General features: G+C 36.3%; 2 protein-coding genes and 2 pseudogenes across 2 annotated transcripts; 1 reads left to right on the top strand and 3 right to left on the bottom strand.

The window, feature by feature from the left end:
• Positions 1-4,508: 4,508 nt before the first annotated feature.
• LOC103021047 (stress-induced-phosphoprotein 1-like) lies at positions 4,509-6,086 on the bottom strand (annotated as a pseudogene).
• A 22,422-nt stretch (positions 6,087-28,508) lies between these two features.
• Positions 28,509-83,703, bottom strand: TMEM168 (transmembrane protein 168). The gene is made up of 5 exons (XM_007195101.3): positions 83,466-83,703; positions 77,684-78,937; positions 42,093-42,235; positions 39,537-39,811; positions 28,509-30,519 (listed from the first exon to the last, which is right to left on the bottom strand). Exons 2-5 carry the CDS (start codon positions 78,809-78,811, stop codon positions 29,972-29,974), a joined length of 2,094 nt encoding a protein of 697 aa, XP_007195163.2. The 5' UTR covers positions 78,812-78,937; positions 83,466-83,703; the 3' UTR covers positions 28,509-29,971.
• A 19,021-nt stretch (positions 83,704-102,724) lies between these two features.
• BMT2 (base methyltransferase of 25S rRNA 2 homolog) lies at positions 102,725-184,409 on the bottom strand. Its single transcript, XM_007195103.3, has 5 exons — positions 184,089-184,409; positions 169,353-169,494; positions 152,242-152,412; positions 121,352-121,466; positions 102,725-105,935 (listed from the first exon to the last, which is right to left on the bottom strand). Exons 1-5 carry the CDS (start codon positions 184,246-184,248, stop codon positions 105,306-105,308), a joined length of 1,218 nt encoding a protein of 405 aa, XP_007195165.1. The 5' UTR covers positions 184,249-184,409; the 3' UTR covers positions 102,725-105,305.
• On the top strand, positions 106,820-107,780 carry LOC102997761 (protein-L-histidine N-pros-methyltransferase-like; annotated as a pseudogene).
• Positions 184,410-271,593: the final 87,184 nt, after the last annotated feature.

Genomic DNA, 271,593 nt, shown 5'->3' with positions numbered 1-271,593 from the left:
AACAGGTTTTTTTAAGGTCATGTAATGCGTATATTAATAATACTAAGAAAAAATTTAAACTCTCTTCAACTAATGATATCAGTTATGATGATAGCCATGTTTATTCAATGAACTTCATTAACTAGAGATTTTTGGGGGGTCATGTACTGAGAAGAGCATCTTATGCAGACTGCATCTTTAAACTCTGTCTTTTGAAAAGAAATCATTTCAACTTGCTTACGAAAGAAGTAATGTTCAATTATTCTGGACACAGAGCAGAGTGTTTGGTGGTTGTTTTTGCCTTTTAACATAACTCTCAGTGACTTCTGGTTTCTCCATTTCGGTGACAATTTGTACTGGTTACCTAGTGCAGTTTACATTCTGATAAGCACATAGATAGAATAAACAAATTACACTTTTGAATTCATTGTTGTATAAGATAGGTACTTCTAAAAATGAATCTGGTTCTAAACCGGTTCTAACCAGTTTGGTTTTTAGAAGTTTTGCCTTTTTAGCAACTGTCATACTATGAAGTGATCTCATTGTATTAACCAGTATTGTATTAAGGAGAAATTAAATGTGAAATGCATGCTGAGTTATAAAGAGCGTAGAAATGACTTCCTGGCTAAAAAAATGTACCCTACCACCCTGACTTGGGCTCTGATGGCTAGAAAGGGTCAAGCATTAAATCTGTATCTTCCGGACTTCCCTGGTGGCACAGTGGTTAAGAATCCACCTGCCAATGCAGGGGACACGGGTTCGGGCCCTGGTCTGGGAAGATCCCACATTCCGCGGAGCAACTAAGCCTGTGCACCACAACTACTGAGCCTGCGCTCTAGAGCCCTCAAGCCACAACTACTGAGCCCACGTGCCACAACTACTGAAGCCCGCGCACTTAGAGCCTGTGCTCCGAAACGAGAAGCCACCACAATGAGAAGCCCGCGCACCACAACGAAGAGTAGCCCCACATTCGCTGCAACTAGAGAAAGCCCACACACAGCAACGAAGACCCAACACAGCCAAAAAAATAAAAATAAAAATTAATTAATTTTTTAAAAGTCTGTATCTTCCATCAACAATTCAGCATCATGTTCCATTTTATACTGTAACCCATTTTCCTAAATTTCCTTCCATCCACTGCTCTTGAAAGAAGGAGTGGAGAGAGAGAGTTGAAGGGCTTAGTATTCCTGTGGAACAGGTCTAAATTGAATGCTGTAATGGGAGATACTGGGGCCTGAACATCTTCAGCACAAGGACTGGGTCTCACAGAGGTCATGATGAGAATGATTAAATGCTTTGGCAACCACATGGTGCTGCAGAGAGCTGTTAGAAGGCGAGCTGGGCACTGGTCCTTGATCTTGACTTTCCCACTCTTCAGCCTTCCCCTAGAGGAGCTCGGTATTGTCCTGGCTTCTGAGAGGATCTACATTCTACATCCTGCTGACTAGCACATTTTTTTTTCTAAAAGCAGGTACAAAGTTTATTTATTTTATTTTTATTTTTTTATTAGCTATCTATTTTATACATATTAGTATATACATGTCAATCCCAATCTCCCAATTCATCACACCACCCCCACCCTGCTTTCCCCCCTTGGTGTCCATACGTTTGTTCTCTACATCTGTGTCTCTATTTCTGCCTTGCAAACTGGCTCACCTGTACCATTTTTCTAGATTCCTCATATATGCGTTAATATACAGTAGACTCCCACATTTTAAAAAAATATTTATTTATTTATTTATTTATTTGGCTGTGTTGGGTCTTAGTTGCGGGTCTTAGTTCCTCCTCGGCATGTGGGATCTTAGTTCCCCAACCAGGGATCTAACCCTCATCCCCTGCATTGGAAGGCAGATTCTTAACCACTGGACCACCAGGGAAGTCCCGACTCCCACATTTTTAATACCAACCCAAATCTCTCTTCTGAGCTGCAATTCCATATAATCTCGCTGCCTATTCAATATCTCCACTTGAATGTCTCCGGAGGCACAGGTTGCAGCAGTGAACAAAAAAGGCAAAAAAAAAAATCTGTCATCCTGGAACTCATATTCTAGCCCATACTCAAACATGTCCCAAACAGAAATCATATACCTTAAACCTGTCCAAGCCATTCAGTTGCTCTGGTTAAAAACCACATCTCATTAGCTTTACATGTAAGGTATTTTTCCTCTTCAATACCAACACAGTCATCCAAGAAATCCATCATTTCTCTCCTAGGCATTTATAAAAGGCCCCTAATAGTGCTCCTTCGTCCACTTTTGTTCTCCCCCCACCCCATGTAAGTCAAATGGTTACTTTGTTTCATTTTCCAGGAGTGATCCTTTTAAAGTACAAAGCTGATCATGGCAATCCCTTGCTTAAAAATACTTCAAATGCAACTTGAATAAAATTCAGAGCCTACTAGACTCAGCAGGATCTGGCTCCAGCTTTCTTTTGCAGCTTTCTCCCCTTTATGCTCTGCGTTCCAGACACAGTGACATTCTGTGGGTTCCTAACTATGCCAAAATCCTTTTCACTCTAGTGACACACTTCTTCTTCCGTTTGTCTCTGTTAACTCCTAATCATTATCAGATCTCAGGCTGAGCATCATTTTTGCTAGGCTACGATTCCTGCCAGATTACCAGTCCCTTTATGTGTACATTTGTAGCATTTTTTTTCTTATGCTTGCTAGCACTGTAATTAATTACTTGTGTGATGATCTGTTTAATGTCTCTCTTCACCATTAGGCTGTAAGCTCCATTAGGGTAGGAAATTTATCCATCTTTTAAACCACAGAATTTCCAGTGATATCACGGTGAAAATAGTAGGTACTCACTGAATATGTGTTGTATTTATTCAATATAAGGAAAGGCTACAACTCCTTCAAGTAAGCCAGTATTATAACAACTAATAAGAAATAAAAACTCATCATTAAGAGGGTTATTATGGGAAAGGAAGGAATTCTACTGGACTAATTAGAAAAAATTTAAATAAAATTTTTATTTTCCGGATAAGAATAGTGAATTAATACAAAATGCTACAGGGGAAAATGAATGTTGATAATACATAACTGATAGGAACAAAGAAAGACATTGTAGCAGCTCCAACCTGGATAGAATGAGGAGGGAAATGTCATCAATGATGAGAAGTGACTTTTGTCTGTATGAAAGAAACTGAAGACCTCACAGTGATTATACATAGGACTTCTAGGGACCTTCCTGCACCAAATATCTTGGGAGCTATGATCTCTTGCATTCAGATATTCAGATGTGGTGGAATAGAGTTGCGTAGAGAATAGTATGAAATACTCAACTGGAGTGGGTGGGACCCTAGGCAGCTGGTATGTGGAGAAAGCAGAAAACACTGAATAGTTTGCCTGCAGGTAGATGCCTGTGATGACTTTTAAATCCGGTTTAGGATGCATAAATATTTCACGAACTGAAAAGCTTTAAGGTTAGGAGTGGCCCTGTACTGGTTGAACGTGATTGTCTCCTGCACGGAACTCCTGTTGACTTCAGATTTCAAGAGAACAGATTTGGGCCAAAATTACTTGCTGTGCAGTAATGATTTCATAATTGGAATATTATGTCTCAAGATTTAGAACCTTCTAAATTATTCAAAAATCTTCTGAAATTTTTAGTTTTCAGCTTCAAAGGATACAGTTTATTTTGTTTTGGGGAAGAGAACATGTATCTGTATTTCTGAGGCCTTGTTCTTTTATAAAAATAAATCAAGATAAATAGGTTTACATACTTGGGAACATGGGAAGAACGTTTCTGTATTTTAATCCCAAAACGTTGAGTAAAACATTCAGAGTCTGCTCAGTGCCAAATATTACATCAGTAGACCATGAAAGCACTACAGGTACTGAGCTCCTAGGTCAATGTTAAAAATAGTTGTGAAGTTTTAAGCTGCTTTTATTAATAAATTGCTTTTTTTTTTCAAAGACACCTTGATAATAATGCACTGTCACCTTTTCTCATTAATTAAGCTATGATAAGAGGATCTGAATAGACTTCTAGTTTCCTATTCCTGTAAAAGAACTAAGCTTGAACAAAGATGTATTTTCTTTATCTTTCTCTTGTCTGGTCAGTACTAACAATAAACAGAGCTACTTTTTCTTTTTTTTTTTTTTTTAAACATGTAACCATGCCAGACTGGCTTGTGTTGTTGGTGAAGGGGTCATGGAGCTAATAGTGTGAAGACACTTGGGCCTGCGGTTGGGAAGAACACCCTCCCCTCCACATACATGCCTACTCCCCACCCCCAAATCACCAACTATGCGAGAGCAGCTGGGACAGCGACTGAGCGCCGTGGGTGGGACACATGAAACTCCGGGGCAGCAGGAGAGACCGTGTGTGTGCTAGGAGGGCCCAGAGGCTGCACAAATGACTCCAGTACAAGTCTCTCTATCTTCCACTTAGGTCTGTATAAGCATAGAGAGAAGATGTTCGCCTTTTCCCTTTCTCTCCCTTCTGCTCTATGCTGCTTGCCACAGTTCCAGCTCCTTTTTCCACATGAGGGGGAAGGGAAGGGATATGATGAGCAAGTCATCACTGAATTGCAATCAGACCCACATCCAGCAGCTTCTAGATCTGCTGCACTATTACAGGATTCTGTATGTGTCCACTGAGTGCCTGGGGGTCCTTCTGCATCTGTTGCAGGATGAGCCACGTGGCCAGGTCACTCATCTGCTGCACCTTGGCCATGGCCCATCGCTTCACATCTTCAGGGCTGTCATGTTGGTTGTACAGGACCATCATGTAGCTATGGTAAACATCTGCTACCTCCTTACAATGGAGTCCAGGTCTAGTGCCTTCTGGCAGACATCCATGGCTTTTGTATGGTCCTTCACTGCTTCTTAGGGCAGCTGCTTTCCATGTATAACCCTTGGTGAGGGTCAGTTCTAGCTGGATACATTCCTCACAGTCCTTGAGTGGCAGCTGAAACTCCAGGAGTTTGATGAAGCAGGTAGCTCGATTGCTGTACAATTTGGTATCACTTGGGGTCCTGTTTGATGGCTTCTGTGTAGTGCTTCCTGGCCTGGGGATACTTCCAAAGCCAGGCCAGGGTTTATGTAGTCTAGCCACTCTTGCTCCTTCAGGATTTTCTCTGCCTGTTGGCATTTCTTGAGCACATCTGGGGTTCAGTGCTCTGCCAGAGATTTGTAGAAATGGATGGCATCCTTGTACTTTCCTTCTTTGAAATAGGCTCTGTCAATTTGACATAAGCTTTGGCAATCTGTCGATGATAGTCTTCTTGCTTGTCTAGCCCCTCTTCAGTGGCCTTCTCACAAAGCTCCTGACATTCACTCTAGTCGCCCTTTGTGAAATACATGGCCGCTTGATTGGTCATGTGAGTCATGTTGGTGGGGTCCTGGCCGTTGGTTCTGTCATACTGTTTCAAGGCTGTGTCAAAGTCTTTTTTCTTACAGGCATCCTTCCCCAACTTTTTCTTTCAGTGCCTGCTTATTATTCTCTGGAATGTCTTCTTCCATTGGCTCTGGCTTGGTCTCCTTTTAGGGAGAAGGTGGTGGTGGAGGTGTCTCAACTTCTTCCTCCTCATCCATACTGCCCAGATAGCCTCGAAGGAGACACTGAGGGTAGTCACGATCTGGGGATGTTGCAGTTTTTGCCCAGGTCAGACGGCCTGTTTGACATTGTTCTATCAGTTCCTGGTAGGTAGGATCCATGAGCAGTGTCCTTGACCAGGGATCACTCTCCAACTTCTGGTACAGATCGGGCATGTTGAAAGCATTCTTGAATTTCCTCTCTGCTGACTGAGGCTCCGTATTCTGTAAACCCTCTTTGAGCTGAGGATCGTTTGCTTCATGTTTTAAACCCTTGTCATAGGTTCGAGTGGCGGATTTAAATAAGTTTAAGAACTCAAGAGCTGCTGCTTTTGGGGAATAGCCTTTGCCCCAGTCAGGTTTTAAGTCAATGGTTTTGCAACCATCCTCATAAGCCTTCTGGCGGTCTCTGTTCTTGGTGTAGGATGCTGAGTGATTGCTGGAGAGCACATGGGCCTGGGGATCTGACTTACCGCCTCAGAGCAGCACTGTAATGCACCATCCATCTTGCCAGCACTCAGGGCCTTATTGCCCTTCACTTTAGCTCATTTACCTGCTCCATAGCCTGGCAGCAAACCCCATTCAACAGACTTGATCTGCTCCCTGTTCCCAGCCTAGAAGTTTTTAAAAGATAATTCCTCGCCACTCTTGGAAAACAGTTTGGCAGTTTCTTAAACTAAACATGCAACTACCATAATATCCAGCAGTTGTACTCTTGGGTGTTTATCCCAGAAAAATATAAACTTATCCTCATGTAAAAACTTGTAAACAAATGTCTATAACAGCTTTATTCGGCATAGCCAAAAACTGGAAATAAACATTCTTTAGTGGGTGAATGACTAAAGAAACTGGAATTCATAACCTTGAATACTACTCAGTAATAAAAAGAAATGGATTATTGATACGTGCAACAATTTGAATGAATCTCCAGGGAATTGTGATGAGTGAAAAAAACCCAATCCAAAAAGGTTACATAATATCTGTGTGATTCCATCATACAACAGTCTTGAAATGACAAAATTATACAAATTGAGGAGACATTAGTGGTTGCCAGGGGTCAGGGACAGGGCAAGGAGTAGAGTGGGAGGTACAGTGGGGAAGGGAGTTGAGTGTGATTATGAAAGGGCAACATAGGGATACTTGTCATAATGAAAATATTCCGATTCATTGTTTACCCCTCCACTTGCCAATGGACATTTGGATCTTATGTCTCTTAAAGTAATTATAAGAAAAGAAAAGGAATATTTATACACTTTTTTATAGTTACCCACATATTTACCATTTCTGGTGCTCTTTGTTTCTTCCTGTGGATTCAAGTCACCATCCTGCGTCATTTCTTAGTAGTCTGAAGGACTTTCTTTAGTAAATATTTGTTAGGCAGATCTAAGTTCTCTCAAAGTTTGCCGGGTATAGATTTCTTGGTTGATAGTTTTTTCTTCCAGCATTTTAAATATGCTATTCCTCTGTCCTCTGCACTCCACTGTTAAGGTAATCCTAAGTAAATTTGGCCTCTACCTTCTTTTTGAACTCAAATTCCAGGTCCTTCCTGCCTCATAATCTTGGCCCTTATATTGCCCTTTTTTCTGGACTCCTTGGCCATATGTTTCATTATACAGCAGTCCTGAAAACCCCTGAGCCTTGGTGATTGTACTTTCCTATAATGAATGGACTAATCTGTGGAAGAAAAAGTGAACTTTACTTGTCCATAACAACAATGGTGTTGCTGTGGCTTGTCAGAAAGCTGAAAGTTAAATTTCATGCAAAAAATAATCACTGACTCTTAATATAATCACCTTTCTTTATAGAACTAGCAGTCTTTCTAACAACTTTAAAATTTTTTTGTTTTTAAATATTCTGATAGTGAATTATTAAAGAAACCAGATTTCCAATTGGGTTTAGTTTTTAAGCTTCTAGGACCACAATCCTCATTTTATTTACCAAGCTATCATATAGAAAAATTAGCACTGGGGGGTGATTTGGAGCTTTCCTACCCATGTGTGATTCATGCAATCATGGGTCTGACTAACATAGTCCATTTACACATCCAAAGGAAGCAAATTACAATCTTTACAATAAGTATTTTACCAAAAATTAAAAAGAGAATAAAACAATGCTTTACATGCTTCTTTGTTAAACGAAACATTATATTTAACAAAAATTGGATATTATGGGAAGACCTTTGCCTTAATAGCTCAGGAAGAGTGTGTGACTGTCTTAAGAGGCTTACTGCTTCACGTAAGTAAACATGTTAAGAGACACTGCCTGGTATCCATTAAGATCTAGTCAGGAGACTGCAGTCAGACTAGTCACTTAACAGAGAAAATAGAACATATAAGTAATTATCAATTAGGTATAAAGTTAATTGGGTGACTGAAAAGGCAAAAAAGAGAAAATGAGGAAGCAGCTACCTCCCTTAGAGCTGGAAGAACAAAGGAAAGATCTTGGACGTATTTAAAACTTCTCTCTCTCACACACACACACACACCTACACACACAGAGCACAATTGGCAGAGCTTAATAGGGAGCCAGCTGGCAAAGAGGTTTGCAAAGTCCCCACTCCAGTATCACGTAAAACAGCTGGAAGGAGAGTCAAAATCTTAGTAACTGGCACATTTCTTTAATCCTAAATAAAACCTTTTCCCTACCCATCCAGTTTCCCCTTTGCCTAAGACTACCAGAATGTTCTGATATGAAATAATCAAATGTTATTTTGGCTTATGTTTTCTGACAATTTTAACAAATGTTGATTCAAAGTTGACTTTTGCTTTTTTATTATTAGGAGGGATAAGTATGAAAGAAGGGAAGGATTACTTTTCATTTCCATAATGGACACAGTTTTATTGTTGACTGTCTCAAATATATTGGCGATATGTGGAGTATAATTTGTAAATAAAGAAAATTCAGTTGTCCCAACTAATAAAAGAGATTCTCAACATTTCCCCAATTGTCTAACTTGGGGATGGGGGGTACGATTTTAATAGCAAATATTTCAAGCTAGATAGCAAGACACAATGGAAGAAAGAGGAGATAGTTTGAGCAGACACAGCATTTCTTCAATCTCAACTGCATTTCTTACTCACCTGAGGGCCACCAGTCTAAAGGAATGCCTGCCAACTTCAGGATAGAAAAGCCATTTGGGAGATACAGAAAATGACAAAGTACATACATATTTAAAGTAAGAAAAAAAAGCTAAGATTTCTTTAAATGAAAAGCAAGATGGAAGTAATTTTACTCTGAAAACCTTCAGAGAATTAGGAGGAGTCTTCAGTTTTTTCCCTTTAACTGATATTTTTAAAACTAACAGCTTCTTTGTCAATCTAGATTTGAAAGAATCTTTAAAATTGCTGCAAAAAATATATACTGATACATCTTACATGGTAGTACTTAACATGAAACAGGATGCTTTTACTTACTCTAAGGAAAGCTTGTTACATAAGTGCATTTAAACATAGAACCCTCCTCCCTGACATCAAAAAAAAATATATATATATATAAATTCCTAAGGATCCTGAAACTCTTGAGTTTAAAATTTTGAGGGATTAGGGAAATGTAGGTTATTCTCCACTTTTCCTCCCCAAGAATGGTGGTTTTCAACATAACATAGTCTTGCAGAAGGGAAGGGTAGAAAGGTATGAGTTATACAGAATTTTTCCTTGTCAACTTTGATATTCTCCCCTCTCACACACCAGGTTTAGAACCTGGTGGAAAAAAGCAAACATGGAGGTAGAGAACTGCAATATCTGAAAATATGTTACCCTTTAAAAAAAGATTTTCCATCTTATGATGTTTATGATTATTTTATTGTTTTGCATTATAAGCTATCCTACATAATGATAAGAAGAGCGCTGATAACATCAACCATCACCAAAAAAATAATCCTCATTCATAACTGGGGATTAAAATGGCCCATCAAGGCAGGAAGCTCAGTGTAGCTGGAATCTGACACAAGGAACATAGATCGCACAAAACAGTAGACTAGGAATGAGGACAAAATTTAATTAGGCAAGGACTAGTCTCCGCTGAGACGAAGCTGAATGACATGGAGATCAGAACTTGTGGGGCTGCATTCACAGCAGGCACAGGAGGCAGTGGACCTGCCAGCAGCCAAGAACTGCCCGAGGCTGTGGTGCCTCTCTCCGAGAGAGCCCTGCGAATACGCTCTTGTTGCTCATTTTTCTAAAATACAGCCAAAAAAGGCTCTTGTTGCCAGGTTACCAGCCCAGCAGAGGGCTTTTTCTTTTCCTTTTTCTATTTCTGCAATTTCGAATGCCCTTGACTTGGAAAAACAGTCTATGAACCAACCCGGTTTCCACATTATCTTAACATCGTCACCCCATATATCTCCTGTATTAACTTATCTATGTTAGAAAAACTTTGTTATAATGGATGGACCTGGAGATTATCACAGTAAGGTAAGCCAGACAGAGAAAGACATATTATATATATCACTTATATGTGGAATCTAAAAAAAAGCAATACAAATGAATTTACAAAACAGAAACAGTCTCACAGACATAGAAAAAAAACATACGGTTACCAAAGGGGAAAGGGGTTGGGTTAGGAGTATGGGATTAACAGATACACACCAATATATATATGGTAGATAAACAATAAGGATTTACTGTATAGCACAGGAAACTATATTCAATATCTTGTAATAACTTAGAAAAGAATCTGGGACTTCCCTGGTGGCACAGTGGTTAAGAATCCGTCTGCCAATGCAGGGAACACGGGTTCAACCCCTGGTCTGGGAAGATCCCACATGCTGCGGAGCAACTAAATGCGTGGACCACAACTGCTGAGCCTGTGCTCTAGAGCCCATGCTCCGCAACAAGAGAAGCCACTGCAATGAGAAGCCCGCGTACTGCAACGAAGAGTAGCCCTCACTGGCCGCAACTAGAGAAAGCCCGTGAGCAGCAATGAAGACCCAACACAGGCAAAAAAAAATTAAATAATTTTAAAAAAAGAAAAGAATCTAAGTATATATATATATATACACACAACTGATTCACTTTGCTGTACATCTGAAACTAACAATATTGTAAATCAACTATGCTTCAGTTAAAAATAAAAGAAAAAGAAAAAGAAAAGTTTGTTATAGAACAGACTATCAGAATATCTGTTGATATTTGAGGTCTCAAATTTTTAAGGCAAAACTTTTCACAAATATATAAAAGGGATGTAGAACTATATTGAACCCTTGGCATTTTCAGAATATTTGTAGTGTCCTCTGCCCTCATTTTCACAGAAGTCCACATCATGTGTTGATTTAAATGAAGATAATAATTCCATTGTATTCTGTAAAGTTGTTGTGAGGATTAAATGATATAAAGTAGAGCACTGAGCAAGACTTTAAGTGTCAGAGTGAAGGTCTGCAGGTCAGTCTTCTGTTAGAGAGGGAAGAACCCACTGATGGTTCACTAATCCAATTAATGAGTGGCTCTATTTTAAAGATTCTTTGAGGCTTCCTGCAATATACTAGAATTCCTCCAACTATTCTTCTATGCCTTTGATGAAAGAAAACACTTTACACTCAATTTGAACACTTCAATTGAAGAGAGACAGCACTTTGGTTAGAATTAGGCTTCTGAGCCAGACCACCTAGATGGGATCCTTCCCTTTCTTACTGAAGGCTCCAGGTGATTTATTTTTCCCTTCTGCCTCATTTTCTCATTCCTGAAATATTGATAATAATAGTACCTCCTTCACAGGATTGTTGAAAGGATTAAATGAGTTAACATATATCGAGGCTTACAACAGAGGTTGGCTATGTTAGCCAATGTTAGCTATCCTCTAGGGGTAAAGTAAAAAATATCTCCCATATCAACCTGGCTTCTGGAAATTTATTTTTAACTTAGTTCCAGTAACAGTAAAGCTAGCCTTAACAGTTTTATTCACCGCCAACTATAAGTAAACTAACAAAATCATGTTTAAAACCTAGTTTTCTACTTACTTTTTAAAAATATGGCTCTCGGGCTTCCCTGGTGGCGCAGTGGTTGAGAGTCTGCCTGCCAATGCAGGGAACACGGGTTCGAGCCCTGGTCTGGGAGGATCCCACATGTCGCGGAGCAACTAGGCCCGTGAGCCACAATTACTGAGCCTGTGCGCCTGGAGCCTGTGCTCCGCAATAAGAGAGACCGCGATAGTGAGAGGCCCGCGCACCGCGATGAAGAGTGGCCCCCGCACGCCGCAACTGGAGAAAGCCCTCGCACGGAAACGAAGACCCAACACAGCCATAAATAAATAAATAAATTTAATGAAAAAAAAATAAAAAATAAAAAAAATAAAAATATGGCTCTCTATTAAGAGAAAAAAAAACTATTCCAAGCAACTCTACAAAGCTCAATGGGTTATTTACTGAGTCTATAGAATTGGCATTTTAGAACCCACTTTGAAGACTGATGTCTTTGGCTCACTTTAATCTGCTTTGTTTTGATGTGCAACAATTTCCAAATCTGTTGTCTCTCTGTCAATGACAAATATGTTGGTGATGCAGATGGCCTCACTGTAGTATTGTCAGAAACCCTGGCTGAAAGATGCTGTGGAAATACAAAAAAGAAAACAATATTACCCCATTTTTCCAAAAGTATCTTCATGATATGTTGGCGATTATTAAGGTTATTGCAAATAGAGTGGCAATTATAGCTGCCACATTTGACTTTGATAATCAGTAATTTGTATCACAAAACAATACTGGCTCATCAGCTTTATGTTTCTTCTCTGTGAATTATTCTTTAAAGTGCTTTATATAGATGATGCGGTGAGCATCACCATGGAACTAGTTCATCTTATAAAGCTTAATTTTAAGTGTATATAAAGAATGGGAAGAGCTCATAAATGATGAACATAGGCATTAAAAATCAATTGCTGATAGAACTTGGGCATAAAGTTAATGAGGCAGTTCATGTTTTCTGGTAACTTTTCATCTACTGCGTGGGAATTTCCATTAGAAACAGAGTTTAAGGTCCAGTGTGTCACCCATTTATCTTTTCTAGTGACGATTTTTCTTTCTCCAACTTGTTCTCTTGTAATGGTCTTGGGACAAGCTACAGTCACTTCAGCATTATGTTGAATAATATTAAAATACAGTTAACAGATCAGTATAGAAGGCATTAGGAATCAAGCAGTAAAGAAGTGATGGAAATAAAAGTGAACATACCTGTAAATAAATGACTTGAAGGAAAACAATCAAAGTCTTCCTTTTTTTATCATTTGAGCAACGAAGTTCTCATTTTGTGGTAAATAGATAATGCAACCCTCATTTCTGAAAGAGCATAAAAATAGATTGAATACTTGTAAAAAGCAATATGGTTGGAAGATACCAGTGCTGTGTAAAGAATCATAGCCAACACGAGTTTCTTCCTGGGAAGTCACTAAAAAAGAATTGATTAGCAAGTTTGATATCCTTTGGCATAAATTAGATTTTATTTTGCACAAATCTTGGCTGGAAATGAATTTGCAAATTAAAATGTCTTCTAATGTAATTATATTGTCCTCCAGTATAAATCATTTCAGAAATGAAAACTACTTTTAACAAGAAATGAATGCATATTCTTGGCAGAATTACATGAAGATCTAAGTAGAAATTGAAATGCATATGCCCCATGGGCCACAAAATGGAAAAATATAGGATGCATAGCATCTCCATAAATGTTTGCTTTGAATATGAGTATCTTTGCACAGGACTGGAGGCTAAGTTTGGTACATTTGTTTTAAAGATCTATTTATTTAACTTGAGGAATCTCAGGAATTTTACTTTTTAAAAGTTGGGTTTGTTGCAAAACGTTTGTCCCTCTGTTTCTTCTGGCAGTTAAGAACTTAAGATATATTTAAATAACATGACCAAACCTTGTTTATTAAATGGTAAGAATTGCGTCATGGTTGGATGCATATTATGGTTGGGGTGAGTTTGAACTGTTTTGAATCCTGTTTGGTCACTTACTGCCTGAGCAACCTCAGGCAATCCTCACCTCCAATTGGGTATACAAAACACACCTTGCAGGTTCATTGTGAGGATAAAAAGACAGGATGCATGCAGAGTGCCTTGCTGGTGCTGAGGGTATCTAAAGTATTCAAGAAGTAGCATTTTTAAACTTCCATTTATGGGAACTTATTAAGGAGAACTTCTTAGGACAAAGTAAAGTGATTAAATCAGTTATTCTTCTCTATCATACACCCATGTACTGTCCTCAAGAGTCTTAAAACAGTAAATGTGGGTTTAAATTTACCATTATACTGTTTTCTGTTTATTCTGCTCATGCTATGTTCTGTTTTTTCCCCTTTCTTGCTTTTTTATGAAGTCATTAATTTTTATAATTCCACTTTTTTCTCTGTTAGTCTGAAAGTTAGGCAATTTTTGTTTACCCTAGATAGAAATGGTAAGTTAATTAGTACTTTAACCCTCCACAGGAAAATACAACCAATATGCTATTATTTACATATGCTTTCTATTTTAATACTCTCTATAATTTAAACATCAGGTTATTATTATTACTTTACATAGTCAATGTTCGTTTAGATTTACCATGTATTCATGGCTTTCTTTGGAATTCTTTCCTTCCTACGTAGCTAACCTTCTAACCATTAACATTTCCTTCTGCCCAAAGAATATACTTAATTCCTTCCTGAAGGTCTGCTGGTAGTAAATTCTCTAAATTTTTGCCCAACAATGTCTTTATTTCATCTTCATGCCTGAAGAATATTTGTGCTGGGTGTAGACTTCTATGTTGGTCATTATTTTCTTTCAACACATTGATTGCATAATTCTATTCTGCTTTGATTTTTCTTGCTGCCCTTGCTTAAGTAGAGTTGTCAGTATACATTTTGCCTCTTTGAAGATAATCTATCGTTTAAAAAAAAAACTAGTTGCTTTAGATTTTTCTTTGTTTTTTCTGCAATTTCACTGATAATGTCTACATGTAGATTTTTAAAAATTTTATCTTGATCAAAATCCATCACTAAAATAATTCCTTTTCACATCACAGTTAACATTATAAGATCATTCCTACTTGCAAATACCTTACTTGCAAAAAGCTAGTTACAACCATAATTTTCTACAATCCTAATACCCACTACACTCAAAGAAAACAATAATTTCTGGACTTATAAAATAAGGGAAGCTGGAAATCTTTTTATTTATTTTCCACCTTTCCCTGAATAACAACCTGAATATAACAGCGCTTTTTTTAGCTTTCCATTCCTATAGGTGTGAGGTTAAAAACGAAGGGTAACTGACTGCCCAAGGATTCAAGGAAAGCAATTGAATGGTTTTAATGAAGCTTTTTTTTTTTTGACCATCCAAAGCCAATTGGTCCTGAGAAAGGGTGTATGAAAACACATTATTTTGAAGAACTTTGACGTTGAATTTAAAATATTTTAAAATTACCCTGTGACTTTGTCCTTGACCCAGCAGTTATCTAGAAGTATGTTACTTTAAAATATTTGAGGATTTTTGTAGATACCTTTTCATTTTTGATTTTTAATTTATTCCTGTTTTCATAGAAAATGTTTTGTTTGATTGCAGTCATTTGTAATTTAATGAGACTCGAATTTTGGCCCAGCATATGGTCTATTTTGGTGAACATTCCAGGTGCACTTGAAAAGACTACATACTCTGTGGTTGTTGACTGTAATATTCTAGAAGTATCATTTAGGTCAAGTTGGTTAAAAGCGTCAAATCTTGTATAACCTTACTGATTTTCATCTAGTTATTCTAGCAGTTAATGAAAGAGCAGTGTTTCAGTCTCCAAATATGGTTATAGATTTTGTCTTTTTCCTTTGTTTCTGTCAATCTATGGTTCATGTATTTTGAAGCTCTGTTACTAGGTGCATGCACATTTAAGTCCTTTTGATAGGTAGATTCTTTTTATCATTATGAAATATCTCTTTTTCTGGAAATGCCCTTTGTCTTCAAATCTGCATTGTCTGATATTAATATAGTCATACCAGCTTTCTTATAATTAATATTTGCATCTTTTCCCCATCTGTTTCCTTTAAAACTATCTGTGTCTTTATAATTAACATGTGGTTTTTTTGTAAACAGCATATTGTTGGATCTTGGTTTTCATCTAGCCAAGTGGTTCTCAATCAGGGGTGATTTTGTCCCTCAGGGCGCATTTGGAAATACCTGGAGACAATTTTGGTTGTCATAACTGAAGGGAAAGGGATGGTGCTACTGGTATCTAGTGGGTAGAGCCCACAGATGCTGTTAAATAGCCTGCAGTGCATGTCCTACAACAATTATGTGGCCTAAAATGTCCGTAGTGCTGAGGCTGAGAAACTCTGATCTAGTTTGAAAATCTCTGACTTTTAATTGAAGCCATTAGTTCATTTATATTCAGTATAATTATCAATAAGATTAATTTTAAATCTGGCATCTCGCTATTTGTTTTCTATTTTTCTTAATGGTTCTCTGTTCTTCCTTTCCTACTTTCTTTGGAATTAATCAAATATATACATATACACACATATATATACATATATATGTATATATATATTTAGTATTCTATTTTATCTCCTCTATTGATATTTTAAAATATGCCTCTCTGTTGTCGTTGCTTTTTTTTTTTAAGAAGTGAAGCAGTCCTTTTATTCTTTAAAAAGTCTTCTCCTTGGTATGTGTGTGTGTGTGTGTGTGTGTGTGTGTAGTCTTTTATATATATAGTCTAGTCCATTTGGAAAATAATGTTCTAATTTATGCATATATAATATATATGCTATAAATGTGTTATATAATATGTATTGTAAATTAGATATTAAGTATGTAAAATAGAGCATTATTTTTCTTTTTGTTTTTGTTTTGTTTTGTTTTCACTCACACACACTGTATTTTATTTTTACAAGAGATAAATAGACTGACACCAAGCGTTGTAAATGGATGACCACAACAAAGGCAACAATAATTGCAATTACCAAACACGAAACACACTCATACTATGTCATAATATTGACATTCAGTCCAGTAATCCTCCATGTAACAGCTCCTTTACTTTGCAGTGAAAATTGATTTGTGTATTTTTTGCCTCTGAGTCCTTGTGGGATTTTTTTTTTTATTCAAACAGAAAGTCACAAAAATTATAATCATCCTCATCAGTTCACTCAGTCCCGTGTAATTAATTTTTTTTTCATCTTGATCATTTGTTAGCACTTTTATGAGTTCGTCAGTTTTCCATTAGAGTTCTGAAAATGCTTATTCATTCAGTTCAACAGTATAGTCAGTTACCAGAAACCTGTACTTGCAGAGTCTTTTCCATGAATTCCTTGAAGATGAAACCCTTTTATAGGAACATATTTGCAAAAGCATCAGAGTACACCCAGAATTGTCTGTAAATGACAAAAGACTTAAAAATGACCACGGTTAAAGATTTGATGAAAGTTCATAATAATGCAATTGACAAGGAAATGTAGTTATTTCTAGTATTAGTTGTTTGTTTTTGTTTTTTTATACTGCAGATTCTTATTAGTCATCAATTTTATACACATCAGTGTATACATGTCAATCTCAATCGCCCAATTCAGCAAACCACCATCCACACCCCACCGCGGTTTTCTCCCCTTGGTGTCCACATGTCTGTTCTCTACATCTGTGTCTCAACTTCTGCCCTGCAAACCAGCTCATCCGTACCACTTTTCTAGGTTCCACACACATGCGTTAATATATGATATTTGTTTTTCTCTTTCTGACTTACTTCACTCTGTATGACAGTCTCTAGATCCGTCCACGTCTCAACAAATGACTCAATTTCGTTCCTTTTTATGGCTGAGTAATATTCCATTATATATATATGTACCACAACTTCTTTATCTATTCGTCTGTTGATGGGCATTTAGGCTACTGTAAATAGTGCTGCAATGAACATTGCGGTGCATGTGTCTTTTTGGATTATGGTTTTCTCTGGGTATATGCCCAGTAGTGGGATTGCTGGATCATATGGTAATTCAATTTTTAGTTTTTTAAGGAACCTCCATACTGTTCTCCAAAGTGGCTGTATCAAATTACATTCCCACCAACAGTGCAAGAGGGTTCCCTTTTCTCCGCACCCTCTCCAGCATTTGTTGTTTGTAGATTTTCTGATGATGCCCATTCTAACTGGTGTGAGGTGATACCTCATTGTGGTTTTGTTTGTTTGTTTTTTAATTTAATTAAATTAATTTATTTATTATTTTTGGCTGTGTTGGATCTTCGTTTCTGTGCGAGGGCTTTCTCTAGTTGCGGCGAGTGGGGCCACTCTTCATCGTGGTGCATGGGCCTCTCACTATCGCGGCCTCTCTCGTTGTGGAGCACAGGCTCCAGACGTGCAGGCTCAGTAGTTGTGGCTCACAGGCCCAGTTGCTCCGTGGCATGTGGGATCCCCCCAGACCAGGGCTCGAACCTGTGTCCCCTGCATTGGCAGGCAGATTCTCAACCACTGCGCCACCAGGGAAGCCCCTCATTGTGGTTTTGATTTGCATTTCTCTAATAATTAGTGATGTTGAGCAGCTTTTCATGTGCTTCTTGGCCATCTGTATGTCTTCTTTGGAGAAATGTCTATTTAGGTCTTCTGTCCGTTTTTGGATTGGGTTGTTTGTTTATTTAATATTGAGCTGCATGAGCTGTTTATATATTTTGGAGATTAATTCCTTTGTCTGATGATTCATTTGCAAATATTTTCTCCCATTCTGAGGGTTGTCTTTTCGTCTTGTTTATGGTTTCCTTTGCTGTGCAAAAGCTTTGAAGTTTCATTAGGTCCCATTTGTTTATTTTTGTTTTTATTTCCATTACTCTAAGAGGTGGATCAAAAACGATCTTGCCGTGATTTATGTCAGAGTGTTCTTCCTATGTTTTCCTCTAAGAGTTTTATAGTGTCTGGTCTTACATTTAGGTCTCGAATCCATTTTGAGTTTATTTTTGTGTATGGTGTTAGGGAGTGTTCTAATTTCATTCTTTTATATATAGCTGTCCAGTTTTCCCAGCACAACTTATGGAAGAGACTGTCTTTTCTCCATTGTATATCTTTGCCTCCTTTGTCATAGATTAGTTGACCATAGGTGAGTGGGTTTATCTCTGGGCTTTCTATCTTGTTCCATTGATCTATGTTTCTGTTTTTGTGCCAGCACCATATTGTCTTGATTACTGTAGCTTTGTAGTATAGTCTGAGGTCAGGGAATCTGATTCCTCCAGCTCCTTTTTTTACCCTCAAGACTGCTTTGCCTATTCGGGGTCTTTTGTGTCTGCATATAAATTTTAGAGATGATTTGTTCTAGTTCTGTAAAAAAATGCCATTGGTGCCAGTACCATATTGTCTTGATTACTGTAGCTTTGTAGTATAGTCTGAAGACAGGGAGTCTGATTCCTCCAGCTCCGTTTTTTTCCTTCAAGACTGCTTTGGCTATTTGGGGTCTTTTGTGTCTCTACACAAATTTTAAGATGATTTGTTCTAGTTCCGTAAAAATTGCCGTTGGTAATTTGATAGGGATTGCATTGAATATGTAGATTGCTTTGGGTAGTATAGTCATTTTCACAATATTGATTCTTCCAATCCAAGAACATGGTATATCTCTCCATCTGTTGGTATCATCTTTAATTCTCTCATCAGTGTCTTATAGTTTTCTGCATACAGGTCTTTTGTCTCCCTAGGTAAGTTTATTCCCAGGTATTTTATTCTTTTTGTTGCAATGGTAAATGGGAGCGTTTCCATAATTTCTCTTTCAGATTTTTCATCATTAGTGTATAGGAATGAAAGAGATTTCTGTGCATTAATTTTGTATCCTGCTACTTTACCAAATTCATTGATTAGCTCTAGTAGTTTTCTGGTGGCATCTTTAGGATTCTCCATGTATAGTATCATGTCATCTGCAAACAGTGACAGTTTTACTTCTTGTTTTCCAATTTGTATTCCTTTTATTTCTTTTTCTTCTCTGATTGCCGTGGCTAGAACTTCCAAAACTATGTTGAATAATAGTGGTGAGAGTGGACATCCTTGTCTCATTCCTGATCTTAGAGGAAATGCTTTCAGTTTTTCACCATTGAGAATGATGTTTGCTGTGGGTTTGTCATATATGGCCTTTATTACATTGAGGTAGGTTCCCTCTATGCCCACTCTCTGGGGAGTTTTTATCATAAATGGGTGTTGAATTTTCAAAAGCTTTTTCTGCATCTATTGAGATGATCATATGATTTTTATTCTTCAATTTGTTAATATGGTGTATCACATTGATTGATTTGCATATATTGAAGAATCCTTGCATCCCTGGGATAAATCCCACTTGATCGTGGTGTATGATCCTTTTAATGTGTTGTTGGATTCTGTTTGCTAGTATTTTGTTGAGGATTTTTGCATCTATATTCATCAGTGATATTGGTCTGTAATTTTCTTTTTTTGTAGTATCTTTGTCTGGTTTTGGTATCAGGGTGATGGTGGCCTCATAGAATGAGTTTGGGAGTGTTCCTTCCTCTGCAATTTTTTGGAAGAGTTTGAGAAGGGTAGGTGTTAGCTCTTCTCTAAATGTTTGATAGAATTCACCTGTGAAGCCATCTTGTCCTGGACTTTTGTTTGTTGGAAGATTTTTAATCACTGTTTCAATTTCATTACTTGTGATTGGTCTGTTCATATTTTCTGTTTCTTCCTGGTTCAGTCTTGGAAGGTTATCCCTTTCTAAGAATTTGTCCATTTCTTCCAGGTTGTCCATTTTATTGGCATAGAGTTGCTTGCAGTAGTCTCTTAGGATGCATTGTATTTCTGTGGTGTCTGTTGTAACTTCTTCTTTTTCATTTCTCATTTTATTTTTATTTTTTAAAAACATCTTTACTGGAGTATAATTGCTCTAAAATGGTGTGTTAGTTTCTGCTTTATAACAAAGTGAATCAGATATACGTATACATATGTTCCCATATCTCTTCCCTCTTGCATCTCTCTCCCTCCCACCCTCCCTATCCCACCCCTCTAGGTGGTCACAAATTTCCGAGCTGATCTCCCTGTGCTATGTGGTTGCTTCCCACTAGCTATCTATTTTACGTTTGGTAGTGTATATATGTCCATGCCACTCTCTCACTTTGTCACAGCTTACCCTTCCCCCTCCCCATATCATCAAGTCCATTCTCTAGTAGGTCTGTGTCTTTATTACTGTCTTGCCACTAGGTTCTTCATGACCTTTTTTTTTTTCCTTAGATTCCATATATATATATGTTAGCATACTGTATTTGTTTTTCTCTTTCTGACTTACTTCACTCTGTATGACAGACTCTAACTGATTTTATTGATTTGAGTCCTCTCCCTCTTTTTCTTGATGAGTCTGGCTAATGGTTTATCAATTTTGTTTACCTTCTCAAAGAACCAGCTTTTAGTTTTATTGATCTTTGCTACTGTTTTCTTTGCTTCTATTTCATTTGTTTCTCCTCTGATCTTTATGATTTCTTTCCTTCTGCTTACTTTGGGTTTTGTTTGTCCTTCTTTCTCTAGTTCCTTTACGTGTAAGGTTAGATTGTTTACTTGAGATTTTCTTGTTTCTTGAGGTAGGCTTGTATAGCTATAAACTTCCCTCTTAGAACTGCTTTTGCTGCATCCCATAGGTTTTGGATTGTCGTGTTGTCATTGTCATTTGTCTCTAGGTATTTTTTGATTTCCTCTTTGATTTCTTCAGTGATCTCTTGGTTATTTAGTAACATATTGTTTAGCCTCCATGTGTTTGTGTTTTTTACGTTTTTTTCCCTGTAATTCATTTTTAATCTCATAGAGTTGTGGTCAGAAAGGATGCTTGATATGATTTCAATTTTCTTAACTTTACTGAGGCTTGATTTGTGACCCAAGATGTGATCTATCCTGGAGAATGTTCTGTGTGCACTTGAGAAGTGTAATCTGCTGTTTTTGGATGGACTGTCCTATAAATATCAATTAAATCTATCTGGTCTATTGTGTCATTTAAAGCTTCTGTTTCCTTATTTATTTTCATTTTGGATGATCTGTCCATTGGTGTAATTGAGGTGTTAAAGTCCCCCACTATGATTGTGTTACTGTCAATTTCCTCTTTTATAGCTGTTAGCAGTTGCCTTATGTATTGAGGTGCTCCTATGTTGGGTGCATATATATTTATAATTGTTATATCTTCTCCTTGGATTGATCCCTTGATCATTATTTAGTTTCCTTCCTGTCTCTTGTAACATTCTTTATTTTAAAGTCTATTTTATCTGATATGAGTATTGCTACTCCAGCTTTCTTTTGATTTCCATTTCCATGGAATATCTTTTTCCATCCCCTCACTTTCAGTCTGTATGTGTCCCTAGGCCTGAAGTGGGTCTCTTGTAGTCAGCATATATATGGGTCTTGTTGTATCCATTCAGCAAGCCTCTGTCGTTTGGTTGGAGCATTTATTCCATTCACGTTTAAGGTAATTATCGATGTGTATGTTCCTATGACCATTTTCTTAATTGTTTTGGGTTTGTTTTTGTAGGTCCTTTTCTTCTCTTGTGTTTCCCACTTAGAGAAGTTCCTTTAGCCTTTGTTGTAGAGCTGGTGTGGTGGTGCTGAATTCTCTTAGCTTTTGCTTGTCTGTAAAGTTTTTGATTTCTCCATCGAATCTGAATGAGATCCTTGCTGGGTAGAGTAATCTTGGTTTTAGGTTCTTCCCTTTCATCACTTTAAGTATATCATGCCACTCCCTTCAGGCTTGTCGAGTTTCTGCTGAGAAATCAGCTGTTAACCTTATGGGAGTTCCCTTGTATGTTATTTGTCGTTTTTCCCTTGCTGCTTTCAATAATTTTTCTTTGTCTTTAATTTTTGCCAATTTGATGGGTGGGGCTAGGTTCCCTCCCTGTTGGTTGTTTGGCCTGAGGCAACCCAACACTGGAGCCTCCCTGGGCTCTTTGGTGGGGCTAATAATGACAGACTCTGGGAGGGCTCACACCAAGGAGTACTTCCCAGAACTTCTGCTGCCAGTGTCCTTGTCCCCACGGTGAGCCACAGCCACCCCCCATCTCTGCAGGAGACCCTCCAACACTAGCAGGTAGGTCTGGTTCAGTCTCCCCTGGGGTCACTGCTCCTTCCCCTGGGTCCCGATGCGCACACTACTTTGTGTGTGCCCTCCAAGAGTGGGGTCTCTGTTTCCCCCAGTCCTGTCGAAGTCCTGCAATCAATTCCCAGTAGGCTTCAAAGTCTGATTCTCTAGGAATTCCTCCTCCCGTTGCCGGACCCCCAGGTTGGGAAGCCCGACATGGGGCTCAGAACCTTCACTCCAGTGGGTGGACTTCTGTGGTATAAGTGTTCGCCAGTCCGTGAGTCACCCACCCACCCACCAGTTATGGGATTTGATTTTACTGTGATTGCGCCCCTCCTACCGTCTCATTGTGGCTTCTCCTTTGTCTTTGGATGTGGGGTATCTTTTTTGGTGAGTTCCAGTGTCTTCCTGTCAATGATTGTCCAACAGCTAGTTGTGATTCTGGTGTTCTCGCAAGAGGGAGTGAGAGCACATCTTTCTACTCTGCCATCTTGGTTCCTCCTCTGCCTCTTTGTTTTAACATTATTGTCCTGTTCATCAAAGTCATGAAGTATGTATGCATATGTATATATATATACATATATACATATAGATATACATATATGTGTGTATGGGCACTTAGTAAGGGCACTTAGTTTCCTAACGCTCAAATTGTCCCAGCTCTCTGGAACTAACATATTCCAGGCTCATCAGAAGTAATCAGTTATTTCTCCAAAGAGCCCTGGATCCTTTCAGTGGAGAATAATATTCAGAAGCCATGATCTGGGATCTAGGTGTGTTCATTGCTACAGGGGCACTGGTAATCTCAGACCTTCTTAGTAAACAAAGCTAGGGATTACATGTATAAAAACATAAACACATATCCTTACACATATTTACATCTTATTAATTTCTATATCTAATACTGCCTCTTCAAATCCAACACCTTAGTGACTATTCTAGCTCTATTTCCATGTTTGCAATTCCCTTCAACAGAAGAATCTGTTCCCATCATCTTAAATATATTTTCATGTTTGATAAATCCGTGCTTATGTAACCAATCTCCAATTATCATCTTTCCCCTGTCCCTGGTGTGGATGCCCTCCTTAGTCCATGCCAGATAGCTCCACTTTGTGGTTCCTGCCATACACTCTGACACCCTATGCTAGGGACTGACCCTCACCCCCAAGTACCATCCAGTGATTTAAAAGTTTTCTGACATATTTATTAATCCTAGAATATGCATTTGGTTTCAAAATTCTTGTGTGCTAGTAATCTACAAGTCTATCTTTTGACTGCTTACTCTTGATAATGGGTCCAATTCCTCCCCCTTCGTGTCTTATAATTTTAAAAAAAGTATTCTGTATTATGCATATAAGAACAGTGAAAAGTGTAATTTGTGTCTGTTCAGAGATGGCCTGCCTTTCATTCTAGGTGGTTTAGGTGAGGGACTTACCCTTCTGAATCTCCCACAGGTTTAATTGAGCCAGAGCTGGGCAGAAGCTTTAATCAGATTGAGTTCACCTTCAGTTAGCCCAGTCCCTAACTTCCCATGCCTCATCTGCCAAGATACTGATTTGATCTTTTTAGTGTTTGAACTGGAATAAATCTGTTTTACATAGTTCAGATTCATATTTGATTCCAACCCTGGCAATTAAGTGTGATGTGCAAAGCTGCATGAATTCTCTTTGCTTATGAGGCCCTCCTCCACTGCCACTTTCTTGGCAAAATTCCAGGGAAAGTGGGCAGAATTGTTGGGTCAAGCGCTTACTGCCCTTGCAGACCCATCTCACCAGCCCATAATGCTGTCACAAGTTTGCCTGGTTTCCTCTTTCCTGCAAAATCTCCCAGTCCATGGCAGCTCCGATTCTAACACACTAGCACTCAAGACAGGGATTTGCCCCAGGTATAGAAGCTGCTGCAGTCTCTGCTTATTTATGAAGAATTTATTGCTCTCTGGGATTTATTTCACCTAGATTTGCTTGTATGTACTATTCTGCAGCAGCTCCAATAATCAGTAAGTTTATTTTAACCTGGAATTTTTCTAATGTTTCCACTGGATCAAAGTTCTTTTGTATTTTATATCCTAACCAGAAGTAAAAGTCAATTTCACCATTTTTTTTTAAATGAAATTTACTTTGGCTTTGAGTTCAAGATAGTGAACACGTCTCCATATATTCTCCTCCAGTTCCCATTATATTAATAGTAAAGGAATAAACAGGTGACTATACCATCAAGACGTAGGGAATGGGGGGGATCTGTTATCAGACCAGAGATTTCAGCACACATCCAAAGACAGAAAGGATAAAAGAGTATGAACTGGGTGGCAGAGAAAAGCAAGCAGTAGCCTAGCAGCCTCCCAGAATATGCTTCTGGGGAGGTGTGTCTGAGCAGTCCAGTACAACCCCAGAACGGCTCTAGCATCAGAGACTGCTAGAATATTAAGGAAGTAGCTGAGAAGTGGGGCTGATATTAGTACAATTAATAATTGAAGGTCTTTATATTGACCAATTGCCCCTCTTCCCTATGCTTACGTGCTTATAGCCAGGTGTCTACCCCCTTGACAAAATACACAAACAGTTCTTTAAAGGGCATGTAGGTATATATACCCGAGTAAAACCTTCCTTTTCTTGGTATGTGGGAGTCCCCACAACATAAAATCTGGCTTAGAGCTGAGTTTGAGACCCAACTTCTTAGCCACAGATGTGTCATGTGGGGAAAGTTACTTAAGTTCATTGCCTCAGTTTCTTCATTCATAAAATAAAAGTACATCCATCACAAAAGGTGGTTGTGAGGGTTTAATGAAATCATGTATAGAGAAGTGGTTAGCACAGTGCCTAGAACATAATAAACATTCAGCAGATGATAGCCATTGTCGTTTTTATTGTTATTGATGGATTCGTTTTATGTAGAAAGGAGGAAAGGAATCCAAAGGTTAGGTTTTGGAAAGAGTAGTATCTCTTCTAATTAGGTAGCAGAGAAATAGGTGAAAATGGGTATGAATGCACGGGGATGTAGATTACAAATCAAAATCCTCACCCCACTTTCCTTACCAATACCTAGTTGTGTAGAACAAGAAATCAATATGTATAAGGACTCCAAAGAACCTAGAAATATCTATTATAAAAGTGCATTAAAACAGTACCCACCTGAAATTCCATCTATATTCAAACAAAATTATTTTTTTAGCTAAAATTCATCACGCTATTCATGTTTCCAAGACATAAGACAAAGGATTTTTTTTTCTTTTTAATATAGCGTATCATTAACGTCCAAAATTGTGTCCAAAGAATCTTCAGTGTTCTGCGGTAAGGAGAACAAAGGACCTAGTGCAATATTAAAATTGCTTTGAAGTCGTGTGATTTACACTAAAAATTAATGCAAATATTGCTCAGTTCATTAGTATGTTTTAATATAAAAATATTTTTACTTCACATGGAGTAAATATTGCTGGTCTAGGGAGATATGCCATGTTCCTCACTGACCCTGCCACACTGATTTAAGACAGATCGAGATTTTTAGGTCCAGACCAAACAGTAACAACAGAAGTTTACTAAACTTGTCTACTTACTCTTATTTTAAGTTCATACTTAAAAAAAAAATACTGTGAGGTCATCACACAAGATGATTGGCCAATTTGATTTTTAAATCAATCAAAAGGGTTTTTACATATTAATATTAAAGAAAGCTTAGTGATTAGCCTACAGATTTCAATTTTGAATCATCTTTGGTCTAAGTAATATTTCCTAAAAAACATAAATGTAAATTACTTTATCAACAAAATAGTTGCTCAGAACAATTGTTGCTTAAATTTCATTGTATCATACTGTACACCTATGTGTTGCAACTAGTGAGGATACTCCAAAGCTGAAATAATTTTAGTTTCCCTAACTTGTCCTGAACCTGCTTATGTTCGCAGGCCCATTTTTTCCTGATTTTACAGTCTAGTTGTCAGTGACAGGCACAGCCAAATTCTTTCTTTGTTCATCTGTCAGACTTACTTTCTTTCAATAATTTCCATTTGTGATAAATCTCCAACCTGTCTATATGTTTCTAAAGGGAAATCAATGAAAGATTCAACCTTAATCATATTGGAGACATGATGAAAAGGGACTCAACCCACAAAAAGCCACTTTTTGGTGATTGATAGCAGCTATGTTTTCATTCAAACTTATCTTAACGTTTTTCCTTCCCTAATCTTGATCCTATGGCTCTTTAACTACAAATGTGATATTAGTTTTCATTTCATTGATTCTGTAACTGTCTTTGGTAATTATTAATTTAATGAGGATCTTGAAATAATATCCACTTAAGGTAAAACTGTCAAGAAAATGTAATAATTTACAATCAAGTTATTCCAATTTCTCATTAGGAGTCTAAATTCATTCACTCAGTCAAAAATATTTTTTAAATAATAGGAATTATAGGCAAGGCACTCTTCTGGGTAATTGTGTACCCGAAATACCAAGATGTGCAAGCCTCTGCCTGAAAAGAGATGACAGTCTAGTAACTTCCCAACAGAGGAGATGTTCAAAAGTACTGACAGATCTAACTCCTTTGAGCACTTACTATCAAATATACTTAATCACATGCTTAAAATTAAGCCATTTTCTTCTGGCATACATAATATTAACTATCACATCACCTGTGGAAAGGTAATGTAGAACATTATTTTGAAAGACTATGCTCTAAATGTGAAAGAATACCTATAAAAAATGCAGTACCCAAAACAGCAAATATATTCAAGCCAAAATTTACAAACAAAACGTACAGTTACAAATAGACTTTAGTGAAGATTTTACTCCAAAAAAATTCTACCCACTAATGCATTAAATATAAATGCATTTGAATTAGCAATGTAACTTTTAAAAAGTATGTAACTTATGAAAACACTGTTCATAAAAATGGTTTTCTGAAAAAGGTCTTGTCTATAGAATTTCATATTTATTAAGAAGAGCGAGATAGAAAGCTATGCAAAGATAAATCCAAATATCCCAGAAGAGTTTAGTCAGAGCAAATTAAAATTTTGAATGAAATAATAGCATAACTGAAAAATTATGAGAAAAGAACTTGACTCCTTAATTTATCACATAACAGTATACACTTTTAAAAAAGATGTTTTTAGAGGGGAGTCTTTTATGGTTTTAGCAAGGTATCATATAAGGAAACAAATTAAGTCAACATTATGTTGAAAAACATCTCCATGTTATCTATTTTTTTTTTTAGTGGAATGGTAAAATTTTGCCCTAACATAAATTCTACCACTTCAAGTAACTCCTTCCTAAACATATGATACATAAAATGGAAGCCATAAGAAAATTAGTCTCATTGTCAGGTCTGTTTTTTAATCTTTAGGTAAAAATAACCAATCAATTTACCCTTCCTGTAATATTCCTTCTCCATACTATCATTTAACATAGTTGAATGTTTTTAAATAGGCATCTTTAATTTAGGATGCCATCTCCTAAGAGTCATTTATAGTGTCTTATTTGTTTGGGTAGGAGAATTCATCAAACTTAATAAATAGGCTCAAGTCACATTTTTAGCCCAGACCTTTTTCAGTTGTACTTTATAGAAAATATTTATCAAAATATTAGCTTTGTGGCTGTAAAAATGTCTGCTACCTTTTGAATGTGATTTTTAGTAAAATCTTAGTATCACTTTATAAATAATGCAGGATATACTTTTATATTTGGCTTTCTCAGAGTAAAGAGATACGCTTTAGTTAAAGCTAATTGGCTTAATACTGGCTCAGAATTTAAAAGATGATTTTACTTAACGTTAATTAAACTGTGTTTTGTAGCTGTAAGCTCATAATTTTAACACTTGGCTTGTCTGCTACACTATTTCTGAATAGTAATGAAACACTATACTATTTCATTTGGATGATGTTTATATAAATATGTAACCAAATATTGGAAAATTTTAAATCAACCTGCTACTAACCATGAACTCTAATACTTGGACATTTTTTATGAGTATCTCTCTTAATACACTAAAATATTCAATAACTGTTATTTGCACATTATGTGAAAAATTAATTTTTGACAAAATTTTATTCAGAGCATTAGGAAAATCATACTCAAAACACAGAAATAATCAGACTCTATAACAACGCTGCATAGATAGTGGTATACAAGTTCCCTGACGCTAAGTGACTTCTTCCTAACTAAAACTTCAAGTCACCAGGTAGAAGATGGTAGAGGCATTATTTCCTCTCTCTGAGGCTGGAAAAAATGGCTTTAATGGTGGGATGTCACACCATTTAAACAACAAAGATTAGATTATCCCCCAATTTAATTCTATTCCCTTCTTGTTATTTCTCAGAGATGAAAACTTAGAATGTAAGGATTATTGGAAGGGAATAGGAGGCAAATTACCTCTTAGGAGATACCCTGATCCATGCCTGCTTTAATCCGAGAAAACACTGAATTAAGTTTTAAAAATTACAACCACACCATTATGCTTAAGTAAAATTGCCAATATGAATACTTTTTTACATAACACATTACATGTATACAAGAAGAAAAATGACCTGTTTCCAATCCTTTGACCTTCAGTAGAAAAAAATGTTACCACTAACGGGGATCTGAAAAATAGTTTTCATGACAGAGCATTAACTCTACAGAGCTCAAAATCATTTCTCAGTACTGAAAATAGCCTAAATCAATGACAAATGGCTAAATTTCTTAAGATTACTTTTTGAAAGGGAAGACAATTTATTTGGAAGGAATTTGTAGCTGAAAACATTGTTCATTAAGAAAACATTGTTACCCTGAGAAAGACTCTTAAAACTGCCAGTGCTTTCAGAGGCCCCCAACAATGCATGAAGGAGCAATTTGTAGGCTCTAGCTTCTTACAGTTACCTATATGAAGAATGTCTTGACCTAAACAGTGATTTGGGCTTCTCTGTGATACGGATAACAGGTCATAGCCAAGTAACTAAACGTGATGGTCTACAAGCAAATTTTGCATTCATTTTAAGCAGACTTCTTCCTTTTCCCTTTTCTAAGAGAGAGCTTGTAATTCTTCAAATGGCCTTGGACTCAAACCTACTGTTCACAAAAAATAATCTTCTGTAAGCAAATTGGTAGTTTTCTTACAATAGTAAACAAATTGTCTGGTTTACATTCTTTAATCTATGCCTAGAAAATAAGGCATTAGTAATTCTTCATTGGCCACTGCAGAGCAGAGACGAGTGTCTTCTTTCTAATCAGAGGCATATGCAAACATTCCTCAAAGTGCATTGTTATTATTTTTAACATCTCTTATACATTTACAAAGTGAACATTTGTGACTCCCTACATATTTTTAGTATAAAATAATGCTTATTCCCAACACCTTACATATACCATAATTACTGGAGAAAAGACAAAATGAGAACAGCTACAGAAGTAGCAAGATATTTTTTACAAATAAAAATACAATATGCAAAAAAATGGCAAGTTAGTGATAACTGGTAAAATGAACTCTCAATAATATTCCACTTTGGGGTCCAAATTAAGATTTCACAAGTTTGAAGCCTTGTCCTGTGTCCAGCACAGTAGGAAGAAACCAACTCATTTTTAATCTTTTCAAGCACCTAAAACAAGTTTTGCAGATCCAAAAAAGGTTCAGACCACACAACCAATTTGCCAAATGCACTAGTGGATATGTAATGCGAGGAAAGTACAACATCCAGTGCTTGGCCACATCGCTTCCTGTTGGCAAATGCAGAGTGTAGTCACTCCACCGTTTTGATACGCCATACACTGCTTTCACTGTGCGTCCCTTTTCAGTCCAGCAGATGTTATTAGTGGAGTTGCAGTTATATTCTACCCAGTCTTTTGTAAAGTCACCCAGCTGTGGTGGGTCAGCTTCTTCAATATCTATTGTTTTTGTCATCTCTGCTCCTTGCACTGCAATATACTGGTCATTGATTTTTCTCACTTCTTTCACCCAGGGGGTTGAATTCTCACTGTCTAATATGATAATAAGTCGGGAACAGAAGGAACCGTTCTTTTCTCGCCACCATTCTAAAAGTGTGTCAAGGCGTAGTATGTCTCCACCTGTGAACAACAGAAAGTTCAGTAGAGCAAGAATTTCTGAAGTGTCTTACTAAGAATACTCTTTTGTCTTAAATGTATTTTCTTTAAGTTCTTAAAATATGTAAGAAAAAAAAAAGAGGGAGCCTTTATTTCAAAGTATCTTTTTCAGAAGAATTTTTAAAAACAAAAAACAGACTTTCAGCTTCAGGTAAAGAATCAAACCAAAAAAAAAAAACAAAACACTCCCAACCCCCCAATCATCCTGTTATTCACATTAAAGGGATATGCTATGATAAAATAAGAAAATTATTTTATAAAGTTAAATTTAGTGAAAAAAATTAAAATTATACAGCAAAGCAAATATTCTACATCAGGGGCAGCAAATTATGGCTCGTGGTCAAATCCAGCCTGCCACTTGTTTTGCATAGCCTGAGAGCTAAGAACTGATTTTATATTTTTAAAATGGTAAAAAAATTTTTTTTAAAGAGCAGAAATCTGTGACATGTAAAAATTATAGGAAATTTAAATTTCATATTTCTATAACATTCATTTATTTATATTCTGTCTATGGCTGCTTTTATACTACAATGGTAGAGCTAAGTAGTTGCAACAGGGACTTTATGGCCTACCAAGCCAAAAATATCTGGTCCTTACAGAGAAAGTTGGCTCACCCCATTCTACACTTCTGATAAATTAACTTATCCTCATATGTAGGTACCTACAAGATGAAAAACACTCTTCCTACCAGTAACAAGAATGAGTTTGGAATGGGTTTATTTTTAAATCAGTTTTATACCTGAACAACAACAAAGGATTAAAAAAACATATACCAGAAAGGTCTAAAGTAAATATATTTCTGACTTAGAAATCTGTCTTATAGCTAGTATTTACATGTGGTTCATTATGGATGGGTTTTTTTCTGCATTACTTTTGATTTTTAAATATATTGCATTAAAATGTTATCTCCATCATTTAATTTTTTGCACCCTCTTAAATTCTGTGCCCCAAGCAACTGCCATTCTCACCTCACCCTAGTCCTGGCTCTGTCTCAAATGGTATACTAATCCAGTCATTCCAATTCTAGGAATTTACCCTAAGGAAAGGGCAGAAATGCAGACAAAAAATTACATATAAAGATCATCTTCCCACTGTTATCTAAGATAGTGTAAAATCTGAAACTACTGGGGGAACGGATATAAATTATGGTATAACCTTATAAGAAGAGTTTTATAATAAATGATATTTATAAAGAAATTTTAATGACAAAAATATCTATGATATTAGAAAAAGCATGACACAGAAGTGTATCTACAAAAATAACAGCAGTAGTTATTTCCAGGTATTTGGATTTCAGGTGGTGTTTATTATACTTTTTTATATGTTCCAAAATTTGTATGTTGAATATATGTTGCTTTTATAATTAGAAAAAAGTTTTAACATGCTACAATTTACTAATACAAGTTCCAACAACCTAACTTCAGAATATGTATTTTTACCAAGAGCAACCATGCTCTTTGCTAAACTATCAAAATGACAATACCGGAGAGATAGAGAATCCTTTAGAATTTGGATTCTATTAATAATATGACCTATAAAGTCAGGGTATATAACATTTTTTTATGAATAATTAATATTCTTTTATTCATCAGCCTGCTGTATTTTAGACTGTGACAACGAAAAATTTGTTTCATGAACTGCTCTTACACTCATACCTATTATCTCAGAGGCACTATTTTTCACATATTACTAACATATTGCTTCACAAAGACCTCCAGGAGATATCTTTTTAAATATGATCAAGCTCACTTTTCTTTATGGCCAGTTTTATTAAACTTCTCTGGAGATGACAGGACAACACAGATTACAAGAGTTATACAAATTCCATCTGCCACAAAACATCATTGTTCTAACTTGCCTGTATCATCGTTCTAACTTGCCTTCTACAACTATTTCTATAAATATTCTTCAGCACACTCTACACTAATTCTCTTATAAACACACTCTTTAGATATCAGCAAGAAATTTAAAGCAGTATTAAAGCCCTTTATACTATTTCTCTCCTCTTGTTTTGTTTTGCTCTGCTTTCTCCTATGAACAGTTTCTATGTTGCATTTGGCTTTTGGCCCAGATGCAAACTATTTACATTTATCTCAGATAACAGTCATCTGATTCAAGTAATCTAATTCAAGCCAACAGTTCAAGTAATTGAGACTGCTTTTTAAAGACTTTGTTTACCTGTGATAAACTGCTTTATAGGTTATCTACATTTTTTATGCATTTCTGTCTCTCTTCTCATTACCATAATTGTTTTTTACCCTCAAACAAAGAGGCAAAAATATCAGGTTCTACATTATGAAGCCCCATAAATGTAAAAAGACTACATATTCTACAAAGTACTATGAGTAAAGGTATGGGATAAAGGGCACATACAGATTCTCTTTCTCACAGTGATTTCTGGACCTACTTTTAACTTGCTCAAGTAAAATCCAGTCGTGATGTTTCCTATTTAGAGGTTTTTAGAAAAATACCTATTGATAAACCTCAGTGCTTAGAGTTCTTTGTCACTTGGCTTGGAATGAATTAAAGCATTTTCTTCAGAGCAGGGGTGTTCAATACTACTTCTGAGATAGAAACAACCTTTGAGGGTTGTTTCAGGCAGGCCAGGAGCAGGAACTGACTGAAAAGAGGACTCATCCACTGGGCCGGGTGCCTCAGGCCGTGGGGGAGTATACAGTTGCTGAATTATTATGGGACAAAACCTAGCCTTCTTGGGAAAGGGAAGGCCTGTCAAGCTATGCTTTCTCCATTTTTTTCCCTACTTCTTTTACAACAAAGACTCTCACAAAGAAAGTTACACATACAGGAATAGATCTTCTGGGCTAATAGTAGAATTCTATAATGGTTAACTTATTGACATACTTTAAAAAATATTATAAAGATAAGATAACATTGCAGAATGTAACTGCTAGACATTTACCCAAAATATAACCCTACTTTAGTTTGTCTTCATAAATTATTCCTAATTCATAGTGAATGAAAATTTAAGAACACTTTTATGCTATTTATCTTGGTGTCTATTACATTTCCTAAGAAATGAAAAAGCTAATATAAATATCAGTAAACTGAGAAGCAAGAAGAACTACAATCCTGCAGCCTGTGGAACAAAACCGACATTCACAGAAAGACAGACAAGATGAAAAGGCAGAGGGCTACGTACCAGATGAAGGAACAAGATAAAACCTGAGAAAAACAACTAAATGAAGTGGAGATAGGCAACCTTGCAGAAAAAGAATTCAGAATAATGACAGTGAAGATGATCCAGGACCTCGGAAAAAGAATGGAGGCAAAGATCGAGAAGATGCAAGAAATGTTTAACAAAGATCTAGAACAATTAAAGAACAAATGAACAGAAATGAACAATACAATAACTGAAATGAAAAATACACTAGAAGGAATCAATAGCAGAATAACTGAGGCAGAAGAACGGATAAGTGACCTGGAAGACAGAATGGTGGAATTCACTGTTGTTGTGGAACAGAATAAGAAAAAAGAATGAAAAGAAATGAAGACAGCCTAAGAGACCTCTGGGGCAACATTAAACACAACAACATTCGCATTATAGGGGTCCCAGAAGGAGAAGAGAGAGAGAAAGGACCAGAGAAAATATTTGAAGAGATGATAGTCAAAAACTTCCCTAACGTGGGAAAGGAAATAGCCACCCAAGTCCAGGAAGTGCAGAGAGTCCCATACAGGATAAACCCAAGGAGAAACACACTGAGACACACAGTAAACAAATTGGCAAAAATTAAAGACAAAGAAAAATCATTGAAAGCAGCAAGGGAAAAATGACAAATAACATACAAGGGAACTCCCATAAGGTTAACAGCTGATTTCTCAGCAGAAACTCTACAAGCCAGAAGGGAGTGGCATGATATACTTAAAGTGATGAAAGGGAAGAATGTACAACCAAGATGACTCTACCCAGCAAGGATCTCATTCAGATTTGATGGAGAAGTCAAAAGCTTTACAGACAAGCAAAAGCTAAGAGAATTCAGCACCACCAAACAAAGCTCTACAACAAATGCTAAAGGAACTTCTCTAGGTGGGAAACACAAGAGAAGGAAAAGACCTACAAAAACAAACCCAAAACAATTAAGAAAATGGTCATAGGAACATACATATCAATAATTATCTTAAATGTAAATGGATTAGATGCTCCAACCAAAAGACACAGACTGGCTGAATGGATACAAGAACAAGACCCATATATATGCTGTCTACAAGAGACCCACTTTAGACCTTGGGACACATACAGACGGAAAGTGAGGGGATGGAAAAAGGTAGTCCATGAAAATGGAAATCAAAAGAAAGCTGGAGTAGCAATTCTTATATCAGATACAACAGACTTTAAAATAAAGAATGTTACAAGAGACAAGGAAGGACACTACGTAATGATCAAGGGATCAATCCAAGAAGAAGAAATAACAATTGTAAATATTTACACACCCAACATAGGAGCACCTCAATACATAAAGCAACTGCTAACAGCTATAAAAGAGGAAATCAACAGTAACATAATAATAGTGGGGGACTTTAACACCTCACTTACACCAATGGACAGATCATCCAAAATGAAAATAAATAAGGAAACAGAAGCTTTAAATGACACAATAGACCAGATAGATTTAATTGATATTTATAGGACATTCCATCCAAAAACAGCAGATTACACTTTCTTCTCAAGTGCACACAGAACATTCTCCAGCATAGAGCACATCTTGGGTAACAAATCAAGCCTCAGTAAAGTTAAGAAAATTGAAATCATATCAAGCATCTTTTCTGACCACAATGCTATGAGATTAGAAATAAATTACAGTGAAAAAATGTAAAAACCACAAACACTTGGAGGCTAAACAATATGTTACTAAATAACCAAGAGATCACTGAAGAAATCAAAGAGGAAATAAAAAAATACCTAGAGACAAATGACAATGACAACATGATGATCCAAAACCTTTAGGATGCAGCAAAAACAGTTCTAAGAGGGAAGTTTATAGCTATACAAGCCTACCTAAAGAAAAAAGAAAAATCTCAAATAAACAATCTAATCTTACACCAAAAGGAACTAGAGAAAGAAGAACAAACAAAACCCTAAGTTAGCAGAAGGAAAGAAATCATAAAGATCAGAGCAGAAATGAAATAGAAACAAAGAAAACAGTAGCAAAGATCAATAAAACTAAAAGCTGGTTCTTTGAGAAGATAAACAAACTTGATAAACCATTAGCCAGACTCATCAAGAAAAAGAGGGAGAGGACTCAAATCAATAAAATTAGAAATGAAAAAGGAGAAGTGACAACAGACACTGCAGAAATACAAAGCATCCTAAGAGACTACTACAAGCAACTCTATGCCAATAAAATGGACAACCTGGAAGAAATGGACAATTTCTTAGAAAGGGATAACCTTCCAAGACTGAACCAGGAAGAAATAGAAAACATGAACAGACCAATCACAACTAATGAAATTGAAACTGTGATTAAAAATCTTCCAACAAACAAAAGTCCAGGACCAGATGGCTTCACAGGTGAATTCTATCACACATTTAGAGAAGAGCTAACACCCATCCTTCTCAGACACTTCCAAAGAATTGCAGAGGAAGGAAAACTCCCAAACTTGTTCTATGAGGCCACCATCACCCTGATACCAAAATCAGACAAAGATACTCCAAAAAAAGAAAATTACAGACCAATATCACTGATGAATATAGATGCAAAAATCCTCAACAAAATACTAGCAAACAGAATCCAACAACACATTAAAAGGATCATACACCACGATCAAGTGGGATTTATCCCAGGGATGCAAGGATTCTTCAATATATGCAAATCAATCAATGTGATACACCATATTAACAAATTGAAGAATAAAAATCATATGATCATCTCAATAGATGCAGAAAAAGCTTTTGACAAAATTCAACATCCATTTATGATAAAAACTCTCCAGAAAGTGGGCATAGAGGGAACCTACCTCAACATAATAAAGGCCATATATGACAAACCCACAGCAAACATCATTCTCAGTGGTGAAAAACTGAAAGCATTTCCTCTAAGATCAGGAACAAGACAAGCATTTCCTCTAAGATCAGGAACAAGACAAGGATGTCCACTCTCACCACTACTATTCAACATAGTTTTGGAAGTTCTAGCCATGGCAATCAGAGAAGAAAAAGAAATAAAAGGAATACAAATTGGAAAACAAGAAGTAAAACTGTCACTGTTTGCAGATGACATGATACTATACATAGAGAATCCTAAAGTTGCCACCAGAAAACTACTAGAGCTAATCAATGATACAGCAGGATACAAAATTAATGCACAGAAATCTCTTTCATTCCTATACACTAATGATGAAAAATCTGAAAGAGAAATTATGGAAACACTCCCATTTACCATTGCAACAGAAAGAATAAAATGCCTAGGAATAAACCTACCTAGGGAGACAAAAAACCTATATGCAGAAAACTATAAGACACTGATGGAAGAAATTAAAGATGATATGAATAGATAGATATACCATGTTCTTGGATTGGAAGAATCAATATTGTGAAAATGACTATACTGCCCAAAGCAATCTACAGATTCAATGCAATCCCTATCAAATTACCAATGGCTTTTTTTTACAGAACTAGAAAAAGAAAATCTTAAAATTTGTATGGAGACACAAAAGACCCCGAATAGCCAAAGCAAACTTGAGGGAAAAAAACGGAGCTGGAGGAATCAGACTCCCTGACTTCAGACTATACTGCAAAGCTACAGTAATCAAGACAATATGGTACTGGCACAAAAACAGAAATATAGATCAATGGAACAGGATAGAAAGCCCAGAGCTAACCCACGCACCTATGGTCAACTAATCTATGACAAAGGAGGCAAGGATATACAATGGAGAAAAGACAGCGTCTTCAATAAGTGGTGCTGGGAAAACTGGACAGCTACATGTAAAAGAATGAAATTAGAACACTCCCTAACACCATACAAAAAAATTAACTAAAAAAAAAAAAAAATCAGTAAACTGAACATCTAGAATTTATTTCCAAAGCCACCTTTTAAAAAATACTTGAGATAAATTTTAAAAGACTTAAGAAAAATGCAAACTTTTGGGAAAATGTTTACATTAACATAGAAACATATAACATGCTTGCTTCTTAAATTACTTTCTTATAAAACTTAAAAATAACTAAGGATATATGCATGGCCACCGAAGTTATGCCTTTTTCACCCCATTTGCTTAGGGAAGAGGTTATTATTATAAGCATTGCAGAGCTTTCAATAATCAATCCCTGCTTTTGGGTCTGAAATATATTTCTGTAAAGATTTTTGAACAGACTAGAACTTTTTCTCTTGTGCTCTGAAGTACACAGAATGCTATACTTTACCTGAACTTGAAATAGCCATAAAGATTAAAAAGTTATTTTACACATTGTGTTATTAAAAAGTATAGGTCAAGTAAATGATTTTTTAAACTATTATACTGAAGTAGTTTTAATGTTGACTAGCTTCTATATAACTGTATTTTGAAAATGGGTGAACCATGCTAACAAAAATATCTACTGAACCAGAACATGCCATTTCTCTATCTTCATGGTTTTCACCTTTGGCAGCAACATGGTGCAATAGGGGGAAGATTTTAGGGGTCAGGGAGATCTGGGCCTGAATCATGATTCCATCACTTAGTAGTAGCATGACCATAGATAAGTTATGTAACCACTTTCAGCTTTCATTTCATACTCTGAAAAATGAAGATGATAGAGGTGATAGTATTTACTTCAAGAAATTTCAAGTGAAGATTAAATCTAATAATGTGTATAAAGTACCAAGCATAGTAGCTGTGCTTCAAATGTGCTAAGTATTAGTTTGCCTTTACTCCTTCTAGACAGCCATTGAGTTATTCAATATTTATTTGCAAAACCAAAAAATTACAAAAATGTATTTATAATAAAACCCTGGAAACCAATCTGGCATGAAATCAGTGAGACCACGATGGTTTGAAATCATGTCTACTTTAACCTTGAGTTTATTTCCTTTCTTCTGGAGTTCTTGTGTTGGCACTCTACCTCTGTCCTTCCATAATACTTTTGTTTATATTTTTCTTTGCTCTGAATATATTTTTCTACTTATATTTTATGATTATTTTTTTGTTTGTGTTCATGGTGTAAAACATCTGAAATATTTTATAGAAAAAAAGTAGGATATAATTAAATCTAAAAGAACTATTTCTAATCTAAAATAAGAAATTACCTTTTTTCATGATTCATTCAATGATTTCATCCATCTATCTATATTACTTAAGGATCTCCTACTATATGCCAGACTCTCTTCCAGGCACTAAGCAAGTAATTCATAAAACAAAGCCTTTGACTTACAGAGCCTCATTTCTCCCTTGGCAAGAAGACTTAATATTACCCCCTTTTTTTTTTTTTTTTTTTTTTTTTTACAGATGAGAGAACTGAAACAGACAGTAACTTGCCTCAAACAACACTGTTGGGGCAAATGAGGACCAAGCACTGACCTAAGCACTACTCCAACCATATCATATTACCTGCTGCTTAAAACTATGGTGAGCTTTCTAACATAAATAAAACTGCATATGTGAAGAACTATTGAAATCAGCATCCTATAACACCTTAAAGACTTAGAAGTATTAGTCAAATAAGTTAATCAGCTTCTGAAAAATGTAACTACATTTAATAATTCTGAAAATACTTTAAAGGGAAACTAATTATAAGTCTCAGATCAAGCAGTCAGATTTTTTTCTTCCAATCAACACAAAACATAATTTTCAAAACCTTTAGAGATTACTAAAATTATGCTAAACAAGTATGCCAGAGAAAAGGCAAACAAAACAGTCGTATGTATACTTAGTAATCTGTGAAGTGGAAAACTGAGAATCTGGAAACTTAATGTTTCAGTGTGAAGGACAGATTTCCACGAATAGGCGTATTTTTACAATAGTGAAATTGCCAGAGGTGGATTTACCTGCAAGAGCCCACTCTCCTGTACCATGGGTGTGCCCACTGTAATACAAAACATACGTATCATGTCTAGGTCCATCCACAGTCCGAAGTTCAAGGAAAGCTTTCAGTTTGGAATGTAGAGTATCAAAGGACAGGCCACTTGTAGAATAGTCACATCCATAGGTCTCAATCATGTGATATGCAAAAAATCTTTGGATAGCATTGAGCATGCCAGTAGACCTCAAATTTAACTCCTGTACATGTTCTGGTGGAAGAAGTGTTGGCTGACCATCAGGACTGAAGAAGGAGATAAAAAGATCATTTTAGTGTTTATGAAGCGTTCATTCTATGTCACATTCCTATTCTTCATTTATAATAAATTATCTAAGAATCATAAGTGGCTAATTAAATGGCACGATTTTTTTTTTTAAATCTTTCCTAAATTTTCTACAGTGCTAAGAATTAAGTTTAGAAAATCAACACCTAGTTTCCAAAAATTATATTTCTTATCAAGAAAACGGGAAGCTGGGAGAATATCTCCAAATGTAGATAGTACTACTTTTCATTCTTTATTCATATCTTCTTACCAAATGACAGATATTAAACAAAACTTTAAAAAGCAAGACTGTACTAATTCTACCCCCAAAATGTTTCAAGAATACCTGGGTGGGGACAATAATGAAAGTACTTTTTTCTTGAGAAAAAAATTTAAACAAAATATGGAAGCGATATTTTAAATTATATATTTAATTTCGGTGTTGAAAAAGACAGTCTTTATAAAGTTGTGTTCAAGTTTTACTAACTTAAGGTACCTAAATGATAGAACTTACCTTTTAATAAATTACATTTTAAAACAATTATTATGGACTTCCCTGGTGGCGCAGTGGTTAAGAATCCACCTGCCAATGCAGGGGACACGAGTTCGAGCCCTGGTCTGGGAAGATCCCATATGCTGCAGAGCAACTAAGCCCGTGTGCCACAACTACTGAGCCTGCGCTCTAGAGCCCATGAGCCACAACTACTGAGCCCACGCGCTGCAACTACTGAAGCCCGCACACCTAGAGCCCATGCTCTGCAATGAGAGAAGCCACTGCAATGAGAAGCCCGCACACCACCACAAAGAGTAGCCCCTGCTCGCCGCAACAAGAGAAAGCCCACGTGCAGCAACGAAGACCCAACACAGCCAAAAATAAATACATAAAATAAATAAATTTATTTTTAAAAAATTATTACAATTTAGGTCCACTGCCTTATATACTACTGAATACTAACTGAAGACTTAGACCTGATCCTGGAATACATGTAAAATGTAAAATGGCATTTTAGTAAAGATAATAAACCAAGTCTTAAAACTAGCAGGATCAAATCAATATTGAGGGAGAAAAAAATCATAACTCCTATCCAGAAAAGAGATTTCTAGTAGGAATTTTGAAAACTTTATATTTTGCTTCATGTATTATCAATACTATTCTAATAATTCTATAAAACTTTTCATTAAAAGAACAAAACATTTTGTCCCATATTTGTATCATTTAACAGCCACAAAATAGCAAAAGAATAAAGCAATGCATAATCAAAAATTATAACAGAATAAAAATCTAACTGTGCAAATTACTATTTCCACATATTCTTCCTGCAGAGTTGTCACACCTTACTTTATGTGATCCTTCTAAACGTATTTCTCTAACTTCTCATGAGAATCTTCAACTTATATATCAAGTCTTTAACATGGAGAAAATATTGACTATAAAGAGTCTACTTTGTGTTTTTATGTCAAATATTTGAAATCAGATAAAAACTTCATTTCAAGCCCTCTCCCACACCTGGCCAAGGAAAGTATGATGATTGCTTGGTCAACAGAATTCATTAATGGCAAGGAACTATTTTTTTCTACTTCAAAGGTACTTAACTACAAAAGAAAAACTAAAATTTGGCAATATTTACAGACTGAAACAGATCTGCCATACATTTGGGGTCAAAAATATTTCCAAATAAAACTGCAATCAAATATTTAACTTCACTGCCAATGTTTTTGAATTCGTGGTATTTGTATGACATTTTCTAGTAGTGTTTTTACATTTACAGTCTCATTAGCTCTTCATAACATTTCTCTATACAGGCAGAATGATATTGTTTGCATTTTAGATAAAGACACTGAGGTCCAGAGAAGTTATGATCTGCATAAAGTAACACAGAACTAGAATTTAGGACGCTGAGGTCCAGTGTACATTCTATTATACTTCACCATGTTGTTTCACATTTTCTTAAACAAGATATCCCTCTCTAAAGAAAGGGTAGGAACTTTACTTAGAAAATCCATTCATATTTTATGAGTTTTAGCTAAAATATAAGCTAATCACATTTATCAAAAATAAAATTTTCATTGAACGCTGAAGATTATATTATTACTCAGAGTAGATAAAGGTTTTTAAACATTTGGGATAAATGGAAAATAAAAAAGCAAGAGTATTATATTTTGAGAATATTATAGTTTTGAAAAAATGAGCTATCATCTTATACCAATATTAGCAAAATATTGAGTCAAGTAGCTATTACTTATTATACTAGGTTACCGTACCTGCAGAAGTTGGTGGGAATCACAATGGCATATCCAACAGATGTTCCTCCTAAACAGTTACCCAATTCATGGAAGAGGCCATGAGCCATAGATTCCAATGGCAAAACAATTAGAAACATGCTCAGGAAGATTCCATTTGTTGGCTAAAAAAAATTTAAAACAGCATGTTTACATAGAGTGTGTGACTGAACTTATGTATGTGTATATGCATATATATTTACATAAATGCATATTCATTCATTTTTTTGCCTCTACTTCCAAAAAGGATAAAAAGGTTAATTAATGACCTAAAAACCGTTATAAGTTGAAAGAGACAAGTGTATACATGGATGAGCAATGAACCCTAAATTTATCTCTAAGCTCCTTGGAAGTCATGGCAAAACAAATACAGCACATTGTATTTTTATGACGTGCTGTATTTTTATGATGGGATGTCAAATAACATCCCACTCAAACTAAAAAACAAAACAAAAATATAACCACACCCTTGATATGACACAGAAAAAGCCAGAAAACAAATCCTTTCCTGTTAAAACCCACATGCTCTAAATCATTTTACAAATAACACACTCATTTACTTTATCAGAAAAGGTACTTTAGAAAGGGCTTTTCTTTCCCCTGTGAAATGTCCAGAAATCAAGAGAAAATCTTAAACTGTAAGCTCCTTAAAGCTATCAAAATGAATTCCATTCTTAAATTAAACTTATAACAAACTTTTCCTTTGAAAAGCTCTAGACTATAAATTCAAAACTGTAAAAAAAAAAAAATATATATATATATAAGACATATATTGAAGACATTTAAGCAGCCTAAAAACAGAATGGAAAAAGGGAGGCAGGAGACATATTAAAAGAAGACAAGATTTAAGTAGTATTTGCAATTAAAAGAAACAAACAAAATACTAAACGACCCATTTAAATGAAAAGGAAAAGGAAGGATGAGTACCAGTACTGACCTATATTTTTACAATACAGATAGTATCCCACATTTTTTGTGTTGCTACTGCACATATTACAGTTATGTGTCTATGTGCATGAATACAGTTTTCTAACACTAATAAGTCATTCATTTGATCAGAATTTTAATAAAAAAATGAAATTGATTCCCATAATGGAAAAATGGATATAATGCCCTATTTTTGGTACATTCTGTGTTATCAATTACATAAATAATACAGTACATGCTCAATTTAGAAACAACAGAAAATACAAATGAGTAAAACTATGATTAGAATAATTCCAAGTACCATCATCCACACACAGCTAACTTTTTAAAATATGTTCAGACATCATACAATATATATGAATATTCACAAATATTTATTTAGTTTCTTACCAAAGTACAATGATATATAATGTTCTGCAAACTTTTTAATATGTTAAAGCCTATTAATGTAATTCTAAATCATTTGTAAATACCAAATGACGTTACTATCATATTTATAAAACTTTAATTAGCTGATTTCCTATTTATTGTATTTAGATTCCTTTTAATTTTCTCCTATGATAAACAAAACCAGAATAAGTATGGAGCTCTTTGATTATTAATTATGTTAAATACCTTTGATCATTTTGGTTTCATCTTTGGTGAAGTATTTTGCCATGGGGCTGCCTTTCTGTCACTGATTTACAGTTTTACTTTGCTCTCAGTATATTTTAGATAAAAGTCTTTAGTTGGATACAAACAGAAGGAGAGATATACCATGTTCTTGGATTGGAAGAATCAACATTGTGAAAATGACTATTCTACCCAAAAGCAATCTACAGATTCAATGCAATCCCTATCAAATTACCAATGGCATTTTTCACAGAACTAGAACAAAAAATTTTACAATTTGTATGGAAACACAAAAGACCCCCAATAACTAAAGCAATCTTGAGAAAGAAAAAGGGAGCTGGAGGAATCAGCCTCCCTGACTTCAGATGATACTACAAAGCTACAGTAATCAAGACAGTATGGTACTGGCACAAAAACAGAAATATAGATCAATGGAACAGGATAGAAAGCCCAGAGATAAACCCATGCACCTATGGTCACCTAATCTATGACAAAGGAGGCAAGAATATACAATGGAGAAAAGACAGCCTCTTCAATAAGTGGCACTGGGAACACTAGACAGCTACACATAAAAGAATGAAATTAGAACTTCCTAACATCATACACAAAAATAAACTCAAAATAGATTAAACACCTAAATGTAAGGCCAGATACTATAAAACTCTTAGGAGAAAACATAGGCAGAACACTCTAGGACATAAATCACAGCAAGATCCTTTTGACCCACCTCCTAGAGAAATGGAAATAAAAACAAAAATAAACAAATGGGACCTAATGAAACTTCAAAGCTTTTGCACAGCAAAGGAAAACATAAACAAGACGAAAAGACAACCCTCGGAATGGGAGAAAATATTTGCAAACGAAGCAACTGAGAAAGGATTAATCTCTGAAATATACAAGCAGCTCATACAGCTCAATATCAAAAAAGAAAAAACAACCCAATCCAAAAATGGGCACAAGACCTAAATAGACATTTCTCCAAAGAAGATATACAGATGGCCTACAGACACATGAAAGAATGCTCAACATCATTAATCATTAGAGAAATGCAAATCAAAACTACAATGAGATATCATCTCACACCGGTCAGAATGGCCATCATCAAAAAATCTAGAAACAATAAATGCTGGAGAGGGTGTGGAGGAAAGGGAACACTCTTGCACTGTTGGTGGGAATGTAAATTGATACAGCCACTATGGAGAACAGTATGGAGGTTCCTTAAAAAACTAAAAATAGAACTACCATACGACCCAGCATTCCCACTACTGGGCATATACCCTGAAAAAACCATAATTTGAAAAGGGTCATGTACCACAATGTTCATTGCAGCGCTATTTACAATAGCCAGGACATGGAAGCAACCTAAATGTCCATCGACAGATGAATGGATAAAGAAGATGTGGCACATATATACAATGGAATATTACTCGGCCATAAAAAGAAACGAAACTGAGTTATTTGTAGTGAGGTGGATGGACCTAGAGTCTGTCATACAGAGTGAAGTAAGTCAGAAAGAGAAAAACAAATACTGTATGCTAATGTAAATATATGGAATCTAGAAAAATGGTACTGATGAACCTAGTGTCAGGGCAGGAATAAAGACGCAGACGTAGAGAACAGACTTGAGGACACAGCGGGAGAAGGGGAGGCTGGGATGTAGTGACAGAGCAGCACTGACATATATACACTACCAAATGTAAAATAGATAGCTAGTGGGAAGTAGCTGCATAGCACAGGGAGATCAGCTCAGTGCCTTGTGACGACCTAGAGAAGTGGGATAGGGAGTGTGGGAGGGAGGCTTCAGAGGGAGGGGATATGGGTAATATGTATACATATAGCTGATTCACTTTGTTGTACAGCAGAAACTAACACAACACTGTAAAGCAATTACACTCCAATAAAGATGTATAAAAAAAAGTCTTTAGTTGGTTGTATTGCAAATACCTTTCCCTCTCTGTGACTCTGTTAATACTGTTTTTTTGCTTAGCATAAGTTCTTAAGTGTAATGTAGTCATTTTGCATCTTGTTAAATCTTCACCCACCTAAAAGTCAAGAACGTATTGTACATTATCTTCTAAAGGCTTTGTTGTTTTGCACTTTGCTTTTAGGTCTATAATCCAAATGTAGTTATTTTTATAATAACAGTCCAAATTAAGTTTTTTATGTGAATACCCAATTATCTAATTACTAATTATTGAAAATCTCAACCATTCCACATTATTGTGCCATCTTTGTCATAAATCAAGTATTCTGATATCTACTTTTATACTCTTATGTTCCACTGGCCTATCTGTCTATCCTTTCAAATATTTTCTTTTGCCTACATTTCCTCCTTTCTTTCTGGGACTCCAGTAAAACACAGATGATATCTCTCTGTATCCTCAATGAGTCTTATCCTTTTCTCTGTATAGTATTTTCTCTGTTTTTCCTCTTTAAGCTCCTTCTTTCATAGCTTCGTCTGAACTATATTTTGCAGTTCACTAATGCTCACTTGTCATTTGTCTAATCTGTTAAACTAGCACACTGAATGAATTTCAGGTATTTTATTTTCTGATTCTAAAACTTGTCTAGTTCTTTTTCAAATCTGCCTTGTCACTTTCTTATAGTTTCTAACTTCCTACCATTATGTACTATCTTTGCTTTTTTTCAACTTGCTAAGTATGATGGCTTTCTTTGTTTGATAATTCCAATATCTCAAGACTTTTTGGTCTGCCTATTGTCTGTTGGTTCTGCTGCTTCTTGCTCTCAATGCCATGTGAGTGTGTGTGTGTGTGTGTGTGTGTGTGTGTGTGTATCTGGTTATATTTATGAGCTGAACACTGTATGCAAAAAAACTATTTTGTGATTAATTTCGGACCTAGAATAATTATACCTTCTCCAAGAGGATGTTTGTTTCTTCCAGGATGCTGGGGGTTATTAACAGTCTACATATCTTAATCCAGGTTTGACCACTTAATCCAGGTTGGATCACTAATAGGATACAAGGTCAGGAGGCAAATTCGTTAAAGGACATAATGTACATATTAAAAAATATATTTCTGCTATAAACACCATTTCTTCTCATACAACTTATGTATGTCCAAGAGAATTTACATAGTTTGTATATTGGTTGGGTTAATTGATAACTGTATCAGTGAGCAAAATTACCCTTTTTTGACATAGCTTACAACTTAAAAGATGGAACATTCTCACAACTATTACTACAGAAACTTCAACTGCTTTTTCAGTTAACTCTTAGGTTTAATGGGTAATCATCTTATCTACAAATATTGATAATTTCATTACTTTCTTTTCAATTTCTACACCTTCTATTGCATATGTTGCTCCATTATAATAGAAAATGCTTTGATCAATTAAACACTTACTCACATAAAAGTGGATAGGGAACTTTTAGATATGGATGGCCAACTGTACTACACCATAAATATAAGGGACTTGAGCAACTGCAAATTTTGGTATTCACAGGGGGTACTGGAACCAATCCCCTGTGGATACCGAGGGAGGACTGTATGTTCAAATTATGTCAGCCATTTATATAATTATTGGTGGGGTGATCAACATGGCGAAGGAGTAGGACAGGGAGCTCACCTTCCCCCCACAAAAACATTAAAAACACATCTACAAGTGGAACGATTCACATAGAACATCTACTAAACACTGGCAGAAGACCTCAGACTTCCCAAAGGGCAAGAAAACCTCCACGTAACAGGGTAGGACAAAAGGGAAATGAAAAAGAAAGAAATCGGGACAGGGCCTGCACCCCAGGGAGGGAGCTATGAATGAGAAAAGGTTCCTGAATCCTGGGGAGTCCCCTCACTGGTAGGGAAATCAGCCTGGATGGAGGGGAGCTTTGGAGCCTAGGAGGAGAGCGCAACAACCGGTTTGCGGAAGGCAAAACAGACAGTCACCTGCACAGAAGGTCGTCACTGCCACCCTGTGCTCCCCCATCTGAGACACTTGGCTGTTGGTGAGGGTGGGGGCTAGGTGCAGAAGTACAGGCTTCAGGGGTCAGACCCAGGGAAGGGACCAGGGTTGGCTGCATGGAGACAGCCTGAAGAGGCTGGACTGTGGCAACAGAGGGGGTACTCAGAAGAAGCCAGGGCCTGCCACAGAGGCAAGGCGCCATTGTTGGGGGGTGCAAGGGGAGAGGGGTGGGACCACCATTAAGAGCTCCTTTCCCTGTGAGTGCTCCCAGGCAACAGGACACTGCCCACAGGAGCTCCATTGGGGGGGGGGGCGGTGTGCAAGTCATTACCGCCATTCTGGGCTCCAGAGGTGGGCACAGGCCGCCGCTATGAGACCTAAAAGCAGGCTGCCCTCACTATCCCAGGAGTGCACGGACAGCAGCCGCCCATAGGAGACCCCCAAGCAGGTGCCAAGCCCTGCCCCCACTGTCCTGTGAGTGCACAAGGGCCACTGAACCCACACACCCCACATCAAAAGGCAAAGGCCAGCACACGTTGAGGAAAGAGACAGCAAGCATCCAAACTAAAAGCAGCCCCTCTATTTCAGAAAAGATGGCGGAGTAGAAGGACTTGAGCCCACCTTCTCCCATAAAAACACCAAAATCACAACTAACTGCTGAACAACCAACAACAAAAAAAGACTGGAACCTACCAAAAAAGATATTTTACATCCAAAGACAAAAAAATATCCACAACAAGATGATAGGAGGAGTGCTTTTGTGACATAATCAAATCCCATACCTACCAGGTGGACAACCCACAAACTGGAAAATAATTATACTTCAGAGGTTCTCCCACAAGAGTGAAAGTCCTGAGCCCCATGTCAGGCTCCCCAGCCTGAGGGTCTGGCATCAGGAGGAGGAACCCCCAGAGCATTTGGCTTTGAAGGCCAGCAAGGCTTGAGTGCAGGAGCTCCAGAGGAGTGGGGGAAACACAGACTCCACTCTTGGAGGGTGCACACAGGTTTTACGTACACTGGGACCCAGCACAAAGTAGTAATTCCATAGGAACCTGGGCTGGACCTACCTATGAGACTTGGAGGATCTCCGGCAGAGATGGGGGTCAGCTGTGGTTAAATAGTGGGGAGGGGGAGCAAGAACACTGATGGCAGAGGCCCCAGAGAATACTGATCGGCATGAGCTCTCCGAGAGGTCATCGCCAGTTTGGCATCAAGACCTAGTCCTACCCAACAGCCTACAGGCTCCAGTGCCGGAATGCCTCAGGCCAAACAACCATCAGAATAGGAACACAGCCCCATCCATCAGCAGACAGGGTGCCTAAAGCTGTACTGAGCTCAAAGCAACCTCTAAGCACACTCCTTGACATGGTCCTGCCCAGCAGAAGGACAAGACCCAGTTCCACCCACCAGTGGGCAGGCACCAGTCCCTCCCACGAGGAAGCCTGCACAAGCCACAGGACCAACCTTACCCAGCAGGGGCCAGACACCAGAAGTAAGAGGAGCTACGATCCTGCAGCCAGCAGAAAGGAGACCACAAACACAGAAAGTTAGACAAAATAAGAAGGCAGAGAAATATACTCCAGACAAAGGAATGAGATTAAAAACTCATAAGAACAACCAAATGAAGAGGAGATAGGCAACCTACCTGAAAAAGAATTTAGAGTAATGATAGTACAGATGATCCAACATCTCAGAAAAAGAATGGAGGTACAGATCGAGAAGATACAAGAGATGTTTAAGACAGAACTACAAGATTTAAAGAACAGAGATTAACAATACAATAACTGAATTGAAAAATACACTAGAAGGAATCAATAGCAGAATGATTGAGGCAGAAGAACGAGTGAGCTGGAAGACAGAATGGTGGAAATCACTGCCACAGAGCAGAGTAAAGAAAAAACAATGAAAAGAAATAAGGACCATCTATAGAGACCTCTGGGACAATATTAAAGACACCAACATTTGCATTATAGGGATCCCAGAAGGAGAAGAGAGAGAGAAAGGGTCTGAGAAAATATTTGAAGAGATTATAGCTGAAAACTTCCCTAACATGAGAAAGGAAACACTCAAGTCCAGGAAGTGCAGAGTCCCATATAAGATAAACCCAAGGAGTAACACACTGAGACACACAGTAATCAAACTGACAAAAATTAAACACAAAGAAAAAAATACTAAAAGCAATAAGGGAAAAACAACAAATAACATACAAGGGAATGCCCATTTCAGCTGATTTTTCAGCAGAAACTCTGCAGGCCAGAAGGGAGTGGCATGATATATTTAAAGTGATGAAAGGGAAAAAACTACAACCAAGAATACTCTACACAGCAAGGCCCTCGGTCAGATTAAATGGAGAAATCAAAAGCTTTACAAACAAACAAAAACTAAGAGAATTCAGCACCACCAAACCAGCTTTACAACAAATCCTAAAGGAACTGCTCTAGGCAAAAAAGAAAAGGCCACAACTAGAAACAAGAAAATTATGAGTGGGAAAACTCACTGGTAAAGGCAAACATAAAACAAAGGTAGGAAATCACCCCCACACAAATATAATATCAAAACCAGCAATCATGAGGAGAGTATAAATGCAAGATATTGGAAATGCACTGGAAATTAAGAGACCAGCAACTTAAAACAACATTTTACATATATAGACTGCTATATCAAAACCTCATGGGAACCACAAACCAAATATCTGCAATAGATACACATACAAAAAAGAAAAAGCAATCCAAACACAACACTAAAGATAGACATCAAGTCAAAAGAGAACAAAAGAAAAAGGGAAGAAAAAAGACCTTCAAGAATAAATCCAAAACAATGAACAAAACAGCAATAAGAACATACATATTGATAATTACATTAAACGTAAATGGATTAAATGCTCCAACCAAAAGACATAGACTGGCTGAATGGATACAAAAGCAAGACACAGATATATGCTGTCTACAAGAGACCCACATCAGATCTAGGGACACATACAGACTGAAAGTGAAGGGATGGAAAAAGGTATTCCATGCATATGGAATTCAAAGAAAGCTGGAGTAGCAATTTTCATATCAGACAAAATAAACTTTAAAATGAAGACTGTTGCAAGAGACATAGAAAGACACTACATAATGATCAAGGGATCAATCCAAGAAGAAGATATAATAGTTGTAAATATATATGAACCCAACATAGGAGCACCTCAATAAATAATCAAGTGCTAACAGCCATAAAAGGAGAACTCAACAGTAACACAATAATAGTGGGGCACTTTAACACCCCACTTTCATCAGTGGACAGATCATCCATGTAGAAAATCAATAAGGAAACACAGGCCTTAAATGACACATTAGACCAGATGATTGTGATATTTATAGAGCATTTCATCCAAAAGCAGCAGATTATCCGGGATTGATCACACACTGGGCCACAAAGCAAGCCTCAGTAAATTGAAGAAAACTGAAATCATATCAAGCATCTTTTCTGAGCACAACACTACGAGATTAAAAATCAACTACAAGAAAAAAGGTAAAAAACACAAACATGTGGAGGCTAAACACTATGCTACTAAACAACCAATGGATCACTGAAGAAAGAAAAAGAGGAAATCAAAATATACCTAGAGACATGGGCTTCCCTGGTGGCGCAGTGGTTAAGAATCCGCCTGCCAATGCAGGGGACATGGGTTCGAGCTCTGATCTGGGAAGATCCCCAATGCCGCGGAGCAACTAAGCCCCTGCGCCACAACTACTGAGCCTGTGCTCTAGAGCCCACAAGCCACAACTACAGAGCCTGCAAGTCACAACTAATGAAGCCCACAAGTCACAGCTACTGAAGCCCACATGCCTAGAGCCCATGCTCTGCAACAAGAGAAGCCACCACAATGAGAAGCCTGCACACCGCAACAAAGAGTAACCCCCACCTGCCGCAACTAGAGAAAGCCTGCGCACAGCAACGAAGACCCAACGCAGCCAAAAATAAATTAAAAACAAAAGAAAATACCTAGAAACAAATGAAAACAAAAGAATGACGATCCAGAACCTATGGGATGCAGCAAAAGCAGTTCTCAGAGGGAAGTTTATAGCAATACAATCTTACCTAGGAAACAAGACAAACCTCAAACAAACAACCTGATCTTACACCTAAAGCAACTAGAGCAAAAAGAACAAGCAAAACCCAAACTTAGTAGAAGGAAAGAAATCAAAGATCAGAGCAAAAAATAAATGAAATAGAAATGAAGAAAATAATAGAAAAGTTCAATGAGACTAAAGGCTGGTTCTTTAAAAAGATAAATGAAATTGATAAACCTTTAGTCAGACTCATCTAGAAAAAAAGGGAGAGGGCACAAATCAATAAAATTAGAAATGAAAAAGGAAAAGTTACAACTGACACCAAAGAAATACAAAAGATCATAAGACACTACTACAAACAGTTAACTATACGGCAATAAAATGGACAACCTTAAAAGAAATGGACAAATTCTTAAGAAAGGCACAAACTTCCAAGACTGAACCAGGAAGAAACAGAAAATATGGACAGACCAATCACAAGTACTGAAATTGGAACAGTGATTAAAAAACTTCCCACTAACAAAAGTCCAGGACCAAAAAAAAAAAAAGAAAAAAAAAAAAAAAAAAAAGAAATTATCAGTAGAGCAGAGATTATATTACTCTTTAACATAAGTTAAAACAAAGTCATTCCTACATATATTTAACTGATATACCTAATTCAGGTATCTGAGTCCCCGGTTTCACCTTAGTTCACTGACAAAACAAGTATCACAAACTTCAGAACTTTGGTATTCTTTAATTATTCAATGTAATTATCTCATCGGCCATTTTCAAGTTGCCTTTGCTGTCTTGTGTTTTTTCCCCTAATTAGATTTTCTTCATGTTTTATACTCTTTTTCATCTGGTAATACACTGCAAATTTTGACACATTCTGATGGCATTCATCAAAGTGTACGGGGCTTGATTTTCTCATTAGTCATCTTTCATCTTTTTGTGTGTTTTTATTGACTTTTGGCTTGAAACACTCCTTTTAAGATTCTTTAACCAAAATTCCTATTTTGTTGATGAGAATGTTTCCTAATAAATTATTTAATATTTTTCTAAGGTATTAAAATCATTAAATCATTTCTGACCTCAAAAAAAAAAAAAAAAAAAAAAAGTCCAGGACCAGAGAACTTCACAGGTAAATTCTTTCAAACACATAGAGAAGAGTTAACACATCCTTCTGAAACCTTTCCAAAAAACTGCAAAGGAAGGAACATTCCCAAGCTCACTCTATGACGCCACCATCACCCTGATACCAAAACCAGACAAAGATACGACAAAAAACGAAAATTACAGGTATCACTGATGAACAAAGACACAAGAATACTCAATAAAATACTAGCAAACCGAATCCAACAATACATTAACAGGATCATACACCATGATCAAGTGGGATTTATCCCAGGGATGCCAGGATTCTTCAATGTCTGAAAATCAGTGTGATATCAACAAATTGAAGACTAAAAACCATATGATAATCTCAAAAGGTGCAGAAAAAGCTTTTGATAATATTCAACACCCATTTATGATAAAAAACTCCCCAGAAAGTGGGCATAGAGGGAACTTATCTCAACATAATAAAGGCCATGTATCGATTATCAGTCTAAAGCAAGCAGATATAGGAAGGGTTTAACAAACTTGAAAAACAGTGCGACCACAAATCAAAAACATACAACAGATTCACAAAAACCAAAAAGAAGAGAACACAAGCATAAAATGAAAAGAAATCATCAAACCACAAGAAGAAAAAGAAACAAAGAAGAAACAAAGAATCAACTGGAAAAAAAGGTTGAAATGGCAATAAATACATATGTACCAATAATTACCTTACATGACAATGGACTGAATACTCCAATCAAAAGACACAGAGTGGCAGACTAGATAAAAAAACAAGAGCCTACAATATGCTGCCTATAAGAGACCCACCTCAGGGCAAAGGACACAGACAGATTGAAAGTGAGGGGATGGAAAAATATTTCAGGCAAACGGAAATGACAGGAAAGCAGGAGTTACAATACTCATATCAGACAAAATAGACTTTAAAGACTATGAAGAAAAATAAAGAAGAGCACTATATAATGATAAGAGGATCAATACAAGAAGAGGATATTACACTCATCAACTTATATGCATGTAATATAGGAGGACCCAAATATATAAGACAAATAATAACAGACATAAAGAGAGAAATCAATGGAAATACAATAATAGTAGAAGACTTTAACACCCCACTCACATCAACAGACAGATCTTCCAGAGAGAGAATCAATAAGGCAACAGAGATCCTAAATGACACAATAGAACAGTTAGACTTAATTGATATTTTCAGGACATTACATCCAAAAAAACCAGAATACACATTCTTTTCAAGCGCACACGGAAGATTCTCTAGGATTGACCACATACTAGGGCACAACACTAACCTCAACAAATTTAAGAGTACAGAAATTATTTCAAGCATCTTCTCTGACCACAATGGCGTGAAACTAGAAATCAACTACAGGAAAAGAAATGAGAAAAAAAAAATGACTACATGGAGACTAAACAACATGCTACTAGAAAACCAATGGGTCAACAAGGAAATTAAAAAATAACTTGAGACAAATGACAATGAAAACACAACCATACAAAATCTATGGGACGCAGCAAAAGCAGTTCTTAGAGGGAAGTTCATAGCAATACAGGCCTTCATCAAAAAACAAGAAAAATCTTAAGTAAACAACCTAACTTACCACCTAAAAGAATTAGAGAAAGAACAACAAACAGAACCTAAAGTCAGCAGAAGGAAGGAAATAATAAAGACCAGGGAGGAAAAAACAGAGATTCAAAACAACAGAAAAAAATCAACAAAACCAAGAGCTGGTTCTTTGAAAGGGTAAACAAAATTGACAAACCTCTGCCCAGGCTCACCAAAAAGAGAGAGAACCCAAATAAACAAAACAAGAAATGAAAAAGGAGAAATCTCAACTGATACCACAGAAATACAAAAAACCATAAGGAAATACTATGAACAATTATATGCCAACAAATTTGACAACCTAGAAGAAATGGACAACTTTCTAGAAACATACAGCCCACCAAAACTGAATCAAGAAGAAATAGATAAATGATGTGAACAGACTGATCATTTGAAGTGAAATAGAACCTGTAATTAAAAAAACTCCCTACAAACAACAGCGCAGAACCAGATGGATTCACCGGCAAATTCTACCAAACATACAAAGAAGAACTTATACCAATTCTTCTCAAACTCTTCTAAAAGACTGAAGAGGGAACACTCCCAAAGACATTCTATGAAGCCACCATCACCCTGGTACCAAAACCAGACAAAGACATCCCCAAAAAAGAAAATTACAGGCCAATATCTTTGATGAATATAGATGCAAAAATTCTCAACAAAGTATTAGTAAACCGAATCCAACAACACATAAAAAAGATCATACACCACAACCAAGTGGGATTCATCCCAGGTTCACAAGGCTGGTTCAACATTTGCAAATCAATCAATGTAATAAACCACAGTAGCAAAAGAAAAGTCAAAAACCACATGATCATCTCAATAGATACAGAAAAAGCATGTGACAAAATTCAACATCCATTCATGATAAAAACTCTTACCAAAATGGGAATAGAGGGAACATATCTCAACATACTAAAAGCCATTTATCACAAACCCACAGTCAGTATAATACTCAACAGTGAAAAGCTGAAAGCCTTCCTGCTAAAATCTGGAACAAGAAAAGGATGCCCACTCTCACCACTTCTATTCAACATAGTATTGGAAGTCCTAGCCACAGCAATCAGACAAGAAAAAGAAATAAAAGGTATCCTAATTGGAAGGAAAGAGGTAAAATTGTCACTATATGCAGATGACACGATACTATATATAGAAAACCCTAAAGATTCAACACAAAGACTATTAGATCTAATAAATTAATTCAGCAAAGTAGCAGGATACAAGATTAACATTCATTTATTTACACTAACAATGAAATATCAGAAAGGGAATGTAAAAAAAAAAAATATATATATATATATATATATATATATATATACCTTTTAAAATTGCACCAAAAAAAAAATACCTAGAGATAAACCTGACCAAGAAGGTGAAAGACTTATACGCGGAGAACTATAAAACATTAATAAAGGAAATAAAAGAGGATTCAAAGAAGTGGAAAGCTATCCCATGGTCTTGGATTCGAAGAATTAATATTGTAAAAATGGCAATACTACCCAAAGCAATCTACAGATTTAATGCGATCCCTACCATATTACCCATGACATTTTTCACAGAACTAGAACAAATAATCCAAAAATTTACATGGAACCATAAAAGACCCAGAATTGCCAAAGCAATCCTGAGGGGAAAATAAAAACAAAGTAGGAGATATAACTCTCCCAGACTTTAGCCAGTACTACAAAGCTACAGTAATCAAAACAGTGTGGTTTTGGTACAAAAACAGACATACAGATCAGTGTAACAGAATAGAGCCCAGAAATAAACCCACACACCTATGGTCAATTAATCTTTGACAAAGGAGGCAAGAATATAAAATGGGAAACAGTCTCTTCAGCAAGTGGTGCTGGGAAAGTTGGACAGCTGCATGTAAACCAATGAAGGTAGAACACACCCTCACACCATGCACAAAAATAAACTCAAAATGGCTTAAAGACTTTAACATAAGACATGACACCATAAAACCCCTAGAAGAGAGCATAGGCAAAACATTCTCTGACATAAATCGTACCAATGTTTTCTTAGGTCAGCCTCCCAAGGCAAGAGAAATAAAAACAAAACTAAACAAATGGGACCTAATCAAACTTACAAGCTTTTGCACAGCAAAGGAAACCATTAAAAAAACGAAAAGACAACCTACGGAATGGGAGAAAATATTTGCAAATGATGCGACAGACAAGGACTTAATCTCTAAATTATACAAATAGCTCATAAAACTCAACAACAGCAACAAAAAACAAACGACCCAATCGAAAAATGGGCAGAAGACCTTAACAGACATTTCCCCAAAGAAGCCATACAGATGGGCAGTAGGCACATGAAAAGATGCTCTACATCACTAATTATTAGAGAAATGCAAATCAAAACTAAAACGAGGTGCCACCTCACACATGTCAGAATGGCCATCATTAGAAAGTCTACAAATAACAAATGCTGGAGAGAGTGTGGAGAAAAGGGAACCTTCCTACACTGTTGGTGGGAATATAAGTTGGTACAGTCACTACAGAAAACAATATGGAGGTTCCTCAGAAAACGAAAAATAGAATTACCATATGATCCAGCAATCCCACTCCTGGGCATATACCCAGACAAAACTATAACTCAAAAAGATACACATACCCCAATGTTCACAAGCAGCATTATTCACAATAGCCAAGACATGGAAACAACCCAAATGTCCATTGACAGATGAATTGATAAAGAAGTTGTGGTACATATATACAATGGAATACTAATCAGCCATTTAAAAAAAATGAAATAATGCCATTTGCAGCAACACACATGCAACTAGAGATTATCATACTAAGTGAAGTTAGAAAGAGAAAGACAAATACCATATGATATCACTTACACATAGAATCTAAAATACAGCACAAATGAACCTATCTACAAAACAGAAATAGGGACTTACCTGGTGGTGCAGTGATTAAGAATCCCCTTGCCAATGCAGGGGACATGGGTATGAGCCCTGGTCTGGGAAGATCCCACATGCCGTGGAGCAACTAAGCCCATGCACCACAACTGCTGAGCCTGCGCTCTAGAGCCTGTGAGCCACAACTACTGAGCCCATGTGCCACAACTACTGAAGCCCATGCTCCTACAGCCGGTGCTCTGCAACAAGAGAAGCCACCGCAATGAGAAGCCTGCACACCACAATGAAGAGTAGCCCCTGCTCGCCACAACTAGAGAAAGCCTGCACACAGCAACGAAGACCCAACACAGCCAAAAATAAATAAATAAAATTTATTTTAAAAAAAGAAAACAGAAACAGACTCACAGACACAGAACATACCTGTAGTTGCCAAGGGGAAGGGAAGTGGGGGAGGGAAGGACTGGGAGTTTGGCATTAGCAGATGTAAACTATTATATATAGGATGGATAAACAACAACGTCCTACTGTATAGCGCAGGGAACTATATTCAATCTCCTGTGATAAACCATAATGGAAAAGAATATATATAGAAGGACGTGCTCTCACTCCCTCTTGTGAGAGCACCAGAATCACAACTGGCTGCTGGACAATCATCGACAGGAAGACACTGGACTTCACCAAGGAGGATAACCCACGTCCAAGGACAGCGGAGAAGCCACAGTGAGACGGTAGGAGGGGCGCAATCAGAGTAAAATCAAATCCCAAAACTCCTGGGTGGGTGACTCACAGACTGGCGAGCACTTATACCACAGAAGTCCACCCACTGGAGTGAAGGTTCTGAGCCCCACGTCAGGCTTCCCAACCTGGGGGTCTGGCAACGGGAGGAGGAATTCATAGAGAATCAGACTTTGAAGCCTAGTGGGAACTGATTACAGGACTTCGACAGGACTGGGGAAAACAGAGACCCCACTCTTGGAGGGCGCACACAAAATAGTGTGTGCATCGGGACCCAGGCGAAGGAGCAGTGACCCTGGGGGAGACTGAACCAGACCTACCTGCTGGTGTTGGGGGGTCTCCTGCAGAGGCGGGGGCTGGCTCTGTTTCACCGTGGGGACAAGGACACTGGCAGCAGAGGTTCTGGGAAGTACTCCTTGGCGTGAGCCCTCCCAGAGTCTGCCATTAGCCCCACCAAAGAGCCCGGGTAGGCTCCAGTGTTGGGTTGCCTCTGGAAAAACAACCAACAGGGAGGGAACCCAGCCCCACCCATCAACAGTCAAGTGGATTAAAGTTTTACGGAGCTCTGACCACCACAGCAACAGTCAGCTCTACCCACCGCCAGAGCCTCCCATCAAGCCTCTTAGATAGCCTCAACCACCAGAGGGCAGACAGCAGAAGCAAGAAAAACTACAATCCTGCAGCCTGTGGAACAAAAACCACATTTACAGAAAGATAGACAAGATGAAAAGGCAGAGGGCTATATACCAGATGAAGGAACAAGAAAAAACCCCAGAAAAACAACTAAATGAAGTGGAGATAAGCAACCTTCCAGAAAAAGAATTCAGAATAATGATAGTGAAGATGATCCAGGACCTCGGAATAAGAATGGAAGCAAAGATTGAGAAGATGCAAGAAATGATTAACAAAGACCTAGAAGAATTAAAGAACAAACAAACAGAGATGACCAATACAATAACTGAAATGAAAACTACACTAGAAGGAATCAATAGCAGAATAACTGAGGCAGAAGAATGGATAAGTGACCTGGAAGACAGAATGGTGGAATTCACTGCTGCGGAACACACTAAAGAAAAAAGAATGAAAAGAAATGAAGACAGCCTAAGAGACCTCTGGGACAACATTAAATGCAACAATATTCGCATTATAGGGGTCCCAGAAGGAGAAGAGAGAGAGAAAGGACCCGAGAAAATATCTGAAGAGATTATAGTCGAAAACTTCCCTAACATGGGAAAGGAAATAGCCACCCAAGTCCAGGAAGCGCAGAAAGTCCCATACAGGATAAACCCAAGGAGAAACACGCCGAGACACATAGTAATCAAAGTGGCAAAAATTAAAGACAAAGAAAAATTATTGAAAGCAGCAAGGGAAAAACGACAAATAACATACAAGGGAACTCCCATAAGGTTAAAAGCTGATTTCTCAGCAGAAACTCGACAAGCCAGAAGGGAGTGGCATGATATACTTAAAGTGATGAAAGGGAAGAACCTACAACCAAGATTACTCTACCCGGCAAGGATCTCATTTAGATTTGATGGAGAAATCAAAAGCTTTACAGAAAAGCAAAAGCTAAGAGAATTCAGCACCACCAAACCAGCTCTACAACAAATGCTAAAGGAACTTCTCTAAGTGGGAAACACAAGAGAAGAAAAGAATCTACAAAAACAAACCCAAAACAATTAAGAAAATGGTCATAGGAACATACATATCGATAATTACCTTAAACGTGAATGGATTAAATGCTCCAGCCAAAAGACACAGGCTTGCTGAATGGATACCAAAGCAAGACCCATATATATGCTGTCTACAAGAGACCCACTTTAGACCTAGGGACACATACAGACTGAAAGTGAGGGGATGGAAAAAGATATTCCATGCAAATGGAAATCAAAAGAAAGCTGGAGTAGCTATACTCATATCACATAAAATAGACTTTAAAATAAAGAATGTTACAAGAGACAAGGAAGGACACTACATAATGATCAAGGGATCAATCCAAGAACAAGATATAACAATTGTAAGTATATATGTACCCAACATAGGAGCACCTCAATACATAAGGCAACTGCTAACAGCTATAAAAGCGGAAATTGACGGTAACACAATAATAGTGGGGGACTTTAACACTTCACTTACACCAATGGACAGATCATCCAAAATGAAAATAAATAAGGAAACAGAAGCTTTAAATGACACAATAGACCAGATAGATTTAATTGATATTTATAGGACATTCCATCCAAAAACAGCAGATTACACGTTCTTCTCAAGTGTGCACGGAACATTCTCCAGGATAGATCACATCTTGGGTCACAAATCAAGCCTCAGTAAATTTAAGAAAATTGAAATCATATCAAGCATCTTTTCTGACCACAACGCTATGAGATTAGAAATGAATTACAGGGAAAAAAACATAAAAAACACAAACACATGGAGGCTAAACAATACGTTACTAAATAACCAACAGATCACTGAAGAAATCAAAGAGGAAATCAAAAAATACCTAGAGACAAATGACAATGAAAACACGACGATCCAAAACCTATGGGATGCAGCAAAAGCGGTTCTAAGAGAGAAGTTTATAGCTATACGAGCCTACCTCAAGAAACAAGAAAAATCTCAAGTAAACAATCTAACCTTACACCTAAAGGAACTAGAGAAAGAAGAACAAACAAAACCCGAAGTTAGCTGAAGGAAAGAAATCATAAATATCAGAGTGGAAATAAATGAAATAGAAACAAAGAAAATTATAGCAAAGATCAATAAAACTAAAAGCTGGTTCTTTGAGAAGATAAACAAAATTGATAAGCCATTCGCCAGACTCATCAAGAAAAAGAGGGAGAGGACTCAAATCAATAAAATCAGAAATGAAAAAGGAGAAGTTATAATAGACACCACACAAATACAAAGCATCCTAAGAGACTACTACAAGCAACTCTATGCCAATAAAATGGACAACCTGGAAGAAATGGACAAATGCTTAGAAAGGTATAACCTTCCAAGACTGAAACAGGAAGAAACTGAAAATACGAACAGACCAATCACAAGTAAGGAAATTGAAACTGTGATTAAAAATCTTCCAACAAACAAAAGTCCAGGACCAGATGGTTTCACAGGTGAATTCTATCACACTCTTAGAGAAGAGCTAACACCCATCCTTCTCAAACTCTTCCAAAAAATTGCAGAGGAAGGAATACTCCCAAACTCATTCTATGAGGCCACCATCACCCTGATACCAAAACCAGACAAAGATACTCCAAAAAAAGAAAATTACAGACCAATATCACTGATGAATATAGATGCAAAAATCCTCAACAAAATACTAGCAAACAGAATCCAACAACACATTAAAAGGATCATACACCACGATCAAGTGGGATTTATCCCAGGGATGCAAGGATTCTTCAATATATGCAAATCAATCAATGTGATACACCATATTAACAAATTGAAGAATAAAAATCATATGATCATCTCAATAGATGCAGAAAAAGCTTTTGACAAAATTCAACATCCATTTATGATAAAAACTCTCCAGAAAGTGGGCATAGAGGGAACCTACCTCAACATAATAAAGGCCATATATGACAAACCCACAGCAAACATCATTCTCAGTGGTGAAAAACTGAAAGCATTTCCTCTAAGATCAGGAATGAGACAAGGATGTCCACTCTCACCACTACTATTCAACATAGTTTTGGAAGTTCTAGCCATGGCAATCAGAGAAGAAAAAGAAATAAAAGGAATACAAATTGGAAAACAAGAAGTAAAACTGTCACTGTTTGCAGATGACATGATACTATACATAGAGAATCCTAAAAATGCCACCAGAAAACTACTAGAGCTTATCAATGAATTTGGTAAAGTTGCAGGATACAAAATTAATGCACAGAAATCTCTTGCATTCCTATACACTAATGATGAAAAATCTGAAGGAGAAATTATGGAAACACTCCCATTTACCATTGCAACAAAAAGAATAAAATACCTGGGAATAAACCTACCTAGGGAGACAAAAGACCTGTATGCAGAAAACTATAAGACACTGATGAGAGAAATTAAAGATGATACCAACAGATGGAGAGATATACCATGTTCTTGGATTGGAAGAATCAATATTGTGAAAATAACTATACTACCCAAAGCAATCTACAGATTGAATGCGATCTCTATGAAATTACCAATGGCATTTTTTACGGAACTAGAACAAATCATCTTAAAATTTGTATGGAGACACAAAAGACCCCGAATAGCCAAAGCAGTCTTGAGGGAAAAAAACGGAGCTGGAGGAATCAGACTCCCTGTCTTCAGACTATACTACAAAGCTACAGTAATCAAGACAACATGGTACTGGCATAAAAACAGAAACATAGATCAATGGAACAAGATAGAAAGCCCAGAGATAAACCCATGCACCTATGGTCAACTAATCTATGACAAAGGAGGCAAAGATATACAATGGAGAAAAGACAGTCTTTTCAATAAGTGGTGCTGGGAAAGCTGGACAGCTACATGTAAAAAAATGAAATTAGAATACTCCCTAACACCATACACAAAAATAAACTCAAAATGGATTCAAGACCTAAATGTAAGACCAGACACTACAGAACTCTTAGAGGAAAACATAGGAAGAACACTCTTTGACATAAATCACAGCAAGATCGTTTTTGATCCACGTCCTAGAGTAATGGAAATAAAAACAAAAATAAACAAATGGGACCTAATGAAACTTCAAAGCTTTTGCACAGCAAAGGAAAACATAAACAAGACAAAAAGACAACCCTCAGAATGGGAGAAAATATTTGCAAATGAATTAACGGACAAAGGATTAATCTTCAAAATATATAAACAGCTCATTCAGCTCAAAATTAAAGAAACAAACGACCCAATCTAAAAATGGGCAGAAGACCTAAATAGACATTTCTCCAAAGAAGACATACAGATGGCCAAGAAGCACATGAAAAGATGCTCAACATCACTAATTATTAGAGAAATGCATATCAAAACTACAATGAGGTATCACCTCACACCAGTTAGAATGGGCATCATCAGAAAATCTACAAACAACAAATGCTGGAGAGGGTGTGGAGAAAAGGGAACCCTCTTGCACTGTTGGTGGGAATGTAAATTGATACAGCCACTATGGAGAACAATATGGAGGTTCCTTGAAAAACTAAAAATAGAATTACCATACGACCCAGCAATCCCACTACTGGGCATATACCCAGAGAAAACCATAATTCAAAAAGACACATGCACCCCAATGTTCATTGCAGCACTATTTACAACAGCCAGGTCATGGAAGCAACCTAAATGCCCATCGACAGACAAATGGATTAAGAAGTTGTGGTACATATATATAATGGAATATTACTCAGCCATAAAAAGGAACGAAATTGAGTCATTTGTTGAGACGTGGATGGATCTAGCGACTGTCATACAGAGTGAAGTATGTCAGAAAGAGAAAAACAAATATCGTATATTAACGCATGTATGTGGAACCTAGAAAAATGGTACAGATGAACCGGTTTGCAGGGCAGAAGTTGAGACACAGATGTAGAGAACAAACGTATGGACACCAAGGTGGGGAAACCACGGTGGGGTTGGGATGGTGGTGTGCTGAATTGGGCGATTGGGATTGACATGCATACACTGATGTGTATAAAATTGATGACTGATTAAAAAAAAAAAAAGAAAAAAGAAACAATAGGCAACTTCCAAAACTTTGCTTAGTTCCAGAACTTTAAGAACATTAGGAAAGCTACTTTACAGTTAGTTTTAAAGCAGCGATTTCTTTAAGTAGAGGCAATAGAGAAATTGTAGGGGAAAGGACTCAAGCTTTGGAGTTAGACTTTGGTTCAATCCTAGCATAGTCATTTACCATCTGCGTGTACATGAACAAATTAATTAAGCTTTTCAGTCTGAATCTATAAAACAGGGATATTTTATGAGCTTATTCCATAGATTAGAAATACATGAAATATGTCTAGTACAATAAAATGGTAGCTGTAATTTACAATGAAGCATTTATAAATTGCAATGAGGTTATTATGAACAAAACAATAGAAATTTAAATGACGATTACTTTTCATCTAAATGACTACTGCTATTTAGGAGATCTTATAGAGTTAAGGCCCTAGGAGATGCATTAGAAAAAAAATTTTTTTTGAGTAGCCTCAAAAGAGATAGCAAAAATAGAAATTTTTTTAGACCACAATCCTGATAAAGGTAAAACACTGGCATGGGAATCAAACTTGTACAGTGTGTTGAAGCTTACTTTTCCCCATGGACAAAATAGAGATGTTACATTAAATTATCTGTATGCTCATTTCCAACTCTAAAAATACATGGAACTAAGTGGTTAAGAGTAAAGGCTGTGAAGGCAGACTGCCTGGATTCATACCAGCTGTGTAGCCTCAAGCAAGTTTCCTAATCTCTCAAGCATGTTTCTTCTCTACAAAATGCGAATAATAATAGTACCTATCTCAGGGCTTCCCTGGTGGCGCAGTGGTTGAGAATCTGCCTGCTAATGCAGGGGACACGGGTTCGAGCCCTGGTCTGGGAAGATCCCACATGCCACGGAGCAGCTGGGCCCGTGAGCCACAACTACTGAGCCTGCGCGTCTGGAGCCTGTGCCCCGCAACGGGAGGGGCCGCGATAGTGAAAGGCCCGCGCACCGCGATGAAGAGCGGTCCCCGCACCGCGATGAAGAGTGGCCCCCACTTGCCGCAACTAGAGAAAGCCCTCGCACGAACTGAAGACCCAACACAGCCAAAAATAAATAAATAAAATAAATAAAGTAGCTATACAATTAAAAAAAAAAAAAAAAAAAAAAAGCACATATTTATAAAAAAAAAAAAAAAAAAAAAAAATAATAGTACCTATCTCAGAGTGTCATAAGGATTAAATAAATACACTCAAAGTACATAGAATGGTGGATGGCACATAAAAAACAGTTAATAACTGGTAAGCTGTATTATTAAAATGAAAATATCTCCAGTTATTAATTTAAAAAAAATTTTTTTTAAAGCTGGAAAATCAGGGCAAAGGAGAAATTCATGTTCTTGTTTCATGAATAAAATAATATTCAGATCATTGTTATTGTTGTTTTAGGGGAAAAAAGCATCTACCCCTGTTTCATTGTGTTCTGGCAGAATGCATAAAACATCAAATTAAAAGCATAACTTCAAGCTAAAGACTTAGTGTCCCCTCCTCTCATCTAGACTAAAATATCTCAAAACTTTAGGAAGAGAAATGAAACAAAACAAAAAATTATGAAACGTGAACTTCTAGTTTTGGCAACAGATTTGAAAACTCCCTGCTCCCCATGTCAAGTGAGATAATATGGCTGATCCAGCCATCTTGCTAGAAATGAAACCGTGCTGCATCTGTGGATTCCCTCCCTTCCTTGGATATGAAGCTGGTCTTGTTACATCTGTCAAACCCAGTGATTGCTAGTGCTTCCCCTACAGAGAAATTAACGGTGATTATGGTTTTTCTGGTTTGGGTCAAAGGGCTCCTCCAAAAGTTGCATCAGAACCCCACGGAATCTGCAAATGACAGTGGGTAGCAAGGAAAGGCATATAAAATCTCATGTGAAAGATTTCAGAGAAAATTCCTAAACAAAAGAGCAAGCCATGGGGTATGCTTCCTTGGGTATCTGGACACTTTCCTCCCTTTTTATCCTTGTGTGAATTGTCAAGTATCAATTTCAGAAAAGCCTATGGCTGAGCAATAAAACTAGCACCAAATGGCTACGGTACTGTGTAAGTACTTCTTATTGACTTATTTAAGGAAAAAAAGTACAAAAGAGGAAAGCAAGTAGCAAATTCAATGAACATAACATAAATTGCAGGAAACAGCTGTAATGTTGCATTTTAAAATTGGAATGAGATTATGAACAAAACACAACAGAAGCTAATGGTAAAATTCCAGCTTTCTAATGTACATGACTTGGAATGATACTACTGACTCATTCTGAAAATGTTATTAAATTCAGTAAAACTAACAAAAAACAAAGCTATCCATGTGCGGTTAGCGAGAGATTCTACTCAAATGAGGTCAAAGATTTCTTAGGTATGACATCAAAAGAATTCATAAAAGAAAAAAATGGATAAATTAGAGTATAGAAAAATTAAGAACTGCTCCTCAGAAAACAAGAAAAAAGGCCACTTGGAGCAAATATTAGCAAGTCATGCATCTAATAAAGGACTTATATCTCAATACAACATGAAAACAAACAACCCAATTTTAAAAATTGCCGAGATCTGAAATTCTCATGACAAGTAATCACATGAAAAGATACTTAACGTCTTTAGCTACTACAGAAATAGCAAATAAAAACCACAACGAGTTACCACTACACACCTATAAGAGTAGTTAAAAAACAAAACAAAGAGATAACTCCCATACATTGCGGGTGAGAATGCAAAATGGTACAGCCACTTTGGAAGACAGTTTGGCAGTTTCTATAAAGTTAAACATGGCTCATACGTTTATCATACAACCCACACCAGGTAAAATAAAAACCTATGTTAACACAAAACCCTGTCTATGAATGTTTACAGCAGCTTTATTTATAATCACCAAAAACTAATTTCAATGTCCCTCCATTGAGTAATGAACACACTGTGAGACATCCACATAATGGAATACTGCTCAGCAATATGAAGGAATAAACTGATATTATAACACAACAACACAGATGAATCTCATATGAATTATGCTAAGTGAAAGGAGCCAGACTCAAACAGCTATACACTGTATGATTTCATGTATATGACACCCCATAAAAGACTTTAGGGACAGAAAACAGTTTAGTTGCCAAGTACTGGGGGTTGGGAGTGGGACTGACTACAAAGGGACAGCAGGGAATTTTGGGGGGTGATGGAACTGCTCTATATTTTGAATGTAGTGGTCATACAACTATATGCATTTGTAAAAATCACAGAATTGTACACTAAAAAGGGTGAATATTACTGTATGCAAATTTTTCCTTAATAAAAATTTTTGTTAAGTTATGTAAAACTAAAAAACCCCCAAACTACTGACATGCAAAAAAGCTTAAAATAAGAAAAAGTGACTAAGCCCATTTTGGGAAGTAAGGTCTAAGCCACATTGTGCTCCATGAGGCAGATTAGTCTCATGTCTGTGTCTGTTTGGTTTTACTTTTCTGGTAGTAAAATGAGAGTACATTTGACTGCTTAAAAATATACTTTAAAAAATAAACCTACTCTAAAATGTTTTGTTAATAACAAATGCCCACTAGGTCATCAACTCAATGAAATCCATCATCCTACATTCCCATCCGCTCCCTTCAGTCTCTCAATATCTTTTTAATATTTAGACTATCTAAATACCATGTCAAAACATTCTTCATCTCTAAATTTCATCAATTTATTTCAAATTTTCTATAAATTTTACTTTTCAACAAGATCTGTTTTTCCCTTGATACTTCTATCAGTTATATCCTTAGCTCAGCAATTTTTCCCTGTCACCTTAGTCCAGATCCTTATCTCTTGCTCTTAGCTAGTCTTCTAGATTTCAGTCTACCTCTACTTTCATTGATCCTACCTATGGCTGACTATTTGATCTACTCAAAAGGCTTTAGTTTCTCATTTTTTTTCCTGCCACATTGGGTCTGCCCCCACCCAATCAGTTTTCCAGTGGAAATCCATCCACTGAAGGATATTTTAATGGGACAGAGGGGAAAATCAGTTTTACACTTTAGTATTACTCTCACAGAAATGTGAAAAATGGGTTTAGATTATATTATTAAAAAGCTAATCAGTATCAATATCATTTAGGAATGTTAAGCAAAAATAGTTCAAGAAAAATCTAATTGGAAGAATTTGAGATGATCTCACGGAACACTGGGCAGAGCACAGATTAGTTAAATTAAAATTAAGTTTAGGGACTTCCCTGGTGGTCCAGCGGTTAAGACTCCACGCTCCCAATGCAGGGGGCCCGGGTTCGATCCCTGCTCAGGGAACTAGACCCTGCATGCTGCAACTAAAAGATCCCACATGGTGCAACTAAGGATCCCCCATGCTGCAACTAAAAAAAAGATCCCACACTCGGCAGTGAAGATCCTGCGTGCCGCAACTAAGACCTGGTGCAGCCAAATAAATAAATAAATGGTTTTTTTAAAAAATTAAGTTTAGAAAGTTAATTGCATCATACTGTTATCCATAGTGGCTGTACCAATTTACATTCTCACCAATAGTGTAGGAGGGTTCCCTTTTCTCCACACCCTCTCCAGCATTTATTATTTGTAGAGTTCTTGATGATGGTCTTAAAAAACTGAAAACAGAGCTACCATATGATCTGGTAATCCCACTCCTGAGGATATAAACCATAATTCAATAAGATACATGCACCCCAATGTTCATTGCAGCACTATTTACAATAGCCAAGACATGAAAGCAATCTAAGTGTCCACTGAGAGATGAATGGATAAAGAAGATGTGGCACATATATACAATGGAATACTACTCAGCCATAAAAAAGAATGAAATAATGCCATTTGCAGCAAGATGGATGGACCTAGACATTATCATACTAAGTGAAGTAAGTCTGAGAAAGACAAATATCATATGATATCACTTATACGCGGAATCTAAAAAAATACAAATGAACTTATTTACAAAATAGAAAGACTCACAGACATAGAGAACAAATTTATGGTTACCAAAGGGGAAACATGGGAAGGAAGGATACATTAGGAATTTGACAGTAACAAACACACTACTATACATAAAATAGATAAACAACAAGGACCTACTGTATAGCACAGGGAACTATACTCCATATTTTTTAATAACCTATATGGGAAAAGAATCTGAAAAAGAATATATTATACATATACATAAACTGAATCACTTTGCTGTACACCTGAAACTAACACAACATTGTAAATCAACTATACTTCAATTTAAAAAAAAAAGTTAATTGCATCAAAGACACAATTTCTACACCACAAGCAGCAGTTACCAAACAGCAACTAATGCATACAAAACTCTGATAGATAAACATTATTCTTGAACAGCTAAATTAATACTTTGCCACTCAGTGGGTGTACTGCTGACTAGGACTTTCTGCATAACTTTTAAGATTTTTGGAAATGCAGAGTTTCAGGCTCTCCCCCAAAATTACTTAATTCCAGTCTTTGGGATTTTAACAAGATCCCCACATGATTCCTATGTATATTAAAGGTTGAGAAGCACTGGTCTAAAACAGGAGTTGGCAAACTCTGTAAACAGCTAGCTAGTTAATGTTACATTTTGCAAGCCATTAGGTGACTGTTGTAACTATTCAACTATGCTGTTTATCATAAAGATAAAAAGGTCGATACATTAAGAAGGTATAATTAAAGATGTATATACACCTAGAAACAGAGCCCCAAAATACATGAGGCAAGAAAATGACAGAATTGAAATGAGAAGTACACAATTTAGTTAATTTTAACGGAGATTTTCAATATCACTCTCTCAGAATTAGAAAATCAATAAGGATATAGATACATGAACACCACCACCAACCAACATAACCTAGCTGATATTTATAGAACACTTTAATCAACAACATCAGCAACTTACTCTTTTAAAGGAAACATAATGTATTCTTGAAAATACAACACATGCCAGGCTACAAAACAAGTCTTAATAAAAGACTAAAATCATACGAACTATGTTCTCCAATCACCTGGAATTAAATTAGAAATCAATAATAGAAAAAATGTGGGAAATCCCCCAAATATTAAACTATCACACTAAAAGTTTATTAACTTTTAACTTTAACATAGGTCAAAGAAGAAATTGCAAAGAAAATTAGAACATATCTTGGGAGACAGCATAGTCCTGTTTTAAGGATAGATATACAGGTCAATGGAACGAAAAAGAGAGCTCAGAAACTGATTTTGGACAAAGGTGCCAAGGCAATTCAACAAGGGAAAGGATAGTCTTTTCAATAAATGGTGCTGGACCAATTAGAAAGCCATATTTTTAAAAAATCCTTACCTCATACCATAACAAAAATTAACTCAAAATGGATCATATACCTAAATGTAAAAACTAAAATGATAAAACTACTGGAAGAAAACTATAGGAGAGAAATCTTTGTGACCTAGGCCTGAGCAATGAATATCTTAGATGTGATCCTAAAAGCACAGCCCATAAAAGAAAAAGTTGATAAACTGGACTTCATAAAGCTGAAAACTTGCACTCTTTAAAAGATATCATTAAAAAAAAAGAAAAGCCACACGCTAGGAGAAACCATTTCCAAATCATATATCTGATAAAAAGGCTTGTATTCAGAATATAAAAAGAACACTTAAAATTCAATCATAAGGAGAACTTCTGCTGCCAGTGTCCTTGTCCCTGCAATGAGCCACAGCCACCCACTGCCTCTGCAGGAGAGCCTACAACACCAGCAGGATATCGAATCCCTAACAGGAGGGTAGACTGGTTCTAAGGGGGCTGATCAAACGCCAGGTGGCTGACAGGGTCTTGGTGCTCCGGTCGGGTGTCAGGCCTGAGCCTCTGAAGTGGGAGAGCCGAATTCAGGATATTGGACCACCAGAGACCTCCCGGCACCAAGTAATATGAATCAGCAAGAGCGCTCCCAGAGATCTCCATCTCAACGCTAAGACCGAGATATACTCAACGACCAGCAAGCTTCAGTGCTAGACACCCCATGCCAAAAAACTAACAAGACAGGAACACAACCCCACCCATTAGCAGAGAGGCTGCCTAAAATCATAATAAGTTCACAGACACCCCAAAACACACCACTGGACACGGTCCTGCCCACCACAAAGACAAGATCCAGCCTCATCCACCAGAACACAGGCACCAGTCCCCTCCAAGAGGAAGCTTACACAACCCACTGAACCAACCTTACCCACTGGGGGCAGACACCAAAAACAATGGGAACTACGAACCTGCAGCCTATGAAAAGGAGACCCCAAACACAGTAAGCTAAGCAAAATGAGAAAACACAGAAATATGCAGCAGATGAAGGAGCAAAGTAAAACCCCACCAGACCAAACAAATGAAGAGGAAATAGGCAGTCTACCTGAAAAAGAATTCAGAGTAATGATAGTAAAGATGATCTAAAATCTTGGAGATAGAATGGAGAAAATACAAGAAACGTTTAACAAGGACCTAGAAGAACTAAAGAGCAAACAAACAGTAATGAACAACACAATAAATGAAATTAAAAATTCTCTACAAGGAATCAATAGCAGAATAACTGAGGCAGAAGAACGGATAAGTGACCTGGAAGATAAAATAGTGGAAATAACCACCGCAGAGCAGAATAAAGAAAAAGAATGAAAAGAATCGAGGATAGTCACAGAGACTTCTGAGACAACATTAAACGCACCAACATTCGCATTATAGGGGTCCCAGAAGAAGAGAAAAAAAAAGGGACTGAGAAAATATTTGAAGAGATTATAGTTGAAAATTTCCCTAATATGGGAAAGGAAATAAGTCGAGGATGCGCAGAGAGTCCCATACAGGATAAATCCAAGGAGAAACACACCAAGACACATGTTAATCAAACTATCAAAAATTAAATACAAAGAAAAAATATTAAAAGCAGCAAGGGAAAAAAAACAAATAACATACAAGGGAATCCCCATAAGGTTAACAGCTGATTTTTCAGCACAAACTCTGCAAGCCAGAAGAGAGTGGCAAGACATATTTAAAGTGATGAAAGGGAAAAACCTACAACCAAGATTACTCTACCCAGCAAGGATCTCATTCAGATTTGACGGAGAAATTAAAACCTTTACAGACAAGCAAAAGCTAAGAGAATCCAGCACCACCAAACCAGCTTTACAACAAATGCTAAAGGAACTTCTCTAGGCAGGAAACACAAGAGAAGGAAAACACCTACAATAACAAACCCAAAACAATTAAGAAAATGGTAATAGGAACATACATATCGATAATCACCTTAAATGTAAATGGATTAAATGCTCCAACCAAAAGACATAGACGGGCTGAATAGATACAAAAACAAGACCCATATTTATGCTGTCAACAAGATACCCGCTTCAGACCTAGGGACACATACAGACTGAAAGTGAGGGGATGGAAAAAGATATTCCATGCAAATGGAAATCAAAAGAAAGCTGGAGTAGCAATTCTCATATCAGATGAAATAGACTTTAAAATAAAGACTATTACAAGAGACAAAGAAGGACACTACATAATGATGAAGGGATCCATCTAAGAAGAAGATATAACAATTGTAAATATTTATGCACCCAACAGGAGCACCTCAATACATAAGGCAAATGCTAACACCCATAAAAGGGGAAATCGACAGTAACACAATAATAGTGGGGGACTTTAACACCCTACTTTCACCAATGGACAGATCATCCAAAATGAAAATAAATAAGGAAACACATGCTTTAAATGATACATTAAACAAGATGAACTTAATTGATATGTATAGGACATTCCATTCAAAAACAACAGAACACACTTTCTTCTCAAGTGCTCGTGGAACATTCTCCAGGATAGATCATATCTTGGGTCACAAATCACGCCTTGGTAAATTTAAGAAAATTGAAATCATATCAAGTAACTTTTCTGACCACAACACTACGAGACTAGATATCAATTACAGGAAAAAATCTTTAAAACATACAAACACATGGAGGCTAAACAATACGTTACTTAATAACCAAGAGATCACTGAAGAAATCAAAGAGGAAATCCAAAAGTACCTAGAAACAAATGACAATGTAGACATGACAACCCAAAACCTATAGGATGCAGCAAAAGCAGTTCTAAGAGGGAAGTTTATAGCAATACAATCCTACCTCAAGAAACAAGAAACATCTCAAATAAACAAGCTAACCTTACACCTAAAGCAATTAGAGAAAGAAGAACAAAAAAACACCCAAAGTTATCAGAAGGGAAGAAATCATAAAGATCAGATGAGAAATAAATGAAAAAGAAATGAAGGATAGCGAAGATCAATAAAACTAAAAGCTGGTTCTTTGAGAAGATAAACAAAATTGATAAACCATTAGCCAGACTCATCAAGAAAAAAAGGGAAAAGACTCAAATCAACAGAATTAGAAATGAAAAAGGAGAACTAACAACTGACACCGCAAAAATACACAGGATCATGAGAGATTACTACAAGCAACTATATGCCAATAAAATGAACAACCTGGAAGAAATGGACAAACTCTTAGAAAAGCACAACCTTCCGAGACTGAACCAGGAAGAAATAGAAAATATAAACAGACCAATCACAAGCCCTGAAATTGAGGCTGTGATTAAAAATCTTCCAACAAACAAAAGCCCAGGACCAGATGGCTTCACAGGAGAATTCTATCAAACATTTAGAGAAGAGCTAACACCTATCCTTCTCAAACTCTTCCAAAATATATCAGAGGGAGGAACACTCCCCAGCTCATTCTACGAGGTCACCATCACCCTGATACCAAAACCAGACAAAGATGTCACAGAAAAAGAAAACTACAGGCCAATATCACTGATGAACATAGATGCAAAAATCCTCAACAAAATACTAGCAAACAGAATCCAACAGCACATTAAAAGGATCATACACCATGATCAAGTGGGGTTTATCCCAGGAATGCAAAGATTCTTCAATATATGTGAATCAATCAATGTGATACACCATTATTAAGAAACTGAAGGATAAAAACCATATGATAATCTCAATAGATGCAGAAAAAGCTTTCAACAAAATTCAACACCATTTATGATAAAAACTCTCCAGAAAGTAGGCATAGAGGGAACTTACTTCAACATAATAAAAGCCATATATGATGAACCCACAGCCAACATCTTCCTCAATGGTGAAAAACTGAAACCATCTCCACTAAGATCAGGAACAAGACAAGGTTGCCCACTCTCACCACTATTGTTCAACATTGTTTTGGAAGTTTTAGCCACGGCAATCAGAGAAGAAAAAGAAATAAAAGGAATCCAAATCGGAAAAGAAGAAGTAAAGCTGTCACTGTGTGCAGATGACATGATACTATACACAGAGAATCCTAAAGATGCTACCAGAAAACTACTAGAGCTAATCAATGAATCTGGTAAAGCAGCAGGATACAAAATCAATGCACAGAAATCTGTTGCATTCCTATATACTAATGATGAAAAATCTGAAAGAGAAATTAAGGAAACACTCCCATTTACCATTGCAACAAAAAGAATAAAATACCTAGGAATAAACCTACCTAAGGAGACAAAAGACCTGTATGCAGAAAACTATAAGACACTGATGAAAGAAATTAAAGATGATACAAACAGATAGAGAGATAGACCATGTTCTCGAATTGGACGAATCAACATTGTGAAAATGACTATACTACCCAAAGCAATCTACAGATTCAATGCAATCCCTATCAAACTACCAATGGCATTTTTCACAGACCTAGAACAAAAACTTTCACAATTTGTATGGAAACACAAAAGACCCCGAATAGCCAAAGCAATCTTGAGAAAGAAAAACGGAGCTGGAGGAATCAGGCTCCCTGACTTCAGACTACACTACAAAGCTACAGTAACCAAGACAGTATGGTACTGGCACAAAAACAGAAATATAGATCAATGGAACAAGATAGAAAGCCCAGAGATAAACTCACGCACATATGGTCACCTTATCTTTGATAAAGGAGGCAAGAATATACAATGAAGAAAAGACAGCCTCTTCAATAAGTCGTGCGGGGAAAACTGGACAGCTACATGTAAAACAATGAAATTAGAACACTCCCTGACACCATACACAAAAATAAACTCAAAATGGATTAAACACCTAAATGTAAGGCCAGACACTATAAAACTCTTGGAGGAAAACATAGGCAGAACACTCTATGACATCAATCACAGCAAGATCCTTTTTGACCCATCTCCTAGACAAATGGAAATAAAAACAAAAACAAATGGGATCTAATGAAACTTAAAAGCTTTTGCACAGCAAAGTAAAACATAAACAGGATGCAAAGACAACCCTCAGAATGGGAGAAAATATTTGCAAACAAAGCAACTGACAAAGGATTAACCTCCAAAATGTACAAGCAGCTCATGCAGCTCAATATCAAAAAAACAGACAACCCAGTCCAAAAATGGGCACAAGATCTAAATAGACATTTCTCCAAAGAAGATATACAGATTGCCAACAAACACATGAAAGGATGCTCAACATCACTAATCATTAGAGAAATGCAAATCAAAACTACAATGAGGTATCACCTCACACCAGTCAGAATGGCCATCATTAAAAAATCTACAAACAACAAATGCTGGAGAGGGTGTGGAGAAACGGGAACCCTCTTGCACTGTTGGTGGAATGTAAATTGATACAGCCACTATGGAGAACAGTATTGAGGTTCCTTAAAAAACTAAAAATAGGACTACCATACGACCCACTACTGGGCATATACCCTGAGAAAAGCATAATTCAGAAAGAGTCATGTACCACAATGTTCATTGCAACTCTATTTACAATAGCCAGGACATGGAAGCAACCTAAGTGTCCATCGACAGATGAATGGATAAAGAAGATGTGGCACATAAATACAATGGAATATTACTCAGCCATAAAAAGAAATGAAATTGAGTTATTTGTAGTGAGGTGGATGGACCTAGAGTCTGTCACACAGAGTGAAGTAAGTCAGAAAGAGAAAAGCAAATACTGTATGTTAACACATATATATGGAATCTAAGAAAAAAAAAAAGGTTCTGATGAACGTAGGAACAGGACAGGAATAAAGACGCAGACGTAGAGAATGGACTTGAGGACACAGGGAGGGGGAAGAGTAAGCTGAGGCAAAGTGAGAGAGTAGCACTGACATATATACACTACCAAATGTAAAATAGATAGTGGGAAGCAGCTGCATTGCATGGGGAGATCAGCTGGGTGCTTTGTGACCACCTAGAGGGGTGGGATAGGGAGGGTGGGAGGGAGATGCAAGAGGGAGGAGATATGGGGCTATATGTATATGTATAGCTGATTCACTTCGTTATACAGCAGAAACTAAGACACCATTGTAAAGCAATTATACTCCAATAAAGATGTTAAAAAACAATTCAATCATAAGAAGACAACCCAATGTAGATCAAAAAAAGATATGAATAGATACTTCAGCAAAGGTAAGTGAATGACTAATACACACATTAAAAGATGCTCAACATCATTAGTCATTAGAGACACGCAAATTAAAATCACAATAAGATACCACTTCACACCTACATTAAGGGCCATTCTCAAGTAGATAAACTTTAAGAGTTGACTGGAAGGTGAGAATCTGGAAACTGTCTTAAAATTATCTTTGTTGACAGACTCATTGGAAAGCTTCTGTGTATCTCCAGTAGTACACACACCATGTTTAAGACCACTTGTATGAGAAAACAAAAATTTGGTGACTTACAAAATATTTGGCTTCAGGATTTGATGATGAGAAAGGTGTCAAGCATGAATGAGGCTGATTTGGAAATGAAAAAAAGTCGGGCTGGGAAAGGAGCTAACAGGAAGGAGAGAAGAGAGGAAGAGGAAGTAGAACTCTTGGTAGAGTTCTCATCCATCATCATCGTTCTGATAGTCCCTAGCACTGGCAAATAGAGTAAGATATCCTCAGGCAACACCCGTGATGTTTTTTTTTAAATCATCTTGTTGACTCCCACACAGGCTCCATGCCCTAGCCCACAATGACTAAAATGTACCATTCCCAGGCAAGTCTCTACATCTCCTCTTCAGACACTCACATCGACAAATCACTCTGCTGCAACTGGCGCAAAGCAGAGAACTGCACCAAGCAAAATTCACCTTCATTTTTGCCCTACATCACAACCTGATGTACCCAAATTATAGTATTTGTCACACTGTAATAATAATTATTGGTTTACGTGCCTTGCCTCTTCCGCCTCCCATTAGAGATTGTGCCTTCTTTAATCACAGAGACATTTTTTACTCATCTCGAGATCTTCAGCACCAGTACAGTACCTGATATACAGTACAGTCAATAAATGTTCAGAGAATGGAAGACTGATATAAACTACAGATATAAACTCTAGCCATATAGTTTGAATGTCTTTGTCTACAAAAGACCTTTTTTTTTAAAAAAAAAAAAAAACACACATTGTGGGCAGCAAATGTATTGTAAAACTAGTTTTTTCTGTCTTAGGAGAGGCTCTAATCTGTAATTAAGAATCTGATATGTTATTATATAACTAATCACCTTTTACATAAAATCTTAGGGAAATGCCTATATAAAAGAAATGTAGTGAGGAGACCAATGGACTAGACAGAAGCTAGGTAACCTAGTTCTGGCTAGTACCAGTGACTCTGGATATGTTTTCTGGCTTTCAGTTTCCTCATGTGTAAAGTGAAAAAATTAAAGAACAATCTCTAAGCACCCTTCAAATGTTAATATTCTAAGGATCTTTAATCCATGAGTGTTTCATTAATGAACAATCAGAAGGTAGGAGGCATGTCACATGCTGAGTATTCCTAATATTTTGGTTCCTCTTGCTAGAAAGCAAATGAAATTATCCTGTCAATATTCATTCAGTACTTCAATTCCAGGAACAAAATTAAGTAAGTGCCCCGCCATCTACTTCTGAAATCAGGAACTTGATCCTTCAATTCTAATAATTCAACTCTTGAAGCAAGCATTTAATCACATATCGTAGGCACTGACGTAATAAACAAACCGTAAGCTTACCTGCCAGGAAACTGCTCCCAAAATTGCTGTTGCAAGAAGACTAAAAAAAACTAACTGCTCTGAAATTAAACAAAAGTGGCGCATCCCTTTGGATGCCATGATTCTATCTAGGTTATTGTTATCTACCCTGTGAGTAAAATATACTTTATGGCAGTCATTTAATTTGGAATGGAATCCCCAAAGAGTTAAAAGAAAAATAATATGGCAAATCATCCAGAATATTCCAAAAATGGAAAAGCCTGGTATTACAAAATACCAGAGATGAGTGTCTCTAAGTTTAAATGCTGAAAGAATGAAAAATGTAAGCTCAATCATCCCAGTGAAAACAACAGAAAGTCTTCTGCAAATTCTTCCACGGTACAAATAGGGTTTCCACCTTTCAGTCACTGAAAGTCCACTAAAATAAATGTCAAGGAAAGGATCAGTTATCAGGCAAATAAAAAAACATGCAAAAGCAACTGGATTTTGGGGAGTTTCCAATGCGGAGAAAAACAGCAAGACTGCAAAAATAACTAAGTTTGGAATAGCTAGAAAAGACTTCATTCTCAAGTCAATAATCAGCATGGCCAAAGCTACAACAAGTAAAATGACACTCAGAGACTTTTCTACCAACATAGTTGTGCTGGCAATGGCAAATCCAACAAGTTCCAGAAATTCAACTGTGGTTAGTAAGGTGGGTCGATGACGGACATAACCAGAAATTCTCTCCACCAAAGAGCATAGTATCCTTAATACTATGGAAGTCAGGAGCAAATATTTGGTTGATTCTTCTTTCACATCATTTTTAAAGGATGAATTATCAAGAAAACACAGGAGGCCAAGCAAGAATCCAAACCAAAGATTGGACAGACTTAAACTTGCTGCTTCCATTGAAAAATAATAATAGAGTATGCTGGCAATTCCAAGAACAAAAAGACCAAGAATAAAAATTACCAAAATTAAGGAATTTGCTGTTTTTTCCCATCTTACATAAAGACCTAAGCATATAGCAACCAGTAGATTAATTCTGGCTAAATAGCCAAGATAACGCACTGAAGAATGCATGTTCACTTCTCTGTTTACTTCTTCCAGTCTTGTCATTGCTAAATAGAGACAATGACTAAAGCAATAACGCAGTGATTTACACATTAATCTGTCAATCTGGGCTTTCTCCCCACGTTACAAAAATTAACTGCTTGTATTTCATCCAGCAAATCCAATGTTTCTGTAACTCCTATTTCAGCATTTTCTCTGGTAGAATTTGTTTGTAGTGATCTAAAAAGAAGAAAAAATATTTCGTTGTTAATTTTATGTAATTTGCCTTTCACATGTATCTTCCTTATACAAAATAACAAATAAGTGAGAAATAAAGTTTGTTCTGAAACCCAGCTTAAAATGTGACTTGCATGTATCTTAATGGTAATTGTCTCTGGCTAAAAACCTCTGCAGTTTATCCAAACAAAAATGGAGATTTTTTTCTACTCATCCTATGCTAGGATTGTATGACTAAGTCACCATCAATGAAACTGTTTTCCAGAGATGGTGAGGAATTCACCTAATTCATTTTTACTCCGATATCTGGTTTTTCAACAACATGCAAAGATGAGATATTCAACTTAGATGTAGCAGATGCGTCTGGCACAATGGAAAGCTACTCAACTCTTAAATGAAACAAGGGACCTCATCATTACCTCTAACTTGAAAAGCATCAGTATCCAATAATAGCAACCATTACTACCTGCCTAAAATCATCTACATCTTTTTACCAGTCACCTCTAAAATGAGATGAAATCTTAGTTTAATAGTGTTTAACTAATAAACTTATTAGAAGTTTAACTGTGTTAAAGTTACTCAGTCACTAAAGTTGATCCATAATTCTCCCTGTACTTTTTCCTCTACTAAATTACTTTGATTATCAAACCTACAATCTTTGTAGCAAACCAATTCTGGACCTTTCTAGTCAAAACTGTAAAGTTGGAATGCTAACCAATATTTATTGTAAGGTAAATTTTAAAAACTATAATTTTACTTTTAAAAAGTTACCACAACAATTATTTGTTAAAGGACCCAGATAATTATTTCAATCTTAAGTGCCCCTTCAAGTTGCACTTCAAACATGATGTAGTCAAAAAATGATTTAACTATCTACTACATAATTCTTCAAATTTTCTAGTATGCTATTTCAGAAGAAATGATCCATGCAATGGCTCATGGTCACACTGAATATCCATAGAGAACTCAATCAATAAAAACTCAAAAAGTAAGTAGTTTGTGATAAGCTTATTTATACTTTCTAATAGCAGGACACTAAAAGAAAGACCCAAGAGAAATATGAGATAACTTGGAATTAACTCTTAATTACCCATTTGGCTGGAAAAGAATGTCACCGGTGACAGCTTTAGGGTCTCTGGGAGGTTCCAAGTATTATTACTAACTTACATGTTCAACATGTATATTTTTTACAGCTAAGTTTATTTAATTAACTAAGAATGCTTATTTTTCCTCAATTACATTTTCATTCAATCATTTCTTAAGAAAGCACACACCACTAAAGAAAATATCTTCCTTGGTATATTTAGGTTTTATCTTTTTACGTAAGAAACTGATAGTATCTAGAGTGCATTGCATTTTTTAAAACATTACTTCTATGTTTTATATAATCATTCAACAAATATGTTGGAAGATATGTCCTCAAAAGGTCGATGGTACAGTCTGGGCTCAGATGACGGAACACTGTTGGAGGAAAAAAAAAATCACACACCAGACTAAAGGGTTGCCACTCAACTCATGAGACATACTTCTGTGTTTCTCTGGTCAACACACTCTCATTCTCTGTGATTATGCAAACCTCTTTTCCCTATCCTCAAATCTCTGACACCCACTTCCTGACAAATTCTCACCAGATGCCTTTGCCTCCAATGAAGTCATCAGAAGGGAGCTCACTTGAGTTTCCAACACCACAAACTCACCTCTATCTACATTTCCTGATTTAAGAAAAGAAGGCTGTCCCTTCCCTATTTAAGGCTACATCTTTTAGCCACACACGTATCTCTTCCCCTCTGCCTCTTCCAGAACTTCACACTCTCTCCTCTCTCGTTAAACTCCAACTCTTCTCTTATCCATTGGCACTTAACCATTTGCAAAGCTCTTTTTAAAAAATGATACCAAAAAAAAAAAATACAGAAACAGAAACAACAAACAAAACTAAAACAATCCTCATCTCTTCTTCCAAGTTCAATCTTTGGTCCTCTTCACAGCCAGTATTTGACTGCTTTACTTCTCACACCAACTAAACCGTGGTTTCCACCACACAACAACAAACTGATCTGCCAAGTTCTAATATAACCTGCGAATTCCTAAATCCCATAGGTACTATTCACTCATTATCTTGCACATTCTTCAAACAACCTTTGACGTTTTTGACTCCTTTCACCTTCTGAAACCTGCCCTTCCTTTAGCTTCCAAAGACCAGTCTCCAGATTTTCTTCCTAACTCATTGATCTCTCCTCTCTGTCTCCTTGCAGGGTCTTCATTCTGAATCTATCCTTTAGATGTTCAATCCCAAGCCTAGACTCTTCTCTCACTATACAATTAAACACATATATATTAACCTACCTGACAGAAATAAAAGCACTAGCTCGGTTCTGCACTGAGGTAAAAGCTTAGAAAAAGGTAAAGGAAAACACGTAAATAATAAAGTACAGCACATTCATAGCATGGAATATATGCAGCCACCCTGTTATACGCCAAAACCAACATGACAGAATATTATCTTTAAATAGCTAATTTACAAAAGTCTTTCCCCATTCCGACCTTCTTCAGAAGACAAACAGCCTGAATCAGAGTAAAACAACAAAGCACTGCAATCCTTTCAGTGGGTCTGCCATCACTAATGATTCAGTGGGAAATTACTTGAGAGGCAGATAAAAAAGGACCACAGGGGGCTTCCCTGGTGGCGCAGTGGTTGAGAATCTGCCTGCTAATGCAGGGGACACGGGTTCGAGCCCTGGCCTGGGAAGATCCCACATGCCGTGGAGCAACTAGGCCCGTGAGCCACAACTACTGAGCCTGCGCGTCTGGAGCCTGTGCTCCGCAACAAGAGAGGCCACGATAGTGAGAGGCCACGATAGTGAGAGGCCCGGGCAACGCGATGAAGAGTGGCCCCCGCTTGCCACAACTAGAGAAAGCCCTCGCACAGAAACGAAGACCCAACACAGCCAAAAATTAATTAATTTTTTAAAAAAATTAACATATGCCAGAAAAAAAAAAAAAGAGCACAGAAGAGTCAATCTGAATACAAGAAAAGTTAACTAACAACTGCCAGTCTGTTTTATAAAATCCTATATACTACTCTAAACCCTCTTCTCCTTCACCACCTGTATGTAATCGTCACCAAGTCTTGTCCACTCTTTTTCCTGCACACCTCTTAGATGTTTCTACTTCTTTTCATCCTCAAGGTTACAATCCCAATTCTGGCCACCATCATCTCATGGTTGAATGTCTCCTTGCATCCACTCTTGCCCTTCTCCAAGAAGAATCTTCTTTAAAGCCAAAATTTGTCACATCATTCTGTTACGTAAAGGCCCCCAGCGGCTTCCCATCACTCTAAGCAACAAAGTCTAAACTCCTTAAAATGCCTTATAACACTCTCTTCACTGGATGTGCATAACTCTCCTGCCTCATCTCTTACCATTCTTCCTCTTGAACTTGTATTCTAGCCATACGGACCTTTCAATTCTGAACTGTACTAATGCTATTCCCTCTGCAGGTGCACTCCTTTCCCTCCTCTTGGCCCCATCCCAGTCCTCACACCTGGCTCACTCCTATTCTTTACTCTTTACGCCTCAGCTTAAATGATTTTCTTAGGGCAATCACCTTGACTCATTTATATGATCCACGTACTTCCTCTGTAACAGCAAAATATTGATCATCAACTGTTTAAAATCTGCATTCCCCATTAGATCACAAGGTCTCTGAAAGTCTGTCTTCAATACTGTACACCAGTATTGAAGACAATACTGTTCAGCAGAAAGTACTTTCTGTTTAGCAGAAAGTTCGGCACCAAGTAGGTATTCAACACATACTTGTTGAAGAAATAAAGACTGATGCAGAAATAACTATATTTAACAACAATGCCAATCAGTTACAGGACACGTATTAATATACAAAGAGTAAACAAGTTGTCTAATTGGTTTGCTTCTCTCTCGGCTTTATGCCAACCTTCACTTAATTCATCCAAATTCCTCCAAATCAACAAGTTCTTTTTCATGTCCTACCTCTAGGGAATCCAAGACACACTACATCACGTGCAACGTCTTTTGACTCAGAAGCTATTTCCGTCCCATCTAGGGGAAGTGTCAAAAGCTGAAAGAACATACTGAGCACCCAGGGTCGGGGAATTCCAGTGCTTCGGTTCTGTGAATTCATGATAATAACTCTTTGGACCCATCTCATACAAGGAGAATGGCACCTCGAATACTAAATCCCTCAGCAATAGGGCAGCAATAACAATTCTTCCTCCATTCTGCCTCCTCCTGGCAAGATGTGGGAGGCCCAAGAAGAAGCCTCGCTGTTGTCGACCATAACCGGGCACCCAGCCGAGTGGGGAACTGCTAGGGGATACGGAGAGGCGCCCCGCCTTCCATCCTTCACCCCACACCATCAACTTCTCCCCGGGCAGGTATCCCTACCCCCGCCCCGGGAGGCCGGCTGGGCGGAGCTTGGGGCCCGCACCACTCTGAGCCCTGGGCGGTGACTGTGCCCACGTCTCACCGCCTCGCCAGTGACCCCCTGGCCCACCTACCTGACTCGGCCGCTGCCACCAACGCTCTCTCAACCCTCGGAGTCGGCGCTGGGGCCAGCACGGTAAAGGGAGGGCCCTTGCGGCTGAGCCTGCGACTCGGAGCGGGGAGGCGGGACGCCAGGGGAGTCGAGGGCCAGAGGCCGCACGCTCTAGCACAGGCCAGTCTCGTCGGAAACTTTCTCTGTTACTGGCGCGGCCACGGCCGCCATATTCCCGCCGCCGGATCCGCGACGGTACGGAACGCCGCCGGGGTCAAGCCGCACGACGCGCTTCCTCCCTAAGAGCCGGCCCAGGCCCTGCCCCCCTCCCCGCCCAAACCCTCCGAGCCGCCGCGGACCCAGGTGCGATCGGCGCTGCGCGAGCGCAAACGGCCCCACCTGGGGCACAAGCTGTCGCCTTCCTGGACCTGGAATGGGCGGCGAACAGGCAGCTGGAAGACCACGAAGGATCAGGCCGACCGTGACCATTAAGCCTCTAGGCCGCCACCTCGGGCTTGACCGATACTGGGGCAAAGCGGCCGGGCCGGCCGGCCACACAAGAACAGTAAATACTGCAGGAGGCGTTGCTGCTCCTTAATACCTATCGCATAATATATAGCTTTGTGTCCACTGACCAGCTAAAAGCTCAAGCTCCTTAGGCTCGCCTTCAAAGCCCTTCTCGCCTCCTTTTCTAATTAAGACTCCCTTTCATAAACCGCCTGGGTCTTTACTCCGCCGACAACGCTAAGCTCCCCCAGTCCTGACCCATTCCATTACCCCTCTCCCCCGGTCCCTTACACGTTCACCGGCCCCGCATCCTGAGGGTCCTTCACATTCCAGGGCTAATTCTTCTTTGTATCTGAACGCACTGGATAAACATAAGGGGATATTACTCGGCAGTGTTTCACAACAGCTGTGGAGCTGATGATTTTGGGGTTTGAATTCTGGTTTCTCCCCTTCCTATGTGCCACCTAGGTTTCTCCATCTAAGAAATGGTAACAAAACCTTCCTTGCAAAGGAAGGAAACCTTGCTTCCATGTTGTGAATATTCAGTAAAACATTTTTTTTTTCTGGCATCATAAGGTAGGCCCTCAAAAAGTATGAATTCCCCCTCCCTCTCCAAGAAGCCCTTCCTGCCTGCCAGCCTTCTGTCCCTACCATCATTTTCTACTGTTCATAGCACTTAGCGAGGTCAGTCTCTATGAACCCCAGTTCCCTCATATGTAAGTAGAATGCTAATAATACCTACCTTACAGGGTTGCTGTAGGGATTAAATGAGATGATGTATGTAAAAATTACCTTAAAACCTTTACATGGTTTATCCCCTTTGGGATAAAGCGCAACAACAGACTATACAGCAGCTTGACCTCCAACTGAAATAGTACGGAAGGGGGCAGGGCACAACCTTTAAAAAAATGACATAGCCATAGGACATGACAAAAACTGGTTAGAACCAACTAGGTCCAAGATGGTGGAAGATTTGACTTCCAGTGGACCTTGAGCCTCATTATATGCTCATTGTAATACATTAGTGGGCTAAATGACACACCCACAGGTGCCATGACAGTTCTGAGGTCAACCATAAAAGGTCAAAAGGTGGGCCGTGGCCCAATTCCTGGAAATCTCCACCCCTTCCCCAAAATAACTGGACTAATTCTCCCACTAATTAGCCTTTGAAATTACCCAGCCCATAAAAACTAACCACTGCATATTTCGGGGCCTCTCGCCTTCTGAGATGGCCCACACTCTGTCTGTGGAGAGTGTTTCTCTCTAAATAAATCCACTTCTTACCTATCACTTTGTCTCTCACTGAATTCTTTCTGCAAGGAGACATCAAGAACCTGAGCTTCTTTAAGTCCTGAGACCAGGTGTGTGATCTCAATTAAAAGACCATAGGTTCAAGTCCCAATCTGAGTTGCACGATTTCACCACCACACTCCCCCAACTCTGCACCCTAGCCTGCTTCCATTTCCTCAAATGCAGGGACATGTCCAGTTTTGCTCACCATTAAATAGGCCTACATGGTGCCTGATATATAGTTGGTACTTAAATATTTGTTAAATGAAATAATAGAGTAGGTCCTCTCCTCCCGCTTATTTTCTATTAGTGTCTTCTATATTCTTGTCCTATTTCCCCTAACAGAGTATGAATTTCTTCATTTTCATTTCATAGATGGTGAGGGGTTGGAGTGGACAGCACTTCTATAAGTGATGAAGCACCCTCAGACTCAGATTCCTCATTTGTAAATGAAAATTTTGTGTTTGATTCTCTCCAGACTCCTGTCTAACTCTAAATTCAATCAGTACCCAGCTCCCAAATCTGTAACTCTGTCTCTCTGGGGAATACAGTGTCACATTTCCAACTACCTGCTAGATGTTTCTACTTGAAAATATTGTCCTCACTTCTAATTCAACTTGCCTTTAATGGATTCCTACCACCTGAACCCTGTTTCCGTGTGTGGGGAATTCTCCCCTGTTGACTGAAAAAAATGCACAACCTAAAAGTTGAGAATTATGTTTTATTTGGCAGACAAAACAGAGGACTTAAGCCCAGGACACAGTCTCAGATTGCTCTGAGAGACTGCTCCAAAGAGGTAAGGGAGGAGCCTCGATATATAGGAGTTTTCGCAACAAAGACCAAGTAATCAGAATTTCAAAAGATTAGTGTTAATTAAAGAAAACCAGACATCTCAAGTTAATGAATTTAACACTTTTCTATGTATGGGAAGATGCAATAGTCTGGGCTTACTGAAATCATTTCTTTGATAGGTACATCAGCTACCTTGGGCCAGTATCCTGTATTTTCCCATCCTGAGTCTCCTCAGGGCTCACCTTCGGGGGGTGGGGAGGGACCTGTAATTTGATGGCTGCAACATTCTTTGTTTACTGACATGGCAGCCAACATTTTTCACTCACACCCCCCAACCTTACGAGTCTAGTAGCTGAGACTGAAATGCCAAGTACTTATTCAACCAATCATGAGCACCAGCTGGAAGCTATTGACTCAAAAAAGTAGGCACAGAAAGCTATGCTCCCTGGGTAACTGCAGGAATGCAGCAAGGTAAGCTCCTGGCGCAGTAGTGAGAGTGGTTCTAGTCGTGACATCCAGTATTAGCAGTGTCATTGATTCAAGGTGCCTGTGCATGGTGACGGCAACTCCAGAGCTTTCTCTCATCAGTTCTGTGGTCTTTTATTATTGATTGTAGTCTCTGGCCATGCAAGTTCAAGCCTCGCGCTCCAGCAATTCTCTGAGCTACCCAATATCCTCTAATAAATTTCTTTCCTGTATAAATCAGCCACAGCTATTTTCTGTTCCTTAGGACTAAGACCCCTCATTAAAACAGAGCTTTTCATCTTCCTCAAACATGATCCTTTGCCTTGTGACCTTGCAACCATTTTTTTTTTTTTTTTTGCAACCATTTTTGATGCTTGTTATCTTTGTCAATATACTTTAGAATACTTCAGTGAGCCGTGTATGTGTTTGAGAGTTAACTTCAATCTGCACGCTCCAGGGTAGGTAATTAGCATTTGAAAGCCTAATCAGGAACCTTCACTACAAAGTTGGATGCACAAGTGCTTCCAATATCACTATGTAAATCTGCACTAGAGGTATATTAATTAGCATAAAAGATTAGAATTTTTCATTGTGGAAATAACTGGTGGTCAGGATATGTGGCTGGTTAGAATATTGTACAGGCACTTCTGTCCTTGCATAAATGTGGTATGTCTGCTGAGTCTAGCAGACTGACACTCATCAGAGTGGCTCCCTAGAGTCTAGACCTCTGTTTCATACTTTGTCACAAAATATTTTTTGTGTACTGTTTTTTCGTGTGTGCCTGCTGTTGATGAATATTCGTGTAGTACTATTATGTCCAAGACTTGCTTTCACTGTAGGACACTACCTAGTACCAAGGGAGGAGATGGGTAGCTCTCATCAGTCTTTAGTTGTTGAAGGCTGCCAGCATTTACTAAAAGGACCTGACAATTGTGAAGGTCAAGTGTTGCTTATTTTCATCCACCATATTTTTTGCATTTATCATTTCCTATCAACTTCCATTGCCACTACCCTAGTTGAGGTCCTGACCCTGAATTACTTCAGTAACTTCTATGCTGGTCATCTTGATGTCAGCCTCACCTCAGCCTAACCTACTCTACAGTCCCCCTGACTGATATACCCAGGGTACCACTCTGTGTCAGTCTTGGATTAAAACCAACGATTTATACGAATTCGAGAATAAAGTCCAAACTCCTTAATCTGGCACCTGAGGCCTCTGGTGTATGATCTACCCATACGCCCCCTTGCCTGGTGCCGTTTATCTTGAAATTAGAAGTATCAAGGTCAGTTCTTGGAGATCTGGCACATCAATAGCCAAACACCTGGATATAAAACAGCCGCCTGGGAACCATTTCAGTGACAGATTTCAAGCTGCAGTTATTGATGGCAGTGTAATGATCCTAATAGCGGGACCATCCATTCCTCAACACTTGCTTCTCTGCAGGCAAGGTCTGTGTGCTCCAGGCCAGGAATTTCACCAGAGGAGTTACTTCAGACTAAGAACACCTGTTGAAAATAGAATCATGATTTTTAAAAAAAAATCAAGGAAAGGAGGAGGGGACAGCACCCATGGCAGGAGAAATGGATGATCCTATCATCCATGTCAATCCTCTGTGGCAAGGGTTCACAGATGACTCCTACATTATTTCTAAGTTCTCTCTTATTTTCCTCCTACTTCTTTCAATCCTTCAATCCTGTTCTAGAGCTAAACCAACTCAGGTTCTCCATAAACGATTTTCTTGGCCTGATTCCTTGTTATTTCTATGTAATACTTTGAGATTACAGACTTATTTCACCTCTATCATGTAATCTAATCTTTACAAAAACATGGTGATATAAATATTTTCATCACCATTTTTTAGATAAAATAACCAAGGTCCAGAGAAACTACACTGTCCCATAGCAGGGACTTAAACCTCGATCTTTGGACTTAAAGTCCTAGGCCACAAGTGCAACTTTCTATCATTTCCCTGTACATGAAACAAAGGTATTTCAGTCTCATTTCTTCTGTTCACAGTAAGTAGGGAAAGGATTAGTATTAAGTCTTGGTACACTTACTTGTTAATCATCTGGAAGATTTTTAACCTACACACCCATACCCAGGCCCAGCCTAGATTAGTTAAATTAGTTTCCTCTGGAGTGAGTCCCAGGTAGATTGCGTGCTTTTTAAAATGCCCTCCCTTCCCCCTCCCTAGTGATTTTAATGTGAAGCAAGGGTTGAGAACCACTGAGTTATTACTTCCATTAGTGTAGTGATTCTGCAAGTGTTAGAAATGCAGATTATCAGGCCCTACCCCCAGATCTACTGAATCAGAAACTCAAAGCATAAAGTCCAGATTTTAGGATTATGTTCAGATGCATGTGTCAGAAAGCTCAGTAACTGTGGCTTAATAGCAGTTTATTTCTAGAAGGAGGTGTTCCAGAGCATATGTGGTGCTCCTCAGTGTTAAAGATCCTGATTCCTTCTGCCTTTTGGTCCTTCCACTCAGGGCATGGCTTCCTCCTCATAGTCCAAAATGGCTGCTTAATTTCCAGCTGTCACTTCTGAATTCTAGTCAACAAAAAGGAGGAAGTACAAGAGGCAAAGTTATTCCCCTCACCCCTACTTTAATGACACTTCTTGGAAGCTGTATAAGACACTTCAGCTTATGTCACATTGACCAGTATTTAGCATTTATAGAGTCTGGGAAATGTGCCATGTTTTTGAGTGGCCAAATGCATTACTGTCTTCTTGAAATCTAAAGATGGCAATGAAAAGTTGGATAACAATTTGATTCCCATTCCCTTGAAGGTAATCTGTCTTCTCTCTTACCTTTTAGAAAATTGTCTTTATCCTAAATCTTCTGAAATTTCATTATGTTTAAATTCAGGAAAATGCTATATTTTTATTTAGTAATCTTTTTTTTTTTTATTGAAGGATTCTGATCATTCTTGAATTCTGGAAAAATATTCGCCATATTATTTTTTCCAGTATTTCCTTCCTTCCATTTTCTCTATTCTCTTATCTGGAATTCCTGTTTCTAATATATGTTAGAACTGTATCTAGACTTCACGTTTCCTTCATATTTTTTATCTTTTTTTTCTTTGTGCTGTTTTATGGAAGAATTCCTCAGTTTGATCTTACGGGTAGTAATATACTACTCAAGCTATTAAATTTTTTTTTCTAGGCCTCTTTGTTTTCTTTTTTTCCATGAAATATCTATTATCTTTTTATAATTTATTTCTCATTTTATGGCATTTCCCTCCTTGGAGGATATCGAACATACATGTTTTAAGTCCTGTGCTGAATGCTCATTTTACTGTATTTTATCATCTCTTCTTCCATTTGTTGGATTTGTCATCTATCTTTCATGGCTTTGACTTTCTTCACGTGTTAGGAATTTTTGCTTTTCCACAGTAGCTTTCCTGCTGGGATCCCTGAGCCTTCCTGTTTTAATCTTTCAGTCTGATAGGGTTTTTTCTTGCTTTCCTTACTTTGAGTGCTCACAGTTCCCTGTTGAGAGTTACCTTCCAGTTTTCAATGTAGCTATATTTATACTATATTATTTAGAACATATTATTATTTTTCTGGACTTGGTGTCGGAAAGGGGTATTTTTGCCTTTGCTGATTTTGCCTTCTTGAATTTTGTTTTATACCTTCTGAGTATTACTTTATTGAAAATATATTACATTTTAAAAATGTGGCCATCTCACTTAATTTTTTAATATTATATATAGCAATTTTTTTCTAAAAGTAATGAACATTTATTTTCTCTCTACTTGTTATACCTCTTATTCTTCAATCAAAATTTAAAGCATTGTTTAATAATTTTGGTTGAACTTTAAATATGTAGTAAAAATAGGCCTTCTTGTCATGTTCCTGACATTATTGGAAAGCTTTTAGTATTTTCACCATTGAGCATATTCTTGATGGATAATTTAAGTAGAATGTTTAAAGAATATGTTCTTTCATTCTCAGTTAACTCCAAGAAATTTTTCATTGTATGTTTTATCTTAGAAATTGGTTTTGAAGTCAATCAAGTTCTTTTTAAGGATCTTTTGAGGTGTTTATATGATTTTCCCTCATTGACAAACTGATATATCAGTCTACCATATTAAGTACAAATATTAATCTATCCTTGCAATTCTGGAATAAATCCTCATTGTTCTTTTAACTAACTGTTGAATTCAATACCCAATATTTTATTTTTGATATAATTTTAAGTTAGATTTGTACATGATTTTATTTTCTTAGTATTTTTAGGTTTTGGTATAGTGGTATATTTGTTCTATTTAAAAAATTGAGTAGGCTTCCTTATTTTTTTCTATTTGTGCATCAGATTATTTGGTATGGAAATCATCTTTTAAGTTTGAAGGAACTCAATCCTCAAGCATTCAGAACTAGAGGTTTTTTTTTTTTTTGGAGTTTTGTGGGTTTTTTGTGTTTTTTTCTTTTTGAGAGGTAATTCCTTATTAAAACATATTCTATGCTCATTGGTCTTTCAAGTTTTTACTCCTCTTTGAGTTTATTTTAGTAACTAATATGTTTTCATGATACTGACCACTTAATCAAGATTTTCTAATTTTTGAGATAGTTTAAAAAGTGTGTCCTATCACTTCATATTTTAAAATTTAATTTCTGAGAACTTACTTGATATCTTCTATTTACTTGTTCCCCATATACTCTCCAAAATATCTGTGTTCCACTAGTTTATTTTCCTCTCTACCTCATTCCTTGACTTGGCTGCTTGTTATTTATTTTGAGAAGCAGTACAGGGTAGTGGTTAAGGTGCAGAGATCTGGAGCGAGACTGACTTTGAATTCTATCTAGAATATTTATTAGCTCTGAGTTTCCCCATGTGTAAAATGGAAATAGTATTTATTCATATGGTTGTTAGAATTAAATAAATTAACATAGGTAAAGTATTTAAAATAGTACCCGACACTTAGTAAGTTCTCAATTGTTAGCCATTTTCATTTTTATATAGATCAGTATAGCGTCTCAGGGCTTCTTTCCATTTTTTCCTTCCCTCATTTTTCAGATCAGCTCCTTAATACCCAGAGCTCAGCAAGAAGGCCAGAAACCTTGTTAGGAAGCAGGGGGAGGGGTGAAGGCTACAAATACTCTTAATATCCTTTTATCTTTGTCACATCTAATTATAAAATAGACAAAACAATAACCTTTGACTTTCACATGTAGAGGGATTCAACCCAACTTTGCTTCATCTTTATCCTCTCACATATCCATTTATTACTTTACCATATATCCTAAGAAATTAATAGCTTTCTTTCAACTTTGCAACAATTTTTATGAAAGTTATTTATGTTTTATTTATATGTGTTTATTTGATTTCAGTGTTCACTACCTTTCCTTTCATACTATGCCCCAAATTATATCTGGCTTAGTGGCCCCCAAACTGTAAGGAAACTATTGGAATACACAGATTTTGAAGCTCCACATAAAACCTACTGAATTATAAGTTCTAGGGTTGCTGCCTCCATACCTATATTTTTTAAAATCCTCATTCCCAGGTGATTCCAATTAAATGCCATGTTTGGGAACCACTGTTGTAGCCAATAGAGAAATGAAATTAAAAACTCAAGACGGGTGAGAGTAGCAGGGGAGAGGTGGTGGTTTGGTTGACCAAGATCCCTTCTCCATTAGCTTGGAAGGCCAATATTCTCCTTGTTCTCATCCTACATCTCTGACTACTTTTTCTTTGCTTTATTTGTTTGAATTGCTTCAAAAACTGGTCCCACTTCCTCCTGAATAGATTTTTCCTAAAGTCCAGTTTGGTTCTCTTTTCCTTTTTTGCTCCCTTAGCTAGATATTGATGTTAATTTCACTTCTGTACAGCTGATTCCCAAGCCCATATACCTCAAGCTCTCCACGCCATATTGTAAACTTGCCCAAATGCTATTTCTCCCAAACTGAGCTCTTCCCCTCGTCTCTCTTTCTTTATATGTTTTCTACTCATAGCCCTGGCTCTACATTCCTCTGTATCTACTGTCTCTACCATAATTCATGCTCATTTTTTTGGAAAGGACTGTGGCCTCCCACTTCTAGCTTCTGCTTCTTCAATGCATCCTGGTATCCAATTAACCTCCTTAAAATATCATTCTACTCTTACAAGATTTTTTTTTTAAGTCTTTATTGAATTTGTTACAATATTGCTTCTGTTTTATGTTTTGGTTGTTTGGCTGTGAGTCATGTGGGACCCTAGCTCCCCGACCAGGGATCGAACCTGCACCCTCTGCATTGGAAGACAAAGTCTCAACCACTGGGCCACCAAGGAAGTCCCTACTCTTACAAGATTCTTAAGTTCGATATCTTTCAATTGTTTTACATTTTCACTGTTTATAGTGTTCAAATACTTTAGCCCGATAACCAAGACCCTCCAAAAATATTGCCTTAACTATTATTATCTCTTAATTCCAAATAATTTCTCTTCAGTGTCATTAGCTCTATCAAATGGCAATATTCCCTAATTGAGAGCCCTCATTGCCCCCCTCTGTGCTCTCATCTCATTCCTCTACCTAGGATGCTTTTTTTCTCAGTTTTACTTGTCCTAACCTTAGCTTTTCCTTCAAAGCTCTTTTCAAATGTGACTTCCTCTAGGAAGTTTTCCCTGATTGCCCCAGATGAAAATATTTTCTTCCTTTGATTTCTCATAGATTTTTCTGTTAGGTGACTGAAGACACTTCATCTTTTTTGTATTTTCCTTCTCTGTTGTTGCGTAATTGCTTTTAAAATGTACAAACTACACTAATTCACACAATTCAAACAAGTTAAACTACACAGAGTAAAAAGTGGAAGTTCCCCTTCAGCACTTTGCCAAAGCCACTTGCATACATAGAGGAAAACAGTATTACTCTCAACATGTTGGCCAGAGACTCTACTTCAAATCATGGCAGGTGGGGGGTTGGGGGGAGGGTTGTTACAGATCCCGACCTCCTGAATCAGAGTGGCATGGAAGTGGGACCTAGGAAGCTGCACTTTGATGATTCTTAATCATACTAAAATTTTGTGAGTCATTGATCTTATCCTCTTTCCATGTGTTAATAAGAATTCTTATACAAACATATAATTCTGTTCTTTGGTTGTTATATTCCTACTACTGTTGTTTGACTTGCTTTGTTTAAAAATTTATGTATTTTTAATTTATTTTTGGCTGCATTGGGTCATCGTTGCGGTGCGCGGGCTTCTCATTGCAGTGGCTTCTCTTGTTGTGGAGCACGGCTCTAGGCATGCAGGCTTCAGTAGTTGTGGCGCATGGGCTCAGTTGCTCTGCGGCATGTGGGATCTTCCCAGACCAGGGATTGAACCCGTGTCCCCTGCCATTGGTAGGTGGATTCTTAACCACTGTGCCACGAGGGAAGTCCTTGACTTGCTTTTTTATTTTTAGCAATTTTTCTTGGAGATGTTCTCAAGATACCACACAGAGATCCCTTAGGGGTTTTGGTTTTTTAAAAAATTTTTAGACAACTGTATAAGATGATTGTACTATGATTCAGATTAACTATTTTTCTATTGATGGACATTTAGACTTTCCATTTTTTTTTTGTTGTTAAGAACTGTGCTTCAGTGAATATATAAAATTTGCAGACACAGTGACATGTTTATGAATTAGAAATTGCTGGATTCAGTGCATATTCAATTGTTCACCAAAAATCCTTTTTGAATTTATACTAAATTTCTACCAATAAGGAAAGGTAATATTCTTATTCCCCCCACACCCATATCTGTAGTGCAAATTCTCATTTTTCATTTCTGTCTGGCTGATGGGTGAAATACAGTATCTCTCTGTTGTTTTAATTTGCTCTTTTTCTCTTTACTAGTGAGTTGAGCCCTTTGTCATTTTTTTTTCTATTTGTATTTTTCTTGTGTGAACTGTCAGTTCCTAGTTTTCGTTCATATTTATTACAATTTATTCAGTTGTCTACCACCAACACTATTGTCTATATTTTTTCTACTGATTTAAGATGTCATGTTGTCTTATACTAAATTCCTATATGTACATTGGACACTTTCTGGACTTTTTATTCTGTTCTATTAATCCTTTTGCACCTATACCTTACAATTTATATTATTAAAGCTTATATGTTTTATACCAGCATCTTCTTTATTCTTTTAAAAAAATTTTCTTGGTTTTCCTTGCCCATTTTCTTTTTCATATGAAATTTTAATCTGGTAATAAAATTGATACAAAAATATTATTTGGATTTTGATTGAGATGGGAAGATCTGACATTTTCCAAATCTTGATATCTCCCCAAATCACAGACTTATCTCTGATATTTAGTCTTCCCATGAGGAACTTGACAGTGTCTGCAGCTATTCACACTTATGTTCTTTGGTAAAGTGGTAGTATTTTCTTTACATAAGTCTCAATACTTTTTATTTTATTCTATTTTATTTATTTATTTATTTATTTATTTATTTATTTATTTATTTATGGCTGTGTTGGGTCTTCATTGCTGGGCGTGGGCTTTCTCTACTTGTGGTGAGCAGGGGCTACTCTTTTCATTGTGGTGTGCGGGCTTCTCATTGCGGTGGCTTCTCTTGTTGCGGAGCACAGGCTCTAGGTGCGCGGACCTCAGTAGTTGTGGCACGCGGGCTCAGTAGTTGTGGCTTATGGGCTTAGTTGCTCTGCAGCATGTGGGATCTTCCCAGACCATGGCTCGAACCCGTGTCCCCTGCATTGGCAGGTGGATTCTTAACCACTGCACCACCAGGGAAGTCCAACTTTTTAATATTTAGTTTATTCCTAAGTATTTTTATAGTTTTTGTTCTTTATTTTTGCAATCATGAATGGGATATTTTTCTACTATATTAGATAATTGGTTTTTGATGATATATAGGAAAGCTAACCTACTAAACTTTCTTATTAATTCTAATAGTTTTTTGGTCATTTCTCTTATACATTTTAGTCAATAATATCACCTATAATGAGCTTTATCTCTTCCTTTCTACTATTGTACCTCATTAATTTATCTCATTTTAGAGCTTTATCTCTTCCTTTCTACTATTGTACCTCATTAATTTATCTCATTTTACTAAATTAAGTCTGTTTGTACATTGAATAGACCTGGTGCAATTGAGCATCACTGTTCATCAAATCTTCTAGTGTTTGTTCATTAATTATGAGGTTTGTCTATAGGTTTCTGGTAGATACTTTTTGTCATGTTATGGAGGCTTTCTTCTATTAATCTGACTAAGAGCTTATTCATGAATGGGTGTTGGATTTAATAAATGCTTTTCTCAGCATCCAGATGTGTATATGGTTTTTCTCTTTAAATTGGTACATATAGTGACTTACATTATTATTTACCTGGATTAAAGCTTGGAAGAAAAAGAACCCTTGATGGTGAGAATGAATTGTGTCGATATATTACTTTTACTTTATTTTTTACAGTATTTTATTTATTAGTTTTGCATTAATATTTATAAGTAAAATTGTCTGTGAGGTAGGCAGAATAATAGTATTCCAATGATGTCCTAATTCATGGAACCTGTGAATAGACTGCTTTACTTGGTAAAAGGGACTTTGCACATGTGATTTAGGTTAAAGACATTTTGCTAAAGTGATTTTCCTGAATTATTCTCATTGGCCTAATCTAATCACGAGCCCTGAAAAGGGGAAAACCTTTACTAGCTGCAATTAGAGAGAGATGGAGAGAGATGCAAAGATAAGGAGGTTCAAAGTTGTGATGGGAGACGGACTTGATCTGCATGGCTGGTTCTAAAGATGGAATAAGAGAGCTATGTGCCAAGGATTGCAGGTGGTTTCCAGCTGGAAAAGGCAAGGAAATGGATTCTTCCCTAGAGTTTCCAGAAAGGAATGCAACTTTGTCCAACACCTTGATTTTAGCTCAGTGAGACCCATGTTGGACATCTGACCTACAGAACTGTAACATGATAAATATGTATTTTTTACTTATTTTATTTACTTTTTAAAAACTTTTTTATTATTTTTATTTATTTATTTATTTTTGGCTACCTTGGGTCTTTGTTGCTGCGCGCAGGCTTTCTCTAGTTGCGGCGAGTGGGGGCTACTCTTCATTGCGGTGCGCAGGGTGTGTGGGCTTCTCACTGTGGTGGCTTCTCTTGAGAAGCATGGGCTCTAGGTGTGCGGGGTCAGTAGTTGTGGCTCGCGGGCTCTAGAGTGCAGGCTCAGTAGTTGTGGCACACGGGCTTTGTTGTTCCGCGGCATGTGGACTCTTCCCGGACCAGGTCTCAAACTCGTGTCCCCTGCATTGGCAGGCGGATTCTTGATCATTGTGCCACCAGGGAAGCCCAAAATATGTAGTTTTTAAAGCCACTAAGTTTATAGCAATTTGTTACAGCAGCAATAGACAATTAATACAGCTTGTAATTGTATCTGTGTGCTCTCCAAGTTTGAATTAACTATAACTGAAAGTTTCCTCTTTCTTTTTGAACTCTTGAGTTCTTTTTGAATGCTTTGGAACAGATTTTAGAAAAAATCATTCATAGAAGTTTGATAAAACTCACCTGTAAAACTGCCTGGTTTAAAGGTTTCTCCTTTTTAAAGGAGAAAATATTTGACTCAGTTTTCAATTTCTTTTGTGGCATCCCATTTTCTGCCTTGTATTATAATTTTCATGTACATATTTTGTCTTTCCTACTAGACTGGAAGTTCCTTGAAGGCATAATCTGTCTGATTTATCTTGGTATCAGAACTCAGAATGTAAAAGAATGCTTTGCACAATGTAATGCAAACACTTTATGCATATCTTATTCAACTTTGCATCCTCACAGCACCATATACAGTGCCCACTCCTTATGAAACTAGTTTCAAAAATATATAGTCAGTCAGACAACCACATTTATTAGGCACCTCAGGTAATGTGGTGAATGAACATAAGATATGAAGTTAGACAGACCCAAGTTACATTCTGGCTGAGCCACTTTTCTATCTATGTAACTTTAGACAATTGCTTAATATTTCAAAGATTATTTCCTCATTAGTACAATAATAATAATAATAGTACTTTGTAGACTTGTTGAGAGGATGAAAGGCTTGTTGAGGCAATGTTTGTGGAATGCTTACTTAGCATAATACCTGATATGCAGTAGTTTCAATCATGCTTGTTATTGTTATAATGACTATTGAAAGGATTTTATTTAGAACTGAATGGTATTTTTTAAAAATGTGTCTTTTTTGTTGCTCCTGTTGTAATTTTCTAGGCTGTTGTCATGTCAAAAGTGGGTACCAAGTCTCCAATTTGTTCTTGTGTACAAGGCCTTTGCGGTTCCAGAGCTTAGTTGGTTTTCAGACAAGTACTCTCCATGGATGAGGTTACACTCATAACTTGGGATGTGATAGAAGCAACAGTAGGTGTGCTTTTGTAGAGCTAGAGAAGTCGGTACTTTAGCAACTGAACTATGTTTCAAAGGTTTTTTTCCCGTTTAATGCTGTAATATCCCTAATCCCTTCCTACTCTTAAATAAATTGGTGATTCTCCTAGTTCATATTAACTGCCATCGTTTATATTTATGGAAACTCCTTCGTGCTTAATGATTAGACAGTTGAATCAAACATACTGAAGTGGTTACCCATCTTTATGCAATCATATTTTAAAAAGACAAGACAATCTTGTGTTGAGATTTGTTTTGTGGTTTCCATTGAAACCTTGCAGGGTAGGTGTAACGAACTGGGTATCTTCTATGTCATTTGCTGGGAATTCATAGGGGAGAAAATCCAAGATAAAATTAACACTATTTAACTTGCTCAGTTGGTTCTAAGGAGTGGATATCAAGATCTTGAATCGAGTGGTGATGGTGGCTGTGAAATGGTTAATGTGTGTGGAAGGCACAGAACAGGCAAGACTAAGAGAAAGTAACAGGGCTATTAAAGCCTATTTGCGGGCTTCCCTGGTGGCACAGTGGTTGAGAATCTGCCTGCCAATGCAGGGGACACGGGTTCGAGCCCTGGTCTGGGAGGATCCCACATGCCGCAGAGCAATTGGGCCCATGAGCCACAACTACTGAGCCTGCGCGTCTGGAGCCTGTGCTTCGCAGCAGGAGAGGGCCCGATAGTGAGAGGCCCGCGCACCGCGATGAAGAGTGGCCCCCGCTCGCTGCAACTGTAGAAAGCCCTCGCACAGAAACGAAGACCCAACACAGCCAAAAATAAATAAATAAATAAATAAATTTATTTTAAAAAAAAAGCCTATTTGATAAAACAAATAATACTCACTATGTGTTATATCCCTACTATGTGACAAGATTGTGTTACTTGCTTTATATAAATTGTTTTTAAACCTATCTTCAACACAGCAAAATGTGTGGATTAAGAAATAAGTCCTGAGGAAATTTGCCCAAGATGTCATAGTATTTAATGGTGGCAACCTATCTGGATATAAAGTCATTGGGCAGTAGTTGGAATAATGTATCCCTTACATGAATTAAGAAACTGCTGGAGTACCACTTCTCTTGTGGAGTTGAAGACATCAATTAGCTAAATCTTCCTTTTTAGTATGTAGTAAAGGTAATGATGGCTTACAAACTTAAATTATTTTATTGGCAATGAGAGAGAGGTGGGGATTGGATGTCACAGAGACATGGTGAGAAAGGATCTGAGATTAAGAAACAAGAAATCTAAATGGGTAGGAGTAAGCAAGCGGGGTGAGGGGAGAAATTACTTAGTATTGATCTAAGCTACATTTTATACAAACCAATTCAGACTTTTCTGAAATATAAATTGAGCTATATCCTGATTCTGAGAATACATTAAGTAATAAACAATATAAAACAGACCTAGACCTTCTCCCCTCCCCCGAAAAAAAATTCATAAACTAAGTATTGGTAGTGAAGCTGTGTCATCTCGCTTGCATTCTATAAAGTAAAATGAATTCATCTGCAAATATTTACTGATCACCTGTTTGTGCAAGGCACTTTTCTCAGCTGAAGATACAGAATAGGACGGAAGAGGGCCTTGCCCATATATATAGACAAACAAGGAAAAGGATAAACCAGGTGAGTGATGCAGAGACTACTTTAGATTATGTGGACTGGGGAGGTCCTCCTGAGGAGGTGACATGCAAGCTAAGATCTGATTAGCAAAAATCAACTAGCCATGCAAATCCAATATAAGAGGGAGAAATTCTAGGCAGAGGGACTAGCTGTTGCAAAGGTGAGCACAGGCTTGGTTCCCCCTGCCCCCACCCCCAGGAGGTTAACATAGAAGGTGAAGGAGAGAGTGTAGGAGGTTGAGTTGGGAGAGGCAGGGAGGGGCATCATTTATATTTGGTACTTCCATGATGAGAGATACCCATATTTGATTGCATCTAGATTGGTTATGGACAGTGTGCCATAACCACATGAACAGATTTCACTGACATGTATCAACAAATGCAGCAGTGCCAGAATATACTATTCTTCAATTTTAAAGTTTTTCTTGCTTCATATTAATGCAAATGTATTTCTTTTTTTTCTTAAGTTACATTGTTAGCTCTGAAGAGCCCAACAGACACCTGTTCCTTACAGTACCTAGTCTAGTGTAATAGTGTAGTAATGAAGCCTCAAATGATGAATCAAGCAGGACTAAGGAGATGGTTTGTGACATTCTAACTCCCATTCTATAGCTCATTCCAACTGGCGTCATTCTCCAGGCCACTGGGGTCTCTCCTACCTTGGTAATACTTCTGGTCACACAAGATCCAGACCTTTTCCTCTCTATCAAAATATTATCTTACCTTTTAAATTCCCAGGTCTCTATTTTTCCACAGTAACCTGCACTCTGGTACTTTAATCTGTGCTAATATTTCAATGGGGTTGAAAAACATAAAAGCTCCTTTTTACAGTCAAGCCATTAGACCCTCTTTCTGTCTCAGGTCTGTTTCCTAAGCATCTTTCTACTTGCAGGCAGGCTCCAGGGATTTAGCCTGCTTACCTCTCTTCTTTCCAGTAATCATGCATCTACTTTACTTCTAGGCCTGGCTTTGGGAATGTTATCTCTTAGATTCCTAGTGAAAAGGCCTGTGGCAATTTAAAAACTATAATTGTTTCTGGATGACTTTATCTTTCCTACATATTTTAGCCTGTCTCAGCACTCTCCAAACAGGGGATGTGTTACAGGACAAGAGTTTGAGGGAGAACTAAACTAATACTGGCCATGGCCATGTTTGTATTCTTTTTCCTTGGTAGAAGGCAATGGGAATAGCTAGAGTGGCATTAGTTAACTCTAGGAAAGATTTGTAGGTCTAGGGAATAAATGTAAATGACTTACATGTGGATTCCATAATAGCCTCATATAGACTGTATCTGTGACAAGTCATATTCTTCTAGATATCTGATTCCCCCACCAGCTCAAAGGTATATGGAAAGAATGTTGTCATTAGGAGATTACTGATTTACTTGGTTGTGTCTGCCTTCAATAGATAAGACAGACAAGCAATAAAAATGCATGTACATTCTCCTGGCTATTTTCTGTAAAGAGGTGCAAATAGGCCCAGTGCCAGAAAATGCTACCAGGCATTGTTTTGTCTTTTGAGTAATGCTTCCTACTACTTTTATTGTTTACATGGGTATTCCAATCCAACAATATTAACAAATTTATGTTTTACAGTCTTATTATTGATGACAAATTCAAGAAACAATCCTGCAGTCAACGCCTATTACCTAATTTTTTGTATTTTCCTGTAAGTTAAAAAACATAGGTACCATCTTTGGTACTACTGATGGGCCCAATCTTAGAAATTGTTAAAATCTATAGTGTACAAGAGTTATCAATATATTCAATTACTAAAGACAAGCAGTGACATGAATAACAAGTGCTTTATATTATTGCAAAAAGTGGAATAGCTTTCTATTAATTGAGCAAAGGTGTTCTGTTTAAAAATAAAATTCACAGTTGAACACTGCTTATGTAGACTCAAAGTTACCACTTAGTAGCGCCATCTGTAACAAATTCTTATCTGAAAAATACACACTAAACTACCGAGCTCATTCTGAAAACGAATTTGGGATAAAACATACATTCAAACTTGAGTTTAAAATAAATTAAGAGATTCCAATTGTTAAGGTTTGAATATCTCTAAGACAAAATAGGGTTTAGAAAACCTAATACTTCTCTCCTTTTATAACATTTAGAGGTCTTGATTTGTTAGCTATTGTAGCATGCTTGTTTATTGGGTATTATGTAATATAGGCCACCACTAATAATTTTGGGGAGTTTTGTGTTCAATTGATCATGGACATGAAATTTTTATTGTGAACTATCATGCAAGTTACTGCAAATAAAGTTTTTGGAACGAATAAAATAATTATAATACAAACATTCTTTGTAATAAACGTTTGTATTATGTTTTTTGGGACTAGTAATTTAGAGGTATTTGTTTTTCGCCTTTGCTGTCTAACAATTTCCAACACCAAGAAGGAGCCAGATCTTAAGTCTACATTCTACTTACCTAGTATGTGGACTCTTGAAGAGGAACACCATTGCAGCACTGTGCTCAGAAAGTGTGGGAAAATGGAGCAAAAGCTCAATTCCATTTTTTCCCTGCCTTTAACAATCAGAATTTATTTTCAGTTTGCACTTTTCTGGAGGGATGAACAATACATCCCTCTTATCTACAATGTGTATATGATTTGCTAAACAGTTTTTGTTGTGTTTTAAAATTTTTTTGCCTCCTGTTCTATTTAGGAAACAAATTAAGGAAGTTAAGCAGGAGCAAACGTGTAGGATCAGTAGGCAATCATTCCTAGATACAGATGTTAATTCCATGTAGAATGCTTGTCATCTTCATTAGATCCTAAGTTCCAATGAAAGCAGGGGACTGTGAACACACCAAGCCCTGCTGTTTCCGCAGCATATTGCACTTGGTAGAATTCAAATATCTGTTTAATGAGTAAAGAACTCTTTCACATCATGAGAATGCCATCTGCTGCCCTAAAATAACTGATATACTTAGGTAAATTATCTTGGATGTAATTAACTTTCAAGGAAAGCAGGGTATGATATAGTTGACATATAATGAACTAGAATTTGTTGTTTGTTGTCCTTGTTCGTCAGTAAATAGCATGATAATGGGGAAGTCACTTGAGCTCTCTGGATCTCAGTGAATGAATTTATGAAATTAAGGGACTAGACTAGATGAAACCAGATAGAAAATTCTAAGTCATTTAAGTTTTAGATTGCTTCCCAATTCTGAAATCACTTAGTGAGATTAGGTCAAGACCACAAAACTTTCAGTTCGTAAATAATAGACAAGGAATATTAGAAAATTTAAAATTTTTAATAAATGTGCTTTGTTCACAAAATGTGAAAAAATACAACAAACACAAACATACATTTTCAGGTAAGCCACCTCCCACCACTTGGCAACTATCATATAAACCACTTGATCTAGTCATAATCCTGAAGAAACCAAGCAAATGATCATTTGTTTTTGAAACATCAAATTATTTTGGAGAATACTGTTGTGAATGTGACAGGAGGCCCCTTAACTTCTTCATATCCAAACAAAATCATTCTCAAGAGTACCCATACAGTATTAAAGGCTCTAATAACTTCTTGTGTCATTACATATATAATCTGGCACCAAGCCACATGACTGCTTATATTTTAACATTTATATGTTGAATTGGCTTTGGTGGAATACGTGTTCGTTTAAATCCTGCGCCAACCTAATTTTGAAGATGAATTTACAGTAACAAATGAGATTTATAAATCCAAACAAATTTATACTAAGTGAGAGTATAGGTTTTTATAAAGAGATTTTTCTTTAAAGTACTACTTAAAATACATCATGCACACTTTGGAGCATAAGCAGAATCAACATCTGTAAACAATCAGAAGAATTTATAGCACCAACATTTTAGCTGTAACACATGGGCTAACTCCAAGGTCATATATCAATACTTACACCAGCCTCTCAAAAGCACTGTTTTCATTTACTTTCAAAGCACTTTTGTTTGGTATGTTGCTTTTCTTTGCCTTTAAGATAGCATTTAGCCAAATCACAGAAAACGGACCGTATGGTAAAGGAGGTACTAACAACACACATTTCTATGTTACCCTGAACACAGTGTTTTTTTTCTTCTTTTGGGTGAGTTACAAGACTTGACCTGTAGTGCTTAATTGGAAAGAAAGTCCTAATTATTCCTTATTATTAAGTAATCTTATGCTATTGAAAGTAAACGAAAAACTTCAAGTTACTTCTGGCATATTTGAGCAACCAATATTTATTGCATTTACTCAACTGACTTTTAGGTTAATTACAATCTTGTTACTTTCATTAATTTAGAATGTGAAATTTAATTTGAAATATTGGGTATACACACTCAACCATCTATATCTTAAAGGGTAAATTTTTTATTTCTAAATAAAGTTTGACATTCAGAGTTAACTACAGCAATTCACAATAAGCACAAAAACACTTTTATCAGAGTAAAGAAGTTCAGTTTATGAATTTAGGATCAACTATTGAAAATGCAAATTTCCTTTAAAAACGCACACACACAACATTAACCATGAAATCTGAAACTGTGATATTTCAGTGCAAACACCTCAGTATGAGGTAATTTTAATGTAATAACCACTTGAAAAAAAATCCACACAGTGGCACTCTTAAAAATGATAGTTTACATGACAATTGCTGGCTGACAAGACAATGTGGACTAAATGTTCTTAGCCATTTAAACTAATCTTGTCTTGTTGGACATATATTTCTCCTTAATCATTTGCTTCTGATTCAGAAACACAGAAAGGCATTTATCAATGTGGAAAGGGAAAATTCCCACAGCCAACTAATGGTTTATATATTCAAAGAAAAAATTCTGCTAGGATTTAGATAGAAATTAGAATACCGAAACGTCAAAACCATTTTATGAGATTACCAGCAGAGGGTTAATTTAAAATTTTTCTATATAATTCCAGACTTGTAGTGCAGCACCTCCTTAATGGAAAGGTGAGGACCCTATTAAGGTTGGTCTAGGTAGAACATAAGCTCTCTTACAAGTGCAAACCCTTTCACAAATGTGTTTCGGGTCAGTATTGAGTATTATATTGTTCCTTGCTTAAATAGAAAATTTTGTAAATGAAATCTAAATGTAAAAAAGTAAAAGTGAATTCTCACCGTTAAATATACTTAACACCAAGGCCCAAATCAACAAGAAAGATATGAAAACTCTATTTTGGCAATGGTGTTTACTGTACTATGCTAATCAAATTAGAATACATACTTCGGGGGAAATATCTCCCCAATGTCTGATGCTGCCAAATGAGCAAGCAAGAAAGAATAAGAATTATCAATTCCAAGAAGTTTGGGGAATGTTCAATCATCAGACAAAACTGAGCCAAAATGGCTTTCTATAACAGGTAACAATTTAGTTAGAAAAAAGAATAAGTGCATCACAAAACTACTAAACCAATCTATCTCTGTCACATTTAACTTGTGAGTCATCAAAGTGCAATCTACAGCTTTCTACATATCTTAGTTTCTCATTGCAATGGTTTAAAGTCAACACTGAAAAGATGAAAACAAGAAAAATACATAGCAAATTATGCTTCATTTTTCACAATAGCACTAAAGAGAAAAAGGTACCTTTCTATAATATCTTAGTGCTAAATGCTAAAATAACAGTGGTTTCTGCTATGACAGGAGTCACTCTGCGTGAAACTTTAAGCTTTCTATATAAGAATAAATTTTAAAATCCAGAAGTAGAAAAAAATAGCAAACTCTGTAAACCTTTGCATTTCTTCTATGCAAAGCAGGTTTTAAGTACTGAGTTCATGTTAGTATTTCTGATTAGTGTAAGCAATTAAGTTTAGGAGTCTGGACTGAAAGGGCCTTTTGCTTTTATATTAACTTAAAAGTAATATGGGATCTTCTAGCTCATAGAAAGGAATAGAGCTGGATTGACTTTCTCCAGAATCTGAGTCGTATGGAGCATCAGGGAGCTCTGTGAAACCATATGCTAGCTGTTCATCTTCTATATCTGATCGAACGTAGCAGGAAGGATTAGAATATTCCTCATCTTCTATACTGTTGAAATCTTGAGGAATATATAACATCCCTGGGTAGTTCCTACTAACCAAGTCACTTGTGGTTTTTAGGGAGGTTTTTCTAAATGCCATCAGATGCATATGTGAAAATTTTGAATACTTGAAACGTTTAAAGCCCAGGGACTCTATAGCAATCTTCCAGCTTTTCATCATCATAGCGTGACGGTTCTGATGGGAGGAATCAGGTGTGATGATAAGCAATAAACCATTTAACACTAACAGTTCATGGGCTTTCTTGCAGCAAATCCATCGCTGGTAAGGTGATGGAAAATAGGAAAGAAGGAGAGAGAAAACAACCACATGGAAAAGTTCTCCAGGAAGAGAATCAATAGGGTTTTTTAGCTGCTTCAAAAAGGCATCTATAGCATCCTGTGCAAGCTGGAGTGGTTGCTGAAGCTGCAAATTCAGGAAGTCACATTTATACACACTCTGCAGAAAGGGAAAAACAAGGCATGTTAAGAATTTTAAGATTACCTCCACCTAATTACATAAATTTTAAACCAAACTATTTCACAGCATTTCTACATAATTCAAGCTTTAATTATGTACCTTTCCCTTATAAATATTCCACTTGCACACACTTATTCAACCAAAACTTTTACTCAGAAAAATCTCAGAGTAATTAAGCCCAAAGAATTTCTAGTCATCATTTAAAAAAAAATATTTCTGAGTAACAATTAATTAAAAATTAGAAATAATGTTTAAGTATATATTTTTAAAAAATAATAAGAGTTTATTTGAAATTTAATTTGGATAAGAGCTTACAGGGATGATTTATTTCTAAACTTAGTCATATTTATATTCACTTAAACATTTATAGTTACCAAAAAACAGGTTAATATAAAAATAACTTTAAACAAGAAATACCATGAAATAAAGATGAATCAAAGAAGTCAAAGAGGATAATGAAAGCAGTTATAAATGTGTAAAAGCAAAATACCTTAAACTTTTTTAAGGTCATGAAAAACATCTTTTCAACCATTAACTTTAACCATCTCAGAAGTAATTTTAATAATATATTGATTCTATTAAAAAGCTAATCTCCGGCTTGAAACAAACTATGTATTAAATTTAATTAACTGAGTCAAATGACCATGAGATACACTACAAGTAAAAAAATAAACAGCACTGTATCATTTGCTGAATATTAAAACTCTATGGAGACCCTCCGCCTCTGCCCTGAAGGAGCTGGATGGGCGAGTTCGGCGCGATGGCTCGATCCTGGGCGGCAGCGGCGGCGGCGGCTGGAGGCGGCAGCGCGTCCTCCTTGCCCCGGCACCGGCGGTGATCGGAGCGAGTGGCCGCGGCCCCCGATGCAACTGCTCGCGGGCTGGCTGTGTCTGAGCCTGGCGTCCGTGTGGCTGGCGCGGAGAATGTGGACCCTGCGGAGCCCGCTCACCCGCTCCCTGTACATGAACATGACGAGCGGACTAGGGTGGGCTGGCGGCGGCCGCAGGCGGCAGGAAGAACCACCAGTGGTTTGTGTGCAACAGAGAGAAACTATGCGAATCACTCCAAGCTGTCTTTGTATCCAATTATATCACTCTTTTGTGTCATCTGTTTTTAGCCAGTTTATGTCTAGAACATCTATCAGTGGGTTGCTAGGAAGAGGCTCAATGTTTGTGTTTTCACCAGATCAGTTTCAGAGACTGCTTAAAATTAATCCAGACTGGAAAACCCACAGACTTCTTGATTTAGGTGCTGGAGATGGAGAAGTCACAAAAATCATGAGTCCTCATTTTGAAGAAATTTATGCCACTGAGCTGTCTGAAACTATGATATGGCAGCTTCAGAAGAAGAAATACAGAGTGCTTGGTAAAAATGAATGGCAGAATACAGGGTTCCAGTACAGTTATCATCAGCTGCTTGAATTTGCTGGACCGCTGTGATCAGCCCCTGACTTTGTTAAAAGATATCAGAAGTGTCTTGGAGCCAACTAGAGGCAGGGTCATCCTTGCTCTGGTCTTACCTTTTCATCCCTAGGTGGAAAACATAGATGGCAAGTGGGATAAACCATCAGAAATTTTGGAAATCAAGGGATAGAACTGGGAAGAACAAGTGAATAGTCTCTGCCTGAAGTTTTCAGAAAAGCTGGTTTTGTTATCGAAGCTTTCACCAGACTGCCATACCTATGTGAAGGTGACATGTATAGACTACTACATTCTGGATGATGCTTTGTTCTCAAACCAGTATAAACACGTGGAGGTTGAAGTCTTCAGAGTCCACCCCAAGAATGTATGCTCCGGAAGAGGGTCTGTGTTCTCAATTTTGTGAAGGGAGGACCTTTGGGGACTCCCATTCTAAATATCATGCAGGAATTTTAAAAGCCAAAATACTAATTATTTCTTTGTAGTGTGTAAAAAATGTTTTTGAAAAACAAAACCCCAACTCTTTGAGGATTTTTATTAACTCTTTACTCAGTAATGCAGGTCACACTCCGATTATGGGAGATATATATTTTTTGAATTTTATTTTATTTATTTTTTTATACAGTAGGTTCTCATTAGTCATCCATTTTATACACATCAGTGTATACCTGTCAATCCCAATCGCCCAATTCATCACAGCACTCCCCCACCACCCCCGCTTTCCCCTCTTGGTGTCCATATGTTTGTTCTCTACATCTGTGTCTATTTCTGCCCTGCAAACTGGTTCATCTGGGAGATATTTTTTTAATACTTAATTGCAGTAGGGACTCATTCTCAGGCAAAGCAACAGTCGTGACTTCACATGGAACCAATAAATATGGATTGTCTTTAATAAAATGAAGACTGGCAATAAAGCTGTCCATCCAGTTGCAAATACTGGTTATAGGATATAGCCACTGATACTCTTTTATGTTTAGAAATTCTATCATTATTCAAAAAATGTTTGTAATCATGCTAATAAACTTTTTTGGAGATGGAAAAAAAAACCTCTGTGGAAATAATCCAGAATAAGAAAGCAGTTTTAAAATTAGATAAAAATTAGTTACCCTTATATATAACAATAGTTAATTAATTATCAAAGATATGAGCTAATACCTCAGTCCCTCAATTCTGTTAGTGTGTAGACAAGCTGGTCACATAAGCATCTGGACTATCTATTAGGAAATGCGACACATAAAGTTCTACTACGTGGAACTATGTGGAAAAAAGATTGTTTTTCTTCATCCTTTTGCTCCTTTTGGGGCAGGGGCATAGCTTTACTGAAGTATAACTGATGTACAACCTGCAGTATAACTGACACACAAACATTTAAAGTGTACACTTCGGTAAGTTTTAACATTTATACATTCATGAAACCACTACTACAATCAAATTGATGAATAGATCCAACACCTGCCAAAGTTTTCCTGTGCCCCTTATATAATCCCTTCCTTGTACCCTCCCTGCTCTTCCCCTGCCACTAGGCAATCATTGATGTGATTTCTATCTCTATAGATCAGTGGGTATTTTCTAGAATTTTACATAAGTGGAATAATACAGAATAATGTACTCTTATTTTGCCTGGCTTCTTTCATACAGCACAATTATTTTCAGATTAATCCATTTTTTTTGCATGTATTGATAGTTTATTCCTTTTTAATTGCTGAGGTAGGCTACTATATTAAGATATACCATGCTTTGTTTATCCATATACCTTTCATAGATAACTTGGTTGTTTCTAGTTTTTGGCTATTACAACTAGAGCTGCTATGAACATTCCTGTTTGTCTTTGAATGGACATGTTTCATTTGTCTTGGGCAAATACCGAGGAAAGGGGTGGCTGGATCATACAGTACATGCGTGTTTAACTTTTAAAGAAACTTCAAAACTATTTTCAAAAGCACTTATACTGAGTTTTACATTTCTACCAGGAGTTTATTGGCGTTCCAGTTCCTCCAAATCCTCATCAACACTTGGAATGGCCAGCCTTTTAAATTTTAATCATAGTCACAGGTGTGTAGTAGTATACTGAAGTTTTAATTTGGATTTTCCTAATGAGTAGTGATGTTTACCTGGGTATCTTCTTTGGTGAAGTGTTTGTTCAATTTTTTTGCATAGTGAAAAATGATTGGGTTGTTTTAAATTTTAAAAACCTATTTTCTTATTGAATTTTGAGAGTTCTTTATTCTTCATCCAAGTCCATAATCTGATATATAACTTGAAAATACTTCTCTCAGATTATGGCTTGTCTTTTCATTCTTTTAACAATGTCTTCTTTTTTTATTGAAATATGGTTAATTTATAATATTAGTTTCAGGTGTATAGCACAGTGATTCAGTATTTTTAGAGATTATACTCCATTAAAAGTTATTACGAAATAATGGCTATATTCCAGAGTGCTGTACAATATATCCTTGTTGCTTATCAATTTTATACACAGTAGTTTGTATCTATTAATCACATACTCCTATCTTGCCCTTCTTCCCTTCCCTCTTCCCCACTGGTAACACTAGTTTGTTTTCTATATCTGTGAGTCTGTTTCTGGTTTACTATATACATTCACTGTTTTATCTTTTAGATTCCACATATAAGTGATATCATATAGTATTTGTCTTTGTCTGACTTATTTTACTAAGCATAATATTCTCTAGTTCCAACCATGTTTTTGCAAATGGCAGAAATTTCATTCTTTTTTATGGCAGAGTAAGGTTCCATTGTGTGTGTATGTATGTGTATATACCTGTGTGTATGTGTATATATGTGTATGTATTTTCTTTATCCATCCGTTGATGGACACTTAGGTTGCTTTCTTATCTCGGCTATTGTAAATAACGCTGCTATGAAAACAAGGGAGCATGTATCTTTCTGAACTACTGTTTTCATTTTCTTCTAATATATACCCAGGAGTAAAATTGCTGGATCATATGGTTGTCAATTTTTAGTTTATTGAAGAACCTCTATATTATTTTCCTTAGTAGGTGCACCAATTTACATTCTCACCAACAGTGTACAAGGGTTCCCTTTTCTCCACATCCTCTCCAACATTTGTTATTTGCAGACTTTGAGGACAGCCATTCTGAGGTATAAGGTGATATCTCATTGTTGTTTTGATTTGCATTTCTCTAACAATTAGCAGTGTTGAGCATCCTTTCATGTTCCTATTAGCCATCTGTATGTCTTCTTTGGAAAAATGTCTATTCATGTGTTCAGCCCATTTTTCGACTGGGCTGTTGGTTCTGTTGATATTGAATTGTATGAGTTGTTTATATATTTTGACATTAACCCCTTGTCAGTCATATCATTTGCAAATATTTCCTCCCATTCTGTGGGTTGTCTTTTTGTATTGTCGATGGTTTCCTTAGCTGTGCAAAAGATTTTAAGTTTAATTAGGTCCCATTTGTTTATTATTGCTTTTATTTCTTTTGCCCTAGGAGACAGATCTGAAAAAATATTGTTACAATTTATGTCAAAGAGTGTTCTGCCTATGTTCTCTTCCAGGAGTTTTATGGTATCATGTCTTATGTTTAAGTCTTTAAGCCATTTTGAGTTTATTTTTGTGCATGGTGTGAGGGTGTGTTCTAACTTCATTGGCTTACATTCAGCTGTCCAACTTTCCCAGCACCACTTGCTGAAGAGACTGTCTTTTCCCCATTTTATATTCTTGCCTCCTTTGTCATAGATTAATTGACCATAGGTGTGTGGATTTATTTCTGGGCTATTTTGTTCCATTGATCTATGTGTCTGTTTTTGTGCCAGTACCATGCTGTTTTGAATACTGTAGCTTTGTAGTATAAAGCCAGGGAGCGTGATATCTCCAGTTTTGTTTTTGTTTTTGTTTTTTCAAGATTGCTTTGGCAACTTGGGGTCTTTTGTGATTCTATATGAATTTTAGGATTGTTTTAGTTCTATGAAAAATGTCATGGGTATTTTGATATGGATTGCATTAAATCTGTAGTTTGCTTTGGGTAGTATGGCCCTTTTAACAACCTTAATTATTCCAATACAAGAGCACAGGATATACTTCCATGTTTATGCATCATCTTCAATTTCCTTCATCAGTTTTTTATAGTTTTCGAAGTATAGGTCTTTCACCTCCTTGGTTGAGTATATTCCTAGGTATTTTATTCCTTTTGATGTGGTTTTAAATGAGACTTCTTTTTTGTTACTTTCACTTTCCAACAGTTCATTACTAGTGTATGGAAAAGCATAAGATTTCTGTATATTAAACTTATATCCTGCAACTTTTCTAAATTCATTTATTAGTTCTAATAGTTTTTTGGTGGAGACTTCAGAGTTTTCTATATAAACTATCATGTCATCTGCAAGTAATGACAATTTTACTTCTTCCCTTTCAACCTGGATGCATTTTATTTCCTTTTCTTGCCTGATTGCTGTGGCTAGGACTTCCAATACTATGATAAATAGAAGTGTGAGAGTGGGCGTCCTTGTCTAGTTACTGAATTTAGAGGAAAGGCTTTTAGCTATTCACAGTTGAGTATGAAGTTAGCTGTGGGTTTGTCATAAATGGTCTTTATTACGTTGAGAAATGTTCCCTCTATACCAACTATGATGACAGTTTTTATCACGAATGGATGTTAAATTTTGTTAGATGCTTTTTGTGTCTACTAAGATGATCATGTGACTTTTATCCTTTTGTTAATGTGGTGTATCACATTAATTTGCAAATACTGAAACATCTTTGCATCCCTGGACTATATCCCACTTGATGATAGTGTATGATCTTTTTAATGTATTGCTGGATTTGGTTAGTTAATATTTTGTTGAGGATTTTTGCATCTATTTTCATCAAAGATATTGGCCTGCAATTTTCTTTTTTGTAGTGTCTTTGCTGTTTTGGGTATCAAGGTAATGGTGGCCTTGTAGAATGAATTTCAGAGTGTTCTGTCCTTTTCAATATTATGGACTAGTTTGAAGAGGAAAGGTATTAGCTCTTCTTTGTATGTTTGGCAGAATTCCTCTGTGAAGCTATCCAGTCCTGGACTTTTGTTTGCTGGGCGTTCTTTTAAATTACAAATTCAGTTAAACTACCAGTGATCAGTCTGTTCAAATTGTGTTTATTCTTGATTCAGTCTTGGCAGGTTGTAGGTTTCTAGAAATTTATCCATTTCTTCTAGATTGTCCAATTTGTTGGCATATAACTGTTCATAGTATTCTTTTATTTTTATTTTTTTTGGTATCTCTGTGGTATCAGTTGCTATTTCTCCTCTTTCATTTCTTATTTTGTTAATTTGGGTTCTCTTTTTTCCTTGGGTGACCCTGGCTAAAAATTTATCAATTTTGTTTGTCTTCTCAAAAACCAGCTCTTGGTTTCACTTATCTTTTCCATTATTTTTTTGGGTCTCTATTTCATTTTTTTCCTCTCTGATCTTTATTATTTCCTTCCTCCTGCTGACTTTGGGCTTTGTTCTTCCTTTTCTAATTCCTTTAGGTGGTCCACGATTAGGTTGTTTGAGATTTTTTTTCTTGAGGAAGGCCTGTATTGTGATAAACTTCCCTCTTAGAATTGTTTTTGCATCCAATAGATTTTGGAAAGTTGTGTTTCCATTTCCATTTGTCTTGAGGTATTTTCTGATTTCCTCTTAGATTTCTTAATTGAACTGTTGGTTTTTTTAGTAGCATGTTGTTTTAGCCTCCCCATTTGTTCTTTTCCCATTTTTCTTCCTGTAACTGATTTCTAGTGTCATACTGTTGTGGCTGGAAAAAATGCTTGATATAATTTCTATTCTCTTAAATTTGCTGAGACTCGTTTTGTGGCCTTGCATGTGATCAATCCTAGAGAACATTACACATGCACTTGAAAAGAATGTATATTTTGCTGTTTCGTGATGGAATGTCCTGTAGATATCTATTAAGTCCAACTGGTCCATTCTGTCATTTAAGACCACTGTTGCCTTATTGATTTCCTATCTGGGTGATCTGTCCATTGATGCCAGTAAGGTGTTAAAGTCCCCTACTATTATTGTATTCTTGTCAATTTCTCCCTTTATGTCTGTTAGTTATTTGCTTTATATATTTAGGTGCTCTTGTGTTGGATGTATATATGTTAATGAGTGTAAAACTTCTTGTAGTGATCCCTTTATCATTATATAATGCCTTTCTTTGTCTTTTGTTATACACTCCGTTAAATTCTATTTTGTCTAATATGAGTATTGCTACCCCCACTTTCTTGTCATTGTATGAAATATCTTTTCCATCCCCTCACTTTCATTCTGTGTGTATCTTTAGCTCTGAAGTGAGTCTCTTATAGGTAGCATATAAATGGGTCTTGTTTTTTAGGCCAATCAACCACTCTATGTCTTTTGATAGGAACATTTAGCCTATTGGCATTAAACTGATTATTGATAGGTATGTACTTATTGCCATTTTATTACTTGTTTTCTGGCTGTTTTTGTAGTTCTGTTCTTTTCTTCTTTTGTTTCTTCCCTTGTGGTTTGATGAACTTTCTTTAGTAGTAAGCTGTGTTCCTTTCTTTTTAATTTTTGTATATCTATTGTAAGTTTTTTTATTTGTGGTACCACAGTGTTCATATGTATTGACCTATAATATATCTACTTATTTTAAACTTACAGTCATTTAAGTTCAAACACATTCTAAAAGATCTACATTTTTAATTCCCCTCCCATTTGTGTTTTGGCGTCATATTTTACATTTTCATGATTCTCCCTTAACTGTTTATTGCAGTTACAGTTGCTTTCACAATTGATTCTCTGTCTTTACTATATATTTGCCTTTCCTAGTGGGATTTTCCCTTTCCTGTAGATCCTTACTTCTTTCCACTTAGAGAAGACGCTTTAACATTTCTTTTAGGGTAGGCTTAGTACTGATAAACTATTTTTTGCTTGTCTGGGAAGTTCTTTATCTCGCTTTCTATTCTTTTTCTTTTCTTTTTTAAATTTTTTTATACAGCAGGCTCTTATCGCTTTCTATTCTAAATAATCGTTTTGCTGGGTATCCTAGTTTGCAGGTTTCCCCTTTCAGCATTTTGAATATATCATGCCACTCCCTTCTGGCCTGCAAAATTTCTGCAGAGAAATCAGCTGATAGCCTTACAGGAATTCCCTTGTATATGACTCTTTGTTTTTCTCTTGCTGTCTTTAAATTCTCTCTTTAAATTTGCCATTTCTATTATGATATGTCTTGATATGGGTCTGTTTGGGTTCATCTTTTGGGGACCCTCTGTGCTTCCTGTACCTGGATATGAGTATTTTCTCTTTCAGGTTTGGGAAGTTTCCAGCCATAATTTTCTCAAATACATTTTTGATCCTCTTCTCTCTTCTCCCTCTGGGACGCCTATAAGGGGCTTAGCCCTATTTGTGGACTCTCTGTTATATTTCATTAATAATTCTGACACTAATACCACACTGTTTTCATTACTGTAACTTTAAAATAAATTTTGAAACTCTCCAACACTGTCCTTTTAAAAAGTTGCTATTCTAGGACCTTTGGATTTCCACGCAAATTTTAGAATACATTTTTCAATTTCTACAAAAACACCTGCTAGAATTTTGATCAGGATTGCACTGAATCTATAGATCAATTTTGGGAAAATGGATGTGTTAAAGATATTGAGTTTTTCCACCAATAAACACAGTATATATCTCTACTCATTTAGGTCTTCTTTACTTTCTCTTGATAATTTATAGTTTTCAATATACAGTTTTGCTATATATTTGTCAGCTTTATATTTCATATAAGTATATGTTCATATATTAAATACTTCATATTTCTGATGCTATTATAAATGGTACTATTTTTAACTTCTAATTGATTGTGGCTAGTATATATGAATTGATTTTTATATGTTAATCTTACATCTTGCAACCTTGTTAAACTCACTTACTGGTTCTAGTAGCTTCTCTGTAGATTCCACAGAATAATGTAATAGATGATCAATGTCATCTGTGAACAAAGACAGTTTTACATCTTATTTTCCAATGTGGATGCCTATCATTGCTTTTTCTTGCTTTCCTGCACTGGTTAAAACCTCTAGAGAATGCTGAATAGAGGTGGTGAGAGTAAATAACCTTATCTTGTTCTTTTTTCAGTTTTTATTGGAAAAACATTTTTCTTTCACTATTAAGTATGATGTTAGCTGTAGGTTTCTTTTTTAGTGTATTACGGTGATGAAAAGAATAAGTGGGGTTTTTTTTTTATGGTATATGTAATTTTATTTTTAACCATTTTTAAACTGAAGTATAGTTAATTTACAATGTTGTGTTAGTTTCAGGTTTACAGCAAAGTGATTCATTTATATATATATTCTTCTTCAGATTCTTTTCCATTATAGATTATTGTAAGATACTGAGTAGAGTTCCTTGTGCTATACAGTAGGTCTTTGTTGTTTATCTATTTTCTATATAGTAATGTGTATATGTTAATCCCAAACTCCTAACTTATCTCCCCCCCAGACCCGTCCCCCACTATCCCCTTTGGTAACCATAAGTTTGTATTCTATGTCTGTGAATCTGTTTCTGTTGTGTAAATAAGTTCACTTGTATCATTATTTTTTAAGATTCTACATATAAGTGATATCATATGCTATTTATCTTTCTCTGTCTGACTTCATTTAATATGACAATCTCTAGGTCTATCCATTTTGCCTCAAATGGCATTATTTCATTCTTTGTTCTGGCCGAGTAATATTCCATTGTGTATATATACCACATCTTTTTTATCCATTCATCTGTTGATGGACACTTAGGTTGCTTCCATGTCTTGGCTATTGTAAATAGTGCTGCTATGAACACTGGGGTGCATGTATCTTTTCAAATTGGAGTTTTCTCCAGATATATGCCCAGGAGTGGGATTGCAGGATCATATGGTAACTCTATTTTTAGTTTTTTAAGGAACCTCCATACTGTTCTCCATAGTGGCTGCACCAATTTACATTCCCACCAACAGTGTAGGTTGGTTCCTTTTTCTCCGCACCCTCTCCAATATTTATTATTTGTAGACTTTTTAATCATGGCCATTCTGACTGGTGTGAGGTGATGCCTCACTGTAGTTTTGATTTGCATTTCTCTAATAACTAGTGATACTGATCATCTTTTCATGTGCCTGTTGGCCATTCGTATGTCTTCTTTGGAGAAATGTGTATTTAGGTCTCCTGTCCATTTTTTGATTGGGTTGTTTTTTTGATACTAAGCTGTATGAACTGTTTGTATATTTTGGAGATTAATCCCTTATTGGTAGCATTGTCTGCAAATATTTTCTCCCAGTCTGTAGGTTGTCTTTTTGTTTTGTTGATGGTTTCCTTTGCTGTGCAGAAGCTTTTAAGTTTAATTAGGTCCCATTTGTTTATTTTTGTTTTTATTTCCATTACTCTAGGACACAGATCAAAAAAATATATATTGTTGCGATTTATGTCAGAGTGTTCTGCCTGTGTTTTCCTCTAGGAGTTTTATATTATCTGGTCTTATATTTAGGTCTTTAATCCATTTTGAGTAGATTTTTGTATAGGTGTTAGAGATTGAGTATTTTTTTTAACATTAAACCAATCTTACACTCCTAGAATAAATCAAACTTAGCCATGATGTATTATCCCTTTTGAAATACTGTTGGGTTCAATATGTTAGAATTTTGTAGACAACTTTTCTGTCTATGTTCATGATGGACGTGGTCTGTAAGTTTTTGTTGTTGTTGTTCTATAATGTCTCTGGTTTTGGTATTGGGGTAATGGCCTCATAGAATAAGTTGGGAAGTGAAGCCATTTGAGCCTGGAATTTTCTTTGTGGGAAAGTTTTTAACTGCCAATTCAAATTTCTTTACATTTAGGGCTACTGAGGTTATGTATTTCTTCATGAGTGAGCTTTGGCAGTATGTGTCTTCCAAGGAGTTTGACCATTTCACTTAAGTTGTGGAATTTATTGGCATAAAATCTTTTGTAATATTTATTTTCCTTTCTTTTAATATTGGTAAAATATACATGATGTCACACCTTTCTCTTTATTTCCTAATCAGTATGGCTAGTGATTTATAAATTTTATTGATCTTCTCAAAGAGGTAGTGTTTGCTTTCATCAGTTTTTCCCTACTATTTTTCTGAAGGTTTTCTATTTCATTGATTTCTGCTGTAATCTTTATTATTTTCTTTCTTGTATTTTGGATTTAATGTAGCCTTGTTTTTTTTCCTAGTTGGAAAGTTGATGTCATTGCTTTGAGACCTTTCTTATTTTTCTAATGAAGGTGTTTAGTATTGTAAAATTTCCTCTAAGTACTATTGTAGTGATTTTAGTGGCATCCTATGCATATCTTATGTTTTTGATATCTTATGTTTTTATTTATCTTCATTCCAAAATATGGTCTAACTTTCCTTGTGAGTTCTTCTTTGACCAATGTTCTAATTGTTCCATCAATTATTGAGAGAGGGGTAATGAAATCTTCAACTATAATTTTATAAATGTCTATTTGTAATTGCTACTTTATCAGTTTTTGGTTTACGTATTTTGAAGCTCTGTTATTAGATGCGTATATATTGAGGATTGTTTTGTACTCTTGATGAATTGACCTTTTTATCATTATGAAATGGCCATCTTTATTGCTGGTAATATTGCTCTGACATCTACTTTGTGTGACTGTAATAGTGCCACAGTGCCTTTCTTTTACACATCCTATTTGTGTGTTTATAATTGAAGTGCATTTCTTGTAGGCAACATATATTTGAGTCTTGCTTTTTGTAACCAATCTGACAATTTCCACCTTTTAATTGGTGTATTTAGGCCATATCTATTTAATGTGATTATTGGTAAACTTAAGTTTAAATGTATGATCTTGCTATTTATTTTCTATGTTTCCCATCGGTTCATTGTTTCCTTCTCTTTTCTGCCATCTTTTGGATTAAAGAAATTTCTTTATAATTCTATTTTTTCTCCTTTGCTGGCTTATTAGCTGTAACTCTTTATTTTACTGGTTGCTTTAGAATTTATAGTCTACATATTTAATCTATCATAGTCTACCTTCAAATAGTATTTTACCACTTCATATATAGTATAAAAACCTACTACTATACATGTAGTATATTTCCCTTTCTCCCCTCTTGTGCTATTGTTATCATACATTTTATTTTTATATAGATTATAAACTCTACATTACAACTGACTCTTGAACAACACGAGTTTGAACTGCACAGGTCCAATTATACATGGAGTTTTCCAAGAAATACACAATTAGTCCTCTGTATCTGTGGACATGGAACCCAGGGATATGAAGAGCTGACTCTAAGGACCTGAGCACCCACAGACTTTGATATCTGTGGTGGTGGTGGGGTGTCCTGGAACAATTCCCCTGGGTGCTAAGGGTCAGCTCTACTATTAGTTAGCTTTTATCAAGTTCAGAAAAATTCTGACCATTACTTCTTTCATTCCTTTCTGGGGGGACTCCAATTATGCTTATATTTGGCCATTTGAAATTAACTCACTGCTTGCTGATGCTTTTCCATTAAAAAAAAAACTCAGTTTAATTTTGGGTAGCTTCTATTGCCATGTCCTCAGTTTAACTTTTCTTCTTCAATATCTAATGTACCATTAATCCCATCTAGTACATGTTTCATATAATAGATCATAGTATCCATCTCCAGAAGTTAGATTTGGGTATTTTTAATTATCTTCCACGTCTCTACTTTACTTTTTGTTCATACAGAATACAGTCATAATGTCCCTATCTTAATGTCCTTGTTTCCAAATTTTAACATCTGTGTTAGTTCACAGTTGGTCTCTGATGGATGATGGATCTCCTCATTGTGGGTCCTATTTTCTTGCTTCTTTACTTGACTGATTACTTTTTTATTGGATGCTAGGCATGGTGAATTTTACTTTGCTGGGTCCTGGATGACTTGGTATTGCTATAAATAGTCTAACTTGCTCTAGGATATAGTTAAATTATTTGGAGACAGTTTGATCTTTTTGGTTTTTGTTTCAAGATTTGTTAGGTGGGACTAGAGCAGCCTTCAGTCTAAGGCTAATTACTCTCCACTACTGATGCAAGGCTTTTCTGTGTACTCTACCCAAGATACTGTGATTCTTGAGGTTTCCAGTGTGGTTGGTGGGAACGGGTGCTACTTCCAGCCTGTGTGAGTGTGCTGGGCACTATAACCTCTAGATCTTTGAGGTGGTACTTCCTCCAGTCTCATGTAGTTTTCTCACAGACATGTACTGATAAGTACTCAGCTGAGTACTCAGGGAGGATTCTTTGCAGACCCCTGGAGTTTTCTCTCTGTGCAGCTCTCATATCTTTGGTACTTTGTCCATGAGCCCCAGCTGTCTTGGTCTCTCAGGACTCTCACCTCTACCTCTACAACTCAGTATCAGCTGGACTCTGCTTGGGATCCCCTGTTTGTGCCACACATTGGAAACTCTCTGAAGGCTATGTGCTGGTGCAACCATATGGCTCATCTCATTTGTTTTCCATCTCTTGGGGATCACTGTCCTTCATTACCTGATGTCCAGTGTCTTGTATATTATTTTGAATATTTTGTCCACTTTTTAGTTGCTGCAGGCAGGGGGAAAGAGGATCAGTCTGGTCCCTGTCACTCCATCTTGACTGGAAGTATAAGTTTCTTCCCTTTGTTTTAAAATTAGTTATAGGGTTCTGGAACTATCAAAGTCTGATTCTACTACTGAACTCATGTATAGTAGTTCTTTTGCCTTCTCTAATGGCTTTACAGTTGAAAATTTATAGCCCTATCTATAAATAAGCTTAATATTTTAATATTTGAACCTTAGGTTTAGATCAAATGGCCATCATGTCTTACCAGTCCCTGAAGGACATCTCTAATGTGTGTCTTGAGGAAGGAAGGGGAGAGAATCCATGTACAAATCCACCTGCACTTTAAAACTATAGCTTCTAATGGCCCAGGAAGTCTCTGCAGTGGTAAGCTAAGAACAGCTGTTTTACCATAAAGCAAGTATCTGCCTACGTTTAGGAGATAATAGTAATGCTTTTAGCATTTTCTTATTTGTCATTGTTAGTCATATAGATTCAATATAGACAGTCAAGCTCATAAAAATTAAAGAATAAATTCATATGAAAGTTGACTCTTCATGCAGGAACTTTTCAATATAACAGTAAACATTTCTTTAGCACTCACTATATAACAGGTGCTTTGTTAGGTGCTTTAAATACTTTTTCTCAAGTAAACATGACAACAATCTTATAAGGTATGGTCCACTACAAACCCCACTGCACAGACGAGAAAACTGAGGCTCAGAGAGTCAAATTAAGGTTGAAAATAAGATTTCATTCTTTTATTCAAGAAATATTTAATGAGTACTTAATATGCCAGGCACTCTTCTAGGTGCTGGGAATATAGGAGTGGAGGAAAAAAAATCTCTGCGCCTGAGTTTATACTCTACCACAATCTCTTTATAGCAATAAAAATTTGTAAAAAAATTTTTGTGCCTGGTGCCATATCAAAAGTAAAATGGCAAATGTTATAAACTTATGTCATTGAGGGAAAAAAAATCTAATTTTAAAAGCAGAGGAAACATTCTTTGTAAAGTTAAGTAGTTTTATCTACTAAGTACAAATAGCTGGGATTTAATAAAGTTTTGGCTGTCTCCAAAGCCCCTGCTCTTTCCACTATTCCATAATAGCTCTACATCAGAGTACATTTCAGAAAGAGATGCATTAAAAAATAAAATAAGGAATCTTTGCAACTTACTGAAGTTTCTTGATTGAAATGATAGATGATAAACAGGGAACAAAACAAAATGAAGACAAATATGGTATTGGTCAAATTAATATTAGTTAACTAAATGCTCAAATTTTCACAGAATATACATTTAGTTTTGAATAGAAATAGTCTCTTATCAACTTGTACACAAGAAATATATTTGCTATTTCAGGAATGTAAAGACAGTGCTTTCCTTTGTAATATATACATGGAAAATATTCATCTCAAAACAAACAGAACTATGCATACCTCTACAGCAGGTACGATGTCTATGCCAACAGTTAGAAATTCTTCAAACTTCAGAAATGGGTTAAAGCAGCTGCCAACATCAAGTAATCTGATCTTTCCTGAGGTTTGTAGCAACCTAAAAATAGATTATTTTCAGTATGCCTTTTATAAGATGAAATAAAATATAAGAAAAATTCAAAAATTTGAGAATAAAAAAGATCATATAGATTATTGGCTCTCTTTTTGGTCTCATGATCCCTTTACATGTTTAAAAATTACTGAAGCCTAAAAGCTCTTTTGTTTATGTAGGTTCTATCAATAATACCATATTTGAAATTAAAACTGAATGGTTTAAAAACATCAATTCATTTATAAAACAATAACACTATAGTATATGCTAATGTAAATTATACTTTCTAACGAAAATCTAGATTAGAAAGATAGTATGCTAACACACTATTGTAAGGCAATTAAACTTCAATAAAGATGTTTAAAAAAAAAAAAAGAAAGATAGTAAAAGTGAGTTACTGTTTTACATTTTTTCAAGTCTCTCTAATGTCTGGCTTAATAGAAGACAGATGGATTCGCATGTCTGCTTTGCATTCAAGCTGTTGCAACATCACATGCCATGAAGTTTCTAGAAAACTCAACCCTACACTCAAGAGAGGATGAGAGTAGAAAAGGCAAACGATATTTTAGTATTATTATGAAAATAATTTTCCCCCTACAGAGACCCTAGAAGGGTCTCAGATCCCCAGACCATACTTTGAAAATTGTCTTTGTAGATGAAAGAATCCATTCACAGATTAATTCTCAGTAGTCAATATAATGATGTCTTTGGACTTAACTTTAATTTGTCTCAATGATTTAAAAGGACCAAAGAGCAAAGCAATGATAGAATAGTATTTCTTAAGTTATGAAAAATTTTATTTTGTGCAGGAGCGTTCCTTGTGTCCAAAAGTAGTAGGGAAAAAGAAGGTAAACAAAACCGGACATGACCACTAAAGTTAGTCAAATGCAACTATTGATAATATGGATCTATATAGCAGCAAATAAGGATGAAGGAAAACAGTGGATTTTTGTTGGTCTGAAGCCTATAGTCCTAGTGTCCAGACAGTAAAGCAATAATAAAAACCAACTTAAGACATATGCCATTTTATTGATACTAAGACAATTTTGCTGAAAAAAAATTATGAGTAGATACTGCAAACATAAAGGAAAGAAATATAGTGAAATAACTGGGTAAAAACAGACTCTTGGTTCTTTAAAGCCTATAGGGCAGAGAAAATCTGCCCAGCTTCTGTTCCTTATACCTCAGCTGGCATACTGCCATAGTGTCCATTAGAGAGGTGTTAAACTACAGACTGTAGTTAAGCTCCTGGAAAAGGCACTGTAAGTCAAAATAAAATAATATAAAGTTTTTTTTTTTCATAAAAGGAATGCAGTAAATAGGGGTTACATTTTTTACCAAGAGCCTGATGTCCTAACATTTTACAGAAATGACCATAATCACCATTTGATTATAAATAAACTATATACAGGACCTGTTTAATACAGTACATGGCATTTTATAGTACCATAAAAACAATATGAACCAATTAAAAGATTTCTGTCAACAAAATTTTGTTTAAGAACTCATCCAAAGAAGGGGTTATGAGGGTATAAGGAAATAAAAGTAATAGCTAGAAACTCCCTCAGCAACAAGAGCTGATCCTAGGGCTCAAAAGGTAATTTTCTGTACTGCAGCCAAATCAGGAAGCAGATTATTATGTAGTTTGGGTGATGTGTATAACAAATAATCATCTGTAAAGTTGAATTAAGTTTAGCGATACTTGAAATATCACAATACACTAGCTCTAAGGAAGAAGGAGGCCAGCGAACTACTGTGGTATAGGTTCCAAGTTGCTAAACAGAGCAAAAGATCCAGTAGATAGGTACCTTGAAATGCCTGGCATATAGCTGACATTTACTGCTGAATTAACAAATTTGAATACTCAAATCATAACCAGTTTGAATAAATGAATCTATAAAAATATGTAACACTAAGTACACTACTAGATTGCCATTCTAATCCTTATGTGGGACTATGGTTAAGAACAAGAGTTCTGGAATCAGAGAGACTAAAATCAAAACCTGATTCTGTCCTTTACCTGTGTGATATGGGGACAACAATGGTATCCACACTTAAGAGTCGTTTCTAGGATTAAATGAGATAATGCGTTTATAATTCTTGCCCTAGTATGTGGTACATGGTAAACGCTCAAAAAGTGGTAGATATCATTGTTAGCTGTTAATATCATGTTATATACAAAATCTTTTGTGGTGTGTCCACTAATGATCTTCCTGAACATAGTAAAAGCAGAATTTGCCTCACTCAATTCTATACTGGTAGATACTAGTAAATTGGGTAACAAAAAATTTCTGATAGTCTTTAAAAAAGTGCTTCTTAGAAATTAACCTTTCTACCTGGATGGAGTATTCCAAATCATTCAACTTAATTCAACTTTAAAATATAATTACCAATAACTTAATATCATGGATTAACTTAATAACATTAACTCTCAGTAATACACTTAATCCATTTCAAATTCTTTGGTTGAGCTCTGTAATTTTTTTTGCATCAAACATATATTTAGTTTAAAGACTATCACAAAGTGAACAGAACATCCAAGTAATTATCACCCAGGTCAAGAAATAACACATTGCCTGCACCGTAGAAACAGGATCCTCCCTGACGACATCCCCTACCCCTTTCTGTAATGGTAACCACTATCTTATTTTTAGTGATAATCATTCCCTTGATTTCCTTTTATAGTCTTGCTACCTATGACTGAATGTCTTCTGAATAACATAGTTTAGTTTTACACTACACATTTGCTTTTGTGACTTTCTTCTTTCATTTAATAATTAAGTTTGTGAGAGTCATTTGTGTTTCTGTAGTTAATTCATGTACACTGCTGTGTGATAGTACCTTTATACAACACATCCCATTGTGATTTTGATTAGAGTGGCACTGAGCCCAAAGATCATTTGGGAGAATTAACGTCTTTACAATATGGACTCTTTTAATCCATGGACATGGCATAGCTCTCCATCTATTTAGTTCCTCATTGTCTCTCAATAGCTTTAACAATTTCTCTTAAAAGGTTCCATGTATATTTTGTTGGATTTATACTTCTTGTTAACTCATATTTTTTGGTGCTGTTATTGCTTTTCCCCTATGGATAAACCTTGTTATTTTTTAAAATTTAATTTTTCATTGTTGGTTACAGAAATGCAATTCATTTTTGTACAATGATTTGTATCCAGCAGCATTACTAAATTCCTGTTATCTCAACTGCTTATCTGTATATTATTTGGGGTATTCTAGTCTAGGTACGTAGTTACATAATCTGTGAAAAATAATATTATTTCTTCTTTCTTATCTATCCATGCACCCACCCATCCATCTATTTTTTGCCTCACTGCTTTGCCCAGGACTTCTAATACAATATTAAACAGGACTAATAAAAGCAGGTACTATTTTGTTTCCAGTCTCAGAGGGAACATTAAGTATAATGTTCACCATTAATGTATAACTCACCGTTAAATATAATGACTGTTGTAGGTTTTATATAGAATCCTTGATAAAGCTGATGAAGCTACTTTTATATTTTGCTAGTTCCTTTTAAAAAAAAATTTCACACAAATCTATGTTGGATTTTATCAAATGTACTCAGCTACTGAGATATGACTTTTCTTTAATCTGTTTATGTGATTAAATCTGTTTAAGTACACTCATTAATTCTGTAGCATTAAATCAATCTTGCCTTATTGGGAAGAATCTAATTTGGTTTTGATAAATTATTCTCTTCATAATTTAAAGGATTTGTTTTATATATGTATATATAGTTGGTTCTATTTGTGATGGGTCTGGTCTATAAAGTCACCACAAACACCGAACCATGCTCCTAAGGGAAATACAAGACTAGGCCTCTGGTTACAATACTTTCAACACCAGAGCAATACATAACTTGGATTTATGTGTATTTCTGTTTAAAGTTACCTTATTTAATATGTATTATGATGCATCAACACTGAACTCACAGCCAACACCATTACAACTCATGCCTAAGGGAAGCATATCTAATACACTATTTTCTCTGTTAAGGCATAATACAGCATTCCTGTGCTTAGATAGGCTCGAGATAGAACTTTAACATTATGCTTAGGGGCCATTTTTAAAGCAAAATAGGGCTTCCCTGGTGGCACAGTGGTTAAGAATCCGCCTGCCAATGCAGGGGACACAGGTTCAAGCCCTGGTCCGGGAAGATCCCACATGCCGCAGAGCAACTAAGCCCATGTGCCACAACTACTGAGCCTGCACTCTAGAGCCCACGAGCCACAAGTACTGAAGCCCGCTCGCCTAAAGCCCGTGCTCTGCAACAAGAGAAGCCACCGCAATGAGAAGCCCGCGCATCGCAAGGAAGAGTAGTCCCCGTTTGCCAAAACTAGAGGAAGCCCGTGTGCAGCAATGAAGACCCAATGCAGCCAAAAATAATATTTTAAAAATAAAAGTAAAATCAATAAAGCACAAAAAATGTGATATTAAATAGGCTGAAAAAGGGGCATTTTTATACTTGAGAGCTGAAACAATAAGGCAGAGCTTGCATTGTTTGACTTCAGCTGGGAAGGTGTGTGTCAGATGACAAATTTTTCGCCACCCTCAGCATGTCCACAAATGAGTCTGAAACTGCCATGAGTACTGACCTTGGAGTTGAATTTTAGTGAGTAGGTGAATTTGCAGATGTGGAATTTTTGAATAATTAGGATAAACTGTGTGTGTGTGTGTGTGTGTGTGTGTGTGTGTATGGATTTTTGCATCTATGTTGATAAGTGAGACCAGACTATAATTTTCTGTGCTAGTACTGTCCATGATGGGTTTTAATATCAAGGTTATGCTAGACTCTTAAGATGAGTGTGGGATAATTCCTTTCATTCTATTTTTAAAGAGTATGTGTAAGAACAGAATTCATTTTTCCTTAAATGTTTACTAGAACTTGCTGGTAAAGCCATTTAGGCCTGGAGTTTTATTTCTGAGATTTTTAACCACTGATTTAATTTCTTTAATATTATTACAAAATTCCAACTTTTATCTCTGACTTTTTCTATCTTCCTGCTCTTTACTATTTCCTTTTCATTTTTTTTGGAGGGGGAGAGGGCCTTATTTGCTGAGTTATCTTTAATTTCTTGAGACAGATTCTTAGTTCACTAGCTTCAGCTTTTCTTTATAATATATGCATTTAAGCTATAAATTTTCCTTTAAGTGATGCTTTAGCTATAGCCACAAGTTTTAATAAAAAGCATATTTGTAACATTTTTTGACAAAAAATTTCTTCACAAAAAGTATCATTATTATTTAGTTGAAAATATTTTCTAATTTTTATTATAAATTTTCATTTCATGGATTTTTTTCGGGGGGGAAGGTTATTTACTAATTTCTAAACCTTTGGGTATTTCCTTATTGCCGTTTGGTACCAATTTTTAGCTTAATAGCATTGTCTACATAATTCAACCCTTTGAATCTTACTAATATTTGACTTATAAATTTTTATAAATTAAATAATATTTTAAATATTTAATATAATTTTTAAAATTGAAGGAACATTTTTATAAATGTTACCTGTATGGTTGAAATGAATATTACTTTGTAGTTTTGGGGTACACTATTCTATATATGGCTATTAGATTGTTAATTATGTTGTTCAAATCCTCAACAGTCTTACTCACTGTGAATGCTTGCTCTGTTATTGAGAAGGTGTGTTAAAAATCTTCCAACTTTTTTTTAAAGAAGCAGATAAAGATCTCCATAAATTGATTTGAAATGACAGTTACTGAAATTCAATAACTCTGAACACAGTATTCTGATTATAATAATCTCAATGGGTGAAATTGTAAGGACAAAAAACTGCAAAGAAATCCTGAATTTTACTTAGTATGTTGTTGTTGTGGTACTAGTGCAGCCATTTAAAAATTATTTTGTGTGTACTGAAGGGCTGAGCAAATAGGGAAATAAACTAAAGTTGCTTGGAGAAACAAATTCAGAATGAGGGAAAGGAGAGAAAGAATCCTTCGGTGATAGACTAGAATTAGAGGTTTCACGTGAAAGGGTGTAGATGCAATGACACCCCAGTAGCAGTGAGGATACCTAATGCCAGAATTTGGTCCCTTGCTAAAAGGAACCTGCACTTCTTACAGAAGGCTTATTCCAGGGTTGAAGCAGGGAAAGTACAAGGTGAGCTTCGACTATCTTGTTGTACAAGAAAGTAAGGTAACGCTCAAAAACTAATAGGAATATATCAAAAGGTCAAAGGAGCTAGCTTACAGGAGTTTCCACTGGCCTAATGTGAGATGATTTCAGCATCATAATAATGATAGGAATGAATTATAACACACTGAATTTTTTAAAAAATCTATCAGTCTACAGAACTTTAAAAAAGAGGAGGAAAAGGGAAAGTTCTCCTTTATAGAAGAATACCAACCAATGAATGTGTAAGCGAGCTAGAAATAGAAAAATCACCATTTTCCAACTATTATAGTAAAAAAAAAAAAAACCGAAACAAAACTTGATTCAGGCAAGACCATGTTAAAGTTACAGTGAAAATTGTCAAGGAAGAGGAAATTGTCTCGGTCTTCACGTATAACCCAACAGATTAGAGATTAAAGGTACCTTTACAGTGAAGAAATCTGGTGGATACCAATTTAGTCAAATGATGAAACTTAACATGAATGATAATGGGACAAACTGACATATGCCCTCTTAGTGATATACTGAGAACACAGTATCATCTATACCTATCAAAAATGTTTAACATGGATCTAATCATGGGGAATTTTCTAGATTAATCAAGCCTAAGAGATATTCAACTAAACACAATATATAATATTTGATTGGCTCTTGGATCAAACTACCAACCCACAGTTATAAAGAACATTATTAGAACAATCTGGAAAATTCAAATGTGAACTACGTAAACATGTAACTATATCAATGTTAAATTTCCTGAATGTGATGACAACTATATTGTGGTTACTAGGAAAATGTCCTCAATTTTTGGTGATACATGATAACGTATTTAAGGCTGAAGTAACTCAAATGGTTCAGAAAAGAAACAAAAAGAAAAATGTGTCTATATATACACACATAGATTTATGGAGTAAATGTAGCAAAATATTAACTGTTAATGAATCTTGGTAACAAACATAAATGAGGGTATTGGTTGTACTACCCTTAAAATCTCCCTTAGAGTTTTGAAACTTATCAAACTTTAATGCTGGGGAAAAAAAAAACAAACCTCCTCAAAACAACTGTAGGTCTGTCAATTTTTGCTTTATGTATATTGAAGCTATACTATTAGGCACGTACAAATTAAACACATATTCTCCTGTTAAATCACACCTTTTATTATTATGAGAAATATACTTTATCTCTAGAAATTATATTTATTCTACCATCTTATATTTTGGATATGTCTCTCATAAGCAACATAAACTGGATTTTTATGACAATAAAAATTTTCTTTTAACTAGAGTATTTAGATCATTTACTTTTAAAGTGATTTACTAACATATTTTGATTTATATATAGTATCTTACCTTGCACCTTCTATCTGCTCTATCTGTTCTCTGTTTCTTTTCCTCTGCTCCTTGCTTTCCGTAGAATCACCCTGGGAGCTTCAAAATTACTTAAAGACTCTGATTTAATTGGTTTAGGATGGAGCCTGGGCATTAGGGTTTTTAAAAGCTCCCCAAGTAAATGTATTGGTGTAGGCCAAGGTTGAGAATTGGTTTTAGAATTTTCCTTTTCAATTTTAATAATTCCATATTGTTCCATTTTACGGATTTCAAAATTTATAGTTTGTTCTTTTAGAAAAATGTATACTTAACTATTGAATAATCTTAGCCTTCTCTCAAACCATACAAATGCTTGAGACCACAATTCTGTTGTGTGGTTATGTTAGTCATTCTGTGTATTCTGTTTTATAAATGTTTGTCCATATTTACCTTTTTGGTTGTTGTTGTTGTTGTTCATTCTTTCTTTCACTTCAGACTTTCCATCTGGGATCATTTTCTTTCTGCTTGAAATACATCTCTAGAATTTCTTTTAGTAAGAGATTTCTCTCTCCCATTCTTTCCTCTCCTTCTGCAACTCCATTAAGAAGTTAAACCTTATTTTATCTTCTATGTCTTTAACCATTGTAATTTATTATTTTTTTTTCTTGTCCGTATGTGGCATTCTGGATAATTTCATTTACTCTGTCTCACTCAGTTCAATAATTTCCTCTTTAATTCATGTCATACACTGAGTTATTTTAATTATTTTATTTTTTATCTCTAGAAGTTTTCTTTTTAATTTTGGCTTTCCAAATGGCTTGTAGGTTCTTAAAGTTTCTAGTCCCTGCAGAAACTTTCAAGCATTCTTTTATTTTTAAAATATTATTTTATAAACAGTGACTCATAATTCTAGTGTCTGAGGCCTTTAAATATCTATTCTTGATGCCTGCTGATTTTAGATCATGGTTCCTTGTTTCCATACATGCTTCATAATTACTTCTTACTGTGAGCTGTTTTTCTTCAAAAATTATTTACGAAGTTTCTTTGAGCAGAAGTATTCATTTTTGCTCTGTCAGGCAATCTGGGATACCACCAGTGCCGGACCACTTTCAACCAAATAAATTCAGGGTTTAAAGTTTTTTGGACCACCCTCGTGATGTGAATTTAGGAGTTTATGCTTGGGATGTCCTGTAGTTTCAACTTGTCAGAGTCTCTCATGCTGTGGGTGAACGGGGTAGATTTATTCTGGTTCACCCTTAAACTGAGACAGTAATTTTCAGAGTTGAAGCTCCAATCAGTGGAGTATAAAAACTAAAGTTGAAGTCTGCAGTTTGGAAAAATGCTCTCAAGGCAAAAGAAGCTTTGTGCTCTGCCTCCCTTTCTGGGTTCCTGCCAGCATTTGCATTTGGCCCTACCAGTTCTTTGGTGTTTTTAAGATTTATCCAACATTTAAAAAAAATTATTCTTTTCAAGTTTGAGAGATTAGTTAGAATATTCTGCTAGCATATTCTAGTTAACATTCAAAGTAAATACATAAACAGATAAAATTAATTTAGTCTAGCTGGTCAGCATAAAATCAGTCTGTGACAAAAAGAGTCAATAATTATAAAAGGAGGGGCTTCCCTGGTGGCGCAGTGCTTAAGAATCCGCCTGCCAATGCAGGGGACATGGGTTCGAGCCCTGGTCCGGGAGGATACCACGTGCCACGGAGCAACTAGGCCCGTGCGCCACAACCACTGAGCCTGCACTCTAGAGTCCATGAGCCACAACTACTGAGCGCACGTGCCACAACTACTGAAGCCCGTGCGCCTAGAGCCCGTGCTCTGCGACAAGAGAGGCCACCGCAGTGAGAAGCCCGTGCACCGCAACGAGGAGTGGCCCCTGCTTGCCACAACTGGAGAGAGCCCGCGCGCAGCAATGAAGACCCAATGCAGCCAAAAATTAATTAATTAATTAATTAATTTAAAAAAATTATAAAAGAAGTAGAACAAGTATTTCATTATTGTTCACAGATATGAAAATACTTATTATGTGAATACATTAGGCGTGCTAAGAGCAAAAATAGCCTCTGAATAATCTATCAAATGACTTTGAAGCTTCTTAATCAAAAAAGGCCAGAGAGCCAAACTTAAGTGACCTTAAATGACAGACTTCATAGTTAAAATGCCAAATACAGATATGACTAAAATGACATTGAATTACTCAATTTTCTCATTTTAATCACTATTTCAAATTTTTCTGCAAGAGAAATAAGCAAGTCTTTTATGTTAATACTATGTAAAAGCTATCCTGGTCTCTCTCAGGTTTACCCTTAATAAATTCTTATGGGATTTGTAATCCCATAGTCCAAAATAAATAAAATTTATAAGGACTACTGTCACATCAAGATGATTTTTATTGATAATGACTAAATCCTGGCACCTATATTTCTGTATTTGAAGCACCAATACTTCAAAATTAAGCAACAAACATTACTACTTATGCAAATTCTCATATTATAAATTTACTTGGGGGAAAAGCCCCTTTTGTTTGCAAGTTAAATGATGGGTAAGGTGGTGGTTAGGTATCTGGAATTCAAAACATTGGCCTCAGCAAAGTAAGAATAATTCATTTAACAAAAGAAATACTTAAACAGTATAATAGGGTGTTTGTTTTTTTTTCTCAATAGTACCAACAAACTACTCTTCCTCACTGAAGCTGAAAGATCTTGAAATTCCTGTATCTTGGCATCCAAATTATATTTCAGAATACCTTTCACTCACAGAATACAAAAACAAAACAAAATCTTTGTCAGATCGTATGCTCTAATTTTTGACGTGGAAATGTAAATCTGAAGCCTCAAGGTTCTAAAATCAGAAATAAGATTAGATTTTGGAAGGAAATTTTCAAGTTTATACTAAATAGCTATAATCATAAATATATAGTTAAGACTGTTTAATCTTAGTTTAGACGTTATTTTAATTTGAAATTATTCATTGAAACAGTATTTCAAATCTTCTACAAAAAACCCGAATACCTTTAGTATCATTTTAAAAAATACTTTAAATGTATACATAACTATAACTTGACAAATACTTATTGAATACTTATTGTACCTGTCTACCTCTGTTTAGGAGCTTGAGATTCCTAAGTAATTCAGTTCAGTAAAGAAGACACACATGCAAATACAACATGAAAACAATGCAATGATTGTATAGTAAAGGAGTGTATAAAATGTTATAGCAGTAGAAGAACACTGGTAGAAGAGAAGGGAAATCCATAGCTGGGACCTGCAGGATAAGCAGGCTTCTCCCAGGAGAAAATGAGAAATGGGGGGTGAAGAATAAAGGGAAGGACTGTTGAGGTAGGTGACTGTCATTCCAGTTAGAAAGCATAGTAAGTGCAAAGGTACATGTTTCCAAGTAGGTGTGCACTTTCCATAAAATCTGTGAAACTCATAAAGTGCCTTTTGAAATGTCCAGCAACTGATTTCACTGTATTGTAGTTTTTAAGTCCAGAGTGACAATTTTTTGTTCTTTCTGCCCTTAACATTTTTAAAACTTTTAATTTTAAAAACAAGCAAAAAAACAAAAAAGCCTCTAAACACATTTCCTACAAAACAGAGAAGAATATTATCTGAAATGGCTCTTTCGCTGATTTATCCAAGACTTGAAATCTAATTCCACTACCATGAATAAGTACATATATGTATATGGCATTATTTTTCAAACTGACTTACATATTTTAATAGAACATTCACAATGTAATTTCCCCAAGAAAATTTCCCCAGAAGAAATAGTTACTAAAATGCCAGTAATAGCACCTTCTTCATAGTGTTGTATAAACATTAAATGAGTTGCCTACACATCATAGATGGGGACAAGGAGTAGAGAAGTAATAATTATCAAAAATTTGGTACAGTAAAAAAAAAAAAAAAAAAACAAAAAAAAGGCTCTGGAGACAGTCAACAGAACTCTATCTTCACTTGTGCTTTACTACCAAGTGACCTTAGAAATTTTACTTACCCTTTTTTGCGTCTCAGTTTCCTCATCTGTAAAATGAAAGGCCACTCTAATTCTAAAATTCTAGATCAGTTCTTGATAGAATAAAATACCACCCTCTTGCAGATGTGAAACCTGTCTGTATCAATGTCCCATTGAAAATAATCAAATAAACAAAAACTAAGACTTCTTAAAAAAATTACTACCTAGTGAATTTTCCTGAGGTCCAAATTTCATGAAAATCTATTCTGTCAGATTGTTAATAGGCATCTAACAGCAGCAAAGCTCTAAGGGGCACTTTTTTCAACGTTCCATATATAGGATAAAAACTGGCGTAATTATGGCACTGTCAGATGCAACAATAATGAACCAAAGTCTTTCACTGCCTCAACACGGAGGCAAAATGGAAAGGGACTCTGTCACTTAGGATGCCTCTGCATGAGGCTCTCTACCAATAGTTCTTAATCTTTTTGGGTAACAAACTTCTTTGAGTATTTGATGAAATCTATGGCCTTTTCCCCCTAGACAACAATACACATATGATACACAAATCACATTTTTATATAATTCAGGGTGGTTCACAGACTCTGCTTGGATTATCTGAGTTTCCATGTATAGGCAGTGATGATGAAGATAAGGTTTTATAGAATCATTGTCTTGGTCTGGTATAGTTTTGTTGCAAGGAACAGAAAACCACTTAAACTAGCTTAAGTAAAGGCAAATTTATTTTAAATATGAAAAGATATCTCATGGAATTCAACTTTAAGAAGCACAGTTGGTCTTCATGGGAACAGAAAAGTTACCAAGGAGGCAGTCTTCTGTCTCCTTCTTCTTTCCAGAAAGCTGCCTCAGTTGCCTACAAAAAATTTCTGGACTTTGATGACAAAAATAGACATGGTCCTATATCCCTGAACTATACTATTAAAGTATAATTATTTTTCACTTCAGTTTAGAGTAGTTAGTATTTACATACACAGTCAGGATATGAGCTAGATTAATAAAGTAATATTTGTGAACTCCTCTCTGAGTTAATGTTTAGCATTCTTTGTTAGGATGTGCTCTTTAAATCCCTTCCAAGACACTTGTTAACTCTCAGACAGCCCTTCTCAGATTATACTTTTCATGCTTTATCCCTCTTCCCATAGCAACCTAGGACGTATTACAGCTATATCATTTTCTACTGAAACATCTCTCCAAAAATTAACATCAAACTCAACCACAATAGACAATTTGCCACCATTAAGAATGTTTAAAAGAAATGCGATGTAGGAGTTGTAACTTCATTAAACAGTTGTAATAAATTTTGTGGTCTACGGCAGCACTGTTGGAACATGTTAGTGTTCTCTGGAGACTACTCTGGGGCATTTGAACACATTTTTCTAAATGTGCACTAGGCCGTATGTAAGCCTTAGATTTTAAACCCTTTTTTTGACACGTAAAATGTGATTCCAAAGAGATCAAGGGAAAGAAAAAAAAAAAAGTCATTATACCTTATGAGAAACAAAACAAAAAGGAATGGCTGAATTTACTAATGTTGGTAAGGCAAATACTTGGAAAAAATTAGTTTTTCTAGGGCTTCCCTGGTGGCGCAGTGGTTGAGAATCTGCCTGCTAATGCAGGGGACACGGGTTCGAGCCCTGGTCTGGGAAGATCCCACATGCCGCGGAGCAACTAAGCCCGTGCGCCACAACTACTGAGCCTGCGCGTCTGGAGCCTGTGCTCCGCAACGAGAGGCCGCCATAGTGAGAGGCCCGCGCACCGCGATTAAGAGTGGCCCCCGCTTGCCACAACTAGAGAAAGCCCTCGCACAGAAACCAAGACCCAACACAGCCAAAAAAAAAAATAAATTAAAAAAAAATTAGTTTTTCTAATCAGGATAATATAACAGGTCAACAGTCTGACTGGTCAGGAAACAAACGGTTTTCTAAAGGACAGCTAATTGAAATAGAGTTAGACTGGTTCCTAATTTCAGCATATATGCACTCTCTTCATTTACATTCTGTAAAGTGATAAAACTACTGATTAGAAAACAAAGTTTAGCTAGAAAGTTTGTAATGCTTCCTCTACATTTTAATGTGTCTTTCCAATGTTCATTTACATTCCTCAGTAAATTTTCATTTTGCTTCTTTAGGCAGATTTAAGCAGAGAATCTTAAAATTGTATTATTTAAAAACATTTTTAAAACAAGAATTCATAGTCTTCTAACTTCATTTGCAGTTTTTCAAAAGTGTTAAGAAAAAAATCTTATATGTAAAAATGTATAGGCTGGTCAAATGATAACTTTCTATTTAAATTTCCCATGTTGGTGTTTACTCAATATTGTCTTTGTTCTCTTTTCCAAAACAGTTATAGTAAAACATCACATTTCTTTACTCTCTCCCCCTCAATTCCCATCCATTGGTTAAGGAGTTTAGTAAGGAAATGCAGGATTTTATTTCCTACAAAATTTTCTGTCTGGCATACTGCCAGTGTCAACAACAGCATCTTGAACTCCTCAAGACATATTAAGAGGGAGTTGCAAACTCTAAGTAAAATTTTTTGCTCATTACATAAGAAAATCTGGCAATATTTACCCAAGTATGCAGTTTACAACAGTTTTTCAAAGTGCTCTCTACAAAGCTGTAGGTATTTTCCAGAGTCCATTCAAGGGCCAACAAAGGCAGGTATGGGAGATATCTGGAGGCTACAACTTCTATACCCTTTGACCGTACCATAAAATGTTTCCTCTGAAGAAAAGGTTCTATGGTTAAAATGGTTGAAATCAATGATCTAGGCCTTACTAATTATCCCTGCTGGTTTGACGTAGAGGAAGGGGGAAATTAGATTTCCATATCTTATCTTTTCGAGAAGAAAAAACAAGAAGAAAATGCATTTTTGAGAGTCAGTATGTAAAACAGCACTGTCACTCTGACTCTGAATTCATGACAGTCATATATATGGACATTTTTCTAAAGCCAACTTTTGGGGCTGACAGATGACAAATAAGTGGGGAAAATTTATTACTAGATACCTTGGATCATATAAAAATCCTTAGTTCCACCTATCCTCTTGTCTCAATCATTCCTTCAAGGAACAGCAGAAAAAACAGTTAAAATAGAAAACTTCTGACTCTGATGACTTGGTTTATTATCATTTATTTAGCAACTCGTTCTTAGCATTGTACATAATCCACTTCATTTCTATATGTATCACAAATCCCTGAAATGACTGCTAACGATTGTTGATTTTGATGGCAATGTGTAAAGCCAGACGACAGCTTCCCCTCCATATTTTGGTAGTAAAGAACAAAAAATATATTGGAGGGAGATTAAGTGTGTGAGTAAAGGTTGTTTATAGACTAAATAATCTGCACTAAGTAGATGAAGTCAGGCTTTAACAAGGAAAAGAGAAAACAAGAGTTAGCTCATGGAGGTGATTTATATCTGGAGGGCCCGTTTTTCCCAAAGTGCATTTCACGGAACAGTCTTGCAAGTCGCTTCTTTGTCAATAGGTCAATGAATGTGGAAAATATAATCTCTTTTTGAAGAGCTACAGGCATGTAACCATATAATAGCTCTATAATTAAGAAACTCAATTTAATTTTAATGTCCAAATTTATTTTGTTGACAAACTCCCTTTTAAATTATGTATTACTTATTTTACAGAACTTCTCTGGGAAACTTTTGAGACGAGATAGGGATTCATGAGAAAGGCATGGATATCTAGTTTTTAAGCAAAACATCTGAAAAAAACTGAAAGGATAACCCAGAAAATCCATATACAGAGATCAGAGAAGGGTATAAAGAATTAAGTGAAAAGATCTCAGCATGGTTTCACATGAATGCCCAGATTCCCGCTCTTATTGACAACATTCTTTGTGTTGCCATCATGGTGATCGTTGTAATCATATAACAATGGTCACTATATCGGCAATGTAAAATTCTTATGAGTAGGTACTACTACTCTCATTTTATAGATGAGGGGAATGAGGCTTAGAGAAGTTAAATAACACATGGAAGGTCATATGCTAGTAAGTGATTTCAGGTGGAATTAAAATCTGTCTGACTCAGCAGCCTGAGCTTTTAACAATTATGCTCACTATGTTTAGCATAGAAGGAAGTAGCAGTTTGGATACAAATTAACAGTTGTCCATGCATAAAATAAAGATGCTATGGAAATATATACTATAAATGTAGTTCTTCATTTTGAATACAACCTAATCATATGTATTAGTTTTCTATTACTATGTAATAAACTACCACAAAGTTAACTTTAAAATACAACCTAATTCTATAGGTTAGAAGTGCAGGTATGCTTGGCTGGTACTCTGCTCCGGGTGTAATAAAGCTGAAATCAAGGTTTCAGCAGGCCTAGGCTCTTATTTAAGAGTTTTGTGAGGGAAGAATCCACTTCTAGGCTCATTCAGGCTGTTGGCAGAAACCAGTTCCATGTGGATGTAGGACTGAAAGCCCTGTTTTCTTGCTGGCTGTCTGCTCAGCTTCTAGAGGCCACCTGTATACCATGGCTCATGGCCCACACCATTTTCAAGGCCAACAACAGCATACTGAATCCTTCTTATGCTTCAAATCTCCCTGATACCCTCTTTTCCCCTCCTCTTCTGTTGCATTTGGAAAAAGTTCTGTGTTTTTAAGGGCTCATGTGATTAGATTAGGCCTACCCAGATAATCTTCCCATCTTAATCAATGGATTAGTAACCTTACCAGAAAAAAGACTAAGGTCACATGAGGAAGAGGGAATTCTGCCTCCAGACTACTTTTAGACTCAAAATGCAACATTACCGCTTCCCTGGGTCTCTAGCCCACTTTCCTGCCCTGCAATTTTGGATCTGCCAGTCCCTACAATCATGTGAGCCAATTCCTTAAATCTCTGATCCTCTACACACACCCACATACTATATTGGTTCTATTCCTCTGGAGAACATGACTAATACACACTCCCCAAAAGAATCCCTGTATCTGGTGGTCAAGCTTCCTGTTTTTGTGTAGGGTTACCTGAGAGATGAGAGGGAGTTCCAAAACACGGAGGAATATCAGTGGCATATCCCTGCTATTTGTTCCCTAGCAGCATACCACAACATATTGAGTTTCCTTGCTCCCAGGTAAGTCAATAGATAGACTGAATTATTGGTTTTAATTAGACTAAGCCTCAAGAGTAGCTTATCAAGATTCCTGGCAAAAAAGCTTAAAGGTTGAAGATAATCTAAAAATGCAAACGCAAGGGAGTTACAAACAAAACAAAACAGATCTGACACTTCGATTCCTAGTAAAAACATTTCTTAGCTAGACTGAAGCAAGCAAAAAAAAAAGACTAAATCAGATCTGGCAAGAAATTGGAAAAATTCAAAATTATAAAGTTAATTGAAATGCAGATTTATATTCACTCATGACCTTGTCCTAAGTGGTATTTTAAAATACTGTTTAGGGCTTCCCTGGTGGCGCAGTGGTTAAGAATCCGCCTGCCAACGCAAGGGACACGGGTTCGAGCCCTGGTCTGGGAAGATCCCACATGCCGCGGAGCAACTAAGCCCATGCAACTACTGAGCCTGCGCTCTAGAGTCCGCAAGCCACAACTACTCAGCCCGCGCGCCTAGAGCCTGTGCTCCGCAACAAGAGAAGCCACCGTGACGAGAAATCCGTGTTCCACAACGAAGAGTAGCCCCCGCTCACCGCAACTAGAGAAAGCCCGCGCGCAGCAGCAAAGACTCAATGCAGCCAAAAATAAATAAATCAAATAAATTAAAAAAATAAAATAAAATACTGTTTATTTCAACTTTCTCACCTGTTATTTATGAAATAAACAATTTGTTGGTAACCTACACTTCAGTATTTTTTAACAACTCAAAATTTTGTGATAGGGCATGATTCTTTAAAGGCAAGGATCTAGTGCTTGAGTGACAATATATTTTATATGTAATGGAAATCTTTTAAGAGTTAATATAGTCTTACCTGTCTTCTTAAAAATGACTTGAACATTATCTTTTCTGGACATCAGAGGTATTCATCATGACCATTAATCATTTTTATAGATATATAGGACTCTGCTCCTTCAAAAAATTTGCCCATTTCTAGAATTATTTGTTGCTTTTCTTTAAGATAGTTGGTCTTTTCTCTGTCACATTTTGTTATTATGTAAACTGACTCTTCTGTTTTCTTAAGGTTTCTAATCTATTATGCTTTGAAAAACTCTCCTTTATTTTCTCTCCTTCATTTTTGTGTATGAAGGCTTAATTCCATGGCAATTACTTGAACTGATCTCATCTTTATTCAGGGTGGTTAAATGTAAGTCGGCTAAAACTAGATATACTGTCTTTTATTAACCAGGGTAAGAAGCCAAATAGTAGAGATTAGATTACCAATGTTTTCTGAAGATATAAAGTGTCACACACAACACCCCCCAACACCTGCACCCCCTTTTTAAAACCTTTTCTTAGTCTACTTCTAACATTTTAATCCTTTGTTTTTTCCCCTTGGGATCACCCATAATCTGTTGTATTTATGGCTCCATCCTACTCTAAATACTTTGGGCCAACATCACCGTACTCAATGGTATACAGAACTGAAAAGATATTCTAGGGATAAAAAGAAAATAAAGGAAACAGAGTACTACTAATTTTCCCTGTTTCTAACCTCGATTAAGTCATCTTTGTTCTAAAGTCACAGTTAACTTAATCATGAGATTGGCACTATTTGGGGTTTTGGTTAAAATTAATTTTATAGTCCCTTCTAACAGAATTCATTCATTCACTGATTTACTGTGTTCCTTTATGTGCAAGGTTACTGTGTTAAGCCCCCAAATTATAGCAGAGAATAACAGAGTTTGAACATCTGTCCTCATGATGCTTTATACACTAGTACATGGTTTGGAAAATTATAATGGTTAGTAAGATTATAATGCCCTTTGGGCCAGTTACTAAAGTGAATAACTTAATTCTTTTTAGAATTTTCTAACCCTTTTTTAAAGTTCTCAACTACTATTAAAGCCTAAAGAAAACCTGGCCTTTAGACACAGACACAAGTTCTCTTGTGATTTTACGATAGAGCTGATTATTTTACTTAGATTAATTTACTGTGAATTCTGTCAAACATACAGACTTTCCCAGGTTTTTTAAATTGTTTCTACCTTTGAGAATATGTATTCAATCTAGAGTTAATCCATAACAGTACAGAGATCTTGGGAGGAATAAGCTTTTCCTCTTAAACAGTTCTTAAAGCAAATAAACATTGCCTAAAGGCTTAGAGATTGAGTGAGGTAGACAATGTCATTCCGAAATACTTTACTACTCTATACTCATATTTATAGTTCAAGTTCTAGGCTGTGACCTCTATCACTGTTGGCTTAGATAAAAATTAACACAGGTAACATTGTTTCTATGAAGGCTAAAAACCACTGCTTTGGAAAACTGAGGTAGAAAAGAATCCAGCTGGCTAAGGTTCTTTAACAACTTACATATTTCACAGAAGGCTTCCACCTCAGATTCACATTTCATCTCTGGTCATGTTCTTAAGGCCACATTCTTAATTTTAAAATATTCTCCAGAAGTAAAGCAATTACGCTCATACTTTCTATATTAGATTACTCAATTGTTTCCATTTTTCCTTCATTTATTCAAATATATACTGAGTACTTATTGTATGCCAGGTATTCTGTAGGTACTGATGATACAGTGGTAAGGCAAACTTACTGTCCTTAAATTTACACAGCAGGAATCTAATTTAGGTAAGTGCTGTATAAATAAAACATCATCAATTATTTTCATATGGCTTTCTATAAGTAGAGCTGAACTGAGAATGGGAAATACATACAATATAATAAATATATAGTACTACATGAGGACCACCACTTCAAAAAAGAGTCATAAATAATATATGATTTGGGAACTGAAGTGTCTATTCACTCCTCCATATACAGTTACTCAGTATCACTAATTTGGCTATTATCAGTATAGTAAGAATAAACTTAGTAACAATGTGTTATTAAATTTGGTGCAGGGAAACACTTCAGAATTCTGTGCAACACTGTTACTAATCTAAAGACCCCAGCTCTGACTTAGGCAGATCCGCAGGTAGGCAGTCTCCATGGGCCAAGTGAAGCACGGAGAATGGGCAAGAATCAGGGAAGGAAAGCTATGAGCTACTTGCTGCTGCCTGGTGAAACAGAAGAGGTCAGGAGGGAGTGGGCTGAAACCCAGGAAGGCGGCTGTTTATTGTTTACAGAGTTTCAGTTCCTATTTTATCTCTAAATAGCAGCTTTCCCACAAGCTTCATGGTTGAAGGTTTAGAAAGCCAAAGACACTAACTCTATTCTTCACTACAGATCCTGTCTAGGCCTAAGTACTAGATCTCAGAAGAGCTTTATAAAAATCTGTAGGGTACTATCCTTAACCATGACAGTTATCACAGCAATATTTTGACACTTTCATATCAAAATGCTGTGACAAAGATTGAGTTACATTTATCAAAAGGCAAGTGACTGAAGAAAAAAAATGTCAAAGAAAACATAAGTACCATCACTCTCAAACACTCCATATAAAACAAGTGAATGTTTTCTAAGGTTCAATACCAAAAAACCAAGTTATACTAGTTAACTAGGAAAGATAGCACTAACTAATGGAAAATCCATTCTCTGAGTGTAATGAGTGATTTTAAAAATTACGGACCAGAAAGACTTACCTACAAATGAGGGGGGGGGGGATAAAAACAAAGCTTTCAAGTAAAGCATTTCTTTTGGAGAAGTACTAAACAGGAGATTTTTATTAAGAAAGTGATTCTCCTATGGATAAGAAGGAGGTGATGATTTAAAGTTGCAGCACAAACAACACAATTTACTCTTCAACCCACTCAATTTTATACATATACATACATCTTCTGTTCCTTGACTTTAGCCAATTGCTTGTATATCTCCATCCTCTAATTTAGTTAATGCTGTTGTATTAGCATTAAAACTAAATCCAGTTAAATTCTTATTTAGATGATTCAAGATAATAAAAAAATTTACTCTATAGACTTACAAGTACAAAATAATATGTGTGTTGTAGTCACTTGGGGAGAACTCCTGAATTTCCCTAAAGACATTATCCTATCTTAACCTTTTCACTTGCTATCATGCTTCTCTTTAGAGTATCATTACTCTTTAAACCCCCTGAAGAACATCCTCTCAATCTGTATCCAATTAATGATTATCCTCCTAACTCTTACATTCATTATACCTTCCTTTTCATCCCTGTTATACATAAGCATTCCCTAAAGTTCCATAATTAAGGTTTCTCTCTTTCCTTCTCTCTTTCTACTTTACAATTTTTCTCCAGACTGTTTCAGGTGATACTCTCAGATAATATCAGGTACTTCCAACAATCAAAATAATCCCCAAATGCAGATGATACTTCTATATCTACTTTCTGATTTTTAAAATTTTTTTCTTCGCTCTAGACTCACATTTCAACCATATGCAGGATAATAATAAACACACACTGTTGAATTCATTAATTTAACAAGTATCTATTGGGGACCTTGTATGTGTTGGCACTATGCTAGGAGCTGAGTTACCCACAAGGCAGACGTGGGTGGACCTTATCTTCACAGGGTTTACAATGTGGTCTAAGAGGAAAGACAAACCATAAACAGAATAAGGAAAATACGATGAGTTAGAGCAGGGGTCTTCAAACTTTTTGGTTTCAGAATACCTTTCTACTCTTAAAAGTTACTGAAGACATCAAAGAACTTTTGTTTATATGGGTTATATCAATTGATATTTACTGTATAAAAATTATAGCTGAGTAAATTTTTAAAAATTTATTCATAAAAATGATAATAATAAAATCATCACAGGCTTACCTTATAAATAGCATTTTTGGAAAAAGTTATATTTTCCAAAACAAAAAATTAATGAGAAAAGTGACACTGTTTTACATTTTTTTTTGCAAATCTCTGTTGTCTAGCTAAACAGATAATAGCTGGATAATCATGCCATCATGCTTTAGTGTGCTTTTTGTGTATTTCCCATTTCATCACATGACATATTAAAAAGACAATTACTCAGTAGTTAAGTTTAATACAATTTATAATTTTTATTGCTTCATCGCCAACAATCAAGTTGAAACTGGACTTTTTTTTTTTTTTAAATTGTGGGTGCATGGTGAAGAATACGACTATTAATATAATTTGGTTTCACTGCCTTGATTTGTGCTAAGATGTCAGCAACTTTATCCACCATTGCTTCTGAACTATCAGTACAAATAGCAACATGGTAAAAAAGGCAAACAATATTTTAATATTAACATGGAAATACTTTGAACTCACAGACCTCCCCAAAAGGGCCTCAGAGACCCCTAGAGATCCATGGATCACACTTTGAAATCTGCTATGTTAGAGGATTCTGTAGCCTTGCTGATGATACCAAATCTAGGAGTAAAGGAAGTTCCTCCTCAGAGTGTTGAATGTTTAAGACTATATGTAAGGATTAACAGGAAATTATCCAGGTGAAGGGGTTGAATGATGGGTTGTGAGAGGATGCTCTAGGCAGAAGGAAAAACACCAGGCCGAAGCTGGAGTTCTACATGAATAAAAGAAAGATCAGTATTATTAAGTCATATAGTTAAAAAGAAAAGGTACTGAGGAAATGAGGGATGCCGAGGTCAATAATGAAGGATTTTCTATGTTATGTTAAGGAGCCTGCATTTTATCTGAAGAGCAAAAGAAAATCCCTGAACAGTTTTAGGTAAGAGAGTTGGCATTATCAGGTTTACGTTTCAGAAAAAAATTCTCAGGTTGAACTGTGGAGAATGAATTGCAATAAAACTGGAAATAGAAGTCTACTGTAATTGACCTGGTGGGAGAAGAGGACAGAGAGATGTAGACTGACTGAAGTGATATTGAGAACTTAGAAATGATAATAGGACTTGGTGATTAACTGGATGTGGGAAGTGAGATAGGGAAGGAGTCAAGATAAAATCTTTAAGTTTCTAGCTTGGGCATACAGATGCATTTAATGAAACAGGGAACACTGGAAGAGGAACAAATCTGGGTGATTCAGAGAGTAGGAAAGGGGAGAATATTAGCTTGCTCATGATACAAGGGTATCTCACAGGCACAAATGCAAACAGAGTTTAGTAGGCACCTAGATATATAAAGTTCAGATCAGAGCTCTGAACCGGAAATACAGATTTGGTATCACCAGCATATACGTGGTAACCAAAACTATGTAAGTAAATTAAGCTGCCATGAGAGGATATGAAAGTGAAGAGAGCACAGGACCAGCATTTAAGAGGCAAAGAAAGGGGATGTACTGCTATTAAGAAATGACAAGAAATGGACTGATAAAAGGACGTGTCCTTACAGCACATGTATTAAGATGAAGACATTTATTTTTTAAAGATGACACTGCAGTCATAAGGAGAAGAATACATAAGTTGACTGTTAATAACCACTAAATTACCATTAAGACTCATAAAATATGTAATAGCACATGCCTCTGCCACCCCCATAAAATGAATAACATTCACTGATATTTGTTTCAGGACAAGTTTTATTAGGCTTTAGGTAACTCACTAGAAAATGGTAATTTGTTAGTTAAAACACCAAAGACACTATTTCCTAAATTATGTTTCTATAATTCCACGTAAGTCTAATTAGCTTTATATTTTTTATTAGATCAAATTAGATTCAATTCCAGTTACCAAAATAATAAACAACTTGTTTTAGATAGTAAATCTTTAATTTACTATCTGTTGAGGACATAATATACAGAACTATAATAAAAATCTTATAAACTGAAGTTAACAGAATTTTGGGGGAATGCTTTAAATCTTACTAAGGAAGCACATTTACTTTAAGAATTCCTCCAAACAGGGACCTCCCTGGTGGTGCAGTGGTTAAGAATCCGCCTGCCAATGCAGAGGACACGGGTTCAAGCCCTGGTCCGGGAAGATCCCCCATGCCATGGAGCAACTAAGCCCATGAGCCGCAACTACTGAGCCTGCGCTCTAGAGCCCGCAAGCCACAACTACTGAGCCCACACACCTAGAGCCCGTGCTCTGCAACAAGAGAAGCCACCGCAATGAGAAGCCCGTGCACTGCAACGAAAATTAGCCCCTGCTCACCGCGACTAGACAAAGCCGCTGCACAGCAATGAAGACCCAACACAGCCAAAAATAAATTAATTAATTAATTAAAAAAAAAAAAAAAAGAATGCCTCCAAACAGAATTTTTGGTAGAAAATATTTTTTGGTCATCATTTTCCTTTATATATACAGTCAGATTATAGAGGTCTGGATCACGGTATTCTTCTTATGACGATGTGCCCATTGTGCTATTGTTACCCAAATGATGTTTTGAACCTATATAATCATCACTACTTCCATTCTCAACATCTAGTACTTTGGGTCATTATCTGAAAGCTCAGACCTTTGGGGTTTTTATACATAGTTCTTCCTATTTTTTTTTAACGGAAGACTATACAGCATTATTTTATTTTTATAAATAAAGGGAGACTCAGGAATGTTAGATATTTTCCCAAGGTTATTCTCTGAGCCAGTGTTAAAATTGGGAAAGGAACTATCTAACATTTTAAAAAGGAGCAACTGATAAGCATGGATTATTAGCATTCAGCTTATTCATAATCTCCAATATATATATATTTTAAACCAAGAAAACCTATGGAGGAAAACTTTACATTTTGAATTGGTAATTAATACACATTGTTTCTGTAGAAATAGCTTTAAAATATTGTAATATACATGGCTTTAAATGGGACTTAATATCTTTTTTTTTTTAACAAGAGGCATCAGCCACCATGTCTGTCTCTTTTTTAAAAATTTTATTTATTTATGTATGTATGTACATATGTATGTATGTATGTCTGCGTTGGGTCTTCGTTGCTGCGCACAGGCTTTCTCTAGTTGCAGCAAGTGGGGGCTACTTTCGTTGTGGTGCATGGGCTTCTCATTGCAGTGGCTTCTCTTGTTGCGGAGCACGGTCTCTAGGCGCACAGGCTTCATTAGTTGTGGCACACGGGCTTCAGTAGTTGTGGCTCGCGGGTTCTAGAGCACAGGCTCAGTAGTTGTGGCGCACGGGCTTAGTTGCTCCATGGCATGCGGGATCTTCCCGGACCAGGGCTTGAACCCGTGTCCCCTGCATTGGCAGGCAGATTCTTATCCACTGCGCCACCAGGGAAGTGGGACTTAGTATCTTAATATTTCTAAAACTCCATATTTGATATTTGTAATCACAATTTTATCCATTTAGTGTTTCAGTGAAATAAATGAAGAATTTTACTCTCAGGTTCAAATTTATATTTGTATATATGCTTTGATTAATATGTAATGCATTTCAAACTAAAAGGAAAACACCTGAAAAGCACTACTGAAACAAATTTTTCATTTATATACTGCATTATGTTCAAAAGACATTTAACTTCCTCCTTTACTACTGTAATATCTTTTACTTACTAGGATAACCTTCAACGTTAAAAGCCAAAGAAAATACGAAGAATGCTAAAAACTGAATAAAAATAACTGCTAACTAAAACTCTGAAAAAAAAGAACATTAAAATGGTATTCAAAACCACTATTTAATTATTATAAACCGAACTCTCAAAACCAGCATTAATATGTCGAATTAGGTCCTCTTTATTAGATATTACCTATCATCATGTATTGTATTCTCTCTCTGTCACAAGCCTTTTAAGAATCTGTCCAATATCTTACATCCTCAGGCAGTATGGAGGTAAGGTCCCTAAGACTCTTGGATTGGCAGTGACCATCTAATAAATAGTCTTTCCTTTTGCTCAGTGCCACCTCTTCCTTCTCCCCTTCTCTATCAGTTAACTAAATGTCAAGTAGATGATTAAAAAAAACCTGATTCTACTGTCCTAAATATGTCTTTCCTTCTTTCATTTCCTTCCATCCATCCGCCCATCTGTCTGTCTGTTCTTTTACCCATGAAGCATGTGTTAAGCCCCCACTCAAATCACTATAAATGTCCAGTAATATCCTGAGTACTAAAGAGCTCATACAAATAGATAGACTTAAGATCATAAAACTTAAGTGAGCAAATGACATGAACAGACAATCCTTAAAAAAAGAGAAATAATGAAATGATCCTACTCGAAGCCTTGGCTTAGATGCTAAGAAACTTAGAGTCAAAACTGTGTGTTCTATTTGTAACAACAGTAATGGACATAAATTGCAGATGAGTTTCTTCTCTTATATTGACTGATTAATTGGTAACAGCTTCTTAGAGTACTGTGTAAAAGGGATTCTGAGGCCAAGTCCAGGCTCTGTAGGAAAGATCCAATGACCAACTACCTACATTTATCATGGATTTTGGAAAGTATTATGAAAGCATGTATGCCATGTTTCTACCATGGCAAGTACTAGAACATCACAGAATGAATTTTATTTTTCTGATTTCATGATTTTTTCTTTTATTTAAAAATTTACTTTTTTACTTTAGATTGGGAAATGGGAACACTGGTTTGACATCTTAAATTACATTCTGCTGGCCTCACAGAATGAATTCAGAAGTGTTCCCTCTGATTCTATATTCTGGAACAGATTGTAGAGAATTGGTCTTTTTTTCCCTTAAATTGTAGATATCACCAGCGCAACCAACTAGGCCTGATGCTTTCTGTTTTGGAAGACTATTCATTATTGCTTTAACTTCTTTAATTAATAAAAACCTATTCAGATGATCTATTTCTCTTTGTGTGAATTTTGGTAGATTGTGTCTTTCAAGGAATTTCATCTAAGTTATCGAATTTGTGGGCATACAGTTATTCATAATATGCCTATATTATCCTTTTATTGTCAATGTGATCAGTAGTGATGGCCCTTCTTTCATTTCTAATATTAGTAATTTGTCTTTTTTTTTTTTTTTTTTTGGTTAGCTTGACCAGAGGATTATCAATTTTATTGACCTTCAAAGAACCAGCTTTTAGTTTCACTGATTTTCTCTATGGTTTTCCTGTTTTCAATTTCATTAATTTCTGCTCTAATTTTTACTATTTCTTTTTCTCTGCTTATTTTGGATCTAATTTGCTCTTGTTTTTCTAGTTTCCTAAGGTAGAAGTTTAGATTACTGATTTTACATTTTTCTTCTTTTCTAATATATTCATTCAATGTTAAAAATTTCCCTCTAAGCATGCTTTCACTACATCTCTTCAATTTTGATAAGATGCATTTTCATTTAGTGCAATTAGTGCAAAGTATTTTAAAATTTCTCCTGAGACTTCTTGTTTGACCCATGTGCTAATTAGATAATCTATAAATATTTTGGGATTTTCCAGTTCTCTTTGTTATTGATTTATATTTTAATTCTATTGTGGTCTGAGAGAATACGTTATATAACTCAAATCTTTCTAAATTTGTTAAGGTGTGTTTTATGGCCCAGAATATGGCCTATTTTGTAAATGTTTTGAAAAAATAATACTTTTTAAAAGAAAGCAAAGTACTTATTTTGTATCATTTACAAGTATATATGTACAACATGAAGGAGGGTCGGGACACAGCGATCTTAGTATTACAAGGAATGGTAGTAATTGGGGCTTGGGATAAAATTTCCAGCTATCACATTATATACAGATTCAAAAAGTGTCACGTCTCAATTCTGAGCCATAGATGACTTTAAAAAGTGACTCTACTAGTAACAAATTTTTGGTTTTCGTAAAATGTAAGCGAAAAAACCATTTTTTTGCTATGTGAGCCCTCACTATCTGAACCCGGAAATCAAAATGACTTGATTTTGTGATAAGACCGGGAAAAAGATAACCCTTGCTAGCTACACTTGCTACCCAACCTTGGAAGTCAAACAAATTTAGATAGTAACAAATACATATCTTCCTACATAATAATATCTATAAATAAAGAGAGTAAACATCTGACCTTTGACTATTTCATCTACCTCTATGTGTAAGAGAGCGAGAAATTCTCTTTGGAAAAATTGATTATTATTTTATATGAGGATCACTTTATATTTAGACACTTAAAGTGGTAGATATTTATGATAAAATATAATGCAGAATGAGTGTTTTAATAGCACAGAAAGAGCAGTTTACACAAAATTTTTTATACTGCATGGTCTCTATTGTGTAAGAAAACAGTGCCTATTAAAAAGACTGGAAAGAAATATACCTAAATGTAACCAGGATTGAGTAATAATGTTTCTACACCTATAATCTTCTCTACATGCAAATTTTTCATACTGTTATCGTATTTCATTTGCAGTCAGGAAAATATACAATACTGATTTTAATACAACATGATAAGTACTGTAATAGAGTATTAAAAGGTTTGATATTGGTACCAGAGTACCAATTCTTTTGAGAAGTTCAAGTTAAGTTCTGGAAGGGAAGATGCTTCAAATATAGCCTAATATAACACAGCAATAGTTGATCAGAAAGAGGATATATTGTACTTGCAAATGCCAGAAAGTGAGAACATGCGTGTGCCACTAGGGTAATTTAAACAGTTCCATAAGACTAGAATATGGGCTGCAATAATGGTAGGAGGAGCGGGAGGGATAAGTCTACATACACATGTTGGGGCCAGATGCTATACAAAGTAGTTTCTAGAATGAAGGAAATCTAAACCTAGCCATCCTAGGCTAAGATGTTTCAATGCTTAATTTCAATACTAAGTAAGTCCTGACCTATAACAATCATATTTCCTTTAAATACTTAAAACTACTTTTTCTCCTTTACAATTAAATCAGAGACTGAAATTTCTTGACTATGGCAGGGGAGAGGCTGGCAAATCCACTCCTCAGTAAACAACTATAACAAAGAACACAATCATCAAACACATCCATTTCAGGGCTCAAACACAGGCAAACACATTGCAAAGTGTTTATTCATGAAAACCAGCGAAATCTTAGCTAACAACAGTGGGGATCTGCGGTGTCTTTGCCTGAAGCCACTCCCATCATCCCCACCCTTTGCTCCGTTGGTATGGAAGTTCTTTGAGGACAGGGCTGGCTGTGAAAAACAGCAACTACACTGCTGGAAGGGGTTAATGGGATTTGGAGCAGAGGGTGAAAAACCCACAGAACAATGTCAGTAAAAGTAACAAACATGGTAAGAAACAAACAGGGCAAGTCAGCAGCTATGTTAGCTTCAGGCTGCAGTTTTGGCTGGCCAGAGCTGTAGACTGGGCAGAAATTTAGAAATTCCAGAAATATCCTAGAAATGAGAGAGGCACAGAAGCACTAGATAAACTTTCCACATAGCCTTGGCTGATTGGGAGGCTAAATGAACATGCACGGGAGACCCACAAGGGCCTGATGGAAAGCAAAAAGTGAGGCAGACTTGGAGACTGCCTGGATTTTAAATGTACTCCCAAATCAACACACATCCACTGGCAGAGGGTGGGAGCCTTACAGTCTGGAGAGGTGTTTGAGCACAACCTCTGACCTATCATTGACCCCTAATCTGTGCAGACACAGGTACAAACCGTAGGAAACCAGCCAAAAAAAATAAAAATAATAGTAATGTACGAACTACCAGGGAAACAGACCCCACAGATTAAGTGCAGGGAGATTACTAAAAACCACCACCACCACCACCCTCCTTGGGGAAAAGTCCAAAACAAGAGTTTCTATAACTTCAAAAATATATTGGACAGTTTTCAACAAAAAATTATGAGACATGCAGAGAAAAACAGGAAAGTGTAGTCCATATTCAAGAAAAAGAGCAGTAAATAGATTCTGAGTGAGCCCAGATGTTGTATTTAGCAAAGAGCTCAAATCAGCTATTATAAAAACGTTCAAAGAATTCAAAGAAACTACGTTCAAAAGAGGAAAAGGAAAATATGACAATGACTTAACAAACAAGGTAATCTCAACAATGAAACAGAGACTATAAAAAAGAACGATATAGAAATTCTAGGGTTCACATTTTCCATATGTACCTGTTTTTGATAGCACTGTTAACTATATAATTTCTTATGCTGGTCAATATTTTAAAAATATTTAAGAATGTTCATAACACCTGAGTTATAAGATGTTTATTAACTCATTATGCTTTGTAAGCTTTGTAGTAACCTTTGAATAAAGGTAAAGATCTTTACCTATAGAACTAATCAAAGGTATATTAATTTTTGAATGAAACTGCTTATACCTAACTAGATAATATTTCAACATGGTATAAAATCAAAGTAACCAAAGGTAATGTTATGTTGATATCTACAGGTTTGGAAATGTTTTAAGAGGTTAATTTAATTTTATTTCCATGGTTAGCCTGCAGTGTCTATTAGGAATCTTTCTAGAATTATTCGAGTTTAACATTTTCAAGAGAGTAATACAATATTACTTGATTCCACAAATTTATTCTGGTACTATGGTATATAAATAATTTTAATACTGTTAATAATTAATTGGATTATAATACATACACAATGAAATATTATTTAGCCATAAAAAAATGGGAAATCCTGCCATTTGCAACAACACGGATGGACCTTGAGGTCACTGCACTAAGTGAAGTTAAGTCAGACATGAAAAGACAAATACTGTATGATCTTACTTCTATGTAGAGTCAAAAAAAAAAAAGCCAAATGCATAGAAACAAAATCAGATTTGTGACTGTCAGATCACAAATTTAGGGATTGGGTGAAAGGTACTTCCAATTACAAGATAAATAAGTTCTGGAGATGTAATGTTCAGCATGGTAACTATAGTTAACAATACTGTATTGTATATTTGAAAATTGCTAAAAATTCTCATAAGGAAAAAAAATGGTAATTAGGTGAGGTGAGGGATGGTTAACTAAACTTACTGTGGTAATCATTTCACAACATATACATATAATATTAAATCACTTTGTTGTATGTGTTACACAGTGTTACATGTCAATTATATCTCAATAAAACTGGGAAAATACTCATGTACTTATTAAATAAAATTTATGCCTATATGCATATATATATATATATTACCAGCAGGCAGATTTTTATATTGAAAATAAAATAATGGCAATTGGTTCTATTAATAATCTTCCATTAATTCCTTATTTGTGATTTGTCAGTGGATAGCCACTTTAAATTTAATTTAATCGGATTTCACTGTTTTGATTCTTTGTATTACCATAAAATGTAACATTTAATGAATGATTCTTTGTCATTTTTAGTGAGAACAATCGATGTTATGGAACTACTAGTTTCCCAGATATCCCTTAAAATTTTATGCTACTTTCCTACCTAATAATATTACAAATTTACATTTCTCAGACTAACATACTATCAGAGAAGCAAGCAAACTGCCCACTACTTGGCGTAAACCATTACACTATTTTACATTATTAACACAGCTATCCAGGATAATGTTAATAATCTAAGGAGAAAAGTATACTTACTCAGTTATAAATTCAGGGTTTGTAAAGCTGAGGTTGGTTAAATGACCTTCAAGTTTAGAAGATTCATGCGTATTTAAGGCTGGAGTGGTCTTAGTGGCGAGTACAGCTCTTTTTTCATCTTTTTCAAGTGCTTTTCTCTTCCCACCATTTTGGAAATATTCTCTGCATATACTACAAGGCAAAATAAAGTTATATTTTAAAACAATAGGTATGAATATAATATAAAATGGGAAAATATTAACCTTTATTAATCAAAATGGGAAATTTTCAAATTATAGTGTCCTATTTTTAAAATGTCACACAGAGGTAAATTTGAGCACCTGTAGCATTTTCAAATTTTGAAAATTACCATACAACAAAGCATGATCATAGATTATGTTTAAAAGTGTTTTTTCAGAAGTACAATGTGCCTGTATGTTTTGCTGAACTTTATTCTTAGCTAAAACATAAGTTCCTCCAGAAAAGCTTAGATAACTCTGTTATTCAGTGACAGAATCCAAAAAGAATAGTAGTCACAGTTAATTCTGAGCCAGCTCTGCTGGTAGTAGACAGTTGTTTTTCAGATCCCTCCTGGTTTATAAAAACAAAGTCACACATATATACACTAATATGTATAAGATAGATAACTAATAAGAACCTGCTGTATAGCACAGGGAACTCTACTTAGTGATCTGTGTTGACCTAAATGGGAAGGAAATCCAAAAAAGCAAGATATATGTATACATATGGCTGGTTCACTTCGCTGTACAGTAGAAACTACCACAACATTGTAAAACAACTATACCCCAATAAAAAAATATATATATGTATGGTTATCACACAAAAGAGAAGCTCCATTAAACTATACCTAATTGCTGTTAAAAAAAAAAGTCACAAAATCAGGTTGCCAACATATTAAGAATCATGCTATTTGCTCTGAAAGAAGAGCATAAAAATCTGGTTAAGGTAAAAATGGAAAAAAAAAAAAAAGGTATCATATTATAAAGGTATACATTCAGAGAGAACAAAGGTTTGAACATAACAGTGATTTTTATAACACTTGGAAATTATTCCTGTCCATCAAGAGACCACTACCACTTGTCTCAATTCTTATAATATAAATGGATATTAAAATGCAGATTTTTTGAGATGTATTATTTCAAGCTCATTTAGTTTAGCCCATATCAGGTTGTTATCCGTAATCAGAAAATGATGACTGGCATTAAGATTAAACAATTTTCTTCATACCTAATACAATTTTAAGGTGAAAATAGTAGGGTACCATACCTGGGTATGTAACAGGACAATAAACATGAACCACAGAATCAACTCAAAACACTTACTAGCTATTAAAGACAAGAAACTTAAAGGAAGAAAGACTGGTATGATCTGCCTCTGGCCCTTGAGCTTACAATATGACAGGAGATACGTACTTAGACAATTAACTGATATACTTATCAAAGCTTAAAGTGAATGGAAATGGAAACTAAACAAATTTTCTTTCTTTTTAGATTCTTAAACCACGTTATTATTCCATATAGCTCATACTCTGAACAAGCTAGACTATTTTTCTCCATAGACACTGCTTGGTGCAGTTTCAAAAACACATGGCTAGAGAAGACCTGAAAAATTAACTTAAAACTGATTTCTGCAAGTAGAACTATGGTGTCTAACGAAACAATGCCCATTTCTCCTCACACTTAAAGGATGCTATTAGTTCAATTTCAGTTTGTGTAAGTATCTATTAAAGACTTCTTTAACTTATCCTATGGAGATTTAATTTTAACTCAAATTATATACAGGAGTTGAAACTCATTTATCATTAATCAAACATTTATTAAGTACCTATCATGTGCCAGGCACATAGGTGATGGAAAAACAAATTGAAGAAGGCATTGCTGCCCTCAAGGAGCTCAGACTAGTGAAGGAGACAAATAATTATATATTGGGTTGGCCAAAAAGTTTGTTCGGGTTTCCAAAAGAAATTTTTGGCCAACCCAATAGTAAAGAAAATATAATTGATAAATACCTAACGCCCAATCTAAAATCAGTAGTATAAGCTGATTTTAGGAAGGTAAGTAGGAATAAATCAGGCTAGGAAGAATGTTAGTTAAGGAGGAAAGTGCTTTCCTGGCAGAGAGAACAGCATGAGCAAAGGCATGGAAGAGAAAAGCAACATGGATCCCGCAGAGATAGACATCAGTTCAAGGCATGTGAAATTTAAACTGCCAGGCAGAAAACGGATGGATGGACTCATAAGTGAAAAGGTCCTAAGGCCAACACACATATAGAGAGGAATGATAGCCACATGACACTGGAGAGGTAAGCAAACTTCAGATCATGCAAGACTGACAGGCCAATTTAGGAATGTGGCCTTTTTTAGAAATCTAATATAATGACAGAAATGGTTTAGTGGTTTCTTGGAGTGGGGGGGTGGGCTGACTACAGAGGTGTACACTAGAGCTTTTTAGAGTCATGGAAAAGTTCTGTATCTAGACAGTGGTGATGGTTACACAAGTGTAAACAACTGTCATTACTCACTGAACTGTACACTAGAATGGGTATATTTTATTGTATATTAATTAAACCTCAGTAAGGTTGATTGAAAAATATAGCCTGAATCACCTTGGAATTAATACTAAAAATAATACCTTTATCATATAATATTTCACTAAGGCATGAAAAGGGTAAAGAGATTGCTTACCTTTCTATTAGGTGGAACCAAAAAGAACTGCTGATATTCAATAGTTCTTGACCCACAAAAATTGCAATTTTATGTGGTTCAATCTCAATGTTACCTAGAGACTTGACTGCAAAATACTTAAAGGGCTAGAATTCCAGATACTCATAGGATAATAACTGCCATCTAAACCCCAATCTCCCTACAAAACTTCCAAAAAATATACAAATCATTAGGAAGAGCAAATAAAAGCACACACAGTTCACACCTATGGCATAACTAGGAAACAGGAATAGCACCTTATTTTACATGTAATTGGGGAAATAAAAATCTGAGGCCAACTGAGTTGGCTTTGGAGTTACCCAAAGTACAGAGTCAGATGAGGACTGTGTAAGAGAGGAAGGTATGATGGGGTCTTAGAGGTGGCACAGAAAAATAGATATTACCAGCTAAGGTTCACCACAGAGAGAGTCCAACTCTGAATGGAGAGATCTTAAGACTTATGGGACATAGTGAAACAAAGCATTAGGCACAGGAAGACCAAAAGGAAAAAGTTTGGAAAGTATATGGGAAGGGCTGTCACCAAAGGTGAGAGCCCTGTGAAGATATTATTTCTGAGGGAGAAAGGAAGCACCTTGAAAAAAGGGGGTATCTCTGGAGGTGTGTTGATAAAGGGAAAGAATGAAGCAATTAAGAATAAGGAGCAAACTGACATAAGTTAAACCTGTTAAAAATTCATAAATCAGCCAAAAGAGGACAATATTTATTAAAGGAACTCCACTTTCATATTTGTAGCAATCAAGCAAGGATCTCTGGAGTTAAGAAACAAAGCAAGCACCCAAACCTCTACCTATACCTCTAGAGACAGTCCAACATAAAAGACAAAACACATAAAAGAAATGTCCAATGAATCCAGCAATCATACAAGTTTCTATTAGAAGGGGAGAGAAAGATATCAAAATTTTTCAGTGGATGAAAATTCTCAAAAACGCAGAAAATAACAGCTATAAAAGAGAAAAAAATTGTAACATAACACTTCAATATTAATTATATATAATTAAGCAATGCAGATATGAAAAACATTTCAAATTTGAAATTAAATAGAAAACTGAGGATAAAGAAGAACTACATAAATAGATATTCCATGAATATGGATAGGAAGACTCAATACTGTCACTATGTTAGCTCTTCCCAAATTGATTTATACATTCAACACAATCCCAATCAAAAGCAGAGCAAAATATCTTATAGATAAAACAAATGGATTCTAAAGTTTACATGGATAAGCAAAGGACCCAGAATAGCCAACACAATATTGAGGGAGATGAACAAAGTTGGAGCACTGACACCATCTGATTTTAAGACTTAATATAAAGCTATAACTATACTATTACTATTAGTAATCAAGGGCAGTATGTTGTAGGCAGAACAACAGACAAACAGATCAATGGAACAGAAGAGAGAGCCCAGATATAGATCCATGTAAATACATTCAACTGATCTTTGACAAAGGAGCAAAGGCAATACAGTGGAGTAAAGACAGTCTTTTCAACAAATAGTGCTGGAACAACTGGATATCGACATGCCAAAAAATGAACCCTGACACAGACATTACACTCTTCACAAAAATTAACTCCAAATGGATCACAGAGCTAAATGTAAAACACAAAACTCTAAAACCCTTAAGAGAGTTTTATAAATTTTTAGGAGAAAATCTAGATGACCTTGGGTGTTATACCTAAAAAGTCATTGCCAAATCTAAGTCACAATCCTTAAAAGAAAAAATTGAGAAGCTAGACTTAATTAAAATAAAAAACTTCTGCTGTGCAAAAGACAATGTCAATAGAATGAGAAAACAAGCCATAGACTAGGAGAAAATATTTTCAAAAGATATATCTAATAAAAGACTGTTATCCAAAATATATGAAGGACCCTCGAAACTCAACATTATGAAAACAAACAACCTGATTAAAAAATGGGCAAAAGACCTAACAGACATGTCACTAAAGAAGGTACAGATATCAAATAAGCATAAGAAAAAGACACTCCATATCACATGCCATCAGGGAAATGCAAATTAAAATAGCAATGAGATACTACTACACATTATTAGAATGACCGAAAACCAGAACACTAGCACCACCAAACGCTGGTGAAGATGTGGAGCAACAAGAACTCTCATTCACTGCTAGTGGGAATGCAAAATGGTATAGTCACTTTGGAAGACAGGTAATTTCCCACAAAACTAAATATACTCTTCCCATATAATCTAGCAATCAACTTTCATGGTATTTACCAAAAAGAGTTGAACACTTACTTCCACACAACAACCTGCACATGGATGTTTACAACAGTTTTTTTTTAAAGATTTATTTATTATTTATTTATTTATTTTTGACTGCTTTGGGTCTTAGTTGCGGCACGCGGGATCTTCGTTGAGGCATGTGGGATCTTTCATTGTGGCACACAGGCTTCTCCCTAGTTGTGGCGTTTGGGTTTCCTCTCTCTAGTTGTGGTGCACGGGCTCCAGAGAGCATGGGCTCTGTGGTTCGTGGCACGCAGGCTCTCTAGTTGAGGCACTCGAGCTCAATAGTTGTGGTGCGCAGGTTCAGTTGCCCCGTGGCATGTGGGATCTTAGTTCCCTGAGCAGGAATCGAATCTGCGTCCCCTGCATTGTAAGGTGGATTCTTTATCACTGGACCACCAGGGAAGTCTCTACAGCAGTTTTGTTCATAACTGCCAAAATGTGGAAGCAACCAAGGTATCCTTCAGTAGCTGAAAGGATAAACAAGCTGTGGTCCATCTAGACGATGGAATATTATTTACCACTAAAGAGAAATAAGCTATCAAGCCAAGAAAGACATGGTGGAACCTTAAATGCACATTATTAAGTGAAAGATGTCAATATGAAATGGTTAAATACCATAATTCCACCTATATACATTCTAGAAAAGGCAGAACTATGGAGACGGTAAAAAAGTCAGTGGTTGCTGGGTGCAGGGGGAAGTTGGGGGCAGAAGGAATTAACAGTTGGAGCACAGAGGATTTTTAGAGCAGTGAAACTGTTCTGTATGATACTATAATGGTGGATACTTGTCATTATATATTTGTGAAAACCCATAAAATATATAATACCAAAAGTGAACCCTAATGTAAACTATAGACTTTGGATTCTAATGATGTGTCAGTGTGGGTTCATCAACTGTAACAAAGGTAGCACTATAGATGGATGTTGATAGTGATGTGACTGCCCATGTGGGGGGTCAGGGTGTATGGGAACTACCTGTATTTTCTAGTTAATTTTGCTGTGAACCTAAAACTGCTCTAAAAAGATAATGACTATTTGAAAGAAAAAAAAAAAAACAAACACAGAATAGACATCATGTGCCTCCTGATGTAGTACCCTGAGAAGGATACAATATCACCTATGTGATATTCTTGCTAATAATATGCTTAACTTGAACCTAATCACAAAGAAACAACCATACAAATCCAAACTGAGACAGTCTGTAAAACTGACTTTACAAAATGTCCATGTCATAAAAGACCGAGAATTTTCCTAGATTAAAGAAGACCAAAGAGGAATAACAACTAAGTGCAATGATACACACTGAAGTATTCAGGAGCAAAAGTCTTGTGATTTCTGCAACTGACTTTCAAATGGTTCAATAGAGAGTGAAGGGAAAAGGCGAGGGGGAGTGGGGGTGGGGGAGAAAAAGGGGAAACGATACAAAATGAGACTAAAATAGAGCAACATTTTTTTTTTCAAAACTGAAGGAAAGAAAGTGTGAGTCAAGGATTTTATATCTAGCCAAGTTATGCATCTTGTAACAAAACTATAGAAAAATAGCTTTTGGTATGTAAGAACTCATAGAATAACACAGTTGCAAGATTATTAAAGCATGAACTTCATCTGTGAGATGACTGGGAAATGTTGACGAAGAGGCTGGTAGAGAATAAAAAGCATTAAATGAATTAAAAAAGGATACTTTATCATGCTGAAGACCACAATTCCCAGTGAAGCCATGTACTACGTATCATAGGAGCCATCCTCACAAAGCAGAAACTCCATGAGATGCATGGAGAAACAGGCAAAACTAAAAACAGGGAACTTTAACATACCACTCTCAATCAAGTAAATGAACAATAAGTAAGGTTACAGAAGCCCTAAAGAGCATAATAAGGTTTATCTTATCACTACATAACAAACTTCACTCTCTCTATTCTTTTTCAAGTGCACATGGAATATTCACAAAAATTACCATATACATGTATTAGGCCACAAATAAAACTACAGTAAGAGCCATAGGAAAAATAATACAGACAAAATCATCCAATCTCAATGCAATAAGGCTAGAACTAATAACAAAATAAAACAGAAAATTCATTTCACCTGCAAATTTTTTTAAAAATTAAATAACTCTGGAGTCAAAGGCAGAGTACTAATAAAAATCACAGAACTTCTAAAAAACAATAACAAAACCACCACAGGTCAGAATCTAAGAAATGCACTAAAACAGTGACCTGAGGAAAATTCAGACCTTTAATATTTATATCAATACAAATGAAAGAATCAAAATAAATAAAATAAATATCCAACTCAAAGGATTAGGGGAAAAAAGTAAACAAACCAAAAAAAGGGAGTAAGATTATTAATGTTAGGAAAAAACAGAACCAACAAATAAATACATAAACTGGTTCTTTAATTTGCATAACTTTATACAAATAAAGCTGAAAACTTAGATGAAACATGATTTTTCTAGGTAAGTATACTAAATATAGGATATAGGAATATAGGAAAATTTATTAAACTTGACTCTTGATTACTGGTAGAATTAATAAACTGCAGTTAATTTTGCAGTTAAATTGCAAAATTTAAACAAAACCAAAATTCATAGACGAAATAAGAGAAAGTTATCAAAGAGTTGCTTCACCAAAAAGCATCAGTATCCACTGAGGAATTCTACCAAGGCTTCAAAAACCAGATAACCCCTGTATTTATCAAGCTTTTAATTTTCTGTAACTTAGGATGTTTTGATATCTGGGAGGGCCTTACAGACCCAGGGAGAAACTGCCTCTCCCAAGGCTAGCTAATTCCTAAAGATAATAAACAACTTACTTGGGGGCTTCCCTGGTGGCGCAGTGGTTGAGAATCTGCCTGCCAATGCAGGGAACACGGGTTCGAGCCCTGGTATGGGAAGATCCCACATGCCGCGGAGCAACTGGGCCCGTGAGCCATAATTACTGAGCCTGCGCGTCTGGAGCCTGTGCACCGCAACAAGAGAGGCCGCGATAGTGAGAGGCACGCGCACCGCGATGAAGAGTGGCCCCCGCTTGCCACAACTAGACAAAGCCCTCGCACAGAAACGAAGACCCAACACAGTCAAAAATAAATAAATAAATTTAAAAAAAAAAAAAAATAAACAACTTACTTGGGAGCATGCCTCTCATGTGCAAGCCAACCATTTCCTTTATTTAACTCTCACACAAGTCCATGTTTCCCATACCCTAAATTAACCCAGGTCCAGGTACCAGACAGTTAGGGACAGCTCCTATGTTCCAAAGCCCACCAAAATTATTCAAACTAGCCAGTCCTATACTGTTTACCCTGCTTTGCCTTTCCCATGTAAACCCTATAAAGGATCAGGTCTATTTTTTCCCCTCACTCCTGCTTCTGCCTCCTGACCAAATGTGGTGCTTCCCTGTGTGACATGGCATACCCCCTTCTCTCAGGACATGTAAGCAATAAATTCTTTCAATGGCAATGACCTCTCCATGCCATCACTCAGTCACCTCTATAAATAAAACACACAAGTACAAATTAGGCAACGCCAAAAAACTATTTAAACAGTTCCAGACCATATAAACAAAGGAAAATTTTCTAAAGTCATTTTTTATGGAGCAAATACAATGATAATTAGGTGTGAAAATGTCTACAAAAAATACAGAAATATAAAATACAAAATACAAAAATAAATATCAATGTAAAATATGAAATAAAATTTTAACAAACAGAATCAAACATGACCAAGGAGTATGTATCTCAGGAATATGAGGATTATTCAATATAAAAAATCCTTCCATATAATTCACTATATTCACAAATCAAGGAGAAAACTTATTCATTTCCATAGATGCTGAAAGGACATTCAACAATATCCAACAGCTATTCCTAATAAAATCAATCAATCAATCAGAGCTTGGTGAATACCTCCTAACAGTTAAATTGTATCTATATATCAGCCAAAAAAGCCAGCAACTTATATAATGGGGACATACCACACACATCACTGAATGAGTAAAACATAGCTAATGCAATAGACAAGAGAAAAATAATTAGTCAAATGAATTGGAGAGAAAGAAATAAAACTCTATGTATACACAGATATGATAATATACCTAGAGAACCCAAAAGAATCAATCACAAAGTAATCCAAACAGTAAGAGAATTCAGTAAAACAGGATGTAAAACATACAAAAATCAAAAGCCTCCACATGTATACAAACAATAGCCTGTTAGGATATACAACGGAAGGAAAGATTTCATTTATAATAGCAACAAATGATAAAGTACCTAGGAATCAACATAATAAGAAATGTGCATAATCACTATACAGAAAACCTTAAAACATGACTGAAAATTCAAAAGTGGACTAGAACAAATGGAAGGATATGTAACTTTTTCATGGATACAATGATTCAACATTATAAAAATTCCACTTTTCTCCAGTTATTAAAAAATTTAATGTAATCCCAATAACAATACAAACTTTAAAAAATTTAGTTAGACCAGTTGATTCTAAAGTACATATGGAAAAAAAAACCAACAAGAATAACCAAGAAAATCCTGAGAAAGAAGAATGGTGGTGGGGAGGGGGAAGAATGTTATAGAATAGCATGGATTAAGAGATATAGACAAGGAATCATTACAGGAAGTCCTAAAACAGAACCAATTATGTGGGGAAACTTGGTATATCACGTAAGTATATGTCAAATCACTGTAGAAAAGGTAGACCTTTTCATAAATGATGTTGGAGAAATAAATAACTATTGGGGGGGGTTAGATCTATACTTTGCAACAAACACTGGAATGAATTCCAAGGAGGTCAGAGATCTAAATGTAAAAAAAAAAAAATGATTACCATAAAAGTACTACAAGAAAACATGAGTGAATTTCTAATAGGAATTCCTACAGTCTGGGAATCAGAAAAGCTTTTCTAAGACAACTGGAATCTGGAAGCAATAAAAGAAGAGACAGATGTATCTGATTACATGAAAACAAAAACCTTCTGCATGGCAAAACAAAAACTTGCATGGCAAAAGATACAAACTCAAAGAAAAAGGGCACATATCTCTAAATTATATAAAGAGCTCTAAAAAAAATCAAGAAAAAAGGGACCAAAAACCATTAGGAAAAAAAGCATCAAAAACACAAACACATAATTCACAGAAAAAAAAGGCAAATATTTCCTAAGTATATGAAAACATACTCAACATCATTCATAAGAGACACGTAAACTAAAGTCACACAGAGATATCAATTCCCATCTATCAGACTGGCAAAAATTCAACAAGTAGGCAACATACTCTGTTGGTAAGATTTTGGAGAAACAGGTATTGTCATTTTTGCTGGTGGAATTAAATGATATAACGTCTATGGAGGGTGATGTGGCAATATGCAACAAAATCACATATGCATTTACTCTTTTACTCTGCAATTCCACGTCTACAAATCTACAAAGATACAATGCCAAAAATACAAAATGAATATGCACAAGGTTATTCATTACAGCACTATTTGTAACAGAAAAAGCTTGTATGTAACTTAACAAAATGAGGAAGACATCTATATACTTGTGATGGTCACTTTATGTGTCAACTTGACTGGGCTACGGGGTGCCTAAATATCTGGTCAAACAGTCTGAGTATTTTTGTCAGGACGTTTCTGGATGAGACTAACATTTAAATGGGTAGACTGAGTAGAGCAGATTGTCCTTCTTAATGAGGGTAGGCTGTATCCCACCACTTGAAGGTCTGCATAAAACAAAAAAGCTGACCCTCCCCAGAGTATGCGAGATTCTTCTTGCCTGACTGCCTTTGAACTGGAACACTGAATTTTTCCTGCCTTCAGACTCAAACTGAAACAGCAGCTCTTCCTGGGTCTCGAGCCTGCTGGCCTCAGGATAGGAATTACACCATTGGTTTGGTTCTCCTGGGTCTCTGGTGTGTCAACTCATCCTGCAGATGTTGGGACTTGTCAGCCTTCACAAACACATGAGCCAATTCTCTGGAGAGCCCTGATTAATACAATATCAAATAGAATGATCTCCATGACATAATATTAAGTAAAAATGAAATGTACAAAAGAGAGTATATGACATGTACCACTTGAAGAGATAAGACAGGATGGATACATGCATATACATTGTATGAATTTGCTTATTTCTGCAAAAAGGAGAAACAAGAAACAAATGAAGAAAATGGAAGGGGGCCTATTCTGAGTATACCTTTTTGTAAAGTTTTGACTTTTTTTTTTTTATAGCTACTTTATTTATTTATTTATTTTTAGCTGTGTTGGGTCTTCGTTTCATGCAAAGGCTTTCTCTAGTTGCAGCAAGCGGGGGCCACTCTTCATTGTGGTGCGGGGGCCACTCTTCATCGCGGTGCGTGGGCCTCTCACTATCGCGGCCCCTCCCATTGCGGGGCACAGGCTCCAGACGCGCAGGCTCAGCAGTTGTGGCTCACGGGCCCAGTTGCTCGGCGGCATGTGGGATCTTCCCAGACCAGGGCTCGAACCCGTGTCCCCTGCATTAGCAGGCAGATTCTCAACCACTGTGCCACCAGGGAAGCCCCAAGTTTTGACTTTTGAACCATGTAAATGCCTTATATTCCCTCAGATTAAAAGAAAATAAGAAAAAAGCCCATAAAACAAAGTAAAGTGAAACTAACTGCAAAGTGAATTGGTAACATAACCATACACAAAAGAATTGTTTCAAGTAACTTTTAAACACAGTATTGTGACCCTTAGTGAGATATGTTCTAAAGACGAAAGAACTAACTGCAAAGAAATCTTAAACTTCACTCAGTTTACTGTTAGAAGTAGAATTGGTACTGTAATTTTGAAACCATTTTATGTTAACTATATAACAAAGCAAATATGTTGATGTTATTCCAAACTAAGTCCTTCAGAGTAACAGAAGAGATAATACACAAATATAAAACAAAGAAGTTAGGCAAAAAACCTGTAATGTTACATTTGAATAGTAAATATCAATTATGAATTTAAGACTATATATATTTCTGTTCAGTGAAAAATTCTAGAAGGACACCCCAGAAGCATATCTAGTGCCCAGATCTTAATTTCTATTTCTCACTACAAGAAACTAAGGCTCCTTGATTGTAGGTCTTGACTTGGAAGGTAAAGCTTATCTTGTAGTAGATAGCAAGAAGTGCTCAAAGGTGATGTCAGAACCAAGAAGCCAGCTTTGAAGAGGCTCCCACTGGCTAAATATGGATTAATTTGAAGACAAACACACACACACAAATCAAAGACTGATGGAAAAAGTGAATCCAGGAGCCTACAGTGATATTCCAAAAACAAACAGACAAAACCCACCAAAACCAAACCAACCAACCAAACAACAACAAAACCACAACTCATTTGTCACAATCGGAATTGACTATTACACCAACTCCTTACTCTGAAAATTGCTAATTAAACAGAAGGAATTACATGTATATGTTTATTTTTACCTAGCCTTTCCAGAAAACATGTAATCATTCCCCGTTCATAAGGGAAAGTTTTTATTTACAGAAGAATGAATGCTAATAAATGCAACGAATGATACAATTTAAAAAATCATTTTACCACCCCAAATTTATTTAATAAATGGAGTAAACCTGTTAGTTGAAAGATTGTTGGGAGGCAGGATTGATCCACAAGCCAAAAATGTCACTCTACGTATGACGTGCTAATTACAAAGGGAAAACGTAAGTTTACAATGGAAGGATCTAGTAGTTACCACCTTAAACCAAATGGCAAAATTTAGCATCTCTAATAGTGGAATAACCTGACAATAAGAACTTGCTAATGTGTTGCAATGTGAAGTATGCAGTTTCACCTAATAAATATTTTGGCAAAAATCTGGGACCTGAATCAACACTTTAGACTCAACGTTCAGTTTATAAGAAATAAAGGAGACTAAGGAAGTAGTTAAATGGCACCACGATAAAACAATCAAATAAATCCAAAACAAAGACACAAAGCTAGTTTTGGATTAGGCTACAGATAATCACAACAGACCCCTGGTTGTGCTATAACTAGGGAAAAAGAAAAAACCTACACAATCTAAAAAATAATGTATTAAAAAGAAATCAAGAGAACTGAGTATGCAAAGAGGTCTAATGGAAGGGACCACAGGCACTTTGTGCATTTGCTGAAAAGGAGCATGAGTGGTGAAGGATCAAGCCTTCCAAGGTAGAGGAATTTTGTTCGATTAAAGGAAAAGCAGCAGAGCTTTCAATGGCTGCTTAGAATGGAGTGACACACTGCAAACTTTAAGAAATCCAAATGCAGAGATTGTTCACCCCATTCTCTTGCCTTCCCCCCATAGGTCTTTTTTCAAGTAAGAAAAAGGTGGGGGAGGGGGGAGCACTGGAGACTTGGGAGTGGGACTAAAAAAGCAAAGAAAATTCTCTGCACTCTTCCATGGGCTTAGGTCCCAGAGTCCTGCTACAGGTTGGTACCTCTAATGTACACAGAACAGGACTCACTCTCAAGGCATTTGAAGCCAGATGCGAACTGAAACTATCTAAAGTGGTAATCCAGCTTCAACCCAGCCTAACTCCTGATGAGATCAAAGTGTTCAATCTCTTATCCCAGCTGCCTATCAGAGAAAAAACCATGCCCTCTCTGGGAAAATAATATTTACCCCAGTCTCTTCTAAACATAATGCCAGAATATATGGGTTGGCCAAAAAGTTCGTTCGGGTTTTTCTGTAAGCTGTTATGGAAAAACCCAAACAAACTTTTTTGGCCAACCCAGTGTATTTTTTAAAATTACCAGACATAACAATGCAGCAGAAAAAAATGATCCATAACCAAAAGAAAAAACAGCCAAAAGAAACAGAACCACAGATTAATTTTATGTTGGAATAAGCTGACAAGGACTTAAAATAACTATTATAAATTTTTTTAATAGAGAAAAATATTAACTGAATAGATGAAAATATGGAGAACTTCAATAGAAAAATGAAATCTTTAAAGAAGAGCCAAATTATTATAGAAAAATTAAGTAAAATGATATCTTGGAAACATCTCTTTTGGTAACTGATAGAAGGCCAAAAAGAAAAATCAGTAAGGATATATAGAATATTTGAACAATGCTACTAATCACCTCAAACCAACAATCACAAAATACAGAATGTGGTATATTTTACAAATCAACTGACATTTCTCTAAAAACAATGTTAGGGAAAACAAAAACAATAACCTAAAAAATTTAACCACCAAAGCACAAGCCTTGATTTAGGAGAAAAAAATTATAAAGTATGTTATGGGGACAATAACAAAAATCTGAATTTTATGCACTAGATATTTTAGGAAATTACTGTTAATCATCTTAGTGTGTTTATAGTATTGTGGTTATGTAGGAGATGGAGATGAAATGTCATGTCATCTGCAATTTACTTTCAAATGGTTCACGAAATGGTGTGTTTATATGTTCCTCTGTGTGGAGAGTTAGAAAAGGCAAATTCTTTTATTAAACATACAACTATAACTTTATATTGTGTTTTGTTTCTAATTTAAATACTTCATATTACAAATATAATTTTACTAATTTTTAGAAGGATATCTTATGTATAATTCTTCAAGCTAAACAGTCAACAAAATCTCAGCAAGGTAATGTCAGTAAGACTTATTTCACACATCAAATTCCTCTAAAGTTTTTAGTATAACTACTGAAAGCGAACTTTTGTCAAACCCCTTTTAAAGCTGATTTTAGCTTTTCAGAGTGACACTGCTCTCTTAGAACTGTCAACAGGGAAAGGAAATACATATAACCCAAGTTAGAACTACAGATAACTCATTTCAAAATTCAATATTGCTTTGAAGCCTTTTTTCCCAACCTAGTTTTAAGTTTAAAGTAAAGACACTATAAAACTTCTCTTGGGATTACTTTCCATAGTAAAATCTTTTAACCATATTTTGCCACTGTTCTTTTTCAGCAGTTTGACCTAAATTCTTATTAATGTTCTTTTTCAGCAGTTTGACCTAAAAATGACCTCTTTCAGAACACATGTAGATACAAAAACTATTGATAAAAACACAAATCTGAGGAAAAAGAAAGAAGAGTGAAGTGTGAGGCATATTCATTATTCAAGTGGAAGGTACAAGCAAATGCTCCTATGAGAATACCACATATCAAAGTGGTATTTGAAATAAAGTCTGAGAGCTTGCCTGATGTATTGGAATACTAATTTAAAAGCAGTGCTGCTAAGAGCAAAGAATGCTGGTCTTAAATAGCAATGGTACTGACTTCCTGATTGGATTACATTATTACTTTGTATCACAAGGGAAATATTTGGCTCAGTAGTATGCCTCAATTTGCGTTTCTTAGCTTGAAGGAGAAATGTATACTTTGTAGAATAGTCACATTTATAACCATTTCTCCTCTAGAAAAAGCAAAAAAAAAAAAAAAAAAAAAAAACCAAACATTTTAATCCCAAGCATCTCATTTCTTATTATTCTGGCTCCTTCCTTTAGTTCAACTCCACAATTCTCTGGCTCCACAATCCATTGATAATAACAATCTGTTCACTGTTCCTCACCTACCTCACATTTTCAGCTCACTTCTTACATATCATCATAATCACCACCATGTATACATCACCATCTCCCCTGCTCCTCTCTTAAGTCATTATACTCATTTGAGCATTAATCCTACCACACCGTCTGTCCATTCACTCTCTCCTTCTCCAAGAGAACTGTTTCACTATAACTTTGTGCCTTGATTACTGTAGCAGCTTCCTAACTGGTTTCCTTACTAACATCCTTGCCTTTTCTATAGTCTACCTTAACACTACAATTAGTTCTTAAAAATCACTGACACATTTCAAAAGATTAATAAGATCCTGTTACTTCTTCTTCTTAGAACACTTAATGACTTCGCATCTCATGCAGAATAAAGGCCAATGTCTTTACCATGGTCCACAAGATCCTACAAAATCTAGCTGTTTGTTATCTTATTTTCTATCACTCTCCCCTTCTCATTCTGTTCTAGCCACACTGGTCTCCTTGCTGTTTCTGAAACATGCCAGCAAGCTCCTGTCTCAAGGCCTCTGGACTTGTTAAGGCTTGCTCTCTTACTTCCTTCATGTCTTTTACACATCACTTTAGTGAGGCCTTCTCTGTCTACCCTATTTTAAATTGTTTTATTTCTCCTTGCTTTATTTTTCTCACAGCACTTACCATTATCTGACCTAGTGTATATTTGACTTATGTATTGTTTCTTGCTTCTAACCCTCACTAGCATGTAAGTTCAGTGAGAGCAAGGATTTTATCTGTTTGGTTGAGTGCTATACTCACAGTGCCTATGATGTGACTGGTACACAGTAGACAATCATTTAAATTTATTTATTAAATGAATAAATAAAAGAATGAAGTAAAATACATATTTTTCTCTGGATTATTTGTTGAATAAATGAAATAGGCACTATTACATAACTTTTAAGTGAAATCAAAACAGAAACTTTGAATAAAAAATAATTGAAATGAAATATAAACCTAAAGTTACCATAAACTTATTGTCCAAGCAGAAAGATAATGTTTTGTTTTCTGGGAAGTGATTTTTAAATTCAGTCAATATACAAATTCATTCTTATTATTTTACCACTTGAGAGAAATGATCAGCAGTATTCCATTTTCAGATGTTTTTAAAATTAGAAGCTCTGCTATGAGAAAATAAACATTATCCAAAGTCAATATAAGTGCTGGAATACCCTGAATCACATATAAAAATTCAGGATTTGGAAACTTTTAAGATGTTTTCAGCTTTAAAGAATTGAAAGTATTCATTTTTACTTGAATCCAAATATAATTGTCTAAAGAAATTTCTATACTATAACTTATTAATGATGAGTCAAGTGCTAAATCTCATATTTTAAATGTACCAATGCTTAATTAATTAAACATATTAAATGTATTTAAAGTTATACGTTTAAAAAGTTGAAACAAAGAAATTTAAGTTATATCGAAGAAAAACATTTTGATTAAAAAAAGGTGAATGAAATAAACAGAGAGAAAGTGAGGCAATGGGGAGAAGCTATTTAAAAGACATCATCTGTTTTAACATTTCTATTTTGGTACAATGAATCATATACGGCATAATTTAGACTTAAGAATTTAAATAATACATTAGAAACCAAAAATGTTAGTTCATAAAAACACTCACCTACAACACCATTCAATACGACCTTCGCCCTCACAAGTTTTTGCCCAATGATTATCTGCCAAATTTTTCATTGCAACAGCATATTCACAAAGTGTTTCCTCATCCTCACAATGTTCTCGCCAGATCTTATCAAAATCTCCCACTAAAAACAAGGAAAAAAATAAATTAAGTTGACTTAAAATACGTCAGGCTCTTAAAAGCTTCAGCATAATCTACAATTATTTAAAGATGAATAAAAGCAAACTCATGAAGTAAAATTCCATGAAGTTTAAACTTCATAATTTTCGAAGTTCCTTTATGCAAATAGATTCATCATTTTAACCATGATGATTTGATAACCAAATAAATTTTACCATTTTAAACAGATGGATTTGTGAAGCTGAATAAAACTAATAAATATAAGTAGACATATACAAGTTATCAATTTATAAACCAAAAACATCCTGGTAGGGGACAAGTATGGCTGGGCATTCAAACATTAATTGTCCTGCTACCATTGGGCAATATGACCTTGCAGCAACAGAGAAGCCACTTAATCCTTCTTCTTGTATGTTATTTTCTTGGATCTCTACAAATTTATCAGTTTTCTATATTAAAAGGGGTTGATAGGTGAGACGGCAACATAAATTAGCATGCAAGTCAAATGGCTGTGTATTGATACACTTGGACTTGCTGTAGGCATACACTTAAAAAATTATAATCCTAGTGCAAAAACGTTGCTAGAGAAATTACCTTGGAAACCTCTCCAAAGTTTTGAGTCTTTATAAGATGAATAAAAATTATAAGCTGACTACATTATCTGGCCACAGCATTACTTCCAGCTACTACCTTTTTTCTTTTTAAATTAGATCAGTCATCATATTTAATTTGAAAAATCAATGTGAGTTCTGATAAAGAAAGGTATGAATATGCCACAGCCAAATAAATAACATTTACATAATTGTAAAGGTAAAAGAGTAAACAAAAATTATCAAGTTGGCTTCAATCAATGTTCTTAGACATAATTTAGGTTCTCTTGCCACATGTTCAAATATAGGCAATTGTTTAGTGACAGAATAAACTTAAAAACATAAACACAACAACCAAATTTGGGGATGGTAATTATAGTCAAGTTCTTTCCCCAGGTGAGACAATTAGATTCCAGTATTTAAGAGTTGGGTTTTTTTTAACAGAAAAGGAATTATAATAGTTCAAAGTTAACAATACTTATCTATTCAAAATTTGAAAAACTTTACTGGTTATTTTAAGCACTTAGCCCAGCACGTACTGAGTTGAAAACCAAACTATTAGCCTTCTAGTTTGACCAATACCAGAAAGAGCAATAAGGGTACAAACATGCCCTCACACACACATTGCTCAGTTAAGATGAATATGTATCAGTCTCAGCCCTGGTCTGAATATTGACTTTAAACCCCAAAAGGATGAAAAGCTTTCTCTTTTTTCATGGTTATGTTCTTATACAATAATATTTTCATTAATCACTAATATTTGTGTAGTGACAGGGCTCTCAATTTGTTATACAGCAGGTTGGCAATAACTGTCCACTGAAAACAAGCAGGCAAACAAATTTTTCTACATTCTCAAAGAAAAACCCCTCAGTTTTGGTAACATCTTTCAGATGTAGTTATTTATCAAGTATCTAAGTAGGACTACAGGAAGTAAAGTCTTTGAAACAAATATTTTGATTAATGATACTTTAATAAACCTATGATGTTCATAAGACTATTCCTGACTTTACTCATCAGACTTGATGTCAAATGATTCATTAAGGTACAGTATTATTTTAAAGGTGCTTTATCTTTTTTTTGAGATGGATATTGTCAACTCTAAAAGGTCCATTGTTTGAATATGTAAGTTTCACTGTCTTATGTAATGTACATATTATAAATACATAAATTTACTATATTTTCTGGTAATAGAAGTCATTCAAACAAAAGTTCTATGATCAAATACATTTGGGAAGGGCTTCCCTGGTGGTGCAGTGGCTGAGAATCTGCCTGCCAATGCAGGGGACACGGGTTCGAGCCCTGGTCTGGGAAGATCCCACATGCCGCGGAGCAACTAGGCCCGTGAGCCACAACTATTGAGCCTACGCGTCTGGAGCCTGTGCTCCGCAACAAGAGAGGCCGCGATAGTGAGAGGCCCGCGCACCGTGATGAAGAGTGGCCCCCGCTCGCCGCAACTAGAGAAAGCCCTCGCACAGAAACGAAGACCCAACACAGCCAAAAATAAATATAAAAATAAATAAATAAAATAAATTAAAATGCAATAAAATTAAAAAAAAATACGTTTGGGAAAAGCTATGTTTAACATACTTAAACAGATTTCCTTTTTTTAAGACTTCTTAGTTTAGATTCTACAGAAGGAACAACTTAAGACAAGGACCTGGGTTCAAGTAGTCTATTTAGGAGGGAACCCTATGAAACAGGAGTGAGGGAGTGGGAGAACAAGTTAAGGGAGGAGAAAATGCTAATACAAGGGTGCATTATTGAGGCTGCTGCTGTGGGCAACACAAAAGCATACAGAAAGCCTCTGGAATTGTATACCGAAAGGATGGGAGGCTGGACCATTTATCTATCAGTTACTATCCCCCGTTAACTGAAGGTTGTTAACAACCTGTACCTCTAGTCTATACTTAGGCACTGAAAAAGAGGATGCCCTCAGTGGGCTCCATCAGTGTTGGAAAAAGGTGAAAAGTAGAAAAGAAAGCAACACACATTTAAAATGGGACTCTTTCGGGGCCGAGTGCCTCTGGGCTCACAGTGTTTGTCCACCACACCCCAGGACCAATGGTATGCTATGTGAGCCGCCAAAGGCATCTACTATAAATTCTCAGAGTCCTTACTATGACATGTATACTGTGAAACTCAATTTACTCTAGAATTATTCTACTAGTTATGAGATACAAAGATGAGTTTATATATATATGGAAACCTACTGCCCTTCAGCTTTTTAGATGACCTCTAGTTTCTCACACTCAAAATTCTCTTTAACTATTTTAACTATTTAACTAAATTCTAAACCAAATTTAGAATTAAACTAAATTCTAAACCAAATTTAACTAAATTCTCTTTAAATACTTCAATTTTTTATGTAGTTTTAAGGCTTACTATCTGCTCTACTAAAGTTTTGAGAAAGGATTCACATTTTGTCTGTAAGCCTATCAAACTGATTGCAAACTTCAATTTAATGTTTTCACTAACATTTAAGAGTCTCCAGACTCTCTAAATATGCTGATACTGAGATTAATGTGATTAATAAAGTCAGTACACTTAATATGCAATTGAAACTAAATGCAATTGTACATACTTTTCATTCCTTCAACAGATTTGCTGAAAAAATACTCTAGGTCAAACACTACAGAGAATAATAAAGTTAACGAGCAAGCACTGGCATCAAAGGAAGGGGAGAAGATGTATTAAAATGTGGTATCTGCTCTAATAGAGATATGAACCTGACATATTCACTATGGTCCATGTAAACCACTCTGGACCCAGAACTTTTAAATCATGTATTTATTCAACAAAAAGTATCAAACCCCAACTACTAGGTATATACTATGTTACATGTCTGGTGGTTACAAAGTTGAACAAAAAATATAGTTAGCCTTCAGAAATTCCACTTTCCAGAATACCCTTGAAAGGTTATTTTTAAAATAAATAAATTTATTAAAAACAGAATGGGAAAATTCAGGTTTTTTTCATAACAGCCCATTATTTGTTTTTACAGTATTCAAAATAATGCTATTTACCTTTTAATCACTGTATTTTCAAAATAATTTATGATTTGGGTTCTAAAAGTCAGAAAAAGTTAAAGTTCACCAGTGCCCAGTATACAAATTCAAAACTCTGCTGCTAACTTGGTCAAACTGCATATGCAAAAAAATATGTTAAAACTCAATTCTGAGGATTTTTTGGTTGTTGTTATCTTTTAGTTATTAGGTCACCCAATATTTAAAAGATTGTCTTATTTAAAAGGAAATACTTTTTCATTATCGAAAGGTAAATCAAGAACTAAGAACTTCCTGAGGTCTGCATCAAAAATCTACTCAACAGAACAAGAAATGCTTAAGTATTAAAGTTCAATCAATCGGAGGTCTCAATGAATTAATAATTAGCTTTATAATGATTTTTATATATTGGTATTTGTGATGACTCAAAATCATTGTGATTAATAATCTATTTTCTTACTTATTTCTTACAGGCATCCTATAAAAATACGAATGTATCTTAGTTAAAAAGAGAGAGAGAGAGAAAAGGGGGGAGGGGGGAAGGGATGAGAAGGGAATGGAGAGAAGGAGAGGAAAACCTCTAATTAATGCATACATTTGACTTTGCCCTAACACAGAGAAATCTGGGTAATTAAAAAATTATATTTAGAAAGCACAATTAAATATATATATGTCCTGCAGCCTAACTTGAAATTAATAGTTAATAAACATTTTATAGTCAGACTAAAATAATAAATCTAGAGAAGAAATCAGTATTCATTTGTTCAAATACATCGTTTTAAGATCAACTTAAAGCTCTTCCAGGTCTTAAAGATAAAGTCACCTGATGGTCTCATAAAATTCTAGAATGAAGTTCACATTAACATGGCTTCTATTCATTATATTCTCTTTACATTTAAATTTTTTAAAACACTAATTAAAAAATTAATTAATAATTCAAAACACAAGTGATGTCAACTTAAAGTTGCCAAACCAAATTCAGTATGGAAATCGGATGAACCAAATTATTCTGAAGCATGGTCCTACTGTCAGGATAATACCATAATTATTGACTAAACTCACCTTCACAAACATATGCAACAACTGAAGAATAAATATAAGTTACTTCCTATGAAAAGACAATAACTAGGAAAAAATAGCACATTCATTAGTTGATTAAAAAGACAAAGTTCTATGAAATCTAAGAAGGCAAAAAGGAAAACCAAACAGCAAGCTCATAGATACAGAGAACAGACTGGTAGTTGCCAAAGGCAGAGGGTAGGGGAGTGGGCAAAATAGGTGAAGGGGGTCAAAGGGCACAAACTTCCAGTTATAAAATAAATACATCATAGAGCTGTTAAAAAAAAAGAGTTCCATTTTTAAGAATTTTGTGATTAGTTAAGATATTATTACTTTGACTGCAGCTGTCTTTGTAAGAACCAAGTATAATAAGTTAAGGAGTTATTTATTGTTGCTCAAGAACAGCTGTATTACAGGTCCAAACTCAGGTGAACCAATGGAATCTCTAAACTGTCTCTTTAGAATGGATACTATTCTTCCTTTTTGAATTAACCTCTCTAATGCCATCTGGTATAGCAAATTTCTTTCCTTCAAAACATAACTGAATTCCCATATTCTTCAAGAGGATTTACCTGCCTCCCATTTGATCATCTTACAATTACCCCCTATATGCATTTGCCATCCTTATAGTACTCTGTCACTTGTTTATATAGAGAGTTTTCTATTAAAACCAGGTGTGATTTTTTCCATTAGAAAGTATAAATTGAAAGGCAAAGACTACTTTTGATTTATAACTTATATAAGCTATAGAAGTTAATCATGGTGCCCCAATAATGGGGGAGAAAATATTTAAATTTTCACCGTGCTCAAAAATTATAAGAAACACCAAAAATTACAAATTAAACAGTTGCTAGAGTAAAATTCAAATTACAGTTCATAACTGTCAGTAGATAATAGTGATGAATAAGCAGTCAAATTTGAATACTTCAAACAGTGTTCTCAAAATATTAGTTACAAGACGTTTAGGAAACCAATAGGTTCAAAGTCAATTTTCTGAAGACTCTCCACTGTTTTAAGCTAATTTATCATTTTTTTTTCACTTCACATTATTGTCACAAAAAAAAAACAAACTTGCAAGTGGAAATGCAATCACATCTATTAAATTCTTTGATTATAGTACATGGGTCTTTTTGGAAAATCTATAAGATTAAGAAGAAATTATTGGTAACACATTACATAGATAAAAAATTACTTGTAAATGAATAAAATGAATAAGAGGTGCTAAGGTTCATGCATTTTTACATGCTGGGACTGTTTGATGTTTAGAAGTACATTAGAAATAATATTATTTTTTCAATAACTCTATTCTAATTCTCAGTATAAAAAGACAGAATATAAAGCACAGAAGATAAGACATTTAGCAAGTGTAAATCTGAGGCCAATTTAAGATAAGAATAGCATGTCATTCTTGTCAGTTTAGCCTTGTGAGTCACGATACCAAAGATTAACATTGCACTATTGTGGTCCTTAAATGGCGTACAATGCAATGGAGAAGGTATCACATGATTCCATGTATATAAAATTCTAAAATATGAAAACATATCTACAGGGACAAGAGATCAGTGGGACCAAGAGTAGAGTGAGAGAATGACGCAAAGGAGCACGAGGAAATTTGGGGGGCAACAGAAATGTTCTGTGTCTTGATTGTGGTAAAAGATGTATAGGGTGTATACATCTGCCAAACCCAGTGAATTATATACTTTAACTGTGTGTAGTTTATTGTATATAAACCGTACCTCAATAAATTTCATTTTAAAATATGACGTGCTGTGAACACAGCATAAGTTACAAAATAAAAACTATATTTCATTAAATTTGAGGGTCATCAAATACTCTGAAAACAAAAACAAGGAGTTACCTTGAGTATCACAAACAAGTCTTAAACTTTTAGAAATTCAGAAAATTTTCACTTTTACTTAGGTGTATTACCAAATAGATGACCAGATTACCAAATTCAAGTTCAAAGAACATTTAAAGGTCATTTTCTCTAATATGAAGTAAGCAGAGAAACTCATGACCAAGTGGAAACAAGTTCAGCAGCCATTCCAAGACATTAAAATAAAGTGATCAGGACAAGATTGTCTCACGAACATAGTTAAACCACACACAGACCAGCTTTCTCAGTATTCTTGAGCATCTGATATAGTGACACACATAGAGGTGGGACAAAAACATCCAAGATGTTTGCTGTTGAAGCAGCTCCTGAGAATCAAACAAACGAACCACCTGCAAACCTGCATCTTACACCTAACGTGTTGCGACTAGTCATTTCTCTGATAAGGGGAAAAACCTAGTATTCTAATATGCTAAAAAGGTTGGACCTTTCACATAAAAAGTTAGAAATACAAAAAGCAAAGGGGGTCAAGAAAAAAAAGAAAAGAAAAGAAAAAACACTACAACCATCCTAATACTGAAGAAGAAAGACACTATAGAACAGTCTAGATAGAAATTCCAGAAACCATTCAATCTTCAATGCCCTTAATGCATCCAGGTGGTAGCTACAAATACACCTTTTATTTTTAAAATTATGTATTTAACACAAGTAATGCTTCCTATGTACCAGATACTGTTTTAAGTACTTTACAAATATTAATTCATTTAATTCTAATACCAACCCATTGAGGCAGATATTTTACTTTACAGATAAGGAAATTGAAGTATAGAGAGATTAAGTAACCTTCTCAAGGGTACACATCAAACCTGGCAGTCAAGGGCCAAAGTCCACACTCATAACCGCTATACCACCTTGCCTCTCTTTATGAGTTTTTAATTTATGAACTTTCATGGATATGAGCAAAGCTTTGCACTAAAGCAAAGTACACTGACTCTACTAGCCACAAACAAATGGTCTTTTGTCAGTCAAATGCAGTTATTTAGTCTCTGCAACTGCATTATTTGTCAGATTTCTGGCAGTGATTTCAACTCTGGCTGCACACTGGAATCACCTAGAAGTTTCATTTAATTGGTCTGAAGTGGGAACTGCTCGTTTATTTCACTGCTCCCCAAATGAATCCACTGTGCAGCCATGGCTTAAAGCCATGGGTCTATGGCAAGACTGTAAACTCAAAAGTCTGGTGAAATAATACACAGAGCAATTGAGACTTGGGGCAAACTGAAGAGTCAAATTTAATTAAAAAACAAAACACTGCATAGATAACAGTTCACATTTATAAACACAGTTTGGCCCCTGGTGCATCTTCTGTGCATGGAGCACTCTCTTATTATAAACATATTTATGATAAAAACAGTTAATTGAAATGTAAAACTTTGAACACATCCTGTACAAGAGATAGAAAAGAATCAAGAAAAGTTAGAATCAATGGCATCAGTATCTGTTATTCCCCTGTGAAACAACTTTACCGAAATGTGTACCACCACACAGATCTCTTGTTTAGTGTAAGCAAAGGACTTATGGAGAAACTTCTGGGACTTAAATTTTTATATAAATGGGAACAGGAATTTCTATATAAGTAGAGCAATTTCTGTATAAATGAGAATAGGGGATACTCAGATGTCTCTCTAAAGGCATGGGGTTCTAAAATAACCCTTGCAATGAGCATCAATATATCTACACTTAAAGCACAATAAATTAGTACAGTTTAGATCAGTGGTTCTCAGATGTTTGGATTTTACAGCTAGTACAAATTTCACCTCCAAAATTTAGGCAATTGATATTGGGGTTGCAAAATTTTGTGTGTGAAGTTAGAGTATATAATATATATACACATACACAAAATTATCATCTTAATACCAACACACACAAAGACACATTACACCACACACAATATCCTTATTAGTTCTCATTTTCTGAAAACAAAAACTTTTTTTATCTATATTTGCCACTATTTACAGTTTTTTTAATAAAAAAATGGAATGATACTCATAATGATAATTTGGACCATTTTCAAAAGGTTAATCTAATATACTCACTTAAAAAGATATGACCATAAATTCATTACAAAAAATTTGTATCCAAAGTTAAAATGTAAAAGTTCTGAATACAAAAAGATTAGACTCAAACTATAAGGAAATATGTATATCAGCTTTTCTTTTGTGTGTGTGTGCCTTAAATCTACAAGGCAAGATGCTAGGTACTAGGGATACAAAGATAAAAGGCAGAGTCCTACTCAAGTAACTAAATTCAGTGAGAAAGACAAGTGAACTGGTAAGTGATAATTATGATAAAAGCAAGGCAATTGTGCCATGGGAGCATATGGTAGAATGGGCAGTACTTATGTAAAATTGGACACTACTGGTATCTTCCAAGGATCTGTCCTCAGTTATACATTATCATCACTCCACTGGGTCATTCATCTGCCCTCAAAGCTGCAACTTCAAGAGAGAGTTTCCAATCCTTCACTTCCAAGGGATACCTTCCAAACTAAATCATTACCACTATCCCTATGACAAGCCAACCTGCCTGTCTACTCTTTTCTCCCTGCTCCCACCTCAACACAGACATTTCCAAACTGGATGGAAATGGCTATTTATATTTTTCAAGGCAAGAAATCTTGGCATCATCATTGACTCTTTTCCCCTTTACTTTCACTAAAACTGCTCACTCTGACTTTGACTTATGTTTGACTATTTGACTTATCTTTCTCTATTTTCATGATCACCACTGTTATTTATGCTATTATTCACCTTTAAAAAATAGATTAGTGTAAGAGTCTCCTAGCTGATCTACTTTCTTCTAGATTCCTTCCTACTCCAATCTATAGTACTTTAGCTAGGTGTTCCTCAACCCTTTTGTCCACTGTATAATCTATGGAGCTTTTAAATAATACAGATGCCTGTGTTCCACAAAGTTCCAGAGATGATACTGATGTGGAATCAAGGCTAATATCCACTGTATTTGTTGTTATATTTTTTCCCACAAAACAATAAAAGGATCTATACCAATACTTTTTAGTTTTACCGTATCTTTTGAAATACAAAAAATTCCTAAAAAGATACAAAGATGACTAGAAATAACAAAATCAAATAGTTAATATACTATGTGTACCTCACTGAGCTGACTGTTTATCAATGTTCCCTTTATCTTTTAGTGTTACTAATTATTAAACTCTTTTCATTTTTTTTCCCCTGCTAGAATGGCAGTTCAAACTCTCCTAGGGCAAAGTTAACAAGCATTTCTGTGGACATTTTTCACCTATTTTGTTGATTGAGCAAAGATTCTACCACAAAAAACAGCACTTTCAGATTCTATATCAGAATCAGAAAAGACCACGTAAGGAAAAAAGAGTAAAACTTCACTTGATAAAAAAGTAAAACAAGGAGAACCTGTGAAAAGTGTCTTGGGGTCATGGAGTTGGTCTGTATTTTGAAACAGTTTTGAAAGCCACCGAAGGAAAAAAAATTAGAAAATTTCAATTAAAAACACATAGTCTGTTATCCTAATTTTAAAAACAATTTCAAAACTTTGTTTCAGGAAAAACTCTAACGATACATTTATTCTTTCATTTTTAGACCTTTTGGTTTTAGTTTAAAATTATTTCTAATTCAAAGGTTTTTTCCTTACCCCCTACAATTCTCGTTTTAGATGTATGCTAAAGAAAACTCAATCACAAATGTATTTTTCAGCTTATCCTAAACTGCTATTCTAGCTCACCCTTTGTCTCAAACAAGGAAGAATAATTTCAATAATAAATAAGAATTAAACATCTAAACTAGGCTATTTAGTAGTTGACTCTTAAAATGCTGCTCACAGCTGTTAACCTTTGTAACACAGTGTTTTCCAGACTTAGTCTACAGAACCAACCTACTGTGTTCTCCTTTTCTGTTTCAGTATCAGTAATCTGTCTTACTTACTCTAACTACTTTTATAATATTATCATTGCTACTAATAAGATTGACTTTTTTAAATGTAGAAAAGTATAATAAAGATCTCCCATTAAACCATGACTTTGAGAATATCACTGTTAACAGGTTAACGTGCATTTTTATTTTTGTCTGATTGATAACCTACACGGGTTTATGTGACAAACTTGTTTAACCTGTTTTGGCATATAGAATAAGTAAATTCAGAGACTTAATTAAGTTGATGAAAATTGCTAAAGTAAAGACATTCACAAGATAAGTTAAAAAATCAAAACTAAATGGAATGGGGATCATACTTTTATTCCTAACAGCTGTAGCCTTTACATTTTCTTGTAGTTTTTACACGGATACTTTCAATTTAAAAAGAGATGCCAAGCATAATAACAATCATTACAGGAATAAGATTATGTGACTAGGATTATGGAAAGAATCATACAAAGTCAACTGAAAATACACACGGCTCTACTTCAGTTCTCAATTAGATATGTACTTATCAGGCAGATTTGATTAAACAATGACTCCCTGTTCCAAACTCCCTGTTTGGAAAGAAAAACTAGCTGTTTCTTATTTAAAAGCTGTTTCCAATCCTATGATATATTTTAAAATATTTTTGGCTTATATCAAGGCCATTATTTTGAAAATTCTGTACAGCAAAGACAGAAAACACCTACATCTACAAGCATATTTCCATTTCTATAAACTCAGTCTAAAAGACTGTCCCTTATCTATAAATGGCTGATACCAGAAACACCCCTTCTCATCACCATTGCTAAACATTTCCCTACCATTTCCTTCTGGTAACTACTTCAGATATCAGCACTGCCTGGAACACTGACGTTTATCTCCAGTTCTCACTTTACTCTTATACAAATAGGGAAAGGATCTCTAAGTGGTGACACAGGACAGGCAGTAAAATGGAGCAGAGAGGGGAAAAGTGGTAAAAGAGTGCATTAAACTTACCTGCTAGTCTTTACAATCCTATCCACTACCCCCTACCCCAAGCCTGCTCACTGCCACAACAAGCATCAGTTTGGACAAATGGACTGGGAATGATGGAGAGAAACCTTTTTTTACCACATCAGAAAAATCTTATTTTCAGTCTTATTCCTGCTTCATGTTCAATTCCACTACCAGAGATAAGAAAAGGGAAAACTATATTATCCAACCCTACACTCATTATCCAGGTCTCACTCCTGTCTTTACTATCCAGTGAATGTTTTGCCTCCTTCTTTATTCTACCCCAACTTATTTCCTTCTTTGCCATAACTCCCTAAGAAACCCACACCTCACATAGCCCTAACTCAGCGAACCATACCTATCCCAGGGATTGCCCCATTCCCGTCAGTTTACATCCTCTTACCCAACACAAATTCTAGGGCTACTTCCTGCTTCCCATTTTTCCTCCCACTCCAACAACATTTGGAGACACCATTAGGCTTTGAATTGGAAAGAAAAACACATTATTCCCATAAAATATGTTCTGTGCTAATGATAAACTATCCAAACTTCAAGCAAGTTATTTTACTATTTTAAGGATGCAGCTCACTCATGTGTAAAAAGGAAGGAAGTAGTTTAGATTATCAGTCCAAAATCTGGCTGACCAATTTCCAAGCACCATTGATAGGGATTCTGAAACTGTACATCTGAGGTGGAATGGAGTAATTTTCTAAAAGGCACCCATATGAGTCTACTGTTTATCCATGTTTGGGAATCACTGATAAATGCTGAAGTTCCTTCTAGTTTAACATTCCAAGATTCTAAGCTGGAATTTTCACTGCATTTTCTGATAGGAATATTGTTATAAAAGGAGTAAAGTTTCCATAGTTATTGGTGTTACAGTGCAGGCATGTTACTGATCAAATAGGCCTTTGTAACCTGACCTAGAACCTAAGCACCATTTATATTATTATTTTATAACCAGAGATGACTTTGCAAATGATATTATAACGATACTAAGACCTCAAAGGAAAGCACTAAAAATTACTTCTTTGGTATTATTATGTGCATCATCAGACTTTTTCACAGATGGCTTTTTCATGGATTTTTGTCAAATCACAACTAAGATTTGACCTACAGGTCAGAAATAAAGGTAGAAAGGGCATGCTCTTAAGGATCTTTTACTTTGCTAGTTCACTGATGGGGCTTTGTATATCATTAGAGTAAAGCCTAGAGAAGTCTAGATCATTGGTGGAATTCAGGGCATTAAAACGCCTAAAGAACAGTCTCATTCATATGTTTACAGACTGCCAGGGCTTTACTTGTCCTAAAGCACACTAGATCATTCACTTATGCACTACATGTATCTATTCTAGCTCTCATAACTTCCAAATACTAATTCTCATTATAAACAAGTGTTCCCTTGGTTAATATTCAGGCTTAAAGACATGTTTCAACATGTGAGAACTAAGCAAATATAAACAGCTCTTGAAGACATGATGACACATTAGTAGTATATTAAGTGGAATCTATTCATTTATGAATAAGTTAATAATGAATAATAATTATAAAAAGGTAAAAATGGAAATTGAATTATATGTTACCCATTTTTCTTTAAAAAGATGTACTTGCTTAAGTTTATACAAAATAGCATGATAAAGTGTGTCCGTTTATTTGCTCATTTCTCCAAACAACACAAGAACCTACACTGAATGCCATTATATAAGTGCACTCTCTGAATATCAAGAATGATGCAACGATTGCTATGGTAACTACTCATTTTATTGAATAAATTGTGGGTTGGGGTTTAAAGCATTCTTTTAAAAAACAAATTTCAACATCTCAGTATGCCCGATAAGCCTCTTTCTATTGCTACCTATTAAACAATAACTATAGGTTAGCTTTGAGAACGACTATTTAAGCAGCTATTTAAAAAATCGAGGCTTGAGTTGCCAAGGGGAAAAAACTCTGAATTTAAAGTTTGAAAAATGAAACACATCACCTACACTCAAGACAACAAAAGACACTTAGTTTTAATCTTCCAGAGTAATTGAAAAGTGTTTGTAACTCGAAAGTAACATGATCTTACCTATCTGTTCCTTCACTGTCATAATTTTGCTTCTAATCCTAACTTAACTAAGTATAAGACTGCCGACTTTTGTTTGCAATTAAGCTAAAGACAGAAGAAGAAAGTTATCCCTCGTTTTGATCTTTAGAAGAAATGTCTCCTGAGCACATGAAAACACTGGGAATTTTCACTGTTAGTTTCTTATAAAATAGCTCTGTAAAAGAGCTTATATTTTAAAATACCAAGGATAACTGTAGATCCCAACTATAAACCTTCCTCAGGCCCAAGCAAAAGCTACTATGGCTTCTTGCTTTGCTCAAGACCTTCCATAAGAAGGGTTCCCAGCGACGGTCGGCTTCACCGGGATCTGTATCCTGAGGAGGCTTGGTAGTTACGGATTAGTCAAATCTAAACAGTATTTTGAGAACCTGCCCCACATCTCTTCCTCTCCCGCCTAAGTAAACCCTAAGATGCAGCATTTGAAGAATGGGGGGGGGGGGTGGCAAGGATGGAACCCCTCCCCCTTTTAACAAGTTGAAGTCTAGTCAGCTCTAAGGCCTGCTGACTTCGCAGCCCTGGAAGCCAATGCGAGGAAGCTCCGGCCCGGGCTAAAGCCGCAGGAATTAGGTACTAGAAGGGGGTCATGACGGGGCAGCAAATCAAACAGGCTGATCAGGCGCGAGGCAGCGAAGGGTAACTCGGGCTTCTTTCAGTTCGTCTTTCTCGAATGGATTCTACCTGCCTTCGTGTTTTAGCTTCATGTCTCTCGCAGCGAGCGACCTCCACCTCCTGTGTGAGGATCTACGTGCTTGTGTGTGTGGTGACAACAATCTCAGCACCCCGGCTGGGGACAGGGGATGGGGGAGGTGGGCACTCGGCTCCTCCACAGGCCTGGAACTCTCCTGAAGGGCCCTCGAAGAAAAGGGGGCGGGAGGAGCACGCCTGACGCCAACCGAGTACTCGACCGAGAAGGGGGCGTCCGGACCTGGGAGAGCGGCCCTAGCAGGGGCTGACGTGCAGCTCCTTCAAGTAGTAATGGTGGCCCCTTGGGGGGAGGGGAACGGTTGACAAGGGGCTGGGGGCGACGAGGCCTCCCCTTCCCCCCGCTCAGCTCGCTGTTTACCTTCCCGGTACTTCTTGCGGAGCCGCCGGTGGACGCTCTTTACCACCCCGGAGAGCTTCTCCTGCTCCAGCTTCCGCTCCTGCTCCCTGGGCGGCGGAATGCTCGGGGGCCTGGCCCCGTGCCCGCGAGCAGCGCTTCGGCCGCCGGCCCCCGGCTCCATATCGCTGCCGCCGCCGCCGCCGCCGCCCCTCAGGCCCCCGCAGCCACCCGCCTGACGGAGGAGGTGGGGAAGGAGGAGGCAGCAGCGGAGGCAGCAGCGGGAGGAGGCAGAGGACCTGGAGCGACGGCCTAGGAGGTGGCCACTTACCCAAACGCACAAGCTGATTGGTGGACTCTGGAGGGCTGGGCGGAAACGGAAAAGGCCAAGGGCCAATGGACGGAGAGCGCCAGGGACGCACCCGCTTGTTTGGGAAGGCGAGCAGCTAAAGGAGGCGGAGCTTGCAAGCTGGAGTTGCTGAGGCGGTAGGAGCGCCAGGCCCGACTGCTCCTCTCCTCTCCCCGCCGCTCCGGGGATCCTGTGCGCAGGCGCTGTGGTGAGGCCACGGAGACGCGCCGTGAGCCACGCGCTTGCGCGTCTGAGCTTGCTTAGGTTGGGCATCTTTCTACCGCCCAGCGTTCTTTCGTCTTCTAGCTCTTACCCCCTTTGCGAGTTATATTCTGGTGTGTTGCAGCCAGGGTCCTCTACCTGAGCCCCCGCTGCACCTTGTCGGTTGTAGGTTCCCTTTAGCTGCGTAGGCCTGAGAAGCGCTTTAGAGGTGACTTGGCAGCACTAGAATTTTACACTTTAAGGGACCCAGGCGTGGATGCTTTGGTGGGCGCAAGGAGAGGTCTGGCTGCCAAGTACTGGCTTAATTCACGGGCCAACAATGGTTAATGCCTCTAGTGCTAGTGCTGAGCGAAAAACACAGAACTTGGGGAGAGGAGCGGGCCAATAAAAACAATATAAGATGGAAGAGGGGAAAGAAAAGATGGGGAATCCACAACAGATGCCCTCAAGAACTTTTGTGGTGACCCGGGTGTCAGAGAAAGCCTGCCTTGGTCTAATTTGCGTCAGAACTCTGAGCGCTTTTAAAGTTGGCTTGGGTGACCTCCCGCCTTTTAATTGGTAGGTTAATCTATGCGAACGCCTAAGTGGGTTTGGCAACCTGTTCTACCTCCCTCCTCTTCTGTCTTCTCATGGGAAGCTTATGGGGAATATGGTTACTGACTTCCGCCCCAGAAAGGTGGAACGCTGCTTTCCAGAGAGAGAGAGAGCGAGAGAGAGGGACTCCGCATTAGCTTCGAAAGTGGTACTGAGACTGCTGGAGTGTCAGAGAGTCAACCAGCTGAGAGCCCTTAATGAATTGTGTTAGGTTGTAGCCCCCGCACTCCACCCACCGCACTGCAGTTGTCGGTTACGTGATGTTGTTTGGAAATTGTTGCAATAACTATCTGACCAGTACTTTTATAAATATGAATGAAGCCTGCGTTATGTAACCGTTTTGTATGGCACCTTCTGAATAAAGAAGACCCTGAAGAACGTAGCATACACTCTCCAGAACATAGGAGGCGCAAGAGGGAGGAAGTGAAGGGAGCAGACTGGTGAAATTTAAGATGGAAGATTATGTCCCTACCCGCACAGAGAAGAAGCAGATGAAACACAAGATAAACTTCATAAGAACTAATTGTAATTATGAGGAGAAATTACATGGACATGCCTAATAAAATGAGGATATGCCTCATGAGAATATGGGGTCTTATTTGGGGGGATTTCATTTGGGAAAAAAGGGAGCTTGAAAAGACATAACCTCGTTTGGCTCTTACATATTTTAATATTTATCGGAGGCAGAAAGAGGTGCAAATATATGGAAGTTATAATCATAGTAAAGAGAACATTAAATTTCATTTGTACTGAATTGTAGTTAAAAAAATTTTTTCCCTCCATGCGACTACTAGCATATGAATTTTAAAGTCCTTTTAAAAAGTAAAGATTACACTGAAGGACACCTGGAAAATACAGAAAGGAGTAAAGAAAGTAAAAGTGCTAAGAGAGTAGATCTTAAATGTTTGTGTCACAAAAAAAGAAGTGGTAACTATGTGATGGGATGGAGGTGGTAGCTAATACTATGGTGGTAATCATTTTGCAGTTTATAAAAGTTTCAAGTCAATTGGATGCCTTAAATTTAAACTTACACAATGTTATGTGTCAATTACATCTCAATAAAGCTGGTGGAAAAAAAGTAAAAGTCACCTGGAAACCCAGCATTGAAAGATAACAGTGATTTTTTTCCCTTTGCTTGTACATACTTATTTCAAATGAGATATTTCTTATGGCTATGTGATAATCTATTATATGAATAGCCTATTGTTTTAGTAACCAATTCCCAGCTATTGTATATTTAGGTTTTTTCCAGTTTTTCTGTATTCCAAGTAATGCTTTGATGAACACCCTTGTACACAAATGCTTGTCCATTTCTTTAATTATACATTTCACTAGACTAAATTTCTAAAAGTTGAATTCCTGAATCAAAGGATCAAACATGGTAAGGTTTTTTATGTATATTGTCAAATTGTCTTTTCTGAAAAGTGGTAGTAGTTTATGTCACCTCCAGAAGTAACTGTGAGTGTCTATTTGATTGCACCCTTACCAACTATAGGTAGTACAATTAACAAAGTCATTAATGAGATTTTTTTTAAAGGTCTCTATTTTTAAGAAACATGTGGGAATTTTCTGCTGTTTCTTAACTGCCTATTCTGGTTGGCATAATTTTTAACACTAAATACTAATATAAGAGCAAGTAAAAGGAACTTATTTAAGACTATCTAGTTGTCATTTTTCAAGCAAATTGAAGAGCTCCGCATTTTTAATTTGTTTTTTGATTTCATACTTTCTCGAGAAGCAACTCAAGATTAGAAACTAAACAGCTAGATTTTATTCTAAATTTGAATGAATTCACATAGGACAAAGGCCAACATGTCCTGAGATACATCAATACTGAATTTTCTTTGGAGGGCTATGGCAACCAGCCATAGACCACAGTATAAAAAGGAGTTTATAATCTTCCTCCAGTGTGATTAGTAATATTGGGAAAAGCTTTCTGGCTGTTAAGGTAGCAGAAGAATGGTAACAAGATTTTCCATTTAAGTAAAATAATTGTCCCAATTGCTGGTAAGAAGAATTCACTGCAGAAAGTAGGTTTAGTGCCATATTCAAAGAGCATATCCTATGCTCAGGAAAATATCAGCATCTTCCCCCTACCCTCTCTATGTGTGACAGAATTTCATTTACTGTAAATATCTTTAAACTTTTTTTCTCATTATTTTAAATGGCTGTTGGGAAAAGGGATGTTGGAATAAAACAGTATTCACTGAACGGGACAAAACAGTCTGGGAGGAAGAGACATTTCTAACGACTGCACTAAACTAAAGCCCTGATAACTAAATTTCTCATCCTCATTCTTTACCTTACCTGATGGACTTTTGCACCCTTTCCCATGCACATTTGGTATGTCATAGTAAGCTTCCTATGTCAAAGAACCACTCAGTATAGGAAAATATCCTTGGCAAGAAAAATACCGTGTCTTCTTTGTTTGCAACTATATTCTTTGTAAGGAAAACAAGTTCCCACAGGCAACGAGAAGAGTCAACATGTAAAAATAAAGTGCATTCTATTTTCAGTATGAGTTGAAAACATATTAACTGGTGATGAAAAGTAAACTTGTAGAATCCATATCAAAATCTGGGTGGTGGCGCTGAGTTAGCAAATAGAAAGATTCTGGGTGCACTTTGCAAAAGTGTACTTTTCATTGCTACATTTATTGAGTTTTCCTGTAGGAGGGAGAAGCCTACACAATGGAAATTGGGGTTCTTTGATTATCTAAAGCATTAATCATTGGTATTTTTTACTCCTCTTTGACCCTCTTTATCATCAAAATCTTAAAAGCAATTAGGTTTTAATGTGTAATAGAAGTATTTATATTAAATTTCTGTTTATAAAATACACAGTGGTGTACAATAGTGCAAAAAGACTTGATGAACCTCTTTATTATTGAAGATAGAGATATTGCAAGCTGGCTAAATCTTTGGCTAATGGCTATTTAGAAATAGAATTTTTAGAAATTCAGTTAAAATGAGGACCAGAAAAGTAAAATCTATATTATTTTTTAAAATATTTATATATTATTTGTATAACTCTTACCCATTAGTATAAAAATATCCATGAAGTTTAAGTACTTTGTTTCTAGTAATTCAAAATTTTAAAGTGTAGATGTATCATTAATTGGGCACATTTAGAGAAACTGTTGAAAAGCTTTTGTTTTTCAAATTTTATTTCAAATCATAGAAACTTTTTTTGGAATATGTATTTAATGTTTGGATAGAAACAAACATAGCAGAGAACTAGCAAGAAAAGAAATATTTTCATTGATATGTTTTCATTCAGTATGGCAGATTACAACTTTAAAATTCCTTCTATTTATTGAAAATAAAATTATTTTCTTTAAAAATTTGTTTATAGTTACTAGTACAATGTGTCACCTGCAATTCTTAACATATCTGCCAACATAAAAATCTTTAAAATAACAGAGGTTAGCTGTCTTTCCAGTTAACATGCAGAATGGTGTTAAGACTAGTATTAACTACAGCAAGTGGTAACAATTAACTACTGCCTCACTCCAAATGCAACTATAAAATTTACAATATTTTTGTGATTTACTAATTATGAAATACATTTAATTACCACAACAAGGCTAATGTAGGAGAAGATCTACATAGGAAATGGGAAGTATTCTTCTAGGTGATAGATAATGTCCTTATAATGCAGAGTAGGACTGAGAGATTTTCTGCATCTTGATTCCAGCTTTATGCTAACCACCAGAGCAAGGTACTTGATTTCTCTAAGCCTTATTTTTTCTCCTTTAAATGTAAAATGAAGAGATTGGATTAGACTAGCATTTTTCAATTTTTTATATTCACCACGACTCACAGTAAAAAATACATTTTACATTGGGGCTTGGGATGTACATCTCAAGCCCCAATGTAAAATGTATATATATATATATATATATATATATATATATATATGCACTATATATATACAAATATAAATATATATTATACATATGTATGAATACATATATATTGTACATATACATATATATAGACATGTAGACACACATATACAATTAGGACAAAAGTTTCACCAGACGGTACTTACCTTCCCTAAGTGCAATCCATGGTGGTATTTTCAATTCTATTTTAATTTTTATAACTATGGAGCACACTACCTTGATTTTTATGGTGTTCTAATGAGTCATGGCTTAAAATTTGGAAAATACTGGCAATTTAAAAGATCCCTGTCAACCCCCAAACCACTGTCATTCGGTGACTCAACTGATTTTAAGAATGCTTTGTGACATGTACCTTGCCATGTTGAGGCTACTCACTGCCTTTTAAATTTCATTTTTATGTTTGGGGAATTTCCCCCATTATGAATGTAGGCTCAAATAAGTGACTGGACTCTGCTAATCATATTCTCTGGAGTGACCTGTCTGTTCAGAAAAGGGCAGAACAATGAAGCAGAAGCTACAGGGAACCTTTTGGTTCGTTGAGGGAGACTGTGCTGGTGTGGGTCTTTTAGGATCATAGTGACCGAGGTCCTGTCTTCTAGTGTCCAACATTTGCCCTTTAAGCCAAAAAACAGAGGTAGTGAGGTCTGACCTAGCACATTAGTCACTGGGTCTGACTTAGGTGTTGATCTGGGCTGGGTAGTCTGCAAGTCTGCCTCACTGGTCCTTCTGGAGATTAGGGGGACACCTAACATCCTTTAATAAATGCCTTTTCTATTCGAACAGCTAGAGTGAGTTCTATTTTTTGCACAGAAGTGTCTAGTGAAGAAACATCTCAGAAGAGAATTAGGTGACCTGAAAGCAGTTTTCACTAGCTCTCACTGTGACTTTTGGTGATCTGTTATATGCTGAGTTCCTCAATTTCCTCAGCTGCCAATGATGGCGACTTGTCATTCTTACTTCACAAAGTTGTATGAATAAAAGAAAATCGTGAACTGAAAGTGTTTTGAAAAGTTAAAAAATTACAAAAGCAAATGAATGTGATAGGTATTATTTGTTTTTAAGGGGCCTGAAAAAGTGAAATTGCCTGGATGCAGGAAGCTATATATAGACTTTCTTTTATTGAATGTTCATCAGTCTCCCTTGAGATTTTAATAGTTTGTCACCAAATCACCATTTCCTTTTTCTTTTTCTAAAGGTAGAGCATGCTCCAAAGATCTCGTATTAGTTCTGAAATTACAAGGTGTTATATGTCAAAGAATGAAGCAATTACAATACATTTCCTAAAGTTGACCGTTAACGCCCCCAAATTTTAAAAGTGTAATTAGAATGTTTTTTGAAAAGCCAAATCAAAATTTCCTCCCATATTTTAATAAACATGATATTTCTAATTTACCTAGAGCTTCTGAAAATTCTTTATTCTAAAACTGAACTTCAACAATTCTTCTTTTATCCCTTAAAAATGTATTCAGCCATGGGTCAGAAGACTCAATGTTGTTAGGATGTCGATTCTCCCTAAATTGATGTAAAGATTCAGGGTAATCCCAATCAAAATCCAAGCAAGCCTTTTTGTAGAACTTGACAAGCTGATTCTAAAGTTCATGTGGGAAAAAAAAAAAAACCTCAGAAGATTCAAAACAATTTTGAAAATGAAGAACAAAGTTGGAGATCTCAATATGGCCACAATAATCAAGACAGTGTGGCAGTGGCATAAAGAGAAACAAATAGATCAGTGAAACAGGAGAGAACAATCAGAAATAGACCCACACATGTATAGACAACTGGTTTTTCCACAAAGTTGCAAAGCTTATTGGTGGAGAAAGGATAGTGTTTTTGACAAATGTTGCTGGAAAAATTGGACATCCATATGCAAAACAATGTTCTTCAGTCCCTGCTTCATGCCATATATAAAATTAAACTCCAAATAGAACACAGACCTAAATATAAAACCTAACACTGTAAAACTTTTAGGTGAAAATCTTTATGACCTTGGGTTGGGCAAATAGTTGGCAAAAAGTGCGTGAAAAAGTGCTCAATATCATTAGTCATTAGGGGCAAGCAAATTAAAATCACAATGAGATACCACTACACATCAGTGCTAATGACTAAAATTTAAAAGTTTGGCCATACCAAGTATTGCCTTGAACATAGAGAAAGGAGAATTCTCACACAATGCAGGTGCAAATGTTAAATGGTGCGACTACTTTGGAAAATGGTTTGACACTCTTAAAAAACTAAAAATACACCTACCATATGATCCAGCCATACCACTCCTAAGTATTTACCCAAGAGAAATCAAAGTGTATATCTATATAAAGACATACATGAATGTTCACAGCAGCTTTGTGTGTAACAGCCCCAAATGAAACAACCTAAATGTCCCTCAGCAGATGAATGGATAAACAAACTGTGGTTTAGCCATACAACAGAATACTAGTCAGCAATAAAAAGAACTAAATTATTGATTCACACAACAAAAATTAATCTCAAAATAATTAAGCTGAGTAAAAGAAGCTAGACAGAAAACAAACCATACTTTATTATTTCACTTACATAGAACTCTGGAAAATGAAAACTAATCTATAGTCACAGAAAGTGGGTCAGTAGTCATGATAGGAGTGATTACAAAGGAACATGAGGAAACTTTTGAGGGCAATGGATATGTTTATTATCCTGAATTTGGTGATAGTCTTATGAGTCTGTACAGATGTAAAAATTTGTCACACTGTACACTTTAAATGCATGTTCTTGGTTGTATATTAATTGTACCTCAATAAATCTGTTAAAAGTAATATATTCAGCCCTATTATATGCCAGACATTCTGCTAGGTATTGTGGCTTCAGTGGCAAAAAAAAAAAAGAGAGATTGTCTATATTTTCATGAAGTTAGCAGTTACTAGTAAGAGAATGCAAACCAGTGGAATTCTTATTTATGTACTATTTATAAAATAAAGTAAGTGGAAATTTGATACAAACTAGTTATTTATTTTGCTACCTAGATAAATTTAGTGTAAAAATAGCAAGGACTTAGCATATCTGTTAAATGAGAACATATATCAAAGTGAAAGAGAGGTATCATATAATTCTTGACTGTATCTCTTAACAGTGTCCATAACTTTAAAATAGAAAGCGATAGACAAAGTTTTAAATTCTTAATTTGGTTTAATTCCCAAAAGTCGATAGTGATAGAGACTGGATTTTTGTGTTGAATTGAAATATGTGCTACTTAATTTTAGGAGAATATGTTTTCTTTTTTTTTTTTTTTTTTTTTTTTTTTTTTTTAACAATCAACATTTTTCTTTTTTTTTTTTTTAAATTTTATTTATTTACTTATTTATTTATTTATGGCTGTGTTGGGACTCCGTTTCTGTGCGAGGGCTTTCTCTAATTGTGGCAAGCGGGGGCCACTCTTCATCGCGGTGCGCGGGCCTCTCACTATCGCGGCCTCTCTTGTTGCGGAGCACAGGCTCCAGACGCGCAGGCTCAGTAATTGTGGCTCACGGGCCCAGTTGCTCCGCGGCATGTGGGATCTTCCCAGGCCAGGGCTCGAACCCGTGTCCCCTGCATTGGCAGGCAGATTCTCAACCACTGCGCCACCAGGGAAGCCCGAGAATATGTTTTCTTAAATGGAAAAAGAAAATTCCCATTAAAGTATCAGACTAGTTAAAGAGAACTAGTGGCAGACCAGTTGAAGAGAAGTATAATACATTTTTCTTTTACTCTTTGGTTCACTTTACATGTTTTAGAAAAAGCATGAGATGGGGAAAATCTTTTGTTTGTTGATTATTTTAAAATATTTATCTGTCAAGTTGATTTTAGCCTATAATAAATTGGCATATGAGGTTTATAAAGCAATCATAGTTAGTAATTAACTTTTCTCAACCGAAAAAAAAAAACCTATGGAAGTGACATACACTTTTAAGTAGAGAAATCAAGCAAAGAAAAATTGTGATCTAGATAACCTGAAGCAATATAGCTTAAATTGGATGTTTGGGGCTTTTATATGGTGATTTTATACTTTTCCTTTTCTTTCTTTTTCATTACATTCCCACCCTACATCCTTTTCAGCACTTGCATCTTAAAGATATCCCTATCTGGGACTTCCCTGGTGGCTCAGTGGTTAGAATCCGCCTGCCAATGCAGGGCACACAGGTTTGAGCCCTGGTCCGGGAAGATCCCACATGCCATGGAGCAACTAAGCCTGCGAGCCACAACTACTGAGCCTGCACGCCACAACTACTGAAGCCCACGCGCCTAGAGCCTGTGCTCTGCAACAAGAAAAGCCACTGCAATGAGAAGCCCGTGCGCCACACGAAGAGTAGCCCCTGCTCGCTGCAACTAGAGAATGCCCGCATGCAGCAACGAAGACCCAACGCAGCCAAAAATAAATAAATAAAAAAAAGATATTCCTATCTTCCTTTGTTAAAAGATAAATAACATTAGAAGGAACATTTTGTCCATGCCCCTCTCTCACTTCGTCCCAGCTTACCCTTCCCCCTCCCCGTGTCTTCAGGTCCATTCTCTACGTCTGCATCTTTATTCCTGTCCTGCCCCTAGTGGCATGGACATATACACACTACCAAATGTAAAATAGATAGCTAGTGGGAAGCAGCCACATAGCACAGGGAGATCAGCTTGGTGCTTTGAGACTACATAGAGGGGTGGGATAGGGAGGGTGGGAGGGAGATGCAAGAGGGAGGGGATATGGGGATATATGTATATGTATAGCTGACTCACTTTGTTATAAAGCAGAAACTAACACACCATTGTAAAGCAATTATACTCCAATAAAGATGTTAAAAAAAAAAAAGAAGGAACATTTTGATCTTTTTTAAAACTAAATTAACCAGTCATCATATGATATGGATTTTGAGGATAAAGATTTATGCTACGTGGTAGAGAAGACAAAGTTGGGAAAGTGAATAATACTGAAGCAAGAGATCTTCACAGATAAATTTTGCTTGTTATAATTTTAACCCATATCAAGAAAAGAGGCAGTGATTCATTCCAAAATTTAATGATTTAAAATAGTATCAATCATTTATTTGCTCAAAATTCCAAAATTTAGGCAGGGCTGAGCAATTGTATCCGGTAAGTAGCTCAATTACTCCTAGAAAACCCACTTCCAAGGTGGCCTCACTCATGTTTCTGGCATACTGGTGCTGTCTGTTTCAGCTGGGAGCTCAGGGCTGGTGGCCTCAGGTCTCTATGTGACCTCTCCACATGGGTATGTGGGGCTTCTCACAGCATGATGATAGGCTCAGGGTAGTTAGACTTTATTCATGGTGGCTAACTTCCTCCAGAGCACAAAAGACACTTGCAGGCCTTCAGGCCTGATTCTTCAGCAATTCTACATCTCCTCTGGATCATTGTTTAAGTTGGGTCCTCTGCCTATAATGTCTTCCCCATACCTTTTTGCTAGCCTACGTCTTATACTTCCTCCAAGATCCAGCACAAGGAGCACTTCCTTCATGAAATCTTTTCTAAATTATTCCATATCGGTATGCTAATACCAATATGGAATCTGACAGCTCTTATAATCTATAAAATTCATTTGTCACTGAAAACATACTGTCTTATATTATTATTTACTTTCCTATGGATAGCATATTCTTTCTCCTCAACCCACGATATGGTTCTCGAAAACACAAACCAAGGCCCATATCTCTATATCACAGTTACCACCATGAAATATGTACTAAATAAATGTTTGATAGAAAGGGCAGCTGAATACTGGGGCATCTTAGTTCTTTTTAGGAGACGTTATTCTGCTTGAAGTGATGTATGTCTTGAACTTATCATAGATGCTTTGTAAAAAAATCTATTTGAGGAGACGTTTACCTGTACTACCAAAGAAGATTTTTAACTATTCATTAGGTATAATGAGTTTGGATCATTTATTTTATTACATTTTTTTCAACTTTTTTTTTTTCACTTCATGTCTCTTGGTCTTTCTCACTGATCCAAAGTAGCAACGGTTTTTTAGAATGTTCAGCATCAGTGAGGTAAGCCAAAAAAAATGCAAAGATAAAACTAGTTAGCATGCAAATAAATGAGAAATGTTTATTAACCTAGTTGTCTTCAACTGGAGAGAGAACTAGAGGAACATTAATAGTATACATTTTCTGAACCACATTAGCTCTATCAACACAGGCAGAGCTGTGATCAACACATTAACTGATTTTTGTCCTCTACTACTCCAGATGTTTGCAACTGTTATGACCTGGAGAGTAATAAATGTACCATTACAGTGAGGAAGGAAAACTGGTGAAAATAGGAACCTGACAAGGAATAAATTGGAGCTGTAAAACAATGAATTCAATCTAAAAAATGTCTTGGCTTACAGATGTGTCAGCATCTTCAAAAGTAGTTTCTTTTCAGGACACTGCAGTGATTTCAGTTTGAAGTTTCTAAACTTTTAACTCAAGGTAATGAGCCAGTTAATAAGAGACTGGGTTTTGTGTAGGAAGAAATTACCCGGATTGATAGGAAACTTGAGAAAATGAGCACAAGCTTTAATGAGATTGGCAAAAAGGTCATGTGTCTGAGAGCTGAGATTGAGTAAAAAGGAATGATGATGGGAGAAATCATTAAAGACCATGGCATGAAAACCAGTAAAAATAAAGACGAGATATAGTATCATTTTATCTACCTCTCTAAGAGGCCACAGAATTAATTTATTTAAAGATAAAGTGATCTCTAGATATTTGGGAGTAAGGAGTCCATGGTTCATTTGGAGCTTTGTCAATGATTTAGTTTTAGTTCAATCCAAAATAGTGAAAAAAATAAGTTTTAATAGAATAAATCATTCTATGCTGGTATATATTCTAGTTTATAGGCGACTTTTGGAAAGAGCAGGTCATAGGCACTGCCTCCACTTCCTCTTCTCTCAGTCACTTTTCAAACCACTGCATTCTGGCTTCCACCCCCACCACTCTACTGAAATTGCTGTGAGAAAGGTTAGCAATCATGTGATTGCCAAATACGTTAGCCTCTTTTCAGCTCTCAGCCTATATTTCCTTCCAGCAGAATTTGATATCGTTGATCTTTTTTTTTTTTTTCCTGTAAAGCTCTTTCTTGGCTTCTAAGACACAGTTATCTCTTATTCTTCCCTAACGTCTCTGACTGCTCTTTACTTTTCTCCTAGTTCCATCTCTTCTGATGGAGTTTCCCAAAGGAGTTACTATCTTTTCTCACTTTACATGATCTTCCTGAATGATCTCATGCAATCCTAACATTTCAACTATTGCCTTTGTGTCTCTTAAATACTGATTTTTCAACTCTTTCTTGAGCTTTGGATCTGTCATTGGATTTACTGTAACTCTTCAGTCTCGATATTGCCCCCTCAAACCTTGGTGGGGTTTTTTTGTTTGTTTCGTTTCTTGTTTTCCATGTCTCAGTTATCAGCAATCATATTTACCCTATTGCCCAAGCTAGAAATCTTGGAGTAATCTTTTCTTTTTCACCATTTCTCACTGCTTATATTAAAGTCTGGTCCTTTTTCACCTTTCCTCACTGCTTATATTAAAGTCTGGTCCATCCAACCTCTGAAATGTGTCTGATATCCATCCACGACTTTCCATTGCTACTACTGCTGTCCCAAACCGAGTTCGTTTTATTTTTTTGCTTGGCGTTTTTCTTAGTGGTTTCCTAACTCGACTTACCTTTCTGAATCTAGTTTGTCTCTGTATCTATGTATTCTTTATATTGCTGCCAGAGTTATCTTTTTAAATGTTGGGTTTGATCATGTTACTTCCATATTCAAAAAAAAAAATCCTCCCATGTCTTGATGATTTGAGGGTTGCCTGCTTAACTTCTAAAAATATTATCTTCTATGAGCTCAGCTACTGATCCACAGGAATGGGCTTCCAGAAACCATATTTATTCAGTGACAACCCACTCTCCAGCCATATTTGATTGAAACAGAAGTAGATACCTGAACTGGCTCAATCTCTCTCCCTCCTGTAAAAACTTATGAGCAATGGGGTCACCATATTCTAATATATGAAATGGAGAAGAAGTAAACAGACTGGAAAAGAAGAGAAAAGGAGAAATGAGTGACAATAAACACACTATATTCCAATGCTTCCCAGGCCGTTACTTCTTTTTCATTCTTGAATTCTGTAAGACACCTATATCCTTATTTTAAATATCCCCTTTCATTGTAGATACCACCCAAGTAGATATCTGTTATTTGCAACTCAAAGAGTCTTAATAATTATGGTTGTTAACAAATTAAGTTCAAATTCTTTGGCAGGCATGCAGTATCCTTCAAAAACTAGCTTTCAAGTTTCATCTCTTTTCACTGCCTCCATTCTCCATAATAGCCTCAGAAGACAATACAACATTCGCGGAACCTTATGTCTCCGTGGGGTCGTCCTCTTCCTTTTCCAAGCATGCTTCCTTCTCAGAAGGTCAAGTATTCATTGCTCTTTCTAGCTTTCTTTATTTTTTAATTTTTATTTATTTATCTTTTTTTGTTTTAGCTTTCTTTATTCATAGCTTTGTTTAGCTTTCATACCCTCTCCCCTCCTTGTCCAGCTTAGATTCCACAGGTCATCATTCTCTCAAGGACATCCTCAATTACCATGCTCCTTCCTCAGACTTCTTTATTAATACTCCCTCTTTCCCTGAACCATCAGTCTCTTTGTACTAGAGCATCCCCATCAATGTACAAATATGTTCTGGTATCTCCTCTTGATTCAATACCAACTCTCATTCCATTTTTCTGTTTCCCTTTGAAACTAAACTTCTTGAAACTGTTGTCTACTCCTGCTTCCTCCATTGCCTTCCTTACCATTTACCCTTCAGTCCTCTTTCATCTGAATTTTGTTCCAATAATTCTACTGAAATTGCTTTAATCAAGATTGCAAACAACCTTCACTTTTCCATATCCAGTGGATACTTCTCTGCCCTTAGCCCCAATGAACATATTTGATCACTTCTTCCTTCTTGAAATACTCTCCTCTTTTAGGGAGATTTTTAGATTCTGAGATACCTCATGCTCTGGAGTTCTCTGCTCCCTCTCTGGTTATTCTTTATTCTTCCTTGGTTCCTTTTCTATCCAAACTTTAAATGTTGGAGTTGACCTATTCTTCCCCATCTATGTACATATTTACTTGATCCTCCCATTCTTGTAAATCAGAAACCTACGGGTCATTATTGATTCTTCTCTCTCCCTCACTCACATTCAATTCCTCACCAAGTCCTATCAAATCTCTCTTCCGATATATTCAGAGCAGCTCACTTTTCTCCATCTGCACTGGAACCTCTGTAATTCACTGCCTCTGTCATCGCTCACCCGGACTTCTGTAAAAGCTTCCTAACTAGTATTCACACCTCCATTTTGACCACCTTCTAATCTATTTTACATTTGGAAAAAGAAATCTTTTTAATCTTTTAAATATATAAATTGTATCATGCCATTTTATTGTTTAAAACCATTTAATAGATTCATATTGCCCTTAGAATAAAATCCAAACTTTCTACCATGGCCTACAAGGCTGTGAATTTAATAACCCCATCTATTATTCCACTTTCAACTTGTTCTACTTTCTATTTATGCTCTAGCTATTGGATTCTTTCAGGTCCTTGAACATGCTAAGTTCTTTCCAACCTCCAGTATTTTTAACATATTTCTTCTTCTAGAAACTCTCTATGCACTTTGCATTCTTGGCTTCTTCTCATCATTAAAGTTTCTCCCTAGAGAGATATTTCCTGACCATCTAATACAAAACAGTGCCTTTTACCTGACCCAAATTCTCCATCACAACATTATAGTCATTTCCTTCATAATATTTATCACAAATTGTAATTCTTTCTTTTTCTTGTTTATTATCTTTCTCCTTCACTAGACAGGAGGAGAGTTATCATATTTGCCTTGTTTACCACAGCATATACTGGCACATATGTCCATGACGCATAGTAAATGCTTAATAAATAAGTGTTGAATGAATGAATAAATAGATGTATGTTTTTGTGCTAGACTTTCTCTTTACCACTAATCCCTAACAGACTGGAAGCTTCTCAAATGCAGAACTATGCCTTATTAACATTTGTATACCTTACTCTGAGCATAATTCCTGATACATAGGAAATGCTCAATAAATGCTTAGTATAATAATTTTCAGCTAAAATGAAAACACATGAACCCCAATGTTCATTGCAGCACTATTTACAATAGCCAGGTCATGGAAGCAACCTAAATGCCCATTGACAGATGAATAGATAAAGAAGATGTGGTACATGTATGTACACATGTATGTTCAATGGAATATTACTCAGCCATGAAAAGGAACAAAATTGGGTCATTTGTAGAGACGTGGATGGACCTAGAGACTGTCATACAGAGTGAAGTAAGTCAGAAAGAGAAAAACAGATACCATGTATTAACGGATATATGTGGAATCTAGAAAAATGGTACAGATGTACTGGTTTGCAAGGCAGAAATAGAGACACAGATGTAGAGAACAAACGTCTGGACACCAAACGTATGGATGTATGTGTGGGGGGGGTGGGGGTGGTGGGATGAATTGGGAGATTGGGATTGACATATATACACTAATATGTATAAAATAGATAACTAATAAGAACCTGCTGTATAAAATATAAACAAATAAAATAAAATGAATACAAATCATGAGACATTTTTGTAAAATAACTTCTTCACACTACTGTATTCTTTATTATCTAGAAGAATTCTGCCATTTTGAACAAGACCAAGATTGTCCTTGGCTTGTAATAACTTGTTTACTCCTCACCAGTTCATCAAATATCGAGAGCATACTAGTGCCAGGAACTGTTCTAAGCTGTGGGGATATAAGAATGAACAAAAGAGAAAAAAATCAAAAAACAGCTCTTCCCTCATGAAGTTTTTATTTAAGTGAGAATAATAACTCAAGGATTCTGCTGTAATTAGTGAGGCTTAAGACTTAGTATTTATTATTTTACAATCTGCCTAGGTTATTCTAATGTACAGCTGGAGTTGAGAACCATTGCGTTAGGATGACATACTCCTTTATTGCCTTTTGTTTGTTTGTTTTTTGACCATGCACCACTAGTGACAACTTTTTCTATCAGAGTGTGAGTTCGCTTTCAATATGTCACTATTTTTTTAACTTAAAATATTTTAGGATAAGATAAATATGCAAGATAAAATGCCACGTCATAAAGAATTATTCTCTTTAGCTGGACACAGAATGCATTCCAGAGGAGTGGAACAATTTGAATTCTCTCCCTCTTAGAATGTAAATTTGAATCCTGAAGGCAAAAAGGGTCTTAACAAGGAACAGAAAATATCTTTGCAGTTTCCCTTTCCCAAGTAAGCACTGTTTTGTAAGTTTGAAAAATTTCTTGTTCCTTTTTTTTTTTTCTCATTGCTTTCTATATTTAGAATTTATATTTGATTGCATGGAAAACTATATATAGTGATAACTATTCATGGAGGATAATTATATGCAATAGGTCCATATTCTCTAATGGTATTGAGGAATTTAAATTTTATAAATGAATATATAGTCTACAGATACCTTCTGATACCATTTTTATTGAGAAAAATTTACATACAGTTTGGTGAGTTACAACAGTTGAATATGATCATGTAAGCATCAATTCAAATAAGATTTGGAATGTTTTTATCACTCCAGGAAATTATACTGTGCACCTTGCATTCAGTCTCCACTCCCATATATAACTGATGTTCTGATTGTGTCACCATAGGAATGTTTTTCCTGTTCTTCAGCTTCTTATAAAAGGAATCATACAGCAAATGTGCCTTTGTGTCTGGCTTCTTTCAAATCAAGCCTCCACAAGTTCATGGATATCAGCCAGTAACAATTGCCTAGTCACACTAAAATCAACACTTCTCAGAGAAATATAATGAAACCTGGAGTCTTTACAATACATCATCCATAATATTCAGTGTGCAATCAAAATGTAATAGACATACCAAGAAACAAAGAGTATAATCCCTAGTCAAGAGAAAAAAGAATCAATAGGAAGAAATCCCAAGTTGACCTAGATGTTAAAATTATCAGGCAAGTACTTTAAAGAAATAATTTTTAAGATGTTCATGACTTAGGAAAAAGATGATCAAAATGAGTGAACAGATAGGCAAATCTCAGCAGAGAAATGAAACTATATAAGAGAACCAAATGGAAATTCTAGAATTAAAAAGTACAATAAGCGTATGAAAAAGTGATCAATTTCATTAGTCATCAGGAACATGTAAATTAAAAACACAATGAAATACCATTTCATACCCTTAAAATAGCTAAAATTTAAAAGATGACAATACCAAATGTCAACAAGGATGTAGAGCAACTGGAACCTTCATACATTGCTGGTGAGAGTGTTAAATGATAGAGCCACTCTGGAAAAATTTTGGGCAGTTTCTTATAAAGTAAAATATATATGTCCTATGACCTAACATTTCTATTTCTAGGTAATTAATCAAGAGAAATGAAAACATATGTCCACACAAATACTTGCAAACAAATGTTAATAGCAGAAACAATTCAAAACCAACAACAGTTTAATAAACTAATTATGATCTATTTATACAATGGAATACTACTCAGCAATAGGAAAAAATGTCTTAAAACGTATTTCCTCTAGATTGTGTTATAATGCCTCTGTATTCTTCTCCTGGGGGTAAAAGCTAAAATCATAATATGAAAATACTGAGGTGTTCCTGCTAATTGAGAATAAATTTCTTGCAATTGTCACAATTAATAAATATCTTATGCCAGTTATTGCTAGCTTGACCTAAAGTAGAGAGAGAAATATTTTGAGGGATTTCCAATGGATACCAAATATTATAAACTGAATCATGTTCCTACAAAATTCTTATGTTAAAAGCCTAACCCTCGGGGACTTCCCTGGCTGTCCAGTGGTTAAGACTCCGTGCTTCCACTGCGGGGGGCGCAGGTTCAGGGAACTAAGATGCCACACGCCGCATGACCTAAGATACCACAAGCTGTATGGCACGGCACAAAAGAAAGGAAAAAAAAAGCCTAACCTTCAATGTGACTGTACTTGGACATAAGGCCTTTAAGGAAGTAATTGAAGGTAAATGAGGTCATAAGGGTGAGGCTCTAGTCCAACAGAACAGATGTCTTTATGGGAAGAGGAAGAGACACCACAGCTTGCTCACTCTCTCTGCACATACACGCACAGAGGAAAGGCCATGCGAGGATACACTGAGAAGGTGATTCTCTGCAAGTCAGGAAGGGAGGTCTCACCAGAAACCAAAAATTGCCAGTGCCTTGCTCCTGGACTTCTGTGAGAAAATGAATTTTTGTTGTTTAAGCCACCCAGTGTGTGATACTTTGTTATAGTAGCCCAAGAAGTATAATACATCAAGATTGAAAGCTTCTTGACTGTTCATTATTAAACTCATGATGTTAATTACTAGGGGTTCTAACTGAAAGCTATTTAGATTTCTTTGACCAGGTAATACTATTATTTTCCTTAAATTTTCTCTTCCTCTCCCTATGCTTTATATTTTGAAATAATTCATATTCACAAATAAGAAGATAGGACCTGATTCTTAAGATTTCTTGCATGATTCTGAAATTCTCTAGAAACATGGAAACTGACATTGAAATGCAGTATCTCATTGTATTTGAAAATGTGGCATCAAACTTACTTTAGATTCATATAGTGTCAAATGTGCCACTCAAGATTATCTTCAGAGGTAGGCATCACTGAAATCCAAACATTAAACAAACAGAATAAGGAATCTTTCATCATTCCTGTGTGTACTCTTGACAAAGTGGTGAGCGGGATTTTTAGTTTTTCCAGTTTAGTTCATTTTACTATATTGCTAGTATTGCTAAACAAAATAAATATTTTATCATAAGAATCTATAACCCAATACCATAATTGATTTTTTATAATTTTATAATAGTAATGTATGATGTTTTACTTACTAAGTGTTCCAATATATGGTATAATGCTGATTTATTGTCAGTTTTTTTTTTTCCAGTTCTAACCACTCAAAGGAAATAGTTCAAACTTTAAGTGGGAAAAAAGAGCAATTACATGGATTAGACAGTTGCAACTTCATAGAATGTCCACATATGTCATCTTTAAAATTCTGAATACTTTATAGCAAGCTGATTAGGCTTACCATAATGTCTCTCATATTGCATGTGTTATAATTTTATAATCAGAGACTATCACTTCATTCTTCTGTAGACCTGCCACCATAATGGGAAAATCTCATAATTATACCTTTATGGACCTTTCAGAAATGAATGTTTATTAAAAACCTGAATTTAGTAAAGCAGCATGAAAGGGGAGATGCATTTGCTGGCTAACAAATTGCTGGACCATATTATTATCTGATTATATTACCATGATATATCATGGGATAGACATTGAAGTGGCTATTTTAATTTCCTATAATTAGATTTTAGGTTATATAGTTTAGCATCCCTGTTATACAGATGAGGAAAGAAAGTTCACAGAAGCTGATCACTGAGATTCCTTAAGGAAATGAAAAAACATTTTAAAATTGACATCTTTCATTCTCCCATATCTGAAATTCAGTTGATAATCATTTCTCCAAGTGTATCATATCTCATGCATGTAGAAACACAGAGTTTTCTGTTTGCAAATGTTAAATGTTTATTTCTGGTACTTGAAAAGAAAAAAGAGCTATACTACAAGAGTGAGAAATGGGATTGCATTGACAGTGCAGATTAGATAGCAAAAATAACTTAAGAGTTTTTAAGAGAGGGATACTTAAAAGCTCAATACAACATATATGATCAAATAAAAGAAGAAAATGTGAAACTAAATCTTAAAAAATTTAATCAGCAACAACTTAACAATATTTAGACATTTCTAAGTTATTGTATATGTTAACTCACTAAGTTATTTTGCACCTTGAATAGCTCTAACAGATGTTAGATTGCGTACATAATTTGGTAGATGTCAACCTTGCTTTTTCCGGGTAGCATACCCCATATTATCACCATCATTTCTGATGCTATGGAGTCAGTCAGTCATTTGGATACAATACCATTCAGGTTCTTTGCCAATTATCAGAAAGCATTAATTGTATATAACTGAAAAATTACCTTGGTTTCAGAATGCAAGAACCCATTTTACAGTCTCATTCATTTATTCACCTATCTGTTCATCCTTTGTCAATTCATGTAAAGCTGAAAAAAAGGACAAGGAAAAAAGTTGACAGTTTTAGGGTTAGAAGCAAAATTATTACACAACGAATGGAACGTAAAAAAGATGCTTCAGGAATGGCTCGATCAGAGCAAGAGCTTAAGGGTTCCTAACTTTACGTGATGGCTCCAAAGAGAGGAAAGAGAAATAAGACTACGGTCCTCTCCACCTCCTATAATCTGGGAATATAAAGAAGAAAGTATAAAAGAGATAGTATTTTTGTTGTTGTTTTTAAAGAATGTCAAAGAATTAATGTTGCTATTCCTTAGGGTATTTTTCTAGATCTAAACAATAAAGCTTGAAATTTCCATATAGATTTTATTTCAACTTCACCATATTTCCACTGCTGAAATGTTGACTCTTAGTGATTCAGACAATTGAATAAGGAAGTGGTGTGGTATCTTTGAGGGAAATGGCCTAAGGAAGTACGGAAATTTAGGTTCTAGATAATTCAGCTTTGACCCTAAATTGATGAATAACTGAGAGACTTGCTAAACCTCTCTGGGACACACAGTTTACCTCTAAAATAAGGATGCTGAACCAGATATCTCAGAGACCTTTTACAGATTTTGTTTCCAATAATTGTCAGACATCTGTTTTCACAGATATCAGGTGATCTGAGAGTGTAGTGAGCTCAAGGCAAGATGTGGAATGAACTGTTTCCAGATGAAAAGATTAAATTTGTTTTGTTAAGGGACATAGGGAAGGATGGTATGAGACTGAAGAAACTCTGATTATAATTTGAATTAATAATGCTAGAGATTGAAACTTGAGATGCCAAGATTGAAACTATCCATCAAGTACACAGAAGATTTAGATTTGCAAAGGTAGGGCATTCAAATTTCTGTGAACTATTCTATAGACTACATTAGATTTTAAGAAAAAACTTTTAAAATAGACCTAAATGAAATTCCAAGAGTTGATTAATAAATGTACAAAGGATTAGATAATTTAAATTTTTGTATGGGGAATTAAGAAACGACACATACCTTTAAAGTTAGCAAGAAAATAAACTTTGCCCAAATGTTTATTATTTCAGATAATTCAGGTAGCCTGGCAATTCTAAATGTGGACAAATGGAATGAAAACAGAGAAATTTACATTATGAAGGTTCTATTTTTACTGTTAATTCAGAATTTTTTCAAGTCAGCAGAGTTTGTCAAGGCTTTCAGCAGAATGATCAAAGGCCCTAAACAAGCCCTTGGGTATGCAAATTCAGAAACCAGCAGAATACTTAGCATATCTCCAGAGAATAGTTGGTAATACACCTGGCAAAGAGGCTCATTGGGGTGGAGAATTGGGAATATAATAGTGACATAGAGAAGGGAGGATAGATATCTCTATAAGCTTAATAAAGAGATACAAAGACCCTTATCAAAGCCATGATTAAATCTTACATTTTGAATTCCATGTCTATATTTCTGGAGACTAATTATGATAACTGGGAGGGAGGATACCATGCTGAGATTGTTTCCAAGCTTTCTCCTTCTCAGAGCTGCCACCTCTAAGACCCCTATTATAAATGTGTTGTAAATTGACCTAAGGTAATTTGGTCATTCATAATAATTAAGCTTCTGAGGTAGATAAGTGGAGTGACCTCCCTTAAAAGTTAGGTGAGACTGTAGGTCTTCTCCCACATAGCTTCACCGTAAGGTGAAATGTCATAATGAAAGCAAGCCCAAATTTGCCACACATACAAACATTACATAGCAATGTTTATTGGGAAAAGTCATCATGCTCTATAAATTGTATCATTTTAGGCACTCTGACAGAATCTTGCATACAAGTTTCAATATAGATGAATGTGATTATATTTTAATGTCAAATATAACTAACGTTTTAGTTAGAGTCAGTTGAGAAAATCTGCCATTAGGCAGCCAAACAATTTATTTATAATCCTAAATCAGTGCTTTATTCTAAAAGGTGTAGGGTATTGGATTGCTTAGATATTAGGTTATTCATTCAAAGGTATGAAAATCTGTACAATATTTCTAGCCAATGCATATATCTTAAACACTATTCATTTCACGGTGAAAAATTACTTCTAACATATATCAAAGCCTCTTGTGCTGATTGGAGATAAAGATATTTGAAAGGCTGGTGTAGGTGTTTCTGGATTGTTTTAGTTAGAGCTATTCAAAGCCAGTTAACCACCCATGAAGTGTGTGTTCCTGATTAGGACACTTCAATGATAATTACCTGCTCCTACGGTAAAATTAAATCGAAACTCATATATATCTCTCCATTTACACTGTGGTATTCTAAAGTAAATTATAGACAACATAGAGCAATTTCCTTAAAATGTTAAAAATAACAATAATATGGGTTTATTTATAAATAAATAAAATAATGAAAATAAATACTGGCCTAAAATCCCATCACCCAGGTAATATGTTGACATGTTAAATGAATACATACTTGAATATAATTAGAAAAATCCATGTTGTAGAGAAAGATACAAACTGAAAGGTAGAGCCTCTTTTTCCCATCTCTCTCTAAACAGCTTCACTCACAACCACAGTCTTTTTTGTGTAAAGTAATGATTTATGGCACCATTTTCGTGCTTTTTTCCAGAAAAAAAAATCAACTCATTCCTCTTATTCTCTCTTACAAAATGATTCTTTCTTTCCGTATTAATTTATATGAGTTCTTTGTAAATTAATCCTTTTTTAACATGTTACAAATGTTTTTCCTTATGTGTTCATTAACTTTGTTTACAGTTATAATTTTAGTTTTAGCCATACAGAAGTTTTTCCACATCGATGTGAAACACAATTTTAATATAAAGGACATCTCTGTGCGTCCTGCACACTATTTCTTGACTTTGTTCTGTTTCATTGATCTATTTCTTTTCATGTTCCAATCTGTTTAATTATGGAAACTACACGATGTCTTAAGAGCTAATAGGGCTAGCCCCATTCACTCTTCCGTTTTAGAATTTTCTTCAACATCTTTGTGTGTTTATTTTTCCAAATGATCTTTAGTATAACTTTGTCCAGGTGCAAAAATCATCCTTTTGGTGTTTTGTGACTGTATTTAACCTATAGAGTAATTTAGAAAGGAAATGACAATATTGTCTCCCTTGTATACAAGTGGATAGTGTGCATAATAATTTTTTAAAATCTTTTTATACACTCCTCAGTGTAGTTTTAAAGTTTTAGGAATAGAGATTCTGTAAAATTCCTGTAAGTTAATATTTAGACATTTAATCCTATTATTGTTCTTGTAAAAGATAATTTCTTCCATTGCAGTTTGTATCGTTGTTGCTTAAATATTGGAAAGCTAACGTTATTTTTAATATTAGCTCTGTAACCCATGGACATGAATTTTCTTATTATTTCTAATAGTTTCAGTTACCCTTAAATACACACACATTCCCTGACGTGGAAATTGTCAGTAGAGGTATGGACATATGTACGACATTTTTTTTTTTAAACTATTTTTTATTATAAATTTATTTATTTATTTATTTTTGGCTGCGTTGGGTCTTCGCTGCTGCGCGTGGACTTCCTCTAGTTGCAGCGAGCAGGGGCTACTCTTTGTTGCGGTGCGTGGGCTTCTCATTGTTGTGGCTTCTCTTGTTGAAGAGCATGGGCTCTAGGCACCCGGTCTTCAGTAGTTGTGGCGTGCAGGCTTCAGTAGTTGTAGCTCGTGGATTCTAGAGCGCAGGCTCAGTAGTTGTGGTGCACGGGCTTAGTTGCTCCGCGGTGTGTGGGATCTTCCCGGACCAGGGCTCGAACCCATATGCCCTGAATTGGCAGGTGGATTCTTAACCACTGCACCACCAGGGAAGCCCCATGTATGACATTTTGAATCTCCACAAAATTCAACGCTAAAAGGGTAAGGTATCCTGTAAAACTTTATTTCCACCTTAAGCAGAATGGACAGACCAGATACCTATATTTTATTTAGGTAATGACTATATTGGATAAAAGAGAAAAAGAATTGTGCCTATTTACAGCATTGTTATTGTGGTTGAACTCTTTGTCTGAAAGGCCTGGGATTTATAACTATGATTGAAACACTGCAATTCTGTGAACAGTTTGAGGAAAAGGTAATAGGTTAACCAATTCTTCAGACTTTCTGACGTATTATTTCAAGATTTAAGTCTGACAACATAACTTAATTTGTCCATTAGCTTTACTCTAGGTTTTTAATTGAACCTTTTGAAAAAAAAAATTCTTTGCTTTTATCGTGGGCAAAGGGGAAAAAATGAGCAGAAGATGCAAACACCCAGGTCATAACTGAAAAGAGGGCAGAAAAAGCTCCTTCCATCTCCACCAAATAGATCTATAATGGGGAGCAGCAATTTTCAGGCCAGAAGTGACTGAGACCGAGATAGAGGCTTTTGTGTTAGGAGTGCCACCCAGGTAGCCTGGGGTATCCTGGGGTAGAAGTGGGGACCAGGAAGTAAGCCCCAGTCCCTGAGAGTCAGGCAGTAGACCTTTGTAAGGACCACTCCTCACCAGAATATAGGAACATAGGATTTTTTTCTAATTTTAATTTTTATACAATATTTTTAAAATAAATTTATTTATTTATTTTTGGCTGCACCGGGTCTTTGTTGCTGCGTGCGGGCTTTCTCTAGTTGCAGCAAGTGGGGGCTTCTCATTGTGGTGGCTTCTCTTGTTGCAGAGCACAGGCTCTAGGCGCGCAGGCTTCAGCAGTTGTGGTGCGCAGGCTCAGTTGTGGCGCATGGGCTTAGTTGCTCCGCGGCATGTGGGATCTTCCCAGACCAGGGATCGAACCTGTGTCCCCTGCATTGGCAGGCGGATTCCCAACCACTACGCCACCAGGAAAGTCCTTATACAATTTTTAAACAATTTTTAAAGGTTACACTCCATTTACAGTTATTACAGTTTACTGGCTATATTCCCCATGTTGTACAATACATCCTTGTAGCCTATCTTACACCCAGTGGTTTGTACCTCCCACTCCCCTACCCTAATATTGCCCCTCCCCCTCCTCCCCACTATAATCACTAGTTTGTTCTCTATATCTGTGAGTCTGCTTCTTTTTTGTTATATTCACTAGTTTGTTGTACTTCTTAGATTCCACATATAAGCAATGTCATACAGTATTTGTCTTTCTCTGACTTATTTCACTTAGCACAATGCCCTCCAAGTCCATCCATGTTGTTGCAAGTGACAAAATTTCATTCTTTTTTTATGACTGAATAGTATTCCATTATATATATATATATATATATATATATATATATATGTATATATATACCACATCTTCTTAATCTATTCATCTTTTGATGGACACTTAGGTTGCTTCCATGCCTTGGCTATTGTAAATAGAGTTGCTATAAATGTTGGGGTGCATGTAGTATCTTTTTGAATTAACGTTTTCACCAGATATATGCCCAGGAGTGGGATTGCTGGGTTATATGGTAGTTCTATTTTTAGTTTTCTGAAGAACCTCCATACTGTTCTCCATAGTGGCTGCACCAACTTACATTTCCACCAACAGTGTAGGAGAGTTCCCTTTTCTCCACACTCTCTCCAGCATTTGTTATTTGTCAACATTTTAATGATGGCCATTCTGACTGGTGTGAGGTGATACCTCATTGTAGTTTTGATTTGCATTTTTCTAGTAATTAGCAATGTTGAGCATCTTTTCATGAAGGCACGTAGATCTTGATGTGTATGTATGTCTTCTTTGCATCTTTTCCCAAATTGTATATTCTTTTCTTAGTGAAAATTTCTAAAATAGGTCTTAAAATCAGCCTTTGTTGCCAGAATGCTTGGCAATGCTTGGTCTTTTATTCTTCCACATTCTTGGTAGAAATCGGAGTTCTCTCTTCCCTAAATGAAGGAGAACCCCTCTAAGGTTTTGAGCAGAGGAGAGCAGATTAATGTTTTAATGTCTGTGTTGAAGGCAGACTATAGGAGAGAAAGTATAGAAATAGAGCAGTTGTGAGGCCATCATAGTCCAGTCATCCCTCGGTAACTGTGGGGAACTGGTTCTAGGGCCCCAGCAGGTACCAAAATCTGAGGGAGCTCAAGTACCTTATATAAAATGTTGTAGTATTTGCATATAATATACATACATTCTTCCATACTTTAAATCATCTCTAGGTTACTTATAATACCTAATACAATGTAAATGCTATGTAAGTAGCTGCTGGCCCACAGCAAATTCGTTTTGCTTTTTGGAACTTTCTGGAATTAAAAAAATATTTTCAATCTGCAGTCGGTTGAATCCGTGGATGCAAAACTGGTGCACATGGAGGGCAGATTGTAATTCAAGGTGTAGTAATTCACAGTGGTCTAGAGAGGTGCTGGCACTGCCATGGGAGGGGGAGAGGAGTGAGAGATGGTCAGATTCTGATATATTTTGAAAGAAGAGCTATCAAAATTTCTTGAAGATTGAATGTGAACTGAGGATCAAGGTTGACTCCAAAGGAAATGATGTAGATGTTTTCAAAAGAACTTATCTTCTGTAGCTCTTATGGCTAATATATTATAAAAACCTTTTTACCTTATCTGGAGGCCCATAAAACAATGTCTCCATGATACATCTAATTCCAAGGGTTAGAAAGTCTAAGCTGAACAAATAAACCTTGGAAGATTCCTCAATTAATGATGATTAGATGTCTACACTTCAGGGTTGCTGAACAAGCTGCCTAACGTGGGCAATGTCAAGTTTTGCAAAAATCTTCCCCTTTAGTAAGAATGGAGTTGATTGACTGCAGGAAATGGTTATGAGAGTTGCCTAAGGACATTATTTTTGTCCAACTGTAGTCTTCATAAAGGCTTAAAACATTAGGTTTGTACAGATATAATTTATGTAATCCACTGAGAATTAGAGACAGTGTATTAAAGGCTAGAGTGAGATGATCTTAAAACTAGAAAAATTAAAGTGAAATTCTAAGAGCTAAATTACTAACACCTTCATATAATTGACTAAATTAGCAAATCTGTGGGTCAAGTTAGGAGAATTACACCTAGAAATATATTTAAAATAAGAGTAAATATGAAAGAAGTTAGAGCCTAATGATATTAACACATATCTGAAGATAGATCGGTTTACAGAAGAGGGAAAATTTGAAGGGGTCTGGAGAACAGGACCAAGAGTCTGTGTGTTCACTTGCACACTCTGCTCACTCTGGTCAAAGCATAGGCACAGTTTTACTATTGCTTGTGTGGGAGAATGGCTACTGACTAGCTTGAAGAATAAGAACTAGTTTATCTAAAATCATCTCTTTTGAGGTTCTTAGACCCAATTCCAATTTGTGTATGTGTGTTGGAGAGGGGTGTTCCCCACACCAACAAGCAATGCTCAGGTTACCAGGTGGGTGTTCTTTAATTCTGACTCTATCTACTGGGAGGTAGCATCAGATTCCACAGGTTAAGGGCTCAGTCTTACAAGATCACTCCTCCTCTCATCTGAGATGCCAATCAGTCACCAGTCCAAGTTTTTACCTGTGCTTTTGACAAACTGGCTACAAATTGGAGGTTCCAACAACCTCCTCCAACTCAGGATGCCAATCATAAGCTCTGGTTATCACCTGTATGTCTGACCAACTGGCTTTAGATCAGAGGTTCCCACGACTCTCTCCTTGGGTTTGATTAATTTGCTAGAGCGACTCACAGTACTTAGGAAACCTGTTTACTCACTAGATCACTGATTTATTATAAAAGGATATAATTCAGGAACAACCAGATGGAAGTGATGAACAGGGTAAGGTACGGGAAAAGGGCTCAGAACTTCCATGCTCTCTGGGAGTTCCCCTTTCCCTGAATCTCCACATGTTCACCAACCCAGAGGCTCTCCAAACCCCATCCTTTTGAATTTTTTGAAGGCTTCATTGCATAGGCATGATTGATTAAATCACTGTCCATTGGACATTGAACTCCAGATCCTCTCCCCTCCCAGGAAGGTCAGGATGTACAACTGAAAGGTCCATCCCTTTAATCACCTGGTTGATTCCCTTGGCAATCAGCCCCCACCTTAGGTTACTCAAGGGCTTTCCGAAAGTCACATCAAGAACATAACAAAAGACACCTTTATTGCTTTTGTCACTTAGGAATTTCCAAGGGTTTTAGGAGCTCTATGACTTTAATGGGGATAAAGACCAGATATATATTTCTTATTATAAATCACAATATCACACAGCCCACTCAAAAGTTTCAGCCAAAATAAATACTCAGTGCCTTTGAAGAAGAAAAGGATACCTGCACACTTAGATATTGCAGGCATTCAAGATTTCATAGACTCTTGTTTCCTAGCCCTGGTCCTAAAATAGGTTTAAGCTGAGTGTGTTCTTCCTCAGGACAGCCTGGTCTGATAATGGATGGGATGTTAATCACCCCATTGAACTATTCTCTAATTTTCTGGACCACATTCTTTGTTTATTCCTGCTTCCTTGGAGAATATCTTGTAAAATTTATTTACAACTATTAGTAGTTTGGCCAAACTAAAAGTATGAATATCTAGGACACAAATTCATAATTAGCTGAACCAGTGTTTCCCCCAAGATTTTTAACTTTAACTTTGAAATGGTGAAAACACCTTCATGAAGGAGCAATGATATATATGGACAACTTTCTTTCCTCTTGTTTCAGAGAAAGAAGTACTTTGCTTCCCTTATAGGTTTTACCATTCTGCCTGTTTATAATCTCAATAATGATTTTTTTTCATTAAATGTTTATGTGGCAGTATTTTATTGATATAGCGGCTATTTTGCAAGATTCTGAAAATATAAAGGTAAACAGGGTATGTCACTTACTCTTAAGGATCTTACAGTCTAGAAGGAGATATAGACATATTTGAGATGACACATATGTCTATAATATAATAAAAGAAGACAAGTGTTTAGAAAAGAAGTGTGGACAAAGACCTAGGAGATCACAGATAGTGCTATAAAAAATTAATACAAGGAAACCTCAGTTAAATAGAGTCACGGAATTCCCTGGCAGGCCAGTGGTTAGGATTCTGTGCTTCCACTGCAGGGGTCCCGGGTTCAATACCTGGTTGGGGAACTAAGATCCTGCAAGCTGCTGGGTGTGGCCAAAAAAACCAAAAACCAAAACAAACAAACAAACAAATAGAGTGAGGCGACCAGAAGGGGGAGCTCTCATGCCCTATGACCAACAATAGTGGGAGCCCAACAGGAAGAAGACTTCTTCCTCCTTCTTGGCAAGAGCTCAGCCAATGAGAGACAGTCACAATTAAGCCAATGAAAAGACATGGAGTCTTTGTTTACTATAGGCCTCCCAAGTTCCTTTTCCCCTCTATGAAAGAATTCTCCTCTCCATTTTTTTCTGGGGACTTGCACATGGCTTGCCATGGTTGCAGATCCTAAATTACAATTCTTTTTTATTTAATAAATAGGTTTTTTCTATTTTTTTTATATACAGCAGGTTCTTATTAGTCATCAATTTTATACACATCAGTGTATACATGTCAATCCCAATCGCCCAATTCATCACACCCCCACCCCCACCACCCTGCGGCTTTCCCCCCTTGGTGACCATACGTTTGTTCTCTACATCTGTGTCTTAATTTCTGCCCTGCAAACCGGTTCACCTGTACCATTTTTCTCGGTTCCACAAATATGTGTTAATGTACGATATTTGTTTTTCTCTTTCTGACTTACTTCACCCTGTATGACAGTCTCTAGATCCATCCAAGTCTCAACAAAAGACCCAATTTCATTCCTTTTTATGGCTGAGTAATATTCTGTTGTATATATGTACCACTTCTTCTTTATCCATTACTCTGTCTGTCGATGGGCATTTAGGTTGCTTCCATGACCTGACTATTGTAAATAGTGCTGCAATGAACATTGGGGTGCATGTGTCTTTTTGAAATATGGTTTTCTCTGGGTATATGCCCAGTAGTGGGAGTGCTGACTCATATGGTAATTCTATTTTTAGTTTTTTAAGGAACCTCCATACTGTTCTCCATAGTGGCTGTATCAATTTACATTCCCACCAACAGTGCAAGAGGGTTCCCTTTTCTCCACACCCTCTCCAGCATTTGTTGTTTGTAGATTTTCTGATGAAGCCCATTCTAACTGGTGTGAGGTGATACCTCATTGTAGTTTTGATTTGCATTTCTCTAATAATTAGTGATGTTGAGCGGATTTCATGTGCTTCTTGGCCATCTGTATGTCTTCTTTGGAGAAATGTCTATTTAGGTCTTCTGCCCATTTTTGGATTGGGTTGTTTGTTCTTTTAATATTGAGCTGCATGAGCTGTTTATATATTTTGGAGATTAATCCTTTGTCAGTTGATATATTTGCAAATATTTTCTCCCATTCTGAGGTTGTCTTTTCGTCTTGTTTATGGTCTCCTTTGCTGTGCAAAAGCTTTTAAGTTTCATTAGATCCCATTTGTTTATTTTTGTTTTTATTTCCATTACTCTAGGAGGTGGATCAAAAAAGATCTTGCTGTGATTTATATCAAAGAGTGCTCTTCCTATGTTTTCCTCTAGTGTTTTATACTGTCCAGTCTTACATTTAGGTCTCTAATCCATTTTGAGTTTATTTTTGTGTATGGTGTTAGGGAGTGTTCTAATTTCATTCTTTTACATGTAGCTGTCCAGTTTTCCCCGCACCACTTATTGAAAAGGCTGTCTTTTCTCCATTGTATATTCTTGCCTCCTTTGTCATAGATTAGTTGACCATAGGTGCGTGGGTTTATCTCTGGGCTTTCTGTCTTGTTCCATTGATCTATGTTTCTGTTTTTGTGCCAGTACCATGTTGTCTTGATTACTGTAGCTTTGTAGTATAGTCTGAAGTCAGGGAGTCTGATTCCTCCAGCTCCGTTTTTTCCCTTCAAGAGTACTTTGGCTATTCGGGGTCTTTGTGTCTCCATACACATTTTAAGATTTTTTGTTCTAGTTCCGTAAAAAATGCCATTGGTAATTTGATAGGGATTGCATTGAACCTGTAGATTGCTTTGGGTATTATAGTCATTTTCACAGTATTGATTCGTCCAATCCAAGAACATGGTATAACTCTCCATCTGTTGGTATCATCTTTAATTTCTTTCATCAGTGTCTTATAGTTTTCTGCATACAGGTCTTTTGTCTCCCTAGGGAGGTTTATTCCTAGGTATTTTATTCTTTTTGTTGCAGTGGTAAATAGGAGTGTTTCCTTAATTTTGCTTTCAGATTTTTCATCATTAGTGTACAGGAATGCAAGAGATTTCTGTGCATTAATTTTGTATCCTGCAACTTTACCAAATTCATTGATTAGCTCTAGTAGTTTTCTGCTGGCATCTTTAGGATTCTCTATGTATAGTACCACAACATCTGCAAACAGTGACAGTTTTACTTCTTGTTTTCCAATTTGTATTCCTTTTATTTCTTTTTCTTCTCTGACTGCCGAGGCTAGGACTTCAAAAACTATGTTGAATAATAGCGGTGAGAGTGGACATCCTTGTCTTGTTCCTGATCTTAGAGGAAATGCTTTCAGTTTTTCACCATTGAGAATGATGTTTGCTGTGGGTTTGTCGTATATGCCTTTATTATGTTGAGGTAGGTTCTGTCTATGCCTACTTTCTGAAGAGTTTTTATCATAAATGGGTGTTGAATTTTGTCAAAAGCTTTTCCTGCATCTATTGAGATGATCATATGGTTTTTATTCTTCAGTTTGTTAATATGGTGTATCACGTTGATTGATTTGTGTATATTAAAGAATGCTTGCATTGCTGGGATACATCCCACTTGATCATGGTGTATGATCCTTTTAATGTGTTGTTGGATTCTGTTTGCTAGTATTTTGTTGAGGATTTTTGCATCTCTAGTCATCAGTGATACTGGTCTGTAATTTTCTTTCTTTGTAGTATCTTTGTCTGGTTTTAGTATCAGGGTGATGGTGGCCTCATAGAAAGAGTTTGGGAGTGTTCCTTCTTCTGCAATAATTTGGAAGAGTTTGAGAAGGATGGGTGTTAGCTCTTCTCTAAATGTTTGATAGAATTCACCTGTGAAACCATCTGGTCCTGGACTTTTGTTTGTTGGAAGATTTTTAATCACAGTTTCAATTTCATTACTTGTGATTGGTCTGCTCATATTTTCTGTTTCTTCCTGGTTCAGTCTTGGAAGGTTATACCTTTCTAAGAATCTGTCCATTTCTTCCAGGTTGTCCATTTTATTGGCATAGATTTACTTGCAGTAGGCTCTTAGGATGCTTTGTATTTCTGCAGTGTCTGTTGTAACTTCTCCTTTTTCATTTCTAATTTTATTGATTTGAGTCCTCTCCCTCTTTTTCTTGATGAGTCTGGCTAATGGTTTATCAATTTTGTTTATCTTCTCAAAGAACCAGCTTTTAGTTTTATTGATCTTTGTTATTGTTTTCTTTATTTCTATTTCATTTATTTCTGCTGATCTTTATGATCTCTTTCCTTCTGCTAACTTTGGGTTTTGTTTGTTCTTCTTCCTCAAGTTCCTTTAGGTGTAAGGTTAGATTATTTATTTGAGATTTTTCTTGTTTCTTTAGGTAGGCTTGTATAGCTATAAACTTCCCTCTTAGAACTGCTTTTGCTGCATCCCATAGGTTTTGGATTGTTGTGTTGTCATTGTCATTTGTCTCTAGGCATTTTTTGATTTCCTCTTTGATCTCTTGGTTATTTAGTAACATAGTGTTTAGCCTCCATGTGTTTGTGTTTTTTATGTTTTTTCCCTGTATTTCATTTCTAATCTCATAACATTGTGGTCAGAAAAGATGCTTGATATGATTTCAATTTTCTTAAATTTACTGAGGCTTGATTTGTGACCCAAGATGTGATCTATCCTGGAGAATGTTCCATGTGCACTTGAGAAGAAAGTGTAATCTGCTGTTTTTGGATGGAATGTCCTATAAATATCAATTAAATCTATCTGGTCTATTGTGTCATTTAAAGCTTCTGTTTCCTTATTAATTTTCTGTTTGGATGATCTGTCCATTGGTGTAAGTGAGGTGTTAAAGTCCCCCCACTATTATTGTGTTACTGTTGATTTCCTCTTTTATAGCTGTTAGCAGTTGCCTTATGTATTGAGGTGCTCCTATGTTGGGTGCATATATATTTATAATTGTTATATCTTCTTCTTGGATTGATCCCCGGATCATTATGTAGTGTCCTTCCTTGTCTCTTGTAACATTCTTTATTTTAAAGTCTATTTTATCTGATATGAGTATTGCTACTCCAGCTTTCTTTTGATTTCCATTTGCATGGAATATCTTTTTCCATCCCCTCAGTTTCAGTCTGTATGTGTCCCTAGGTCTGAAGTGGGTCTCTTGTAGACAGCATATATATGGGTCTTGTTTTTGTATTCATTCAGCAAGCCTGTGTCTTTTGGTTGGAGCATTTAATCCATTCACATTTAAGGTAATTATCGATATGTATGTTCCTATGACCATTTCCTTAATTGTTTTCAGTTTGTTTTTGTAGGTCCTTTTCTTCTCTTGTGTTTCCCACTTAGAGAAGTTCCTTTAGCATTTGTTGTAGAGCTGGTTTGGTGGTGCTGAATTCTCTTAGCTTTTGCTTGTCTGTAAAGCTTTTGGTTTTTCCATTTAATCTGAATGAGATCCTTGCTGGGTAGAGTAATCTTGGTTGTAGTTTCTTCCTTTTCATCACTTAAAATATGTCATGCTACTCCCTTCAGGCTTGTAGAGTTTCTGCTGAGAAATCAGCTGTTAACCTTATGGGAGTTCCCTTGTATGTTATTTGTCGTTTTTCCCTTGCTCCTTTCAATAATTTTTCTTTGTCTTTAATTTTTGCCAATTTGATTACTATGTGTCTCGGCCTGTTTCTCCTTGGGTTTATCCTGTATGGGACTCTCTGTGCTTCCTGGACTTGAGTGGCTATTTCCTTTCCCATATTAGGGAAGTTTTCAAATATAATCTCTTCAAATATTTTCTCAGTCCCTTTCTTTTTCTCTTCTCCTTCTGGGACCCCTATAATGCAAATGTTGTTACGTTTAATGTTGTCCCAGAGGTCTCTTAGGCTGTCTTCATTTCTTTTCATTCTTTTTTCTTTATTCCGTTCCACAACAGTGAATTCCACCATTCTGTCTTCCAGGTCACTTATCCGTTCTTCTGCCTCAGTTATTCTGCTATTGATTCCTTCTAGTGTAGTTTTCATTTCAGTTATTGTATTGTTCATCTCTGTGTGTTTGTTCTTTTTTTTTTGTGTGTGTGTGTGTGTGTGTGTTTGTTCTTTAATTCTTCTAGGTCTTTGTTGAACATTTCTTGCATCTTATCGATGTTTGCCTCCATTCTTATTCCGAGGTCCTGGATCATCTTCACTATCATTATTCTGAATTCTTTTTCTGGAAGGTTGCCTATCTCCACTTCATTTAGTTGTTTTTCTGGGGTTTTATCTTGTTCCTTCATCTGGTACATAGCCCTCTGCCTTTTCATCTTGTCTGTCTTTCTGTAAATGTGGTTTTTGTTCCACAGGCTGCAGTATTGTAGTTCTTGCTTCTGCTGTCTGCCCTCTGGTGGATGAGGCTATCTAAGTGGCTTGTGCAGGTTTCCTGATGGGAGGGACTGGTGGTGGGTAGAGCTGGGTGTTGCTCTGATGGGCAGAGCTCAGTAAAACTTTAATCCACTTGACTGCTGATGGGTGGGGCTGGGTTCCCTCCCTGTTGGTTTTTTGTCCTGAGGCAACCCAACACTGGAGCCCACCTGGTCTCTTTGGTGGGGCTAATGGAAGACTCTGGGGAGACTCACACCAAGGAGTACTTCCCAGAACTTCTGCTGCCAGTGTTCTTGTCCCCATGGTGAGCCACAGCCACCCCCCACCTCTGCAGGAAACCCTCCAACACTAGCAGGTAGGTGTGGTTCAGTTTCGCCCGGGGTCACTGCTCCTTCCCCTGGGTCCCGATGTGCATACTACTTTGTATGTGTCCTCCAAGAGTGGAGTCTCTGTTTCCCCCAGTCCTGTCCAAGTCCTGCAATCAAATCCCACTACCCTTCAAGGTCTGATTCTCTAGGAATTCTTCCTCTCGTTGCCGGACTCCCAGGTTGGGAAGCCTGACGTGGGGCTCAGAACCTTCACTCCAGTGGGTGGACTTCTGTGGTATAAGTGTTCTCCAGTTTGTGAGTCACCCACCCAGCAGTTATGGGATTTGATTTTGATGTTATTGTGCACCTCCTACCATCTCATTGTGGCTTCTCCTTTGTCTTTGAATGTGGGGTCTCTTTTTTGGTGAGTTCCAGTGTCTTCCTGTTGATGATTGTCCAGCAGCTAGTTGTGATTCTGGTTTTCTCACAAGAGAGAGTGAGAGCACGTCCTTCTACTCCGCCATCTTGGTTCCAATCCCCCAGAATTACAATTCTTTGCTGAATTCGAATAAACCCATTTTTGATGGAGAAATAACTGGCAATCTATTTGTTTTAGGTCAGCAGTGCAATGCAATAAGTAATTCGAATCTAGTCGTTAATGATGGCTTCATATAGGACTTTTGAGTTGGCCTTGAAAAATAATACCAAATCTGTCAAATGTGAAGAAAAAACTCAAGGATATTTCAGGCAGATGGATATAATAGCAGGCAGGCAAGGGTTAGCAAAAAGTAAGGCTGAAAAGGTAATTTTTTTCCCCTATTATGACAAAGTTAGAAATTTTTTCCTGGTGAATAAAGGAAACCATCAAAATTAAAATGTTTTAACTAAAAATGGAGCAGACTATATCAAGTTTACTATTTTTAGAAACTATAATTTTACTATTAGGTGCTATCTAAATAGGAATTTAAAAAATAATTTATCTACTGAAAATACAGAGTTTATTTCCAATGACTGAAAGTGTCTGGTAAGCTAGTGTGGGATCACAGATATTTTATCTGTTTCCAAATATGGAACATTATTTGTTTTATGAAAAGTTTAATATAGTCATATCATTAAGAAATATGATGAAATTTCTGAATTTGTAGTTTGTTTTCAAGGAACACTGAATTAGGAAAATGTTGTAGTAGATTGAATCTGTGCTTTTGAGCAACTGTGAGGACAGTTTATTTAGTTGGTGTAGAGAAAGAAACAATTTTATATATCTGTTTAAATGTATGTTATAGTCTGTTTTGAAATGGAAAGGGCATGCCCTTTTAAATAACAACGAAAACAAGTAGATTTATGAGTGATCTAAAACCTCCTGTACCCATTACCAAGGGACAATGCAATATGAGCCTAAGTATACAGTGCAAAGTTGGAGTTAAACCAGTCCTGGCTTCATAAAGGAAGAAGAATGGGCATGAAAAAGAAATATGTCCAGAAGAGGAAATTTTTCTGCTGATTTGAAAAATGCTGTCACATGGAAATTATACCGGGAAATATAGGACATATTCAACCTTGGGCTCTTTCTGTCAAATCCTATAAGGCAGGAAAAGTTAGAACTCGGAGGCAAAGGGAGTTAAACCTCTGGGGACTTCACTAGCTAAGTCAAAGGTAAGCTGAGATCATAGATAACTATTAAAATGAGAAAAGGTGCAGTAAAATTTTAACTCCAACAATTGAGGAACTTTGGACTTCCAAAACTTGAGAACAACAATACTCTGTTTAAATCTGTAGAGAATATAATTGGAGTCAGATTCATAATTGTTACAAGTTAATGAAGATGCTCTCAAATTTTGCCCAGTTAGGACTTCCCTGGTGGTCCAGCGGATAAAACTTCATGGTGAGGCCAAAAAAAATTTTTTTTGCCCAAATATTTGTACTTTTTCAAACTTTGATCTAAATTATCTGATCTTTAAAAGCTATTGTTTTCATTTTATCATTTGTTCTAAATTTGTAAGCTCTAAGATGTATCATTATTTATTTTGGGCACTTTAACTATAATATGTTAAAATATTATTTCATTTTGCATATTTAGATTTTAGTGAGTTTGAACATTTTTTCTAGTCATCATCTTAGGTGAACTGTTGATTCATTCATGCCCTTTCTCATCTGTTATTGTGATTTTTGTGTCTTTTCTTACTGATTTGATGAATATATTTGTAGGAATGTTAAAACTTTGCTATATTTACTGCTGAAATATAACATCATAATGTGAGTAAATATTTTATAGAAGTAACATAATTGAGTATAAATAAATGTTTTATTTTTATTATACAGTAATGGAAAGTCAGACTTTTTGGATCTGGAGGCCATAGCCTAGGTGTTCCCATTTATTGGCTGGCTAATTACAGGAATTTCAGGTATATATCTTAGACATAACCCCTAGAGTTTTTTTTTTTTTTTTTCAACTGAAGATCTGTAGAGTGGTAACTAAATTTAGAGCATGAAAAGTCAATCAGCTTAAAAAATATTAATGATCTCTGTGCAAAATAACCTAAAATAAGAGCATTAGACTCCCCCAGGAAAATTAAACAATTCTCTAAAAATTTTTTACACCTTTATGATAGCATGAAATAAGTTGTTATTATTATTATTATTTATCGTAAGTCCTTTGAAAATGAAACTCATTCTGCAAATGAAATTTTTGAGGATAGTGTTTAGGATCAAAGCAATGAGATAATATGCTTCACAACCCACCCCTCAACTTGCTAAAAGTTCAGGTCAAATCCTAGTATAAAAAGACCTATATAAACAATGGTACTTAATAGTGACACTGAACCAGATTTCCCCCTCTGCCTAAAAATAGCACACCAGTCGTGCTTAAAGGCTGAATCATATTTTTTAGGCGTCAGAGGAAATAAAGTTAGATACTGTGGAACATTTCAGAGCCCATATAAGCACACTTTTCAGTCAAACTGATAAGAGCCAGTTTATCCTCTTAATAGTTCTGATGCTTCTTTATCTGTCACACTGTTGTGCAGGCAGCTTGCAGCAGATGTATTCGACAACTGTTAGGGTATACTGGGATCACGATTGCTTCTGACACCAAGCACGTGGATAGAACTTTATCAGTTCCAAATACAGGCTGACCCCTAGCCAAGAAAATTTGTAATTTTGGGGCATCCTGACTTACAATGAGGACTCAGTTACATTGCCATCAACTAGCTCATTTGGCTATGCCTTTGGGTGACAGAAGTGTTTGTTTTAAATGTTTGGCTGCATAGAGTTGGTAGATAAGTCTACCCTTGTTTCGGCCTTTCTCTGTCTAGTGCTCTCTTTCTCAGGCAGAAGATATAACCCTTCCACCCAGCTACAGGGGAAACTCAGGACATTCTGCAGTAACTTATACCTCTATTAATATTTTGACTTTTGCAACAGAAGTATGTGCCTCCCTTGGTTGTAGAATTTCCACTTTAAAGTTGCCAGGAGTAAATTAGGGGGTTTTGCCACCTGTGACTCTCTTTTACCTCTCTCTCAAGCTCCATTCCATGGTTAGAATAGTCCTTTTCCTTTTCTTAGTAAATAAGTAGTGGCGATTAATTTCCATATTCTCAAAAGTCATCATTTTTGTATTTTTTCCTACAATACATATTTTTCTTAGACCAAGTTGTATAGTCTGTGTATTTTGGGGGACCAAGATAAACCTAAGCTTTAGGCAGCTCAGCTACTACACATAGCAGGAGATTATAGCAAATGAAAAATTGAAAAGAATTCGAGAGATGATGGTTGTATTGGTAATTGAGTCAGGGCAAACTACTATCATGCAAAAAAAAGCAAAAGAGGATAATTTAAGAAACCTTGATTTCCTTTCTGTCTCATGAGTAGCCGGTTAAAGCTCAACTGATTTTTTTTTTTTTTTACATAACAGGGTGCTGACGAGCCTTGTTAATAATGCATCACAGAAAAACATTTACCCAATGTATAAAGAGCTGATAAAACTTGAAATATGTCTACCTGCCAAACATCAGGGCTTCAAGGTCTCTAAGCCCTTGCTTTGCAGCAAGGGGTTGTATTCATTACTTGAAAGAGTGACCTGTTAACAGCATACAGTGGTATTGGCATCTGACATACAACTTAGAGATAAAATTGAGTGAAATGGGTAATTTTTGAAATGAATACCAGGGTAGGAAAAAAGATACTCTCTATAATTATTGAATAATGTCAATGTTTTCTGTCTAGGGGGATTTTGCTATATGTTAGTAATTGTTCCTGAAAACAGCTTATGAAATTGACCTTAAATATTTTTCATGCTTATACTCACCTCTATGAGGTATATGTGTGTGTGTGTGTGTGTGTGTGTGTGTGTGTGTGTGTGTGTTTAAACCAGAATCTAATTTCCATTTCCTATGGGCTTTTAAAGGCTGTCTCCATAGTGATGGCCAATAAGCGGAGAGAATTTCACAGGTTTCTTTCTCAGTACATGTGGCACAGTCATCTCTTTTTATGTCCTTCTGTTTGTTCCCTGCACACCATTACTGGCTGCCTCCATGGCAACAGCCAATGAGCTCTTGCACATACATCAATGCACCCTCTGTGTATGCTCTTCTGTATGTGCCCTCATGTACTCAGTGGTATCATAAAGCATCTGAGAGCCATACATGTCCAGTCAGTTGGTTTTGTTTCCCTGGCAACCTCCTTTTCCATCCATACCCTCAGAATAGCACCAATTATAATTGTCTTAAGAATTGTACCTGTTGAGTTGTCCATCTGCATCTGATACACATTAATGTTCTATGACCTATGTTTCATGGATATAAACTGTTAATATGTTTAGAGATGGAGCTTATTGGCTGCATAGTTATGGAAGAGCCCTAAGTTGTAAAATATCAAGTCTCAGTATGATAGCTGTTTAAGCCTAGCAGTAATTTTTTTTTTCTAGTCAACGGTATGTCCTCTATTCATATTCTTCAATTCTTTTTCCTTGGCCCTTTTTATCAGTGGACACATAGCTTTGCTAAACATTTTTCACATATTTTTCCACATAAATATTCCATCAACATATCTGCCATTTTATTTATTTTTATTTAATTTAATTGTTTATACAGCAGGTTCTTATTAGTTATCTATTTTATCCATATTAGTGTATATATGTCAATCCCAATCTCCCAGTTCATCCCACCCCCACCCCCACCCCCAAGCCTAGCAGTATTTTCACATGAAAGGAGACATTCTATTCATACATTTTGGCATTTCATGCTATTTCTTACTAGAATTTAAAACACTTTAGCTTCAAATTTTTATTGTTTTATTGTTTGACTGACTTCTCTCTGTGTGGTATTTTATTTTACAAGGAAACATTAAATTGCCCTCAAGAAGCTTGATTGTTTTGACAATCATCTGATATATCCACCTTGATGAGATAAATGCCTAATAAGAAGAGTTGATGGTGATCTCAAGCAATATATGGATCCACCAATTAACTGACTCATTAAAAAAATCTGGCCATGAATGCAGGTAACTGAAAGTGTATATTATTCTTTTTTTTCTAACAAGAGAGGGAAAAGAATAAAAATGAAAAACAATTTGATATAAAGTCGATTTTTGTGAAAATAAAATAATGTTATTAGTAACATATTGAACAATTACTGCTATTCTTCACCACACATATTTGGGAAATGTATAGCTGAAAGATATGATTCTTTTGAATTGATCTAAATTATTCATGGATAAATGATTTGATGGCTGCAATAAACCAAAGATTGATTATTAAAGCTTCTTACATGGATACCTTAATTTGGACTGATGAATTTGATTTAGATCAAATGACATTAACCATAAAACTTTACAAATTAAAAATATTTGGCTCAGAATAAAGTTATGAACCACAGGATAAAATGAAACCATACAATTATTAAATATTCTTTCAACTTAACTTAATTACTTTCTTAGAGAAAATTTTTACATGCTCTCTCTAAGCTTTATGATGAACTGTAGAAAATGCATATTTACTCATTTGGTACTCTGGGCCTTGGATCCTCATAAATATAATTCTGTTATCAATTATCTCAGAGTAAAGACCCTTTGTAAATAAGGGCAATGCTACTCATTCAAGGTATGAAAACATTTTTGAAGATTCCTTAACTTCAAGCACAGATTAAGAGAATTGCAAAAATGTGAAAGTGGAAAATTTTAATATCTAAATATTACATTTAAAATTTATTTTACATCAAAAGAGGCAAAAAATTAAAGAAAACAGAAGTGTTGATTAATAGCTCAGAAGTATAAAGATGGTATGTACATTTAAAACATCAATATGAGGGACTTCTCTGGTATTGCAGTGGTTAAGAATCCGCCTGCCAATGCAGGGGACATGGGTTCGAGCCCTGGTCCAGGAAGATCCCACATGCTGTGGTGTAACTAAGCCTGTGCTCTAGGGCTCATGAGCCACAACTACTGAGCCTGTGTGCCACAACTACTGAATCCCGCATGCCTAGAGCCTGTGCTCCACAACAAGAGAAGCCACCGCAATGAGAGGCCCACACACCGCAACGAAGTGTAGCCCCCACTAGCCACAACTAGAGAAAGCCCGTGCTCAGCAAGGAAGACCCAACGCAGCTAAAAATAAATAAATAAATAAAAATTAAAAAAAAAAACCAACATCAATATGAGATTAAACTAAAGAGAAGACTACTCTGGTATTTAGATGTTTTTGTTATTTTGCTTATTTTTAACTTTTAGATTTCTTATTGAGATATTTTAACCCTAAAATCATCATTTAATTTGAATCAATTTGGAGTTTGGGAGCATAGTTTAGACTGTTTGAAGTTGATCACATCCAGTGATTTTCATCACTTTGTGTTTTTTAAAAAGTTAACAACAAATATTGCAATTGCAATAATATATTTCAAACTGGTGATCAAATGACAATAGGACTCCTTGTAAGGAAATGCTCCAAAGACAACATTCTCATGAAGGATAGGAACCTGTTGAATTGGTTGTCATCCATTGCACGGAAAAGCTGATATTTGCTCGTCACTGACTGGGTCCTCAGGTCTGCATGGGGGTCCTTCTTGAATGAACGGTTGTCGTTGTCTCTCTCTAGGCAAAAGACATGGGCTGAAGATCTAGTAGACAGGGGAAGATTAAAGAATCATATTCAAGAGTAAGTCCTAAGAAGCAGAAGTCCAGTGGTTCTTCCAATGACCACTCAGAAGTCAACAACCATAGATCAGGAAAGCTAGTCATAAGAACATAATAAGGTTACTTAAACTTCGTGATTTTCCCATGCATTTTGGTTCTGTCATCCCCTTAAACCAGAAGCCCTATGTGTTTGCCTTTGGGGACAGCAAGAAAGCTTGAAGCTGCAGAGACTATTAATTATTCCATCCAAAGTTCTTATTAAGCAATACTTGGGAATCCATGTTATTTGGAAAATTTCTGATGCTTTTTTAAAGCAACTTTGTATTCCTAACTCATAGCTCTGTTTTAGCAATTCCTCACATGCCTCCCAATTTCCTCTTATTTTATTTATCTACTCCTTAGTATCAAACTACCAGTGATGAAACATTTGCAGTCGTTCTTTGGTTTTCTCTGTTTGCCAAGTGTCATTTTATGTAATTGTTCAATATCAGCTTCTCTCACCCACCCTGTCTTACCTGCAGGTGTTAGGTTCTATCTCACTGTTATGTAAGACATTAAGTTGTCCAGTAAAATGAATAATTCTTCTAGTGTTAAAAATTATTCTTTGCTTATTGCAAAGTTTTTCAGCATGTATCCACATTTATTCCTATTTGTTTCCTTTAACTATGGTTGAACCTAAAATTATGCAAGACCAGAAATCTTTTAATGTTTATGTCCTTGTTATAGTTATGTAAAGAAGTGGAAAGTCATTTCCAATGCTAAAATTCACGTGGTTAACAGGGAATAAAATTTTTATTCCTTTTTTTATTCAGTTTTCACACTGATAATTTAATCTCATTGACTCATAAGTAAATTATAAATTTTGTGCTTTATTATTATTATGGAATCATTATTATTATAATAATCATTATTATTAATCATAATCATTATTAAGAAACCTTTATATTTCTCCATTTACAAGCTGAAATGCTCTCAAAAGGATTGCGAGAGTAAAGACAGCCTTTTTCTGCAGTCTCATTTCTTACCTTCCAGTGACAACTCCAAGTAAACCACAGTATGAGTTCCTAAAGTGCCACAAAAGTTAATATGATGCTTCCAATATTAATGGTCAAGTTTATTGAGGTCTTACTATATGTTAGACTATGTTCTAAGCACTTTATATGAATTTACTCAATTTATCCAACCTTGGAAAGCAGGTACTTATTATCCCAACTTTATAAATGAGGAAACTGAGGCACAGAGGGGTTAACTTGTCCACAGTCATGCAGTTAGTGAGGGGAAGAGCTGAGATTTTGAATCTGGACCGTCTGGCTCTCGGTTACCCATTATTCTACAATTCCATAATCTTCACACACATTTTTCTGTTCCTCCACTAGGGGACTCTAGTTCTAATCCTCCCATCACCTGTATATGTTAAATGGACTACAAAAATTGAGATTGGATCAGAAAGGCTACAAGGGAAACCAATGTGTCTCCAAAAGAAACTGCATAAGCTCCGTTTTTTTCCCAAGTCCTCTGGATTTTGTTTGCATAAAAGCCATTGCCTATGAGAATGCTTTTACTACTTTTGCTTCAGCAGAATGCTTTTGTTCTTTTAGTGCATTTATACTGAGAAGAAGAAAGGTGAAATATCTGGGAAAGCATAAGTATGAGGGAGGTTAATGTAAATTGGGTCAAAAATTGTTTAATGATTTTTTAAATCTATTTTATTTATTTATTTATTTATTTATTTATAACATTTTTATTGGAGTATAATTGCTTTACAATGGTGGGTTAGTTTCTGCTTTATAACAAAGTGAATCAGCTACACATATACCTATATCCCCATATCCCTTCCCTCTTGCGTCTCCCTCCCACCGTCCCTAACCCACCCCTCTAGGTGGTCACAAAGCACCGAGCTGATCTCCCTGTGCTATGCGGCTGCTTCCCACTAGCTATCTATTTTACATTTGGTAGTGTATATATGTCCATGCCACTCTCTCACTTCATCCCAGCTTACCCTTCCCCCTCCCCCTGTCCTCAAGTCCCATATTTATATAGGCCCCATGGCCTATATATAATACGTAAATATTTCTAGCTAATCCTAGGATACCTGGCCTTGAATTGAGTGCTCCAAACAGTTTGTGTGTTATCTCACTTATCTTCCCAGTCCTCCTTAAAAGTATTAGGCATCCTCAATTAAGAGATGACACTGGGAAACTAAGAAAACACCTCTAGTGAATGTCACTCTTTCATTTAGCTCACTTTATCAACCACTTTTTTTTTTTTTATTAATTAATTTATTTTTGGCTGTGTTGGGTCTTCATTTATGTGCGAGGGCTTTCTCTAGTTTTGGCAAGCAGGGGCCACTCCTCATCGCGGTGCACGGGCCTCTCACTGTCACGGACTCTCTTATTGTGGAGCACAGGCTCCAGATGTGCAGGCTCAGTAGTTGTGGCTCATGGGCCTAGTTGCTCTGCGGCATGTGGGATCTTCCCAGACCAGGGCTCGAACCTGTGTCCCCTGCATTAGCAGGCAGATTCTCAACCACTGCACCACCAGGGAAGCCCTATCAACCACTTTTGATGGTGTGTGTAGTGAGTTCTCTATCCCTGGCTGTCCTGCTTGGATTTCATGACCACAGTTTTAAAAGGCACAGCCATCTCTATTCCTGGCTGATTTGCTTTGTCCTTGGGACGCACAGAAGGCTCATCTCAGAATCCCTGCGTCTTGTTTCAGGTCTGTGTTCCAAAGAGCTCTAAAACCTACAAGGGAGTGTAATATGAGTCTTTGCCAGAGGCAATATGACTCAGGCCAGGATGGAGAATAAGGACGGCACTTATTCCTTTCATGAGGACTCCATCCTCATGACCTAATTACCTCCCAAATGTCCCACTGCCAAATACCATCACACTGGGGATTAGGTTTCAACATATGAATTTGGGGGGGGGGAGCATAAACGTCCAGTCCATAGAAATATCATTGACAAAATATACTTCTGTCTGGCAGTGTTCAATGAGCTATTTCTCAAACCTTTTCCTGGGCAGTGGACAAACGACTGTGTGTTTAGTCTGTGGGAGGTGATGGTGAGTCTTTGCGGTAGAGGGATGGAGGAGGGAGCTTCAGCTGAAGTTTATTTAGGCCACTGTATATAACTCACATGTGGTACTCATACTTGCTTTAGTAGTTGAAGTAAAAGAGAAGGAAGGAAAGGAAAGAAGAGAAGGTGAAGGAAACAAAGAGTCTATTTTTTTTCATTGGGTGCTTTTTCCTGCAGTCCACAGTTTTTCTGGTATCCTCTACCTTCCTTTATGACCCATCTTTTTTTATGACTTTCCAGGGCCCTTTTGTAGTTCCTAGGCTTACATGCTTTCATTTGTACCAAGTCCTCTTCAGTTCAACATCCAGGTCTCCCATTGGTAATTACGCTCTCTCATGTGCTTTTTCTCTCATCAGCAAGTCTAATTTCAGCTGGCTGTTATGAGGACATGTGATTAAACTAACATTTACTAGTGTGTGAAGGGTGTAGAGCCATTTACCCTTTCAAGAAGAATTTGTATTTTAAAGAAAGATGTAAACCAGAGGATTATCTTTTTGGTAGAATTCTATAGTACCATTCTATGGTGTAATAACTGAAGTGTAAAAAACCCAAACAAACCAGGAAATATTTTCGGCATGCAGGACAATATTCAAGCAAGAAGTTCCATCTGGGAAACTGGATTCAGGGTGTGTTCACTGTTTTCACAACTTCTTCCCTTACTCACTCTTCTGAATGTAAGGATTGTCTAAAAAAATTCTGCCTACCTGTACTTCTCCTTTTCTACATCTTATGATAGCTCACCTGGCAATAGTTCTGGGACTTTTCTGTGAGGCTGTTGATATGTCCAAATAGGGGGAGAAACAGTAGAGATACAATTCAGGGAATGGAATTTGTGGATCATCAGTAAGTGCTGTTTCTCTTAAGTCAGATATTGCTTCAACTGAGAAGCAACATTATTTGACATCTGGTCAGAAGTTTCAGTAATGAATTTTTTAAATTATAAAAGTAACATATGATCATTTTAACCAATCTAAACAAAAAATTTTAAACAGAAAATACATGATTTAAAAGTGATAATTCTCCTCTTTCCCCAGCTCTACTTCCATCCTGCAGAGGCAACCACTGTTAGCAATTTGGGGTATATCTTTCCACACTTTTATCCATGCTCAGCTAATTTTGGCTCTGCATAATCCTGACATTTAGCTTTTCTAGCATTCTCATGGGCTATCTTGTACCAAAAGCTAGGTCAGATTTACATCTGGGCTATGGCACATAATATTTAATAAAGGAAACAGTGCTGTAAAAGTGAACGTTTTCCATAACATTAGAGGGTCAGCAGTGAACATTTAGTCCTTTGTACCCATATGACAGTTTATTATCTTCCACAAAATTGTTGCTTGCAAACGTGGCTATGCCTAAGCTACTAATATGTTCCTGTTTTGTTCTTATGTCATTTTAAGCTTGAAGTCTTTCTTCATGTCTCTTTTCTTTGCATTCTGATTATTTGGCGATACATTTGAAATGGAGAAGTGCATACTGGTTGGAGCACAAAACAAACTAAAAAGACCCTCAGATTCAGAAAGTTTTCTGTTCTTCTCCCTATATTGATCGATGATTAATTTACACTTCTGTTTCTTCATCTATAAATGAGCATACATTTTTGGACAGGTTTGCTATTTGGAATACATTTTAAAATAATCCCTTACGTCTTAAATCTATGATTATCTTCCATTTTCTTTTCTCCAGATGGAATAATTTAAGTAATTTTCATGCCAGTTTACTGTCATCTCCAGTAATTGTTAACTTGTTTCAAATGAATCTAGATAAAAACAATTTTTTAAGGTGGGATTTGCTTGAGAACAGAGGTCAGCTTTTGTTTTCTTATTTACATTTTTGAGTTGCTCTCTCTTTAAAAAACTGAATTCACTTGAATTGTGTTGATTGTGCAACTGTTCTGCACTTCAGATACTATTTTAAAAACATAGGGCTGGCAGAAACTAATGAAAATCAGTTATAGGAGAAGAATAGTTAATGGTGATATTGGAAAGAAACTGTAAGCTCTGGGAGTGTTAGCATACTTTACACTGGATGTGAGTCAGCCATGAAATGCTGTTATCAAAAAAGAGAATGCATAAATGAGGCATCTATGCAAATCTGGCAACAATATGTTGAATTTATTATCATTTTATTATAAAGGATTAAGTAAGCAGTATAATATAAAAATGGAGAAATTAAAGCCTGTTCAATTGTTTATTTTAAACCAGAGGTAAAGGAACTCTGCAGAAGAACCACGCCTATTTGGAGACAATAGTAACATTGGACAGGAAAACAGTTTTTATCACGAATCTTAATTACTTGTGTAAAATATTTACTGTATTCTATGTTAGGATCCAGGCCTTAAAAGCAGTGCACTATTTATTGCTTTCTTTTTTATACACTGGAGGTGGGAAATGTTATGTCCTTATCTCTGAGAAGATGCCTCTATCAAGTTCTCCCTGCTTTGGAATTAGCATTACTCTTTCCCACATACTAGAGTTAGGCTAGCTTCCGTCTTGATTACCAGTGTGGTAGTGAGTTCCTTTCTTCTTTCTGTGTCTTTATTTCGCATTTTGGTGAGCAGTGGGCAAAGGCTGTGTGTAGGGTTGCTGAGGAAATGCTTGAAGTACGAGCCAAGAGAACGAGACTCAGTTCGGTTCCATAGCAAAAGAAAGCTTGATTCTTTGATGAAAGAAGGGAGAGATGCGAGCTCGCACTATAGAGCACAACTCTCCCCAGTAGGCGGTGGGCGGGACTGGTTTATAGAGTTCTCGCGGGTGGATGGGGAGAACGGGAGCGTTCTCGTGGGTCAGGTGTGGCTATGCTGCTCCCGCGGCACTTCAGACTGAAGGGCGGGGTTCAGCGTCTCTGCACACGGCAGGCCGCCGCCATCTTGAATAAGGTGTCGTGCAGAAGTCGGCTGTGGAAACTGTGACCTGACGCGTTAGGCACAAAGCCTCTGCACACGACCCACTATAAGCAGGTGAAACTGGACCGAGAAGAAGAGGTTAGACCTTATTTTATCACCTAAACGCTATCTTATTATTTTTCCCGGGGATCCCCGTGGGCTTTTCTGGTGACTAAAGAACAGCTGCATGAGCAAAGTTGAAAGAGTAAAGTGGATTAGCGTAGCAGAGCAGACCGCTAATCACTTGACGTGATTTGAAAGGCACTAAAAAGACTGCCTGGTCCCTTAATTTGGCAGATGTAATATAGTGCCTGGGGTTCTCACCTTAGGTTTACAAATATTTACTTTATGTTTGGGCCTTGAATACTGTTCTAAAATGGAAATTATTCTGGAGATAAATCTTAACAATGAAAACCTAGTGTCAACCAGTATGGCATTTTAGCTAGTTTGTCATCAGTCGGAGAAAGTTAGCACAGAAAAAGCCTTCATTTCTGAAGAAGAGGGATGAGAAATGGAGGGGGGAAAAGTTTAGAATCTGGAATGTTTGTTTTCAGAGTCTTTGGAGCAGGAAGGAGAGGGCTGGCCGGGGTGGAGACCCTCTCTGAATGGGAGGCTGGCACAGAGAAGGTGCTCATGACTGTGGTGGTGGCGGGTAGTGGTGTACGGCCAACAGAGAAGAAACTGGACCTCCTTTACAAGTTAGCCCACCTGTGAAAGACAGAGAGCCAGCCCAACTTACTACCTTGGTTTTCTCTTTATGGCGAAGAGGGCTACAAAGGGGCGGTGGGGTGGGGGGGGAAACATTTCTTCCAACTGGTTATCTGTTGAATTCTCCAGAGAATAGCTGAACTGTCACCATGGTTGCCTTTGGAGCCTTGAGAAAGGTCACTGCCTTATCTTGGTTTTTGCATTCATGAGACTTTCATTCTGGGGGAAAGGAAGGGATTGTGAGAAGCAAAGGAGGAAGAGAAGAAGAGTGCTGTGACAAACAGTCACTCAGCACTCCTGGAGCCTGCTTCTTACAATCGCCTCCACCTGGCCTCTCAGCCGTTTTCAGTGCTGTGCCCTGTGGACTGCGCACTCCCTCAGACTGACAAAAAAAAGAGACTAGGTTGGTGAGTGGAAAAAGAGCCCCTCTGCCACTGGAGAAATGTCCTCTCTTCATAGAAATACTCCACTTGCTCCTGTCTCCAGTGCAGAGTCTGGGAGTCAATTTAAGTAGAAGACTTGTGACATTTCTAAAGCTGCCCTGGATTTTCCATATAAAGGAACTATACTTAGATACATTCTATATAGCTCTATACTTTTATTATATATATATATACATATTTAAAACATTTATTTATTTATTTAATTTCATTTTAGCTGCACTGGGTCTTAGTTGCGGCATGAGGGATCTTCGTTGTGGCATGCGGGATCTTTTTCAGTTGCAGCATGCAGGCTTCTTAGTGGTGGCATTCATGCGGGATCTAGTTCCCCGACCAGGGATGGGATTCGGGCCCCCGGAATTGGGAGCGGGGAGCCTTACCCACTGGACCACCAGGGAAGTCCCCTATTATATTTTTATTATACTTTTATGATTATTCTTTTGGGGGGATAATAACACTGAGGGATAATGATAAATAGCAAACTGATATGGAATACTTTCAAGAAGTTAAATTTTATATAGCAACTGATTTTATTTTTAATTGAGATAAAATACAAATAACAAAAATTTTCTTAACTATTTTTTCAGTTTAAAAACTTCATTCTTTTAGAAGAATTTTAGATTTGTAGGAAAATTGAGAGAAAGGTACAGAGATGTTCCATATACCCCTGCCCCCCCCATATATGTGGGTATTCCCCCTCCCACCCCCACAGTGGTACGTTTGTTACAATTGATGAATCTACACTGACACATCATTATCACTCAAAGTCCATAATTTGCATTAGGGTTCACTCTTGGTGTTGTACATTCTGTGTTGGAGAAATTTGTAGTGACACGTATCCACCAATACAGTATCATACAGAATAGTTTCACTGCCCTAAATAATCCTCTGTGTTCCACCTATCGTCCCTCCCTCCCCCAGCCCTTGGAAACCATTGATCTTTTTACTGTCTATACTTTTGCCTTTTCCAGAATGTTATATACAGTAGGTGGAATCATACAGTATGTAGTCTTTTCATACTGGCTTCTTTCACCTAGTAATATACATATAAGGTTCCTCCGTGGCTTTTCATGGCTTGATAGTGCATTTCCTTTTATTGTCAAATAATATTCCATTGTCTGGATGTACCACAGTTTATCCATTCTCCTACTGAAGGACTTCTTGGTTGCTTCCAGTTTTTGGCAGTTATGAATAAAGCTGATATGAACATCAATATGCAGGTATTTGTGTGGACATAACATTTCAATTCCTTTGGGTAATATCAAGGAGTGCAGTTGCTGGGTTGTATGGTAAGAGTGTGTCTAGTTTTGTAAGAAACTGCCAAACTGTCTTCCACAGTGACTGTACCATATTGCAGTCCCACCGGCAATAAATGAGAATTCCTGTTGTTCCGTATCTTTGCCAGCATTTAGTGTTGTCTGTATTCTGGATTTTGGTCATTCTAATAGGTGTGTAGTGATATCTCATCGTTGTTTTAATTTCTTAACTTCTTTGAATGTACAGTTCAGTAGTAAGTATATTCACATTATTGTGCAACAAATCTCTAGAACTTTTTCATCTTCAAAATTGAAACTAACTGAAACTAACTATCTTCAAAACTATACCCATCAAACAACTACTCTCCATTTCCTCCTCTCCCTACCACCTGGCAACAACCATTCTATTTTCTGTTTCTGTGAGTTTGATTGCTCTTGATACCTCATATAACTGAAATCATACGGTATATATTTTGTGACTGGCTTATTTCACTTAGCATAATGTCCTCAAGATTTGTTTATGTGTAGTCAGAATTTTCTTCCTTTTTAAGTTTGAATAATATTCCATTATATGTATCACATTTTGTTTATCCATTTATCTGTCAATGGACACTTGGGTTGTTTCCACCTCTTGACTATTGTGAATCATGCTGTTATGAATATGGGTGTACAAATATCTCTTTGAGATGCTGCTTTTAGTTCTTTTGTGTATATACCTAGAAGTAGAATTGCCAGATCATTTGGTAATTCTGTTTTTAATTTTTTGAGGAATTGCCATACTGTTTTCCCATTGTGACTGCACCATTTTACATTCCTACCAACAGTGCAGAGAGGTTTCAGTTTTTCTGCAGCCTTGCCAACACTTGTTATTTTCTGGTTGTTTTGAAGTTTTGTTTTGTTTTGATAGCAGCTCCAGCAAGTGACTTTTTAAAGGTCCCTTTCACCAAGCTATCATCTTTTCTTTACAGATGTGGAGATTGCAGTTCAAAGGAGCAGTGTTTGCCTTTAATAGAAGCCAAAGGATTGAAACTCAGGTTTTTAGAACCCAAGCACAAGGCTCTTTATACTATAGCACAATACATCAGACAAAACTATTAGAAATGGCAGTCAAGAGGATCTTAAAATAAGAGAGATGAGATATTAGAAGCATGATGGAGGAGGTTTCTATTCTTCAGTGTTATGTTTGAGAATCTGTTGATAATAGTGTCAAAGGGAGGAAATTTTTAAAAATTAGCTATGGGAACAGTAAAGCTTGACCCTCATTAATATGCAGAAATTAGCACTGTGTGATTTACATTTGTGTTAGCCCAGGTGTTTGGAAGAGCAGCCAGGAGAATACCTCATATCATTACAAAACTGGAGATGTTTCTTCCGTCTCTCAGGATTTTCAAATAAACATTAATTATAACGGTACCAATTTAGGAATTGCTGATTACATAATTTCAGCAAACTTGGCATTATCTGTAAATATTTCATGAAATATAGAAATACAGTGTTTTTGATAGCTTCATGAAAATATTCTTTTCTCTGAAGTAAAAAACCAATAACTATGTTCTTATATAATTTCCAGGTCAGGCAAATACTACTTCTGCAGCATAGAATTATAGCTACAGTTTCAAATATCATTGTTAATCTTCCTGGCTATATATTTTGGGTACAATGTGGCAGAAACTGCTAAATGCTTATCTGATGACACTTTCTCTCTTGCATTGTGGGGAGAAATAAGATGTGATAATATAAGTGTAATGTAGTGCTCTGCACAGTTCAAAATCCTGCAGTTTCTTTGTGCTCTTCCTGCGTAACCAAGTTACTTTTAAGCATCCTGAAAAAATACGGATCATGGAGAATTTAAAACACTGGGCACTGTGAGAGTATTGTGTTGAGAGAACAGTGACAGCCCGGTGAGAGTCGTGTTCAGTTCACACTTAACGCTTCTTCATACTATTACCTCAGTTTTATGGATGACAAATGTGAAGAAGAGAGAAGTCAGGAGAAGACAATGCCAAACAAATCATAGAAATGATAGACCAATCATTAAATTCATTCATAGAAGAAATATTTACTAAATATTGTGTGCCAGGGCATAGTATCGGACACTCATGGGAGTGATATAAAGATGAAAAGACACCATTCATGATTTCAAGGACCTTAAAAATAATCTCTATGATGCAGTACTCTCGAACATTAGAATCACATGGAAGTCTTGTTCAAACAGAGGTTGCTGGACCCCACCCCTATACTTTCTGATTCAATAGGTATGGGCAGTGGTGGGGGAGCAAATATTTGCATTTCTAGAACGTTCCTAGAGGATGTTGATGCTACTGGTCCTGGGACCACCCTTTGAGAACCACCATTATAATGGAACTTTTGTAGCAGCAAAAGGAGAGCCTAAATCTTAGAAATTTTTACTTGTAAAAGCCTTGTTTGCTTATATGTGGTAAAAATATTGAAGTTTTAGACAGTCAGTTGAGGCTGTGCAATTAACAATGGCCCTAAAAGGGGACTTAAAATAATGATGCTTCTGCCATATCTATATCCATATCTATACATCTATATCTGTCTATATATATATATATATATTTCTTTTTTTTAAAAGACATGAAGAAATGGGACCCAGTGAAACAATTTTGGAGATTTTGGGAGGATCATCTACTTGTTTAGATAGCAGGTTTCTCAAACAGGCTTTGGTCTTAACCTAATCTAATAGGACATTTCAATGGGTTCTGGAGCTTCTTGAGGTACTTTGAGGTGTTCTTATAGCTCTTTGGAATTAAGTGTCCAACTAATGGCAGTGACTAATCCAGCCAGTGTATAACCACTGAACAGAAAAGGAATTTGTACTAGTCTTGGGGCAGAGGATGCATTTCAGACTGTAATAAGTAGACAGAAGCCAACTGTAGCTTTAAGTTTAATTGAGTTTATAATGTGAGTGGTGGGAATGACAGGGAATAAGGGAATTTGGAGGAAAATTCCTGTGTATTTTTATATTGAAGAATAAAGCTGTTAGTCTGTAAACTATAAAAGTAAGCTTATTTTACTTCCTAATTAACAACATCTAGGTTAGAGTTTGCATATGATTATGCTAATTCTTAGGATGCACAAAAAAATAAATCAAAGGCTTTTTGAGGGGTTAATTTTTCTAACCAAGTTATAGAATGACACCATAGGGCATCCTTCACTTCTCACTTGACTTTTGTAGCATGCTCATAAAGAGAGTTATTTTTGCAAAATATTCAAGGGCTTCTTCAAAGCCTCTTCTGAAGCATTTACTTTGTCATCAGATCTTTATTTCTCAGTGGCTTATCTGTTTTCTAATTTCACTTTTATGGACATCAAGAAAGCCTGCACCTTTTGTAAGATTTTCAGTTTCACTGATAATTATAACATGTCATAATTTTTGTAAGAAAATGTCAAAGATATGAAAATGGTGCATAGGATAAAAGCTAGTGTGGAACAGGAAAGGATTTTTGAGTATGAACTAATTTTATGTGTGGGAGTTCCTTAGCAAATATTCTTGTGTCGTAATAGTTTTGCTTGCCTATGAAACCTTGTAAGTTTGAGAGCTTGAGTAATACATATGTAGATAAAAAGGATGGCCTGTATAATTTTGTGTCTACTCAGGGCAGGAATCTTATGGTTTGTCCTTCCTAATGTGTTATTGACAGTAGAAGAGCCCACATTACTTTCATATTGGTTCCAACCTAGTAGCTCTATTTTCTAGAATTGGGATTTAGAGATTTGATGATTCTTTTCTCAAACCAAAGATTTCTAAAAGTAAAAGGATGCCTACATTCATAGACTAGTGCTCCAAGTTGTAATTATTTGACACCTATCATAGAATTGATATGTCTTTAGAAAGTGAGGATATCCAACTAGATTAATTCTTAAAATGGCAAATCTGTCCAGTGACTGCCTTGCTATGGTGGCCAACAGATTCCCTCCTCTGGCATAATGGGCCTAGGACACTTGGTAGGGCAGGCTCCACTTGGGCTCATGAAGAAAAGATTTGCTGCTATTTGTTCCTCCCTCTCTGCCAGGAAAATCAGAAGGAACTCTCATAAATTTAGACTTCATTGGCTCCTGTAGAGGCCGGGTGCTGGGCATCTAAGCAGAAGTCCTGACTCTGGTTACCCTCCATCTGGATGTGTTGGTGAATAAAGCCACCTCCAAACAGGCTTGCTCATTATTCTTAGAACAAGCTCATTGGGGAGGCTTCTTTCTAATTTAGGCTGAGTCCACTGGCAGAATGGATTTTGCTGGAGTCTGTCCTCTTCCATGGGCACTTCAACAATAGTTTTAGCTTAGTGTCAAAATTGTTATAGAGGGCTCTCCTAAAGCATATAGTAGGGAAATTCACAGGGTAATGCTCAAAGTGCAACTGGAACAGTGTTTCTCGACCTCAGCACAATTGACATTTTTGGACTAGATAATTCTTTGTTGTGGCAAACAAAGAATGTTTAGCAGAATGCTTAGCAGCAGCCCTAGCCTCTATTCGCTAAATGTCTATAGCATGCTTTTAGTCATGACAATCAAAGATGTCTCCAGACACTGCCAAATGCCTCTTGGGGGAAAATGGTCCCTGGCCGAGGCCCAAATCTAGGCTAATATTGGGAAATCCTATTGACTGTATCTTCAAAATATATTCAGAATTCAACCACTTCTCACCACTTCCATTTTCTATCTTTGTTCAAGCGACCACCATCCCTTGTCTGGATTACTGCAGTAGCTTCCTAATTAGACTTTTAGCATCTGTCCCACCTTCTACCCTTACCTTTTTAGTGTCTTCTCAAAAGAGCATCCAGAGTGATCTTTTAAAAACATGCCTGTTCATGGCACTCATCTGCTCACAACCCTCCAATGACTCCCCATTTCCTTTAGAGTAAAATGGTCTACCAGGTGAGTTTAGGACCTATGTGATATATCACTATCACTGGCTGAACCAGGGATCTGCACAGGAGCTGGATGTATGGCAGTCAGTTGCTCTTGACAAAGCTCAAGAACTTTCTAGAAGTTTTTCCTGAAGTTGTCTTCACAGCGAGTTTAGTCAGACAAGAATATTACCCTCATTCCTTATAGTCAGGTACTTTTTCTCCCAGTCTGATCATCAACCTATATACTAGACTATGGATGACAGTTATCTCTGTCCAAAAATTAAAGTCCACACTTAAAGGCTGAAGATTTACTACCACTGAGTTCATTTAAAATAAAGCAGCAGATTCTAAAGGCAAATCCAAAAGAGGAGTCCCCCAAATTGTTTTAAACAATGGCAAGATCAATGGAATAAAAGTAGAAATTCCTAAGTTATAGTGAAGGAGATAATATTCATTTATATTTTTAATTTTGGGGGGTCAATTAATATGAACTTTCCTTTTTTATTCAAAATTACCTCCTAGAATAGTTTAGTAATTTGACATTTTAAAATAATATTTTGTAAAATTTCAAGAATATGCCCTAGAAATGTGAAAAATAAGATAAAAATTCAACAATAAGATAAATCAAGAGATGGAACACCTTAATTACAAGTGAACCAAAGGTATTTTTCCCCCCAGATCAACATGAAGTAAGATCCTATGAAAAGGGCAAAAGTAAAGGACAGTTAAAGGTGGAAAAGTTACTGCCACAACGCTTACTTTGATGAAAAAAAATGTCAGCAATCTTTCAGAACACAGAAGTAGTAAATGCCCCCCCCACTACAACTTGAGAAAATCACATTTGACTTTGCTAGTCTGCTTTCAGTCTAGTCTCCTCACATGGGAAAAATAGAACTAACTGGATAATTTTCAACCAGAAAAAAAGGAGCATGAATTCTAAAAAAATTATGTAAAAATCGATATAAAAATGATAAAAATGTTTGACAAGTTCTAAATGGGAATGCAGATAAGAAAACGTTCTATAGCTGTGTGCAATGGGGTGAAATCAAGCAAAGCAAACTTGAAAGTGGAATATCACAGAGAATATTTTGATGACAAGCGGCGATGTTCCATTGCATAGCAAGAGCTCCCCGAAACAGGAGAATTTGAATGTAAATTGGAAATGCTCAGAGAGGTTCTCAAAGGTACAATCCTTGTCCAGTGAGAGAGATATAATTCCTTTTTTTTTTCTCCCTGACATAGTATAAACTTTCCATTTTTCAAGGATTTTGTGGACTATCATTAAAATATTTTTTTCTTTTACTGCCTGCTTTTTGGCCATCACACTTCTCTAGGGAGAGAATATGATAATCTGACAGCATGTTGGCTCATACACTTAACTTTAATCTCCTGTTAGTGAGTAAGTCTACTTTTTCTTCAGGCTTTTGGCTTGGGATGACTTTTTTGCTGCCATAGAAAACAGTGCCATTTTTCATAGACATTTGCAAAAGTAAATTTCCTCTAATAACATTCTAAAAACTTGATTATTAAATACAAAGATGCAATATAATAAGAGGCATGGCTGATAAAATCATTTGTTAAGTGCATTTGTTAATAAAGACACATTTTCCCACACTAGAGACTCCGTAAGTGCTGGTTATGGTATCCAGCTAGCCAGCCAAGTTTATTTAATTCAAAATGCAGTTGAAACTGAGTGTTCTATAAATCAGATACATTGTCAGTTAATAGGGCCTTTGGGGAGATTGAGATGGGAGGCAGTGAGAGGAATAGTCAGGGAATTTGACTGCCATTGTAAATTATTTCTAAGGTAATTGATATCCAAGTCAGACTTCAGGATGCCGAGACAGCAACTAAAATATGTCCTGGGAAACTGAGAGATTGAGACAGGGTGAAAAGGAAGAATAGGAGATGGAATTTTCTTCTTCTCAGGCCACATGTGGCAGTGGAAGCTCACCTCAGACTAAATTCTCTCATCATATTACCCAATATGAAGAGGACTCATCTAACCTCAGTACCAGAAAAGTCACCAGGACAGGATTCTCTTTCTTCCTCCAGACTCTTTCCCTGGAAATCACTGCTTAGATTTGTTGAGAGACAATCCTCCATGAGTCCTGCATTTCTGCACCTCTTGCAAAGCAAGGCACTGACTACTCTTTGTTCTTGACTATGTTTCAAGGATGTTTATAAAAAGAAAAGACTTGGAAGACGGAGATTTTGTCTCCTTCCAGAGAAAAGGGTAGGATTGTTTATAGTCTAGGAAGATAGAGATAGTATCTCTGTCTGGAGCAATGGGCAGGAACTCTCACAAATACAAGATTTGTGTTCCCTAAGCTCAGGGTACCTCTCTTTCTATTAAATGTTATGGGAATGTGGGGCTGGGTATCAATGCAAATGCTGACAGTCTGGCTATTGCTATTGCTTTGAGTCATTACCTGTCTTTTGTCTCTGATGGAGGAGGTTCATGTCTTCTACCAGTACCCATGAAACTGTGGTAGGCTACCTTTTAACTTGCAAGTAGCTAGTATGTTAGCTTGTGGCAGGCTAATTTGTTAGCTTACTGCTTTTTAGTAAAAGCAGCATATTTTGATTAGATTTTGATATATATATATATACAGAATTAAATATACCACCTATTTTTTTTACAGATAAAACTCTGCTCATTTATATACTAAATAATTTAGCATAGGGAACAAGATGTTTTGGGAAAAGGGAGACATGATTAATAAAAAAGGTTTGGGGATTAACTGTGACTGTTAATTTTTATGCTATTAATTTTTATTTTCATCATAAAGTTTTATACATAGAATTCTACAGATTTAAGGCTGCTTGTTGCATTTCTTTCCTGGTCTAAGTATTTGTTAAAAAAAAGTAAGTTCCATTATTCTAAATTTGCTCAATGGCCCAAAGGACAAACTCAACTGAAGTTTCCTTTTCTACCATGGAAGTTTTTTTTTTTTTTTTCTACTTTATTTATTTATTAATTATTTATTTTTGGCTGTGTTGGGTCTTCGGTTCGTGCGAGGGCTTTCTCTAGTTGCGGCAAGCGGGGGCCACTCTTCATCGCGGTGCGGGGACCGCTCTTCATCGCGGTGCGCGGGCCTTTCACTATCGCGGCCCCTCCCCTTGCGGGGCACAGGCTCCAGACGCGCAGGCTCAGTAGTTGTGGCTCACGGGCCCAGCTGCTCCGTGGCATGTGGGATCTTCCCAGACCAGGGCTCGAACCCGTGTCCCCTGCATTAACAGGCAGATTCTCAACCACTGCGCCATCAGGGAAGCCCCTACCATGGAAGTTTTTGAATTTACTCTGTTGCTGGGGAGCATATAGTTCTGAGTTTTCTAATGTTTGTGGCAGAGGATAGCTCAGCCCTAGTTAGGTGTGGATGAAGGTAGAGCCTAACACAACTTTAAGGGTCAACATAAAAATAAGACCAACATTTTATACCTTTAAACATACTTTATTATTAGCTTCAAATGTAGATTTAGATTTTTGAGGGGGTGGTGTGTTCTCAATACATACTCACTCTTTCACTCTCTTTATATTAGAGATTAAGAAAGCTCTCTTAATTGTTGAAACAGCCTTTTTCTCAAGATCTACCAGCTTCTGGTACAGACAAGCTATACAAAAAATGCAGCGGCTTCTCTTGCTTCTTAGTGACTTAATTACTGTATTTTCAGTGCCTTGCACATAGCAGGATAGAGAAGGATACTGATTAAACACTAGAGTTGAATATAAATATACTGTTCTTTAAGACTGTCCTAGCAGTAAGATTAGGAATTAACCCAGGTTATTTCAATCAATAAAACAGAACAGTAGCATGTGCCCTTTCCTTCTGTAAATACAAAGAACTATCTTGTCAAATAGGCCATTCTTTTAACTAATTAATAACCTTGAAAAATTCAAAGATTACTGTGAAAATACATATGTGTATTAGGATCTTTAAAAGATTGGATAATTGGAGTTGTCAGGATAATAATCACTTCCTTTAGGGGGTGTTCTGCCAGGTAAATTAGACAGATTTGACACGAAGGAATAACAGAAAGTAAGTTGAAAAATCATTTAAAATATTTGTCTTTGCTCAAGCTTTGGAGCTCAAGTTTGGCCCTACAGGTTAAACACCCACATGCAAAATTATTTAATTGGAGGATAAAACCCCTTCTCAAAACATTTAATAATAATAATAAACTGATAGAAAATATTTTTCTGCCAAACAAGTATTAACTCTTGTTCCTGCATTGTCTCATTTAATAGTCACAACTTTATTATCTCTGTATTACAGGTGAGGAAATTAAGACTTAGAGAAATTAAGTAATTTGCCCAAATTTACATAGCTACAAGGTGGTAGAATTTTAATTCAGCACTGTTAATTCTTATAGTCAGAAAATAATAGCATTTTTCAATGAAAATGAAAATTCCATTGTTTTTAAAAATACTGTCTGGAACTTGATATTATCTCAGAAACCAAATTCTGAAGAAGAATTTTGCATTTCTTTTGTTTTATCCAATTCAACCTTAATGTGGAACTACCATGGAAAAGAAAAGAAAACAAATTATGCATATGTTGGGAATAGCTTGTTAGAAACCCATTAACTTTTAACTATCAGGATTTTAACGATTGACGGTATTAGGTTACAGCTGTCACTTAAGAAAATTGCAAATGCCTCCCTTGGGAAGAAATTAACTCAATTCTATGAAGCTAAGACTACAAACTCTACAACTAGATGGTATACACTTCAGCAGCACTAATCAATTAAGCCTCATAATCCTGCTGAAATCGAGCTCTAGCTTTCTGGAGAGGACACACCAGTGGACATCTATTAACTTCAACTGCCGACACCCCAGCAGGTCTCTGCTGCTGGTTCCTATTAGCTGCCTGGGCAGTGCCAGTGCCAGCAGGTTTCTAGATTACCCAGGTTTGAGCAATCTTAACTTCCAGTGTTGATCAGGAGATAAAGTATTTGCTCGTGGTTCTGCTCCACCCTCTTTCCCAGCAGTTCTGCAAGGCGTATAATCTCTCCAAACATGATTACTTTGTTCAACCAATCAGAATTAAGAGTGGCTTTGTGTGCAGTTAAATAAGGTAACTGCTTCTATGGTGTGATTTACAAGACCCTCAGGAAAGGACCTTGCTGTACCTTGTCCCACCCTCTCACTCCTCACCCAATTTCCAGGGATTAACTTCCTATAAAATTGGCATGTCTAGAAGACCTCAAATTACTTTATTTAAAAAGATATAAATGATTTGGGAGACACAGTCATCCTCCCTGGATGAAATTCAAACTTCTGCTCACTCTTTGATTTTTTTTAGTTTTTATAATTCCTTGTTAATCAACATCACCCTCTACCGTATTTGACTAAGCCGTTGGTCTCACAGTTGAGAACTTCTTCATAACCAAAGTGCCCTAGCTTCATAGGGTGTAATCTTCAAACCTCTCAAGGACCACCCATTACCCTCACCATACCAGAAGCCAGCTCTGTGAATGCATGTACCCATTGTTACTGCATCGGAGGCATTGCCAAGGGAAATTGTAATAGAAGAGCCATCTCCGCCAACTCACCCAAATGAGATTAAAACCAGCATGTACAACTCTGATCTCCCTAACGGCAGTAGTTTCAACCTCTGTTTTCATCAAAACTGTTTTATTCAAACAAAATTTCACCCAGAACCTCAGTATTGATTGATGTGTTCAGTAACTATTAAGCACTTATTATGTGACAAGCCCTGAATATTTGCCTTAGTAAGTGGAAATGCCATCCATCCACCAGATAAGTCTGGACCAAAGTCTGGGAGTCATCCTGATTCCTCTTTTTCCTTCACTGCACACATTCAGTCCATCAGCAAGGTTTGTCAATTCCACCTCTACTATCTGTCTCCACTTTTTCCACTTCTCTCTACCTACACCTGATCCAAGTCACTGTTAATCTCCTATATCTGTCAGGACACACCTCCCTGCTGATTCTGCTCTTGCTCTTCTATGATCTAATTCTACACATAGCAGGCAAAGTAACCTAATGCTTCAGCATGATCTACAATGCCCTATGTGAGCTGTCCCCTGCCTGCCATTCCCATTTCATCTCATCCCTGTCATTCACAAAGCCCTAGACACAATGGACTTCTTCATGCCCCTTAATGTCAAAGATTTTCCTGCCTTGGGTCCTTTGCACTTTGTTTTCTCTTTCTGGAGTGCTCAGCCACCAGGACCTCTCACGGCTGTCTCCTTCATGTAATTCCCATCTCCACTCGTTGCTTCCTTAGAGAGGTCTTTCCTGACCAGCCAATGTAAATTAATCCTCCAACCCTTAGTCACTCTTTATCACATTCCGTTGTCTGTTTTCTTCAAATCATTGATTACTATCTGAACTATCTCGCTATTTTACGTGTATACTTTTATTGTCTGTCCCCCTCTTACTCTTCTATAATATAAACTTCTTTCATAGCTGTGTCTCTTAAAATGGTGCTTGGCACATAGTTGGTACTGAATGGCTATTTGTTAAACAGACAGTGGGGAACAAAACAAAGTCCCTGTTTTCATGGAACTTTCAATTAGACAAACAAGTAAATAATGAATAAATACAAATTGGCATAGGTACCATAAAATAATGATTTCTCTGTGGTCAGGAAGGTAGCTCCACTCAGGTGACATGCAGGAAGTGAGCTAGAGGGAATTAGCCCTGTGGCTATCTGAGAGAAGAGTGCCCAAGGCAGAAGGAAAAGGCAATGCAAATGTTTTAAAGGCCTTTTTGAGGCAAGTCTGGCCTCTTTGAAGCTAGAGTGGAATGGGCCAGAGGGGAAAGTAATAGAAGATGAGGTCAAGGAGATAACGAGTTACAGTGGCAGGGCTATTTCTTTGAGCATAACTCCTAATAATTTAGATGTTAAAACTCATGTTTTCCTGAGCAGTGCTCCTGGCAGGTGTTTCAGGCTTCATGGAAGGTTTTTCATAAGTAGTCTAATTGGTTCCACGGAGGCTGATATCATTCTGGATGATATTAGATTGTTCTGGTGTATCCAATCAAAATATATGTAAAAACCGCAGAAAAGAATGCAAACTTGTGAAGGACATATTTATAGTAAAATATAATTAGCAGATACTTCTAATTCTCAGGAGGCAGAACCTGGGAAGGAGGGACACATCTCACTGTAAAGTTTTGAATTTTTTACCATGTACATATGGTATTTAAAAAACAAAAAGAAAATTGAAACAGCAACAACTTTAAAAACTGAAAAGATGGTATTTTTCCAGTTCACAGAAATATCTGAATCTTACTTCAAATGAAGTACCTGATGCTTGAGATCCCAAGAAAGCAATTCACACAATGGAAGCCAGGTAAGCTAACCCTTGATTATAAGCTGAGGCCTTAACATTAAACCTCAGTGTTAGGCGCTGGGAACCTGGACACTAAGATTACCTACAATTCCAGTGTGGTTTGTGAGACAATATGACAGCAAGAAACAGAAGGGTGTGTAAGAGACAGAGGGTTTGCCTCAATGCCCAGGTGTGGTGTGGGGAAAGGGAAAGACTTCCAGGCCTATCTTCCTTGCTGACTGGAAACAGAGGGGCAGGTTGGAGCCCTGACTTACCCTTCTAGTCTCTTGGAAGGAAAAACCCCAAAGAACCATCTTTATATTTGTGTAATCCTTCAAACCTGTTTAGTACTCTGTCTTTGTGTGTTGTGGTCTAATCAAGCAGCACACTGTTCCTCCTTGGAGATAGAATGGGAGTCCTACATTTTAACCCGTTTTTAGGAGAGGGGTTAAGGAAGGAAAGGGGACCTTTAATTTCCTCTCTAGGGAGGAAATATGGTTGGACAGATGAGTTTATGATGGGGGTAGGACTGGGGGAACAGATGTTGGAGATAGGATGATATGAGGTGAAGTGATTTCGTAATGTCAGGTTGATTATGGAGAGTCTGGAAGTCATGATGAAGAGATTGGAATTTTTTCTTTTAGTTTATTTAATCATTCAGTAAAAGTTCCCTAGGTGCCCACATGATGCCAGGCCTGGGTTGGAGGTGGGGTGACAATGATGAACAATATAATCTTTTTGTGCTCAAGTAGCACAGATTCTCTAGGGGGGAATAGATAAGTAAAGAGGCAATTAAAATAATGTATTAGTGCCATGTCTGGAGCAGATGGAGCTGTTCCAGGAAGACATATGATCTAATTCTGGGAAGACGGAGAAAGCTCCCTAGAGGAGGAGACTTTTGGGAGGTAGTCTTGAGCTAAACCTGCAGAGAGGGTGGTAAAAAGTACTCAGGCAAAAGGACCATCATGCAGATAGATCTGAAAGTGAGCACGACTTATTAGAAGACCTGTATTCCCTTCAGCTTATGTGAAGTGACCAGGAAAACAGTGAGTAATGAGATTGGAGAGCTCTTCAAGGCTGGATAGTCGAAGGCCTCATAAAACACATGTTAAGGGGTTTGGAATTTGTCCCAAGAACAATGGGAGCCATTGGATGACTTAATAGGGAAGTGACCTAAGCAGATTTATACTTTTAGAAAGATCACTCTGTCTTGTATGAATAATGGACTAGAAGGAAGCAGGACTGGAGGCAAGGAGACCAGTTAGGAGGATATTGAAATAATCCAGGCAGGAGATGATGGCCACTGTGATAAAATTATGGGTTTGCAGGACGTGCTTGAAATCTTTTGTTGCATCTCCTGATCCCCCCGTCTACCTTTCTTGCTGCTGCACTGGGCCTTGGGAAGCTGCCCCTTAGGGGCTACCTTTGCCCTACAGCTTCCAGGTATATGTGGCCAATGGGAGACACCCGTAGGTGATCAGAGGGAAGGAGAAGAGTGAGGGTGAGATACCAGTTCCCCCCAGATCTTTCTTAGTTTGGTCACTGCAGGTTGGCAGCATCCCTCCAGCAAAGGCTATAGCTTGTGTCTGGCAGCCCTATGCATATAACTCTTCTCTCTAGGTCTGGTAGCCACTTATTAGTCTCGCCCGTTCTGGCCGAGGTGTGGTAGCTCCCAAGGTACCACTGCATTACCCTTATGGTTCCTTCAGGACCTTTGTAAATATTCTCATTATTAAGCTCCTATCAAATTATGTAGCTTAATGTACCATCTGTTTTCTGCCGGGGCCCTGACTGATGCAGAAGAGGACAGTAAGAGTAGATAAATGTGGAGCATTGTAAAATGGTATAATTGAAAGGATCCTGTGTGAGACAGCGTGTAGGAGAGGGGACAGTTAATAATAATTCCTATAAATAACATATTTAAGAGGTGTTTGCTTCAGTTTGTTAATTAAAAGGAATAGCTATAATAATAGCTAGTGTCTTACTAAACATAAGGCACAGTGCTAGGTTTTTACATTGTCTTGTTTAATTCTTACAAAGTTCATAAAGTAGGTATTATTTCACTTTATAGATCTGAAAATCATATCTCACAGCAGTTACATAACCTGACGTAGGTTACTCATCCATCAGGTGGCAGAGGTAGAATTCAAATTCATCTCCGAATGACTCTATATTATATTTGTATGGAGCTCTGAGGGTATTTTCTGAATGCAGATACTTAGGTTTCTTTTTGTTTTTTTATAAATTTATTTATTTATTTATTTATTTTTGGCTTCTTGTGTCTTTGTTGCTGCACGCGGGCATTCTCTAGTTGCGGCGAGTGGGGGCTACTCTTTGTTGCAGTGCACGGGCTTCTCATTGTGGTGGCTTCTCTTGTTGCAGAGCACGGCCTCTAGGCATGCAGGCTTCAGTAGTTGTGGCACACGGGCTCAGTAGTTGTGGCTCGCAGGCTCTAGAGTGCAGGCTCAGTAGTTGTGGCACATGGGTGTAGCTGCTCAATGGCATGTGTGAACCCATATCCCCTGCATTGGCAGGTGGACTCTCAACCACTGCACCACCAGGGAAGTCCAATACTTAGATTTCTTAGACTAAGTATATACATGACTGTGAATGGACTATGTGTAGAGGAATTGAGGTTGAATTTTGGGGAGTCATTTTCTTTAATCAGTTGTTTTAGTATTTTAATATTCTGGTGTGATTATTAAAAGACTACAAAAACTATTTGACTCCATTTTCCAGGCTGATTTTTTACAGAGAGATTCAGTCCATCTTTGTATTGATTGAACTAATCATTTTTGATGACTTCCAGTGGTCACATTAGATTGTGGATAGCATTAAGTAAGATAGAGAAAAAAACTTCAGGCAGGAGGGAAAAAATAAATCATTGACTTTATAAGAAGAGAAATATATACATGTACATTTCTTGAAAAAGGTTAACATTCCATACTGCATTTGCCACCAGAGGGAGTCATATGAATACCATAACATATTGACAAAGGAAAAGGAAAAATCATTAAATATTTTCTCCCAGTACTACTGATACTTCAACTAGCATTCAGAATTTGGTAGAACTGGTGTAACTATGGGAAAGGACTTAAAACATCTCACTGTAGGGTTGGAAACAGAAAAAATGTCTCACGTAAATTAGTCATGCAGGGTGAAACATAGACATTAAAACAAACTAATAGGCACATTCCAGATTTTAACAACATGAGCTTAATGTTATACTAAAACTAAAGAAATCGAGCTGTTATCTCTTTTGTTCCAAAAATCATTCTCTACTACTATCAAAACACTGATTCTAAAAAAATTCTTTGAATCAACAATCTAATCAACAATTTTACTAATGTTTCATTAAGCACATTTTATTTTACCATTATATTGCCTGTACCAGAATGACTGTGATTGTTATTGTCAGTAAGTAAAATAAAAGTACACTGAAGAGAAACTTAATAGGTAGAAAGATTCTGTATCCAAAGACCATTTTATGTATCTATGCTCTCTGAAAATTTGGCCAAGATTTTCTCAATTGGTAAATTAGGGGGGGAAATGGGTTATTTAATTACTGGTAGATTTATAACCCAATTTATTTTATATTTAATTTTAGAATTGATCAGTTAATAACATTTACTGAAACCTACTATATACACAGCACTAAATTGTCCATTAAAATAAAGATCCAGTGACAATAAATCTTAGAAAGATGAGCTCTAAAGTGGTGTTTAATGTCTTTATATAGATCGCTAGTTCTCAAAATGTGGTCTCTGCTAGCCCCACCACTGTTGCCTGGGAACTTGTTCAAAATACAAATTCTCCTGTCTCATTCCCAGATCTATGGAATTCAGAAAGTCTAGACATGGGGGCCCAGCAATCTGTGTTTAGACAAGCCCTTTAGATGATTCTGATACACACTTAAAGTTTGGGAACCACTAATAGAGATGCAGTATCTGATTCATCAAAGTAAGTCCAGCAACTTAATGCAAATTGGAACATGAGTTTTCTGTGTTTTGTTGTAATAGTTATTTTCTTATGGGTAAATTAAATTTAAAAATAAAAATTAAATGGATGATCATGGAAAAAATTGCAACTTCTTGTAACACCAAATATTCATAGATTAAAGGAATTGAATTTAGAAATAATAAAGATGTGTTAGAGAAGCAAGAGTAAACAATACAAACTTTCTGCTAAGTGGCAGGGAATTTGTTTTTTCTCTGTCTCCACAAGCATTTCTTTGCCTAAATATCACAATTTGATTTTTCCATTTATAATTTTGAGATTACATGATTGCTTAGGAACTTAGAAGATGATCTAAAAACACATACTTTACAAGGGCAAAGTAAGATTTCCCTAGAAAACTAGAACCAAAGTTAATATTACAAGGTGACTTTAATTTTGTACTTTATGTACTTTCATATTGTCTGAATTTTTTACAAGATGCATGAATTACTTTATAATAGAAAATACATTTCTATTAGATAAAAAAAGTGTTTCAAATTAGTTTTTAAAGTCTAGCTGCAAGCAAGTAACTTCAGTGTGACAAAAGAGATCTAGTTTTTCTTTTGTTTACCTAATAAGTACTGAATTACTGGTATGATTAGTTGTGTTTTATATTGGCTATTTCAGAAATGGTCAAGGACAATGCAATCAATTAGATTACAGGCATACCCTGGAGATATTGTGGTTTTGGTCCCATACTACTGCAATAAAGCAAATATTGCAGTAAAGCGAGTAACATAAATTTTTTGGCTTCCCAATGCATATAAAAGTTATGTTTATACTATACTGTAGTCTATTAAGTGTGCAATAGCATGATGTCTAAAACAGTAATGTACATACCTTAATTTAAAAATACTTTGTTGCTGAACAATGCTAACCATCATCTGAGCCTTTAACAAGTCATAATCTTTTTGCTGGTGAAGGGTCTTGCCTTGATATTGGTAGCTCTTGACTGATCGGGGTAGTGGTGGCTGAAGACTGAGGTGACTGTGGCACTTTCTTAAAATAAGACAGCGAAGTTTGCTGCATCAACTGATAATTTCTCTGTAGCATGTGATGCTGTTTGATAACATTTTATCCACAGTACAACTTCTTTCAAAATTGGAGCCAATCCTCTCAAGCCCTGCCTCTGCTTTTCAACTAATTTTATATAATATTCTAAATCATTTTTTTTTGTCCTTTCAACAATCTTCACCAGGAGTAGATTCCATCTCAAGAAATAACTCTCTTTGCTCTTCCATAAGGAGCACTTCCTCATCTATTAAACTTTTATCACGAGATTGCAGCAATTCACTTACATCTTCCAGCTCCACTTCTAGTTCTCTTGCTATTTCCACCACATCTGCAGTGGTGGAATTTGAAACACTTCTACTTACTCCACTGAAGTCTTGAACCCCTCAAAATCATCCATGAGAGTTGGAATCAACTTTTTCCAAACTCCTGTTAGTGTTGATGTTTTGACCTCTTCCTATGAATGTTCTTAATAACATCTAGAATGGTGAATCTTTTCCAGAAGGTTTTCAATTAACTTTGACCAGATCTCTCAGAGGAATTAATATTTATGCCAGTTATAGCCTTATAAACTGTATTTCTTAAATCGTAAGACTTGAGAGTCAGAATGACTCCTTGATCCATGAGCTACAGAATGAATGTTGTGATAGCAGGCAAGAAAACAACATTAATCTTGTGGTATATCTCCATCAAAGCTCTTGCATGACCAGGTGTATTGTCAATAAGCAGTGATCTTTTTTTCTGAGCAATAGGTCTCAACAGTGGCCTTAAAACATTCAGTAAACCAAGTTGTAAACAGATGTGCTGTCATCGAAGCTTTGTTTTTCAATTTATAGAATAGACACAGAGTAGATTTAGCATAATTCTCAAGGGCCCTAGGATTTTTGGAATGGTAAATGAGCATTGGCTTCAAAACTTAAAGTCATTTGTATCCTGCCCCCATTGTTTCATCCATAAAATGGGAATAATAATAGTTCATTCTTCATGTGGGGATTATATATGATAATGCAGGAAAAATACAGCCATTTAAAAATTAAATGTGGTGAGATTTCTTTTGTTATTTCTCAAAATATAAAGAAATAGATGAAGTTAAGTTCATGACTTATGAATATATAATTATGCCTGAGAGCTTGCCTTGAAACTTGAACACAAATGGTTTTTTATTAATCTTTGATCTTATTTACTGCTATTGCTTAGTGTCAGGTGTGTTCTAATCCTATGACAAGAAAACCATTTCAAATGAAGAGGTTATTATGAATTGACTATAATTATGCAGCCTTTTGAAAATCCCAAGAATACTATCATATTTGCCATTATAATTTTCAGTTTTAAAAATTTCATCAGAGTAAGTCCAGCAACTTACTGAACCAATGAATCAATAATACAAAAATCAGGAAATGGAGAGGGTATCTTGTTTTTCTTCGATGTTTACATCAATTGAAATTTGGCACATTCTTTATATTTTAATTTCAAGAAAAAATTTTTGTAGCTGCTAAATGAATATTGTTGAAGTTAATATTGACATAAACCTTATTTGGTCTATGAAAGTAAGAAATGTTTGAGGAAGATATAATATAGTTGGTAAAACCATGGGGCGCTCAGCTATCACTGGGAGTTATTAAAGGGCTGCCAGTGTCAGGGAACAGGGAATCACCTGACACAGCTCACTTAAGAAGACTATTAAGTAGCTTGTGAGCAGCACTGTGATGGGGCTTTTTCCTCCCTGAATGAGAAAGGAAAGCAAGAAACTGAGAATAGAGAGATTATCTGTCATATAATTTAAAAAGCAGCAGACTTTTGATTCCTAGTCACTAAAAAAAATTTTTCAATATAAGAAAATCCTTACAAAATGGGAAGGGTAGACGTATTATGATAAGAATATCTTCTTAATTCTGTATTTCATTATTTTAAGTGGCATTTAGATCTCCATAAGATCCTGTTTTTGTTGTGCTGTGAAAATCAGCTCAGATTCAAATAGCATAAGAAAGATAACTATTCAAGGGAAAAGATAGCAATCCCTAAGAGGATTTCTTTTGAATAGATAATATTGCAAGGTGCAGATGAGGCTAATGTATTAAACATTTTTGCTGTAAACATCTTTCACCATATTTGAAAAATAGTTTATCCTAAAGTTTGGAATTGCTCTTATTTCCAAGTTAGTTTTCACTGTGCTTTTGCTTGTCGGGAGAAGAAATGAATAGAAACAAGATAGATGTTAATGATTTATGAAACCCCTGATATCAAAAGCTGGGCTACTGTCCCACTGCCCCCAAGAGTCACAAGCGATGAAATTAGTATGTTACCAGTAGGTTATTCACCGTAATGGTGAATTGAATTTGCTGCCTTTCTCCTATGGCTCTAGGCTTTCATTTTTCAGTCAGACTAAGTGTTCAGTCTAGGGTCATGCTTTAGAGTGACCTAACCTGCCCTTAACTTCTTTGGAACCACACTCTAATTAGCGAGGCAACTCGCTCGTTTCTTTAAATGTTATTTGGTAGTCATTTATCTATTCTCTCACCAAACATTTATTAGATCCCTATATTTATTGTTTTCCCATTTCTTTTAAAAATGATTTTGTTTTAAAAATTTATATAATTTCTCAGCAATGGATTTAATTTGTTTTAGTGTAGCTTGTTGTTTGTTTATAGAAGCAAGCCATGCGGTCTACCTTTAATACTATTATTGGAAATAATAATGCTATTATTATTATCTTCAATAATACAGCCTTCACCTGTACAGTGACTTGTGCTTCTCCTATTGTTTCAAAAAGCTTTTCATCAGCTCTAGTTTTTGCTATCGTCTAGAATAAATTGTTGGAGTTTTTCTAGTGTATTATGACCAACATAAAGATAATTTATTGGGCTTCCCTGGTGGCGCAGTGGTTGAGAATCTGCCTGCCAATGCAGGGGACACGGGTTCGAGCCCTGGTCTGGGAAGATCCCACATGCCGCGGAGCAACTAGGCCCGTGAGCCACAATTACTGAGCCTGCGCGTCTGGAGCCTGTGCTCCGCAACAAGAGAGGCCGCGATAGTGAGAGGCCCGCGCATCGCGATGAAGAATGGCCCCCGCTTGCCGCAACTGGAGAAAGCCCTCGCACAAAAACGAAGACCCAACACAGCCATAAATAAATAAAAAAAAAATTTAAAATAAAGGTGATTTGAATAAAATATAAAATCTGGTTTAAAAAAAAAGGATTCCTTCTTAAAAAAAAAAAAAAAGATAATTTATTAAATCACATTTGAAAACAGTTTTACACGCATAAACCCACATATACTATTATTCTTCTTGTATACCTGTTGCTTTCCTTACTTGTGATTTGGTGTGTGTATGTATGATATAAATTTATCCTGAATGACAGATTATTTTGTATAATCCAGGAAGACTTTTTTTTTGTTCTTAGCCTGATGCTAAAGACCATGAATGAGACCATCTTGAAAATAATACCTGAAATACTTCAAATTTTATAATTCCATTTCTGTCAATTCTTCTTACTCTAAAGAAATTTGAAATTAACATTAATTACAACCAGTTATTACTGTAAATGTTTAATAACCAGCTCTCTGGAAAGAAAAAAAGCCTTGACTAGTAGTGTTTGCTGATCTCCATGGTGTAAATACTTTCACCAAGGCTGATTTCAACTACCAGCCTGATATCACTGAAAGCTGACTGGGAAGATATGCACGTAATTGGTTCTCCTAAACCAGTATGGGCCAACTGCAGCCAACCAGTGGTTTTAATTCCATTTTTATAAATAGTCATTTGACCTAATGAAAGTTGAAATTATAAGATTGTTTTAAATGAAGTTTTGAAAAATCCTAATAGATTGTGTTATATGCTAAATTAATATATATGTATTTTTTGTGTTTCTTTGTTGTTTGTTTTTGAGAGGAGTGAAGCAGGAAAAAGATCTGAGTACTTCTAAACAGATGATCATTGCAGGAAACTCTGTGTTAAACAAATCCCAGATATCAGAAATAAAGCCAGGTAGTCAGAGACATAAATTACCCCAAATCATTTTTTATCTGGAGAGAAATCCCTCCAAGTTAACACTGACTTTTATTGCTGCTATTTCTAATATTTGTGACCTATAACACTGATGAGTAGAAAGCATCCCTCTACAGTGAATTCATTGATTTTGAAAACACACAGCTTTATTTTGTTCATAGAAAGGGTAGTCTAGAGTAGTGCTCCCCAAACTATAGTTCACAAGCGGTGTGGGTCGAAGAACTGTGTGTAACTTCTGTGATGAGAAACAGGCAGAAGTTGAAGTAAGGGTTTGGAAGCTTCTATAGTAATTTGACATTGTTGCAACATCCAAGTTCATGATCAGTGGATTTATAAGATAGGATTATAGTCATTGAATGGGGAATAGGCAGTTTGGGCTTTAGCTATATTTTTATAGAGTAATTTGTTATATCTGACTATGATGAGGGATTGAAGATTAATTTTGAAAATATATCACTTCATTTTGCAGAAAAGTTAAAAGTGAATATCTTGAGTTTGCCAAAATTGCTTTAAAATCTTTTTCATTCCTATCAGTATTCTTCTGCCAGACTGGTTTCTCTACTTTTGAGTGTTATTAAAAACAAAACAGAAGCTGTTTAGAAATACACTGTTGTCAATCTGATCTTGATTAGATAATTTTTCTTTTTTTTTTTTTTTAGCAGTTTAACACAACACACATTTATTTTCTTATAGTGTTGTAAGAAAATGACACAGGTCGAATCTGACACAGGTTAGAATCACGGTGTCAGCAGGCTTTTCCTCTCTGGAGGCTCTAGATCTAAAATGTTTTCTTGCTTATTCAAGTTGTTGGCAGAATTCAGTTCCTTGCATTTATAGGACTGTTTCTTTGCTGGTTGTCATCTGAGAGCCATTCCCAGATTCTGGAGGCCGTTGGATTACTAGGTTCATAGTCCACTTCCTCCATAATCAACGCTAGCAATGACAGGTCAAGTCCCTGTCATGCTTTGACTCTCTGTTGCCTCTTCTTCCCGGGTTGCATCTCTCTGACAGCTCTTCTGCCTCCTTCTGTTTTTAAGGGCTCATGTAATAATACTGGGCCCATCAGAATAATCCAGGATACTCTCTCTATTTTAAAGTTTACAGTTTTAACTCTATCTTCAAAGTCCCTTTGGCCTGGCTGTGTAAAATAATACACTCATGGGATTGTTGATTTAAAAAGAATATATGCACAACGTAAGAGCTGTGAGTAAAGTTTTGTTTGGGGCAAAATGAGGACTGTAGCCTAGGAGACAGCATTTCACATAGCTCTGAGAAACTGCTCTGAGGAGGCGAGGGGAGAAGCCAAGATATAAAGGAGTTTTGCAACAAAAGACAGGTAGTCAGGAACGTCAAAAGATTATTGTTAATTAAAGAAAACCAGATATTTCAAGTTTAAGGAATTTAGTGCTTTTCTATGTATGGGAAGATGCAAGAGTCTTGGCTCATTGACATCATTCCTGTGATATGCATCTCAGCCATCTGGGGCCAGTATCCTGACACATCCTGAGTTTCCTCAGGGCTCACCAGCTGCAGTCTGATGGCTGCTAGATGGCAGGTATTCTTTTCAGCCCTGAGTTTCCTTGGCTAGGCTCACGTGGGAGGGCTGCATTTGTTGATGACTGTGACATCCTTTGTTTATTGATATGGCAGAAAATATTTCATTTCTCAAATATCCTTCTCTTGGTCAGGAATGCGACCAATATTTGGAAAACATTTCATGACCAAATTTTGTCCCACAGTGCTGGGAGGCTCATCCCAGATCAGATGAAAATTCCTGTTGATATGCCACTCCAGGTGCTAATTTTCGGATTAGGCCCTGTTGATAATTAAAGATTCTCTGGATCCTCTGTTTTACTAATTTAATTTGATCCAGGAAATGTTTTCCCTAGTTGCATCTTCCCATATCTAGAGTTGCATTATTACAGTCGTTGATCGCATACAGAACTATATATTTGATCAACTGCTTCAAGTAGCCTAGTCATCATTATTTTTGTTGGAGGCTCAGTCATACATTTAGTAATACAAGAAACAATAATCTTGTAAAACAGGCAAAATACAAATAATATAGCTAATAACATTAATAGAGTTATAAGTAAATATTTAAGCCAAGAGCTTCCCATGCCAAACCATTTTTCTAAGAGGTCATCAAGACTTGGGAGTGAGTCACTTAAGGCAAAAATCTGATTTTTCGTATGGTTAATTAAACATGTTATATTAGAGGATTCATCAGATATGAAAACACAGCATTCAGTTTGAATTGTGGCACAGGTACCTCCCTGAGATGCTGTAAGGATGTCAGGGACCACGTAGTTTTGTAGCACTGCTTTTCTCATCATAGAGACCTAAGAATTCAGTAGGCTAGTAGCCTGGTTACTATCACTGAGTGCTGTAAGAGGCAACAATCTTATGAAATAGACAGGATAAGTAATGCAGCTAGTAATATTGACAAAGTCATAATGCAGGGGGGAGACACAATCATAAACAATTTGGAAACAAAGAACAAATTAAAACAATTAGTATAACTAGTTGTAATCTAGTTGCAATAAACCATCAAGTCCATAGGAGAGCCACCTGGAGAAGCCAAATTCTGGTAGGATCAGGTAGAGCGAAAAAGATAAATGTTTTATCTTTGTTTACAAGTGTATATTTTATCAACTTGTAAGTCATAGCATAAGAGAAAAGGTTTTTCTGAAAAACAAAGATTAAAGCTAGTATATTTCCCAAAGTCATAGAGTTATAAATCATATTCATCAGTTCATTCAGTCCCATGTAATTGATTCCTGTTGATTTAGATGAAGTAATCAGGTTTTCCGTCATTTGTTACATGGTTCAGTGGTATTATCTAAAGGCCATCAGAAACTTGTGTTTGTTTAAAAAGTTTTTTTATGAGTCTTCTTGAAAATCTTCATTTTGTAAAAGCATCAGGACAAAACTTAAAATAGCATGGTTAAAGATTTGAGTATAATGCAATTAGTAGGAAACTTGGATATTTCTGTGACATATAGCATTTTAGAATAACTGGAATTATGACATTGTATCAAGACATATAAGATGTTAGGGATTTCAGATAAATTTCCAAAACAAATTTAGTTAGATTTTGAGAAGTTGGTTAAAAATATCAAAAAGTTTTAAAAACACAACAGGATCATAGGTCACTGTGAAACAATACTTATTCATTTAACCGAAGTTGCAAAATGATGAAAAGAAAACAACAAATATGGATCACTTAAGGGCACAGAAACTCACACAATCTGCTTCATATATCTTCATGGTGCCTATTTCTCATGTGGAATTGTCCAGGTTCGTCTGGACTCTCCAAGGAGGCAGATGGGTGCAAGCAGCCTCTGCTGGTACCAAGGCTCCGGTTCCTTACAGAGTTCAGGCGAAGGAGAGAAGTCCAATCTGGGTCCCTTATTCGTGGTCGCCATAACTGTTGACTTAAAAAAATATATATGCACAACCGTGAGAGCTGTGAGTAAAGTTTTATTTGGGGCAAAATGAGAACTGCAGCCCGGGAGACAGTGTTTCAGATAACTCTGAGAAACTGCTCTCTTGATTAGATAATTTGACAAGCAAGAAGAAAGCTCATTTATTGCACTAAAAACTTTAAATACTGATATCTTGGTGTTTGAAGTGTGTGAATAGGTATTTAATGTGGGAAGCCACTATTTCCTCACATACTCTTTAGTTACTATTGTGGAATGACAAAAAATTACAAATGTATTAGAAATTCTCTATATTAATCACCTGTGCACACACTTTTAAACATGCTTAGTTTTGCAATTCTTTGTAATTCTTTTTCTCTGCTTTGGTTATGTTTCTTCTGATTACATCTATTGAAATGTAATTTTATGTTTGTTAAATCTGATAATAATAAATTAAGCTTGTTTTTGTCTTTTAAAATCATTTTTAATAACTTACTTTTATTGTATTTTATAAAAATATTAGTCAACAATGAAAAAACTGGTCCTTCTCCACAGATAGTTTGAAAAGCACTAGGCAGAACAATACCTGGATACAGAAGTCATCCAATATAATTAGTTATTGGACAAATGGAAGGTTAGAGCTTTCAGTAAGGTACAGATAGAACCAGAGATTTTTGAAGTCTCACATTATTATAAATTAATGGTTAATAGCAAATCTTAAAATATATAGGTTGTTAGTCATAAGGTAACTTCTTACTTAAAGACTGTAACTTGCTTTGCTTGGTATCGGTAGTAGAAATTTTCATTTATCTGCCCTGAATGCTGCATTTTCTATTGTGGCTACAATTGGGTCTAAGGTCATATCAGACAAAATCATCTTTAAAAAATATAAATCTGGTTATGCTAGTCACTTCTCTGCTTAAAACTCTTTAATGGCTTCTCATCGCATTTAGAATAAAATCCAGAATCCTTTTAATAATATGCAAGGTCCTACAGGATCTGCTCCCCACCCATCCACCTGACTTCATCTCACCCTTAGAATACTCTAGCCATACTGATCATATTTATGTTTCTTGAATAAGCGAAGCATGCTCTCATTTCAGGGCCCTTTACTTGACGGTCCCTCTGCTAGGTACTCTCTGCCTAAATCTTTCCACTGTTGGCTAAGTCTCATCCTTTGAGATTTCAGATCAATATCACATTCTAGAGTCTTTCCCCTCACCTCGGTGACTCATCACATGACCTTCATTTATGGTCATCATGAACCTATCATTATCTGAAATTATCTTGGTTATTTGTTTACTTGCTTATTACTCCTCTTGCTTTCCACTAGAAAGCAAGCTCCATGAGAGTGGGAACCTTGTATTTTTTTGTTTGTGTCTATATCTTCAAAGCCTAGGAGGATATAGACACAAAGAAAGTTCTAGGAGGATCCTAGCATGTAACGGGCAATCAATAAATATTTGTTTAATAAATGAATGGATGGGGGAGAAGAACCATTTTACTTGTGCTGGCAGCACCAAGCCACTTGAATTGACAATGACGAAAACCCTGGAGAAGACATCTCGCCAAAGAGATGAATAAGCCAGTGGAGGCCCTTTTGTTGATACAAAAGCATTCATCTATGGAAATGAGATATGTTTCTCAATAAATGGATAAATTCCACTTCCAGTACTGTACATAATCACCCCCCAAAATCTTCTAAGATTCCATTCAGGAAGCTCACTGATCCATTTTTCCTTTGAGAAGTCTAACACATTTCATACATTCCCTCTGGAAAAATCAAGTATTTGTTATAGAACACAAGTTCTTAACCTGTATCCATAGATGATCTGAAATTGGATGCAAACTGTGAATATGTACTTTTTTTTTTAAAGGGAAACATCATAGGTATCATCATATTCTAAAAAGATCCATGATTCCTAAAAGATTAAGAACTTCTTTTACATGAACTCCAGAGAACATAAGCAGGAAAGGCTCAGAAATAACATACAATCTGTGATATTTTGGCATCAGTTTATAGCATAGACAAAGATGAAGGTAGAAATTTATAAAAATACTTATTTCTATATAACTATTTTTGAATACATCTAGAATTAAATTCTCCATCATGCATATGGTAAGATTGATAAAGAAAGTTAAATGGCAGGCTCTCTGAAGATGAGACACATTTTACAATTAATTATTTTGGCAAAACAACATAATTGATGAAGCTTACTGCATTGATTTCAGATAAATCAAAAGATACCAACAATCTTATGGGATTTTTTTTTTGGTATGTGAAAGTTTTCCTCTGTTAACTGTTCTAATAGCTCTAATCATGACTAATGGCTGAAATCCATCACACTTGATTTTCAGTCTACTTTGACTCTGATCAAATGGTCTACTTGAACTTTGTTTTTTAAAAAGCTAAGGCCTAGGGCTTCCCTGGTGGTGCAGTGGTTAAGAATCCGCCTGACAATGCAGGGGACACGGGTTCGATCCCTGGTCCAGGAAGATACCACATGCCGTGGAGCAACGAAGCCCGTGCGCCACAACTACTGAGCCTGCGTTCTAGAGCCCGTGGGCCACAACTACTGAGCCCATGTGCCACAACTACTGAAGCCTGCGTGCCTAGGGCCTGTGTTCCACAAGAGAACCCACCGCAATGAGAAGCCCACGCACTGCAACAAAGAGTAGCCCCTGCTCGCTGCAACCAGAGAAAAGCCCGTGCGCAGCAATGAAGACCCAATGCAGCCAAAAATAAAAATAAATAAAATAAATTTTGAAAAAACAATAAATAAAAAGCTAAGGCCTAGAAAATACTGACATGATTTATCACTTCATGTCCACTATTTCATTTCTAGCCTAGGATGCATTAAGTAGATTTAGATGTAGATTTCATCCTAATTCAGTTTAGAAAAAGAGATGCTTTACCTCATATCATTTTAGTTTTATTCAATCAATTCTAATCTATTTCAGATTATTGACAATATCACACATGCCAATTTCTGTTGTTTCATTTTAATCTTTCTAATAAAGAATGATGAAAGTGCCATTTTTGGAAAATCTGCTTTCAGTGAGTAATATTTATTTTGCACCTACTACTTGCTAGATGTTAATAGGCTGGCTGTTATTGCCTTCAACATTGTATTGTTAGATGGATGAATATATATCTATGACTTTCTATGTTAGTATTTCAAAACACGTAATACATACGTATATCTTCTATAACTATTTTTCACAAGATACTTACCTAAGTTGTTGAGGTCACTACAAACACCCAGTTGATATTATTATGTGAACTATATGGTGAATATGAAGTATTCTAAAAATTTAAAGTTTTGCTCCTTCCTTTAATTTTCTAGTGCTTCATGGAGGCCTTCTAGCATTCAGGGTAGATCCATATTTCATGTAAGACCAACATATTAAGAACTCATAGGAAAAGTTTAGAAATTTCTATGTGATTTGATACACAATATATCTGAATGAAAAAAGATAAAAATGTAATTAGAACAATTCTAGTATCTTTTTCCTAGTCTTAGCATTAGCAATTTTTATATTCATGCTATCCAAGTTACATCATGTAAAATAAAAAATGCATCTTCTCTAAAAATACAGGAAAAACTTTGAGCATTCTTGAGGCTACTCTAATTCCTTCTATGTTTTTCTTAAACAAAATGAAGCAATTGAGGAACCTACCAGAAAAAGTCATTACATGCTTTGCTGACACAAAAATGCCTTCCATTATATCAAGCATTTATACTCTTGTGAATCATAGTAAAGAACAGTAACTATAGAGAGATGTTTCTGACCACTGATGCCCTATTTTTTGGTGTTGGAGCTGGACCTATCCATAAAATATCACATGATATTGAGGTCATGGCTACTTTCTTATCAAGAAGAGTGTCAGGGCTTCCCTGGTGGCGCAGTGGTTGAGAATCTGCCTGCCAATGCAGGGGACACGGGTTCGAGCCCTGGTCTGGGAAGATCCCACATGCCACGGAGCAACTAGGCCCGTGAGCCACAATTACTGAGCCTGCGCGTCTGGAGCCTGTGCTCCGCAACAAGAGAGGCCGCGATAGTGAGAGGCCCGCGCATCGCGATGAAGAGTGGCCCCCGCTCGCCGCAACTAGAGAAAGCCCTCGCACAGAAACGAAGACCCAACACAGCCAAAAATAAATAAATAAAAAATAAATTAATTAAAAAAAAAGAGTGTCATCTATAGAATGGAGCATGACTCACAAACTAATAATGAGGTCTGCTGCTCTCTTTCTGTGGGTCCTAAAATTCCACAGTTAATTCTATTGCCACACTGGTACAATTTGTACTATTTCAACCTCTTTGGGTTACTTTCTTTTAAAATATGATTTTATTACATTTTTGATTACAAAAATGTTCTCCAATGAACATGATTCACTTTTATTATCAGGAAAAAAATCACCAATTAAAGTTATTTACTTTTTAAAATTGCTCTTGTATAGAAGTTAGTGTAGTCCAGTGTTGAAGAATGGGGTGATACGATTACAAGTGTTGGTTCTGGATTTGTAATGTAGCTCTGACCCTAACAAGTCAGGTGATATGAAAAATTATGTAGTCTCTCTGTGCTTCAGTCTCCTCAAGTGAAAAATTAAAATCATAATCAAAATTAAAATCATAATTCCTACCTAGAAGATTGTTATGTTGATTGAGTTATTACATGACTCAGTTAGTTATTACATGACTATCTAATGTCTATTAGATAGACATTATGTTCATTGTAACACGTGCAGTCCATATAGGAGTTTTTATAGGAAAACATTTATTTTTAGTAGATTGAATTGATTCAGATATTGAAAAGACTGTAAAAGGCTGACTTTTATAATATACATAACTCTCCTGTCTTTGTTTAGGAAGTGACCAAAAAAATGATATAGAATTCATTTTGATTTTTTTTATTGAGATATATTTGAAAATTAAAAATTGTATATATTTAAGGTATACAATTATGATTTGATATACATAAGATATATGCTGTGAAATTACCACCACAATCAAGATCATTAACATATCTGTCACCTCAGATAATTACCATTTTCTTTACTGTGTGTGTGAGATGAGAACACTTTAAGTCTATCATCTTAGCAAATTTCGAGTATACAATAAAGTATTGTTAACTACAGTCACATTGTTGTGCATTAGATCTCCAGAATTTATTCATCCTACATAACTGAAATTTTGTACTCCTTAACCAACGTCTCTCCATTTTCCCCTTACCCCAGCCCCTGGTAACCACCATTCTATTCTCTTCTTCCATGAGATTGACTATTTTAGAGTCCACATATAAGTGAGATTATGTAATATTCGTCTTTCTGCATCTGGCTGATTTCACTTAGCATAATGTCCTACAGGCTCATCTGTGTCGCTGCAAATAGTGGGATTTCCTTCTTTTTAAAGGCCGAATGATGATATTCCATTGTATGTACATACATCATTTTCTTTATCCATTTATCTATTCACAGACATTTAGGTTGTTTCCATATCTTGGCTATTGTGAATAATGCTGAAATTAACATGGGAGTGCAGATACCTCTTTGAGATACTGATTTCTTTCTTTCTTTCTTTCTTTTTTTTGGATATATAGCCAGAAGTAGGATTTCTGGATCATAAGTTAGTACTATTTTTAATTTTTTGAGGAACCTTCACACTGTTTTCCATAATGGCTGTACCAGCTTACATTCTCAGTAACAGCATACAAGGGTTACTTTTCTCTACATCTTTGCCAATACATATCTTTCATCTTTCTGATAATAGCCATTCTAACAGGTATGAAGTAATATTTCATTGTGGTTTTGGTTTGCATTTCCCTGATGATTAGTGAAGTTGAGCACCTTTTCATATATCTGTTGGCCTTTTGTATGTCTTTTTTTTTTTTTTTTTTTAAAGAACTTGCTTTTTTTTTTATTAATTAATTAATTTATTTATTTTTGGCTCTGTTGGGTCTTCGTTTCTGTGCGAGGGCTTTCTCGAGTTGCGGCGAGCAGGGGCCACTCTTCATCGCGGTGCGCGGGCCTCTTACTGTCGCAGCCTCTCCCGTTGCGGAGCACAAGCTCCAGACGCGCAGGCTCAGTAGTTGTGGCTCACGGGCTTAGTTGCTCCGTGGCATGTGGGATCTTCCCAGACCAGGGCTCGAACCCGTGTCCCCTGCATTGGCAGGCAGATTCTTAACCACTGCGCCACCAGGGAAGCCCTGTATGTCTTTTTTGAGAGATATCTATTCAGGCCTTTTGCCATTTTAAATTGGGTTATTTGATTTTTGCTATTGCATTGGATGAGTTCCTTACATATTTGGGATATTAATCTATTATCAGATATATGGTTTACAAATATTTTCTTCTATTCTATAGGTTGACTTTTCAATCTGTTGATTTTTTCCTTTGCTGTGGAGAAGCTTATTTATTTATTCTTCAGCTAAGGCAGCAAAAGAGATGATTTATTGTACACATGTTATATTCAGCCACAACTGAGAACAGAAGTAGCCCAGAATGTCACCAAGTTCAGAGCAAAGGACCAAAAGGGACTGTTTTGGTATGAGCAAGGTAGGTCTTTCAGAGGTGGTCACAATGATCAGATGGCAGTGGATGTGCTAGATTCAATGAGACGATTCTAGATAATAGCATCCAGTCCAAAAATTTCTACCTGTGTCCCTGGCCTCCACCTTTCCATATTGTTGCTCCTGTCTCTTCCATAGGTGCATAGGCTAGCAGTTTACTTTGGAGCTCTGCCTCATCTTTCTTCTTTTGCACTTCAGCCTGTGCATTTGCTTTTCCCTCCACTTGGCTGTCATGATGCAAAGGTTTCTAAGAAGATGGTGCTAAGGCTGAGAGCTGCAGAAGCTTTTTAGTTTGATGCGATGTCATTTGTCTACTTTTGCTTTTGTTGCCTGTGTTTTTGGTGTCATATTCAAGATATCATTGCTGAAACTAACATCAAGAAGCTTTTTGCCTATGTTTTCTTCTAGTAGTTTTACAGTTTTAGGTCTTAGGTTTAGGTCTTTATTCAATTTTGCATTTATTTTTTGATATGGTGTGAGATAAGTGTCCAGTTTCATTCTTCTGCATGGGGATATCGAGTTTGGCCAACACCATTGATTGGAGAGACAGTTGTTTCCTCATTTTGGCACCCTTGATGAAGATAGTTGACTGTAGATGCATTGACTTATTTCTGGGCTCTCTAAAAATCATCTATTTTGATTTTGCAGAGCCATTTCAGAATAAGAACTTTTTGCTTATAGGATGCTCTTCCCAAAATAGTTTGCTGCTGCTCCTACTACTGCAATAATTAACAGTATGTGTCAATAAATTTCAACACACCAGATTTATAGTCATTTTTTCCCTAATCACCAGCCAGTCTTTACTTGCGTTTATTAACTTTGCAGAGAGAGCCTTTTCAGTTATATTTTAACCTCATATGCAAGCAAATGGTGAGGCTCAAAGGAGCTTGCAAGTGACAAAGGATATCCTGAGACAGATTTTTTGTGGGGAAAACTGATCTCTCAAACTTTCCAAATTTCTCATAACTCAGCATGCTCTGTAAAGTTGTTTCATCCATTTGGAACAAACAAAAGTGTTTATGAATAAATTTCTGTTGATAACTACTCTTTGCTCTTTTAAAAAAAATGCATAGTGAAGGATGTGCTAATTTTTTTCTGACTGAGGAAACCTTTCACCCTTATACTTGTTATGAGGAGGAATATTATGTATGCTGGGGATGTTTTTGTAGCTTTTAGATCACTGTATTAACATCAGGCAGCAACTGAGCTAGCTCATAGCAGTTACTATTCATTGCCTAAATCTATACAGTTCCATATAAAGCAAATACTTGTAGAACACTCATTACATGCCAAGCGTGTTACTAGGCACTTGCAACACAAAGATAAGTAAGACATGATCTCTTTCCCACAAAAAGAAATGGTTTAGTGAGTAAGACAGACTTTAAAAGGGAAGTTACAGTACAGTGTAATAAAGGTTGTGATAGAAATATCAATAAATAGTTGTAAGTACTCAATGGGGACCATCCCTCTAGGTGCGAGTTTGCCAAGGGAAAAACGGAATAAGGACACTGAAGGTGGAGGAACCATATGTACAGATGTGTAGAACTTTTTAGGTTATCGTCTGCTGGGATGTATGAAAAGAATGAAAGGCATGGCAGGGAATGGGGCACCAGTGGTTCAGTGGACCGAATTGCATGGATCTTTGTCTCTAGTGCTAAGTATAAGGATGTCCAGATCAGCCATTAAGCAAGTGGAGAAGCAAAAACTTTTAACCAGAGGTATGACATCATCAGATTTTATAACAAAAACTTTGATAAAAGTTCTGGAAGCAGGGAGTGGACAACAGCATCAAATCTCCTACTTTAACAAACTCTAGATCTCAACAGCTCTAAAATTCTCTTCTGTACTTTTAGAGAAACGTTATTGCTGCAATCATTGAAGAAACAAACTATCTCTCTCTTCTTTACCCTTAGAAGCCCTCTGGTTTATTTTTTAAATGTTTTGGGTTTGTTATTGTAGGTGTTTTCCTTCTCTTGTGTTTCTTGCCTAGAGAAGTTCCTTTAGCATTTGTTGTAAAGCTGGTTTGGTGGTGCTGAACTCTCTCAGCTTTTGTTTGTCTGTAAAGGTTTTAATTTCTCCATCAAATCTGAATGAGATCCTTGCTGGGTAGAGTAATCTTGGTTGTACGTTTTTCTCATTCATCACTTTAAGTATGTCCTGCCACTCCCTTCTGGCATGCAGAGTTTCTGCTGAAAGATCAGCTGTTAACCTTATGGGGATTCCCTTGTGTGTTATTTGTTGTTTTTCCCTTGCTGCTTTTAATATGTTTTCTTTATATTTAATTTTTGATAGTTTGATTAATATGTGTCTTGGCATGTTTCTCCTTGGATTTATCCTGTATGGGACTTTCTGTGCTTCCCGGACTTGATTAACTATTTCCTTTCTCATATTAGGGAAGTTTTCAGCTATAATCTCTTCAAATATTTTCTCAGTCCCTTTCTTTTTCTCTTCTTCTTCTGGGACCCCTATAATTCGAATGTTGGTGTGTTTAATGTCGTCCCAGAGGTCTCTGAGACTGTCCTCAGTTCTTTTCATTCTTTTTTCTTTATTCTGCTCTGCACTAGTTATTTCCACTATTTTATCTTCCAGGTCACTTATCCGTTCTTCTGCCTTAGTTATTCTGCTATTGATCCCTTCTAGAGTATTTTTAATTTCATTTATTGTGTTTTTCATCGTTGCTTGGTTCCTCTTTAGTTCTTCTACATCCTTGTTAAATGTTTCTTGCATTTTGTCTATTCTATTTCCAAGACTTTGGATCATCTTCACTATCATTATTCTGAATTCTTTTTCAGGTAGACTGCCTGTTTCCTCTTCATTTGTTAGGTCTGGTGGGTTTTTACCTTGCTCCTTCATCTTCTGTGTTTTTTTCTGTCTTCTCATTTTGCTTATCTTACTGTGTTTGGGGTCTCCTTTTTGCAGGCTGCAGGTTCGTAGTTCCTGTTGTTTTTGGTATCTGTCCCCAGTGGCTAAGGTTGGTTCAGTGGGTTGTGTAGGCTTCCTGGTGGAGGGGACTAGTGCCTGTGTTCTGGTGGATGAGGCTGGATCTTGTCTTTCTGGTGGGCAGGTCCATGTCTGGTGGTGTGTTTTGGGTTGAGAAAACAGAATCAAACCATATAGTTGGCTGAGGAGCCAGGGTGTAACCAGATCTGCAGTGCTTTCTGTTTCACCACTCTGGTAGTTTGTTCTGGTTTGTGAGAGCAGATCAAATTGGGGATGCTGCTCAGCTCACCTGCATTATGAGTACAGCAGAAGATTTCATTAGGACAAATGGAGAGTTAAATGAGTTCTGATATTCCTGGAGGGAAAGAATGGAATAGAGTTTCATTTGATTTGGGCTTGATTTATTTTCTCTACACCATCTTCAGCATAAAATTGATTTGTTTGACAGTGGCTTCATACTGTAAAAGCCAACTTTACATACAGACATAGCAGTTTGGAAACATATTGTATATATTAATATAGTATAGAGTTGCAGCTATACTATATTGCTCTATTTTATGTGATTATGAAAATCATTTTTCTTTCCTATATTTTCTTTACAGACTAAGCCTATTGTAAAATACCCAATCCTAAGCTACTCCTTTAGAATCTTGCAATATATTATAAAGATTTTGAATAAAGGCATACCTTGGAGATACTAAGGTTCTAGACCACTGCAATAAAGTGAATATCACAATAAAAAGATTCACATGAATTTTTTGGTTTCCCAGTGCATATAAAAGTTATGTTTACACTATACTGTAGTCTATTACATGTGCAATAGCATTATGTCAAAAAATGTACATTCCTTAATTAAAAAATACTTTCTTGCTAAAAATTGCTAACCATAATGTGAGCCTTCAGTGAGTGGTAATCTTTTTGCTGGTGGAGGGTCTTGCCTTTTTATTGCTAGTTCCTGACTGATCAGGGTGGTGGTGGCTGAAGGTTGGAGTGGCTGTGGTGATTTCTTAAATAAGACAACAATGAAGTTTGTCACATTGGTTGACTCTTCCTTTCACTTGAACACTTAGAGGCCATTGTAGGGTTATTAACTGGCCTAATTTCAATATTATAGTGTCTCAGGGAATAGGGAGGCCTGAGGAGAAGGAAAGAGATGGGATTAGCCTGTCAATGGAGCAGTCAGAACACACACAACATTTTATCAGTTAAGTTCACTGTCTTATATGGGTGTGATTTGTGGTGCCTGAAAACAATTACAATAGTAACATCAAAAATCACTGATCACAGATCACCAAAACAAGTATATTAATATGAAAAAGTTTGAAATATCCTGAGAGTTACCAAAATGTGACACAGAGACATGAAATGAGCAAATGCTGTTGGAAAAATGGCACCAATAGACTGTTCCAGGCAGGGTTACCACAAAGCTTCAATTTGTAAAAAAAAATGCACTCTCTGTGAAGTGCAATAAAATGAGATATACCCATAGTTACACTGAATAGAAAAAAAATAACATGACAAAAATTTAATGTATGTTAGTTAATAGATTTAGTTAATATAAAATTTTTTTAGCATTTTACCAGAAAATCTATTTTTGAGGTTATCTATTTTAATAATCTAATAAAGTTGGTCTTTTTTACACTATTTAATTTGAACTTTATATATTTGCTGCTTGAGAAAGCAGCTAGGGAATTCATATTGTTTTAGCCAAGGAATGATTTCCAGAGAAAGAAATGGTCTCAAGGAAGGATATATTTCCAATATAAAACAGAATCCCCAACATAAAAATTTGCATTTGCATGTAATCTTGGAGATGATTAAATTCCTTTGGCTCTTTGATGCAGACATATGTAGTAGGGCCATTTTAAATATGGAAAAGAGTTCATTAAAATGAGTCTGTTACTTAAAGATACGTAATCTCTTAGGGCTTCTTCATGGAAAACAATGAATAGACCTGCTGACAAGAAATAAAACTGGTCTTAGCATGGGAACTATGATTGTTTTGGTTCTTGAGCCAATAAATGCAGATCCCTGCATTGGCTTTTATAATCATATCAGATATCCTTCAGTTTGGATTTAATGCCCCAAACCATTCACACACACAGATGGAGTAGAGATTTCAGAAGGTTGTTAGATAATTTCATTATCGCAGATGATTAAAATGTATTATTTCTGAACTACTCTGTAATTACTCTGAGGGCCAGCATTATCTAGATTGGTGTTTATTTTGCTACATCCCTAGTTTATCTTGTGAGCATACACAGTGTGAATCATGCTGAAGTAAAGGCTACCATTCTCCATATATATATATATTGTGTAACATAGGAGAAACTTGGGTCATATTGAAAGCCATGTAGTATTTCAGAAATAATCCCTCTGATTAATTTTCAGAATGAATTCACCTTGAGTGAAATGCATGTTCTTTCATTTTTTAACTTTTTCAACAAATATGTATTTGTTAACCTCTTGAGTATTTGCCAGGCACAATTCTAGATGCTGGGTTACAACAGTGAACAAAACAGATGAAAGTATCAAAAAGGAACTTTTTGTTTTAGTGAGGGACGACAGACCATAAGCAGAGTAAGTAGATAATATGGGAGGTGGTTAAAAGTGCTCTGAAGAGAAATAAAGCAGAGTAAAGTGAGATGGAAGACAAAGGGGTTGATGTGTATGCTGTTTTATATGGGGTGACCAAAGAAGGTTTCTGATAAAGAAAAAATGTAAGCAGAGTCCTGAAGGAAATGAGGTAGACCTAAGCAGAAATCTGGGTGTAATGGTTATTGAGCAAGGAGAACCATGAGAAAAAAGGCCCAGGTATGTGGTATTATTTCATATCTACAGAAAAAGAGACTGGGATAGAAGAAAGGATAGGTAACCATGGTAGAGTCATAGAAATAGTGGTGGGTGGTGCTGGGATTTGAACCTTGGTTTGCAG

This window comes from Balaenoptera acutorostrata, chromosome 7 (assembly GCF_949987535.1).
Source record: "Balaenoptera acutorostrata chromosome 7, mBalAcu1.1, whole genome shotgun sequence".
NCBI classification, from domain to species: Eukaryota; Metazoa; Chordata; class Mammalia; order Artiodactyla; family Balaenopteridae; genus Balaenoptera; species Balaenoptera acutorostrata.
This window is presented reverse-complemented; position numbering and strand designations above follow the sequence as displayed.

Bases quoted from the DNA above. Each gene is read 5' to 3' on its own strand.
- TMEM168 (XM_007195101.3), bottom strand. From the start codon at position 78,811: ATGTGTAAATCACTGCGTTATTGCTTTAGTCATTGTCTCTATTTAGCA. The intron at 42,236-77,683 runs GTAAGCTTACGG...AATTTTTTTTAG, and splicing joins TGGGAGCAGTTTCCTGGCAG to CCAACAAATGGAATCTTCCT. The intron at 30,520-39,536 runs GTAAATCCACCT...TGTTGTTCACAG, and splicing joins AGGAGAGTGGGCTCTTGCAG to GTGGAGACATACTACGCCTT.
- BMT2 (XM_007195103.3), bottom strand. From the start codon at position 184,248: ATGGAGCCGGGGGCCGGCGGCCGAAGCGCTGCTCGCGGGCACGGGGCC. The intron at 169,495-184,088 runs GTAAACAGCGAG...CCTTGTTTTTAG, and splicing joins CCGCAAGAAGTACCGGGAAG to TGGGAGATTTTGATAAGATC. The intron at 121,467-152,241 runs GTAAGTATACTT...ATCTATTTTTAG, and splicing joins AACCCTGAATTTATAACTGA to GTTGCTACAAACCTCAGGAA.